This window comes from Camelus dromedarius, chromosome 5 (assembly GCF_036321535.1).
Source record: "Camelus dromedarius isolate mCamDro1 chromosome 5, mCamDro1.pat, whole genome shotgun sequence".
NCBI classification, from domain to species: domain Eukaryota; kingdom Metazoa; phylum Chordata; class Mammalia; order Artiodactyla; family Camelidae; genus Camelus; species Camelus dromedarius.
Genome location: NC_087440.1, coordinates 71,631,299 through 71,886,946, shown reverse-complemented (window position 1 = coordinate 71,886,946; position 255,648 = coordinate 71,631,299). Strand labels below are relative to the sequence as shown.

Genomic DNA, 255,648 nt, shown 5'->3' with positions numbered 1-255,648 from the left:
CTGCGTCTCCTCTACTGTCCTGTGCTTCTCTCCGGCTCGGCCGCCTCGGGAACAAGAGTGGCCCACTTTGGTCTTTCTAGAGCCTGGAACCCAGGTCCTCTAAGAGAGGAGGAGAGGCCACAGAGGAGCCCATGTGCCGAGGATGAGAGGGGAGAACTGAATGCTCTGGGACTGGGGCTAGAGAAAAGGGACTCATGGCTGAGGAATATGGTTCCCATTTGAACCAAACATGTATCTTCATTCCTTGTTTAAACTTCAGCCATGCGGGGAAATGAGATCTCAGGTATGGGACAGAAAAGTCATCTTATTTCACTCCCAGAAGGGGCCCCAGTCTCCTTACAATACCTCTGCCAAGAGGTGATCCTGGTTCTGGCTGAACACTGCCAGGCATGGGAACTTGATCCCATCCAGGGCAGTCCAAGGTAAACTGTCACCTGGTTGGTCTCCCAAGCCAGCCTGGTCAGTTCACACTGCCCACAGAGGAGCCTGCCTCCAGTTCCTAGGACCAACCACGACTGGATTTATCCTGAGTACCTAATCCTGGGACTGGTCCAGAGAGTGCTGCCCCTGAAGATGAGGGATTGGGTTGAGAGGGCCAATGACCCCCTTAGTGCTGCAGTGGAATTTAGGTACTTACTATTCCTTGCCCGGGGAATGCAGATGGTCAAGGATGCTTTCTTTCCTGATTCTCTTCTGAGTCTTGGCTGATTCTCTCAGGCAGGCTTTTGGGATTATTTCTCTTCCTTGCCCTTAGGTCCCAGGGGCCAGGCCAACCAGAGGGTGGGCAAGTGGCTGGCTAACTTCCTCCCCTCTCTTCCGGACACAGGGGGATTCCAGCTAGGAAGAGTGTTCATATTCTGGAACCCAGCTCAGCCTTAACTGAACAACCTGGAGGCGTGGGCTTTAGTTTAATTATCAAATTTCAGAGTGGGCATTCTTTGGAGTTGGGTACAGTCGAGGGGATGGGAAGAGGTGCTTCCTTATGGCTCCCTGGGAAACTTGCCAGACATTTCTGTCTGCACTCACTTCATCTTCACGACTGCCCCGTGACACAGATAGTAGGCAATGTTCCTGCCTACCCCCGTCCGGGCGTCCTCCCACCCCACCCCACTCACACTTGACAGATGAGGGGGCTGAGGCAGAGCAAGGTTGGGTGGGAAAGCAGATTCAGGGCTAGAGTTCAAATTCAAGGGCTAGGAGTTCAAGTCTCCTGCCTCTCCAGTGGAGGGCTCACTTGTTTCCAGGCCTATTCAGCCCACCCAGCTTCTGCTCCTGCACCCCCTCCCTGCCCCTGCACCAGCAGGGCGCAGTTTGACAACTAGGCCCTCAGCTCGGGGGGTGTATCTGGCTGCCGGCAGGGGTGAGACACTTGGAAGGCCTCCAAGGTCAGCAGTGACTTGCTGATGCGGCTGATGGTGGGATAGGGCGTGAGATCCACCTTGTACCTGCAACAGAGAAACACCCACCTAAGCCAAGGGCTGCAGAGGAGCAGGGAGACGGCCCTGTGAGTGGTGGGGGAAGCACAGAGGCAGAGCTGGATGAGGTCTCTGGGGCTGGCCAGGAAAGGACTATGAAGGCAGCCCTGCCAGGTGGGGAGGCCTTGTTCACAGGCAGCTCTCTGGGAAGGGGGAGCTCTTGGGGCGGTATCATCTGGCATCTCTGCTTCCTACTGTTCCTATTCCAGGCCATGGTTATTACAGATCCTACTATGTGTAAGGCCCATATCTGGGCATTTACATATACAGATTATCTCCCCATCCATGTCATAAGCTTCTTGGGGGCAGGGAATGTGTGATGTATGTTCATACCCCTAATGGCGCCTAGCACAATGCCTTCCACAGGGAGGCTGTCATTCATGTCTCACTGAAGGGCTGATGGAGGAAAGCAGAGGTAGCACTCACTGCTGGGCACAGACACACCACCTTGGGGGACAGCAGGCTCTTGGGGTGGTTTCTTTTAGGGGTGGCCACCAGGTGAGCCACCTTCCCTCAGGAGAAGAGGCTCTGCAGTATCACCTGGGCTGCAATGGGCATGGAAGGGGCGTTCCACTGACTTCTGCTAGTCTCTTCCAGGCCACACTGGCTGGTGTGGCCTGGCACAGGGGGCACCCTGGCTGGTTGGGAGGGGTCTCTGCATGAGATGCTACCTTAGTAGATGAAGTGGGGGGCCTGACTGTGGGAGGAAGCTGGGCGTTTTGAGGGGAGGAGCCAGGAGGACAAAGGAAGGCCATGGGCCTCTTACCTGTCAGCATTTGCCACCTGAGGCACTAAGCACAGGTCAGCCATGGACACCTGCAAAGAGAGTCGGGTGGGCCTGCGTCAGGGTGTGCACCCCAGACTCACACTGGTAACAATCTTGGGCTGCTGGCCTGGGTGTTCCCATCTGCTTTTGGCTCATCGACCCCACCCCCACCTCATCTCCCCTGGGCCTGTCTGGGTCTGTCCCCGGAGCTGAAGTGCTTCTCAGGCCACGCTTCTGTTGCCCTGACAACCAACTCTGTGGGTAGCCAGAGAAGGCCTGATGGTGGGATAGGGCGAGAGCCAGAGATCGCCTTAATAAATGTTCTGCCCTTGTTAAAAACAACAACCACAGGCACTTAGTGAGGGCTCCCAGCAGCAGGGGGGCGGAGGATACCTCTGGGTGGGTGTGGGGGGCTCTGGAACCAGAATTACCACCAGGCCAGGGCCTAGCCTATAGGAGTCAAGGGCACCTGAATCCTAGAATCTTAGCATTGGGAGGGAATGGAGACACCATCTATTTTAATCCCTCATCTGATGGCTGGACCACCTCTTCATCTCAGAGATGAGGCCTTCAGCTTGAATGCCTCTAGGAATGAGAAACTCACTCCCTCTTGAGGCAGCTGACTAGGAAGGAGCTGAGGAGCTGCCCACGAGCTAACCTCTACTTAATCTAGAGAGACCTTGGGTCCCTGGACTCCACTCCCTCCACTGCAGAGGCCTTTTCAGGAAGCTCTCTGGGCCATGCCTGCCCTGGGCTGGAGGGAGGTGGCTGAGTCTAAGAAGAAGACAGTGACAGCTGGAGGTCAGCCTGAGGGAGGAGGCCCTCTGGGCAGGCCTGGGGAGGGCTTACCTCGTCTCCCACACAGTACTTCCCCGCTGTGCTCTGCAGGATCTGCTCCAGAGCTGTGGGGAGGCAACATGAATACTCTTACTCTGGGCACAGAAAGAGGAGATCAGCCTTTCTGCGCCTTGGTGTCCATCACTATGACATGGGCAGCTCTCTGAGTGCCAGGCTGGAGTGTGTGCTGGAGGGAACGTGGCAATCAGATCTGGAGAGAGTTGATCGGGACACGGGGATGAGATGATACCTCCCTGTAATCTTCAAGTTCAGCTGCCATTCCCTCCACCAAGGGGATAAGACCTGTCACTGGCCAAGGCAGCACCTCTCACACTGCTGGGCTGGCACTTGGCTGGCCTTGTCTCCATGGCTAGAGTGGGCAGTGAAGCAGAGGTTGGGCCATCCAGCTCCAAAGAGCCTCAGTCACTGAGGTTCCCAGAAGTGCTGGAGGTTGAGGCCAGGTTTGGATGCTGCCCAGCCCACTGCCTCCTCGGCCCTGCCCCCACCCTCATCCATGCCACTGTCAAGAACAAAGAGCCTGGGAGGCTGTTGCAGATGCCCAGGGCCCTGGGTGTGAGGGCCATTTCTCTGAGAGGTCACCATGGGGCAGTTCGCAGGGGCAAGGACTCACCATTAAATCCAGAACTGATGGCCTGCTGGGCCCAGCTCAGCTGCTTCTCCTGTCCCACTTGCTTCAGGACAGACAGGTTCTGTGTAGCCCAAGTGAAAAATCTGGGATGAGCTTTGGGAGCCAGTCTGAGCCCATCCACTCAGCCAAGTCCCCTCAGCCAGGCCCAGTTCCCACATGTACACCTGGCTGTACACCTGTACTGCTCTGGGCCCTGTGAGCTCTTTCCTCCCATCTGGGCCCTGAGGTTGAAGGGAGATGGTGATTCCAGCAGCCACTTTCTCAGGCTGCCCCAGTGATCCCTGAAGCTATGACTCTGGCAGAGATGTGTACAGTGGAGGCACAGGACGCTGCCTTGGATGTGATGGGTGTGGCCACCAGCCAAGGCCTCTTTCCCCTGTATCCAATTCTTCTCCCTGACACGGTCCCTTGTGAGGAAAGGGAAAGCGATACAGGGTTGGGGGCAGGGTTGGGGAGGAGATAGGACTAGCTTTCAGGAGATTTGGACTCCGGTTTCATCCTTGTACCTCTGGAGCCATTTCACTTCTGGGCTTCAGTTTCCTCATCTATAAAATGGGGATGTCTTTATGCTTCGACTTTCTTTGTTAAAAAAGACAAAGTGACATGGTAGTGGGGGTGGGGGGCACAAGTGCACAGTCAGGGGGCCTGGGCTTAGGTCCTAGCTCTGTCATCCTTAGCGGAGTGACTCTGCAAAGTCAGTTTACCTTGCTGGGGCTCTTTCCTTATTTGCAAAGTCAAGGCTAGCACATATGAACTGTTTTAACACTTACTTTTTTGTTTCACCTGTGAAATTTTACAATCTTAGGAGAATCCCAATCTATGATACAGAACAGGTGGAAGGAGGGCTGCTCTGGTTAAAGGCAGGAGGCCAGGACCTGTGCTGCTCAGCCTTTCTCTGTCATCTGGCCCTTTCCCCACCTTGGCCACCTCGGGACGTGTCCTCAGACACCTGGGGCTTCTAGGAATGTGGCTGGGTCCCCAGTGGGTGGATGTTTTCTGGGCTCCCTCCTCCCTCTGCCACGTGGTCTAGGGCTACGCCCCTGAGGACCCCCTCTGTCTTCCTGCCACCCCCACGTGCAAGCGGGGCACGTCACCGTGGGCTCGCCACAGTCGGCATGCAAGTGTTTGAAGGTGAGCATATGCGAGGGGGCAGGCGCACAGAAGCCGCACCTGCAGGGGCTGGATGCCGCTGGCAATGAGGTCAGAGATCATGCGCACGTGGGCCCTTTTCTTTGGGTCCTGAGGCAGGAGTCGCGGAGTGGGCCGGGTCTCTTCCAGGTACTCAATGATGGCCAGCTGTCCGGAGAGTAGTAGTGGGGCAGGGTGGGTCTGGACCCCTGGACCACAGGGGCCTGCAAACTCCTCCTCCCCACCCAGTTCCAACACCACCACCATCACCCCCTTCCCCTTCCTCCCCGCAAACCCTGTAAGGCCAACAGCATCCCGTAGGAGGATGAGCTCATTTTGGGCCCCTACCTACTAGGACTTGGTTCCCTGTATGCTTGAGTCTCCCTTCACTTCCAACCAACCTTCCTCCCTCCCTTGTCCCCACTAAGAGCTGCTCCTTGGCCAGATGCAGGCAAGGAGGAACTGTGAGGTCCTCTTGGTCAGGGTACCACTCTGACGAGGGGCCTCCCAAAGGCTCCACTCACTGACTGGCCAATAGTGATTCCATCAATCTTCAGGGCTGGCACCTGCTTCATGGGATTCAGGGCCTGGAATTCTTCAGAGAACTGTGGAGACAAGGCGCTGGTGGGCTGGGTGGCCTGGCCTGAGTTGGCTAAAGCAGAATCCAGCAAGGAAGAAGGAAGCCCTCAGGCCTCCTGCCCACTTGCAACTCTCTCCCCTGGGGAAGGCCCTGGCTCTGAGGCCCAGCGTGATACCTGGGGGACCCGGGCAATAACCCAAACCCCAGTGGCTGCTGAGATACAGGTTTCCTCCCAAGGGCCTGGCTATGTGCTATCTCTGCACTTACACGTGGTCACCACGGCACATCCAGAGGGCCTGGCATGGGGCAAGGACCCACCCACCACTCACCCTCCTGGAGTCAGACATTGAGAGGCCAGGCTGTTCTACAGAGCCCAGACCCTGAGCCCTCCCCGTGACTCCTCTTGCTGCACAGCTTGCTGCCCTGCCCCACAAGGAAGAGCCATCAGCCTCCGGCCATGGGGACCATCGGGCGCAGGTTCATCTCTTGGGGGCAGAAGTCTGCATCCCCTGCCAGGTCCCTCTCTAACTCCTTCATTGTGGCTTGCGGGTGGCCTCCTTACCTGCTGCCCCCCATCCTTTATGAGGTTGACGGTTACCATCTCATAGTCAATGCTTTTCAAGGCCAGAGCTAGGAGAGACGGCAGACAGCAGTTGGGGGACAGCCTCTGGCCATACTTTCCAGGATGACAAGAGGAAGTGAGGCTTCGCCACACTGCTGGGTGGCCCTGACCCCTTCTTTCCAGCTCCTTTGATCACCACCTACTCCCCTACCTCCAGTCCATGATGCTCTGCTTCTTTTCCTCCTGAACTTCCTGTGTCCTCAGTGGAACCCTCATGCCCCTGGGTATGAGGGTATGTGCCCTGGCACTCTGGGCTCTGAAGGACAGCAGGGAAGTGTCCCCTTCATCTCTGCCCCCTGTAGGGCCTTACCCAGTGGTAAGTGGGGCTAATTTATTGGAGACATGCAATTATTCCCTGATGAAGGCATCTGAGGGCCAAGGGCAGGGGCTCAGTGACCATGCAGGGCCCACACTCTTCTGTTTACAGAAGAATCCCTTTCTAATCTGCTCTCTCCGTTCTCAGCGCCATTTACTACAGATTCCAAGCAGGGGCATCAGGGCTCTCTGGTGGTCTCACAGCATTTGCTGTGACCCCCAGTGACCAATTTCCCTTCCATCTCCTTTGTTGTTTCCCCTTGGCAAGATGAGGTAAACTGTCAACCCTTGGGGAGGAGATTATGTGTGTGTACATGCACACACCTGTGCATTAAAAGACAGTGATGGGCAGTATCAGGCAAAGGAGCGAGGGGAGGAGGGCGAGCCGTGGCATAGTCTGCATAGTCTGGGAGATACGGGGCTCCGCCTCAGCACTGGTCAGCTCCACCCTTCAGAGTGACAGGGGCCGGGACCAGATGGGGGAGGCCAAGCATGCAAGCCCTGCAGAGGCAGTGCCCACGCTGCTTGATGCCAGCCAGGGCAGAGGCTCTGGGCCTACGGAAGGCATTGTCTTGGAGGTATGTATCCTCAGGTACCCCAGTGCTCTTGCCTACTGATTCCAGCAAATTTCAAGTGACTGTGAAAGCGGGGAGGGTCATGGAGGATGGCTTCCCAGTCAGGACCAGGCTCCCAGAAGCAGGCTGCCTGGATTCAAATGTCATCACATTCATTTGCTAGCTGTGTGGCCTTGGGTAAGTAACTTCATGAGCCTCTGTGCCACAGTTTCTTCAGCTGACAGGCTGCACAGTGCAGTAAAGAACATGGACTCTGGGGCTAGACTAGCTGGTTCAATTTCAGCTCTGCCTCGTACCAGCTGCATGATCTTGGGCATGTTATTTAACCTCCCTGTGCCCCAGTTTCTGCACTTGTACAATAGTGACAATAATAGTACTTCCCTCCTAGGGTCGCTGAGGTTTAAAGGGAATCATGCACACAAAAGCACTCAGCATAGTTCTCCCTTTGTATGAGCTGCTATGACTCTGACTTTGTCAAGGGCTGTGTTACGATGAGGGAGAGAAGGGTCAAACTAGGACTAAACCAGAGCGCCCCAGTTTTTCCTTCCCTGAAGCCTCTGGGGTTGACACTGGCCAGTTCTGTTTAATTTGCCAGATCAAATAAGATAAGAACTGAGGAAGGCCAGCTGTTCCCTGTCAGTTACCAAGGACCTCTGGATTCTGTGAGCCTGTCTGAAGCATGGTTGCTAAGGAGCTTTGGAGAGCAGTGCCGGAGAGGTGGTGGGCCCAAGAGAAAAAATAACTTTCCCTCCTCTCTCTCACTGGACTTCTGAGGTGGAGGTGCCATTCAAGGCTGAGGGCTCTAGGAGGCCGGGGGGGATGCTGGTTGCTGGGGGTGGTACCCTGTTTGACAGATGCTAGCTTTTCACCCAGGCCTTCCTCCACCCCATTCCACCCCACCCAGGCTCTCAGAGGAAGCACAGCTCTTACCTATTCGAACTCTCCATGAGCAGGAGCTTCGGAAATAGGAATAGAGGATGGGCTGAGGAGAGAGGACGAGGATGCACATTAACCTGTGTTTGGTGGGTTCTCAGCCCCAGGAGCCCACTGGAGGGGAGGCAACAGCTCCCAGTCAGGGGGCTCCAAGCCAGCGCTGTTTCTTCCTAGCCCGCTAAGCTTCCTTCCTCAGGCCTCTGCCTGGGAAAATCAGGCCAGACTCAGAGCTCTCTGGGTCAAAGGCCTTGGGAGTCATGTGGGGTCCCTTGGCTCCAAACTGTGCTGTCATGCATTCCTGAGGTCCTAGGGACCACCCCCACAAAAGGGGCCGCCAGCCTGCAAGAGCCTTCCTTACCTTGCTAGACTCAGTCATGGTCCGTAGCGACCCTTGGCCTCTCAGGGAACGACCCCTCTCACAGAGTTGCAGGGTAGGGGGAGGAACCCTGAAGGGGGTGGATCCCATGAACCAATGGGGAAGTTGGGCTAATCAGGCGTCAGGGGGACTTTGACTCTGGTCAGAAAGGGCATCTCTTTCCAACTTGGGAAAACTTTTTATGTTCCTGGTAGAGCCAGGTTTGGTGCCCTGGGCAGACAGGAAAGCCTGGTTTTGAACCAGTAGTTCATGTGGTGCAGTGGGCTGGGAGCTGGCATCCCTGGGGTCTGGTCCCAGTGCAGCAACTAACTTGCATGACTGGGGACAATCCCTGCCTCCTCTAGTCTTTGGCTCTCTCGTCTGTAAAACAAAGGTTTGCCCTAAAACGATAGCTTACTTTCTTCCAAAAGTGGCAGAAAGGCCAGGAATCTAATTTTCTGATGCTTTGGTGCCCAACTCTTTCAACATTCCACCAGAGTCTCAGCTGGTCTCATAAAAGTAGCTGGGGAATATGCCCACTGGCTCCAAAGTTGAGGTCACAAGCTGGCAACCCACAGTGTTCTGTATGGTCTACAACATCTTTCAAAATGTTTTCATTAGTTGCTAACATTAAAAATCACAATATTTCATATATAAATCCTGTTGTCTGTTTTTTTCTTTTAAAAATCTGGAGATAGTAGACTCAGTTCCTGACTGGCAACAATTGATTAGAGCCTTAATGGCCCCCTTTAGTCAGGGTATGCCCTCTCAGATCTGCCCACTTCTCTCATTTTTGTTACCTTAAGGGCCCTGGAGGCAGCTGGGTGTATGACCTCTCCTCTAAAGTTTAGGGGACTCAAAGTTAATTTCTCTGGTGCTTCCTGGTAACCAGCACTTCAAAGCAGAACCCAAGACAGAGTTACCAGTAATCAGCACTCATGAATCTTCCAGTAGATACATAGCTATCCTTATGGATGAAGAACTCCATAGAATTTCTTAGATCACCCCTGTCTACCATTCCTCTGACTACAGACATTTCACCCAAGTCCCCTCTCCCTTCTGCACCCCCAGTACACCAAGCTGCTATCTGACTCTGCTTTCACCAACTCTGACTTCTATGTGGGCAAGGGCACAAGTGGGAACCCAGGTCCTCCTAAGTTGGTTCCTGAACCTAAGAATTCCAGTCTATACCGAAGGCAACTTTTGTGGGGAAAGTGCAGGCAGTTCTGGCAAAGAGGGCAAGTGATAGGCAGCAGATTTCCTTGGAAGGAGAGTTGGGAGGTCACAATTAGATATACACTGTTCCGAGGTAAATCCTTTTCCTTACCTGGTTAGGATGGATGGGCCCCTAGGGTCAAGATGCAGCGGCTGCTTATAAAGAATGGGACCACTAGAGAGTCGCAGACATTAGCTTAGGATCCTTGAAGAAATACCTTACCTAATAACCTCACCTTTGACTTGTACTAAGGGTCACCACAGAATCACTGTAAATGCCACTGCCTCCAGGTTTCCTACATATGGGCCATCAGAAGATGTAATGGAGGGCAGTTTCTGCTCTTTCTCTTACCAACCAATGATAACTTATAAACCATCCCATGTTCCTTTTTGCATTTGTAGAGCTAAATTTTAAGCTCAAAGTAACTATTTCATCACCACTCCTGGAGGAATTTTGTTTCCAATTCAAATATGGATTCTGATCAGTCTAGCAGATTTTATTTTTAAACCATCTCTTACACATGATTTTAGAGAAAGACTCCTACAGTTCCATCTGGGCGTGGGGGTGGGGTAGGCTATACATAGTTAAAGTGATGCTATATCCCACCTGATGTGCCTGACACTTTCCTTTGAGCTACAGTAGTGGTTCCCAAACTTTAAAGATTCAACTGGGGCTTTTATTAAACACGGATTCTCAGGCCCCATTCACAAGAAATTGATACAGTGGTTCTGGGGCGGGCCTGGAAAATGTATATTAAAACCGGTAAGTTCCCCAAGTGACTGTGATGACTAAAAGTGCCACTGCTTCCCCTCGCCCCTGGTGCTCTCTCAGAAATGCGAACAACCCTGGAAGGCCACAGGTTAGCTGTTAGAACCTGTTCAGGTGATTGGAAGGGAAGCACGCAGGACCGTACGGAAGAGGGAGACGAGGGAGGACGTTTGGAAGACCTAGCAGATTGGGTGCTAGGGGAGAGACAGGTGAAGCGTGACGGTACAGCGACCAAACCAAGCCCGACATGCCCAACGAGAACGCGCCGCTCCTGGCCCAAGCCTTGCTGAACCACAGGCCCCAGCGGTCAGCGCGCAGACGCAGAGTGGGAGCGATGGGGCGCGCGCAGCGCGGCGCACTGCATGCTGGGAATCGTTGTGGGAGCTGTGAGCGGGGCCGAGCGGCTCACCTTTGACCCCGCCCCCTAGGGTTTCTCAGTGTGTCTAAGAAGCGCCCCTCTCCCCAGATGCGCAGCACAGACCTTCCCCGCTTGCATCTCGCACTTCGGGCGACCCCTCTTCCAGGCCAGGAAACTGCGCCCTTGCGACTCTCCCACTCGTCGAGGATTCAGGCCCACTGAGACCCCGACACGTCAGAACTTAGGTTTTCGCCTTGGTAAAGTGAAGGGTTGGATAGAATGAGCTTTAAGGTCTCGTTTAGCGTGCCCCGCCCTGCAGCCACGCCCCACTCCCGGCGCTGCTGGGAATTGCAGTTCCTTGAGCCTGTTTTCTCCCGGGCCCGGCCAGCCCGGCCCTCGCGGTCCGTCATGCTCCGCGCCACTAGCCGCCTCCCAGCGGCCCGGGCGGCGACCACGCTCTCCGCCCAGCCCAGAGGCCGGCGCCCGGCGCCCCGCCGCCGGCGCAAAGAACTACATTTCCCAGGGCACCCCGAGCTGCCCCTTGGTGACTTCTTGGCGGGGCGGCTTGCAAGACCCAGAGTGCCTGCTGGCCGGAGGGCCATCCTGAGGAGGGGAAGGATGCCGCCGGCGGTGGGCAGAGGACTGGCAGGGTCCGAGCTGCGTCCCCGGAGGGGCCGCTGTGGGTCCCAGGCTGCTAGAGCTGTGGGCCCGGACGTGGCCGCCGAGGCTACAGCGCGGAGCCCCAAACGGCCTGCTCCAGGCTCGCGGCGCTTCGAGGCGGCAGGCCGGTGGGCTCTGCTGGCCCTGGTGACGCTGATGTCCTTCGCCACCCGCTTCCACCGTCTGGACGAGCCGCCGCACGTCTGGTGAGTGATGGGAGGGATTCGGCAGGCACCATGGCAACTGGGAGGGAGGGGCGCACCTTCTCATTGGTCCGGAGGCACGGAGGGGGCGGGATTCATAGGCGGAGGGGCGGGGCCCCGCTGGGAGTCGTGGGGGAAACTGAGGTTTCTGATGATTGACTCTGGCCAGGTGCAGTCTCTGAGAGGAATAGTTTTTGCTCCGGTGGATGGCAGGGGAATTCCTTAGGATCTGAGGAAGCAGTCTTCATGTCTTGCTAGTTACGCTACAGTGTCTCACTGACTCAAATTGTGGCTTTTAAAGGTGCTGTGGCCTTTCCCAGGAGAATTGGAAATTCTTAGTACAGAATTTCCTAAAGCCTGAGTTCCCAATCTGCAGGATTTCTAGGCATCAGTGGAGGGGAGCATTCCTAACTGGATACCTCATTCTCCGGAAGCAGGTCTGGGGTCATCCTGTGAGGAGAGACATATTTTCTTAAAGGTTTTATTTTGCAGGAGTCAAATTTAATTAAATAAACTTAAAACGTCTCCAGCTAGAAGGAAGAAAAGTTTTATACAGACTGAAAATGGTTAATTTGTTTGGCCAAGAAGTGATACTATGTATTCTCAGTATCACTGAGGAGAAAGTTTGTATAAGAGTTGTTAGAAGTGGAACTCCTTGATTGAAAACCAAGTAAGCAAGCTAACAAGCTATCAGGGTTAGTTAATCAGTTAGTTTGTAATTATTTCATGAGGGCTGGCAGAAGATACGAGACTCCTGGGTCAGAGTCAAAGGACTTATTACTAATAGTACAAGAAGCAGGATGAACAGCCGCATATTGGATTCAGTTTCTCATGACCCCGAAGTCCCACAGGGTGAAGCTGTGGGCTCAGATGGATGACTGTGCAATGACTGCACACAGTGGGTTGCCTTGCAGCAGGATGAGACCAACTTGTGTTGACTCTGCTGTCCAGGGTCCTGAATCCAGCCACCTGTGAATAATTGTATGTGTGGAGGGGTGTGGTGGAGGGGGAGGGGCTGGGAGAAAAGACCAGTAAATCTTATTTCATAGAGCTGGAGTGTAGTCTAAGGCCAATCTATTATACATTGTAATCTGTAGACAGGTGTTTTGACTGATCTTTGATGTTTGGTGTCATTGCCAATAATTACGAGTTCCCCATTAAAAAAAAAAAAAAAAAAAAAGGAACTCCCATGCCTAATGGAAAGACATTTCATGGCCCATTCTTCCCTGCATTCTAACATATTACCTGAAGAGGTGCAGGTCACTCCAGTTCAGAATATTTTGTTAAATTTTATTTGGGTTGCCATTGATGTGATTTAGCTCTCCATTACAGTGGTTTGGTTAAGCTACATGGGCAGTGAGTGTCACTGAATAGTTGCAGCCTCAGTCACTATACAAGGCATAACCTAAGGCCCCAGAGTGTCAGGAGAAGAATATGAATTTGTATCAGTCAGATTGATAGAAGGTTGTGCCAGTCTGTGTGTTTGTACACATGTGAAGGAAGTCCATGTTTGGGAGTTAATGTTGGTGACATCAGGTACATAAGGATGGTTCAAGACCGGCCATGTCCATGAGTTTTTCTGATTTCATAGTGGGATGACACACTCAACAACAGGTAAGATTGCTAGCTATCACTGCCACTGGACTTAATTGTACCATATTAGTGTTTTGCCAGGCTGGGTGCTGGGCCTAGGGGACAAAGAGAGCATTAATTGTTCCCTTCTTTTTACATTTCCAGGGCCCTAAGATGTTCTTTCCCCAGGTGGCAGGGTTGTTTCTTTCTTCCCATTGCCATATAATCTGTGGGTCCCACTCTATTACCTGTAACTTCACCTTTACTCCAGTTATCACCTACTAATATCCAGACCTTTCTGCCAAGGGCATTGCCAGGAAATTGACAAAGACTCATTATGCCTCCCATCTTGGCTCATGTGAGCCACTGTAGATGGACTTTACAAGTAGTATATCCAACCAAGCGATCTTTATGCTCTAAAACTATGTCATTCCAACAAGAAAATCAGGTGACTGAACTAGAATTAAGTTTTAATCCCATAGACTCCCACCCCAACCTCCAAGCTGATCTGGAGTTGCTGTTAGGGGAAAGAAAGACAAATAAAGCCCAGGAATAGTCAGGGTAGAACCTCAAAATTTCAAAATAGGTTTTTTTTTTTTTTTTTTAATAATTGACCACCCCTTTTGTCTTGATTATTACCTACTTGGTGGCCATGAGGAGAGGAACCGTTTCTAGTTAGGTGACCAAACTACTCGACTAAGATGTGTGAACCAGGAGGAGGTGAGGGAAATAGAGTCAGAAATATTTCTGATAATACAATTCAGTGCTTGGCAGTATCAGATGCCTGTGGATGGTAGAGAGTATGGAATGTCATCAGATACCTTGACTATTGGTCCATTATTGGGTGGCCATTGCAAAAAAAAGTGCACCACTGTCAGACTGTAGATGGTTAAAAAAGTTGAAAACATGATATAGTTTAGCTTCAAGGGCCACCGTGATATATCTAGAGTCAGATGATTGGACTGGAACAGCATCATCGACATTGTAACCTGAAAGAGTGTCAGCAGCAGTGAGGCACCAGTGATAGCTTGGAGAGGGGAGCAAAGTCCTAGTACAGTCAGTTTTTTTGGAGTGGGCAGGGTCAATGCCCCATGCCATGTGGCTTCGTTTACTGCAAGACAAACAAGCCAACTTCTGGCAGGAGTCACAAGTCACCACAATGTAGCAATGGCTTCTGCTTTAGAGACATATAGTCCTTTTCTTTGTGCCTAGACCATGGTGGGAGATGTGTATCCAGGCCTGGTGCACTGATGCATCTACATGGCAATGGCAGCAGTCTGGTTGGTGCAGGTTTGATCAGCAGCTTGATTCTAGCCAGTCTTACCAGAATACTGGTCCTTACTGGGGCATGTACATGAGTGATCCAGATTGTCCCATCATAGGCAGCCATGGTTTTCTCCCACAGTTCTTGGCTCCAAAGAGGGGTATTTAAAATTTCTTAGTGTGTAGTCTTCCAAATGATATACCAGATGGTTAGGCCAATGGTTAAGAGTCAATAAAAATATAACTTGTCTGTTTTTTAGGGGTATTGTCTAAGGCAAGGGTGATGACTTTCAATTCAACCCATTTGCCAAAAACCCTCACTGTGGTTGGAATTCCAGAATTGTTGGTGGGCTGGATGATAGCTGCTGCCCGCTGGACACCATCTGCTTCTAATTTAGCCTGACCATCAGTGAACCAGGCACCATCATAGGGCCCCACTGAGCCAGAGATTTGCTGCAGGTGGCAGAGTGGGAGATAGTTTCTTCCAAAAGGGAAGCTGCCACTTCTTCATGTGAAGTCAAGATGCCTGTAGGGCCAGGCCATCTATGCTCTTGACTAGACCACTTACATTTGACCAGCGAGGCTTGTTGATCCCTTCCCTTGTTAGCCATAGATTTCAAGTTGACCCACCCTAAACTGGCAGTATCAGGCCAGAGTCCTAAGGTCTTCATGGCTCAGGCCCTCAATTTTCAACAAGAGCTTAGTAGTAGGTTGATAGTTGCCCCTTTAAAAAAGTGTGTACTTGGTGCCTGTGTCCAGCAGATGGAGCTGTTATTCTGCAGAAACCTACCCCTTCCCCACTGGTAACTTGGCTCAAACCCTATCAATTGAATTTGGGTGCTTTTTTCCTCTTCAACTAAGTCTAATAGGCCTGCATCAGGAGCAATGATGACAGCCATCCAGAGATTATGCCACTCCCAGGTGGGGAGTGTCAGGAATGCTGGATGCAGGAGGTGGGAGGAAGCCTTTTTTCTCCTTTAGCCTCTCAGTAGGCTTGGCATCACTTCTTCCCAGTCTGCTTTCCTGTGTCTGGTGAGCTCCTGGGTTTAGGGGCCCTTTCCTTTCAGTCCCTGTACACACCACCATGGCTCTCCCTGCAGTCCTCAGTACCTTCGGTAACCTCTGCACCTAGCAAATCCTCCACCACTCCAAGGGATTGAGTAAGGTGTTTCTGTATCCAGTAGGACCTTAAGAGTGAGTCCCTCTCCTCCTCAGAGTTCCCCAGCATACTAGGATGGGTGTGTATGGCCTTTAGTCCCCTTTTGGGACAGGGAGACCTTAGCCCCACCTTTAATCATCTTACTCTTTAAAGTAGCTGAGATTGTGGCAAAGGGAGAGGGATCATGGGACACAGAGCAAGAGAATGGCTCTGAGCCTCTAAGCAAGGCACAGTTTTGGCTTGAGCACACAGCTCACCCAGGGACCTTTCAATGTTTTCATTTTACCCAGAGTTCTATACTGTACAGCAAGGTCCTTACTGCTGACACTGTTTAAGTAAGCTTTTGGGGCCTCTTGATTCAGCAGCCACATTCATATTCCCTTTTGGCTGGGGCTGCTCAGCTTGTTGCCTCATGGCTGAGAGTACATCCTTTCCTCCTTTTGCCCAGAAGAGCGTGAGCAGTAACCAAGGCAGCATTCAGACTGTTTCAATCCTGCCTCTGGCCACTCAGCCTCATTATACATAGGAGAGGGGAGGGTTCTTACTATCTCCCTTCCCCACCACTTGGGAAAGAACATTCACTACCACATTCCAGGGATTCTTCTCATATCCCCTAACCCAGTCTGTGGGTGCCCTGTCCTTTCTCTTACGGAAAGCTATGACTCAGCTCCTATGCTTGTCACCAAAAATTGTCAGGGTCTCGAATTTTATTTTACCCTGCTTTCAGACTGATAAGTTAGCCTTTCACTGTTTTATGGATGCTGGCAGAAGACAATGTCCTGGGTCAGAGACAGAGGACTTTATTTCTCACAGCACAGCAGGTAGGACAATCATCAGCATGTTGGCATCAGTTCCCCTTGCCCTCAGCGTCCCACGTGACGCCCTGGGTCTGGACAAATGCCTGCACGTGCGGTGGGTTGTATCACAGCTGAGGAATATTGAGCTTGGGGAATCCGCTGTTTTGTAACAAGCAGTAAACAAGCCTGCTCTCTGTCCCAGAGGGAGATGCTGTCTCTTCCTCAAGGTTGCTGCAAACATAACCCTGAGAAGTGGACTGATAAAGAGTAGTCAGGACCTTGCATTCTTGGTATACCCTGCAAGGTCTGTAGGAGCAAGAGATAGCCTGGGAGGACTGTCTCTCCCACTACAAACACACAATAAAAGCCAAGAGAAAGTGTGACTGCTACTACTAGTTTTACTTGGGAAGTTTTTGAAGTAAAAATGTTATACCCCTTTTTCAGTATGTATCCAAACAGACTTCAAAACTAACCACAAGTGTTGGGACAGTTTAAATAGTGCCCAGCATGTGTGGGACTTTATAGTCTACGGAATTCTTTCACACGTGTTACCTGAATTGAGCCCCGACACCTCCCTGCGAGGTGGACATGGCAGATACTATTACTGTCTTCATTTTGTAGATGAGAAAAGAGATACAGAGAGGGTGAGGGATTTCTCTAGGTCATGCTGACAGTAAGTGGTGAAGCTGGGACTGCATCTCTCTCTCTCCCTCTCTTTTTTTTTCCTGTAAATTTATTTTGTCACACTGCTTGGAAGTTATTTTTCTCTTTGACATCACCTCACTTCATGTCAAGCAGAGTGCTTAAGCCTAGCAGGTGCAGAATTAGACTTACCCCTTCTGCCTATCTGCTGGACCCACTGAGTGGAAAAAAAAAAAAAGAACTCTACATTTTTGGTAAAAAGGATGTTTTGCCCTTTATGTTGTAGGTCAGTAATAACTGCTTCTGGAAGCTGACCTGGGAATAGACAGTCACTAGACAGCAACTGTTCTTCTGAGCTGCAGGGAGAGACTGACAAACAGAAATGGCCAGTCTCTGCAGGATAACCCCCATGTAGGGTGTGAAAAGGTTTACTGTGCTTATATAGAAAAATAAGATTTTTGCATTGTGTTCAGAAGCTAACGTATAGCATCACTTATTTACTTGCAAAATAATTTGCAAAATGAGAATAGGTTTTAGATTGGTTGTTAACTTAGTAAGAAAGCTCTCATTTTTTATATGCTAGTTAGTTTATTATAGTAAGATAGTGAGTTCATAGTTAGCAGATTAATTATACAAGTTGGGAGCAAAATCAGAGTCCAGGAGCAATCATGGTTTATAGGCTTTTACTGATCAGTAGCCTGCAGTGTAGCTTGTAACTACACTACAGAAACTACATTACTGGTAGCAAAAGTAGTCTCAGGGTTAGAAGTTAGCAGACTTGGAAGAAAACTCTTATTACAAAACTCTTTATTATAGGAAACTCTTTGCCTTTTTAAAATAAATAGAAACTCAAGGTATAGAGTAAGTATAGATTTAATTTAAATTTATGACAACTGGTTGGTAAATATTAGCTAGGCTTTCTCATCTATCTAAATGAAGGTTAAGGACCAGCTTGATGTTTTGCTTCCTCAAATCACTTGTGTCAAAAGCTTTTTTTTAATCCAAATTTTCTCATTAATTGCTTGAGACTTATAGCCTTTGATTTTAACTGTAATTTTAACCAAGTTTTATCAAGCTATTTGTATTTATGATAATTTAAAAATTCTCATTTCTCTTTTTGTTTTCTCTTTAGTTGGGATGAGACTCATTTTGGAAAAATGGGAAGTTACTATATCAACCGTACCTTTTTCTTTGATGTGCACCCGCCTCTGGGAAAGGTGAGCAGAATGGCAGCCTAAGGGCTGGAGCCAAGTCTTAGATTGGATTTAATTCTTGGGCTTATAGAAAGAATTCCCTGACATTCCAGAACAGCTACTTTCATGGAAAACCTTTGGTGTTTTTAGGAATCCTCTGAGCTGAGAAATGGATCGAGAGTCCATCAACTGATGGATGGATAAACAAAACATGGTATTAGCTATACAATGGAATATTATTCAGACATGAAAAAGAAATGAAATATCGACATATGCTATAACATGGACGGATCTTGTAAATATTATGCTAAGTGGAAGAAGTCAGACATAAAAGGCCATGTATTGTATGATTCCATTTACATGAAATGTCCAGAACTGGCAAATCCATAGAGACAGAAACTAGTTTGGTAGGTGCCAGGGTCAGGGGAGAGGGAGACTTGGGGAGTGATTGCACATGGATATAGAGTTTCTTTTTGGGGTAATGAAATATTCTGGAATTAGGTAGTGGTGATGGTTGTACAACCTTGTGAATAAACTAAAAACCACTGAATTGTACACTTTAAAATGGTGAATTTTATGTTATATGAATTTTATCTTAATTTAAAAAAGAGAAATGGAAAGAAGGAGTATGTTGTATAAAGCAGAAATAGTTTAGGGGAGCTGATTGTCCACAAGGGAGGGAAACTTCTTTCCCTCTCCCCACTCCCAGCAGACATGTTTGTTTGGCCTTGTTCCTTTCACATGGTTTACAATGAGAAATTCCACCAATCAGAATTCATTTTACTCTCTTAAAAACAGACACCATTGAGAAGGCTAATGGGTTAACACTGGCACTCACTTAGTCCTTTCTTCCTAACTGGAGGCTGAGATCTTCAGCACTAAGGTGACAGGAATTTGCCTGTAATGAAGTTGGGGAGTGAACCTGGAGCATGGAGTACTTGGGGATGAAGGCAGGGGGTGAGGGGTGGCAGAGGTGATGATCCGTAACAGATGGGCTTAGGGAGAAGGCACCAGAGCATGGGGGAGGGACCAAGAGAAGGTCCTTGCAGGTGGGAGGGGTGGAGAGGAAAGTAGGATAGGTGGCCTATTTCAAAATTAGCTCCAAGCCCAGAGAAAATGTTGTGCCTCTTTCTGCCTCCTTTATAAGATAACAACAATAAAATAGGAGCAATTGAATAGTCCATTTTAGTCACTTTAGATGCATTATCTTATATAATCCTCAGAACAACCTTATGAAGTTATATCCTCATCTTACAGATGGGGAAACTGAGATTCAGAGACAGTAAGTAGTTTGCCATAGCGAGCAAAGCTAGTAAGTGGCAGAGCTGAGATTCAGACTGGCTTAGTGTCTGCTCTCTTAGCCGTAATACCACTGCCTCATGAACTTGCCTTGCCCCAGGACTCAGGCAAGTACATCTGTTACCGCCATAGAATTAAGCCACAGAATGTGCTGAATACTTGCATTGGGCCAGCCTGGGAACTAGCCTGCCCCTAGAGGAGATTTTTCATGGGAAGCCCAGCCCAGTCTTTTAACTGGGGACTGCCTGTTCGGGTTTGGAGTCCCCCAGTGCTCAGCACAGTGAAGATGTGTGGGAAACACTGGCTGATTTGTTTTCACTGAAGCCTTCCCTTTCTCACATCTGGTCCCTGTGTACAGGGGAGAAATGTGGCTGTCCCCTGGGAGGGCAGTCCATCTGCCCCTCTAATTTATCTCCTGATGTTTCTGTGCTCTACCTGGTTGAAAGAGAGTGATGAGCAAAGTAGCTTTCATAGGTTCTGGGGCCAAGCCAGTCAAAGAATCAGAAAGGCCCTTGAAGGTGAGTAGGAACTTTTCTCCTACAATACTGAGGCCAATACCTGCCACTTCACTCTGGCCCCCAGCCCTGGGCACCAGGAGCTCCAGGCAAATTGGTACATTTAAAAGAAAGAAAAATGCCTGCACAAAGCTAAATGTTTGATCAGTGCAGAAGAAAATAAAAGGTCAAAAGCTACCTTCTCTCACATTTCTATTCCTCAGAGGCAACCAGGGCCACCTTTTGTAACAGTTTCTTATGTGTCCTCTCAGAAACTTTATACCAATATGTGTGTATACATTTACACACACGTGTATGCTAGTACACATGAACAACACATTACATATGCAGATAGGAACAGACTAAAATTGTTGAATAACTTGTATTTGTAAACATGATATATCTTCTTTCCACATTGGCACATAAAATGTACTCCATTCTTTTTAAAGGCTGTGTATTATTCCACTGTGCAGATGTGCCATCAATTATTTGACCTCTCTTCAGTTTGTGGGCATATATGTTATTTCCAGTTTTTAGCCACTACAAAAGCTAGTGCAATGAATATCCTTGTACATTTGTCTTTTCATAGTTGTGCAAGTGTATCTAAAAGAGCCTCCACAGCTGAACTGAAGAGTCAAAAGATACACCCATTTAGATTTACATTAGAGATTGTTAAGCTCTTCCACAAAAGATGTTGTAATAATATCTACTCCCACCAACAGTGTACGAGGGTGCTTGCTTCTCTCACATCATTGCCAGCTCTGGTATGATCAGACTCCCAAAACTTTGCCAATTTGAGAGTTAAAAATTATATATCACTGTTTTTTCATTTGCATGTCTTCTGAATTAGGTTTAACATGTTTTTCATATGTTTATTAGCCATTTGTGTTTTATTTTCTACAAAAACATTTTTCTCATAGGTTGCTCTTATTATTGATTTGAAAGAGTTATTTAGTTAGGAAATTAGCTTAGAGCTTCTTTTTCTGAGCTACTTTTAACCTATGGGAACTGAATTTTGAGGGCTTATTAGGTGCTTGGCATAGTGCCTGGTGTTTTACCTATAGCATCACCTCTAAGCCTCACAACCCTGTGCAAGGAAGGTTTCATTCTTGTAGCTCAGAGATACGAAGTATCGTCCACAATTAGAAAGCTAGTATGGGGGCCACTGAGATCCAAACCGTCTGTGCATTTCTTCACTCTACCAGAGCAGCCAGGCAGTCTGGAAATTTATGCCAGCACCAGGCAGGCTTGTCCTCTTGAGATCCCAAGTGGGAAAGGACATTGATTTCATTGTCACCTGTCAGTTTTAGTTCACCTGGGTATTTGGATGACTCTGTCTTTTCAATACCTGATATGACTTTATATTAAGTTAATTAATATTAAATAGCTTTTGGACCCTGGGATTCTTCTTCTTTTTTTTTTAAATTAAGGCTTTATAATAATTTACTGCTGAACTTTGGTTTCTATACCTTGTCATGGAACCACAGAAGAGTGACTCTGTTTAAAACTACTTTGAGAAAAAAGTGAGTTGGTTAGGGGTCCAAATCCACACCCTCACAAGCAGTGTCTCTGGGAAGGGCTTTCCCTCCACACAGCCTAGCCGGAGCACAGGAGTCAAGCTGAGGGAGCTTGGGTGGTTACACTTGCTTAATATTTGCTGACAGTTTTTACATTTTAGCTGCTTCTGATTACTTGTTTGGAAAGAACTTTACAGTGTTGATTGTCAAGGAAAGACAGAGATGAAGAGGCTGATCCTCTCGAACATTTTGAAGGATTCACAACACACAGTCTTAGTTTATGGTTGATTTATTCTGCTTTGGGATGTGCCAGAGTGGCCTCCCTTTGGAATACTGGAAATAGGAGAAGCCAGTCTCCGGCCTTTTGGCATTTTTTTCCTCTGGGACTTTTCTCTTCCCCTCTGGGGAAATGAATCTGTCTTTGCTTTCCGCTTTCCATTTTCTTCCCCTCTCTCTATTCCTGGTGTGTAAGGATTTGGCCAGCTTCCTCCCTCCTCATTCTGACCTGGAACGTCACTCTCTTTTCAGTGGACCAGTCTCCCAGGAATCAGCCCCTGTCCATGTCCTCCCCCATGAGCTGTCATGTTTTATTCCATAGCAAATTAAAGAAGTCTGAATGAGAGAGCCTCTCACTGGCCCTGCCCTTCGAATTGTGAGAATTTTTTTCTTCCTGAATGCTCAGTCTGCACTGTTCCCAAGAACTTGGCCTTAACACAAGAGAGGATTTGTTTCAAGCAATGAGCCCTGTAGACAAAAGATTCTTTGCTCTGCAACAGCTGCTGGAGAAAATGTCACATTGGTAGCTCCTTCTACGGACAAGTTGTCAGGGGAAGCCAAGGTCTGGGTGCAGCTGACGAGGAGTTCAGGGGGCAGAGGAATCTTCTCTCAGAGGTCTCTCATCTCTTTGTTTGTTCTCCTCCTCTCCTCAGATGCTGATAGGTCTTGCTGGCTACCTGAGTGGATATGATGGTACCTTTTTGTTCCAGAAGCCTGGGGATAAATATGAGCATCACAGCTACATGGGAATGAGAGGGGTAAGGCTGCCTGACTGAACCCTGGGGCCACTCTCAGCCAGACGTGTCACAGTTGGAAGCCCTGGAGTGGTGGCAGGTGTAGGCAAAGGGACTTTGGGGTGGTGGAGGGAGGGTGATTGGACCCATGCCCTGTAGAAGAGATTCAGAACTGGGGTGAAAGAAAGCAAGAAAGGAGCAGGAGGCCACAGATAATACAGCGATTATGTAGGTAGGAGCCAGCCCACCCTGTCACTTGTTACCCTGCCCACATGAGCCATCAGATTTCAGATCAGAGGGTGGCCTGGAACTCAGGCAGCCAGGCGTCTCCTGCAGCCCCAACATGGGCCTCAGCATATTGGCAAGCTACACGTTCTTCCTCTCTGTGGCCACAATTGCTGGGGTGTTGTCTACCTCTGAGGGCCTTTATGAACACTTCAGCATCCCCACACCCCTGGCACCAGGTTCCTACTTCTTTCCCCGTGGCACACACAGAGGCACTCACAGAGGTTTTCCAGTCTTTTAAGGGAAGTGTGTATTTGCCTGGTCCCTCTGTGTCCTGAGTCCCAGCACCAGCCTTGATGGAGCATGGCAGAGCCTAAACACCCAAATGTCTGGGGACCCCGTACCTGTAGCTAAATAAGACTTGTAGAAACTGTCCTCCAATGTGGAGTTCTCAGCAGGTTGTGTTTACAAGCCCCTTTCCTTGAGGTGCTCAGAGCACTTTAGGTAAATACCACGTGATTATTTGGGCTGATCACTGGATGATTTGTGTGGTCATAACATACCATATAAACAAGGAGTGTCTGCTACCCTCAAGTTCATATTCTTAAATGATTCTATGTCTTCCTAATGACTTTTGAACACCACATAGCATACATAATTGGGTAAAGGCCTGACTCACCGTGAACTTGCTGTGAAGAAGGCCAAATATAACAGCCCTGTTCCCTTTCACACTAGGCACATTGCTTTCTGCTGACAAAAAGTGGCAATCCGAATGTGAAAATTTCTATTCTCCTGGGCTTGTCTGTTTACTTTTGATGGACAGAGTAGGGGTATGGAGAGAAGGCTGAAAGTTAAAACAAAATAAAACTGAAAAAAACTCCAGATGCTGAAGTGTCAAGCAGTCTTTTTTCCAAAATCAAAATACAACCTGTAGATTAAAGAGTGATTCCTGGTGTGATTGAAGAAAAAGGCCAAGGGAGAAATAACAGAAATAACTATTATTTAGAAATAATATTTCTAAAATACTGAAACACCTCCGGAGAGGTATTTCTCAACTTGCACCCAGTTTTATAACGGAAGCTACTATTTGTCAAGTACTTTCTGTGTGTTAATAGACTTTAGCTCATTTAATCTAAAGAGTAAACTCTATGAGAAAGGAACTTTTATTTTTCACATTAGACAGGTGGGGAGGCTGAGATACCGAGATGTGACTCTCTCAAGGTCACAGCTAGCAGTGATGGGGCAGTCCAACCCCGGAGCCACCCACCTGAAACCAGTGTGCCGTCCTGCCCTACCTTCCTGCCTGAACTTTGCTGATTTTGTGTCAGTGCACGAGTTCGTGCTCAATGGGGATGTAAATGTTGCTTGATTTGATCTTTCACTGTTACACCACCCCTTTCATATTTAAACATATTCCAGGTGATTGTAGGCCACTAAGACATGCCTTCATCAGGGTCCTCCATCTTAAACATTAGTTTGTACCAAGTCAAGTAGGTCCCTGATGCTTAGCTTACTTGCTTACTTGACTGCTTCTCTTTTCCTTCCACAGTTCTGTGCGTTCCTTGGCTCTTTGCTGGTCCCCTTTGCCTACCTCACTGTACTGGAGCTGTCCCAGTCCCTCCCGGCAGCTCTGCTCACGGCTGCCCTCCTCACCTTTGGTAAGTTGTCCTAGACTGCCTTTCTCGGGATATTGACTGCCACACTATGAATGTAGCTGGAAATCAGTACATTTAAAGATCCTATCCATGGGCCTGGTTCTTAAGTAACTTTAGGATTGGGTAAATGTATTACACATCTCCTTTCATTCACTAGTAATACATATATAAATACTTGTATGTAGCAAGCGTTTATATTATTACAGGGGTGAGTTGGCATGGGTAATCCTAAGGAATAGATTGTCTCCAAGTTATCCACCCTTGAGTTTGGAATGGATATTAAGTTTGTGTGGGCTTGTGTGTGTGTGTGTGTGTGTGTGTGTGTGTGTTTGAAGGAGGCTTATAATTCTAATTCTGCTTCTCTTAGGTTACTGTCAAGATTAGTTTGCATTCCTTAAACTAATTTCAATTTCATCTGCAAGGGCAGATGCCTCAGAAGTAGCTGGGGGGCAGAGGGTAACAAAATGGGAACTTAAATTATTTCTGTGGATAATCCTCACCTGGATAATTGAGAGCTGATCCATAGAAATTGATCCTGTTGCCAGCCTTGCTTTTATGAAAGTGAATTCATGACCTCATAGAGCTTAACATGTAAAGAAGTCTAGACCAGTTTAGGTGATTATTTTAGGGGTAATTCTGGCTCTGCTTTGACATATGTGTTGCAAGATTATAGGGTTTCTAGAGGACTGGTGGCTTTTTCCTTGGGTCTTTAATTTTCCTCTTCAGTTATTCATTTATTAATTTTTCATTCAACAACTATTTTCAAGCATCTACAGTGTTAGGCCACTTTGCTTGGCCTCAGAGGATACACTGATGAGACACTGCTATCATGGAGCTTACTCACTAGTGGGGCAGACAATAAGCAAGCAAGTAAATTAGTAAGTCTGTAATGTAACACCTTAAGCAGTAAGTACAGTGTAGAAAATAGAGTAGGGTAAGGAATAGAGTAATGGGGAGTGATTCTGTTTTAGGTAGGGTGGTCAGTGAAGAGCCCCCTGAGGAGGTGGCCTTGAGCAGAGACTTGAGTGAAGCCAAAGATTAAGCCATGCAGTGTCTGAGGGAAGAGCGTCCGGGTAGAGGGAACAGCATGTGCTGTGGTCCTGGTGCAAGGCAGCACTTGGTGGATTCAGGAAACAGCAAGACGACCGATGTGGCCAGAGTAGAGTGAGTGAGGCAGAGGGCATTGGGAGAGGAGGTTGGTTAGGTAGGGAGAACATGAAGGCTTCGGTGGCTGTCTTGAGGAGTTTGTTAGTCTGAGTGAGACTGGAAGACACTGGAGGTCTTAAGCCTGTGCATGGTATAATGAAATTTTGTTAAAAAAAAAAAATCACTTCAGCACCTGCATGGAGAATCACCTCCCAGTAGAGTTCATGTGAAATGCCAAGCTCCGATCCTGGGTTTGTGTAGTTTGTGGCTACTTAAGCATGCTGGCAGAACTCCCTTTTTGATGGTGGAAATTAGCAGGAGACTTCATCTCAGGACCACTCTATCTGAATGAATGACCTGATCCTTTTTTGGGTCAGGGGCCTGGGAGCAGTGTGAGATATTCTTTCGTATCACTGAGCTTTGGTGTACTCCACCTTCCTAAAGACTCAGTTGCCACCTAATCTTGACTGCACAAATGCTTACATGCAATTCAGCACAAGGGGGGCTGTTTCTTATTGCTGGGATGTTTGGTTCTCAGGGGGCCCATCTCTGAGTCCACTTTTTGACCACTGAGCTCATGTTTTTCAGACACAGGATGCCTCACTCTGTCCCAGTACATCCTCCTTGACCCCATCTTGATGTTCTTCATCATGGCTGCCATGCTGAGCATGGTCAAGTACAACTCCTGTGCCAACAGGTCAGAAACACCATCTTTGGGAGGGGGTGTCAGAAGCTGTGGCAGCTCTAGCATTTCTATGATGTCCAGGGACAGGGTGGGTGTGGTACCTAGAGGACTTGTCTTGAAGCTGAATTTAAGGCAAGCATACTTTAAAAAAAATTTTAGATTGCCCATTTTAGATCATAAAAATAGATTTGTAAAAATTTTCTATAATACTTTTATTTTTGCTTTACATAAGACTAAAAAAAATCAATTATCTTCTCCAAGAGTATTGTTATTATTTTTATAATGTGGGTGGATTTTGGTAGGGTTTTTGGGGTATTATGGAAGGGTCCTAATGCCTTCTTCCACCCCACCATCTTCCAAGCTACTTGTCGGTACCAATGCTGGTTAGGAGATTCTGGGAGAACTTTATCCTTCACATTCTCCATGCTAGAGGGGAGGGCACCAGAACAGATGTTACCTGGGAACTGCTTGTCTCCCCACCCTCAGTGATTGCATCCAGTCCTGACCTAGTGATGGGGACAAAGTATATAAAGTCTGGCTTGAAGGGTCTATGTCAGTCAAGAGGATCCCTGCAGGCCCTGGTCAGTTATAAAGCTGTTCTGGAGGGTATGGCTTTCTTCCAGAATAGTCTTTTCCAGATCATCCTTCTGCCTCTGAGAGTAAAATAGGTCATTCATACTATTCAGACTAAAAGAGCAGGCTCTGCCAAGGCTTTTCCAGAAGTCACCTTGGCTTCACCAGGGCCAAGCAGTGACCACCAGCTCTCTCTGGTTTGGGTTATCTTCCACTGGTGCCACAGCCTCTTCCACCTGCCATTTCTGGAGTACATACTATGTGTCAGGTACTGTCCTAGTTGCTGGAGGTACAGAAATATGTGGGCCTCGGTTGTTGAGGAGCATTCCCGCTGGCAGGGAGGCAGCCAGGTAGGTGTTGGAGACTGCAGCACAGAGAGCTATGTGCTCGAAGTACGGCAGACCTTGGCACCAACTGCTGGGCTTAGAACCGTGTGCCACTGCTTGCTGGCTGTGTTACCTAACCTCTCTGTGCCTCGAGCTCCTCGTATGGAAGAAGAGAAGAATGACAGGATCTCCCTCTGTGGGGTTATCGTGAAGGTTACAGAGTTAATACGTGTGAAGTGCTTGGAACAGTGCCTGACACATAGTAAACCCCCAGTAAGTGCCGGCTCCCACGGGGTCCAGGGTTGGCACATACGAGGGGGCTAAATGAATATGGCGGGCTTCTCGGGACCTTCCTTTTACTTCCGCGTGACTGGTCACTACTAAAAAATAAGCCTCTTCCTTACTTGAAGCCCTATACTTAGCCAGGAAAGCGGTGCCCTTCTCCCCAGAAGAATGACCTCCTCACTCTCGCACTGTGTTTCCTGCGGTTTCAGGGGTTTCACAGACCACATCCTCCTTGCTGAGGTTGGGAGCCCTCAAGGAGAGGCCACAGCACAGCCTCTCAGTGTCAGAAAACCTCTGCCCTTCCCCACTGCTACTCTTGCAGTTTTTTTAAACTGAAGTAATGTCGATTTACAATGTTGTGTTAGTTTCTGGTGTGCAGCATAGTGATTCAGTTATATATATATATATAATGAAAAAGAATATATATATATTCTTTTTCATTATAGGTCCTAGAGATTATCATACGAAGTGCTCTTGCTTCTGAGCATGGTTCAGCTACCAAACTGAACTCTGTCTTGTTGGTTTTCAGGCCCTTCTCTGCCCCCTGGTGGTTCTGGCTCAGCCTGACTGGCATTAATCTGGCTGGTGCTTTAGGGGTCAAGTTTGTTGGCCTCTTTATCATCCTGCAGGTGGGGTGGAACACCCTTTCAGACCTTTGGCACCTGTTTGGAGACTGCAGTCTTTCAATGGTGAGAACCCAAGTGCTTGTAGGAATGTCTTTGCTCCCCAGTGTTGCTCGGCAGAGCCAGCGGCTTTTCTCCGCTTCTGCTGCAGGATCAGAGCGGCTGTGTTCTGGGCCCGAGGTGGCCTGGATCCACTGCCCTCTGTAGGGGACAGGACAGTGGGGAGTGGGCCATGGCTGACAGGCTGGAGAGCTATGAAGGAAGAGGATGGAATGCCATCCCTAGAATTCTCTTTTGGTATTTGTTCTTCCGTTGGTTTTTAAACGCTCTACAAACAACTTACTCAGGGGAGTCTGTCCAGCTGGGCTCTGTGGCAGACGCTGACTACGTGGGACTTTAGGTGGAATTGGTGAGATGACTTCCTGAAATTATAGTTTTCTTTTCCTGACCCAAGGTCTCCAGATCTGGAGGCCAGCAAGGGCCTTTACGGTTTATTACAATATTATTATTTAGGAGCTGACCCTGTCAGGCACTGTGCAAAATGCTTTACCCTCATCATCCCATTTCCTCCTCCTAACAATCCCATGAGGTAGGAAGTTATTACCCTCTTGACAGATGAGGAAATTGAGACCTGCAGAGGCAGTAACGTTCCCAAGATCATGCAAGTAGTAAGAGGTAAATCTAGGATTCAGTCTTAGGCGAGGCTGACTCTAGGCCTGAACTACTTTGCTATAATGCTCTCCATCACCTCTGAACCAAAGTCCCAGCAAGTTCATTCAGAAGACATAGACCATCCACCATGCAGATGAGTGAAACAAGATTCCTGCCCTCTAGAGACAACACAGAGAGAGAAATACAGAAGTAGGCAGTCATAGTCTAGCCAGCAAGTGCTGTGAAAACACAGAGGAGGGCATAAGCCTGGTCAGGCAATCCAGGAAGGCTTCTGGGAGGAAGCTGAGGCCCAAAGTTAAGATAAGGAGCAGCTATCCATGTGATGGGCGAGGCTGGCACAGTGCAAGGAGCATGGGGAAAGTGCAGGGAGTCAGCATGCCTGGGATGGAGAGGGACTGATGAGTGACGATGCTGAAGATGCAGGCAATGCCTTGTAAGCAGTTCCGTGACACCCCAGGGTCCTGGGTGAGGGTCTGACCAGATGGGGGAGGGTTGACCCATTTTTAACCCCCTGCAGTGTTTGGTTGATGGGATGTTATGGAAAGGCTTAGGGTTTCCACATACTCTTCTTTCTTGAAGGCCATTAGTTTTTCACTTGTTTATGATTATGACTTATACATAAAACCTTACATAGAACATGCACGTTAGGCATAGGAATAATAAAGCTTCCTATGCCCAGCACCCTGCCCTGGCTCTGTTTGCAGGTGACTATGGGAAAACACCTGACCGCTCGCATCCTGTGCCTCATAGTGCTGCCAATGGCTCTCTACACAGCCACTTACGCCATTCACTTCATGGTGTTGAGTAAAAGGTACACCAGAGTCTTTCCAGCATCTTGCTTTTGGTCTTCCTCTTGCCTCTATGCCCACGGATGGGCCGTGTGATTTCCTGGGTCTGTGGTTGGGATGATAGGAAGGGGGACCCAGGGTTTTTTTTCTGTTTGTTTCCTTGTATGTTTTGGGTACCCTGGCCTGAAGGAAGAAAAGACTTTCCTAATAGCCAAACTGCCCCTTATCCCTAAACAAAGTCCCTCGTGCTTACCAGGGATGGGCCACCATGAGCATGTGCAGTTGGAGTGGGGATAATAGCACCAGCAGCAGCTCCCATTTAACAGGTCACTGCTACATATCAGGAGCTGTGTTCAGCATTTTGTATACATTAACTCAGTCATGATAGTTCTTTTGATTTTTTAAAATCCCTGCTTTATAAATGAGGAATTGAGATTAAACAAGACCAGGTATCTCCCGAAGTTCACCTAGCTATCAGATGACTGAATTGTGATTTGAACCCCAGCTTCTCTGACTCCATCACCTGTATCTGCTACGTGATACTGTGCTGCCACTTGGCTGTACTTCTTTTAAACGAGCTGTGCAGAGCTCATCCTAGGGCTGCCGGGAAATCACAACTTCACTCCATTAACTTCACTCTCTTCTGCTCCTCCTTTCCTCACAGTGGTCCTGGTGATGGCTTCTTCAGTTCTGCCTTCCAGGCCCGGCTTTCAGGAAACAACCTTCACAATGCTTCCATCCCTGAATGTGAGTGTCTCTTGGCCTCTATGAAGGTAGAAGGGCAGAGGGATTCCTGGGAGTTGAATTGGAAAAGATGATATGGTAGCCTTTTTTTTTTTTTTTTTGAAGTTATGTTTTATTTGGCGGGAGGACTAGAGCTCAGATGACAGCCTCTCAGATTGCTCTGAGGGACTGCTCCAAAGAGGTAGGGGAGGAGCTAGGATATATAAGAGCCTTACAACAAAGACCAGGTAGCTGGAACAATGCTAGGTTCCAGTCTTTTTTTGATGGTTGTTTAGCATTCAGTTGTGGTTTCATTGTAGTTGCAATGAGAGGCAAGCTCGTGGTCCTACCACTCCACTATCTTGACTGGAACTCTCATAGCGTTTGTTATTTTAGCCCATCAGTGGCAAAGTGGGAGAAAGGTCTGGTGATATCTGGTTTGAGCACTAAGAGTGAGTGGAGACACAAGAAGTACAAAGGAAGATGTCCTGAGCAGTGAGCTCTTTGAGCCTAAAGAATAACTTGTCCATTATGGCTGTGGGAAGCCCAGCAGAGATAAAACTTCAGGACGAGTGGTCAGTTCCCACCACAGTATTCTGTGACTCACATCTATTCCCTGTTCACAGAGAGTAACTGAGCAAGTGTTAGCCACCTTGGGGTCTGTAGATGGATGCCCTCCAGAGTATAGAGTCTGGAGGAGAGGATCTGTATATGATATGACCGTATGTGTCAAGTATATAAAGAGGGAATGCAGAGCTATGGGGATTGAAGGTATAAGAGATCACGTCTGCTAGGGGGTTGGAAGGGTCAGTGATAGAGTAAGTTGCCTTGGAGTCAGGCCCTGGAAGAATGGGTAGATGGAGGGGGAGGAGAGGGCATTAAAGCAGAAGAGAGAGCATAATCAAAGCTAAGAACAGGGCAAAATTTAAGGCCCAGGTTATATGCAGAAGAATACTGGAAGATAAGGTTGAAAAGATAGATTGTTCCCAGGTGATTGCTTCTTGGAGGTAAGGACGATGTCTTTTAGTCTCTCCAGGACCTAGAGCACATGGGCCTGCCCAGACTGTGGAAAGAATGAGAAATTAGAAAGCATGCAAAATGTTGGTTTGGAAAGGCAGATATTGGGTTCCACATTAGAGAGGTTGCCTTTGAGATGCTTGAGGAAATCCATGCAATGGGGCCAGTGGGTGTGGGGCTGAAGTTTTCAAAGAAGGACTGGCCCGGTAAAGGAATAGTCGATGCTGCGCAGTGGCTGTGGTAGAAAGAGGACGAGAATGGGGCGAGGTCAGGCCTCTGGGGAATGCAGGAGGAAGGGGGCTGTGCAGGAGCCGTCCATGAGGGAGTGTGGAGTTGAGAAGAGCATAATCAAGAAGCAGTGGCAATCAGCAGCGTGCAGGGCTGCATGTGTTGGCCAGCGCGAGGACTTAGAAGGAGGGAGCTGTGGGATCAGCAATGCCTACTTGTTACTTAAGGCCTAGCTCATCAATGCTGTCTTCCATCAAGCCATCTTCTTCTTACTCTTGGGGCAAGAATTGTCCTGCCCTGCTCTGGGCTCCCTCTATGTCACACATTGTCGCATCTTTGCTGGAGCGTTTGCCCATTGTCGTATGCTCATCAGTGTGTGAAGCCATCATCCCCGAGACTGGGCTCTGCCAGGGCTGCAGCCAGGCTTCCTCCCCATCTGGGTCTGTGTGTAATTGATATGGTCTGCTGCCCAGAATGAACGAAGAAAGAGAGGAGCAGCCAGCACCTGTGGAGGGAGACTGTTTTGTGGGCGGGGGGAGTGGCGGGGCAGCCAGGTTGCAGGGCATGGAAAAGAGGGACAGTAATAAGGCAGAGGGCTTTTCCATAACCCAGGGCGGGCGGGAGGGAGGAGGGGATGGTTGTTCTTGAGTAAACTGTTTACTGTTGATTTTTTAAAAATTTCAGAATAAAAACCCAAAACGCTACTGAACAGTTACTGCATATGGTACTAGATTCAAAAGGCACAAAAGGATATATAGTGAAAAATCTGTCTTAGCAGTCTATCTCATAATGTTACATCTTGGAGAACGTTCCAGATGAAGACATAAAATGCTTCTTTCTTCTTTGTTCCACTGAATGTATATAATAGACCTTGACTGAAGGACCAGTTGTTTCTCGGCTTTTGCTATTAAAAACAGTGCTTTGGTAATAACATTGTTAATTCCCAGCTTCTTCTGAAGTCCTTAGGAGGAACGGGAGGGGAGGGGAGGACACAAGTGAGAGCAGGTTGTGAACTCCCTCTTGAGTTGACTCCACTGGAGGGAGAGGGCGACCATGCATCTTGCCTCAGGCAGTCCTGGGCCCAGTAGAGTCTGGCAGAGGGTTGGTGATTCCTGTGGCTTCAGAGACCCCTGCAGTGAGGGCCAGCCTCTTGCAATGTGCCAGCTCACACCCTCCGCTCTCTTCCTCCTCCCAGACCTGGCCTATGGCTCCGTGATCACTGTGAGGAACCTGCGGATGGCCATCGGCTATCTGCACTCGCACAGGGACCTCTACCCCGAGGGCATCGGCGCCCGCCAGCAGCAGGTCAGTGAGTCCTCCGTGCACTTGTGTGGTAGCTGCGCCAAACTGTCGGCCGTGACTGAACCCGCTGTTCTCTTTCTGGCTTCCCATCCCTTGCCCAGACCGTTTCCTCTGCTTGAAACATCCTTCCTCCTCCTGCACCCTTCTCCGCTTTCCTCTGGCTAACTCCAGCCTCTTTAGGCTTCAGCTGAGGATTTCCCCTTTGACTACTGTGACCCACCTCTACCTGGTCCTGAGTTGGGTGCATCCTGTATGGGAGGCTTTGTTGGCACCCTTTACAAGCCCATGTGGTAACCCTCTTCACATTGAATTGTGAGTGCTTCCTTCCTCTTGTCTCTTTGCTGCTTGATTGCTGGCTCCTGGAAAGCTCAAATCCCTAGCACACTGCTCGGTATGACGTGGGTGATGAGTAGAGTGCAGTGATTATAAGACCTGGCAACCAGACTAGTTTATCTGGGTTTGAATCCTGGTTTCACTGGAGTGTGGCTTTGAACAAATTCCTTAATCTTTCTGTGCTTCAGTGGGCTTGTCTTTGAACTGGGGAAAATAAATAGTGCTTCTCTCCATCATAGGGTTGTTGTGAGGATTAGGTGAGGTCACACATGTGGAGTGCACACTGGAGGGTTAGCCGTATCATCTGAATGAGTGAGCGCCACATCTGCTTCCAGGTTAAGGAGTGTGAGGTGTGGCTGTGGTGGACGGTGCCTGAGAGGGAGGAGGGTCCGGAGAGGTTGACAAGGCCAGGCTGTGGAGAGAACTTACATGTTACTGTAGATTTAATTTTGTTCTGTAGATATTGCAGAGGCATTGAAAATTATTAAGAGAGGACAAGATGTGATTAGATTTCTAGTTTAGAAAAACAGCTCTAGCAGGAGTGTGGTGGATTGGAAGGAGGAGCAGACTGGAGGCAATAATCATGACAAAGGATGGTGAACAGAGGCAGAGACCATGGGGAGAGAGGTGGGAATTCAGTCAGGAAACTCTGCACAGGCTGAATATCAGGGCCCGGTAACTGATAGATGTCAGGGATGAACAATGTCCAGGTCTGTAGTCTGGAGGTCACGGTGGGCATGTGACAGTGCTGTTTCACCATGATGAGAAATAGAGGAGGAAGCATGCTTTGGAGATGAGTTTTCTTTGTGCATTTTGGGTCTGGGGCTTGTTTCAGGAATGAGCTGTGAGTGTGTAGCATACGGTTGTTAGTGACACAGTGGGATGGGTGACATTGCTCTGAAAGGGTGTGCAGAGGGAGAATGCCAGTGTAGGAGCCTGGGGGAGCAGCAGCATTTAAAGCAGAGTTCAGGGTGCTCAGAGTGGCACTGGGAGAAGAGGCTGAGCAGACAGGGAGGATGGAGGAGAACAGGAGGAGAGTGCAGGGCAGAGAGTCTCCATGGAAAGATGTGAGCAGTTCAGGGCTGAGAGACCTCAGAAAAGGTGAGGACGGAAAGGAGACCTTTGAAGGGCAACATGGGAGGCCTCATAACTCTGACAAGGATGGCTTCCGAGGGCAGGAGTCTCAGCTGCAGTGACCTGAGGAGAGGAGAGGTGAGGAGGTGGAGACTTCAGGGCAGGCTGCTATTCTGAGAAGCCTTGAAGAGAAATCTCTCTTTTCGCAAAATGACCAAAATCTTTACTTTGTGGAAAGCTTTTCTTCTCAAAATATTTAATTGTTATTATTTCCTTATTTACTAGAAAGTTGTCCCAGAGTATTGGGTTTTAGTATCAGTTTCTCGTTCTTGACTCTCCACTTCTCTTTAGCCCAGTGGTTCTTAGGCCCAGCTGAACTTTAGAATTCACTGGAGACTTCTAAAAATTTCTGATGCCTGGGGTCCACCCCAGAGATTCTGACTTGATTGATCTAGGATGGGGCCCATGCATTGGGCATTTTTGTTTTGGTATTAACAGCTCTCCAGAAGAGCCTAATGTACAGCCAGGGCAGAAAACCACAGCTGGCTCTTCCATGGTGACACCTTGCTGCCGGTGTTACGTTGGAGATAAAGTTACAGATGTGGTGACTAGGAACATCTATACTGTGCAGAGGGAGACAGGGGCCACGTTCTGAAAGGCCCTACTACACATTTGAAGCCCATGGGTGGAGGAATGAAATGGTGACAGTGATATAGAGAGAGCGCGAGAGGCCAAGGGACAGAAGAGTTTGGCTTTGTCATTGACTGAATCCCTGAGCCTTTCTCAGCCTGTGTCTTCATCTGTAAATTGGAGGGATTGGACTCAATAACCTCTAGTAGCCCTCCTTCCCCTGTAGTTTAATGTCTTGTCAACAACTTTAGGTCTCGATTTTTAAATGTTTTTAAAGTGTAACATTTATAAAGTAAAATTGGAAAATATAGAAAAGTATAAAAAAGAAAACAAAAGTTACACATAATCTGAGGACCAGTGTTTATCCTCGTAGTTTGATGTACAACATTTGATTGTAACAGGGTACCCATGTTCCTAGGAGGCCTCATATTGAAAATTCCATTGTAGAAAGAAATATTTCAATGGAAAAAAGAGGCCATGGACTATACACACAAGAACTAAGTGATTTTTCTAATAGGAATTGTTATAATAATGATTTTTAGGGGAAAAAAAAACCCCAACAACACAGAGCGCATACCCCAGCACCGCAAAACCCTAACATCCTTGAGCAAATTCAAGGCAGACAAACTAGATAGGTATAGCTTTTATTTAGGAGTGTGGACTTAATTTCTCCATGGCTACCACAACTTTTAACTTCTTATATGTTCTTAATACCATTATCCCTAATTTTTTTCCTAAGAAAGCAAACACTGAAACAAAGCAGCCATAAGACACGCATAATATTTTTTCTACATGCTAATTCCAAATTTCTTTGCAAATAAATGTCATGTTCTGTCCAGTTGGAGTTATTAAAACTCACATTGCAAGAGAGATGCCTTTATTTCCGTTGTTTCTGGGTGTTTATGTGTTTGTTTACATAATTAGCATAATTGTATATCTATAGCCTCTGTCCTGGGAGAATTGGAATTAGCTGCCTTAATTTGAATCCTGTCTCTCCAGCTGACAAGCTGTATGACCGTGAGCAAATTACTTAACCTCAGTTTCCTTGTAAATGAGGTGGGGATAACCATAGTACCTGCAACACAGAGATAAGACTTGCTGGGTGCTTAGAGCAGTGCCTGGTGATAAACGGTAGCCATTTTCAATATCAGCGTTTTATAAGCCTTTTCCAGTGCTGATAAAAAATGCACTGAAACATTTTCTGTGGCTATGTAATAGTCTTTCCTGTGGACATACCATCATGTTAACTGTTCCTCTAGTTATTTGTTTATTCTGACATTTATACTGTTTCCAAGATTTTTGCTGTTAGATTAATTGCAAGATTACATGTGTGTGCACACACACACAATTTAAAGAAAATCAGTAATTACAAAATGGCTATGGCTAAAACTTCTAAAACTTCAGACTTCGAGGATAAGATATTAATAGAGCTTTTTAGTTTCATTTGGTCATATTTTAGAAAATACAATAGTATGAATTTTTCATTTAGAAAGTTTGAGGCTTCATTTAGAAAGTTTCAAGTCTTAATGACTTGAAAATGCAGTAAATCCTCTGTGTGTGCTATAGATTGGGTTACACAAGGTATCATGGTTCCTCCTTCTAGGAGGCTGGAACTTGAAAGACAAGATGCAGAGAGATACAAAGAGACAAATCAATGAGGCTATTGTGGGGGAAGGCCTCTAACTGCAGAAGGAAGGAGAAAATCTCACTCACCCAATGCTACTTCTGAGCCCCATCAGGAAACATGGCCCCTCGGGTTGGTGTCTGGGGATTCTGAAAGAGGCTTAAGCAATATTGGTTTGCTGTTGATTGTCCTGTGGCTGACTGTGCTGATAGTGATGATCTTCTCCCTCCCATCTCCTCCTCCCTCCCCTGCTCCAACCCAGGTCACCACCTATTTGCACAAGGACTACAACAACCTGTGGATTATCAAGAAACATAGTACAAACTCAGGTAATTTGGTAGAGAACTGATGCTTCTTGTATTATTATTTACTCTGATCCCTCCTTAACATTTCTCTTACCTCCAAAAGAATAGTCCTGGGATGGGCTTTCCTGAGCATTCTTTGACATCTTTACTGATCTCAAATATCTTTTCAACAGTTATATATATTGAGCACCTGTTGTGTTCCAAGGTCTGTTGTTGTAATAGGGATAAGCCGTGAGCAATACAGATAAGATCTCACTCTTAGAGCTGTCATTTTGAAGCCAGAGAGCAGGCCGAGGCTCAGACTTAATCCAGAAGAGGTTAGCTGGGCATGAGCCAGGAGCACACAGCGGCTGATCTCATGTCTGATTTAGAGCACACCGAGCCTTGCAGACCCCAGCATATGGTGCAGCTCAGGTTGTCTTGATATGACAGAGTGCTGCTGCCCACTGGTCGTCCCTGGACTGGGCCAGTCAGTTGGAGATCTGTGGGCCTGCCAGCCCTGTGACTGGGCTTGTCTAGACTGGGGCCTCCCTCAATGCCTGAGCCTTTGCCTCTGACTGGCCTGGGCAGAGCTGCTCTGAAGCACACTTACCTGGCTCCCAGGGCTTTATGACAAGGGCTATACTCTTCTGCTTTTTGGTTAGATAGCACCCTAGCTGCAGGCTGTGCCTTCTGTTGCAGTCAAGAAGAGGACAGAGGGCATTTCCCACTCACCTTCTGGCCCCTGCTGATTGTCCTGTGCTGCAGGTGTTCTCTGTAGCTCCTCGGCCAACACCACCTGGCTCAGCCTGTCTCGGTTCAGCTGCTCCTGGCCTTTGTGAGGAAGTGGGCGATGGCTCATCTAAATTTACCTTCTCTGTTCACTTTCTCCACCTCCTCTTATTGCCGTGGTTTTTAGGCTAGAAATATGGTCTTCATGACCACTGTCTGCCTCCTGCTCCTCAGTAATATAAATTATGACACCATTGGGCAGGGTCTATTTCTGTATTCCTATAATACTGGTATTGATTGTGTTTTGATCCAATAGGCCAAACACAAGTGGTCCATTGCCATGAGGGGTTATGAAGGAAGACCAGCTTTGCTCTGAAAGTCATGTGGACATGGAACAAAGCATGAACATCCCTGTTCTGTTATTTTGTTGTGGCTTCCATGTTAAGGTGGCTGCATTTCACCCAGCAGCTAAGGATTCATGTAAAGGCAGATCAGTATAAGAAATTAGGGAGGTGGGAACTGTAGACTAAGGGCTTCGTGTTCTTGGTGGCCATCAGTGACCCTTCCCTACAGATCCATCTGAAGTAAAACCTCTCTCCCATTGACTTATTTGATTTGTCATCTTGCTGATTACTCTTTTTAGGAGACCTTAGAAGGCAGTGTAGGAATGGGCATTTCTGTAGTTCTCTAATTCTCTTGAGAGCCAGTGATTTGTGCTGACAAAATTTGTCTTTCCTGACCATGAGTGTCAGTGTCTACTGCTTGGGACAGAAATTTGCAAGGATCCTTCTGTGTTGGTGTGATTACTGCCAACTGATTTTCCATTGTCATCACTTTCCTAGATCCTGATTGGTCTTGATTTCTCATTGATACAGAGGTAGTCCTTTCTTTCATCATTTCATCATTTTCTTTGCCTCACATTTGTCAAGTCTATTGCCAGAGACAAGATAATGAGTGGAAAATTTTTCAGGGTTTAACATTTGATTTTGAGGAGAGCTGGGCAAATGGTCATTTGCATGAAATTAATATTTGGAAGGATGTATTTTTACTACTAAAAGGAAATCTTATTATTTAGCTTCCCAGCTTAAAAGTCCTCCAGTGGGGGCTTCAGTACTTGTCAGATGAAGGCGGCACTTCCTAGCCTGGCCCCTCTTGTTCACACCCTCACCTGTTCCTACTCTCCTTTCTGCCCTCTCACCCTAACCATGCGCATTCATTTGCCATTCATCATGAGTTTTGCTGTTTCATACCTCTGTGCCTTTCCCCAGCCTGTTCACCTGACGAAATTTTCCCTCTCCTTTAAGAGTCTCTCCAAAGGTTATCTCTGGAACACCCTTCCCTAATCCTCTGAGACAGTTAGGGGCTTTGGTCCCACAGCACTCTGTCAGTACCTCTAGCACATACATGTCATACTCTGTCTCTTTACCAGTAGGCCCTCGGTTAATACCAGCCTAATGGGTGAATGATTTCAGACATCACTGCTTGTTTCTTCTTGGCAGATCCCCTAGACCCTTCACTCCCCGTGGAGTTTGTGAGACATGGAGACATCATTCGACTAGAACACAAAGAGTAAGTAAATTTGCTGTTTGGGATAAATGAGTGGTATGGACACCAAAGGTAGGGAGCTTTTTTTTTTTTTAATATTTTTTTACTCAGTTATAGTCATTTTACAATGTTGTGTCAAATTTCAGTGTACAGCACAATTTTTCAGTTATGCATGAACGTACATGTATTCATGGTCACATTTTTTTTTCTCTGTGAGCTACCACAAGATCTTGTATATATTTCCCTGTGCTATACAGTATGATCTTGTTTATCTATTCTGCATATGCCCAAAGCTTCTTAAATGGCTACCTTCAAAGAGATGTAGGAGTCTGTTTCTGAATATGGCAAAGTAGTTCATTTAACTAATGTTCTCACTGAAAAATAACTAAAAGTGCTGGAATAATGTAAAAACACCTTAGAAGCATCAAAGAGCTGATAAGATAGTGAGGAGGTACTGGGTCAAAATCTCAGTGAAAGACGGAATCGAGAGAAATAAGTGGGGCACTGCAACCACTTTTGCCCTTGATCCCACAATCTTGAGTTTTGATCTTTGGTCTTCAACTGCCTCTTGAGAGAAGGAGGTTTAAAATCAAAGCGCTAGGCTCACCTAAAGTGGTAGATAATATGATCTTTCCCTAAATTTGTAACCCCAAAGACTTAGGGTAAAGTTAAATTTGCCCTATCTACTTATATCCAGAGTATGTTTGGGAGGGTGGGGTGAGGGGGACACTGAATCTGGTTCCTTGAGAAGTTGTATATTTACTAGTTGATCTTCACATGGATTTGCAACCCAAATTCATTTCACCTGGATGGTCTCAGCATCTTCAAGCCACGAATTTAAATGAACATGACCCTAGCTAGACTGGTAATGTCTCCTAGGTGCCTGGCTAAAAGCAAATGTTAATCTTCTTTTGAGAAAGACATTGCTATCCATTCCTATAAATAGTTTTTCAGTGACAGTGAATAGTACACAGTAAAAAATAACTAAGCACACAAGGAAATAGAGCACCGTGTGCAAGAATGAACAGAACAATAGACAACAGAAGTAGCACTATGAAAATTTCATATGAATTGTCAGATATGGATTTTTTTTTAAATCAGGGATTTTATATATACATATAGGAAAGCTATGAGCAGTGGTTTTATTCTAGTCAGTAGGATTATGGATACTTAAATTTTATTTTATTGTTATCAAATAAAGTTTATTTTATTAATAAATCAAAATGTAATATTTATTAGTTAAGTTTTATTTTTACAAATTTCCTCTATTTTTATAATGAACATTGATTACTTATTATGGATAAAAGTAAGGGTTATTACAAACAACACAAAGTAAATAAAATCTAAATTAAGCCTTCCACTTCCCCCACAGATCCCCACTTTATAAAACTGGTAGTGGGAGTAGAAAGAGTAAGTGGGAAGGAGGCAGATTACCTATCTCAGGCACATGTAGATGACAAGCTTTAATTTTCTTCTCCCTAAACCCGCATCCTAAGTCAGGCTAGCTTGCCTCAAAGCCACCAATGCGTGCGTTCGGCCATCCCCTGCCCCCGAGCTGTCATGGGATGAACAAGAAATGAAGCCCCAGTCTGTCCCTCCTGGTTTGGGCACTTCTCCAGTTCTCTGGATATTTCTTGTGAGTGAATAGGCAAGAAGCTCCTGATATGTTGGACTGAATAGTTTGGATTCTGATTTGTCTTATCCTAAAAGATGACTGTGAATATCCTTGGTAAAAGAACAAACATTGCATATCTCTTTTCTTTAGGATAATAGCCCTTCTCTCTTAATTTCTAGGACTTCTCGGAACTTGCACAGTCACTATCATGAGGCCCCCCTGACCCGGAAGCACTATCAGGTCACTGGCTATGGCATAGTAAGTGAACCATTCGAGTATGAGCAGGATGTAAAAAATTATGGGGCCTGGCTCAGGGCCATGTGGTAGAACACGTCCTCTCCAGAATTCTGGAATGTTCCTAAAGGATTGGAGGTTGCACAGGTCTCTTAACATTTTGGAACTTTTTGGGCAGGCTCGCTGTGGGAAAGGCAGCCTATGAAGTCTATTTGTTTCCATCTCTTGCCTCCCATAATAACCATGCCATTTTTATGTTCTGACACTTAATAAATGTCAAATATGAATACTATTTGGGTCTCTTTTAAAATCATATTGTACTTAGAAGTCACAGGGCCACAACATGACCCCAGATAAATATACAAGTTTATCCTTCGCCAGAGCCCTAATTCTCATTGCTTCAATTTTAAGGATTACTTCCCTGTTCTGCAGAGGGATGTTATCCACATTGCTTTTAGATTTTTACTGGCTTGGGGTGATGCACTTAACAGAGGAAGTTCTGTAAGCCCTTATGGCTTGGGGAGTCATTTGAAAATAAAAACAACTAGTGGAAAACTGGGTTTATGACTCTCTGTTACATTTCCTTCCCAGGGCTTTGGTATGTTAGTAAAGATTCTGGGTTCCTTAAATTGGAATTCCTAACCCTCTTTCTATTTGCTCATCCCACATTATACGAGAGCCAAGACTTTGAACTTCATCTTTTCCTGGTGGGCATCTCCCAAGGGGAATTAGACACAACTGTCTTAATTTCCAAAGTACGATATCTAGGCCAGACCTTTCTGACTTAGAAAAGTGAGTGTCCATATGGCCAAGGTAATGGATGCAAATAGCCCAAATCTATTTCTGTTGGCTCACGATGATGCCTTGAGTTTGGTTTAAGGGTGAAAACACCTATTTAGAACTTAAACTCTAGGCCTATGAAGTAAAGAACTGAACTTCAGTTTCCAGGGGTTACACTACTTTTCTTGATAGTAATAGTGAGTGCTGGCAATGGCAGCCACTTGGGATACTTCTATGGCCCTCTTGTTCCCTTTCCCACCTCAGTCATTTAGGCCAGTTTGGTCTTTGACCTTTGTAACATGATGGCATCTGAAAGTGTGGCCATCTCCCTTTTCTGATATGCCTTCTCTAGAGTCATTTTACTTTATTTGTATTTTTTTTCTTGATTTATGTGGCAGAATGGGACAGGGGACTCAAATGACTTCTGGCGAATTGAGGTTGTAAACAGAAAATTTGAAAACCGAATCAAAGTGCTGAGAAGTCAAATTCGACTCATCCATCTGGCCACAGGTTGTGTTCTGGGCTCCTCGGGAAAGATCCTGCCCAAGTGGTGAGTCTCTGGCTTTTGATTTTCCAGTAGAGGCTTATGCTTTTCCTTTCACACTATAGGAGTAAGCCAGAAACTTCCATTTCCCAATGGTCAGTGTTCACCTCGTGTTTGCCTTTTTTTTAGTGGTGGGTGGAGGGAGAAAAGGCATCAGGAGTTTTATGGAGCCCAGAGGTCCAGAGTTCCTTTGGTGGTTTATGTGTTGTGATCAGAAAAACATTTGCATATCTGGCTTGTGATACAACTCTCTGGAGTTGTGTCTATTTTTAAATGGGAATGTTGTGTGCTAGGCTGTACCTAGGATAGTCATGGACTATGAAAGTGTGAGGCTGAAAAAAGCATGGCCCCTGGGTTGGAGAGAGAGGGATGCCATGGATCTAAGAGCAGTTGACGGAGCTGCTCTCTGGTGGCCTTCAGGTCTTCTGAGAGACATCTGTGACCCCTTTTCGCAGGGGCTGGGAGCAGTTTGAAGTCACCTGCTCTCCATACCTAAAGGGAACTCTCAACTCCATCTGGAATGTAGAGGACCACATCAATCCCAAATGTGAGTGAGGTCATGTCCTGGGCTGGCTCTGAAGGGAAACATTTATAAGTAACTCTTATCTTAGGAAAATAAACCTTTATAGACTCCCCTGCCATTTTATCTTATTATTGCAATTTCCTTCCTTTCTTAAACCTCATCTCGCCATAGAAGTTGTCTAGATAAGTAGCTCCTTTTTCTTCCCATCCACTTAAACGTCCCATCTTCCTTAAACTCCTCTCCCTAAAGTGCAGTGACCTCACTCAAGGCCAAAGCTGGTTGTCTCTTGTCATTCCTCGCCTCTCGCTGGATTTGACTTCTCCTCGCTGCCTGTAATGCAGGTCCATCCTCCTTTCCTCCTTCTGGGCTTTTCTATCCACTCTGGGCTTTACCTGCCCCCTCCCTCAAGGCTTAGAGCAGGCTGGTGCTTTCCCTTTATGCCCCTGTGTTGCGCTCCTCCCCACCCACATCCAGCCAACGCTTTTACAGAAACTGATGGCTGCAGCTCTTGATCAGATCCCCGGGGTTACACTCCCAGGCTCCGGACTGACATTTCCTCTTTAGTGTCATGTTCACCTCAGTGAGTTTTTGCATTTATCATCTGTCCTCCTGAACTACCTCCTTCAAGCTTCTGCTCGATTTCTCCTTTCCATGCTTCCCACTTCATTCTTTTTACCACTCAATTTAACCAACCAGCTAATTAAGTAACTAATTAAACAACTCCTTATTGACTGTGCCAGGAATCATGTGGGGCCCGGGGAATGCTTTAAATGAGATAGGCTTGGTCCCTGTCCTCACAGACCTGCCTGGTGGGGAGAGCAGCGTTTGAGGCAGCATCGGCTTGAAGGATGATGGTGCCGAGGGCTGTGGGAGCACCGGGGCAGGCTGTCTCATCTGCTGCCACTGCCTCCCTCGGAATCCCTGCTGAGTGGTTCATACAGGCTGAAGGAGGGTTGAGGATCCTCCCATCTCCTCAGCACTCTCACCTGCCTGTTTGCTTGTCAGGAAGGCTACACTCAGACCCTGGCAGCAGTGTGGATACCACAGACTGTGACGAGAGGGTGTGTGAGAAAGCTTCACTCCTCTGTCATTTCTTTTTCTAGTGCCAAACATCAGCCTGGACGTGCTGCAGCCCAGTTTTCCCGAGATCTTGCTGGAGTCCCACATGCTGATGATCTGGGTACTGTGGCCCCTTCCCATTTGGTGGCTTCTCTATGAGCTCTTGGGCCTCCATAAATGTGGATCACAAATCAGTAACTACGGTATAGACCCACTGCCCTCTTGTGGAGGACTTTGAAAGTCTTTTCACTTACTGGTTTACTTGGTCTTCAAAGGCATTGAGTGATGACGGCGATGATAGTGATTATGGTAACAATGATGAGGAACGCTTGTGCAGCTCTTATGTGCCAGGCACTACTCCAAGCACTGTACATATATTAACTTTTAAAATACTTATTACAGTCCTACAGAGATTACTGTTCCCAGGTGACAGGTAAAGGAGCTGAGGCACAGAGGTTAAGGAGCTTGCCCAGGGTCACACAGCTGAATGTAAGAGGTGGATCCAGGCTACCACTACACTCCTCTGCCTCTAACTGATTCTCAGATCTGTTCTAATAGCAGAGCTCCTGCAAATAATAGAGCTCTTGTCTGAAAATCATGAGACACTGATTGTTCATTCCATCACATTGAAATTAGGATCAGTTAGGATGAATAGCTAATTTGAGTGTGTTGTTTATGTGCAGCATAAAATCCTGACCATCAGCCTGCTCATGTTTTCAGACAGAAACAAAGTGTTTAAGGGGCATGGTTGGTTCTTTTTTTGGGTATTTAAGACTCACTGTACTCTCTGTCATTAGTAACTGATAGCTAACATCAAAGGTTTAAGAACAACTGAGAGAAGGGATCTTTAAATTGAGAAAACTCTACCCACTAGCCTAAAATTTGCCCGTGAACTGGAGAAATCCTGCTGCAGTTTTGATGTTTAGGGGGAGACCTTTGCTGTGGCTTATGGAAAACCAGTGTTCTGCAAGAACGATCTTTAGGAATCCCTGATCTCAAGCCTGGTGCACGCCTCCCTGCAGGGAGGCAGAGAGGTGTAGCAGTTGTTATTTCCCCCCCGGTGAACCACTGTCAACTGGTCCTTCCTGGAAGTGATTATGTAAGCTGTACTCAGCAAATACAGTTGACTTATTTCACCAGATTAAGTTTCAAAATTCCAATTTTGTCGTTTCTGCACATTGGGAGGTGATGAGTTGACAATAAGCAATCTTTGGGTCACTTCTTCTCTGACTCTCTGCTTGTAGCTGTCACTCTGGCCTGATGACATAGCTGTTTTGAATATGTGCCTGTCAGTCAAAATATCATTTTATGTCTGGGTAGAATTTGAAGACTAAGTCTAAATAAATAGTCAAATTTCTTCTTTCATTATCTGAGAGGTAGAGTCAAAGAAGAAAAGGGACACGAGGAACCTTTCTTATTCAATTGATATAGAGTCAGGATGGAGAGAGGGATCAAAATAGTCCAGAAACTGCGGGGAACAGTTCTGCTAGCCAAGTAGAGGGCCCAAGGCCTGGGCGGAGAAGGCTGCCCTGCATGCTGAGGTTAGTGGAGCCAGCCTGCTAGGTGTTAAGCATAGGAGACAGCGTATAAATACACATGCCTATAATGGTTATGGATTTTTTTCTTTCCATTTCTTGGTTTATTAAAGGAGTGCATTTCTTAAGAGTTTAATGTGTAGGATGCCCTTGGTTTGTTGTAGCTCTGGCTGGAGTCCCCGCGTTTGAGACTGAACTGTACTGGCTTGAAGGAATTGATTTTCCTCAGTAGTTGCTCTGGGGTCCAGAGTGATTCATTCTGAGGCCCTTCAGATGGCTATAATGGTTCAGGGACTGTACGGTCGGCACCTTTGGATATGACACCCAACCCTGGCACTTTTGACCCTAGAAGAGCAACCCAGCCCCCATAGGAAGTCCTGCCAATGATTTCCAACCCCTTGAGGAGCTGGGTTAGAAAGACACTGGGTGGTGGTTCACTGAAACAGACCTGGATCTTTCTTGGGCTAGACCAGTGGTTCTCAACAGTGGGCAGGATATATTTGGCAATATCTGGAGATGTTTTGGCTGGCATAATGAAGGGTTAGGGGTGCTTCTGGCATCTAGTGAGTAGAAGCCAGGGATGCTAAACATTCTACACTGTGCAGGCCAGCCCCCACCAAAGACTTCTCCAGCCCGAAATGTCAACAGTGCCTGGGTGGAGAAACCTGGACCTAACTCCTAGCACCTTGCTTCCCTCCTCAGGAAATGGCCTTCTCAGTTTGTCCTGATGACGAGCCTGATGCCAGTCCCAATGGTTAACATCCAGAATCCTGACCCTTTTCCTTCTTGTTTTAGCAAAGGCCTGATTTTGCCATGTAGACAGGTTGTTGGATATTACTGACTACTGGATTAAAGGGACTGAGGCTGGGTCCTGCAGGCTAGAGTGTGCATTTTCTGCCAGAATGATATCCCTCCTGGGGGTAAAATGTATTCTTGCAGGGCAAAAAGCAAAACAATGTACAAAGCACAGGTATTCTTATAGTATGTAAACATATATACAGCATAGCTGTGGTAGTAAAATGTCATGGAGGGACTTACTGTGGTGATTGTTTTGCAGTATATATGAATATTAAGTCATATTGTATACCTGAAACTAGTATAATGTTATATGTCAATTATACAGCAATAAAAAATACTTTTAAATGTCATGGGGGGTGTTTAGGGAAAAAATGTCTGAAAAGGCTGGGTGGGGGCAGACAATAATGAAAAAAAAGCTGAGAAAACACTAGGCTAAACTTACTTATTCAAAGTCCAGGAACTTAACGAAGTTTCTGGGTTTGTGTTTGAAATTGGTCTTTCAAGGGAACAAATAAGTCAGCCTGATTTCATATGCTCCTTCTCATCTTCTTGACACCTTATACTGGGCCTGGAAGATGGATATATATTTTGCACCCATGGGAAACAAGTCTCTTTTCCTCTTTCTCTCATGCAGAGAGGGTCTGAGCGGACTTGTCTCTGCTGGGAAGTGGAGGCTTGCTTGTCGGGAGAAGTAAGGCAGTTGTAAGCCAGTGGGCGATGACTGAGAATGAGCACCTGATCCTCCCAGTAGGGGAGGGAGTGTGGAGAGGAGAGGGCTCCTCTTGACACCTGGCCATATAGCAAAGAAACCCAACCCTCAACGTTCCCATCAGCCTCCTGGATCTCTGTCTTGACTAGCTTTTCTTTGCCACTCTCCTGCAGGGAAACAGTGGCCTCAAACCCAAGGACAATGAGTTCACATCCAAACCCTGGCACTGGCCTATCAACTATCAGGTAGGGCCAGGCGAGGGCTCCTCCCAGGGAATGGAGCCAAGAAAGAGACCGTTGAGACTTGGTGGAGGTGGGGTGTGCTGGGGTGGCAGGACGAGGCCTTGCCTGGCGTGGGGTGGCCAGCAATGGCCTCTGTTTTCTGCTCTCATTCGGACCCAGCCTTCCCACAGAGCCCGCTCTGAGCCTCCTGTCCAGGTTCCCTGTCTGGGAGAGGTGGCCTGTCTCCCTCCCCCTGGAACTTGCGCAGCTGGGAGGAGCTGAGCTATGGGGCAGCAGTGTGTCCTCTGCTCCCTAGGGCTTGCACTTCTCGGGAATCAGTGACATGGACTTCCGGGTGTATCTGCTCGGCAACCCGGTGAGCATCCTGCACACCCCGCTTGGGGCCCTCGGCTGTGCCCATGGAGAGTTGCTGCTTTCTCTCACCCTCCTGCTCCTGTTTCCCTGCAGGTGGTTTGGTGGCTGAATCTGCTGAGCATTGGCCTCTACCTCCTCTCAGGGAGCATCGTCGCTGTGGCTGTGCAGAGGGGGGCACGTCTGCCTGCCGAGGTTGAAGGTCAGGTCCCTGGGCTCTCCTGCTTCTAACCTAGCGGCCGGCAGGGTGCCTGCACTCAGGCTGAGGGGCCATCCTTCGCCTTTCCCTCTCCCCTTCCCTTCTCTTTTTAGAGCTCATGGCCACCAAATGCCCAGTGCTGTGTTAAATACTACATTCTCCCAACAATGCTATAAAGTAGAGTTTATTACCCATATTTTATGGAGCAGGAAACCAAGGCACAAAGAGGTTAAGAAACTTGTTCCACAATATATACTGTAAGGGATAAAGCTGAGGTTCTCATCGAAGCAGTCTGTTCAGAACCTTCACTTCTAACCTCTATGCTCTGTGCAAAGCTGCCCATCTTTTCTCTTCTGTCCCCTCATTCCATGGCCTTGACCTCAAGTCAGGGAGAGAGGAGCCCCAAGGCATGGTCTGTGGGTTCCCATCCTAGTGCTGCTCCTGGTAACTTTAGCTGCCAGGCCGTGGACCACAGCATCTGAGACATTCACACGGGCTCCTTCTGCCTCTGCCACTCCACGTCTGAGCAGGCCCAGACCACCTCCTCCCACATCCATCCTCATCTCTGTCCTCACCTCCGACCTGTCTGCTGCTGCAAAGATTTATGTGGCAGCAGCGATGCAGGAGATGGAGATGGAGGCCGGGCTGCCTCCTGCTGGTGTTTGGCCCCCTGCTGTGGGTGCGGAAGCCTCACTGGGCCAGAGAGCAAGCAGCTGCTCCTCTCTTCTGCCAGCTGCTGCAGAGTTGTTCAGTTTGGTCCGAATAAGGGAAGGAAGACTCAGTAATGTGCTGTGGCTTATTCAAGTCACATAGCAAGGAAGGGGCAGAGCTGGACTGGACCAGGTTCTCTGCGCCCTCTCCGTCGGCTGACTAGGGCTGTGCTCCTTGGGGCCTAGGTCTGTCCTGGGTCCTTCTGCGAGGAGGCGGGCAGCTCCTGTTTGGCTGGATGCTCCATTACTTCCCGTTCTTCCTGATGGGCCGGATCCTCTACTTCCACCACTACTTCCCCGCCATGCTGTTCTCCAGCATGCTGACAGGTCAGCGCTGCCCACCTGGATCTGGGTGATAGGGGCGTGGGAGGGGAAGGAGGACAAGGCTGCCATGGAGCAGCCCACTGAGGGGGAAACCCTTTGCTCCCCTGACCTGGGTGGCTCCTTCTGCTGCCTCAGAAGGCATCCTCTAACAGACTGGTACGAGGCTTCTCTTCCTTCTACTAGGCATTCTGTGGGACACTCTCCTGCGGCTCTGTGCCTGGAGCCTGGCCTGCTTTCCCCTGGCCGGGGGCATACATGCGGTGGGAATCCTCAGCCTGCTCCTTGGAATTGCCTACAGGTGAGCGTCCCCCACCTCTTCCCTTGCTGCCCTCCTCAACCTTGATGCCTCAGCCCCGGAGGTATTTAGAATGCCCTGGGGTGCTTTTGAAGCACCCTGATGCCTGCCTGCATCTCCAGAGGCTCTGATTCAGCTGGGTCTAGTCGGGTCCCATCATGCACTGTTTTCAAAGCTCCCCAGGTGACCCCAGTGTGCAGCCAGATGAGAGAAACATTGCTGACTCTCTGTATTCTTTCCTCTTGCCAGTGGCTCCCAGCTTTTAGACCACTCTGGCCTAGGTGGGAGGGTGCCCCCTTTTAGTCATGTGGCTCCCAACAGGAACAGCTCTCGCTGGGGTGAGGGAGCAGGTGGTAGAGAGGCGCAGGGGGTGTGGTGTGGCTCAGAATAACTGGAAGGAGGTGGTTTTGGCAAGCCGCCCTGCCTTTCTCCACCTTACAAGTCTCACAGATCCGCTGTTGACAGTCACTGGTCTTAGGGGACCAGGGGGCAACATAAAAGCCTGAACAGGGAATGGGGGCCTGTGAACTGAGAGCACTGCCACATTTGAACAAATACTGTGGGCCAAACCGTCCATGACCAGGACCTGGACTGCTGTCCCCTGGGCCTCTTGGGAAGAGCTCTTCCTTTTATTGTCATTAAGTCAGCCTCTGCCGAGCTCGCAGGATTCAGTGTACTCAGGCAGCAAACTCATGCAGACATGGTGACAGGAGGGGTGGGTCTTGTAGGTGGAGAAAGTCCGGTGAGCTCCAGCAGGAGAAGCTGAATTTCAGAGATCTGCAGGCCCCGTACCTCGCTGAGGCACTGGGATGCCAACTGCTTCCCCCTGGATTCTCTCCCTCAGCTTCTACCTCTTCCACCCTCTGGCTTATGGGATGGTTGGTCCCCTAGCCCAGGACCCCCGAAGTCCGATGGCAGGACTAAGGTGGCTGGAATCATGGGACTTTTGAGGCCACTGCAAGGACACCAGCCTGAGTCCAGGAACTTCCTGGGGACAGCCAGCTGCAGAGCCAGTCCCTGGACCTTCCCAACTGTGGAGGAAGCTACCCGAGGAACCTGCGGAATTCTGCTGCCTGCCAGGACCAAGCCCTGGGAGCATCTCGGGATTAGCCCAGCGCTGAAGAGAGCTCTGCTCTGTCTGCAGAAGTTCCACCGCTGGACATGGCTCAGCAACAGGCGATGACATCTCTCAGCCCGTTTCCCCGAGTGTGCAGTGTACGGAAGGATGAGTGTGCAAGGGGTGGGTGTGAGCGTGTGAGAGAGCGTGCGTGTGAGGGTATGTTTGTCCGTATACCTGTGGAATATAGATCGTGACTGTGGACAGCTAAGTGTCATAAACTCTAAGAAATCGTCCAGGGCTACAGTAATATTTTCTGGTATTTTTTTCAAACTGGATTTGGTTTGTAATGTTCATCAAAAATTCTCAGACCTCCAAGAACGCTGAAAACACTGGCCCCACTTTGGGATATCACCAAGGGCAGAGCAGATGGGATTGTCAACACCGTGCTGCCCTCCTTCCCACAAATAAACAAATGCAGCTGAGTGCCCCTGAGCTAGAGGGCCGGCCTCCCAACTCTTCCCCGAGTGGCTGCTGTGGGGAAGTCTCCTCCGTGGCAGCAGATGGCTGGACGTCCTGCCCGAAATGTGCGCAGAGGACTGGGCCCCAGGACCAGGCAGCTGAGAACTCACAGCCCTGTTGGCCCTCCTCAGCCCTCGGTTCCTCGCCGTCTGGGAGTGTGACACCCTGAGACTGGTGGGAGGATTGGTGCCCTGTCCTTGGCTGCTGTGTGTTTCTGGCCCTGTGTGCCAGAGGCGATTTCTGGCTACCCACCCTTTGCCCTCTGCTTCCAGCCTGGCTGTGGGAGCGGGACGGATGCATTCTCCCAGCTTTGGGGAGAGCCTCTGGGACCCCTTTCCTAGCAGTGGAGGCGGATGTGTGGCAGAGCAGGGATCTGTGTGGTGCTGGGCTCTGGTGTCCCAGTGGGGTGTTGGGATGTGGGCTGCTCTAGCCTGCCTAGGCTGGTGTTCTTGTCACTTACCAAGTGTTCCCCATTTTTACTTCTCTAGTCCTCCCCTGCTGACACCCCTCTTTCACTCCATTCCCTTTCCTTTCTCTGTCACTGTTTTACGAATCTCTTTTCCCTCAAGACCCAGAGCACCTAGAGATGCATCAAGCCTTCTACTCTCTACCACTTTGAAGCCCAAGCAAGAAGCTCAGAGCTGTTCCTTTCACTTCCTCCCCAAATGAAGGGGATAAAGAAAACCCTCAGGTCAGAACTGAACTAACCCAAGGCCAGTCCTTCAGCTGCCTCCATTCTCCTGGTGCATGACAAAGTATTACTTTGTCTCAGAGGACTGTGATACCTCAAGGTTTAATGATGAATCTCTGCCACACTCCATCTTCCCTCCTCTGTAGCCCCCACCAACTCTGACAGGGTCAGAGCTCTTCAGAGCATCTTTGCTAGGCGGTTGCCACGGAGACTGGAAATTGGTCCCAAGGACAGGCTGTGCTACCTACTGGGTGGTGGGGAGGGAAGCTTCTGGCCACGTTCAGACCAACCATCATTAATGTTAATAGAGGAAATGCAGCAACGTCAAAAGCAAGGCAGGTTTGTTAATTAGATCTGGGGCCTGATGACCTCCCTTTCCCAGGGCTGCAGCCCTTTTGACTTCCCCCAGCAGGAAGCACTGCCGGGTGCTGAGTCTGGGCTGCTTGCTTAATTGCATTTCTGGAAGGGAAGGAAAACCTCCGCTCACTGCCCGCCCTCCTCCACCCCCCACAACCCCTTCCCACCCTTCCCCACCACAGGCCGAGTCAGTTTCTTCTGAGCTGGGTGGGGGCAGCCATCTAGGTGGGCTCTCCTGGCGGTGGGATGTTGGAACCTGTGCTTGGCTCTCAGCAAAGAACAGTGACCGACAATGACAAGCTGGAGGTGGCTGATGTTCCCTTGTGCCTTCTTATTTCCTAATGAGAACTTGTTGGAAGGGAGATGCTCAGAAGGAGCCAGAGGGGCAGCCACTCTGAGTGAGGATGAAAGGAAGGAGAAAGCTCAGCCAGCTTCCTGCCCATCCCTCCCTCCTCACTGGCCACACCAGGGACAAAAGTTTCCTCTGTCTCTTCCACTGCTTCCCCAAGATGGGAGAAGAGCTGTGTGCCCACTCCCTCCTCTTCCTCCTTGCCCAGACTGGCAGACACTTCTCTGGGGATAAGGCCACATGGGTTGATGCAGCTCCAAGTACTCAGGTTCTGCTGTTGGATGATTCTGGGGAGGGGGCTGTTGAGCGGTGTCCAGCCCACAGGAGCTGGCAGAGTGTGACAAGCCCTGCAAACTTGCTGGTGGAGAACGAAGACATTTGTCAGTCATTCCAACCTCCAGCCAGCTTCTTGAACCACATTTTATATATTAAAAAAAGTTTCCACAGATAATCAGAGGCCATTTACTTTTGTAATAAATAGCTCTTGTTTTGAATGCCATGTTGTTCTTGTACTTAATTGAATCTGACTTGCTCCCTGGCTCTCAGAAAGAAGAGAAGAATGTTTTGAGTGCAAGGACTGTTCCAGTGTGCTGGAGTCTGAAGCCATTCTAATTCCAGCAGAGGCCCGGGACTGGGCAGGTGAGCCTGACCACCCTAGGGGACGTTTGGGCCCTCTTGTGTATAAGGTTACTTGAGTAATGTTGGTGGTTGTTTTGATTTATTTAAACTTATTCCAAAATAAGTATGAAGCTGGACCTTATTTTTTCTCTTTTAACCTGCCTGCACAAATATAGAAAGGAATGAGAGAGAGAGAATAGTTGTCTACTTCTGAGACAGGTCAGTGGCACGGCATTGTAGCAACATCCATTCTGTTTACCAGAGGCCCTCATCTTGACAGGGGTCTTCTGGTATCTGGAGTCATGTTAAGGGTCGGAAGGAGTAAGAGCTGACTTGTGTTGGACAAAAGCTGAGGGAGAAGAGGAATCCACTGTGTTGTGAAACTGGGGGTCCTGGGCTGTCTGACTGCCCCTTCCCCTTAGGACCAAGAGTAGCTGGAGGCGGGGTGGGGAATGGGGGTGGGAGGTGTGTGAGGGGGTCCCTGCAGATCTTCAGGAGATGGAAAATGCTGACGATAGGCAGGCTCGAAAAGGACCAAATACTTCTTGTCTGGCACAGCTTAGGTTACCAAGTCCCCATGCACCTGTGACACTTTATCCTCATAAAGGCCAGTGAGGTCAATGCTGTTTTGTCCCCATTCTACCCATGAGAGATTAAATTACTTGCCTAAGGCGCCACGATTAGTGAACAGTGGAGCCAGGACTAGGTGCCAAGTTGGGCTTTTTCTGCTTCCCCAGCCGAGTCCTGGGACGAGAAGCATCTGCCCAGGTCAACCTGGACCCCCTGGGAGAAGGCCTGGACTCAGCCCAGGGTGTCTAGATGGGCCTGTTGCTTTGTACATTCTGCCTAACGCACTGACAGCTTACCTAGGGCCTGGTGTTTTCTGCACACAGACCAGTGGTTTTCTGGGAGGAAAAAAAGTCCTGATTTGTAGCATTTGCCAATTTCCATGGTGCAGATACTCCACTGTGGCCTAATTCAGGCTATCAGCCTGTTGTCATTGAATGAGAAGCTGGGAAGATGTGCACAGTCAGCTCTCACAAGCCATCTAAGAGCTGGCTCCAACATGCCTTTGACACAGACCCAGTGACCTTGACTTGGTCTGAACTATGGACACAGCTCTTGGTCACAATCCATTAAAGTGAGGGAGGCAGTGGAGTGTGGAGATCTAGAGGAAGGGCCAGAGTCAGTCCTGAAGTCAAATCCTGGCCCTACTACTTATTAACTGTGTGACCTTGGCCAGTTCCTTAACGTCGTTGCCTCCATTTCCTCAACAGTAAAACGAGGGTTTAATATATAGGACCTGCTTCACAGTTACTGTGAGAATGAAAAAAGTTAATGATGTAAAGTCCCTCGCACAGTGTCTGGACGTGAAGCTCAATACATGCTGGCTCTTCACTGTTGGCCGGAAATCGGCCTCAATGACAGCGCTGGCTCTGGAACAATACTCAAACCCTCCCCTCTATTGGAACCTCCTGCCCAAGTCGCAGGCAGAGCCGGGGAGGGGAGCTCCTGTGACTTTCCCCTAGTCCCTCAAATATGGATTAAGACCTTCTGTCTCCTGGATGGAATAAATGACCACCCTGACCACTTGTGCCCAGCCAGATTCTCAGGCCTTTTCTCAAGGGGGGCGGAGATGAGAGCGCACTTAGCCCTCTCCACCGACCTCCTCCAGGCTCTAGAAGGGCAGAGTGAGTGCTGACTCCACTTACTAGCTAAAGCCATCAAGTCCCATTAACTAATTAGATCCCAGACCCTGTCCAAAGGAGAAAGGAGGCAAGAGAGGTCCCGAGTGGAGGCTGTTGTGAGGAAGTGCAAACTGGGTGGAGTGGGAAGCCTGATGGGTCAGGCGGCCTGCACAGAGCGCTAGGCATCTGGACACTGAAGGTAAATGTCGCTGGAGACATACGTGGCCTATCCCTGTGACTGGCTCACCTGGCTGCAGGGCAGAATGCCGACCTGGAAGCCTAGTCCCCGAGCACCCTTCTCCCTTCAGCCCCAGTCCCTTTGCGCTCTCATTTGGGGATCTTCTGGACTCCTTAGAACACAAGCCAGGCTGCCTTACAGCTTTGCTCTCCTGCTCCAGCCCAGAGGCCCCTGAGATGGGAGTGGGGGTGGATAGGGTGTGCTCCAAACTTCCAGGTCCCTGGAAGAGGGAAGGCTGCCAGATGACTTCACTGGGCTTGGCGGAGGGCAGGAAAGAAGAGTCCTGCTGAGGCCCTCAGCCCTGATTTGGGGCCAGAAGTTCTAGAAGGCAAGGATTCAACACTGCGTGCCTAGCAAAGGGTTGGGCACAGAGCCTCAACCTGTTCATGACCCATGGCCCTGGCACATCCACCTTGTATCCATGGACCAAAGGAGGTGAGCTGAGAGGCTCCTGGAGACCTTGCTACCCAACTCCTTACTGTACAGCTGAGGAAACTGAAAAAGAGAGGTGGGCAGACTGAGAAAAGGTAGACTTGGAGACTTGAAATAAAGGATAAATGAGGGTTTTGACCTCCAAAACCTGGGCCACTGGAACTGGGCAGCGACCTGAAGAACTTTCATGCTTGAAAGAGAAAGGTTTAGGTCTAATTGACAGGTGACCAATTCATACCCTGAATGGCAAACATTAGGTTCTGTTACTGAACTTCAATTTAATGAATAAATAGTACTTCCATTTAAACTTTTACAAGAGTCTATTAAAAATCATCGCATGGTAGAATGTTCTAGCTTAACCCCCTTAATGTGCAGGTAGTGGCATGCTCACAGCTGCTGCATCCCAGACCCCACCCTGGCCAAGCAAAGCTGGGGTTAGAACTAGAGCTGACAGATTTCTAAAGACGAAGTCTCAAGAAAACCCTGGCCTGGCTGGAGATGGCTGTGGTCTTGGCCCTGTCCCTAAAGCTGAGTGCCCTGGTGGCTCCCACATGTCCCGGAGTGCCCCAGTCAGACCCAGAGCCTACGGCAGACCTCCCCCTGCCCCAACCTTCCCCATCCTCAGCCTTGTCACACAGGTAGGCACCCTGGCATCCTCTGGTCCGACCTCAGGGCAGAAGGAAGAAGACCCTGTGCCAAGGGGTCAGATGACTCTAGGCAGCGTTTGAGTGGGGCTCGTGAGCAGGTGGCGCAGGCAGAGCCTACCCAAGTCGGTAAAAATTGAACTTGGAGCCCTAACTAGTAAGTGGTAAAACTGTCACCAGTTTCCAGATGAGAAACTGAGGTCCGAGAGGCTATTAAGCTCTGTTAAGGCTGTTAAGCTCTGTTAAGCTCTGTTAAGAGTCTGTTAAGCTCTGAAGCCCAGTCGTTTTCCTATGCCACCAGGTCATCCCTGACCAGAGCCTGTTGCTGGGAGATGCGCATCTTGATGGACGGGAGGCGGGCGGGGGCCGCCGATGCTTTAAAACGACCCAGCCCGGGCGGGGCGGGGCGCTCTCGGAGCAGCGGGGCGCAGGGCTCAGTGGGGAGGAGCAGGGTCCCCAGAAGCACCAGCAGGGCCAGCACGGCTAGGGTGCCTCCACCTGGGCGGCTAAGGAGCGGTGGCTGGACTCCGCCCGGCCGAGGCGCCGGGTCCGTACCGGGTGCAGTGTGGCCGCGTCGCCGTGGAGATGGCGCGGCACGTGCGGTGACGGTGCTCGCGCCCCGAGGGTCCTAGCCTTGCGCCCCGCATTCCCGGGCGAGCATGGAGCGCCCGGAGCCCGAGCTGATCCGGCAGAGCTGGCGAGCGGTGAGCCGCAGCCCGCTGGAGCATGGCACCGTCCTGTTCGCCAGGTGAGGGCGGCCCGGGCGCCCCCGGGGTGCGGGTGGAGGGGTGCCTCCCCAGGAACGGGTTCGAGGAAGCTGAGGCGGCGCCAGAGAAGGAAAAACTGGCCCGCTGCCTTGGCGCTGCGGCGCCTCCAGATGTGCGCCAGAGGAACGAGGCACCGCGACGGGCGGCGCAGCCTTACTGCTCTTCCCCCAGCGGTGGCGGGTCTTGCGAGCCAGCGCCGCACGACCCGCTCCCAACCGGGCTCTCTGGGCTCCGGCCAGGGTCGGATCAGGCCAGGGTCCGCTCCGGCGGGTCTCCTTACACTGGGGCCAGCAGACACGTCTCTGCGCTGCGCCCCATCCCCGGCTGTGTGCCTCTTGAGTGCTTTTTTCTTGCGTGGTGACTGCAAGGGTGCCCACCTCTGTCAGTACGGGGGAAACTGGGGTGATCCAAGGGCCTGTGTGGGCGCCTGGCAGGCAGGGCACAGCGTCTGGGCCCCAGGACTGTGTACTTCCAGCAACCAGCAGAAGGACAAACCTTTCAGGAGAAAGGGCCAGGAAAGGACCAGAGAACCACCAGGGAAGGCATGACAGACGCCCAATCTCACCGCCGGAGAGAGGGGTAAGGCAGTGTGCAGACCCCAAAGGGGAAGGAGAGGCCAGTCTTCAACTTCAGCTTGAGGGTGTCTAGGTAACCCCTTTGCCATCACCAAAGAGGCAATGTTCCCTCACCAGGGTTTTTCAGAAGCCTTAACTCCCTCAGCCAGCCCAGAACTTCTGAGGAGGCTTTTACAAAACCTTTCCCCTAAAGAAAAGGGAATAAATTTGCAGAGTTACACAAAACCCCATGACCCCTAGATGTGGCTGAGAGCTTCTGTTTGTGCCTCCCAGCTTTCCCCAAACCCACTGTTTTCTCAGGCACCCTCTGTGGCTCTGTTACTCACAAGCTGTGTGACCTTAGGCAAAGTACTTAACCTCTCTGGGCTTCTGTTTCCTCCTCTATAAAACTGGGATAACAGTTACACCCACTGCTTAGGAGTGTGAGGAATACATGTTAATCATGTGTAAATTACTCAATGCTCAGTAAGTGTAAGAAGTTCTAAATGCTGTTATCATCACTGGCCCAAGCCCCCTCAGACATGATGAGATTGGGAGGTTCTGACCCAGAGTGGGAGGGAGGGAGGTAAAGAGAGAGAGAGAGAGAGAAGCCATACTGTAACTCCAGTCTTCCTGTTTTAGGACCCCTTCCTATCTGAGTGCACGTCCCTCAACAGTTTATGGAGGTGCTATCATGTGCCAGGCTTTATGAGAGGCCTGTGGATACATTGTTTTTTCCAGGTTGCAGAAGATATGAGAGAGCGGAGAGAGGGGCACCAGCAAAACTGGCAAATGGGTGCATGCCAGGTTGGAGGGTGTGCTATAGTTTACAGCCTCAGCACTGCACACCCTCCCTGCTGCTGGGCAACCAGGGCTCACCGGGGCTGCAGGGGCAGCACCCCATGGCTGACACCAGGCCTCCCCCAACAGGCTGTTTGACCTGGAGCCAGACCTGCTGCCCCTCTTTCAGTACAACTGCCGCCAGTTCTCCAGCCCAGAGGACTGCCTCTCTTCCCCTGAGTTCCTGGACCACATCAGGAAGGTGAGGGGGAGGTGGAGCCTTCCTGGGAGAGAATGAAGAGCTTGGAATGGGGAAATCACTTTCGTTTCCTGCCCCAGGCCTGGTCTTACCCGCCGCCTTCTGCTCCCTCGTATCAGGGCATCTGCCGCTTTTCCTCTGCTTTGAGCTGGGCACAGTCTGGGGCACAAGAGTCAGCCTTCTCCCCCACTCTGTGCTCAGCCAGCTGCTCCCAGCTCTGCCATTGCCCTTGGTCTTGTCCCCTGGCTCCTGTAGGTGGCATTGGTGCTGATCCATCAGAGGCCGTCTGCCTGTGAAAACCAAGCTGGGGTTTTCTTAGAGGTTCAGACTCTCATAGGGCCTCAGTGTCCCCTCATCTCAGGAGAACAACACTGTCCAACTGATGTGTTTATGGCTTTGAGCCCCTCAGAGGAGAGAGGTTTCTTTCATGGTATAACATTAGGAGTTTGGCCATCACACATTTAGCACCTACTGTATGCATTCACAGGCTGCCCTCTGTCTCTGATCCTGGAAAACTGAGGGTCTTCCTCCTGGTTGAGACCCCCAGGTTCTGGACTCTGGTTGTGAGCAGGGGTTGGGGGTTGCTATGGCCTCTTTTCACCACTACCTTTGTCTTGGCAGGTGATGCTCGTGATTGACGCCGCGGTGACCAATGTGGAGGACCTGTCCTCGCTGGAGGAGTACCTTGCCAGCCTGGGCAGGAAGCACCGGGCAGTGGGTGTGAAGCTCAGCTCCTTCTCGGTGGGTAAATGGGCTCTTCCTCTCTCCAGAGCTCCTGGCCTGAGGCCACCACTCTCTTCCAGGCCTCCCCTGTACACCTGTTTACCCTCCCCACTCCCATACCCTCAGATAACTGGGAGTGGGGCCTGCATTGTTACTTACTTGCTGTGTGACCCTGGCACTACCTTGACCTCTCTGAGCCTCTGATTTTTCTTCTTGTATGATTTCTCTTAGAGCCATGGAAAGTAAAGGAGTCTTTGGGATTAGCTGGTCTGCTCAGTTTTATATTGCTGTGTATAAAACCATCCCTGAACAAACTGGCTTACAACAACAGTTTCTGATTTCTCATTTGGGCGGTTCTTCTGTTCCATGTGGTGTGGCTGGAGTCACGTGCACACTGCATTCAGCTGGGAGCTCATTTGGGGCTGGAAGGTCCAAGGTGGCCTGTCATCCTCTGGGATCTCGCTCCCTATGGCCTCTTATCACTCTGTAGTGTAGCTGAGCTTCTTTACAGAATAGCAGCTCAGTTCCAAGAGGGAGTGTTCCAAGAGGATAAGCCCTGGCGTGCAGGTGCTTTTCCAACCTCTGCCTACATCACTCTTGCTAATGTCCCATTGGACAAAACCAGTCACATGGATGAGCCCAGTGTTGAGGCAGAGGGGCCCTCCTCAAGGGTGTGAATCCTTGTGGTGTGATTCACTGGGGATCGCTGACCCGACAGCCAGCCACCCAGTCCAATCACCTTGCCAGATGTAAGCACCTTGAGGAAGGGACTGAGTTTGTCTTGTGTTCTCTCTATCCCGAGCACTAGTACAGTGTTTAGTTTTTAGTACTTATTCAATAAATCTTTGTGGAATTAGTAAACTGTACTTTATAATTAATAATAAAAAATGAGAGCCACTATTATTGTTGAAGACTTACTTTGTATAGATGCTGTGCCAAGAGCTTTTAATAGATGACCTCATTTAATCATTCCAACAATATGAAGAGTTGGAATTTTTACTATCTGTGTTTTACTGATAAAGCAACTGAGGCCCAGCGAGGTTACTAAACTTGCTAAAGGTCACACAACTTATAAGTAGTAGAGTCAGAAAGTGAATTCAGATCCATCTGGTTATAGAGCCTGGGCTCTTAACATCATGATTGCTGCCTTGCACAGGAGGAAACTGAGGCCTGGGGACAAAGACTTGGCTTGGTTGGGTGTCCCTGGCAATGCCTCCACCCAACTCATGGGGTGGTTGCAAGGCTGGGAGTGGAATGAAATGCTTTGTTCACTTTAAAGCTCCATCTTTAAGGGGAAAGGGTGGGGCACAATATGGTACCCAAAGATCGGGGCAGAATTCTGCTCAGGAAGCAGGAGAAGAAAGGCCCAGGAGCCTACTTACCAGCCCTGGGCCTTGGTATTTTCACCTGTGGAATGAGGCGATGCCTTCCTGCCTTTGGGAGTGACAGGTGTCCTTTGCCTCTACAGACGGTGGGTGAGTCGCTGCTCTACATGCTGGAGAAGTGCCTGGGCCCTGCCTTCACACCTGCCATGCGGGCTGCCTGGCGCCAGCTCTATGGGGCTGTGGTACAGGCCATGAGTCGAGGCTGGGATGGCGAGTAAGAGATGACTCTGCCCAGCGGCCTTCCCCTGGCGGCCCCTGACTGTCCGTGTCTATCTTTTGATCTGTGTCCACTGTAGCCCAGGCTCCCCCAGGCCTTCCTGCCCTGTGGTCCTTGTCCCCTTGGCCATACCAGAGAGGTGATGGAGCAGGGCTGGGTCTCTGTCCCCCTCACCCCCAGCTTCCCAATTTCCCCTCTGGCATCCCTTCTTCCTCCAGGAGGAGGAGCCGCGTTTTGGTGGCAGAGGTGGCATCGGGCCCGGGGTGGGGGGCTTGTTCAGAGAAAATAGGCTCTTCTGTCGTCTTCCCTTCCCAGTGAGCCCGGGCCAGGTGGGGACAGCGGAGGGGGAGGAATGGGATGGCTGAGCTGCGGGCACCTTCCCAGCTTGCCTGCCTTCAGTGCTTTTTCTCTCCCAGGGATGTTTGCTTTTCACAAGGAAAAGGGAGGGACAGCTTAGGCCTTCATGGTGAAATCACAGGCAGCAGGATCAGGTGACCAGGAGACCTGCTGAGGAAGGGGGAGGTGGCTCTGTGATGGGGCTCACCTGGGTCTTGGGGGCCCACTCAGATGCCACCTGACAGTTTTTCTTTTGCAGTGTGTGATGGGAGTTCCCCTATCGTTGCTCTGGAGGAAACAGCTAGCCAGCCAGGGAGGGGCTGGGCTGCGGAAGGGCAAGGAAGGAGGGGGAGTTTCATTGCCAGAGAGACCCGAGGCCCAGTGGCTCTTCCTCCAGCAGGCCCTGAGTCTTATCCTCCACCCCGACGCTTTCTGCCTCTGCCCACACCGATTGCGGGTCCATAGTTCCCTGTATTTAATATCCGGCGTGTGCCTATGCTTATGTGGGTGGATAGAAGAGAAAGCAGCAGGAGAGGCCCCCTCCCTTTACCCTGAGCTGCCTCCATGTTTATCTTTTGCTGCGTGCTGTGTTTGTATAAACTCATGCGGAATAAACCTGTTCTGTGTGCCTCTCTGACCCTCCGAGACTGGTCTTTTCTTGGGTGTTGGCTTGTGGCCAGATGAAGCTGCAGGGTGGTGGATGTAGGGTGGGATGGGAGGATGGGATCAAGAGAGTTAAGGCCAGAGTGGATGGAAAAGAGAAGGATGTGGTGTTGATGGAGCCAGGGGTCTGTGGTGGAAACTGGTTGGCAGGGCACACAACTGGACTACATCTCCCAGCCTCCTTTGCATTAGGTGGGGCATGTGACTGGGTTCTGGCCAATGGAATGAGTGAACATGTGTGCCACTTCCAGACCTGCCCTCCCACCCGGCAAACTCCTGCATGCTCCTTTGTGCTCTGTCATCCTTCCACCAGCTTGATGCAGACCTCACAGTGACCTTGAGGGCCATGTGTTGAACATGGCAGAGCCAGTAGGTGGAAGGAGCCTGGGTCCTTGAATCACTGCCCGGAGGAGAGTGCCTACTAATCAGAAGTACCTGGTGGGGTCTGAGACTTCTCCAGCATGTAAAGCAGGGGCTTACTCATTCTGAATTTTACAGAAAAGAGACATAAACTTCTATTGTGTTTGTGCCATTATACATTTGGGGGTTGGTTTGTTACCATACATACCTGCACTAGCCAGAGTCTGAAGCAGCTCACTGGTCAGGAGTCTGGGAACCCACCTCCTGGTGGACAAGGTGAGGCCAGGGATTGAATGCCTTAGGTGCCAGGACAGCAGCAAACAGTGCCAAATCTGACAGGGTTTCTGAGGAGAGCTTCTAGATCCTCCATGGAGGGGTAGGTGCCAATCCCATGGCGGGCTTTTTAAGGAGATTAAATTTGTTAAACCAGGAGTGTACATTGGAGATGAAGAGCATGTGTGAGTGTGTGCATGTCTAAGTGTATGTGTGAGTGTGCGTGTGTGGTCAGGAGGAGCAGGCAGACAAAGGTAGAGAGATAGCCCTGGGTGTGGGGAGCGAGTGGCATTAAGAGTGGGCTTCGTCGGAGCAGGCCTGGGGTTAACCCCCAAGTGTTCCTGGATGCCAAGGTGTAGGGCCCTGGGGCTGGGCTGTGAATGGCCGGAGGGGCTGGACCCGGGCCAGCTACCCTCACTCCGAGGTCTAGTTTTTCCAGCCAAGACCAATGTCACCGCAGCAGAGCCTCCCTAGCTCCAGCTGCGGCCTCATTTTTGTTAAGCTCAGAGGGCCAGGCCTGCCAGGCTGTGTGACTACAGACACTGGGTCTGGAGCATGTAGGAGTGCTTTTCCCACCAGGGCATCAAAAGTATTTTTTTCTTGAGCCCCACACCAGAATCACCTGGGGGAAATTTGTAAAAGAGAGGTGTATGAGCCCATCCCAGAAATTTTGGCTTATTCAGGGACTGGGCCTGGATGTTGGGATTGTTTAAAATTTCCCAGGAGACTCCGATTTGCAGCTGCGATGGAGACCCCAGCATTTGAGGCTTGAGAGATGCTGGGCTGCTGGTTGTCAAGGCCAAGGGACCTCAGATGTTCAGAAAACAGTCTTTGTTGAGAAAATCTGTGAACTGTCTTCCCACAAGCCAGGCTTTGCCAGGCCTCCCTGGGGCCTTTATAGAGCAAACCTGGAGTCAGCCAGCATGGACCTTCCCCAGCATGAGGGCTCTGGGACAGGAGCAGGGAGCCACCCCAAGCTTGGCCTCCAGGTAGAGCCTCATGGAGCCCAGGGTCCTTCTGCTTTCTTCTCAGCCCTGTAGAGCCCAGCCTGGCACTCAGTATGGTGTGCCAATGATCCATCCAGCTGGCCTCCTGGACCCCCCTGGCACCAGGCCTCCCTCTTGGCCTGTCCCCCAGTCCCACCATTTCTCACTCCTCCACCCCCTACCCTGACTCCTGGTCCCAGCTGCAGGACACAGCCCCTCCCACCAGGCCAGGGTGGTCTTCCTACTCCTCTCCCTATGGGAGAACCCCTTGTGGATTTCATCCCATTTGGGAAATAATTGCTTTGAGAGGAGGGAGTGAAGGGGATGGGCCCCGGCCCCACGCCCAGGCTCACACCATGGTGGCTTTGAACCCATGTCCACAGGTGGACTATGAAAGCTTGAGAAGAGGATCTGGCGAGGGGGACTGGGGAGCATCCCTTAGGCATTGTGCCCGAGACTGTCCTCTGTCCTCACAGGGAGCAGTGGGGGAGGAAGCCCCTCCCACCTCTCCAGCTTGTTCCGTCTCTGCAGCTGAATCAGCTCTATTCAGTAATGGGGCAGAGCAGTCAACCTTCTCTCCTGCTTTCAGGATGAGGTGACCAGCCCAGGGTCATCGAACTGGCGAGAGCAAGGACCAGAACCTCAGTCTCCTAGGCCAGGACATGTCCCCCAAGGGAAGGGAATTTTTTTCTCCCTTGTCATGGCTGCGACAGCAGACATAACTACCCTTTGCTAGAGCGTCTTCTTATCCCATTCAAGCCTGACCTGGCCATGCCACACACCCTACCTACTAAGCCCAGCCTCTCTTCGACCTCCCCCTGCCCTCGCACTGCTGGCTAAGGCTGGTGCAGACCCGGGCTCTGCCCACCGCTCCTTCTGGGGGCTTCCACCTGAAGTCTTCGTCTTGTTGAGTCCAGCTTCTAATCTGGCCAATGGCTGGCTCTCGGGGTCCAGCACTAACCCCAGGGCTTCTGCTGCCCAGGGGAGGCTGCCCCAATGGCTCCCGGGTAGCTCACAGACCAAAGTTCTCCCCTACTGCTCAGGGAGCTCTCAGAGCATCCACAGCAGAGAGGAGGCAGATTCACTTCCTGTTTCTCCAGCAGACCAGGAAGCACTTTCCAGGCCTTCCCCTGTGAGTACAGGGGCCAGGGAGGGCCTCAGGGGTCAGGGGATCCCAGAGGGGGAGCTCTGGCCCCAGGGGTCAGAGTCACAAAGCTGGTGCGGTCCTTCAGGCTGGCCCATCAGAGAGCTCTGGGTCCTTCTGGTGGAGGGAAGGCCCAGCTGGGCTGGTCCAGAGGCAGAGGCACAGGCCAAGAGAGGTTGGGAGGACCTGTTTATTCAAGGCACGGTCATAGCGTTAATAACAAGAAGGTTCGGCTTTCTGGCACATTCCTTTAGTGGTGGTGGCCAAGGGAAGTCCACACCCCCCACCAGGGTCCCCAGAGGATGCAATGCTGCTGATAGGCACTTTGCTTCCAGAAGCGTCTGAGGAAGAGGCAGGCAGGCAGGCTTGGAGCTGCTCTAGGCCCAGAGAGGGGCACTTCTCAGAGGCTCTAGTCAATACCGGGTCCCAGGAGGCAGCTCCCTCCAGGGAGGATCGGGTCTGAGAGGCTTTGGGGGACAGATGGGGCAGGGGCAGCTGGGAAGTGGGCGGTGGGGTAGGGATGGATGGTGGTAGGTAGGCCAATAGATGGGAGCAGGTGGGAGGGGAGTTCCTTGGGGAGGGCCTGGATGTGGCTTGTAAGGTGCCAAAGCACGCCCACACCCCAAGCATGTGGGAGATCGTGGCTGTGGCTGTGCTGTGCTGGTTGCTCTGGGTCTCCAGGAAGAACCGAGAGGTGAGTGGACTCAGGAACTTTCCCAACATCCTCACTGCCTTCTCTCAAGACCAGACTGCACTTGACCCAGATTCAGAGGCGTAAGTTCCAGCCATGCTGCCACGTCATCTGCCGGGACCCTTTCCATGTGTAGTTCCCACAGGCTGCCAGTGGGCAGGGGGAAGAGAGGGGCAGAGAGGCCAAAGCAGCAGGGAGAGTCCAGCAGGGCTGTGGAGCCTGAGGGCAGCTACCAGCAAGGAGTGCCAAGCAAAGGGGAGCCCTCAGGCCAACTTCTGGCAGGACTCCCCTTGCCACACACCTGGGAGTCGGACAGGGCCTGGAGCCGGCCACCTCCCCATGGTGGGCAGAGCTCCCTGCTGGGGTCCTGACCACTCTGCTCTGGAAAGGACCCTTCCTTTTATTGGCTGGTGAAAGGCTCTGGGGAGGAGGCCCAGGGGGGCTTGGGTTTATGAGGGACCAGCTGCATTTAATTTCCTCCTTATTCCTACCTGGACAAGGAGAGACTGCCTCCTCCCCAGCTGACCCAGGCTCTCTGGGAGGATCCCTCAAGCCAGAGTCTGGGTTGAGCTCTCAGGGGAGAGCAATGGTTGCCTCTAGAGTGCTATTTCTCCTCTGGGGTCAAGCTTGGAGCTTCTGGAGCCAAGTGTGGGAAAGGGTGGAGCGGCAGGTGATCTGAGCTCACTCATGTGCCTGGGAGCCAGTGGGAAACACCTAGGTGAGGTGAACCTTGGTGCCCACCTTGGGTAGGTTGGCTGCAGGGACCCAGACCTTTGGAGGGAGCTCCGGAGAGCTCTAGAGAACGCAGACCCCATTTGACTTGGCTCATTCTCATCCACCAAGGCTCTAACCAGCCCTTCTCTATGTCTTCCCCAATGGCTGTCTGGTGGTCCTGATGGGGCCTGTCCCCAGAGGCCAAGGCCTGTACCACACTGCCTGCGGCAATGGTGCCAGGTGTCACCAGTGTTGTGACGTGACTTTGGCTCCTCTGGGCCTCGGGTGGTGGCAGCCCTGGGAGGGCAGCCTTACTCTGCCTGTCCATGGAGGACACGGCCCCTACCCCACCCCACTCCCCGCAGGGTATCTGCAGTGTCTGAGCTAAGACCACACCGAAGGCCACTTGACTGCTTCTCAGTCCAAGGTAGAGGGCAGCCCCAAGAGGAGACAGCCTCCTACTTGGAGGCCAGGGGAAGGTCAGTGCCTTCAGTTTGCAGCATGGGCTTCTCACCCTAGGCTGCTGCCCACTTCGGTCATGCTGGGGCCTAGACACTCAGATGGGTATGAGGGAGGCAGCTCTCAGTGGCCACATCCTTGACCTTGGGGGTCCTCTCTTTAGGCCGTGGGGCTTAGGGAGTTACATCTGGTTTCTTATCACTAACTGTTTTGGGAGAAGATCCCCCTCCATGAATTCTGCCTTTGCCCCACCCCCTTGTACTAACCAGCCCTGGTTACCTTCATTAAAATGCATACAGGTCCCATTTAATGAGCCTCAGGTGACTATATCCTAGCTGCTCTTGCAGGAATAGAAAGGAGAAGGGTCTATACCCTGCTGCTCCTGGGGACATGTGATGAGGGGCAGAGAACAGGAAAGGGCTCAGTCACCTCCTCAGCTCTATGGTCTCAGCTGCCTCTCATTGTGGTGGGTGCAGAAAGTCCCTTTACAGATCCCCATGCAGGGAAACATGGAGGAGGTGTCTTGTCGGTGAGGCCTAACATACATACCTTTGCTTCCTCAGACGGCAGGGGAGGGATGGCTGGGGCTGGGGTTTGGGGGAGGGCATAAGAGCAGCAGCAGAAGCTCCTTGGGCAGGGCAGCTGGTGGAAGGGCGGCGAAGACCCCAGAGAGTCTTCAGTGGGCTTCTTCCTGCCTCTTCCCTCATGCACACCTTCTCCATCGTGACCCCAAGAAAGTCCCCCAACCTTCAATCTCTGTGCTCAGGGCTCTAGCCACTGCTCCCGAGATGTGGTGCTTGCCTATATCCTCCATCCCATCCCAGGGTCCCTCCGCACTGCCCAGCATTTCCCGTTCTAGCTGGTCAGCAGGTCGGAGCCTCCACTTGGCTGACAGAGAGCCAGGGCTCCGACGAGATCTTCCCAAAGTCTGCAGGAGGTAGTGGGCGGTCTTAGTCGCCCTCCTGCCTCCCCCTGCCGGGCTCTCCCCTGGCCACCACTCCAGGCTGGAGTCGCCAGGTGGAGGCCTCGGGTTCCTGGTCAGTGGTACTGGCTCTGGCCCTCCAGTTCCAGCCCTTCCTGGAACTGGGCCGAGTCCAGCTCCCTTGCAAAGCCCCTCACACCACTCTGCTCTTCTCCCTCTTCTGGCTGTCTGTTCATGGTGCCGTAGGTGTGCCGGGCCGGGGAGGAGGCTGGGGTCAGGTTCATCTCCGGCTCTTGCAGCACGGTGGCCACGTATAGCTGCTCGGGACAGAGAGGGGAGATGGGGTGAGGTCACATCTGGGGCAAGGCCCTGGACACACCCTTACTCCTGATGCCCTACCCTCAGAGCTTCTGCCCGTCTAAGCCACGGCTCCTTCCTTCTTCCCCAGCACTGGGGTCCTGGCCATCCGCCCACCCAGTTGCTCTCGAACATTTAATGAATATCTATGTGCTCCCCGGCTGGTTAGTGTGTGTCTCCTAACCCCTTGTCCACTGTTCCTTCAGTGCAGGTGCCATTTATTCTTGGCTCTAGGTCAGGCTGAACCCAGGGGGAGGTGACATGTGGCTCCCTGACGCCCGGGTCTGGAGAGACCCCCATTCCTGAGCTAGTGCGCTTTCTAATACAGCTTCAGAGGCGCGTCCACAACTCCCTCAGACTGTGTCATTGGCTGGCCTGAGAATCAGGATTTGAAACTGGAACTGCTAGCTGAGGTCCTGGTCATGTGACCTGTGATGTCCCGGCAGGTCCCAGGAAGGCCTGGGATGGCAGCAGAATAGAAAAACACAAGAAGTACTAGGGACAGAGCTGCTTGTCATCCTTTGAAATGACTTTTAAACCAACTCCTTATTTTGAAAATAGGTAATTATTGGATAGAATTACACCTTTCCTGTAGGAATTTATTTCAGTGAAACCAAACAGCCCTAGTCAATGAGGTAACACCTTTTCAACAGAAGAATTTAGATATTCTCATCAGGCCGAAGTCAACCCTATAGATGATTTTTGGTCACGGGGAAAATGGTAACTGAACAACAGGAGAAGCCAGCAATCATCCCCGAATCAGGGAGTCACCTCAGTATCATTAATGGAAATAAATGGGATTTATATACCTCCTGGTGTGACGCACAGCACTGCCTGTAACGTGTCCTAGCCCCTAGTGTTGAACGTGAATCTATCAAGCCTTTGGATCTAACTTCTAGTTTTCAGGAAATACAGGGGCTAGTGCAGGCTGCTATAAGATATCATGAAGAAACAGCCAGAAAAGTCAGGCAGGTGGGTCATTCTGCAAGACTACTGGCTTGGTATCCCCAGCAAGTCATAAAACAGAGACAGTACTAAAATAAAAGGGACATGCACAGGTGCCAGATTAATCGAGCAGAGAGACTGGATTGGATCTTGGTTTGGACAAGCTGTAAAAGCTATTTCTGGAACAAATAGGGCAATTTGAATGTGGACTGCATATTTGAAGAGGTAAAAAAATATATATATGAAAAGACGGAGATCATTAATTAAAAACGCACATTATAAAATAGTGTGCAGTATTATGCCATTTTAGAATATATATGTATATATCTGAAAGAATATACATTAAGGTATCAGTGGTCATCTCTGGGTAGTAGGAATATGGACATTTTATTTTCTTATTTTTGCTTATCTCTTTTTTTCCCCATAATTATCTACAATGCTTATATACCACTGTTATAATAATGAAAGATTTAAAAAATCAATTTCAGTAATTAAAAAAAAAACCCTCAAACTGTAGACCATGACAGATCTGGTTCAAACTTTGTTCTGCCACTTCCTTGCTTAGTAGTACCTGAGGGTCTAGATTAATTCAGCCTCAGTTTCCCCTCTGAAAAATGAGGATAAAAACCTCTGTGGTGTGGGTGTATCATAAAGGTCAAGATTGAGAATGGTGGAGCATCTGGTTTGTGAGATTTCAATAACTGATTGTTGATAATATTCGAGAGAGGTCATCTTGGAAGGGCCCTAGGGAGATGCTATGTGAAGAGAGACCTTCCTGCTTTGAAACCTTTGCCACCTCTCTGGTCTGAAGCTCCTTCTCCTCTGTCACCTCCCAGAGATAATCTGTATGGTTTGTTTCAAAGTGAGATAGACCCGCAGTTGTGCACACCCAGCCTGGGCACGTCCACCCACTGTTGGCATCTGCGCACTTTCACCCAACTCTGCCGTGGCTCGAGGGCCTCCTCTCCCACAGGCCTTGCTGCCCACCCTGCCTTTCCACCAGGCCCAACACTGTCTGCGGTTCCCCAAACGCTCCAGATTCTCTCTTCTGGGCCTTTGTACAGGTTGATCCTCTTCCTCGAATGCTCTTCTCCCACACACTATTCCACCAAGTAACCACTACTCTCCCATTCCTGGAGTCAGACTAGATGTTCCCTCCTCTGCGAAGCCTTCCCAGAGTGCCCAGCCTGGCTGGTGCCCTTCTTCAGTGCTCCTCCAAGGCACCCTGGCATCGGGGCATGGGCCGACCTGGCACCCAGCTCAGTGCACACATAGGTGGCCCAGTATCCACACTGGTGGCTGGGCTGTGGGCGTGTGCTCATGGCCCTCTAGGCTGAGCCATAGTGTGGGAGCCAACGCCCAGCCTGCTGGACGCTGCACTCTGAGTCTGGCCTTGTCTCTTCATAAGCTGAGGGGCTCACTCATCCGGCACGGCCCCTCTGCCTTACCATTCAGTGCAGACCTCCAATAGCTCACTGCAGCTCTGTCTGCGCCACGCTGCCTGGCACCTGTGCCCTTGGAGGCAGCCTTCAGTCCTGAGGCTGAGCCCCAGCACGTCCCTGCGTCTACACGACTGAGCTCGCTGTGGCTGGGTTCGCCCTGACCTTTCTCTTCCTCTCTGAGTTCCTTCTATTGTATGTCGAGTAAATCCTGGATCTTCTATCTTTCCAGCTCTTCAGCCAGGGCCACGGCAGCAATTTGACCTGGGCCAAGTCCTGCTGCGTCAGAGGGGGGAGTCCGGGGACCCCCGTCTCCTCCCCAATACCCACGGTGGGTACTACCTGCTGGTGCCCCAACAAGGCCTCTGGAGTAGCCCACCCTGTAAGCACCCCCCTCCTGACCTGTCCCAGGGTGAAGGCACTGACTCACAAGGGAAGTTGGCGTGGAGGAGGTGCTGCTGGGCTCCAGGTCAAACACGGTCTCCATCTCCTCCTCGGGCTGCAGTGAGGGGAGGGACACGGAGGGTCACAGGATGGGGGTGTCGCCCTTTGCTCTCGTCCTCCCCACATCCAGAGAAGCCTGGACCATGTACCTGGGCCTCTTGCTCCCCTTAAAGTCAATGCATCTTCTATTTTTCCAGACCTGCAGCCAGTTGGCAGGGCTGACGCCCAGGGGGACAGAGAAAGGGCTGGGATGCTGCGGAGACCCTTCTGGAATGTTCCATTCCCAAGGACCATAATGCGGGAAGTAAGTAGAGTGGAGGTCGGGGTTCAAAGATGAGCCTGCCCTGACTCTAGGAGAAGCCTTCAACTCTATCTTCTTTCCTGCCAGAAAATCCCCCTCTACCTCTGTAATGAGACGAGATATCACCTTCTGTCTCTAGAGTGGACATTTGGGCAGCCAGATTCCAGGACATCACTGTATTGGGAAGACAGAGCCAGAGGTGTCATCTGCCCTGGTCCTTCACTAGCATGGGCTTGGGCCAGCGGATGGAAGAAGGGGCCAGGTGAAGAGGGCAGTGGGTGCTTGTGCCCAAGGGCCCCAGATATAGGGCCGCCAGAAGCAAGAAGATCCTTTTCCCAGAGTTCCCTCTTCTGATTCAGCAGGATGCTAATACTTTAAATCAACTTTCTTTCTTATATAAATTCATTTTAAAAGGAAACAATTCACAATTATAAACAGAAAACCTGTGTCAGTTGCCATAAGCAGAAGGTTAACTAGAAAAATACATGGGTAACTGTGAAAAAGAAAAAATAATGTTTCAGTCTACTGGAAATCATTCCAATACACCTCTGCAGTCACCGCACTTGGGGAAGTGCTGACCTAGAGCACACAGTTTTGTTGGCATGGGTTGGCTCCCTTCTCTAATAATTGGCTGGACCCCACTGGCAAAGACCCAAAGGAGTCATGGGGCCCAGAGAGCCAGGTGTCCCCTCCAGACGGCCTCAAGTTCAATATCCTGAGATTCTTAAAAGTGAGAGGACTATCCCTTTTCCCCAGGTTATTATCCTTTAGCACCCTCCCCCTTTACTCCTGCACTCCATCCTCTCTCTCAACCCTCTGTCCCTTGAAATGGTCCTATAGCTCGGTGGCTGGACAGGCTTACATCGTAGGAGGGATGAGCCAGCAGCCTGTGGTTTGGAGGAGGTGTCAGAGGGGAGAAGAGGAGAGGACAGCTGTCTTCTAGATTTCCCTATCATAACTGAGGTGTGATTCTGGGGCCAGTGGAAGGATATTCATAGCACAGACACCCAGCACTGAGTTCGTACATCCCATCATCAGAGAGACTGGCAAGAACCTTTTGTCATTGTGGTGTTATGGATACCTCAGTCAGGAGGGTGTCCGAGAGCTATGTTCCCGGGGGGCCAGAGAGAACCAATAGAGGAAAGGCAGGATGGGAACTCACCTCATAGTCAGATGCTCTCTGAAGCTTTCCCAGAAAAGTCCCAAAGCAGGCAATTATTATGGAAAGGATAACAGTGGAGAGGGAGAAGAAGGTGATGGCGTGGAGCGAACCTGCAAGAAGGAAAGGCGTGGGCTTGGTGCTTGAGGATCAGAGCTGAGGGCAGAGGTGTGCCAGCTGAGACACCACCCAGGCTGACAAATGCCTGGGGCCTAGCTCAGCATCTCTGTTGGAGTTTGGAGCCTAGGGCAGAGACGTCCCTGTCCAGTTCTCCTCTTAACAGCTAGATCAATGAACCCGACACAGGGGCATCATCCCTCTGTGCCATTTGGCCAGTTTAGAATTTGGCATCTGGTGGAATCCATGAAAAAAATTAATTGACTTAAATATCCACTTGAGTGCCCATTAAACACTTCCTCTTCCACATCAGTTACCTGTACCATCACAGTCCCTGGAAAGTACCTCTGAGCTACTCATTTATGTCTTTGCCCCCAAAATACAATCTCAGACCCACACCTTTCCTTGTAAGCCCTTTGGATGTTAGTGTGCTCAGTTACCTGTGCTAATGGCACGGAAAAGCAATTCAGAATTTAAAAGTCATCTACGTCTCATTTGAGGACGTTTGGTAACTTTTACCACAGCAATTTCCTAATTATGTAAATATTAAAAATCAGTCGTTGCAGTTGGAAGTTACTGCAATGTTTACCATTGTGTTCCTATAAAAGCAAAAAAAAAAAATGGTAAACAACTTCAATATCCAACAATGGAGAACTGACTAAAACTGACAGGATTTAATGCAGCTGTTAAAACTCATATGTTCAAACAGTATTTAAATCACACAGGAGATTGCTCAGAACATAATGGTCAGTGAATAAACTCAGTCTGAATGGTATAAAATACCACAATTTTGTAAAGTAACAGTCAACCAACAAAGTCCCTCCTGCTTTGTCCTGTGCCTCAAAACATATGCACAGAATGAGGTCTGGGAGCAACAGACATCAGGCTGTAGGCGAGATGATAGGTCATTCAAATTCTGATCTTTCCATGTTTTTTTCTATTTTTGATAATAAAATAAACATGTAGTCCTTTATACTTAGGAAAAAAGCATTAAAAAGAATGAAGTTGCTAGGGCAAGGAAAAGCTAGGGGGATGGGAAGTTGGGGATGACGACAAATAACTGTGAGCTGACTGTTGACAGATGCCACCGTGAAGGCAGTAAGAAAACACAAACTTCCCCTTCTCCATGCCATTGAGAAGGTTAAGGTCAAGTGTCTTGAGAGAAGGCAAGTGTAGAGGGACGAAGGAGGATGGGGAGGTCAGCATGAGCCTCTTCTGAGACTGCCACCGGGGGCATGGGAGCATCAGAGGGGAGAGAGAGGGGACTTCCAGGCTGTGGCCTGTGGGGACTCCCTCCGTGAGGGTGTCTCTGAGCTTGCCTGGGCAGGGACAGCAGCTTTGCATAGTCAAGAGGAGGGGGAAAGCTGGCAGCTGGGGCAGACTCTGAATCCTCCTCCAGGTTTTTGGCAACCTGTAAGATCAGGTATCTTATAGGATTCTAGAGGGGATGTTATGGGAATTGATGGCTAATATTTTATTTCCTGCCGGACTTAAGTCGGAATGAAGGAATAGGATGGGGGGGTGGTTTTCCCTGAGGGTTGTAAACCAAAATGTATATGATTTGGACCATGCTGGTCCTCCTCTTAGTGTCCAAGGTCTGCTAGGACTCTAACGCAAGCCTCTGGGCCTGGAGGAGGCACTAGGCTTGGCCATGTTCCATGAGTAACACCTTGCTCCTCTCAGGTTTTTCTGTTCTAACAGAGTTGTTGTTGGCGGTGACGGAGCAGTGGGGAGCAGGCTGAGGCAGGATGGCTGGGCAGGCTTGGTACCTACCCAGTCGTAGGACGGAGAAGAAGAGCATCCAGAACAGGCCCAGGAGCGGCGCGAAGATGGCCTGTTGGACAGCGGCCGTGTGGATCTGCTCGTTGAGTTTGGTGGGCGCGTAGGAGTAGTACATGTTGTAGCGGTCGGTGATGTGCTTCATGCACAGGTAGAGAAGCCCTGGGGGGCCGGAAGACGGGGGCACGCTCAGCTGCTGCTTCCACGGTCAGGGCTGCGCCGTCCCAAGGCCCCCCAGGCCTGAGACGCCAGATTCAGTTCTGTCAGAGCTGCAAGGGCTGAGGGCTGTGGGAGCCCCGTGGTGCTGACCTCTGGGACCAGCAGCTGCCCTTGAGCCCTCAGAACCTCTCTTGCCAGTAGTGGGTAAACAGTCATTTGCTCAACAAACATCCTCTGTAAACAGCCATCCAACCTCAGGGCCCTGACTGGCTTGGCCCTGACCTGGCCCCTCCCAGCCCTTTGGACAGGTTGTCCCAGGACTCCTCTGGATCCAGTGGGGAGCCTGATGCTGTGGGTGGGGCTTGACTCCTCCTCCCAGCCTGAGGGCATGCAGCCCCAGGTGTGCCTCATGGATGACTCACCAAAAGGGACAATGATAGGGCAGGTGATGCTGTAGGCCATTACCACGCTGAAGACGTTCAACATCCACGCGTACTCGCGCCCGTACTGGAAGTCCATGGCCTGGTTCTGGGGCAGAAGGCAGGGGTTGTCCTGAGATGACCTGGACCACTTGGCTTAGCTGCTTCTGTGGGTCCTTGTCCAGCGCGGCAGCTCCCCTTCCAACCCTGGTGTCCAGGAAGCACCCTGTGCCCCACCTCACTGCGCCTCCCACCTTAGATCCCCCCAGGCTTCTAACAGGCCCTCTTCCTGTTAGACCAACCACCCAAGGGCAACTCCGAGGGCTGTGCTCAGGGATGGGTCAGGCCCTTACCATTCTGATGTGAACTCTCTCCGGCTCCGACCTGGAGAAGAAGAGGCGGGTGGTGTACAGTAAGAGTGACCCCAGGCGCAACAGCTCCATGCCTGTGCCAATCAAAGCTGCCGTGATCACGTAGTTGACAAAGAAGGCGCCATTGTCTGGCAGGAACACACACCTGGGTGTGGGGAGGGTGGAAGATAGCCGCAGAAGCCGAGGGAGAGGGAAAGGGCAGAGATATTCAGAGGGAAGAGGAGAGAGAGAAGAAAAGAGTGTTGAGGGAATGAGGATGGGGTGGAGGTAGAGATGGGGAGAGTAACTTTCATATACAGTCGTCCCTAGGTGTCCACAGGGGATTGGTTCCAGAACCCACTGTGGGTACCAAAATCCAGGGATGCTCAGGTCCCCTGTGTAAAATGGAGTATTTGCATATTACCTATGCATCTCCTCCTATATACTCTAAATCATCTCTAGATTATCTATAATACCAAATACAATGTAAATAATATGCTAATAGTGACTTGCACACAAAAAATTCAAGTTCTGCTTTTGGGAACTTTCTGGAATTTTTTTTCTGAATATTTTTAATCTGCGATATGTCAAATCCAAAGATGTGGAACCTGTGGATACAGATGGCCGACTATTTAAATGTGCTCCCAGCCCAATTTAAGTTAAGGAGGACCCTTTTGAGGGATGGTGGTGGTCTACAGCAAGTGTGGATGCATCAGGAGATACATGCAAGCGCTTGTGCTAAAGCAAGGGTGTTTGACCTGGGTCCACAGACCCTGGAGAGCCCATAAGTAGAATTTTAGGGGCCTGTGACCTTGAATATGGAGAAAATAGGGAAAAAACTTACATCTTTATTCTCACTAGCCTCTAACTGCAATTTAGCACTTCCTTCCTTTAAGAACATGGGCAGCACATCACAGCAGCCAAGGTCTGTCACCAGTTGAAGTATTTAAGTATCAAGTTGCTGGTCTCTCTTAACACCATTTGTGCTCATCATCACTTCAAAATGATGCTAATTATTAGACAGCCTGCTAAATTAGACATGCTAAATTCACATGATCAAAATTTTCCTGTCTGCACACATATGTTTGAGGTAGTTAGCTGGCCAACTTCAAGCAGGCATCATTCAGTCACCTGAATGGATGGCCACACTGCCTGTTCTCATGTGGGTGACCCAGGCATCTCTGTTGCTTTCCAGTGTCCCCATCTACACAATTCTGTCAGCTTCCTTGAAGAGAGAAATCTGTGAGCTCCCTGGACATATTTCAGAACTCCTTCAAAAGCTTTTCTTTCTCGAGGGCATCAAAGTTGAGTCATGAACTCACAATTCTTTTCTTTCTGTATACACACTGTACTGAAGATAGTGACCTAGTCAAAGATGAACTCATTCATCTTGGGAAAAAAAAATCAACTTGTTGCAATTATAGTTTAAATATAGAAAGCTTGGAGAAGTCCGGTCCTTGTCCTATAAACCAAGCTATGAGAGCTTGTGTGTTGTTTGCAACATTACATCTTTGAAAATTTGGACTTTCAACATTTGTAACCCTAAAAACAACCAAAAAACCTGAAGTTGGCTGAATGCCCAACATGACCTGCATGTTGCCTTGTCAAAAATCCACTCCCCTGCCCTAATTTAGTAATTTTCTTCTAGCTAAGTAACATCAGCTTTCACACCGATGCCTTTAAACAATAAAACATAACTTTTGCTTGCCTACATTTAGAATGCATTGTCCTATTAAATGTGTTAATAGAGATCAGTATTACAAATTTGAATTTCAAACTATTTTGATAAATATATTTCAGCGTAATTGGTTTTCATTATAAGTCAGGTATTTTGTACCTTTAAAGGCATCTACTCAGAGTCTATGTAAAACTGGCGGAATCTGCGTAGGCTCTGTGGACCGTATCAGCATCAGTTTCCTGGCTGTGATATCGTACTATAGTTATGCAAGATGTTACAGTCAGCGGAAACTGGATGAACAGTACATAGGACATTTTTTGAGGGGAATTTTTTTGAATCCACAATTATTTCAAAAATTTCATTCAGAGAAGGAGTCCTTGGGCTTTACTAGATTTCCAAAGGGGTCCACGGCATGGGAAACGTTAAGAGGCTGCCTAATGAGAGTGTTTGCGTGCGTTCACCTCTACCTGTATGAGCAAATAAGAGATACACATATCCACCCGGTGTGAACCCACAGAAGCCCCAATGTACCCCTGAAACATGCACTCTAGTACTCACTGGAACCTGATGGATGCCTGTTCCAGATAGTAGATGTCAAAGAGCCAGCGGAAGAAGACGTCCAAACTAAAAGCAAGAATAAGGCAGACCCCTCAGTTAATAGATCTATGAAGTAAGGCCTGGGGTTCAATTCCTCTTGGATTGGCTTCTCTCCTTCCAACCTTCCCTTGCCGAATCTCCAAAGACTCTCACATCTTACTATTCCAGCTGGCCAATCCACCCTGCCTCTCTTCCTTCTTAATGCTGGGCCACCTCTGCCCCTAACCCTCTGGCCTTTCAGCTCGAGGCCATCCTCTCTGGCAAAACTTCACCAGCTATTTCTCCCACAGTGTTCTCTCTCTCTTCTGAATTTCTACTGCACGCTGGCCGCATTCTCCCCACCTTGGGCTGTAAGTTAGCTGGGAGGTATGGCTTGTCTCCCCAGCTGGATGGCAAACTCTTTGAGGGCAGAGTTCATGGCTGACAGCTTAGAGTTCACATGGTACCTGGCTCATGCCAGGCTCATGCCAGGCTCCTGCCAGGCACTGGACTATCATTTGAGGAATGGGTTTGCAGCAACCACGGGGGGCCTATAGTTACCTTGGAGGTTCCAACTCTAGGGTGAGCCTGGCTGAGAGAGGAGGGATAATTGGAGGTGATGTACCTGGTCAGTCCCATAGAGGGCAGGATGACTACCATGAACACCAGAAAGATGTAGCACTTGTGCACTATGATCAGATTCTGACTTGACCTAGAAGGAAACAAAGAGAGGTATGTTAAGAACCAAATGCCTAACTACAGAATGGAGAGAGAGAGATGGTTACCTGGTCTAGAAAATGGTTTGATAGTGTATACCAATGCCATTTCCATGGAGCACTGTGAGCTGTGCTTGGCTTGGAGCAGCGGGAAAGAACAGCATGATCAACTAGTGATGTCAGCCTTGGGCATAGGAAAGGGAGGGAGGGTACACATATGCCATATACTTGACATCTCTGTTAAAAGGACATTACCAGTGATACTCCGAATCCTTGCAGAGTTTCAACCATCAACAGAAGCCCTGTTCTTGGCCAGAGGAAAGACCAGTAAGGACTGTTAGGACAAACTTCCTGGCTTACTGCCTGATAGGATAGTAGAAACTTGCAGTGCAGGAAATAACTTGAGACTCATGCAGCCTGCAGGCCAAAGCAGGTCCACTTGCCCCAGGGTATGGTACAAATACTTTCTAACCAATTAGCTACCACTATAGAACTACTAAGGCTAACAAATAGGAAATAGATTCTAATTGTTAAAATGAGAGGACTGTGTGGGCTGCATGGGTCTACAGTCAGACTGAGTGCATGGGCTCTTCTGCTGTGGCCTTAACAGCCCTCCTGACATTTTCCCAACAAGTCCCACTCTCTCCCTCTCAACCTGTGCCCTCGGCTTGGAATTCCTGGCACTGCCTCTCTCTGCCTACGGCTACAGATCCTTAGTGCACGGACGGAGGCAGAGCAAACAGCCCAAGGAGGGCTTGGTTTTGACTCCACACCCCTGATGTGGTGGTCCTATCTCAGCATCCCTGAGACCAAAGGCCTAGAGACAACCTGGTCCCCTCTTTCCAAATAATAAAAATAAATCTGTTAGTTTTTTGGGATGGTTTCTGGCATCAAAGCCATCCCATATTAATGTTATTCCTTAGGCCAGACAGGATGTGAGAGCACCAAACTGGTGGGGGTGGGAAGCAGGGGAAGAAGCTAGTGCCAAGTGCAGGGCTAGGAGGGGAGGCCCCCAGCTCACCTGGTCCAGTGGGCTTCCAGGAAGGCAGAGAGGTAGACGATCAGAGGCATTATCACCGTAAAGGCCCAGAGCAACAGGGAGGGGAAGAACTGGGTCACGACTGGGCTCTGCAGGGGTGGAGCGGCAGAGGGCAGGGAGACATCAATGCACAAGAAGCATCCCCCATCCCTTTCCAGGCCTCCCCTGCCTTCTCCCACACCCCTGGCCTCTTCTCCAGCTCAGTCCCAGAGCCGGCCTGGTGTCCCAGAGGCTGCACAGTGGGTCTGGCTTTTCTGACCAGCCTTTCTGGTCAGGGGTCTGCCTGGCTAGGGTGGCCAGAGGCTGACACCCCAACGTCAAGTGACATCCCCAAGGGGCATAGGTCTTCTACGCTGAGGTCCCTGGAGGGGTCACCTGGACTGCCCCTAGTGAGTTGGCCCTAAGTCTAGAGCCAGGTTTTCCTGTCTCAGATCTCAGGGAGGAGACACTGCTTTTATTGTGATGCTGTGTGAGAAGAGGTGGAGAGGAGGAGGGTGTAGAGAAAGAATCCCCAGGGAGAGCTGTGGTCCCTTGCCGGGGGCCTACTGTGAAGTTGAAAAAAGAGGGCAAAAGTAAGCGGCAGCAGAAGGGCTCGGCGTGACTGTGTGAGTGGGGTGGGGGTTGCTGGAGCAGAGACAGGGATAACATGAAAAGAGGGGCCTTTAGGGTCGTTGCAACAGCCTTGAGGCTACAGAACTTGGGAATGGGCCAGTCCACTTCTTCTGAACACCTCTGTCTGTATGAGGCACCCTCTCACTTGGACAGCCCCTGCTGGGCCCAGCACTCCCAGCCTGGAGCGGGCGTGTCTGGAAGTGAAGGAAGTGGAGACAGGTCTGGAGGGCTTGCTCCTCGAGGAGGACCACCTTGGGACTTCAGTCTTCCCCAACCTCAACCCTAGTTTCAAACCAGGGACCCAAGCTCTGGGGAACTCGGGGAGAACAGAGCTGCCATGCTTGCCACACCTTCTGCTGCATTTCTTGTACCTTTAGCTTGACCCAGTCTAGAGAAGCCCTCCAAGCCTACACTTGACTGGACTGCCCATCCCCCCACACTCACCCCAGAACTTGCCTGCAGCTCCCCAACTCTTCAGCCCCTAGTCCCTAAGATGGGCAATGATCCACGTTTATCCCCTTTCGAACCAAGGAAACTCTATGCCACCATTTACACTGCTGCCACTGCCACAATCGCATGGGCTCTGGAGTCACGTTCTAGTGGGCCCCCATCCCATCCTTGCCCGAGTTCTTCCTTCATTTCCCTGGGGCCCTCATGCCTGGCCCAAGCAGAGGAGGCACCTGCAGCTTCTCGATGGGGCGGGTGACGTTGTACATGTCGATGGTGTTGATGATGATGGCAGGCGTGGTGAGGAAGAAGAAAAGGAAGAAGAGGAAGGTGTTGATTGCGATAAAGCGGGCCCACCAATGGAAGCGGCGGACAGACAGGTGTTTCCTGGGGAGAAATGGAGGAGGGAGATGCACTCAGGACACTGGGTCTCAGCCCTCAGACAGAGCCCACACGCTGTTTCCTGCACGCCAGCTGTGTACCAGGCTTCCCTGGTCTGATTCAGCCTTTTGGGCCCACACCTGCAAGCAACAGTCCTGGACCTTCCCTTCGGTCACAACATTTGTAAAAGCCCTGAATATATCCCATAGGTGAGCCAAAAAAAAAAAAAAAAATCTGAATTCTTTCTGAAGGAAAAACCGTTTCTCCAAAGGCTGAATGCCTTCTATGCTTGTGGTGGGGTGGTTTGGGGGTGGGCAGAGGCTGTGGTGCCCAGAAGAGGCACGGCCCAGGGGGGCCCGTATGTGGGCGATGAAGTGGGAGGACAGGTCCTGATTCCTTTTCCCTCCTATTGCCTTCCTCAGTCTCAGAGGAGCTCAAAGGAGAGGGGAGGGACAGAGGGAGCTTACCAAATAATGTCTTTGGGGTGTGGGGCAAGGGTGACCCTCCAGTGGTAGGATTTGACGATGGTGGTCACCGAGGACTGTTGAGGGGGCACACCACACTGGATGTACTTGTAATCCTCCTGGATGCTGCAGAGATGGGGGAGGAGACAGAGGTCTGGGGGTGAGGATGATGGGCTTGGGGGGTCTCATGCCGGGGCCCAGAGCCACTGTGGCCATCCCACAGGTGGGGGCTCACTCGCTTCCTGGGAATTCTTGCAGCCTTGGATATGCCTCTCAGGACCTTAGAGGAAGGCAGTTCCTAAGGACTAGTCACTGGAGGAGAGGGGCATTAGAGAGAGGGACTGTCCAGGAAAAGAGGGGATCACATGGTTCTCAGTTAATGTCTTTCCCCCTTAACAGTAGTGATGGCACAAAGACATGCTCTTTCTGTGAGGTTGATGGGGGAGGTACTAATTTCAGCCTCATGTTAACATCAGTAGCTACTAATTATTGAGTTCTACACAGTGCCTGACCCTGTGCTAACTGGTGATGAGCATTATCCTAGTTGCACAGATTTCTGAAGTCACAACAAAATAGGGGCAGGCTATGGCCCTGGAGCCCCATCTTTGGTTTTCTAATTAACACTTCTGCTGTCACTAAGCCTAAGATCTCTACCAGGTGCCAATGTTTCAGAAAATAAACAGTGTTGTCGCTTGTAAGTGTGTTGTTTTATATAACACACACACACTAAATGGAACACATATCCCTTCTTAACCCTCTCGGAGGTGGACAGGGACGATATCAGTGAAGAAATTTGACAGATAAGAAATTTGAGGGTGTAAGCAACTTGCAAAATTGCACACAACTGTTTGTGACTAAATTCTAAGCTGTTCCACGGTTCCTTTATGGGGTTGGGTGGGTAAGGAAAAGGTGTTATGAATGATTGGGCTCCCTCAGGGAGAGGATGGCCCCATAATCCTCAAAAGACTGATTCTGGGGCTCCTATCTATTTGACCCAGTCCTAAAATTCCTTCCAGAACATTCTAGAGTGGACCTAATCCACTCCCTATCAAGGTGGGGCTGCCAGAGACTAGGCAGAGGGGAGAGGAGGCTGTAAGGCTATGAATTAGGGGAGGCTTGCAGCAGGAGAATAGAAATGACAAGCAAAGCTTCTCTACCCTGACTCTCACTCGCGGTGAGGAGAGGAGTGATGTATAGTGACGGAGACAATGGGTATCATTCTTGTTAAGGCCTGGAAGAGGAACCAAGAAGTCAGTGGCTACTCTGACCATTTCTGTGCTGAAGCAAGGACATATGGGAGTGAGAAGTCCGGGCCTGGGCATCTCTGGAGACAAGTTGAGCCTAGCAGCTGGGGGAAGACAGATGGGGCCATGCTCTGGGAAGCAAGATGGCAGCTGCCATGCTCGTGAGGAGCATGGAGGGGTCGAGGGGAAGACAGAATATGGCAAACCAGAGGGAGGCTTTCTTTCCTCCAACCCTTGGCTGGAATGGGAGTGAAAGAAGAGTGGTTACAGAGAAGCAGAGGCCCACTCTTGGGGCTGGGCTGGGCACAGAAGGCAGGTGGCCCCGGCACTCACTGATTCGTCATCCTGGAGTCCTGGAAGGTGACAAAGATCAGGTCCAGACGCTTCAGCCGAACACGGTTGAGCTCAGCGTTGAACTCATCAGTCAGCTGCTCCTCCAGCTCACTATAATATTGCTCTGCATCAACCTGGGGTGAGATATGGTCCTCAGAGCTGGAGCGGCCAGAGTTCCAGGAAGCTCGCCTGGACGTGAGGCCTCTCTCCACTCAGGCGCCAGGCCCGAGGCCTTGGTTCCAACCCTGGCTCCCTTTGAAGCCTCACAAAAGGCTCAGGACCCCAACTGGGCTCCAAGATCCCAGCTCTAAAACAGGAAGAGGCTATGACTCTGAAATTAGCTCCCTGCTCTTAGATCTGGGCAAAGTGAGGCAGAGCTGGGTCAGGGGATGCTTTTGGACTTGGGGTGGACTCAAGAGGAGTGATAGAATGTGTTTGCAGCATTTTCAGGAACAGGGGTTATTCTTTTTCTGGACTGGCTAGAGTTCAGTCCTGCCCTGAGGCCTTCCTCTAGCTACAGTGATTGGGTGATAAGATTGAGCCCACTGCCTTCAAATAGTCCCGCCCCAGCTCTTTGAAAGCCTGAAGCCTGGCAGCCTACAGCAGCCTGCTGTGTTCTCCCTGGTCCTCCCATTCAAGACCAGAAGGGGGCAAGAGCAAGCCTCCCAGGATCACTCTGGAGGTGGCCCCAAGAAAGGCTTTGACAGCTCCCCTGCCTTCTTAACAGGGAGGTAGGACATGGTGGACAGGAAAGGAGGAGTTAGGTGCCACAGCACGAGCAGAGCTGAATGGGGCCTAGGGCCCAAGGATGCAGGTGAGGGGCACTGCCCAGATCCCTGGACAGAGCCTGGACACCCAGCGCCCCAGCCCTTCTGCTGTGTCCCCCAATGCCCAGGCCACTTACCTCTTTGAAGCAAGCCCAGCACTTGCAGAAGCACAGACGAGAGCAAGGGTGGACCTTGATCATCACCTTCCCCTTCTTCTTGGCCTTGGCAGTGTAATAGAGCCGGCCCCGCATCGCATGGCGCCTGTCAGCCAATGGGCAGCAGGGGAAGATCTTGTGGTCAAGGGCCAGCAGAGCCACAACCTCCCCTCCTCCCCCAACCCCAGGTCCAGACAGATCCCACTGTAGCCTCACCTCTGATCATCCAAGTCAATCAGGGTCCTGACGTCATAGCAGAAGTGGACTCTGGTCACTACACACCCTGGATAGGCCTCACTGAAGCCACAAACATGGATGTTGAGCCAGCCTGTGGGGCTGGGGACACCCCTTGACCCCCACCGCTACAGCCCTCAGGGCTGGAAGGCTCAGCTGCCTGTGGTTCCTGGTTCTTGGATGGTAGAATCCATCCCTTGCTCCTAAGGTCGGATGTCAGGGTTGATCCCTGGTAATCTGAGATCTGCCACATCCTTCCCAGATGACACAGAACAGGGTCAAGGAGCAGAGCTGGAAATTGCTGCTCATGGGGAGATAATTAGGTCCTGGGGCTAGGAACCTGGGTCACAAAAGATGCCTCAAGGTGATCTGCTCTAGAGAACTGTGGCCTGGGAGCTCCCTGGGCTCCACAGTTGGCACTGCAAGGGAAAGGAAAACCAGCATCCTCCCTTCACACCCATGCCATGTGGGAAAGCCCTGACTTCAGGAACCCTGCTCTGGCCCCAGGGCCTCGCCCATTCTGAAAGGCTGATTCTGCGCTGCATCCGGGGTGAGCCACAACCTGGGGTGTTTCTCTCCCCACCCCACCATCCTGTGCCAACTCACTATCCACATGAGGACACAGGCAGGATTACGAGGAGGAGGCAATCCTTGCCTCAGCCCACCCGACCCACTTACTGAAAATGCTTAATGATGATTTCTGGGTCTTGGATGTCCGTGGGGACATAGGTGATCATTAGTGTCCTTGTGACCTAGGTGGGGAAGGTAAATGGAGAAAGAAGACTGTGCCCACACAGGACTCCTGGAGTCTGGGTCTCTGGGTGGCCCAGAACTATCTGCAGTAGCCTTCTACGCACATCAGACCGCCTCCTTGCTAGGTAATCCAGGTGCCAGCTTCCCCAGCCTGTGCCCCTGAGGTCAGCAGACCACGGGAAGCTGCAGGCAGGCAAGCTACACCTCTGCTATTCTCTGTGCCCCCCGTAGGCCCCTCGCCATGGATGGCTGTGGTCAAGGGAGGAAGAGCCAGGGGCTGCGGACAGTGCTGGGGGCAGGCCAGAGCTCCATGCCTGGCAAGGGCTGCTCTTACTTTCTTACTGATTTCTGGTCTCCCTCCAACTCCTATGTCCCATGTCAAGTCCCACCTCCCTGGAGCCATACCTAACATCAAACTGTGAGGGGCTGGGAGATGAACTAGACTCTGAGAGCTAAAACTTCACATTTTATTCTGTGAGTGGGAAATGTCTTCCTGAGCCAACACCTCGAGGTGACAGTCTGATAAACTGTGTTTCAAGAGAAGGAATTCTGGGCAGAAGCTTCTGGTGACAAGAAGGAAAGCGGAAGTAGCCAAGTTCAGACTGATCAGGGGTGGCAAGGCCTCCATGCCTGGCAAGCTGAAACATCCAGGGGGAACCTCTCAGGGGTATGTGCATTACATAATGGGGTGGGGTAAAGTGAACCAGTCGTTTGGGATGGATGGCTAGAAGGAGTTGATCCCATCACTGAACCTTTGAAAAGCTGAGGATGGGAGCAGGGACATTGGTCTTCCCGGTTCTTTTCCAGCTGGAGCCCGGACAACCCGCAGGCCCCTCCCCTTGCGGAGCCTGCCCACGCCAAGCAGGGTGCCTGTATCTTCAAATACCCAACTGCCTGTGCACTTTTTCTGGCCTTGGGAGCATGCTTAACCCACGTGCAGAGAGAGGCGTGGGGAGTTAAAGCCCCCGGTGCAGCCCTCCTTAACCAGCGATGGGCAGGGAGTTGATGAGAAAATACCCCTGGCAGCTGCCCCCTGGGCAGGAAAACTTTAGGGCGCATGTTCTGCTCCGAGCCCCAGAGCTCCCCCATGGGATTAAGCAAGGTTGCTCAGAAGAGACTGCTTCTCACTGCTCCATTTTACCTGTGTTCTTCCCTCCCAGAAGATCTCACCTGCCTAGTGGTCTTTCCTGGGATCATCTCCAAAATAAGCAAATACTACTCAAATTTTTGCCTCAGGGTCTGCTTGAGAGGTGGGATGGGGGTGACCCAAACCAAGGCAGTGGGGATACATGCGGGGCTAAGACATGTGGTCTCTGCCCTCAGGGAGATTGTGGAAGGGCAAGGAGCTTGGGTGCAGCAGGAATGGACAAAGTGGTCAAAATGTCTTGAGGTTCAGCAGGGTGCACTGGCCACTGAGGATGGAGGCCCCCTGCTGGCCCAGGGTTAGTTAAGCCTTTAGTTTTCGGATGGTGGGGAGGTCCAGGGGTCCTTGGAGATGGTCCAGGGCAGCAGGGGTGCAGGGGGAGGAGGCACTTGGGAGCAGCTACTTACTGACTGGTTTGGAAGTGTTTCAGTGGTTTAGCAACCAAGACACATGTGCCAGGTGATGATTCTCAGGGATAAGTGAAGGAGACTTACCGTGCTCAGGTGAGACCACCCCCGACAGGTGTGCAGAGCATGCCAAGGTGGGATGCCTCTGAAGGCTGGGAGTGGGATGGCCCAGCTGGGGAGGGGCCCTAGCTGGGAGGGACTTGTTCTGGTAGCTCTTTTCACTTACTCACCTTGTAGCTTTTCTTGGGCACGAACCCTAAGCAGTGATGAGCCATGAAGAAGAAGTTGGTGACGAAGTAGAGGAAAGCAAAGCAGCTGTGCAGCCACAGGAACTTGCTCCTGCCAAGAGCAAATCACAGGAGGCATGAGACCCCCCTTCCATACTACGCAGTCTCCGTCAGATCATTCTCTCCCACACCAGTCTTCCCAGGGCCGCCCTCCGGTGCCTCCACTCAGGCACCTTGGAAGGGAATGGAGAAGGGGCTGTTCACCCCAGCTAATAAAGGCTAACGTTTACTGAGTGCTTACCATGCGCCAGACCCAGGGTGGGGCAGGATGCTTTATGTATGTTTTCTCACTGGACTCTTAGACCACGTGAGAGTGGTACTGTGAGTATCTCCATTTCACCCGGAGGGAAATGAGGGCCAGGGGACTGCCTGAGGTTACTCCCAGCTGCGGCAGTGCCATGAGGTAAGCCCAGAGCTGCAGAAGCACTTACACTCAAGGTAGGACTGCTATGTCGTGCTACCAATGGCTGCGGCCCAGGGCCCCCAGCTGACCAGGACGCCAAGTGGAGGGGCCGCCCAACTTCTGTGGCGAGGGACAGATGCAGGTCTGGAGAAAGGAGGGCCGAGCAGATTTGGCCCCCTCCCCAGGGGTAGGAAGAGTCCTGGCATGTGGACTTTGCTCATATGATGCTGTCCCAAGGCATCAGGCCAGGTTGACTGCTCAAAAATAGGGCCCACCTTATTTGGTGCAGTTTGAGGAGAGAAAGGCTGCCTTGCTTCAAAATATCTCCTCCCCACATCCCAGCGCCTGACATTTCACTTGACACTCTCCATCTCGCTAGATGCCTCTCTTCTCAGTTTCCTCAGAGGGAGCAAGATGATATGGTCCCTAAGGGACAGTCTGGCTCTTGGCCGGTATGTCTTTATGAATGTTGAAGGCTCTTTGCTCCCCTACTAAAATTCACTCCTTGTTGGGAAGTTGTAGATGCTTTATCCCAGTGGCCGGCCTGGTAGAAGCTGGAGCTCTGCTCTGGTGTTGGCGGCACCCGGGGAGGAGTGCGTTGAAAAGGGAGCTGAGAGGATGTCTGACCCCATTCTGCTGATTTGAGTTTGATGGATTTGGAGTTTGCCAGGATGCAGGGGCAGAGGATCAGGGGTGGGGCAAGGGGAGGTGGGGCAGGAGTGTGCAAACCCCGACTCACACCTGCTGGAAGTGCCACTTCAGCTTTGTCAGGCAGTCAGCCAAGCCTGGCCAGGAGACCTAGTGGGGCTGTTTTCTCAGAGCAGGCCAGCAGGGCCATATCTGGCTCAGTGCAGGTTGATCTGGCCATGAATTGGGTTTGCTGATGTTAAAATCCATGGGTTCCCAGACCACGAGGGCTGGAGGGGGCTTAGCAATCAAGTCCAACAGCTCCTCCCCAACCATGGACTAGGGACGAAGCTCAGAGAGAGAGAGTGTGTTGCCCCAGACCCAGGGTCGACTAAAGGCAGAGCCAGGGCATGAACCCAGTTCCTGTGGTTCCTCAGGCTCGCTGCTGTGGGAATAGGTCTATGTTTTGCTCAATTACATGAAGGTTGATCTAAAGTATTTTGTGGGCAGGGAAGCAATACCTTAAACCTCTACTTGCTACAGTGCTTCTGCTTGTTGGTAGCTGGACATGCTAAGCAAACAGGACCACCTTTCCAAGTAAGTCTTCAGGAGTGACTGGTTTAGGTAGTTCCACCCATTACAGAGATGGGGGACACTGAGGCACCAAGAATACTGCCTCACCAAGAGAATGCAACTTCTGGCATCCCACTTGGGACCTGAGTTCCCAAGGAAACCAGGCCTTTCTTATCAGCAAAATGGTACCCCTATTTTGGATCCACATATTGGACCCACTTTCCCCACCGACACCCCTCCTCCCATCCCCCACCCAGCCAGTAGAATGGGAGGTAAGAGGATCAGGTACCTACTCTGTGGAGACATTGACAATGGTGGTCCGACCAAAGTGACTGTTCTGATCTGAAAGAGAAGAAAGTTGCTGACCTCAAACCTGGCTCCTTGACTGGTTGGATACCAGACTTCTGGGTTCCTGAGTGAATGCCTGAGGTTTAGAGATGCTTGCCTAAGTCCTGTTCTAGTTCCCCAGAGATGGTCCCCAACTTCCCCAAAGCCCCAGCAAAGGCCTCCTCTCTTCCTTGGGACTGCTGATTGGGGGTCCTCGGCTGTGAAGTGAGATCGAGTCTTGGTGTGGCATCCTCAGTGCACAACTGGCACATAACCGCCATTGGTAAATGCTTGTTGAAGGAAACTGGCAGCCACACCAGGAGTGGAATGATGAAATTAGCAATGTTGTTACCACTGGCAACAATCACAAGAACCCAGAACTCCCAAAAATGTGTTGATGCCTCATTCTGATAGAGTAAATCCTTCTGGCTAGGTATATTTGTTGGTTAGACATCTCCAAGTTTTATGAAATATGTTTATAGAGCCTGCATCATACTATCATTGCCAAGACACTAGCTCATAGGATGAGAACCTGGGAAGACAAGACTCAGTAGTTATTTACCCTTGTAGTGGTGTTTGGCAGCATGAGCACTGGGTGCTACCTTGAGTTAACTGAGGTGTACCTCTGGCCAAGGAGAAACAGGTAGAAACCTGAGAAGTCAGGGTACAACTGGCTGCCGGTTAAGGTGCTATCTTACACCACCTGGTTGCACGGCTTTAATACAGCTCTGTGTTCATAGTTCCTAATGAAATACTGACTGTTATTCACTGAGCACCCACTTGGCACTGTTGCAAGCCCTTGACATGCATTATCTCCCAATCCCTGTGACGGGTGAGGAAACCGAGGCCTGAAGACATTGTGTAAGACAATAATAAGTAAATAATTTTCTGGGAAGCAGATGTGGATAAAAGTTGGGGAACCAATACTTTTCTGTCTTTGAAGGCCAAGTCCTCACCCACCATATTATTTTGTCAAAATTTACCCCATTATAGGACCGATACACTCTCTATGAGCAATTCTGCACTTAGGTGCTACATCCTTCAGAGGGGTACAGAGAGATCAGATCCAGGGATCTTTGCAGTGGGTCACATGTCATAAAAAAGGCTTCCATGAACACCTGGCCAGGTGCAGTGTTGGGTCACGAATAAACATTCAGTTTCAGACTGAATTACTACTATATGCCTTCTATGTGCCAGGCCCTGGGCCAAGTTTGTATCAAAGGAGTTATCATCTCTGGTCTCCATGTGAGAGAACTGAAGCACAGGTTGCCTAAGGTCACATAACTAATTTTGAGAAGTGGAATTCAAATTTAGATTTCTAGATGCCCAAGATCTGAGCTCTGTCTCATCTACCAGGCTGTGTCTTATGTCTAGTGGGCCAGGCAAAGGGCCCGCTGCGCTCTGCCTACCCAGAACGTCTCCAGTGTAGTTGATGGGCAAAATGATGCCCAAGGAGGGGATGCAGAGGATGAGCACAAAGATTATGAGATGATACTGGAACATGATGTAGATACGGGCATCGTCTCCACACTTGCTAATCAGATCTTCATTCCTGGAAGAGACACAGGGACAAGGACATTTCTCAGGAGCCAGTATGGCCACAACTCAAATTGGAGGGAGATAAGAAGAAAGGGAGAGAAGATTACCACACTGCCTTGAGTTTTATTTTCAGAAATGTCACCCTTCTCAAAACTTCTGTTATGCCTAAAATGTGTTTCACTGAATTTCACGGGCATATCAAAGATAGAAGCTCTGCTATAGATATGCCTTTGGAAATTCAGGAGCATTCTTAAATCATACATTTATTTCATCTTTTATAGCTTCTTCAAACATTTTGATGTTTACTATGGTGCAGACACTGGTCAAACCATTAGTGATATCAAGATTCATCCTATTTTTCGAAAAGTTGTTCCTTAAATTAAAAAGGAATACTTAAAACCACAATGAAATATCACTCCACACTGCCAGACTGGCCAAAGTTAGAAAGTCAGTGAGGAACACGTTGGTGATAAAGTGTTAGTGAGGGCGTGGGGTGTGGGGAGCTCTCACACACTCATGGGTACACACTCTGGCACAGCCACTTTGGATAACAGTTGACATTATCTCTACAAATTGAATGTAAGCACACCCTATGACCTAGCACTTCCACTCCTAGGTTTATACTCAGCAGAAATACGTGCACATGAGCATGGAGAGACATGTACAGATGCATTATTTGTAACTGCCCAAACTGGAAACAACCTAAATGTCTATCAAAGGTGAAACGGACACAAGAATTGAGATACATATGTAGTTAAAAAAAGTATGTATATAGTGAGATATAGATCACATTATATATGCAATGAAATACTATAGAGAGGGATAAAAATGGATGACTGTAGGTGAACCTCACAAACACAACGCTGGGTGAGAGATGCCAGGCACAGACAACACATACCATATGATTTTATATACAAAGTTCAAAAATAGGCATTATTGAACTGTAGAGTTGTAAGTCAGGATACTGGTTACCTTTGGAGAGGGGGCAGGTAATAGGGGACTGGGACGGAGCAGGAGGAGGGCTTCTGGGGCCTTGGCAATGTTCTAATTTTTTATCAGGATGGTGGTTGTCTAGGCTTTGCTTTGTGATTATGTATTATTGTGACAATTATTTTTTGTGCACTTTTCTGTATGTGTGTTATACTTCAATTAAAAAAATTAAAAGCAACATATGCTTATTATCGAAACTTTGGAAAATACAAAAGAAGAAAATCATTCACCTACAGTCTCATCAAACCTAAGACAATGGCTATTAAGCATTTTGGTCAATTTCCTTTAGTTTCTTACTGTAGTGCTGGTTTAATTTAGTGACTGTAGTATAAACAGCAGTTGATGTATTGCTCTTTTGCTTGGCATTTAATCTTAAAACTCTTGCGATTGTTTTACCTTTTTGTCTAAATGTTTTCACAGCTGCGCAATAATAATGGTGATTATTTTACCACCATTGATAATAGTAATAATAGTGGCCTCTGTTTGTGGATTATTGGTTCACACCCAGCACCAAGCTGTGCACCCCCCTCCACTGGTGGACATGCCATGGTTTACTCACCCTTGGGCTCTGATCAGATTTGAAGGTTATATGCAACTTCTAGCATCCAGTCCAGGATTCAGATTTATTTTTCAACAATACTATAAAGAGCATATCTTTAAGGCTTTCACTATCACCATTTAGGGAATTATTTAGAGCTCTTGATTTTTTATTTTTATTATTTTTATTTTATTTTATTTTTTCAGCTTCAAGCAGTTAAAATACTTCCTGCTCTGGACTTGAGAATTAAATCCTAAGAATGGGATGGATGAGAACTGGTGAGAAGGAAGAATAGGGGAGCGCCCTGCTGCAGGCTTAGGGTGCCCAGATCCGCTCACTTGACAGAAATGGTGTGCCTGAGCCCAGGTGAGAGCCTTCGGTCTGGTGGAGCAAGCAGAGGGCTACATGGGACCGAGAACACAAGAATTTCCTTTCTGGGCTGGTAATTCCTGCTCCCCCCACTGGGGCCCTTGTTCCAGCTGCTCCTGAAGCCCAGGTTATGTTCAGCAGCCGGTCTTACAGTTCCAAGGGAAGCCTGAGTTTTTGAGTCTGTCTATATTCCTCTACTCAATTCTGTCCTTTTTGCACCACTCTAAAGTGCTGCCCCCGTGATGTTCCAGGCATCACCCTATCTCCTCCTCACAGTTAATTCTCATCTCCGCTCTAATCTCTTCTTCTCCTCTACCACTTTCTGGAGACTTGCTGTATTTGTCGGCCCTCTCTCTCATCTTTAAATTAACATCCACCTCTCTCTACAGCCACCCACACTTCCCTTTAAACTACAGCCAGGTTCAAGTGCTCATTTGTTACTCTTGAAACAAGCCCAAGAGATTCCTCAAGCATCTGTTCCTTCACTGGTTTTCCCTCAAGCTCCATCCACTATCTTTACTTCGTGGCTCCCACTCACTTCCTGAAAAAGGTGGCTTCCTTTCTCTGCCTCTACTTCTTGGACATCTCCTTATCCTGGAACTGCCCACCCAATGGAGACCCAAATCCCCAAAGTTGATGACATCTCCTCAGCTCTCATTCTACTCAACCTCAGCGGGTTGGAGGCTGCTGGCCGCATCCTGTCTGGAACCTTGCGCCTGCCTGGCTTCAGTGAGCCAGTGCCCTAGAGGTTGTTGCCTCTTCCACCTGCCCCAACCACTCTCTCCCTTGGGCCTTTTTTGATTTTGCCCCCTTCTGGGTGACCCATCTGCTTCTAGGACTAACTACGACCTCTGTGTACCCATATCCCAAGTCTAAATCTCCACCTCTGACCTTTCCCCTACGTTTAATCCTGTTTTTCAGTAGCTTGCTGGTCAACTCACATGTTTGCCCTGGCCCCACCTCATCAATTCCGCAACTCGACACATCTCAGCTCCCAATTAGTGGTATTACCGCCCTCCCCAGAAACCAGACCTCGTTCTCTTCCTCTTTCCTAACCAGGTGGAAGCCAGGTGGAAACCAGGACTCACTGACTGTGACCAATAATCTCCCTCCCCATGTCTCCTCCCCACTGTTTCCCTGGTCACCACCACCTCTCACCTGGGTACTGGAAGAGTCTTCTAGCTGCTCACATTGCCCTTGGACTCTTCCAACTGCCATCCACCCCCGCTCCATACTCCTGCCTACAAGCAGACATCATCCGGAGTTTCCTGCTCAAAAGCAGTAATTGGCTCTCTGCTGCCTCTAGATCAAAAGCCAAGATTCTCAGTATGGTAGTCAAGATCCCTGCTGATCCTTCCAGCCCAATCTTTTATCCCCTCTTTCGCTAGGTACTCTTGCTTCTAGCCATACCAGAAGATTTACCATTTCTGGATACTCCCTGCCCATCTCTGCCCCCAGTATTGGCTCACGCAGACTTTAATTTCTGCTGGACCCCCTGCATCACAATAGTTGAAATTCTTCCCATTCTTCAAGGCCTCGTCTGAAACTACACTTCTTCTGAACCCCTTAATTGGAATTAATTTCTCATTCTCCCAAAGGCCCTCTGCACAGTGGTTATGCTTTCTCTATTATGAATTATGTGTAGTGTGTCTTGGTAACCTTCGCTTTTCCAACTAGACTGTGTGGGCTTTGTGCACTGGGATTCTGGCTTCCACGCTCCCACTCAGTAAATGTATTAGGCTATCTCCTAGACACTGTTTTCGAAGGGTGCACAATGCACAGTCAACACCCTTCTCAGATGATGCGTCCCCAGTGGAGGGTCCTTTGGGTGGGGTACCGGTGGGGGGACGAGGACTCTCACACAGACACACAGCTGTGCACACTGACCTCCTACTGACCTGCAGGGCCAGGTATGCACACATGAACAGCTGCACACACAGATTTGCACCAACGCAGAGACCTGCACCTTTCATTTTGTACTCACAGGCACACACACCACAGAGACACCTACCACATGAAGTTTTGTTATGTTTTGCATGTACCCTACTCCCCTGCAACATAAACACTTTATTTCCTGCCCTGTTTATACCCATTTATGTGTCAGCAGACAGTGGAGAAGATCCAGAAAGTCAGCCTCAAACTATCCTAAGGGCAGTTTTCTACCAGACCTGAGGATGTGCCCAGCTCGGGTAGGCCCACTCATCCCAGCTTTCCTGCCCTCTTTCTCATGCAAAGGGCTGGCTAATTTGCCATCACACCCCTGCCCATCACTGATGAATTGGCTAAACCCTGGAACCTACAGTTAGCATGTGCAGCCTCCCAGGGTCACAAGCTCCAAATATTCATACATGTTATTGGTTATTTTTAAAATGCAAAAATAGCAAATGCTTGTCAAAAGGAAAAAAACAAAATTCCCTTGAAACCGATGACAAGAATTGCTTCCGGGGGAGGGAGGTGATGAAGAGGGGTGTGAAAGACTGGAGATGAACTTTTATGTTTCTCTTAATGAAAATGTATTTATGAAAGCTCGTGCATGTTTTAAGAATTAACAAAGCAAAGCAAAACCAAAGAAGATGCCAAGAAATAAAAGTCTCTCCTCTGTTCCCCTCACGTGTGGCTGATTCCCAAACCACACACAAACTAGCTGTATCACTTCCTGGGGACTCTGGTGAATGATGAAGGAAGACTGGAGGCCAAGGCCATGGGGAGTCCTCCATCAGTGGGTTGGGGCTCAAGCACCAGAGGCTCCCAGTCCCAAGCCCAGCTCTGGATTCCCAAAGTCCAGTCGTGGTGCTCTGTGCCCCCACAGGGTCCCAGGCCCTTCAGCAGGTCTGGGGAAAGAGAGGTGTCTTGGTGTGGCTCACGAGGGTGGGATGGGGTCTTGGGAAAATGTATGAATGCTCCCAGCGATGCCCTTGAATGATGGGTGTGGAGGCATATGAAGGATGAAGCCCTATGCGCCTTTGCAAAGAAGCAAGTGAGCAGGTCCTGTCAAGTCCTGGGTGCAGGCAGCCTCTGAGGCACAGTGAGGCCACCCCTAAGGCAGGCATCACCAGAAGGTACAGGCCCTGGAGGCAGTATGAAGGATAGGCAGAGCCGGCGGGATGGGATATTTAGGGAGAGCCCGCAAACGTACAGGGCTCCGAGGTGAAGGCAGAGCTGTGGGCACGTGTGTAAGCGTGTATGCACGTGTGCACATGTGTACACACATGCAGTGGAGGCATGGAACTCGATAAGTGCTCTGGAGAGGCATCTGGTTGGTCTAAGGGAATCAGGAGACAACAGGTGACTTGGGGTCTGTCTCCTTGCCAAGTGGGGTCTGACACTAAAGACGTCTAGAAGGCGCTGGGTAAAGGGCGCTGAGGCTGAGAGAGGAAGCCTGCCCTTCTGCCCAGTGGTTTTTGCTTTTTCCATCTTGGCAAATCTAAGGGACCACGTTCACAGAAACAAAGCAGATAGCACGTGGGAAGGATTTCTTTTTCCTGGTGTGGAGTTCATAAAAGCATTTTTACAAGCACGTGAAAGCAGTCCTTTCCTGAAACTGTGGCAGAGGGAAAGCAGGCCATGCAGTGTCCAGTTCCCATTTTACCAGCTGGAACCCTGGATAGTGTCCTTTGCCTGGGCTGGGCTGCGGTGGGCAGCGGGGAGTAGGGGATGGCAGGTGGGGCACAGAACTCAGGCCCAGGGCCCAGTCACGTAGAGCAGGAGACCCCACCCCCACCCTTCCCTAAATAAGGCCCCACTTACAGCTGTCATGAGCTCAGGCACTTACTTCATGGTGATGGTGTTGAAGAACCAGGAATAGAAGCCCTGGGGGGAAAGGAGAGAAAGGGTGAGAAAATCCAGTGCCCTGTCCTTCCCAGGCAAGAGACGAGAGAAAGAGCCTGGGTCTTGGAAGAGGGCTGGACTGGAATCGATGCTAAGCGAGATGTCTTTTCAGAAATCAAGCATTCGTTACAGGAAATGGGGGCTTAGAGTGTGGGCCTTGGCCTGGAGGGAGAGAAGGGACTCTGGGGTGGATGTCAGTTCCTTTCCATCTGTTCCTCCTTCCTTCTGGGAAATGCCCCTTCTCCAGGCTTGTGGCCCAGTGGGCCATCCAAGTAGTTGTCTGCCACCAGTGGTCAGTGGACCAACAGGAGCATGACCCAGGTAGGGCCAATCAAAATTCTCTTAAGGGGTTGAAACAGGTGTTGGAGAGCTCTTGCACCCTGGTCAACACTACGCAGCCTGGAGTGGCTTGGTGAGTCCGATGCCATATGCAGGAGCTTGTCTGAAAAAAAAAGCCCGCTCAGGTGAGAGAGGACCAGAGAGGGGTCCTGGTAGCAATGTGGGACTTCTAGATCCAGCTGTACCTGAAGCAGCTGCTTCTCTTGGATTTCCCCACACTCGAACCACATATTACCCTTTTGCTATAAAGCTAGTTTGAGCTGGATTTCTTCTCCAGCATCTGAGGGTCCTGTCTTTCAGGGTCTTGCTGTCTTGAGTTTCGAGGTCATGGGAAAAGGTGGCCTTGGCCAGGGGCTGGGAGGGCCAAGAGAGGGAGTCAGCTTGGGAACCATGTGCATAAGGTGGGCAGGGGCCACGGCCCTAAAAGCTGCCAGATGTGGCAGCTGGTTAAGTTACCCTGGTGCATGCTTCTTTCTGGAATCCCAGAGGGTTTAGCAAAGTCTTGGAAAAGTTTGCAGCTCTTGATTGGCCCTATTTGGGTCACAAGCACATCAGTGAACCTGGCAAGGCCACCTAGTTGTCAGTTCTCTGGAACCACATGAAATGAGGAAGGGGTATTTGTCAAAAGGAAGCCATGAGGGGCAGGTAAACACGGAACAGAAAGAAGTCCCTAGCTCCCTATGGTATAAGGCCCACCTTCTGAGTCTCCCTGCCTGTGTTGGGTGGATTGACAGTGGGAATCCTGTCAGGAAGTGTCCAGCTCTGGGGGGATCCATTCGCCCAGCTATGCCCTAGAGAACTAAAATCAGGATAGATGCCCAGGTATAGGGCAGAGCAATGAAGGGAAATAGCAAGACGGTGGCAGCAGTGACCAGGAAGTTCCCAGGGAGGGGTGAACTGCTGGACAAGGGTGGGGCTGAGAGTCTGGCCACCCTTCCCCAAAATGGAGAATCTTTCTCTGCTGCCCACCTCTGGGCCAAGGGCGTGATTTACTAGGGGAGCAAGCAGGTTTGATGACCAGCCCTAGTGGTTATGCAGAGCAGAGGACCACCGGTGAAAGGGCAGAGGTTGTGAGTACAAGTGTGGCCTATGTACCCATGAAAACCACATGGTCACACACAGACGTGTGAGTGAGCATGTGTGGACTCATTTCTCTCTCTCTCTCACATACACACACACACACACACACACACTCCCCTGCACCTATATCGTAGCTCTGAAAGGCATAAAACACTCAGAAAACTTAGCAGCTGAACAGCGGGCCTGAGAAGCAGACGCACTTTCTCTCTTCTCCCCACCCCAAGGAAATGGCCACAAGCTCCCAGGAGCCAGCTTAGCCGACAAGACCGAGTGGCAGTGGTCAGTTCACTGCACCGACCTCAGTAGCCCCATCCTCCCCTCTCCCACCGCACCTGCCCTGACTTGCTCCAGGCCCTGTGGGGAGACCCGTTTGCTTCCCCAACACCACTCAGCCTGGCTGAGGCCTCACCATCCTGTCAAGGGCACTGAGGGGCCCACCTGGCCACACTCTCCCTCCATGTCTAATTTCTACCCTCTTCTGTTTGACTGTCCCACTGTTGCCATGATGATTTATCTCTTGGATATTTTTAAAATTAAATGATCTTTTTGTCATTGTACAGAACCCCCCACCCCCTCCCCGCCACAAAGTCAAAGTGATGTTTCTAAAGATAAACTTGAGAACTGCCTTGCCGGGTAGGTGCTACTGTCCTTATTCTGTGGAGGAAATCTCCAAGACATGAACCTGCCTGAGGCTCCTGACCTGGTCTGCAGCAGATCTTGACAAGAAAAGGGACCAGGTCTCTTGGAGGGATGATAATGGAAGGCATAAGGCTCTACTTACTCATCGCATCCCACACATATGTATCAGATACTAATCACACAACAGGCTGGGCTGGGTGCTGGGACAGTAGTGGGTAAGACCAGCAGAGCACCTGCTCCCACTAGGGGAAGTGCACACTCTAGACTGACTGCGTAGATGAGGAATCATCACAGACTGGGTTAAGGGCACTGAAGAACGGGAATGCATTTTCCAGGAGTATATAACAAAAGATATGGACCCAGATGGGGTGGACAGAGCTCCCTGGGGAAATGGTACTTGAGCTGAAATCTGAACAAAGGGTTGGTGTGTTAGCCTGAGAGGGGTCAGTGGGGAAGAGGGAGAGGGAAAAGCAGGTGAAAGGCCCTGGGGAGAGAAGGAGGTGGCACTTTTGAGGATCTAAAAGCTGGCCAGTGTGGCAGGGGGTGAGAGAGTTGGGAGGAGAAAGATAGACTGGACAGGCAAGCAAGGGGCCAAACCATGAGACCCTGTCAAGGCAGCGGCAATTGATTCCAACAGCATTAGGAAGCCATGGAAAGCTTATACTGATGTATGTCCCTGTTCACAGAGATCGCTCTGGATGGAGTAGAGTGCAGGTGTGGACCTAAAGAGATCAGTTAGAGGCTACCACAATCATCCAAGCAAGAGACTGATGGAGGCCTGGACTGGGGGATGGTGGGAGAGGTGGAGAGAAACAAAACTGGGAAGCTAAAAGCAACACAACTTGGTAATGGACGGGTCACGCCCGAGGCCTGGGCAAGAGCCAGGCTCATGTCCCTGGGTGGATGGTGGGAAGAGTCTGTGACCAGGGATTCAGGGACGGATGGACGTGGAGGGAGATCATGGCGTATTTTGGACATATTGAGTCTGAAATGCCCTTATAATATCCACATGGAGATATTCTGAAGGCCATTGGATAAATGGGGCTGGAGCCCAGAGGAAGATTAGCTGGAGAGAGGAATTTAGGAGGGAGCCATGTAGAGGTGGCAGTTGAAGTCAGGAGTGTGGAGGACATTGCCTGGGAGAGAGTGGAGGGCGAGAAAGGGCAGGTCTGGGATGGGCTGGGGGAACTTCCGGTGTGGGGGAGGCTCAGACAGAGGGACAGAAGGAAAACCCAGAGAGTGGGATGGCATGGAAGCAACTGGAAGTGCTGGTCCACAGGCTCAGGTGTTTCTGAGAGATCAGATGAGATAAGATAGGATTTTGTAGATTTTGGTGGATTTTGTGGGTGACTTTGGGGCAGTTTGGGTAGGTAGTAGCTACATGTGCGAGGGTTGGTAAGTGCGAGGGTTGATAAGTGAGAGGGAGATGAAGAGATGGAGATGGCAAGCCAGACCTCTCTTTCTGGAGTTTACTGTGGGGGGACAGAGGGAGACAGGCCCTTGTGGGGGGGGAGAGGCCAAGACCACCTGACCACTGTCTATAACGCTGCAGCTCCACTCCATCCCTGTGGAGGGCCCTCCCCGCTCCCTTTTCCCTTCACGGCCCTGTATGCACCTGTCTGGGTGTCTCTCACCAGGAAGAAGGTGTCATGAGGCAGGACTGGTCCACCTGGCTCACTGTCTGGTGCCCAGTCCCCAGCCAGTGGCTGGCCCGCGGCAGCTGCTCCATAGCAACTGGCTGGAGGACTGGCATTCGACAGGAAGAGAAAGGGGGAGAAGAGGGCTCCATCAGCAGAGCTGGGTGGCTGGAGCGTGAGGGGATTCCTGCCCCACATCTGGAATCTTCTGTGTGAGTTCTTGGCTCAGAGTGGGGGCTTGGGGCAGGACTGGTGCTATGAGAAGAATTGGAAATTCGGGAAGAGTAGAAAAATTGATTTTTAAAAATCCCTTTTAAATTTTAGAATTTGCAAACACTTACATGGCACCCTAGGATGTAGGTAGGGTTACTACCTCGATATTTCTGATGGGGAAATAGGCTTGGCAAGGCTAGGGCATTTGTCCAAGTTTGCGGTGCTGTAAGTGGTTGGTGTGGCTGACTGCCAAGCCCCTGTTGACGAGACTGCTCCTTCCTGCACCTGCCAGGCCTGCCTCCCCAGAGCCAGGACCCCACCCGCCCCCACCAGGCCCAGCCTGGCACTCACCTTGTCCTTGTGTTCCATCTCCAGGGAAACATCTGAGGGAGACGTCTTCTCGCTCTGTTCCCCATAGATCAGTGAGGTCAGGCTGCCGGCCAGGAAGGGTGGTGGGGAGGTGGAAAAGGAGAGAAAGTCCTTTGGTGGCTGCCTTGCTGACTCTCCCACTCCCTGGGCCGAGGGCTGTGGCCCCTTCCTGCCCAGGAGCAGACATGCCTCAGCTTGTTTGCAGAGCACATAGCTCTGGGCACAGACAGGTGCCCCACACATGTTGGGAGTCATGAGATCCAGAAAGTCTGAGATCTGAGAAAAGAGTGGCCTTGTGCCCAGAGACAGCTGCCCTGCAAGTCACCTCTGTGCAGGGAAGGCCAGAGCAGGGGCAGGGGTGAGAGATGAGAATGACGAGACACCTGTGCAGCTTGGACCTGGTCAGAGCCATGCTCTGGCCATGGCAGCACATCCCCAAGGGAGTAGGTAGCTCACTCCTGACCCCCAGCCTCTCTTCACCTGTCATTGTGTATCAGCAGAGCCAGGCGTCCATAGTCCCACGCCGCTTTCCGGAGGAAGGAGTAAACCAAAACGATGACCTAGAGGCCAGGAAAGGCGAGATGGGGTAAGAGAGCTCATGGGTGCCTTCCCCTCGACTGACCCCTGCATTCCCATGGGGAGACCTTGTCCCACCCACCTAGGTGACTCGCTCTGCCAGGGTCGGGTCACGCCTTTTTAAAGTCTAGATTCCCAGTATCCAGTAGCATCCTGGTACAGAGTGGATGCTGAGTTCGTTGAATGAAGGTGGCATGTTTAGAACTATTGGATAAGCCCACTCCTGGAAGAAATCAGCAAGGGGAGAGAACCGAGGCTCAAGGGCACTGGCCAGGGGGACCTTTGGACAATGGTTCATGGAAGAGAATCAGGGATTCTGTCTATTCCTACAGCCTCTTCTTCCCCAAGGCCCACCTACCTGAGCCACCCTAGGCAGGACTGACATTCAGGTAGTTCCCATCACTGTGGCTGGCGTCCATGGACAACTGGGGCCCCTGTTGTATCATTTGTGAAAGTTGGACCATCCACCCCAGGTGAGCCCTCTCTGCCCACTGCAGAGCCCAGAACTTACCACCCACAAGATGACATTGAGGAACAGCACGGTGGGGATACCCCCAAAGGGCTGCCCCTGAAGGACAGTGCTCTGAGATTGGAAGCAGTCGCCCGCCGACAAGTTCTGGGACTTTGCCACCACATTCAGGTTGCCTGGTGAGACAGCCATCCTGGGAGGCTCCCTGGTGAACAGAGGTGTCTCCAGGTCAGACATGAGGACCCCCCACCCCAACGCTATGCAACATGCCAGCCGGGAAGCTGGGACGAGTGTATTGAGTGAGTGTCAGAGTCACTGCCCAGTGCCAGCTTGTAAGTGATCAAGGCAAGACGGTTAGCCATGAGATGGCACACAGCCCTGTCCTGTAAGACACCAATTTCCTCAAACCCAGGGCCATGATGGTAGAATAGCCCAGATTCCCTGGAAGAGTCTTTATTTTGTACTTGCTCTCTTTATGAAGAGTTGTAAAATGTACACGCCAATGGCTCTTTCTACTTCTACCTTTGTGAAGCTTTTCTCGTATGAACAAATGAGCGAAACTCACAAAGATCTCAGAGAGGAAATTCTCCGTTTACAGGATGGAACCACCTCATTCATGGGATGCCCATGCAGACAGGGCCACTGATGATCATCTCTAACATCTTATGATTCTCTGATCTAGTTTCCAGGAAAGGCAATTGCTCCTAAGACTAAGTAAGGACAGGATGTAGAGTGCCCGGCACACAGAAGCGACTCAGTAAACATCCCTGTTTTACCTAGAACTCGAATCAGGGAGATCAACACCAGCTCAGGGATGTGAGCCAATGCAGTAAGCCTGAGATTCAGATGCAGAGCTTACAGTCACGGGCACCCATGTTCTTCAGATGTGGATAATAAGAATGAAAACTGGAGGTGGCTGGCAGCTGCTGGGGCTTATATGCAAAGCTGCTCTGATTTTAAAAGATCATTCGTTTTGGCTCAAGACTGCATCTCATCCTAGAAATTCATCACCTCCATTCAAGAAAAGTAGGCTTAATTCAACAAATATTTTGGTGAACAATTGCTTTGTGCTAGACTAATGGTGGTGCATCATGAACAAGACAAATAAAATCCCTCTCGTGGGATTCCTGTGGGGAGAAACAGTGCACAGGTTGGGGTGAGATCAAGGTTGCAAAGAGGGTGACTGGGGAAGGCCTTACTGAGAGGATGACATTTGAGGAAAGACTTGGAGGGAAGGGTGCTGCAGGCAGAGCAAAAGGCGGGGGTTGGGGTTGGGGGTGTGCCAGCTGGGAGCAGAGGAAGAGCTAATGGGCTGGTGTGGCTGGACGGGGAGAGTGAGGGACATGGGGGATGATGCCTGAGCAAAGGAGTGGCCTGAAATGATGCAAGACTTAAAAGGGGTCACTTCAACCCTCGTACTGAGAATAAATGGGGGTGGGGGTAAGCAGAGAGGTCAATTAGGAGGAATTTGTAGCAAGCCAGGCAAGAGATAACAGTACCTTGGACCAGGATGGAAGGAGTAGGGTGGTGAGATGTGATCAGATTTTGGAAATATTTTGAAGGACGAGCCAAGATTTGCTGATAGATTGAATTGGGAGTATGAAAGAGAGGCGCCCAGGATGACTAAGTCTTGTGGACTGAGCCACTGGAAAAATGGAGGTGCTGTTACTGGATGAAAAAGACAGGAAGTGCTGGACAGGAAGTGCAGGGTGGTGGGGGGACCAGGAGCTGGGTTTCAGACATGCTGAGTGGAGATGTCAAGAAGGCCGTTGGATGTGTGAGTTTGTAGTTCAGAGGAGAAATTGGAGACATAAAATGGGCGTTGCCAGCATGGAGATGACTGTTCAAGGCATGGGACTGGATCACCAAAGGCGTGAGTGTAGAGTGAGGCTTGAGGTCTGAGCCTTCGGATGCTTTAAAATATAGAAGTTGGGAAGATGAGGAGGAAACAAAAAGTGACTGAAAGGAGCAGACAATGAGAAAGGAAGAACCAGGAGACAGTGCTGTCCAGGAAGCCAAGTAAAGAAAAAGTTTCCAGAAGGGAGGGACCAGTTGTGTTGATGTGGTCAAGTAAGAGGACAGTGAGAATGAGCCATAGTTGAAACAGCGTGGAGGTGATTGGTGGCCAGGCTGGAGTAGTTGCAGGGGGAAGGAGAGGAGAGGACTGGGAGCCAGCGGGCACCAACAACTCTTTCATAGAGTATTGAGAGGTGGAAGTGGATAGAAAGAGAGAAATAGCAGCACATGATATGCTGATGGGAACGATCTGGTAGAAAATAAAAATCTGGTGGTGTAGGAGATGAGGAGCCACTGGAGCAATATGTGGATGTGGAGGGCTTGGGGACAAGTGCACAAGTGGAGAAGTTGGCCTTTGCCGAGAGCCGAGGGCTGGAGAGCTGACCCATGGCAGCAGGAGGGGAGGCAGGTGTGCTGGTGGAGATTATGGACGTGCTCTCCTTACAGGCTCTATTTTCTCAGTAGAAGAGGGAACAACGTCTCAGGTGAGTGTGTGATGCTGGTGGTGGGCATGTGTGGGATGTCTGAGAACAGGAAGCAGTAGAACTAGAAGTCTACAGGAGTGAATGGATTAGGGGATGCAGTAGGACTGACGGGCAGCTCTAGGGGCCCACTGAGGTTCACGGTCTTGAATTTCCAACAAGAGCAGCCAGACTCATCGTGCGTTTCCCTCAAGTGTATTCATCTGTGTGGTTACAGGTGTGAAAGAGTCAGATAGTTTCAACCAGGGTAGAGGTTTTCCCAAGCAAGTATGAGAATGAAACAAGAGGGTTGAAGATATACGTAAGGGAGACATTTTAATGACTGGCCTTGGAATTTAAGTCAGGGAAGGGGAGAAATGACACATGAGAAGGGTGAGGAATAGTGAAAGCTACTGGAGCTCCAGTGGGTAGAACTGTTGAGTCCTAGTGGGTGTGAGCTGACAGATGGGAAGTGGCTGTTGGAAAATGAGCTGGGTGACACTGAGAGTAAGAAGGGACTGCAGTTGTTGGTAGAGGTAAGGTCTGGGGCACGACCATGGAGTGAGCGGCTGAGTAGTGTTACGGAACTGAGGGGCCAGAGTGTTGGGGGGATCATCCCTGTGGATATGTGGATACTGAAATCAGCAAGAGTGAAGACAAGAATAGTGGTTTCATGATAGTAAGGCAGGAACTGAACTCTTCCAGTAAGGAAGGGTGCAACCTGGGGTGGGAGGAGTAGATGCCTGTAACAGAGGGGGAGCAGGATGTCTCGGTTAACACCCACTGGCTAAAGATGGGGGCTTCAGCAGGGAAGAAGGAAGAATAGCCTGAAAGTTACAAAAAAGAGCAAAAAAGACTTCTCTCCCATCTCCAGATGAGTATTGTTGGGGGAGAAACAGAAACCACTCCCTGAGAGGGAGCTAAGGGTACTGGGGAGTCTTTGGTTTCAATGCCCAGTGAAAAGGTGAGGCGCTGAGGATCTGGATGTGTTTCTGGGCACTGTGGGCTCCGTGGCACCCTTCCTTGCTGAGCGATCTGCAGCCAGCTACTCATCCATGCCTCATTCACTCATCTGTGCTATCACTATCATTTAGCACCCACTTCACAGTGCTGTTAAGAGGAATATGTGGATTAAGATTTGTCAATCAAGGAGAAAAAATGCCTGGAACACAGGAAGTATCATATAGATACTTGTAAAGTGAAAAGTGGACATTGAGTTCCAGGGGACAGAATGGGATGGTTCTAGGTATTAGAGAAGGTGGGGTGATGAGGATGAAGAAAGAATAAAGGTAAAGGATGGGAGTACAGGAGACAGGAGGTGCCCTGGGAGTCTGGGATTCCTTGTGCTAACTCACAAAAATAGGAGAAAAGGGCATAATGAGTTTAGTCCTAGAAAAAAGGAGAACACAAAACTCCCCTCCTACCCTCTGAATTAGCATCTAACGAGAGCAAGGAGCCTCTTGCCTAACTTTCTGGTCCCCTGTCTAGGCTGCCCATGGTGTTATTACTGCAGGTCGCTGGTTAACACATTTATGCTAACACGTTATCCAAATGTAAACTTCTAATAGTTTATGTTGAACACAGCATATTTTAGCAGTAAGCCTTCTGCCAGAAAGTAAGAGTAGCAGCAATGGCATTCCTGTGGTCTCTGGCAGATGGGGCAGGTGTCTCAGCTCTGGGTCGGCTGTGGCAGAAAGCTACAGTTCTGCTGGTGGCCACTTGGGGGAGCCCTTGTTGAGGAAGCAGGTGGGAAACAGGGAGGAAGGCACATCTGGTAAGTCTGAAGGCCTTGGAGAGACTTTTCCTACCTGAGTCGGTTCTCCAGTGAGGGTCCCAGTCAGGCCTGGAGGCCCCACCCAGCTACGGGGCTGCTGCAAAAGAACAAATGCAGTGGAGAGATCATGAGACTTAGGAAGCCAGACCATCTTTGCTGGCAGCATCATCCCTCAGGACCCCTTTCCTCATCTTTAAGCTCTGGATGCTCTTCCTCTATCACACGCGTGTTTTACAAATAGTTTTTCCCAGTCTGTTGCTTGTCTTTTCATTTTCTTGCTGGTATCTTTTGAAGCGCCAAAGTTATGAATTTTGACAAAGTCCAATTTATCAAATTTTCTTTTATGGACCATGCTTTGGTATTGTAGCTAAGAAATCTTTGCCTAACCCAAAGTCTTAAGAGATTTTCTTTGCTGTTTACTTCTAAAAATCTTATAGTTTTAGCTCTTATATTGAAGTCAACGATCGATTCTGAGTTAATTTTTGCATATGGTGTGAGGTAAAGATCTAAGTTCATCTTTGGGCATGGGGCTATCCAGTCATCCAGCACCTTTAAAATGAGGGCAACGGTTTATAAGCCCATCTCAGGGCTGTGTGGGGACTGGAGCCAGGCCAAGGATGTGAAAGCACTGGTGAGCAAGACCTGCACAACCGCAAGGTCTTGTGACTGGTGTTAGTATTTGGTTAATACTATGCATGATGAGGGTAGAGGAGGTGGTCCGGGGCTGTGAAGAGCTCTGGCTTCCATCTGGCTCTAAGAAGGTTTGAGTCCTGGACGCTGCTCTTTTTCACCCCTCAACTCCTACTCCCTCATTCTCTCTCTTTCCAAAAGCACCCCTCCCTCCCTCCCTCCCTCCCTTGTTTCCTTCCTTCCTTCCTTCCTTCCTTCCTTCCTTCCTTCCTTCCTTCCTTCCTTCCTTCCTTCCTTCCTTCCTTCCTTCCTTCCTTCCTTCCTTTCTTCTTTCCTTCCTTCCTTCCTTCTTTCCTTTCTTCCTGCCTGCCTGCCTGTCTGCCTGCCACAAAGAAAAGGATGAGTACTTACCATGAGCCAGGCATCATGCCAGGCTCTAGGGCCCTGACAGACCTGGTTCCCACCCACATGAAGCTCCAGGCTCACTGAGGAGACCCACAGACACACGCTGCTGCACTGCACACACTCTGATAGCCCCGGGGAAGCCTTCTGTGGGGAAATGACCTCTGAGCTGAGATGTGAGGGTCAGAATCAGCACAGCACAGCGGGGAAACATGGGCAGAGGGAACCGTATGGGCAAAGACCCAGATGGGAGATGAAGCATGGAGATTTGGGAAAGTGAAATGAATATTTGTGACTTTAGTGGAGGATGGATCCCTGGTTTGTTCTTTCATGTGTTCATTCATTCATTCAACAAGAATTAATTGCGTGTCTACTCTTGCCAGGCCCCATGTAGCCCTTGGAAGTACAAACATGAGGTCCTCTTCAGGGAGTTCACAGCCTTTGGGATCTGGGGAGAGGAATGCTGTTGGGAGGCCTGGCCCAGGCTGCCATTCTGCCTGGAGGACCCCCAGCTACAAGGTCCCAGCCTCTAACCTTGGAGTGGGGTAGAATCCAACCAGCAAGGTTGGGTCAGGTGCAGGCTTTCAGCTCACCTGGCTGCCCAGCCTGAAGGGGAGGTGAGGAAAGAAAAGAGAGAAGACAGCCTAACTGCCACCTCAGCACCCTCCTCAGCTTTCTCAGCAGCAGACAGAAGCGGTAATAAGGGAGGCTGTTGCCATGGAAACCCAGAGCAGTGCCCAACCTTTTCTCTTCACCCCTAAACCATGCCTGGACCTTCCTCCTCCCTTCTTTCTGGAAGGAGAGCTTTCTGGAGGTAGAGCTAGCTCTTGGGTGTGAAGAAGAGGATGGAAAAGCTTTCTAGGGACCAGAGCATAAGCACTGGAAGTACTAAAATTTGCAATCTGAGGGTGCTGAAGGAACACAGCAGGGGCACTAACCTGCCTGATGCAGGAGGCATCAAAGAACTCCTCTCTTTGGGAATGAATTTCACAGCAGAGCACAGGGAGGCTGTTTAGGGCATCAGGGAGAAGTAGGCTCTCTGTAGCCAAACTGGGTTTCTGTGTGGCCATGGACAGTAACTTTACCTCTCTGAGCCTCAGTTTACAAATCTGGAAAATGGGGTGTAATAACAGTACTGTCTTACAGGGTTATTGTGAAGATGAAGTAAGATAATTCATATAAAGCCCTTCACGTGATGCTTGGAAATATATGTGCTCAAAATTAGCCAGCACTGTCATCATCATCACTAGCTTATTTGTGAGATGGCAGTGAGGGGCCCAGCCTGGACCATTCCTAGTCACCTTCCCCCTATTCTGCTCTGAACAGGCAGAAGGAGAGACACAGACTACGGGCAGGACTTTACAGTACCCTCAAACTGCAGCCTGGAGGCAGTGCTGCTTCTGTTCTTCCTGTTCATGAAAAGCAAGCGTCAGCCTTGCTTTTTGGTCCAAGGAGGGGCAGTGAGAGATGGTATTAAGGCTGGCGGCTGGATTGGTAAGTCAGGATTCTCAGATTCCCTCAGTTGCACATCTTATCTGAGGGGGGAGCGTGTGGCCTTCTTCCCCTCTCATTTCTGCTCTCCCTGACTCCTGTGGCAAAAACTGGAGGCTCAGCAGTCCTAGGCCTGTGCAAAGTTTTCCTCAGCTACTGGGCAAAAGCTTTGAAAAGAACTAACTTTGTCTTTACTACTTCTCTAGCACATCGCTCACTCCCAGGCTTCCAGACCAGACCTGGTTTCAGCTACTGCTGTCCTAACTAGCCAGGCAAGCATTTTGCTTCCCACTTTTCCTTCCAGGTGAGCTGGCCACCTCAAGGCCAAGTCCTTTGTGTGGGGAGCTCAAATCCCAGAGCTTGAGTGGTCCAAGAAGCCCTAGAAGGGACCAGTCTTACTAAGAGCTAACAGTTGTTGAGCATTTACTATAGGGTAAGGACTTTCCATTGAAGTACTAGCTATTTAATCCTTAGAAGTACCCTAGGGTACTAGAATCACCCCTAGATGAAACAAAATTAAGGCTCAGAGAGGTAAAATAACTTGCCCAAGGTCACAGTGCTGGTAAGTGACAGAGCTGGCCCTTGAGCCTGGGCAGTTTGTAATCCTCTGCTCTGCTACCTCCTGGACCCTCTGGGCCTCTGCTGGGCTAGCAGTGCTGGGCAGGGGTCAGAGGGAGGGCATGACCTCACTTAAGCCTTAGTCCAGGGATAGAACCTTTCCAAGCCTCTCAGGGTGGCGCAGTGGAAAGCACTAGAACTGAGGGATCGCAGGAAGGCTGGGCTCCAGGCCACCTGTGTGGCCTTGGGCAGGTTCCTTCCCTTCTCTGGGCCTCCTGTTTGTAAGATAAGGGGTTTTGGTGGGAGGTCTCTGAGGGCTGGAGCTAGGATTCCAAGTTATCTCAGAGACATAGCCGACAGCCACGCAGACTGCATTTCCTGGCACTGCCCAGGACTGACTCTGCTCCACCATCCCCAAGAGGTCTCAAGAACTGGTCCACAGGGACTGCATTTCGATTTGGAGAAGCAAATCGCTGTAGCCATAAGCCGCATCCTAGGAGAAGAAGCTATGGGTGGGTATCCACCCCTCCCCCCTCCCCCAAGCCTGTGCACAAAATCAGCACCTGCCCTGCACCCCACCTGCCATCTGGCCTTCTCAGTCTCTTCAATAATTCATTATCTTTTTGTTAACAGCATGAAAGATTATTTCTCATGGATCTGGACCTCAAAAAATAAAAAGGAGTTCCTGGTCATGGGCACCGCCTCCCCCTTCCCCTTCTTCTCTGGGTCTTTCCTCATATCCTCTTCCACACTCTCTGCTCTCAGATCTGCCCCCACGCCCACTCTTTCCAGGACAAAAGCTTAGATGCTCAGGTTTACTCTCACCACTAGGGGGCAGTTATCCTGGGGGACAGGGAGGAGGGGAAGCAGGTGCTACTGCAATGAGGGTTCTGGTTAATGTCTTTCCCTACCCGCCATGCCAGCTGGCCATGAATCTTCCGCTAAGTGTCAGGAAGCCCTTCCTTGCTCTAAATTGCCCTTGAGTCTCCTTATATCTTCACAGCTAAGGATGGTTTGCCCAACTTTACATGTGAAGAAACTAGGTCACCAGCAGGCTAAAAGATTTACCTAAGGCTGGGAAAGGTGGTGGATCTGGGATCAGAACTTGGGTTTTCTGGCTCCCTATTCAGCGTTCTCAGGCTTGGATCAGTGACTACTTAGCCTGGGGGGTGAGGTACACTGGAATCACTTCAAAGTTGTTTAGTAGATCCAGAGATTCAGGCCCCACTCCAGACTTTAGGAATGAGAATCTCCAGTCAATTCTTATGTGCAGCCAAGAGAGAGAAACACTAGCTTAAGATTTCTAGGGTTATTTGTACCTAGATAAGGAGTTCTTGAAGATCCAAAAAGTTTTCTGACTCCCCCTAAAAAAGAAGGGAAAATGAGAAGATTTTAGGATAAAGGATGGTAGCTCAGTGCCCCTTAAGTTTTATTGCAGTGGGACAGTTCATGAGACTAGTCCTTATATTCTTCTCTCAGGAGATCTCCCTTCTCCCCTTCCCAGCTTGTTCTGAGTCTGCAGAAAGTTGAAGATCTACAGAGGCCCATACTACCTCTTCACTTGAATCCCCAAACTCTTGCATTTCTCCTTATGCCAGAGGTCAACTGCCTGGCCATTTCTCCATGAGTCACCATGCCTTCTCTCTGTCCTGTCCACATGTCTCCTAGGGCTACTTGCCTCACCTTGACTGAGCTTAAGCCACTTCCTCCAGAGCTTGGCTGGGGCCTTGGTCTCATCAGCATTACAGTCCTTGGGTCCAGCTCAAAGACTTCTTCCAATGAGAAGCCCAAATGATACCTTGTTTGCACCCTCTTTACACAGCTTGCTTTTGCAATCAACACTTGGCACTCTTCCCCTGGTTTCCCATGCACAAGTGTGGCCAGTTCTTTGACAAATCAGTGGGCTCCTTGACAGAAGGGCCTATGTCATTGTGGTTCCTCCACAATAACCAGCATTATGGCTAGATTGATGGTCCCTTACCAAAGGCCACATTTGGGGCAGGAAGTTTTTAAAAATGGGTGATTTACATATGTTTTCATAGTGTGCAGAGAGCACCTGAGTCACTCACTTGTGCCTCCCCATAGCACACCATTGGTTACCAAGTCTTGCTCCCATGTCACAGCATGGAGTGGAGGGAGCATATGATTCTGGGTCAGGAGATAGGGTGTGGATTTAGCTCTAGTATTTATTAACTGCTACTTAACCTCTTGCTGCCCAGTTTTCTCTTCTATAAAATGGATATAATTATGTCTATCCTGCCTATACCAGGGTAGTTATGAAGTTTGCTTAAAGGAGATAATAAACAGAGGTGTTTTTGTAAACTATTAAGTACCCCAAATATTGGGTATTGCCTTTGCTAACCTCTTCCTTTGGGTTGAGGCAGCTTTCCTTCAGAAGCCTCTAAATGGTCCCCTCTCCACAAAAAACCCTGTAGCCCCAGCATGGTGTGAGTGGGTTCAGGTTCCACCTTGCTGTCAGGTCTGCTAAAATCAGAAGGACACTCAGCACCACGGACAGCACCACACAGAGTGACTCCCTTCTGCTGCTGCTTCTCACTGCTAGGGCTCTGTGGGCAGCTCGCTGATACCCCTGGTCCCGTAATAAGAATACCAGATAACATCTACTGAATGAGTTCTACGTGCCAGGCACTGTGCCAAATCTCTTAATGTATCATCTGGGTTAATAAACCTATCATATAGCTTGTTAGATACAGTCGATGGTCTTAAGCAACCGTTCCCACATCTTTCTAGTGTGCCTTCCTATACTGCAAAAGCTAGAAAGCTGAAAACTACATTTATAACACTCCCTTGCAGCTGGAGTTCTGAATACAGATCAGGTTCCATCGATTAGATGCACTGGAGATAGATTTATAAGGTGGAAGGGCAGAGGCGGCCATCTTCCTACTGCCTGGGCTGTGTTCTGCTGACAGTGTTGAGGAGGGGAAGGAGTTCTCTGCAGCGGATCAATGCTCAGTCTCTGGATCCCAGGGAGGGAGGGGCAAGAGGAAATTGTGGTGCAGGCTGCAGAGGCTCCCTGATTCTGCCTTGCAGGTGAGGGGATGTGAATTCATGGCTCCATTAGTCCCTGGCTGTGGCTGAGGAGTGGTCTTGTGGGTCAGTTCTGCTCTGTTTTGAAGACCAACCCAGGTTCTAACCCTTCTGGTGATTTTATGAGCAAGTAATTCCCCGAATTAAAATTGTGTTTGCTTAAAGTTCTTAGAGTGGCTTTTCCTTCCTGTACAAAACAACAGGTAGGTGCTATTATTATCCATTTTGGGCACAGAGAATCTCGGGCACTGAGAGGTTAAGTGACTAGCCGAGATCAGGTAGCTGGTGAGCAGAGGGACCTGAACCCAGGACATCTGACTCCCCAGCCCCACCCTAATCACTCTGCTACGTGCCATCCCCAAGGCAGAGAACACCGATCCCAGCAAACAGGAATAAAGCCCCCAGGATAAATACAGAAGTTAAATGGAGAAAAGAAAAAGCTGACAGGGAATTTAGGGAACAAACTCCAGGCCTGAGTGGGCACAGCCCATGACAAAGCCTCAGAAGAAGGAGAGGACACGGATGTTGGTGAAAGGCCAGGCATGGTACTGGTGCCTTCGAATGGTCATCCCACTGACCATCACTAACACTAAACAGACAAGCTAAGAGGTATCAGCCTAAAAGGTGGACATCAGTATCCCCACTTTATAGGTAGAAAAACTGAGACTCAAAGAGGCCAAGTAAAGGGCCTAAAGTTACACAGCTGGAGAGAGAGATAGAGAGGATTGGAATCTAAGAATCTGGTTCCACTACATCACGCAACCTCTGAAGGCATAACAGGAGAGAGAGCTGCCTTGCCCATTTCAGGAGGGCTATATTTCTACAGTCCAGGAAAAGAGGCTCCCCTGCCAGATCTGTATTGCGTCCAAGGGGAGGAAAGGCTGTGGGTGTCCAAGGCAGCTGGAGCACAGTAACGGGAGGTGGTAGCCATTTGGACTCTGGCTGGAGGCTGAGTGCACCAGCTTCCCCTCCACCCGTCTTGCCTCTGGGAGCCCCACAGAAGGCCCTCTCCTTGCTGGGAAGGTTTCTTCCCTTGCCTTCCAGACCCTGAACATCCACCAGGGCCCATGCCTTTCTGCCTCTGGCCCCCAGGTCAGCAAGCAGCCATGATAGTGTCCAAATGGGGCTGGAGGCAGGGGAGAGGCAGCGATGGGGATGTCATCGACACCCAGACGGCTAGGAGCTGGGTAGTGACAGGGAGACACTGGGAGATGGAGGGGCAACTCCCTACATGGCCTAAAAAGACAAAGTAGGAAGTAAAAACAGCAGGCTATAATGATGTTAAACTAGATGATTTCAATTCCAGAGAAAAGGAAGTGAGAGAGAATAAATGAAAATTATATCTGCAGAAAAAAAAAGATCAATTACCTCTGGGTGATGGAACTATGTTCTTTCACTGACCTTTTAAATTTTTTTTCTGAATTTGAAAAACTACTTAATATGAGCCTGTATTATTATTTATAATTAGAAAAAAATCATATTTAAAAAGGAAGGCTTGATATTTGTAGGCATACAATCAGCTTCCCTTCATTCTTTTGCATCACATTCTTCTTCCTCCTCCTCGAGTGCCCTTACTTTGACCAGCTGCCACTCAAACTTGTCAGTGGGGTTAAGGGGGTGCAAAGGCTGGGCTCTTGGGGTGGTATGTGGCCCAGTGGCTCCTCTGCAGGCTGCCTACTCAGAAAGAAGATTCAAGACCTGAATCTGAGGCCACCTCCTCCTCCCTCTCTCCACAGGGCCTGGCTGGGCCAGGTGCAGGAAGGTCAAGGCTTGTCCTCGTACCACGTGGGCCAAGGTGGCCACCAGGCTCCTGGAGGTCTGCCTGGAAGCCAGAGGCACCCTCCCTCCCTAGCTGAATAACTCCTCCCGAGCCGTAGTACAATGCCGATCGCAGTGTCAAGACCCAGGTGCAGAGACTGGGAAGGGGGCTCGGGGGCTCTGCAGCACAGCTCTCACTTGGGCAAGTGGGGGCCAGCCTGCCCTGCCACCCTGCTCAGCCCTCCCTTCTGCCTTACCCCACCTCAATCAATCATTGGGAGATGGCAGCCACTGAGGCTCCTTTAGCACATTTGGAGGGTGGTCTAACTCTAGATTCCCATGGGGAAGGGAACAAAAAAGAAACAGGAGCCTCCTGGGCTAGGCCTGGCCTCTGGACTGTCTCTGGGGTGCCTGATGGAGGCCCTAGGGCACACTTCCCTCCAGATTATGAGGCATATTTACAGTCCCCCAACAGCCCTGTTGGGGCAGGAAAGATGACGGTCCTCAGTTTACAAATAAGGATGCTGAGGCCCAGAGAGGGTGAGGAGCCTGCCTAGGGTCACACAGCCAGCAGTGGTAAGGCAGGTGGAGGTGGAGGTCTGAAGCCAAGACCTGAGCTTTTGCATAGCTCACTGTTCCTCCTGACATCTGACCTCTTGGCTCCTGGCCTGCTCCAGGGGGTGGCCTCCCTGGCCCTAGGGACTCCCCTAGTCTTACCTCCCCTGTCTCCCTACAAGAAACCTCAGCTCCAGCAGGTGGATGGCGCCTTGTCTCTCAAAGGCCTTGGCTTTCTCTGCTCCATTCCTCTCCTTTGTGGAAAGGCCTCGTGATCCTCTCCACAAAAGAATGCTCCACTGTCAGGCCAGCTCAGCTCCGTTTCCTCCAGGCAGTCTACTCCAGGCACCCTGGGTCTCAGCATTCTAATCTTCCCCTCAACTCTTATTTAGAGTCCTCACTTAGCTTCTCCTGAGTTCTCTAAGGGTGGTGGGTGCTAAGGAGAATGAGATGTGTCTCTCCCTCCACCAACCTCATTCTAGAAGGCCTTGGCTAGGAGGCAGTTATAACATACTGTGAGTGAGAAGGGCTGCCTCAGGGGCAGGACTCACTGTGAGAGGAATGTCCAGGGATCCTTTCAGGACCAGGTGAGCCTGAGTTGTCCTGCAGGTCATGATGGAATCCACTGGAAGGGCTCTCTGTGGCTCTCCTTAACTTGGCCAACATGGCCTGCCCATCACTAGCTTCATCTCATCCAACTTTCCCCTCATTTCCATCCCCTGGCCCCTCCATCTGTCCCTCAATACCTGGAGCACATCACTTTCCCTCTTGCCATAGGGCCTTTGCATATGCTAGTCCTACCTGGAATGCTCCCCCATCCCATGAGTTAATTCATTCTTTCACTAGTTAATCTCAGCTCAATTTTTGCTTCCTTAGGGAAGAATGCCAGACCAGGTCAAGCCTCCACATTCCATCCTGGGAGACAGACATAGTGTGGCATTTAGGTGTGGGTCCCTAGGGAGAGCTAGACTCCTTGGGTCCCAATCCACCTCTGCTATGTACTAGCTCCATGTCTTTGGGCAAATGTCTTAGCCTCCCTGGGCCTCATTTATCTTCTCTGTAAAATGAAGATGTTATTAGCATCTACCTTATTGGGTGGATGTGAGGATTACATGAAACACTTAGAACAGTGCCTAGCACATAGCCATGGCTCAGTACAGTGAAGTATTACCTTCCTTGGAGCATCTAGTACATTTGATGTTTATTTACAGGATGACACAGCAGATGGCTGACTTCCTTAGTGGATGGAAAGTTCCTTGAGCCCAAGGCTGTGTTTGCTCATTATTTTCTCTGCTGCACTGGGTAGAGCTTAGTGCTTTACAAATATTTATTGTAATATTTGTAAGAAAGGAGTGATTGGCAATGAGGCTAGGGAGGGTCTCATCTGTCCCCCATGATCTCCAACTCAGAATGTTTTGGCTGGAGAGGCTCTTTCTTATCAATCCCCTAACCTAAGCCCCTCTTTCCACATGCTGGCTAACGTTTCCCTGGCTTCCAGTCTCCCGGGGCTGGGCAGCCTCTGTTGAGCTTCGTCCTCCCCTGGGCTCTGCTCAGTTAGTGGATTGGGGGTATGGTGAAATCTTGGAGGCATCCGTTTCTGCCTTGATTTGGGAAAAAAAATACAGCACATCTTATATCTGAGTGTTGTGGGAAAAAATATGTTCCCACCACAAGCTGGTGAAGCTGCAGGCTTCCATTCAGCCCTGAGTTATTGCCATAATTCCTGTCTCCGTGGTAACAAGTCCGGACTAAGCCTTCAGCTACAAAAGACTGGGCAAAGGCCTCAGCAGCAGCAGGACCCCCACCCCCAGGCTAAGATGCCGACAGTGTTGCTCTCTCCTCTGCTTCTTCCCTAATGGAGTCCTCTGCAGGAGTCCCAAGTGGACTGAGAGAGGAGGGCAGGAGAGATGCAGCTGCAGCAGAGACCCCAATCCATCCCAGATTCAGACCCAGTTACAGCCAGGAAGCAGGAGCAAACATTAGGATGCTACTGGGTGCCATCCTGCCCCAGCTTTGTCTGCCGCCAGATGGGCTCTGATGGCTGGTGTCACATGTTGGGGAGACAGACAACCAAGGCTGTGCGGCCAGGAGGTTGAGCCCCTGCCCACGCAGACCCAACGAGCTGCTGCTGATTCATTGATGTGCAGGTAGAACCAGCCTTAACGGAACACCTGCTCTGTGCTGGCCACTGGACTAGGAAGTGGGCAGGAAAGATAAATAGCAGATGCACCTGCCCTCCCAGAGCTCACAGTCAGGTGAGAGCAGACAATCAGAACAAAGAGTAACAGCTGCTGTGTTCAGTGAAGAAAGCTAGATGCAGACGGAACATGGAGAAGGCCATCGCCCATGCGGCTGCGTCTAGATTTTCTCTGGAAGGAGACTTAAGAAACTCTTGATACCTGGGAAACCCTAGGAAGGCAACGAGGTGAAGGCTAAGGCGGGGTGAGGGAAGACTTGCTTTTCATGATATTCTCGTTTACCTTTTGCATTCTTATATGTATATCTAACCAAATCAATCAAACAAACAAAAAGCAAAACTAAGATGAAAAGCACCATGTGACAGGTACTACACAATAGGGTGTGGCAACTTTATGCTATGCCCGGGGAGGAGGGATGGGCAGCTCTGCCATCAAGGGACTCAGAGTTCTCATCTGCAAGGGGTGAGTGTGTGTGTGTGCATGTCTGTCTCTGTACCTGTGTGTTTGGGATGTGTGGACCTACTGTTGACTAATGTCCCTCCAAAGTTCATGTCCACCTAGAATCGCAGAATATGACCTTACTTATGTGACTATGTGTGGTGATGGATGTTAACTGGACTTATTATGGTGATCATTTTGCAATATATACGGATATCAAATCATTTTGTTGTATACCTGAAACTAACATAATATTATCAATTACACCTCAGTTTTAAAAAAGAAAACCTTATTTAAAAATAGGGTCTCTGCAGATATAATTAATTCAAATAAAGTCATACTAGATTAGGGTGGGCCCTAAATTCAATGACTGGTGTCCTTACAATAAGGCTACACAGAGACACACAGGGAAGAAAACCATGTGAAGGCAGAGGCAGAGGCTGGAATGATGTAGCTACATGGCAAGAAACGCCCAGTGTTGCCAGCAGCCACCAGAAGCTGGAAGAGGCAAGGAAGGATTCTTCCCTAGAGCCTGCAGAGGGAGCATGGCCCCGCCAGGAGTTTGATTTTGGACTTACAGCCTCCAGAACTAGGAGAGAATAAACGTCTGTCAAGTCACCCACGTTCTGGTCATTTGTCACCGCTGTCCTAGGAAACAAATACAATAGGTCTATGCATTTGTATTTGTGTATTTTCAGCTGTGTTTATCAGTGGGTTCTGAGTGTGTGTGTATCTGTGTGTGTTTTGGGAGATATTTGGGTGTGTTTCGGAATGTGCTTGTGACTATAATTTGAATTTTGGGTACTTGTGTGTGTTTTGAGGTGCATGCAGGTTTATGTGTTCATATATGTGCATGTTGAATTGTGCACATGCATGCATTTATGCGTGTGTGTATTTGTGTGTTTTGGAGTGTTTGTGAGCATATGTGTAAGTAGCCAATGATCTCTAGGGTCCTTCTTAGCTGCAACATTCCAGAAGTCTGTCCTTGAGAGGGTGCTGGCCAGTGGTAGTGGAGACAGACCAGCATCAAGGCTAGGATGGAGCAGTACCTCCTCCGGTCTAGGGCCACCTAGGAGGTCTGCGGGAGAGTTCCCCCGTTGCACCTGCCCTGTCAGCAAAAGAGTCTCAAGGTCAGGAATGTGGGTCTAGAAGGAGCCATACCCCAAAGGCCCAGCCCGAGAGCCTTCTTGGAAGCCTTCAGCAGAGCAGAGACCCCTGAGAGAGACCCCCCTCCCATGAATCTGAGTTACTTTGAAACATTAGAGCAGCATTTCTCAAACTCTGGTGCATCAGCATCACTTGGAGGGCTTGTTACATCACAGGTGGCTGGGTCCCCCACCACAGTTCTGATGCAGTAGGTCTGGGGTGGAGCCTGAGAATCTGCATCTCTACTAAGTTCCTGGGTGATGCTGACACTGCTGGAACTGAGACTGTGTTTTGAGGTTGACTGCATTAGACCACATAACAGGGGATAGAGGTTCCTTCTCCCTCTTCCCCAGGCCTTGCACAGGTATCCACATCTTTTAGGACAGGCTCTAGAAAATTCAGGCCTGTCAGGCTCAGACCTATTCTTGAAGTCTGTCTCTCACAGTCACCCATCTGTCACTCATGAAATCATTTATTCAGCAAAACAATGGGCCAGACTGTCCCCTGCCCTCAAGGCACTTATAGTCTAGGCACAAGATTCTAGTGGGTACAAAGACCCCTAAAGAAACCATGACAGGTCTGTATAACTGGACTCTGAAGGCCTGCTGCAGGGGTGCTAGGAGCACTGAGGAGGAGCCCTTGACTGAGGTCTGAGCAATCCAGAAAGGCTGCCTGGGGGAGGTGTCAGCCAAGGCAGCTCTTAAGGGGTGAACAGCAGTGGTCGCATTAATTGAAGGCTTACTGCCAGCCACTGCGAAGACATTGCAAGCACGAGCTCTTGCAGTCCTCACAATGATCCTAGGATGGGAATTATTGTCACTGAAGGGAGATTTGAGCCCAGAAAGCCTGTCCCAGCCCTGAGCACATATACGGCTTTTGATCTGAAGAGGAGTTGTGGTGTGGAGGCCAGGGCAGGACATTCCAGGAGCAGACGATGGGTGCACCAATGCAGAGAGGGACATGGGCTCAGACTGCATTCAGGCGTTCCCCAGCTGGAAACATACCACCCCTAGAGGCAGCAGATTTGGGAGGAACTCCACGCTGGCTGCCTCAGGTGGGAGCTGGAGAGAGGCAGAGGGAGAGTGCTTGCTCTCTAAGTGCAGCTGCTCCAGTGATGGGTGGGAGCCAGATGGCAGAGGCTGTGGGTCTGGCTCATATGGCTTCACTTGGCCTGGGGCCAGACAGGGGACACAGGGGCCTGAGAATCACAGAGCTATGGGGGTGGGGGCACTCTATTTATAGACTTGCTTGTGGTGAAGTCTAGCCCTAAGGGAAGCTGCAGAGTGACTGGCTGGCACAACCTCCATGACTTAGGGTGGCCCCCAGTCCTGGTCAATGGGCAGTCTCTGCGTGGCTCTAGGGGTCCCTGGCTGCCTCAACTAGTGCCCAAACCCCCATACCAGGGGCCATCCTCCTTACAACCTTGCTCCTGCCCCCTGGATCGAGGGTAAAGAAAGACACTCTGAGCCACGCTGAATGGGTGCTCAATAAATGACCTGAATCCAAAGGATGGAACCAGAGGAAATGAGCTCCAGCCACAGCAAAAGATATTCTAGCTAGACACAAGGAGCACTGGCTTGGGATACTCAAGGGAGAAAAGAGACTATCTTCTGGGGAAGGAAAGAGACTTAACCTTGAGTCTTTGACAGTCTGCCTGTCTGGAAAAAATACGGTGGGGATGTTTCTCTCCCTTTCCTTCACTAGCTTCTCCATCAGATCTCACCTATGTTTTGTTCCCTCTCTCCTTTCCTGCTGGCCTTCCATTTCTGCCTTCTTTGTCCAAGTGGGCAACCTACCCCCCCAATTATCTCAGTGTTGCTGAGGGCCTCTGAACTTGGGCACACTCAATTCAGCCAATGTTCACTGAGCCCTACACCTGCTGGAGATGAAAGAATCCCAGACTCGCCTATCAGGTGAGAGATCAGACAGTTAAACCATTGCCTACACCCAAGGAAAAGTAAGGGCCGTGCAATGAGAAAAGAAAGGTGTATGAGCCAAGGTGGCGGGGCTGAGAGATCGCAGCCTCAGGGGGCCAGGGAAAGCTTCAGGAGGGGCAGGTGGGATTACTAGGCTGACAGAAACCAGTGGAGGCAAGGGAAGTTTGGGCAGAGGGGACAAATGAGTGGAGGAAGGAAGCAGAGAGTGGAATATTCCAGAAATGGTAGGTAGACTGGATTGGCTGCAGAGGTGGGGTGAGAAGAATCTGGTGAGATAACAGACAGGTTGGGGCCTGACCAGGAGGTCCTGAATCTCAGGCTGAATGATTTGCACTTACTTGTGTAGGCAGTAGGGAGCTATTGAAGGTTTCAGAGGAAGAGCATGACATTATCTGGGCTGAGACTAGAAGGGCTTCTAGATTTTGCTCCTATCCTAGGATCTCCTAAAAGGTATCTGGCCCTGATTTTGAGCCCACAGACTTCTCAGGGGTTCCCAAGGGGAGTAGATAATTGGTGTCTCAAATGTCACCTTTTTGGTAAGGCCAGACCTAATGACCTTATTAAATAACTCAACTTCCCTGGCACTCCCGATCCCCTTTTCCTTCTCTGTTCTTCCATCACATTTATCACCTTCTAACATATTTCACCCATAGTTTATGCTGTTTACTGTCTGCCCCAACCTCATTAGAATGAAGGCCCCATGAGGGCAGGGTGCATGTCTGTTTTACTTGCTGCTGAATATTCTAGTGCCCAACATAGTGCTTGGAATCCCAGCAAATTCATTCATGTGCTGAATAAATCAAGGGAAAAATACCACCCTGCATGAACCAGCATGGTCTGGCTTGTTTCCTCCCCATCACTTCACTCCTGGCTTCCTGAACTTGGCAGTGCCCGAGTGGAAAAATCTCTGAGAAAATCAGCCAGAATTCTGCTTCTTCCCTGCTGGGCCTCTCACCCCTGCCAAGAATCTGGGAAGATTTGGACTGTTCCTCCTCCTCTACTCAACCAAAAACACCACCACTTCCCTTCATCTGGGAGTAGAAGTCAGGTGAAGAAAATGTCAGTTAAGGGAAGCAAGAGGCTTGCAGGACTGAGGCAGCCCCAGCAGGTAGCCTGGAAGAACAACTCTGATGGACTGATCAGATTAACTGCAAATTAACAAGTGCCCATTGCTGCAGGCACTATACAGGGGCCCTGAGCATTTTGTTCCACTTTGGTCTCCCAACAACCCCATGAAATGGGTATTATCCTCCCATTTTACAGATGGAAAAAAAGAGGCTCAGAGATGCTGATATGGCTGAGCTCTTCCTGCCAGGTGAGAAGCCCCATTATGGACATGGTCCGTCCTCTGACCCAGTGCTCATTTCTCCATGGCGCATGGCCTCTCTTCTGTCAGAGAAGCAGCTGAGATGCAAGGAGAGGAACTTGCTGAGTTCTCTGTCCAAAGCACCAGATCACGGTGGTCTCTGCTGGCCTCGGGCTTCCCACCTGAGCTACAGGAGCTGAGGTTTTGGCCACTTCCCAATGATGAATGAGGACAATGACGTCACGTCTGCCACCCGGCCTGAGCCCATAGGAGAGTGAGAGTTTTAACTATGGGCACTGCCTGCTCTGGCTTGTGGCTGAGTAGTCCTCTCTGCACTCTGCTCTGTACCATGAAGGCTGGAGTCCAAAATAGGGCTCCCTGCCTTTGCAGCCCTAACAGATGCAAGGGAAACTGAACCTCCCCCTGTGTTTAGATCCAACGCCCAATATCGATGGCTTCCCATGGCCAGGCCACCACTGGGGAGGCAGAACAGCCTGGATCAAATCCCCAGCTGTGGGTTCCTAGCCTAGGAATTCAGTTCACTCACCTTGAGAGTGGAAACCCTCTCTCTCAGCAAACATTACTGATTCCTTATTATGTGCAAGGGAAAAATAGAATTTCTACCTTTGAGGCCCTTGAAGAACAGGGTAGAGCATAGTCAGTAAATAGGCAATGGGGAGCCATGGATGATTTTAGAGCAGGGGAGTAAGAAGACTGTACTGTGCTTTAGGGAGGTCTAGTTGGAGGAGAACAGGCTTTCGTAGTGTGCTATAGGTTTCAAGGGCTTTAAAGATATTAACTTGAATCTTCATAGTAACCCTAGGGTATGCTGTTATTCCCATTTTATAGATGAAAAAACTGACTACCTAGAAATTACAAAGCTAGCACGTGGTGAAGCCGGGAACTGAATCCACCTGGCTCCCGAGCCTGCCTTCTTTACCATTATTTGCTGCTGTCTCTTCCAGTGATCTAGACTAGGGGAACAAGGGTCCAGCATGAGCTGGGCAGTGGGCATGGCCGGAGGGAGGGAAGTGGAACACTGCCTGTGGTTTAGACTCCTTGCCTTGGAGGGCTCTTATGAGGCTGGACCAGGAAATTATTAGGGAAATGTGAACATCAAGCACTTTGATCTGCACAGAAAAGAACTATGTCTAAGATTACTTTTATTGATAATAGCAATAATGACCATGTTCTTGGCCAACAGCCCATACAGGATAACTTCTTTCATGGAAAAGAGATTTTAGAGACTCTCAGATAGAAAAATCTTATCACAGTTATAGCCTCCCTTGACTATGCAATCCTTTCTTAGTTTTACTTATTAACTTACTTACTTAAACAGGGAAGAAAGCCTCACTTTAATGCTAACCTGGCTTTAATACATTCTAGTTTTGGATGTCTGATCTCCAACGTCCCTTTCACAAAGAGGGATGTGTTTGTGGGTGTCACCAGGTAGATGGAAGGAGAGGAAAGGAGCAGGGTTTTTGGGGCCGTGGGCAAAGGCTGGCTGAAGTCAGGTGGAAAGAAGGCAGCTGAACCCAGGAAGGGCTGCCTGAGACCCAGGGTCTTCCTGTACTGTTTTGATGAGATTATACCTGATTCCTCTGAAATGTTCAGCTACAACATTTTAAATGACACTGTTGATATTAGTAATGCTTGAGAAGTTAAAAGAAATTGAGGTTGGATTATATCACTTAGAGTCCTTCCAGCTCCAACAGTCTATGAAGATATCATCTGTCCTAATCTTTTCCGAAGGAAAAATTGTCAAGAGGCAGGGAACTCTCAGAAGAGCAGTGTCTGGCTGGGTCTGGGCCTGTACCCAAACTGGGGTCAGCAGGGCAAGAGCCACTTGGGACCCAGCTAGCAGCTCAGCCTGGGGGCATCCTAATCAGACCCAGAGTCTCTGGCCCCCTTCCCAGGTCTCGGGAGCCAGGGTCACCTGGGACAGTGTCCTCTGCAGAGGGGGCTGGGCCCTTCCTGGCCTCTTCTGTTAGGTCGTGGGTTTAGGAGGGCTCAGGAGGGCCTTTGCTCAAGCGTTGACTAGAAAGACCAGGGCCACAGGCTGGAAGAATGAGCTGGTGCTCAGGACTTAGCCCTGCTGGGTGGGACAATGGCAAGAACACCTACCTGGAGCAGCAGGTGAGGTCTGGGACTCAGGCAGATGGGCTGTCACTGGCCCTCCTTCCTCTTAACCAGTCCTCAGGTACTTCCAAGTGTCCCGGCTGCTTCTCTGCTTAATTCCTGACCACAAAGCTGGCTCCTCCAAGGCTCTGTGGCACAGGGACAAAGAAGAACTCTCAGTGCAGGCGGGCATGTATCCCAGTCTTTCCCCAGCTTCCCCACGGCTCCTTTCCCAGCCCAAGCAGGACAGGTCGCTCCCAGGCCCAACAGGCTTGTCAGTATTTTCCCACAAGGCCTGCCTCAGGGGAGCTATTACAGGGTGAGGAGCATCCCAGATGCAGCCATGACCCCCAGTCAGCCCCTCATCTCCATATCCAACTGCTCAGCTCTAGGGTGGGTGAACCAAGGAGTCATCCATCATCCAGCCGAGCAGGGGCCTGAGGGAGGGGAGCACAGACAGAACACTGCATCGGGTGTCCCTGCACCTAGGTCCGCTTTGCTCTTTACCCTTGGTGAGCTGCAGGGCCCTCTTTCCCTCACTGGACATACAGACACTGCCTGCAGTGCTGAGCTGGGGAGATCAGAGAGATCCATAACCATCAAGTGACTTCAAGCAAGAGTTCAGAATCATCTTGGAGCGAGGGTCTTGCTAAAATGCAGGTTTAAGGGCCCTATCCTAGCCCACTGAATGAGAATCTCCAGAAAGTGCCTGGGAACATGCACTTTAACAGGTTCCCCACGTGGAGACACATGAACTAAACCCGATGGACTACATGTTGGGAAAGGGCCGACAAGTCCAAGGATGCAGCTTTGATCACATGCATGACGGGTCACAGGTCCCTCTCCTGAGCACCATCATAGGAACCCAGTCCCTGCAGACTAGCCAGGGGTCCCGGGCAGCTTGCTGAAACCTTGGCAGGTGTCATTTTCCTCATGAACAAAAATGCAGATTGGAGGTAATCTCTTGGGCCCTTCCAGGTATAAAATTATGAATGTAAGAAGAGGTGAACCCACTGAGAAATGAATTTAAAAAGAAAGTTTAGGGTGAGGCATTTTAAGTAGTATTCTCCCTGTATAGCTGGTTTCTTCTTAAATTTACTTTTTGAGTTCTGAAAATAACATACTTATGGGGGAAAAAAATCAAACTATTCAAGATAAGACACAATGAAAAATCTCCCTGCTAACCCAGACCTCTGCTCCACTCCCAAACATAAACATTGTCAAGTTTCCTGTTTGTTTTCTTCAATAATTTTTCCATAAATAGTGACAAATATATATCTATGCCTGAATCTTTATTTTAAACTCAACCAGGAACATATTCCCAAACTCTATCTTTGTTTCGTAGTTAATATACATCTCACAGCTCTGCATAGTTAAGAGTCAGATCCTTTACGCCTCTAGCAGCTCATAATGTCCCACTGAACAATGCACTGTGATTTATATGAATCTGTCCTTGTCGGTGGATGTTTAGGTTGTTTCTACATTTTTGCTGCACAAACAAAGCTACAGTGAACATCTTTGATTATTCATCTTTGTGGATATGCATGAGGTTAGCTGTAGGACAAATCCCCAAGGGTAACGGGTGGAAGGTTAGGTGGAGCCAAATTGTCCTCCAAAGAGGATGAACCAGTTTGCACTGCCCCGCCATGCATGAAGAGTGCCTGTTGTCCTCCACCCTCAACAACACTGAATTATTGAATTTTTAACCTTGGCCAGTGTGAGAGTTGAAAATGATATCTTGTTTCAATGTGTAATTCTTTAAATATCAGAAAGGGTAGGCATTATTTTCATGTTTATTGATTGATTAGCCTTTGCATTTGTTTTTCTGTGAATTGTCTATGTTCTTTCTAATTTATCTTACTGGTTTTTAAGAGTTTTTTCTAAGGTAAAGCAATTGGGGGTGGGGAGGGTATAGCTCAAGTGGTAGAGCCCATGCTTAGCATGCATGAGTTCCTGGGTTCAATCCCTAGTACCTCCTCCAAAAATAAATAACCTAATTACCTCCTCCTGGCCCCTGCCAAAATAAATTTCTTAAAAAGGCAATTAACTTTTTGTCACGTGTATTGCAAATTGTCATTTGTCTCCTTTTTAACTTTATTTATGGTACCTTTTGCCTACAGAAATTACAGATTTTTCTGTACTAAGAAGTCTTTCCTATTAGAGGATTCTAAAACTATTTACCCATGTTTTCTACCAGTATTGTTAGGGTTTTCTTTCTTTTTAATCTTTCCTCCTTTAAAACTTTCTTTCTAGACTCTATTTCACTGTTAGGAGTGTGGTAGGCTCAGCTTTGTTTTTTTCTCCAAGGGGCTAGATAGTTATCTCAAAGTCATGTTTGAATAATCCATTTTCTCTTCCCACACTCCCTCCAGATTCAAAATCTCAGTTTAACTATGTATTAGGATGGATGGCAAAGAGCATGACCTCCGAGTTAAGTGCTGGTTCAAATTCCACCTTCAATGGATCTAGAAGTTACCTGACCTTCCTATGCCTCAGTTTCCTCATTTAAAAATGGGATAACCGAATTACGTAGGGAAAAATAAAGGGAAACAAAGTATTAGGGAGATTATCAGGTAGTTCATTAAGAAACATTATATTATTTCTATGGACTTAAGGATATTTGTGGTACTTAGCTTTCTAACACTTATTATTTGATATGATTTCATGTTTTATTCTACATAAATAAAATATTTCTAACTGAAAAAAAATGAGACAATAATAGCACTATCTGCATAGGGTTATTGTGAGAATTAAATGAGTTTTTTAAGGTAAAGGACGCAGAAAGCTGAAACTTTGTGCTGTCTGCAAGAGACTCATTTTAGCTGTAAAGACACACGTAGGCTGCAAATGAAAGGAAGGGAAAAGATATTCCATGCAAATGGTAACCAAGAGACCAGGGGTGGCCATATTTATATCAGACAAAATAGATTTTAGGTCAAAAACTGCCACAAGAGACAAAGAAAGATATTATATAATGATAAAAAGTCAATTCCCCAGGAAGATGTAACAATTATAAATATACATATATATATATATATATGCACATAACAGCAGAGCACCCAAATATATGAAGCAAACATTGACAGATGGAAGGGAGAAATAGTAACACAATAATAGTAGATTTTAATAAGTTTCTTTCAATAATGAGTAGAACAACCAGACAGAAGATCGATGAGGAAACACAGGACTCAAATATGTTCAATAGTATAGAATAACTGGACCCAATAGACATACACAGAACACTCCACTCAGCAGCAGCAGAATACGTATTCTTCTCAAGTGTACACAGAATACGCTCCAGGCTGGGTCATGTGTTAGGCTACAGGTGAGAGGTGTAGAACAGTGCCTGGCACATGCATAATACTTTATGTTGGTGATTACTTTTATCACCACCACATATTAGATGTGCTTGGGTCTTTGTCTAGATAGACTTTTTTGTTTCATTGATCTGTGAGCCAGTTCCATTACTCGACAAATATCTATAATTATGTGTGAGGCCCTGTTCTAACTGCTGGGAACCAGGAATAAGCAGCAGTAGTAAGAGCTGATTTGGCCCCCTCTGGTTAGACTTACTTCTAGTTATTTTTAGTTATTTTACTGATATTATAAATATTTCCTTTCATTATATTTTAAAAGAGGCTGAAGTGTATAGACAGGAAAGCTATACACTTTTGTTTTTAATATTTATTAGCAGTCATCTTACTATATTCCTTTATTATTTCTAATAGTTTTTTTGATGGACTATCTCTTTCTTTTCGTTCTCCAGATGGCCAATCTTATCATCTACAATTTAAATAGATAAACTGGCTTGCCTTTACAACTTATATTTTCAACATTTGTGTTGGTTTGTACTTCTAGAGAAGTGTTAAAGAATGAAGGTAATGGTGGTCACTTTTTCCTTGTCTTATATATATATATACATATATATATATATATATATATATATATATATATATTCCTTTATACACAAACACACAAACAGATACAAATTGTCCATTTATTCCTATTAGAGTTAAAACCAGGGACATATGTTGAATTTTATCAAATGCCTTTTAGATATTTTTAGCTTTTATGGAACCGTTTATGTGATTTTTTTCATTTCTTTTGAACAACCGTTTGGTTCAATTATATTAATAGTTCTCCTAATACTGAATCTATATCTCTAGAATATAGCCCCACTTGTTTGTGGTGTATTCACCTTTTTAACATAATGCTGTGTGAGTCTATTTGTTTCTATTAATTTCTGAATTTTTCACCAATATTCATAAATGAGATTTTCGGGCAGTATTTTTTTCTCTTTTTTTGTGCTATCTTCGTCAGCGTTGTGATGGCTTCATAGACTACTTTGGAATCTTTCCTTTTCTATAATCTAGCACAGTTGGTGCAGTTTAAATAACATTGGAATAATCTCTTCCTTGAAGGTTTGGTAGAAATTTAAAGCTGTCTAAACCTGGGGGCTTTTTGGAGTGGAGTTTTATGACAATTCAGTTTCTTCCATGATTGTTGTTCTGTTGGGGTTTTCTAGTTCCCCTGGGGTCAAACTGATGATTTATATTTTCTCAGAAAACTATCAGTTTCAGCTGATTTTCAACTGAATTTTCACGTGGTTGAGCATAGTGTCCTCAAAGAATTCTATTTTCTCTGTATCAGTGGCTATTTCCCTATTTTAGTGTTCAATTTGATGTATTTAGCTTATGCCTCCCCTAACCCCCATTAGATTATCTGGACTTAAAAAAAATCATCAAATGACATTTTTTTCCCAGAAGCCTATTTACTATGTACATAGCCCAGAAGTAGAGGATCTGGATTCAGGGATGAAGATGAGGAAAGTAGCAGGGGAGGGGCAGCTTGACAAACATTTAAAAAGTGCAGAGAGCCTGCACACATACTCCCTGGCCTTGAACACCCTACATCTCCTTTCCCCAACTCCCCTCACCCAGTTAAACCTGCCAGCTCTCACCCTTTCTTCGACACCCAGCTGTCACCCTCTTGGAACCTTTCCTGATTTCCCTGGGAAAAGTCAATGTTTTTCTTCTGATGTCTGTTTACTTTTTCTTTTTTTCAAATTTTGAAAAATTCTAGACACAAAAAATTTAAAAGTATAAAACCAAGAGAATTAACAAATGTTAACATTCTGTCATTTTTGCTTCAGATCCTCTTTGTTAAAAGAAGAGTTACTGACAAATTAGAAGTCCTTTCTTTTACCCTTTCAGTCGTAGCACCTTCTCTCCTTCTTCAAGACCAGCCCAAGCACGGAGTTGGTAGGTATTACAGCACTGCAACATGCTTGCATCCGTAAATCACAGATACTGTTGTGATTTTTATTAAAATTAAATTTTCACTAATGGTACTATTCTGCAATTTCCTTTTGGGGGGCAGTATTGTTTTCCTTTTTGGGGGGCAGTATTGCTTTTGAGATTTATTCATGATAATATAGAATATGTGTGTATACATATATATCAGCTTTCTTGAGGTATAATTTAGAAAACATAAAATTCCCCAATTATTTATACTTTGACTGCTGTATAACATCACAGTTTTACTTGCCTACTCCTGTACTGTAGATATTGAGGTTGAGACCTCTTTTTTGTGTTTCAAACACTGCTGCCCTAGATATCCTTGGAACTGTCTTCTTATGCCCATGTGTGAGTTTCTCTGTGTACTTATACAGCTAGATGTGAAACTGTTGGTCATAAAGTACGTACATTTTCAGCTTTAATTGCCATTGCCAAAATGTCCCCTGGTGCTTTGTACTGACATTATTGGAGCATTTCTGAAGCTGTTGTCATTATCCGTTGACTTGCCTACTTGCCCCTTCCCCATGAATTACTGGAGGGCATGTGTGTGACTGGCACTCAATGAACACTTGATAAATGAAAGGATGAGCTCACTGTCTAGCAGAAGACACAAATGGGACAAGTGCATTAAGGGCTAGGAGACCTCCTCTGGCTGGGATCCAGGGAAGGCTTCCTGGAGCAGGTGGTATTTGAGTTGGGGGTTTGAAGAGCAGGGAGACTCTGAATAGATGAAGATGGGGATGAGAACAAGGACTGAGCTGGGAGGGGGAAGTTGGGTGGACAGTCCAGAGTACATTTGATTTGCTAGAGTATTGGTTCTTAGCCCAGCCTGGGGTGAAAGGGTAGAAAAGCCAGGTATGTATATTTTATAAAAACATCAAGGTGATCTGATACGTTCTCCCATCCCCATGCAGGAAGAGCTTCTGAGCTGGAGCAGGGTGTGAGGGAAGAGTGAAGGAAGCAGGAGGGCAGATTAGACAAGGTATTTTGGGCATAACCCAAGATGAGTCTTCAATGGCAGGCTCTGGGGAGCCAGTGGGAAGTGACCAGGTCAGAGCTGAGCTCCAAGATGATTCATCCAAGAAGCATGCAGGTAGCTGGGATACTCAGCTGTTGGAATAAGGCTTAGGTCCTCCCAACCTCTTTCCCTCCTCTGTCTCTGGGAAAAGAACAGGGCCACAGGGCCTGGGTCTCCTCTGCAGACCCACAGGAGAGCACTGGGACTTGGGCTCTACCTGCTCTTCCATTTTGCAGTTCTGTGAGCCCAGGCCAGGGGCTTGCTCATCGCTTCCTGTCCCCTCCATCCTCACTGCTCTGTGCAGGTGCCTGGACCAGGGCTCCGAGGAGCCCCCTCTGTGAAGTGTGGAGCCAGGGTCTGGCTGCTCAACATCTCCTCCCTCTGCCTGGGCTCAGCTATCCTAAACACACCTTCAGTGAGTCCCAGAGCATGGCGTGGGGGTGGGGTGGGAATCCTATCCTTCCACTTTCCCTGCTGTCCTTCAGCAAAACCGAGCTCTGGGCACCCTGCCCAGAGTGGGAGGGAAGGGGAAAACACATGACCTTCCTTCCGAGTCCTTTTGTCTTAAGCAACTTCAGCAAAACCACCAGAAGCAGCAAGTGCAGGTGAGTGGAGGATGTGTCGGCTGTGCCCTGGGCCAGTTGGGTTCTGCCACTTTTGTGAATGCGTGTAGTTGTGGCTATTGTGACCTCTCTCAGACTCAGCTTTCTCATCTCTCAAGTGGGCTACTCACACTCGCTCTGCCCCTCTCCTGGGTGTGCAGAGGATTAAAAAGTAATGTGAGGTCGCTGAGTGGCACCAGGATCCCAGGCCAGGGACACTGTTCAGGCTCATGTGCTCCTGGTGCCTGAGAAGGTCTCCCCAAAGCCTAACCTAGTTCGTGGGCCTGGGCACACTAGGTCCCAGCCCAGGAGGGATCCCTGACCCAGTAACAGCCTGCCTGCTGTACTGAAGGACACCCCCACACCTGCCCACCCTGACTCTGACTCTGAGAAGACATCTCCCTCTACCAGGTCCTCAGGGATCTGAAGCTCTTTTTAAGGGAACAGCTCAGCTCCAACAGTGTCTGGAAGAACAACATCATTGGTCAGCGGTTGCCAGCCAGTCCAGAGACCCCAGGACCACTGGCCACTGAGCAGGTAAAGGGGTGAGCTAAGGGAAAGAAGGGGGCTCCCAGTCACTAAGCACACATCTGACACCTTTCTACTTCCTCCCATTCATCCTCCAAATGGCCCCATGCAGTGGGGGTTATTTCGCCATCTGTGAATGGAAGACTCAGAGAGGTGAAGCAAGCAGGCACTGAGCAGGTGGAAACCCAGCTTCCAAGTGCCACCAGGCAAATTGTCTGCTGTACCTGTCCTCCATGCTCCCAAGCCCTCCATCAAGCACAGTCGGCCTCCACATCAAAAACCCAACAAACAGCCAGACCCCTTGTCAGTTGGCCATAGGTCCATCTTGCTCACAGGTATCACCACAGAATTCAGGATGCCCTGCTCCTTTGCCAGGACCCCATGGCCTGAGGCCAGTGTCCCTCTGGCTGGGCACAATTCTGAGAAGACTCAGCCAGAGGGAGGAGAAGGCTCCTATCTCTGGGGCCACCTTCTCTGCTGAGGCCACCCAGGGATGGGGAAAGTAGGATTGGCTTCCGGCTGGAAGCTGGCCTGGCCTCTCTGCCTTCAATCCTCTGAGGCTGCCAGAGGCCCCGACTTGGCATGAACAAGGGTCTGCAGGCACAGGGCTCTGCCATTCCTCAGCCACCCCAGCCCAGCTCTTCAGAGCTTGTCTTCAGAGTGCGCGTGCAAAACAGAAGATTAGAAGAGGGGAAAAGCAGAAGGAGGGAGCCCAGGACACTTAGATCTTGGTTTTCTAAGTGGGCCCAGGCTTCAGTTCCCTTTGGGAATACAGCTCATCACCAGGAGGAGGCAGGAAGTGACAGTGGGGCACCTTCACCCCTCTCACCCTGCCTCTGCATGTTTCCGTGCTGGGAAGGAACATGATGGCTTGGGTACAAACCCTGCCCTAGAAATACAGGACACAGAGTTCTGCTCACTGATGCTCTTCTAAAGAGCCACCCTCAGTTGGCCCAGAGCAATCCAGACTGCTCTAGAACAAGGACACATCATACCTCATGAGCTGCCCACGTTCTCGTCTCAGTGGTCCCAGTTCTCGTCTCAGCTCCTCTGTCATCCTATTTTGCACAAATTGCACTAGACACCTCCTGGGCAAGAACAAGGAGCCCAGTTTATACCACTCATGCTGATGTGTGAGTGAGCTGCAAAAACCACTGCTCTCCTGGAGAATGGAAGACAAAAGAACAGCGGACCCCACAGCAGGCAAAACAGTGCACTAAAAGCTACTGATCTCACTCGAAGCTGAGCACTTTCCCTAAGCGCCTGCATTACAGCCTTCCCAGAGTGAGCCTATCCATGGTCCTAAATGCCCTGTGGACTCCCCACATCTGGACACTCCGTGCAAAGAGCTCCCAGCACTTTACACCCATTATCTCTATGGTCCTTCCACCAGCTGCTTCCCAGGAAGGAGCAGAGTAGAGTCCACAGGATTCGGGAGTCAGTAGGGAGGATCCAGGCCTGCAGGAAGGTCCACTGTGCTACCAGTCACCAGCATTTTATGACATGGAAATCCTGTTAAAAGTCATAGGCAATCAAGAAGGAGGGAAAGGAAGTTCTCAAGGGCCCAAACATAACTTAAACTGGGTTGCGGAGGGAGGGCCTGCCTCTCAAACCTAGAAAGGGGCTCTAGACTAGTCATGGGGGCAGAGAGCATCCTCCGTTAGGGAATAGCCCGTTTCCCTCATCGAGGCCGTAAACAGATGGCTTCCACCTAGACCAGAGTCTCCAGGAATAACACTTCCCATCTGCAATAAACACTTGATATGTTTCCAAAGCCCTCCCACCCATCTGGGAAAGGTGTTTTCATGCCCAGCTGTCAGGTAGGGAAACTGAGGGCAGAATGCCAACTAATAGGGGCTCTGGTCCAGAACCAGGTACTATGTTCTGTAAGTGGTTCTCCTCCCATGACCTGAGGTCCTCTCCAAGGCCTCCTTCTGCCTCTGTCACCACTGGCTTCTGGGGACCATGGGGCAGTGGCCTTCTTTCTGGAGAAGGGCTGGAAGAGACCCTTGGGGCACCGTGGCAGAGGAGTCAGACATGGTGGGTACTCCTCCTCTCTCTGGCATTGTACTGTCACCCCATGGGCAGCTACTTCTGATCTGGTTTGCTAGGAACCCATCCCCTCCCACAGCTCACCCAGTGATTACTGGTGGTCATCATGCAGCCCAAGGCATGCCATGGAATCACCAGAGGCCAGCTCGCATGGGCTCTGTGCTCAGAGGGTGTGTCTGAAAAGCATCAACTCATGCACCAGGCGTAATTCTTTTGCTCAGAATCACTGGCTGCACAGGACCTCCTATCCTGTGATGCTGTCAGAGAGATAACTGAAGTCCCTCTGCCTGTGGGCCTCCTCAACAGCTATAATCACAGCTGCTGGCCCCAGAGCAGGAAGAATAGCTGCTCTTGGCTCTGAGAGGCCCACAGAAATTGTGTGTCTCCTGTGGGGCCACGATGAGAAGGTAAGCAGGTGACTTCGGCTCCCCTCTTCAAGTTGCTTCTTTCCCAAGTAATTTGAAAACATATTTTAAAGGAGGAAAAGATGCTGAAGTTGTCCCCTATCACTGATACCATCCTACCCACCCCATCTCCACCATCAGAAGGCATTCACAGCCTCACCTCACCAGGGCTGGGGGCTGGGGGGTGGGAAAGGAGGGGAGAGGAAAGGGCCTGGTCCAGTCTGCCCTGTGGTGGGCTGGGGAGTCAGGAGACCGGTGTGCGGGGACCTGGAGCAATCTTCTGGGCCTCAGTTTCTTCACCTGTGCAATGATACTGCCCAGCTCCAGCTCTAAAATAAAATAAACTTTCTGCCTGCCTCAGTTTCCCTCCAGAGAAAGGCATCTGATAAGGAGGACAAGGTGAATTCAGGAGAAGTTCAAAGCCAAGGGCAACAGATCCTATGCACTCCATTTCTCCTGGGGACAGGAGTTGGAGAGAGAAAAAGGTTAAGGAGATACATCACAGAGGGTGATGCTGAGAGAAGGCAGACTTGCCAGCTCGGTTCTCCAGGGAGACGAGGGCCGTTAAATGAGAAAGTCCACCTCCTTGGTCCTTGTCTTCCCATAGCAGCCTGGGAACTTCCACCTGACTTTCATCAAGGCTGGTACGTGAGACTAAAGCCCAGAAATGGGCTGCCTCCTTGGGCCTTACTCTCCCTGAAGCCAACTCTCATCCTCTCCCTGAGTCCATGAGGACAGCAGGGAACTGTAGCCTCCTCTGCTCAGATGAGCGTTTTTCATGAGTAATTTTCTCTTGTCCCCAGACAATTCTGATCCCTGCACTGTTCACACTCACGACACCCTGGAGCCCCCACACAAGTTGTACCTCCCTCCATTCTCAAGAATGAGGAAACGGGGTGCTGGGGTGAGGGGTCCACCCCAGACTGGACCAGAGGTCTAGAGAGCAAGCTGGGCCCCTGCCCCTCCAAAGAGCATCAGGTCACGGAAGTGCCTGGGAGGCCAGCTCTGTAGGATCTGCTATATGACCTTGGTGAAACCACAGCACCCCTGTGCCTCAGTTTCCCCAGGTCCATCATCCAAATCCAAAGTTTCTCTCTCAAGGCCAAGGTGAGGATGGAGGCAAGAATCTTTCTTTGAAAGCATAAGAGAAAAGGTGGCATATTTCTGGGGAGCCCAGAAGCCCAGCCCACTCAGCACAGAATGAGACCCCCAACAGCAGCAGCGCAGCGGTGACGCTGTCATAACTCGTAACAGCGGAGTAGACTAGAGCGCACCCCTCCCATGCCAGACCAGTGAGTGGGAGGCACAACCCCAGGGAATCCCTGTGTGAGGGTGGTCCAGAGAGTCAACCAACAGGCAGGCGGCGGGGGACCCCAAGCAAGCCTCCTGCCCCAACCCCCACCCCCGACCCAATGAATACGGCCGACCAAGCCACGGCCCTTTCTGGTGGGCGGATCATTCCACCCTTCCCTGAGAGTGGCGCAGTCTCCCCCGCCCCCATCCCTCCCCGTCCGAGGTCCCGGAAAGCCTAGAGCAAGCAGTCCTGCCCCACCCCCTCCCCTGTCCAGGACCCGGATTCTGCGTCCCTTTTTCCAGCCGGATCAGTCTTGGCTGATACCAACCTCGTGCTCACCGTATCTGCGCCCTCGGCGCCACAGCCCCTTCGCCAGGCAAGATACTCAGGCCGCCGGATGCGGTGACAAGCAACACGCTCCCTACCTGGGAGGAGACTGCCAGCCAGTCCTCCTCCTCGCTGGTCTGGAGAAGCCAGCCCCACCTGGCAAGGGACTGTCAGCAAATTCCCCTCTGCATCACTGTGGGAGCGGCATCCCGGCTCCTCCCCGGCAGAAGCCAACCTTGGCCCCGCCCCAAGGCTGCCTGAACCACCGGGGAACCCAGGCTGGATTATCTTATGCAGAGATCCAAGCTCCGCCTCAGAGCCCTTATAGCTACCACCAGGAACCATCTGCAAATTACCATTGCAAATATACAAGGCTGCTGGTCCCTTGCTGCAGTCACTCCAGCATCCTCCGATGCTCTGGGCCCCGGCAGCTGTCTGCTACTCTCTGCCCACCCTACAGCCCACACCCCCACTTCAAGCTCTCCTCTGAGGGACATACCCTTTCAACCCTCCTTAGCCCCCAGCCAAACCAAGAAAAGACACACCACCACACAAAGGTAGGAGCTCTGGGCCCCTCCCAGGGACCAGCTCCTGGCACCAGCTTAGTGGCTGGTACCCAGTTCCGCCTCCTTCTTCGCCAGCAAAGGGAAGATATACAAACTGGCCACAGCCCTGCCTGGGAGGCCCAAGGGAGTGGGCTGGGTCATGCCCAATTTGCCTTGGGCCACAGTACTGTGGGTCTCCAGTTTCATCAAAGTCCTGGAAGCTCTGCCGAAGACACTAGTTTTGACCCTGGGGTCATTGCCAGTGTTTAAACCCCTAAAGATCCGTGTGCAAAGTAAGGGGCAGTAGTAAACAGCCACTCTTCTCTCTCCCAGAAAGAAGCCTAGGCACGTTTATTTAATAGACATTATCCAATAATTGCAGTACAATAGCTAAATGGGAGAGGCAGGCTGCTCTCCAATCTTTGAAAGTGACCCTCTTTCAACAGTTGTATAATGGGGTAAGATATTGACAGAGTTGTTAGCATTGTGCTAAGAAGGCCATAGAGGAAGCAGTGTGAATGTAAGGTCAAGAGACGCCCAGGGGCAGGGGGAAGTTCAAAGGATAGATGGGTTTTCAAGGGTTGGTTCCCCGTAACAAGCAGCACAGCACTCCCTCCAGGCTGACACACCCTGGTTCTGTCTCTCACTACCCTGCACCTGCTCCCTTATCCCCCATGCCCTGGGTCTTCTGACCCAGCTATGCCCTGAAAACCCAAAGTGAGCCAGAAGGCATTCTGGCAAGATCTGTCCATTTCTTCACTAACTCACCCATTTACTTATTTATTTATTCATTCAAGGGACAGGAAGGATTTGGGATGTCTATTATGCACAGGCAACAGGGCATCAGGGGTCTGGGTTTTAGCCCTGGCTTAGCTGCTAGAGTGATGTGCAATCTTGGGTGACTCTGACTTTGTTTTTCCCTCTCATCTGTAATATTGAGAGGGCTGGGCTAGTTGGGGTCTAAGGCCCCTCTGGCCCCAACATTTCTTTCCTTCTCTTCTAGGATAAAGGCTGGTGGGAACAAAGATAAACCAGATAAGTACGAAAGCAGTGTTTAAGAACTCTTAGCTGCCTAGATTCGAATCCCAGCTGGACCATCTAAATATGGGACTTTACCTCTCTGAGCTTCATTCTTTGCTTATGCAAAATGGGGGGAATAATAATAACAACTTTAAAGAGTGGTTGTGAGGATGGAATGAGATATTGTATACAATGTAGATGCTCAGTAAATGTTAAATATTAAATATGTTGCTGCTGGTGTTCTGGTAATGGTGGGAGAGAGTAAAACTTGGACAAAAGCGGCTTGTCCTCTCTTTCTCTGCTTCCTCATCACTGAACTAGTGTCTCACTCCAGGCTGGAAAGACTAAGGGTCTTGTGTATGGGGGTAATAGCTGTTCCTTTAGAAAGGCCCTGTGTTAAGTGAAAAGAACATGGTCTTTGAATATAGTTGAACCTTGGTTCAAATCTGGCTCTTTCTCTTACTAGCTGTGTAACCTTGTACTAGATACTTAAGCACTCTGATTTTAATTTTCACATCTGTAAAACAGGTACCATAATGCAAATAAAAGGAGTTCAATAATAGTACCTACCTTATAGAGTTACTGTGAATATAAAATGCATGTAAGATGCTTAGCTCAGTTTTTCACAAACAGAAGATGCCTGGTCAATGTTAACCTCTTCCTTCCTGGAAGGATCTAGATAGAATGGAGGAGAGACTCCAGCACTGAAATTTCTAGGCATTCTTGACCTAGTGTCCTGTGAGGAGACTGGGTAGTGGGTATTCTACCCAGACCTGGAGCTGGCGTCAGCAACTCTCCAACTCCCTTTGCCAAAGTGCCATCCACCCAGACCCTACGCACCAGCCTTCTCGGATGAGCCAGATCCCTGAACGCGCCCTCTGCTGGGAGCTGAGACTGGAATGGGAGGCTAGAAGCAGGTCTTAAAAGACCTCACACACAAGGCTCGACTTAATAGGTGAAAGGGAGCCATGGAAAGGTTTTGAACAGCAGCCACGGGATAAAATTTTTGAGCCCACATCCAATCCACTCCAGTTCCTGGAGGTGAGACCTGATAGGCATTAAGGATGTACAATAAAGGGAGATACAGAAGAGTAGGAAGGAGAGCCCATGGAAATGCCAGGTGGGCTGTAGGGTTAGACAGTCAAAGAGATGAACCCATGTCCCAACCAACTGAACACCAAGACCCAGATCAGTGTCAGACTGGTAGGAGGTGCTTCGTAAAGGTGTGAAAGTATGTGAGAATGAGTAGCTGAGGCTTTGTGGTCTTGAGAGGCTTTCAAAGAAAGGTGCCTCTGGCCTGTGGCTGCTGAGAACATTTTTTATGCTCTCACTTGTGTGGATTTGGGTGAAGGATCTTTGAAAGACGATGAACATTACTGTCTTCATGACTGCTTTCTTAACTTCCAGTGTCTTGTCTGCACACATAATCCAGAGCAACCTTCTGAGCAACCCAAACAGGTGGAACTGTTAACTGTCAAAATCAGATGCTTTTTCTGCAGAAGAGTACCTTGTGTCTTCCGTGACAGCCCACCTAAGTTACTCCACACAAAGTTTCAACAGATCCGGTGTGGCAGAGACTGCTAAGTGTCCACTAATATCCTTTCTTTCCCTCTTTTAGCAGTAGAGCTTCCAAAGTTAAAACCTGGATACATGGCTACCCTGCTAAAGACTACATATCCCAGCTTCCCTTGCAGCCAGGTGCAGCTATGGAACTAAGTTACAGCCAATGGGAGGTGAGTGGAAGTGATTTGTTTCATTTCTGGGCCACATTCTTAAAAGGAAGCTGCCTGTTTACTACTTCATCTTTTCCCTTGTGCAGACTGGACCATGGACATGGAGATGGAGATGGGGAGCAGCCCTAGGACCGCACTCTAAAGTTGGCCAATCAACAAGACTTTGAGAACTTGAGTTTCATGTTAACTAAAAGGAGAAGAGCCCTGGACTCTTTGCACCTTGGTCTCTGTGACAGCAGCTGAACCAATAGCCTAAATGATAAACCTTGTTTCCTGATTTTCAAGCCCACAGCAGATGAGCAGGAGCATACTGGAAGGAGAAAGGACTTATAAAAAAGCAAGCACAGTGAAATTAGCAAAAGTCTAGAGCAAGAGGAGATAGAACAAACTCAGAAGTTTTGAATCATTTAGTTTAGGAACACACCAAGAGGCCTTGGGGGCACCATTATATTACAGGATAACGTTGGAAATGCTCAGAATAACAATCCTGAATCATTATGAGAAAGTGGATTCTGATGACTGTTTAATTTTAAAAGGAAAGCAATTATGTGGTATATTTAGAAAGTATTTCTGATCAAAAATGGTTAACATGAAATAAAACTTACATGCTTAAGGGTAGAAACCTTCAGCATTCAGACAACTCAGCCATTCAAAATGAAACTTCTCCTGGTGGGTCAGAAAGTAGTAATTTTGATTCATTGATATTTACCTTCACCACCACTAGATTATAAACCCTTTTAAGATCAGATTGTATCTCCTTTTACTTTTTACTCCTAGTATCTATCACAGTGCTGACTCAAAAAAATATTTCTTGATGACTAAGAGGATGAAGTCTGTGTTACCTTAGGTGCCAGAATTTAGAAGGGTTCCACCAGCTGATGTAGAATATTGATCAGTGATATTGCCTGAGGTCCCAGAACATCCTGGTGAAGATCTGCAGGGGCACAGCCCTCACAGCCAAGAGTGTTATGAGCCCACACTGACCCCACCCCTGTTGTCTAGAAATCATTTTATCAGGAATACTTCCCTAACTCACCAGATCAACATGCACAGGATTTTCACTGCAGAACTGGTTGTAATTCCAAAAACAAACACAACTGTACACAACCTACACAACGTGCATGACCTTTCTGCACTGTCCAGATGAGATGCTCAGGAAAACACAAAATGAGAGGGTAAAGGTTGGAGGCCCAGGAAAGAGTCAGCTAGGTGGGCTCACTGCTTGCTTCACATCAGTTTGACTCCTGGGATTTTAGGCTTTGAGGCAGGAGAGCTATACTAGTGTCCCCTTCATCCCGAGGCCTGGTGCTGGGCGGGACTGCTAGGTAGGGGGTAAGTGGGTTTGGAGGTAATGGCCCTGAGGGTATACAGATTCTGCTATAGAATCCAGAAGTAAGTGTATGCCACTGACAGGGACAGTGTTTTTCAAGGCAGAACCACATCACTATTCATGCTTTAAGTGACAATCCAGATACTCTAGGGTATCTCCTGTCCCCAAGAGTAAGATCAAGACTCTCCAAGAAAGTAAGTCTATTTTGGGAGCTCGGGCTTCTGTCACACACTGTAATCTGCCTTTCCAAACAGAAGGGAATTTGATTTCCTGTGCAGATGGTAGGGGAGCAATGTATTGGGATGGAAAACAATTTTTTTTTCAGTGTCCTCTGTCCAACCAGACATAGAGTTGTGGATTTTAAGAGAGGACAAGGCCTCAGTCTTAGGTCCAGACACAGCCCTAACCCCCAATGGAAGCTGGTTCCGGCCGGAGTGGGGAAGTCAGGGACCTTTAACCATGTGATCTTCATGGCAGAGAATCTAGGTCTCCCCTCTCCTGGGGCAGCCCCGGCCTCCCTGCCCTTCCTTACCCCTGGCTTCAGGCTGGGTCCCCACTCACCAAGGCCCCGCCAGGTAGATGGTCCTAGCTAGCAGCAGCCACTTTTACTAGTACTTCTGTCCTGGAAGAGGGGAAATTCATGACTGGTGAGAGGTTACCATCAACTACCAACAACAGCCACTACCAGTGATCAATATTGGAAACTTCTGATGAGCTGGGTCAGTGGAGATGCTGATGACATCACAAAGGAAGCACCACTGTTGCGCTGGAACTCTGGAGGCCCATTAGAGAGATGGGGTTTCCTCATCCAGAACTGAGCTAAACTGAGCATTGCCAGCACGGATCTGGAGGTTTGAAACCTGCACAACCTCACCTCAGTTCTGTCTTAAGATTAGCTGATGCCCTGCAGAGTTAGGTCATCAAAGAACACTTAGAAACTAAATTGTCAGTGGCAAGCATCCTATAACATATACTGAAGTAGAAATATAATGTATACATGAAACATATAATGTTATAAACCAATGTTACCTCAATAAAAATAAATTAAAAAAAAAGAATACTTAGGTCCTTATGTTGATATTTATTGAAACTATAGACCCCCCTCAAGCAGATCCTGTGGGGCAGAAATATGGTTTTCCTGTTGGGCTTCTTCTGGGTTACAAAGTGAGGACCTCGTCTCCATGGCCAGACTCCTGAAAGCAGCTCTGCTGTATCTGGGAGTTGGCCTCCGTTTCCAGTAATGAACACTTTCTTTGTTCTACAACCTTTATTAACTTTGTGAAATATAATACACATACAGAAATAAGCACTATAACAAATAATCATAAAGCACTTATGGAACCACTACCCAAAGCAAGAACTAGAACATTATCACCAGACATTTCCCTGTGTTGTTGCCCCGGCATGCCCCTTTCTCCTCTACCTGTCCCTGCACCCAGAGACATCCCTGTCTTGACCTTAATGGTAATCTTCACTTCTTTATACTTTTACCACCTGATTATTCATCCTTAATCAATAGAGTTTGGTTGGGTCTCTTTTTCAAGTGGACCCTAATGGAATCTGAATCTATATATACTTCATGTTGGGCTTCTTTTAGTTAACATTATATTTTAAAGATTCATCCAAGTTGTGGCATGCAGTTGTAGTTTATTCACTGTTACTGCTGCATGGTACTCCACTGCTTGACTCTGCCATAATTAATTTATCCTGGTTGGTGGAAATTAGGGTTATTAACAGCTTTTTGTTCCTTAGTTTGTTTTCCAAAACAACGCCAGTATGCCTGGTATACATGTACTCAAGTTTCTCAGACCAAGAGTGAAGTTGTCGGGGTGCTCATCCACACTGGGATGTGCATCTTCAGCTTTTCTCATTAATGCTAAGATGTTTTCCAAAGTAGGGTTGTACCAGTGTGTACCTCCACCAGCAGTGGGTGAGAGTTTCTGGTGCTCCACATCCTTTCTGATATTTAGCATTGATGGTCTTTAATTGTTACCATCCTCGTGGGGTTTTAGTGGTGTCTCATTGTGGTTTTAATATGCCTTTCATGATTTATTGATGAGATGAGGTATATGGTCATATATTTACGGGACATTTGGAGTTCCTTTTTGGGAGGTACCTGTTCAAGTCTTTTGTCCATTTTTAAAAAATTGGGCTGTCTTTCTAATTGATTTGAAAGATACTACAAATCCTTGCAAATATCTGCTCCTATTTTGTGACTTGCCTTTTCAGTCTATGGTGTTCTCAGATAAACAAGAGTTATACATTTTAGTTTACTACAATTTATCCATCTCTTTATATCATATTTAAAAAAATATTTCCTGGCCCTGAGGACTTGAAGACATTCTTCTGTACTATCTTCTACAAGTTTGAAGTTTTTTGCATTTTACATTTAAGTCTAAAATCTATATGGAAAGATGTCAGTGAAATTGGCAGAGTAGGTAACTCCAAAAGTCTACCCCTCCTCAAAAGCAATGAATAAAGTGGCAAAAAAAAAAAAAAAAAAAAAAAGCCGTATCAGAGTCAACTTTTTTGGAACTCTGGAAACTAATCAAAGGCTTGCAGAACCAGGGAATGTAAACTGAGGGGGAAAAACCCAGCTGAATCTCAGTAAGAAAGCTTAATAGTATTTTTTTTTTCATTTTTTAAAAATTGAAGTATGTTCAGTTACAATGTGTCAATTTCTGGTGTACAGCACAATGTCCCAGTCAGCTTCATAGTATTTTTACACACTTTCTTTTTCAGAGTAGTTTTAGGCTCAAGGCAAAATTGAGCAGAGATTTCCCCGTGCCCCCCATGTGCTCAGCCTCCTCACTATCAAAATCCCCCACCAGAGTGGTACATTTGTTACAGTCAATGAACTTACCTTGTCACATCGTTTTCATACAAAGGCCATAATTTACATTAGGATTCACTCTTGGTCTTGTACATCCTAGTGGTTCTGACAAATGTCCACCATTATAATATCATCAGAGCAGTTGTACTGCCCTAAAAATCCTCTCTGCTGTCTGTTCATCTCTCTCTCTCCTCTCCACCATTGATTCTTTTACTATGTCCATGATTTTGCCTTTTCAAGAATGTCATATAGTTGGAATAATATAGTATGTAGCCTTTTCAGATGCTTCTTTCACTTAGTGATATGCATTTAAGTTTCCCACATGTCTTTTCATGGCACAATAGTTCATTTCCTTTTAGTGGTAAACAATATTCCATTGTCTGGATGTACCTTAGCTAATTTATCCATTCACCCATGAAGGATATCTTGGCTACTTCCAAGTTTTGGCAATTATGAATAAAGCTTCATGAACATCCATGTGAAAGTTTTTGTGTGGACATAAGTTTTCAGCTCATTTGGGTAAATATTAAGGAGTCAAATTGCTAGATCATATGATAACAATATGTTTAGTTTTGTAAGAAACTGCCAAATTCCTCCAAAGTGGCTATACCATTTCAATTCCCACCAGCAATGGATGAGAGTTCCTGTTGCTCCACATCCTTGACAGCATTTGATATTTGTCAGTGTTCTGGATTTCAGTCATTCTAATAGCTGTGCCATGATACCTAACTGCTGTTATGACTTGCAATTCACTAGTGACAGATGATGTTGAACATCTTTTTATGTGCTTATTGTCCCCTGTATATCTTCATTTGTGAGATGTCTGTTCAGGCCTTTTGCCCATTTTTAAATCAGGTTATTCATTTTCTTCTTTTTGATTTTTAAAAATTCTTTATACATTTTGGATAGCAATTCTTTATGAGATATGCCTGTTGCAAATATTTTCCCCAGTATATGGCTCATCTTCTTGTTCTCTTGATAGTGTCTTTCACAGAGCAGAAGTTTTAACCAAGCCTAGCTTAACAGTTCTTTCTTCCATGGATCACGCCTTTGGTGTATCCAAAAAGTCATCATCATATCAACGGTCATCTAGCTTTTCTCCTGTGTTATCTTCTAGGAGCTTTACAGTTTGAATTTTAGCTCTATTATCCATTTTTGAGTCAATTTTTTTGTGAAGGGTATAAGATCTGTGTCTAGATTCATTTTTTTCTCATGTGGATGTCCAGTTGTTCTAGCCCCATTTGATGAAAAAACTATCTGTGTTCTATTATATTGCCTTTGCTCCTTCATTATAGATCAGTTCACCATATTAATGTGAATCTATTTCTGGGCTTTTAATTCTATTCCATTGATCTATCTGCCTGTTCTTTCACCAACACCACACTGTCTTGATCATTGTAGCTTTATAGTAAGTCTTAAAGTCAGGTAGTTTCAATTCTTTAACTTTGTTCTTTTCTTTTAATATTATGCTGGCTGTTATCAGTCTTTTTTCCCTCCATATAAAAATTTAGAACTATTTTTTCAATGTCCACAAAATGACTTGCTGAGATTTTTATTGGGATGAGTTGAATCTATAGATCAAGTTGGGAAGAACTGACATCTTTACAATATTGAGTCCTCTCATTCATGAACATAGAATATCTCTCCATGTAGTTATTCTTTTATTTTTTCATCAGAGTTTTGTAGTTTTTCTTGTCTAGATCCTGAACATGGTTTACAGTGCTTAACTTTTCCAGGTGCCAACAGCCTGCATTCCCAGTACCAGCAGTGAGAGGCTAGCAGTACTGATCCTATTCTTTGAAAACACTACAGTTATTTCTTTTTTAGCTGTTTGGTGGCTCCCAGGAGGATTAGCTCCTTTATCTCACCTAACTCATAATTCTCCCATTGCTGAGGTGGCTACCTGGAGGCATTTGTTGAAAACATTTAAAGGCCAGTGAGTCAATCACTGTTGCCTGGGGTATTGAACAACAGTTGAAGGGTACTGGACAACAGTTGGGGCAAAAATAGACTAAACCAAAAAGCTTGAGAGGAAAAGCTGGGAAATCCTTTGGGGAATAAGGATTTTGAAAAGCTCTGACATATACCTGGGAATTTAGAGGGCAAACATACTCCTCAGGGCTGGGCTCATGTTCTGGAAAGACTTAAGAAGTTCCTAAGCTCTCACCTCTGGCTGACCTTCAGTCTCTATGCATGTGGAAAGTGAAGGTGAAGGCAGAGTTGTGAACTACTGGCTGAGTTTTTAAAGCATGCCCCAACACAAACACAGAGCCCATCTGCAGAGACTGGGAGATATTTTTGCTGTTGTCGTTCCAGATGTTTAAAGAAATTTCTGTCCAATGACTAGCCAGCCACAAAGCTAGTGGAATAGAGACTTCAGTGGCCACACACAACAAAACATACAGATTTTTACAAAATTAGTTCAGAAAAGATATTAAATAAATAAACAACTACTGCAACAAGCAGCACAACAATCCCTGGAAAGGGGAAGAATCTGATTCCCAGAGCTGCCACATTATAATATTCAAAATTTCCAGTTTTCAACAAAAAAGTTCAAAGCATCAAAAGAAACAAAAAAGTATGGCCCACTACAAGAAGAAGCAATTAATAGAAATCGTTCCTGAGGAAGCTCAGACATTGGACTTCATTGAAAATACTTTAAATCAACCATTTAAAATATGCTCAAAGAGTTAAAGGAAACCAAGTGCAAAGGACTAAAGGAATCATGAGAATGGATGCCTCATCAAATACAGAATATCAATAAAGAGATAGAAACTATAAATAAAGAACCAAATAGAAACTCTGGAGTTGAAAGTACAATAACTGAAATTTAAAAATTTGCTATGGAGCTCAACATATTTGTTCAGACAGAAAAACGAATCAGTACACCTGAAGATGGGTCAGTTGAGATTATTCAGTTTGAAAAGAATAAAGAACAATGGAGGCTAAGAGACCTGTGCTACCTTGCTCAATTCATTTATCAGTTCTAGTAGATTTTGTGTGGAGTCTTTAAGGTTTTAGATATATATGTATATGTATACACATATACATGTATAATATACACACATATATATCATATATCATATATAATTATATATTATACACATATATTATATATACACACATTATATATATTATATATAAAAATATCATGTCATCTGCACATGACAATTTCAACTCTTCCCTTTCAACTTGGGTATCTTTTATTTCTTTTTCTTGTCTAATTGCTATGGCTAGGACTACAAATACTATGTTGAATATAAGTGGTGAGAGTGGGCATCCTTGTCTTGTTCCAGATTTTAGCAGAAAGGTTTTCAGCTTTTCACTGTTGAGTATTATGCTGGCTGTGGGTTTGTCATAAATAGCTTTTATTATGTTGAGATATGTTCCCTTTATACCCACTTTGGTGAGAGTTTTTTTTTTTTTATCATGAATGGATGTTGAATTTTATCAAATGCTTTTTGTGTATCTATTGAGATGATTGTGTGGTTTTTGTCTTTTCTTTTGTTGTCTGTATCACATGGATTGATCTGTGTGTACTGAATTATTCTTGTTACCCTGGGAGAAATCCAACTTGATTGTGGTATATGATCTTTTTATGTGTTGTTGCATTTGGTTTGCTAACATTTTGTTGAGAATTTTTGCATCTGTTGTCAAAGATATTGGCCTGTAATTTTCCTTTTTTGGTAATGTCTTTGTCTGGTTTTGGTATCAGGGTGATGGTGGCTTCATAGAGTGACTTTGGGAATGTTCCCTCCTCTTCAATATTTTGGAATAGTTTGAGAAGGATTGGTGTAAGTTATTTACAAGAGTCTCACTTTAGCTCCAAAGACACAAATAGGTTCAAAGTGAAAAGATGGAAAAAGATAGTACATGCAAACAGTAATCAATGGGAGTTAGAATGACTATATTATATCAGAAAAATAAACTTTAAGACAAAATTGTTACAAGAGACAAAAAAATGACATCATATAATGATAAAAGGGTCACTCTATCATGAAGATATAACATTTATAAACATATGTACCTACTAACAGAAGCACCAAAATATATGAAGCCCAAACTGACAAGATTAAAGGGGGAGATAGTTTGACAATAAGAGTTGGATACTTTAATACTCCACTTTAAATAATGGATAGAACAACAAGCTAGAAGTCAGAAAAGACATAGAAGACTTGAATAACATTATGGAACAACTAGCCCTAGCAGACCTCTGTATAACACTCCACCCAACAACAGCTGTGTATATATTCTTCTCAATGTGTATTGAGAACAGAATGTGTATTGAACATTCTTCAGTATAAACCATAAATTAGGCCACAAAACAAATCTCAGTAAGTTTAAAAAGACTGAAAGTATACAAAATATCTTCTCTGACCATATGGAATAAAATTCTTTCCAATAATGGAAAGAAATCTTGGAAACTCATATATATGTAGAAATTAAATAACACATGCTTAAACAATGGGTTAAAGAAGAATCTAAAAGAAATTAGAAGACTTTTGAGATTAATGAAAATGAAAATACAATATAATGCAACTTATGAGTTGTAATGAAATCAATGCTCAGAGGGAATTTTATATTTGTAAATTTCTACATTTAAAAAGAGAGCAAAGATCTCTAATCAATAGCCTGTATTTCCAACTTAAGAAACCAGAAAAAGAAGAACAAACTAAACTCAAAACAAGTAGAAAGAAAGGAACAAGATTAGAGTAGAGATAAATGAAATAGAGAATAGAAAAACAACAGAGAGAATCAAGAAGACCAAAAGTTGTTGCTTTTTATAAAGTCAACAAAATTGCCAAACTTTCAGCTAGACCAAACAAGAGAAAAAGAGAAAACTCAAATTACTAAAATTAAGAATAAATGTGGGGATATGGCATATTAAAGGACTATACATCATGATCAAGTGGATTTATCCCAGTAATGCAAGGATGGTTCAACATACAGAAACCAATCAATGAAATCTACCATATTAATAGATTGAAGGGAAAAAACACATAATCATATCAATAGATGCAGAAAAATCATTGGAAAAATCTAACACCCTCTCATGATAAAAACATTCAGCAGACTAGCAAAGGAAGGGAATTTCTACAACATGATAAAGGACATCTATGAAAAACCAACAGCTAACATCATACTTAACGGTGAAAGACTGTAAGTTTTCCCCCTAAGATTAAGAACAAGGCATCAAGATGTCAGCTCTTGCTACTTCTATTCAACATTTAATTGACAGTTCTATCCAATTAAGCAAGAAAAATAAATGAAAGAAATTCATATTGGAAAGGAATAAGTAAAACTATCTCCATTTGCAGATGAAATCTCTTATGCATAGAAATCCTAAAGAATCAACCAAAAAACTATTAAAACTAATAAACAAGTTGAGTAAAGTTGCAGGATACAAGATCAAAAGATACAAAAAGCAGTTGTATTTCTATACAGCTTATTAATGAAGAATCTGACAATGCAATTAAGAAAATAAACCCATTTGCAATAGCATTGTCTGTTTCCAAACTCAAGGGAAAACTTTTATTGTTTCACCATTAGGCATAACATTTGCTATAATTTTTATAGCTACCCTTTATCCGGTTAAAGAAGTATGCTTCTACTCCTAGTTTATATCATGAATGGATGTTCAATTTTATCAAACACTTCTGCATCCAATAAAATGATCATTTTTTCTCTTTGAAATGTTAACATGATGACTTACACTGACTGTTGTCACTTCTTACAGATTTTATTTTAATTCTTTTTTTTTTCCACATGAAGATGTTTCAAGCTGGACTTTTATTTTTTTTAAAAATAGTAAGCATAATTATAAGCTTTTGCACAGTAAAGGAAACCATAAGCAAAACAAAAAGACAACTTATGGAATGGGAGAAAATATTTGCAAAAGATGAGACTGACAAGGCCTTAATTTCCAGAATATATAAACAGCTCATACAACTTAATAACAAAAAGACAAACAACCCAATCCAAAAAAGGGCAGAAGACCTAAACAAGTAATTCTCCAATGAAAACATACAAATGGCTAATAGGCACATGAAAAAATGCTCAATATTGCTAATTATCAGAGAAATACAAATCAAAACAACAATGAAGTATCACCTCATGCCAGTCAGAATGGCCATCATTCAAAAGTCCACAAATGATAAATGCTGGAGAGGGTGTGGAGAAAAGGGAACCCTCCTATACTGTTGGTGAGAATATAGTTTGGTGCAGCTGTTATGGAAAACAGTACGGAGATTCCTCAAAAGACTAAAAATAGATTTACCATTTGATCCAGCAATCCCATTCCTGGACACATATCCAGAGGGAACCTTAATTCAAAAGATACATATACTCCAATGTTCATAACAACACTATTTACAATAGCTCTGGCTTGGAAACAACCTAAATGTCCATCAACAGATGACTGGTAAGAAGTTGTGGTATTTTTATACAATGGAATACTACTCTGCCATAAAAAAAGAATAAAATAATGCCATTTGCAGCAACATGGACGGACCTGGAGAATGTCATTCTAAGTGAAGTAAGCCAGAAAGAGAAAGAAAAATACCACATGATATCACTTACATGTGGAATCTAAAAAAAAAATGAACAAACTTATTTACAATAGAGAAACAAGACTCAAAGATATAGAAAACAAACTTATGGTTACCCAGGGTGGGAAGGGATAAATTGGGAGTTCGAGATTTGCAGATACTAACTAATATATATATATAGATATATATAAAATAGATAAACAACAAGTTCATACTGTATAGCACAGGGAACTATATTCAATATCTTGTAGTAACCAATGGTAAAAAAAGAATGTGAAAACAAATATATGTATGTTCATCTATGACTGAAGCATTATGTTGTACACCAGAAATTGACACATTGTAAACTGACTATACTTCAATAAATATATATATAAATAAATAGTAAGCATATATTTCATAGCCTGTGATCAAGAATTCCAATGCTTCAAGTCTTTGAGTCCATTTCTGCTGGTTGTTGTTTCTGTTGCTTCTTGCTCATAGTTTCTTGTTTCCTTGTGTGCTTGGTTATCTTTTACTTAATTGTGTGCTATACAAGTAGACAATGCATTTGAAAAGTATTTGCTGAAAAACTTTGAGGCCTAGGAAGATAGTACTTTTCCCAGAGAGGATTTTCATTTGCTTTTGCTGAATGCTGAGGACTACCATACTGGAAATGCCTTATGTCAAGTTAAAGCATTGAGGTTTTCTTGATCACAGGTATGACAAGAACCCTGGCTAAAAACTTATGCAGGGACCGATTTATTTTTAATTCACTGTTATGCTGGAGGAATCATCCTTTGGGATGCCAGCTTAAAATAGGGGAGTTCTTAAACTCACCATTTCAGGTGACCTAGCAGCCAAAAGCACAGCCCATGTTTACATCTTTCACTTCTGGTTTGGCAATGTCTATAGAGCTAAAGCAGCTTCCTCCCTCTCTCATTGGCTCTTTGATAACTTTAATTTAGAATGTTTAGTTCATTTAAATTTTAAGAAAATACCTTTAATGAGATATAATTCATATGCCATACAAATCACTCATCTGAAATGTATGATTCAATAGTTTTTAGTATATTCACAGAGTTATACAATCATTACCATAGTCTAATTTTAGAACATTTTTGTCACCCCAAAAAGATACCTCATACCAATTAGCTGTCACTTCCATTTTCCTATCACATTCTTCCCCAAGCCCTAGGAAACCACTAATCTACTTTCTATTTTCATAGATATGCCTATTCTGGACATTTCATAAAAGTGGAATCATCCAATATGTGGTCTTTTAAGACTGGCTTCTTTTACTTTGCATAATATTTTCCAGGTTCATCCATTTAGTCCATTTACTTTTACTGTAATTATTTATATGGTTGGGTTTAAGTCTACCATCTTGCTATTTTTTCCCATTTGTCCCATATGCTCCTTGTTCTTTTTTACTTCCTGCCTTCTTTGGGATTGAGTAGTTTTTAGGAGTTCATTTTATCTCTGTTGGCTTATTAGTTATTCCTTTCTCTTTTTTTAGTGGTTGCTCTAAAATTTATAATGTGCATCTTCAGTTTCTACCTTTAAATAATATTATACCACTTCACGTATTACACAAGAAACTGTAGTTCCTTTTCTTCCTCTTTTCTCCCTTGTGCTTTTATTGGCCACACATTCTACTTCTATATTTATTATAAATTCTACAGTATGTTGTTATTATTTTTGTTTAAGCTCTTATTTATCTTTAACATACATTTTAAAGTGAGGGAAAACATCATCTACTTTTACCATTTCCAATATTTCTTTCTTTCTATTTATTTCTTTGAGTAGAGATTTGAGTTTCCACCTGGTATCATTTCCCTCAAGCCTTCAACAGGTCTGCAGGTGATGAATTCCCTCAGTTTTCTATATGAAATAGAATTCCCTCAGAATTCCATATGAAAACAAATATATGTACATATATGCATGACTGGGACATTGTGCTGTACACCAAAAATCGATACATTGTAACTGACTATACTTCAATAAAATTTTTTTAAAATGGCAACATACTATAAAAAGAAAAAAGAAACTGAATTCTAGGTTGACAGTTTTTTTCTTTTTTCTTGTAGGATGTTAAAGATTTAATTCCATGGTCTTCTGACTTGTGTCACTTCTAATGAGAAGTCAGAGAGTATTCATATATTTTCCTTTCTGTATGTAATATTTCTTTTTTCCTCTGGCTCCCTGAAAAAAATTTTTATCATTGGTTTTCAGCAATTTAAATACGATGTGCGTTGGTGTCATGTTCTTATGCTTGACATTGATTCAGCTTCTTGGATCTGTAGTTTTATATTTTTCATCAAATTTGGAAAGTTTTCAGGAATTATTTTTTCAGATATGTGCCCCTCTCTGAGTCTAATTACATGTATATTATTCCAGTTGATCTTGTCACAGGCTACTGAGACTCTTCCTTTTTCCCCTCTCTGGTTCTCCTAAAGCCTCTTTAGAAGCTATCCAAATCCTGCTGGAGAACCTAAATATCTGTAAAGCAACCTATCTTTTCTATTGGATTTATTTGTGTATTTGGAAAATAAAAAAGGGTACAAGGACATAATCAACCTCAGGGCTCAGCATAATGGTTACTTCTTCTGGAAAGGTGGGAGAAGGTGGTGGGAAGTACATCAAGGAAATTTTAACTGTATTGGCAATGTTTTATTTCTTAAGCTGGTAGCAAGAACATGGGTTTTTGTTTGTGTTATTCTTTATATCCTTTTGTTTGTTTTAAATATTACGTATTTTTTAAAAGACACAAGTATATGAATCTTGATATGTTAGAATCTCTGAAAGTGTAATGAAAGAACTGAAATAAGACATTTGGGATGCAGAAAGCCATTGGGATCTAGATTTTGGCTTCCTGACACTGTTTCTCCTGTCCTTCAAAAATGCTTCCTTGGTTCTCATCCTCTTACCTCTGTTCCCTGAAGAAGAGGCCCCTATGACAGAGTGAGCAGGGATAGAGGCAGTGGCTAACCATGGGTCAATTTGTTAAGTCTAGTGCCGCTGGTCTGGCACTACCTCCGTTTCAGCATATTTTAATCCCGACTTTATTACCAGCATAGTATTAGTATATAGGAAAATATGGCTAACAAGTAAGGATCTTTATACTGCAGTAAGATGACTCGTCCCCCCAGTCCTCGTTTCCCCCTTTGGCTGAGCAATGCTTACCACTCTCAGCTGTGCTCACTGCATCCTTTCAGATCCTTCTATTCCCAGCAGAAATCCTCCTTCCCTCCTGTGTCTCACAGTCTGATGAGCTGGAGAATCAGCTCTTCCCTGCCCCAGCAATTCCCTCACTAACCTAGCCCTTAACTAAGGCACATAATAGTTTATAGCTAACATTTGTTATACTTTTGCCATGTTAACTCATTTCATCCTCATGACAACCCTACATGGTAGATATTATTATTATAGTTCTTATTTGAACTTCAAAACATCCCAGATAAGGGAGACATCACTGTTATCATCTGTAACACTTAACAGATGAGGAATCTGAGGTTCAGTGATAACTTGGCCAAGGTCACACATGCAGAAAATGGCTCAGCTAATACCAGAACCCAGTTTTTCCTCTCCCTAGTTTTTGTGTTTCTTGTGGATGATCAAGACTGACTGGTCACTGGAGGGAGGGTGTAGCTCAGTGGTAGAGTGTGTGCTGAGCATGCACGAGGTCCTGGGTTCAATTCCTAGTACCTCCATTTAAACAAACAAACAAACAAACAAACAAACAAAGTAGAATTAACTTCCTCCTCCAAAACAAACAAACAAAGACTGTCTGGTCAACTCATAGCATAATGAGAAACAATCAATCACTGTTGATTTAAGCCCTGGTTTTGGGGATGCTTTATAGCACCCAATATGTAACTGACACAGATGTTGAAAATTAGATTGTAGATGAGTATTTTCTACATGAAAATATATTTAAAATGTATTGCTAGGCGAAAAAAGTAGGCTATAAAACAATATATGCAACATGATTTCATTGTTTCAAAAAAAAAAAAAAAAGCACATAATCTGAACCTATTCAACTCCCAATTGGATGTCGAAAGATGCTTGTATTTCTAACAGGATGCTGGTTAGTTCAGATCCTATTGCTTTGGGAGTTGATGACTGGAACCCAAAGAGGAGGATAATGGGTTGGGAGCACCCCTCACCCTGAGGAGAGGTAGAAATCACTGTGGGGGTAGCACTTCCTGGAGCACATTTGGCCTTCAAAACCAGCCCTGCAACCCTACCCAGCACGACCACCCATCCCTTCCTTTCTACAGCTGATGAGGATGGTCAGAGCAGTCAGTCCCGGGTGGGACCAGCCACACAATTTTCAGAGGCCAGTGAAAAATGAAAATGAATGTCTCCTTGCACAAAAATTATAAAGAATTTCAAGACAGCAGAGCGTTAGACCAAGAGGGCACACTTCTGGGTGTAGGGCCCTATAGGACTGCACAGGTTAAACATTTCCACGCCAGGGCACGAATGCTCTGGGTTTCCCTCCACTTTCTGGATGTGGAGAGAGGACTCACAGAGGGTGGGGTACTTGTGAGGGGAGGGATGGGCACTCCATTCCTCAGTTGAGTCCCTGTTGACTCGCCAACCTGTCCTGCCTATAGAAGGGGAAATGGAATGGAGAATGGACAGAGATAGCAGGGTAGAGCTGGGGCAGCAAAAGGGGCCCCCATTTGGCCAGGCAAGGATGCAGGAGTTTCCTGTGGGTCAAGTACCTCCTAAGGAGAAAGCTGAGGAGAAAGTCCAGGGGTGGGCCTTCAGGGATGAGAGTTAACAGAATGCGAAAAAGTCTAGCCAGATAACCCTTCTCCCCAGAGAATTCAGCCAACTTGGAAGCCTTCCCCCACCCCCAGGAGGAAATGGTCCTCAGGCAGTGTTTGCCAAGAGAACAAGATCTGTGGCCACCCCCTCCCAGCTGTCATCCTGCCCTTCATCATACCCCAACCTCAAACCCTGGAGGTAAAAGCACTCTGATGGAGGAGGGAGAAAGACGTCCCCTCCCCACTCCTAGCTTTGCCTGGCACTATGGGAGAGGGGTAGAATCAACCTGTATTTGCATATCATGTTTAACTTTTAAATTGGACTAGATTAACCTGGATTTTTAATAATTGGGAAAAAAACTAGGAAATTTGATCAGAAAACTAGAAATCTGCCAAGAATATTGTTCAAGGCCAGCATGGTTAAAGGCTGTGATGAGAGACAAAGCAAAAATGTGTCCTGTTTGAATGATGTCACATTCAGATTTTTCCATAAACCACGTTCATATGAATAGGAATATGTCTGGAAGGGTACAGAGCTGAGTATTAGATAATAGTCGGGCTTGGGGATTTTTTACCAAGACAAAAAGTGATTTTTAATGAAGGAAGCATTCTGTCCTCCACCCAGCGTGACTTCTGCGTCTCAAGCCCATCCAGACTCCTGCCACTTACACACAACCCTACCCCAGAGGGGCCAGCACTTAGCCAGCTCTGGGGGGAAATGGACTCCATCCTCAGCCTTCCCACCGCTCAGGGTCTAAGCCCCTCAGAGCAGAGGGACCTCATTCTTCTCTGTCTCCCACAGCACCCAGGACAAGTCTTGTAAAAGTCTGTTACATCAAAGCACCACCTCAGAGCCAGGAAAGCTTCTGTCGCCAGGGGCCAGATGGGCCAGGTGGGCACAATTCACAGCGGGTGGGCTGGCGGCAGGTGCAGGATGAGGAGAGGGTGGAGATGGGCAAATAGGGTGGGCATCTTGTCCCTAGAACTGTCCATCATCCGGGCGGCTCCAGAAGGTTGATTGCCCTAGGGGCAGGGTTGGGGCTGGATGGAGCAGAGGGCTGGTGGAAATGGGGTGAGGACAGAGGGAGGGGTGCAGAAGTGGCAGCTGAGGGACAGGGGCAGTGAGGCTGCCTTTCCTTTGTTTCCATGGCTTTTACATCTTGTGGGGAACAAAGCCTCTCTCTGCTGGGAGGAGCTCCTTTTCTTCAGCTGGGAAAGGCGCATGCGCCGGCTGTGTGGGAGCTCTCCCTCCCTCTCTCCCTCTCCCTCACAGCAGGCCTCCCCCCTCCTTCGATGCTCCAGTGGGAATGACTCAGCAGGAAAGCCAGGTCTGCTCCTCACTCAGGCTCCAGTGCAGCTGCTGGGCCCCCGCCCCCCACCCCCCAGGCTCCCCGCCCCGACTTCTCCCTGTGCCACCCAGACTCTCTGACCCTGCTCTCAAGGGCAAAGGACTTCCCAGGCTGAGGCCCCTGTGATGTCACTTGGTGGCCTTGAGGAGGGGAGCTAGGCAGGCCCCTGCCAGTCAGCACGACCCCTCACTCACCTCATTCCTGCTGCTGTCCCCCTCGGGGGCTAACATGTATGGTTCAGGTGCCTGTGGGCACCGTGCTGGGCGCTCAGCATGCACGGTTTCACTTCATCCTCACTTCATCCTCAGCATGCACGGCCCTCTGATTTTTGGCATCTACAGGTTCAGAAAGTGAGGTACAAAAGGCCAAACAACTGGGCCGAGTCACTTCTTCACACCCAGCTCTGACAGGTCCGCACGCCCACGTGGGCTAAGGCATATAGCAGGCACCACTAAAGAACTGGAGGGAGCAGCGAATACAGCAAAGCAAACAGCTGAAGCAATCCGGGCTCGTCCAGCAGGGCACATTAAATCAGTCACGGTGCATCTGCATGACGGGACAGCAGGCCACCATTAGAAAGGACGAGGAGCTCTGTGTGCACGTGGACGTAAGCAGTCGTCAGGAATGGCCATGGGGCTAGGACATGGTGTCAGGCAACCTCTCAGCAGCTTGGAGGGCTGGTAGGTGCACCCGGCACTGCGGAGAGCCCAGGCGGTGCCTTCGCATGAACAGGAAACACAGCAGGGTGCACAGCGGCGTGCCGGAAGCCACCGTGTGCGCGCGCGTGTGTGCGTGCGCATTGCAAGCACACTGGGCTAGAGGCTCCCGTCTACAGGCCAGCTCTAGAAGCGGAGACAAGGAAGTGGTGGCAAGAGTTGCCTCCAGGGAGAGGAACAAGAGGCTGGGAGCAGAGGGAGGAGAAAGACGTAGCGTTCGTGCCACCTCTTTGGGGCTCAAATCTCCCATAGAGCCTTCGGAAAATGAGAAACCACTGTTTAGAAACTATCAGGCATATGCGAAAGCCAACCCTGGGTTTGTCTGACTTCAGTCAGACTCTGAACCTGAGTTTACTGCCTTAGAATTTGGACAAAGGTGTGTATGTGTGTGTGTGTATTTGAGAATGTTTGAGTGTGTGAGTGCTTGTGTGCGTGAGAGCATGTTTGCAGGTAGGAGCAAGTGTCTGCATGTAAACTTTCAGAACATTCAGCTCCTGGCCCCCAAGTCCTTTTTCTAGGATGTGGGCTGAGATGGTCTTAATCCCTAAATGCCCTCCCAGCACTCTCCCCTCCACCCTCTTCCTAGATTGCTGAACAGGGAGTGGAGCAGGCTGCCCAGACAGGCCTCCCCTGTTAGGGCCCTCTGGGTGGTTCCCAGCACTGCCCTGATCCAGCAGCCCTGGGACTTAGATGCAGAGAGGGAGGACGACAGATGGAGAGCCAAGGGGAGGAACGGGGAAACTGAAGGCATGGGTATGAGGCCTCCCTTGCTGAGTGGAGGGATGTTTTTTCTAGGCTTGGAGAGATTGGAGAGAGGGCAGAGCCAGTGTCCCTGGAGATTGGGAGTCAGGAATGGGAAGGCCTTGGGATGGAGGTGAGGGAGGGGCAACCATTGTCACCCATAGCTCTTTGTCTTACTGCTAACATTACCAGCAAAGTCCTATTTTCTCTCCTTGCTCCGAACTTATCCCTGAAAGCTGGTGAGGACAGTGCTGTGAATATGCTCTCATCCCAAAAGTCACCTCCACCAACTGGCAGCCTGCTTAAGTTTCTGCCATCAGAATCCTACCTGGGATGAATAATGCATGAAGGTGTCTTGGGCTTTAGAGTCGAGAGCTGGTTCCTGCCGCAGGGCTGCCACCTACAAGCTGGTTAACCAGGGCCAACTGCCTGGAAGCCCTCAGGGTCAGTGGTTTGATCCATCAAATGGGGATGAGAGACCTAAGGGGCAGGGCTGGTGTGATGGCGCAAGGAAAAACAATGTTAATATCCGATCCCTCATTCACACCCTAGGGTGCCTGAGACCACTTCTCACAGGAACAGGTTATGAGCAGGCAAATGAGTGTTTTAAAAGGGGAAGAGGAGAGAACAACATGGGACTGAGGAGCCTCGGCCACAAGATGTGTCTCCTAAGCAGGAAAGATAAGGCGATGGCGGGTCAGGAAAAAACACTTGGCAGCATCCTAGAAACCTCTTTGTCCAACTCACCAAGGCAACCGCCGCTGCTCTGCTGTGCAGCAGCCGCTGTCACAGGGCCTCCCCCTCACTGCTCCCCTCACTGTCACTTCACCATACTCCATTCTAGAAAGGGAGGGGGCAATGTTAGGTGCATAGGGAGTAGGGGAGGCGATGCCATAGCTGGACTGGCAGGGACAGTACTTTGGGCTGCTGGGAGCATGGGGGGGTGTACAGTACTGAATGCTGACAATGATGATAATTACAACAGAACACAAATGTCATTTATACATGGAGAGGAAATTACCCCATTGCTGTCTTTGGATAATTCTTGTTCTGTTATCTTATGGTCATTGGGTTATTGCCCTGATTGATTTATGCTGAGGCGTCTGCTAGGTAGAGACACCTCCTGTAGGCAGGGGATGATACCTCATAGGCAAGATGTCGTAGAGAATTCTTATGGTTCCTCAATAACCATTCTCCTTTTCTTCCCCAGGAATTAGGTGCACCTGGAATAAAGATTCATTTCCTAGCCTTCTTTGCATCTGGATATGGTCATGTGACTAAGTTCTAACCAGTGGGAGATAAATGGAAGTATCACAAATAACTTCCAGTGAGTGTGCTTAGGCATAGAGGGTATGTACTTTCTCAGCCTCTTTCTTACTTCCTGATGGTGGAATGTTGGCTTGATGGCTGGAGCTTGAGCAGCCATTTTTAGACCATGAGGCACATGCTAAAAATCTTGGGGAAATGATATGGAGGGAGCCTGGGTCCTAAAATCATAAAGCCCTGAACTGCTACCTCCACCATGATGATGAGGACTACACCTGAGGGATGACAGAACAGGGTACTAGAAAGAGCCTGGGTCCTTCCTGTCACTGTAGAGTGACCATATTAACTGTGGATGGCCTGCCTCTAGACTTAATTTACACAAGAGGGAAATACATGTCTACGACATTTAAGCCACTACTACTTTGGACTTCTTGTCCCTTCACAGCCAAACCAAATTCTAAGTTTGTGAGTTTATTCTCTGCTTCCCTGACCTGGGCTTTCCCCAGGCTAAGACAGGCAGGGGAGACCCCAGCTAAGTCTCTTCTGGTCTGGACCTTGGAGGGTATTTACACTGATGAGGGCCAAAGATAAGTGGTTTAGGAACCAGAAAGGAGGCACTGGGCAAGACCTCTTTCTCCTCAGGGTCCCGGCAGACAGACACCTTGATTTTAGCCCAATAAGACCCAGGACAGACTTCTGATCTCCAGAACTAGATGATGAGTGTATGCTTATACGATGTTGTTATAGAAAACAAGTGTGTAGTCCTCCCTTCATGGAAGCATCCAGCTATCATGGAAAGAAAACACGTGGAAATACAGTTCTTAAGCCTACCTGACAACCAGCAGAAGAACAATAGACCCACAGCTTCCAGAAAGAATAATTCCCACTTCCAATATTAATAGTTTTTGAGCTGAATTCCCCTCTGCTACATTTAAACAAGATGGTTCCTCACTGAATGAATTTGAATAAAGGAGAAACAGTAAACCTGGAAGAAAGAGTATATTTAAAAGATATTCTGGCCTCTACTTATTTCCTATAAAAAATATAATCCCTTCCCTTTAAAACATCTTAGATAACAGCACTCAAAATTGTTAAAATATATATATATATGGGATGAGGTCTGAAGACTCAGAAACAAAATGGTAACTATGCTAACTTTATTGTCCCCATGGGACTATGAGAAGCTAGATGGTAGAGCACAGCACCAGCTCATAGAAGATGCTCAAAGAGTATTTGTTTACTGGCAGCCTGACTGTACTGCACTAAGGAGTTTGGAGCAGAGACTGAAGGGAGCCAAAGCACCCCCTGGGGATGGAATTGTGGTGGAGACCTAGAGAGAGATACCCTAGGAGAAGACGACTTGGGGTGGGAGTTTGATAAAACTTGAGTCACGTGGTCTGCAGCACACCCCCCTCCCCCAGTAGTGCGATCTTCCTGGGGTCAGCTGCGAAACTCCTGCATGTTATTAATGCAGGGTGTTCCTGGGAAGAGGTACTTTACAGCTAGCAATACACAGCCATGTTCAGAGTAGCATTTGTTCCTCACAACCTCAAGGGCAGGGATTATTACTGCACTCTTTCCGGAGGAGAAAGCAAGGTCTCAGAACTGCAGAGTCACTTACCCAAGACCAATCACTAGGAAATGCAGCAGCTAGAACTTGAACCCAGGGCTTCTGATCACAAACATCTCCTTTGGAACAAAGGGTACAACTGGGGATTTTTGCCTCTAATGGCTCTCTCCCCTGAAGTCCTGAAGCCAACACTAAGGCCCTTGGTGTGGTTTGTAAAGCCCTGAAGTGAAGGGGAGGTGGGACAAGGCTGGGGATGTCAGGCACCCTCTCAGCGGATTGTAGGGCTGGTAGACAGATGCTCCCAGCCTTACAGAGAGCACAAGCCATGCATCTGCACAAACAGGAAAAAGTCCCTAACTCCAGATGCTTTACTGCCATCTACTGGAAATTTATCATAATAACCATGCAAATCTATGCTTGAAGTATGAAAACTATGCCTCCTGGAATAGTAAAGTGCAGAATCTGGGCAACTGTACTGGGCAGTCCTAGATTCATCTTCTCTTGCCTGAGAGTATGAAAAAAGACAGGGTCCCTGCTACCATGGTAACCAAAGTCCTGCCCTCTTCATTTTTGCCTGGGAGTGCCTGTCTCAAACAGATGTTCGGTAACGGTCTGGCTCCCGTGGTTTTGCTACTCGGGCCCCTGTAGACTCTATGGACCATTCCTTCTACTTTGTGCACATGTCCTGAGCATCTGCCTGGGCCAAGATCTATGCTGGGCTCTGTGGAAACAACACGGGCAGAACCTAATCCCCGTCCTTCATGTCCAGTGAAGGACAATCGAACAGGCCATTAAAATTTGGTGTGATATTGTGTCCAAAGGACACATGGCAGCTGGACTTGGGGCTTAGGGAAGGTTTCCTGGAGAAAGTGGAAGCTATGTCAAGCCTGAAGGCTGAGTACAGAGGGGCAGGAAGTATGTTCCAGGTGGGGTCCAAGGTACATGCAAATGCCTGGAGGCTAGAGTAAGCATGCAGCCTAAAGGCTTTTGGGTAGGGCCCTGGAGGGTCCCTAGTGGGCTCTTGGAGCTCCAGAGGTCCCAGGCCACTGCCCAGGGCAGGGTCCCTGCACAGGTGGGCACTGGAGACAGTGAGTCAGGGGGAGCAGTGGGGCTGAGGCAGCAGTGGGGCTGGGGCATCAGCTCACTCAATCCTCACAACTACTGATAGAGAGCTATCACTGCACCCACATTCTATGACCTAAATTGAGACTCAGAGAGGTTAAGTAACTTGCTCAAGGTCATATAGCTGGAGAGTGACTGAGACAGATCAGATCCAGATCTGTGTGACTCCAGGACCTGGCAGCAGCACCCATGGGTGTTGTATGTGTCTCCACTGAAGGATGCCAGGGAGGAGAAGAGATTCCCTCCATCCTCATCTCTTTTAGGCTTTCAGGTCTCACCTCCTGAGGCCCAGACCTAGAAAAGGAAAGGAAGAGGGAAGGTCCCCACGTGAGAGGACAACCCCCACTGCTACCACCTGCTCAGCCCAGGCAGTCCTGCTGCAGGTTGGAAGGTTGGGATGCAGTACCGTCCCAAGGCGATCCACCCTCGTGTGTCCCCCTCGGCTCAGGGACAATGGGTTCTTCCTCTGCAAGGCTTTCAGACAGCTTTCTGCTCCTGTGGGGCTTCTGAAGACTTCTTGTTTCTCTCTTAAGCCTTCAGGCTCTTACAAGCCTAAGAGAAATGTACTTGGGCATATTTTCCTATCTGGATCAGAGACAATGTGAGCATCTATCCTGGACTCTTTGGGTCCTTCATCACTTACTAGCTGTGAGTTCTTGAATACTTCCCTAAGCCTCTAGCTCCTCTCCTATAACATGTGGATAATATCTCACCTGGCAGTTTGAGACCTACATGAGATTATGTATTAAGTCTCTGGCATGTGATCACTACTTACACTTCCCCCCAGTGGTCAACTGTCAAATTGCTATGGTGGGGGACTCCGTGGCCCACAATCTTGACCTGCTCTTGGCACTGTTAGAGTCTGAGTTACAACACACACACACACACACACACACACACACACACACACACACACACACACGACAGACAGGCAGCTTACTTGGGGATAACAGAGGATTTGGCTCAGTTTCCTTCAGAAATGACCAAGAAGTGATGGATGTGCGTGCACGTAAAGTGCCCTGCACAGAGCCCAGCCCAGAGTGCAGTGGCTTTCAGTCGGCTCTGCCTTTCACCTTTCTTCCACCTTCAAGCCCTGGCTGGAAATGGATGCAGGTAGGGGGGCTTGGGAACCCTGATGGCCTCTGGGGGCACTGAACAGTTGGTATAATGGGGATTGGAGCTTATAGTTTCATTTACCTGCAGGAAAAGGCTTTCAGTCTGCTGCTTGGCCAGCCTCTGGACGCTTCTATTAAGGCTGGGAGCAGGGCCACCCAACCGTTGAGCTCCAGTTTCCTCATCTATAAAATGAGGCCAGTAATATGTACTAAGACCATCATTCTTTTTAAATTTTTTTTTATTATTGCAATATAGTTGGTTTACAATGTTGTGTTAAAGAACCATCATTCTGAGGATTAAAATGCAAGAAGTACCCAAGAGTCTACCACAATGCAAGAAACAAGATAAGCCTCAAAGAAAGTATAGCTATGATCACAATGGTGGGTTCCAGTAGGGTTTGGAGTTGTCCAAAAGATGCTACTCTCAACCACCCAACTGCCAACCACCGTGGGAGGCTGGGGATACAGGTGCCATAGCTGATGGGAGCCAGGAGACAATCTCTCCCTGCTCCACTCCTCTCATGGAAGGGGTACTGGTACAAACTTTCTGGGGTAGTTTGGCAATAGGGATCCTTTTGACCCAGCCACTCCACTTCTAGGAATTCAGCCAAGGAAATAATCATAGAGCCCCACAGAGTTGTTTGTGCTAGGACATTCATTGCAATGTTACTAATAATAGTGAGAAATTGAAAATAATCTAAAGTTAGAGATGCACTCAAAACACATGCTCTGGCTGAGTGCCAGATGGCCAGGATGAGCTCTATTCAGCTAAAGCCCAGGCCAGTGCCTCATATGACCTTCATGGAACAAACGTCTTCGATAAAGAGTACATCTAAAATTTTATCAGAGGTTGTTTGTAATGATAATTTCATTATTAATGAACTTCATTGTCAGTGCTCAACAGTGTCACATTATAGTGCAAGAACAACACTTTCCTAGTGCTAGCAGTAGTCAGCTTGCTCTCGTACTAGATCTTACACACATTTGCATTAATAAATTGATGCTCACTTTCAACTGAGGATGGCGGAGGAGAGTGAGCCTCACTGGTTCTGATAATTTCTCCTTTTCTTTATTTTCCTTATATTTCTTCTCATGTTGGGTCAAATATGATTTACCATGGATATTGTTACACAGCATTTTAGAGTTTTGCTTCCTCGTGAAATTGGGAGGTTGGTTGACATTCTGTGTTTTTTAAAAAATCAGCCTTTTTTTTTTTTTTTAAATGGAGGTACTAGGGATTGAACCCAGGACCTTATGCATTCTACCACTTGAGCTATACCCTCCCCCCAACATTCTGTTTTTAGTTTAGGTTTACAAGTTATAAATAATTATACAAAGGGCTTTTAATTAAAGATTTGTGCTCTAAGTAGAATAAAGTAACTAAAAATTGACTACATTTTTAAAGATTCTTTTGTTTAGTGTTACAAATGCTAGTGTCCTGAGCAATTCTACAAAGATTAGAACAAAGATATAATCTAATATCTATTATTCTGCTTCATATTATTAGTTTCATGTTTTATTGCTGTTGCCTCAAAAAGTGCCTTCTAAAAGTATCTGGCTGATATGCTTTCTCTATATTTGTATTAGCTATCAATATTTCCTTCTGTATTTAAACACTTGAAATGCTTAATAATTTTTTCTGTCCAAAAAAGGGGGCCATGTTTATATTTACCATGAGTGATCAGCATTTTACTTTTCCAACAATAAACATACATTTATTAACTGGCTGATAGAATTTCAACAAATAGAGCCCCAAAGAAGATATTCATTACAAGTTGCATCCAGAAGGTTATCTCTATTTGAAAGTGATTACTAACAGTAAAGCCAAATGACATGCCATGTGTGTATAATGGAGATTATTTTGCTTCTTGGATGCAAAGGTTATGTAACATCATCACAGGCTCAGGGGTCATTCACAAGTCCAGGGAACCTAGGAATGATGCTAAAGTCTGAACTTTGCTATTCAGCCTTTCAAAGACCAAGGCTGAAGATGAAGCCAAAGAGCCTATTTTAACCAGATACTAAGGTCAAAGCCAAATTGTGGTGCATCCCTACTAAACTGTGTACCCTCTGTAAGACAGACATACAAGCTGTCCATTGAAAATGATGTTGGGGAAATGTATTTATCAACGTAGAAGGACTGTATAATTAATGCTGAATTTTAAATGCTGGTTATAAAAGAGAATGAAGTTGTGAGCCCAAATTTGTAATTAAGGGGGAAAAAATCTGAATAGACAAAAGACTGAAAGAAACATACAAAATGTTAGTGGTGATTATCTCTGGGTTGAGGATTAAAGGATTTCTGCTTTATTTTTAATGAAGTTTTTTGTGTGTTTTCTTATAGAACACGTTACTCTTATGATTTTTTGAAATAAAAAATATTTAAAATGCATCTTTTCTGTCTCCTTTTTCTATTTCATCCAGGGCCAGATTTCAAGCTTGCTGAGCTGGCCAGATGGTCTGGGACACTGACTACAGCTGCCTGTCATGCTCACTGTCCATGTTCATTTGAGGTCAAGGCTTTGGCAGGCTGGAGCTGCCTTTCCTGGGCCTGTTTCTGTGAAGAGAAATGCCAAGAGGAAGGCAAGGGTCAGTGGGAGGGTGGGAAATGGCAGGGGTAGTACCTCGATTTGACCAGTGAGGAACTAGAATCTCAGAGAGGCTGGAAGTGCCAGGAAAATCTTGCATCTGTCCTGAAACTTGGGGGGATAAATAACTTGAATATGTCTAAACTTTTCCATAGGAGAAAAAAAAAAAAACTCCAGGATTGTCTCCCAGATTAATTTTCCTTTTCCTCTTTATCAGTACAACACACAAATTTTAGCTGGTTACCTGGCTACCTGTAGATAGGTGTGGCTATGTGACTAAGTTCTGGGTGGTGAGAGCTAAGTGGATGTGTTGTGTGCAACTTTCAGGAAGTGTCCTTAAAGAGCAGGGATGTCCTTTCTCCTTTTCTCCTTGCTGGTTGGAATATGGATATGATGGCTGGGGCAGAAGCAACCATTCTGGACCATGAGGAAAGATGCTGGGGATAATGAAGCAACATGGTAGAAAGAGACTGGGCATATGATAATGAGTCTCCATAGCAGCCTTGGACTGCTCCTTTAAGCTTCATCGACGTAAGAGTGAAGTAAATTTCCATCTTAGTTTAAACCAATGTTTTCTTGGGGTTTCTGTCACATGTCATAGAACCTAATGTTGATTAATTACAATAGCTATCATTTATTTAATACTTCTATGCCAGCCACTCTTTAAGCACTTTACAGATGTTATCTTGTTTAATCAATATAATAATCCCATAAAGTGAGAATTAACTTTGTTTTACAAATTGGGAGCCTGAGGCACAGAGAGGTTGACTAACTTGCTTAAGGTCACATGAGTGACCCATAGAACTGAAATCTGAGCCCAGGTCATCTGGCCCCAGAGTCTGTCCTCTGACTGCTGTCCTGGACCCTCTCCTTTGGCTCCTTTTTACTCTTTGGTCTCAGCTGACATTTCCATCCTCTACTGCAGGCCTCTTTATGTTAGCTCTAGTCCCCATCCCACCCTATTCCCCATCTCCAGAAGAAAACTCATTCTCTCTACACCCTGTTTCACTGAGAAAAGATTCTGGCTGGCTAATTCATGCTAACATGTAAGAAATCAGAAGAACATCAGCATAATGTGTTCCCTCTCCATAAGAAAAGCAAGCTCTTTACGTCTGTGTCAGTGTGAGGGTTTAGATGTGAGAAACTCAGAAGGAGTCACACTTGGTGAGGCTTGGGCATTGGAATCAAGTGACCTGAAGATTGCCAACAAGCTTTGCAACCTTGGCAAATCTCATAACCACTCTGAGCCTCCATCTCCCCCTCTACAAAATAGGTAGAATGAGACTTTCATTAGGCAGCAGTGCTGTAAGGATTAAATGGAATAACCAACACGAAGGCATCTGTCCTCCTATCAGCCAGGCACATAATAGGTGTCAGTAAATACAAATCTTTTTTAGTGGAATTCCATTTATCCATTACTCCCTCTAGTCTATTTTTAAAGGTCAGATATTGAGGTATAGTTCACATACAGTAACATTCACCATCTTCAAGGGTACATTTCTATAAGTTTTGACAAATGTAGTAAATACCACCACAATCAAGGTATAGATGTTCACACCCGAATAGGCCCCCTTTTCTCCCAAGACTCTTTCTGATTCATTCTAACATTTATTGAGCATCCACTGTGTGCCAGACTCTGTGCTGAGTCTAGGCTACAGAAACAAAGCTAGCAGGTGAGTCCCCGCCCTTGGGGGTTTACAGTTTATCAGATGGAAAGAGACAATAAACCAGAAAATAAGCATGCAAACAAACCAGATCATCACAGAAGCAGCAGGCACTATGCAGCAAGCAGGATTATTTGGTGGTTAGTAGCTGGGGGACTATTTCAGTAGAAAAGGCAGGTGCTATCTATGTCATTTGAAATTCACAACAAACGCTGCTAGGTTTGTTAAAATCCCCATTTGAGGGACAGGGTATTTGAAGCTCAAAGGCTCAGGAACTTGCTCAAGGTCATATAGCAAGTGCATGGGAAAACAAGGATTCAAGCCCAAGTCAGCAGACACTTAAAACTCACACCAAAAGCTCGTGCTTTTTTCATCACACCACACCAGGCCCTGGGCCATCTCTGCTGGAGCAGCGGGGAGATGGAGGCAGCAGGGTTCGAGGGTGTGAGGTCTGGGCTACCTCCTGCTCTGCGGCCAGAACAACATATCCAAGAGTCCTATGAACAGAGGAGGGCACTGCAGTGACCTCACTCTCCCCTCCACCAACCCTCCTCTAATTGAGTTGTCAACCTTCTGCCTCACTCCCTCTCATCCTGGACACCTGGCGTTGCAGTGCTCTCCACGGAGACAGTTGATCTGCCCCTGTGCCTGCTGAGCCTCCCCCATCATGAAGACATAAACCGAGCTTGTGTCAGACAGACGGATATCTATTCTCTCAGCCCCCTTTCCCTTTTCTTTCCTCTCTCCTTTTCCCTCTTCTCCACTCTGCCTTCTACTCCTTCTTCTTTTCCCTCCCCGTACCCCCTCTTTCTCTTCCCTCTGCCTCCTGCATGCTCTGAGACAAAAGGACCAATTAATCTTGCTGCCACTACCTCCGCTAAGCTATGTTCTGGTCCACAGGCATAGGCATGCCTACCAGGACTGCCCAAGCGGTCCCTGGAAACCATGGCTAATTGGTAAAAGATCACATTCATTTTTCCACAGCCTGAAAACTTCAAAGGAGCCTCTGCCAAGCTAAGCCAAGGTTTCCACCTTCATGCATCAATCACCAGGGAGACTGCTGAGCTTACCTGTCACCCAGAGGGTGACATTCAGACCTGCTGTTTCTACCTCGACATGTGGTCTGGGATGATGAGCATCACTGGCTCCAATCACATACAGACTCTCCAGCACCACAAACAGCAGAATCCTTGAGAGAATTTGATTAATGTGCTGCAGGCTCACTTTATTTATGTAATTTTACATAAATATCTTATGTAAAGAGAGATTATGCAAGTCTTTTATTCTGAAGGAGTGTGTTATATACCTGCTTCCTTTACTCAAGTGACACGTTTCAGAAAAATTAAGTCAGAAAAATTAAGTGTCAGTGAGATCTTTACATACTAAGTCACATTTTAAATCGAACATAGGCAAGGCTTGCAAATTAACAAACAGCAAATCCCTGAACTTCAGTTTCCACATAAGAAAAATGGGTTTAATAATTTTTTCCCCAGCTATCTTACAGGGCTGTTGAGAGACTTGTGGAATGAAATTTTAATTCTGTGGATGTGCTTTGTAAACTGCAAAGCACTTTATTACATCAAAGTAATATTATTGTTAAAATGAAGATGCACTTGGCTGAGTAAATTACCATCTCCAAGTAGAAGTTCTGTGGTAATCCAATTTTCATGTATTTGGTTGGCTAAGACGAAGGTTATACCTATATGTTTTCTGAATCCAGCCAGGCAGGGATGGCATCTCACTAAACCTTCTGAGACTTGGGGAGCACTTTGTGGTTGCCTCTGGCTATCACTTGCTATCTGCAGTAAGAGCATCCTGTCTGGGGATGTCTATTAAAATCTTAATTTCAGGGCATCAGTTAACCTTGAGACACTAGACTATCTTCATACTGATCAATCTGAAATAAGAGCATGAGAATGAAGGAAACCCCCCCCCTCCACATCCTCCTTAGGTGTGGCTCTTGCATCTTGGAATGTTCTCCATCCCAAACACTTGGGGAGTGATAGGGCCAGACAGACATGTGTGGAGTTCCCCACCCAAGCTTCTTGCCGCATAGAGTTCTTCTCTTGGTTCACAACATATTGAGGCAAAACAGAATGATTGCCAACAGGGAAGGAATTCATTTTATTCACATAACATCACCAAATAGCAAGATTTGTGGCACGTGTTTCTGGGAAAGTGCTCAACAGTAATCAGATACCTGTCTGTGTCCCTGCCCCCTTGGGACTGCCTGCAGGTACAGTCATAGCTTAACTATGAGAATATATGACAAGGGCGATGGAGAGTGTGCTTTCATAAATTATTTCCTGACACTGTTTAGGGAGGATGAGATTATAGTTGGGGTGGGTGGTGGCAGGATGCAAGATCAATGGGAAATGTGTCCTCACCAGACATTTCAAAGACCTTGGAACATAACTTTTTCTCTCAGACAGAGACCAGTATCAACTCATCAGTGAGACCCTTTGCTCAGTGTCTCTTCTGGGCAAATCATCATGTTAGGAGATATGGAGGAGACCCCAAAATATTTCCAACATAGACCAGGAACTCTCATTTTGGTTGGAAAGATAAGACATTCTTGTGGATAAAGATAAGGAACCAGAAGAGAGGTAGAAGGAGGAAGAAGCTAACACTGTCCAATCTCCTGCCTGGACTGAGGTACTCAAGTTATCCCATTTGATCATCATCACCACAAGGTAACATCTTCATCCCATTTTATGGATGAGAATACTGAGAGTAGAGAGGTTAAGTGACTTGTTCAAGGTCCTACAGCTGGTAAGTGGCAATAAAGTGTCTGTTTTTAGTCTGCTTAATTCTGACAGAGCCAGAATTGAAGTTTTCAAATTGACTTCTCTGTTGATTTTGTCAGGTATAGTCACCCATTTTAGAAAAACAAAATAACATTTGGCTGTACTTTCTCTTGCTCAATTCACTTGGGGTGGGGATGGGAGGGCACTGGAGAACTATTAGCTCTAGATCTGAAGCTTTAGTGCACTTATCTGTTAGTAAATTATATTTCTAAATAAATAATTGTTCCTGTCCATTTGTATTTCCAAGGCCAGATCTCTGTCTCTTTCCTGGCTGAATACTCCCTTCCCCCACCAATATCTTCCCACGTTCCTTTAGCTTCTCCTTTCTCTCTCTCTTTCCCTCTCCTCACACACACACAAATTCAGACACACACCTTCCCACCACACACCCATATGCAAAATAAAGTTAGAAACACCACCCGACTCTCAAGGTATTTAGGGAATGGAGATCTTCAATCAATACCAAGTGCTCCACTCCCTCCCTCCCAAGCCTTTGTGAGAGGCAGGCAGAGCTTGTGAAAAGGGTCCAGACAGCCATGATCTTGACACAAAGAGGCTCTGAAGGGAAAAAGGCAATTTGGGCTTTCCTGTGTCTGCCCTGTGGCCACTGGAACTCAGAGGGCTACCAGATTCCTAGAGGCCAACACCTAGCAGACTCTTCCTTTGCTTATATGTAGGCTCCTTTCAGAATATGGAAAGGTTTCCCAGCCCCTTTTTTATTTTTATGTACACTGATAAAATACAGAGAAAACAGTATCTGATAATTCTAAAATATAGGCTGAGCTGATAAGCATATGGTCTTCATTTTAAGGGTTTGCTCTTGTCTTATATCAACCAGCTGAGAAAGCAATGAATAATTATTTATTTATGATGTTTGCCTTCACCCAGAGGAGTGAAACAGGGCAAGTAAGTGAGCTCTGACAGCCAGGAAACTGAGGTAGTGGTGGCACCAATATTCCTACAGTGGTTCTAAAGCTCTCTCTGCTCCCCCCAACCTCCATTTGACATACACTGGACAACTGTCCCCACCCTCTTGGTGCCTCTTGGTACCCACCTTATACTAGAGGGGTCAGAGAAAGAAAGGAAATAGGAAAAGGGAATTGGGAGCTGGACTCTAGGCAAAAGCTCCTGGTTCGAGCTGTTCGAGTTCTGTGTCTAGATAAACTGCTATGTTGTCCTCCCAAATCAAAGCTCCACCTGGATCTCAGGGTGATGCTGGGTTGAGAAGAGGCTGCGAGCTGGTGCATTAGTTCAAATCCAAGCTCTATCACTTACCCACTGTACGTCCTTGGGCATGTGACTTAGCTTCTCTGTGCTTCAACCTCCTCATCTGTACAATGGGGATCCTTGAGCTTCTGCTGAAAGGATTAAAAACTCTGTCTTATGCTAAAGGCTTAGCACAGTGCCTGGTTTGTAGCAAGAGCCCAATTAATAGAGTCAATAATTATAAACTAATGCTCAAACAGTGCTCACCATGGGCAGGGCCTGTTTAAGGGCTTTACATATATTGTCATAGAATCCTCACAATCTCTTTTACAGATGGGGAAATTAGAATCTGAAGATCACACCGTAGTGAATGATGGATATTCAGACCCAGGCAGACAGGCTCCAGAGTTGAGGCTCTCAACCCCTCTGTGCACAATGACGATGATCTTTATGGGTGTTGCCCCTGGCAAGCTGAGCGCCTAAACCCCCAGGTTTTCCTCAGTTGGAAAGCAGAATGCAGGAAGGGGTGTCAGGCACAACGAGGAGGGAAGGAGTAGATGATGGTTAGAGCATCCACATCATGGTAGAATCCAGAGCCCCCAGCTGGAACCAGTGGCTGAAGTCAGGCAGGGAGCCCCAGCCCGCTCCAGAAGAACGAAGAAGGGGGGGACAAGTCCACGATGTTGAGAGGGGTGGCCAGAGCGCCGCCCCCTGGAGGGGAAGGAGGGGTGGCGGGCCTGGGGGGTGCCCAGCTGCCGTCCCCGCCGCCTCCTGGCCCCCACTCGCTGGCGCCCAAGTGGGAGGACGGCAGCTGCCCGCTCCCTCCTCCCGACACCCCCGCTACCTGCCCAGTCCCCGAAGCGAAGCGTGAGGAGGCTGCGAGCCAGCAGGGCCGAGCCCACAACTTTGCAGCCTCGAGGAGGGCGAGAGCCGGCGTCCAAGGCTCCTCTTGTCTGCGACCAGAGCTTGGTGAGTTCGTTTCCTCACCCCTCTGTAGCGGTGTGTGTGTGGCTGTGGCGGCTGCGGCGGCGGCGCGGGGGGCGGCTTCCCGGGCGTCCAGGAGGCGGTGGCCGAGCAGCCCGCCGGCTGCCGGCGCTGCCTGTCTCGCTAGGGCTCCGGCTGTGCCGCCCTCCGCCGTGGGCAAGGCCGGCGCCAGTGCTGAATGGACAGTTCCCCGCACCCCAGGGTCTCCCGGGCGGTATCCACTGTCGCTTCTCCCGCGCTGGGCCCGGGCTGCGGGCCGCCCGCCGTGCGCCCCTCACTCCTCCAGCCTGTCCTTCGCCTTCTAGGCGCCGCGGCGCATCTGGAGGCTGCTCCCGCGGCCCCCCTGGCGACCGGCGTGGGGAAGACAAGATTCTCCGGAGCCTGGACTGCCGGCTCTCTGCGGTGGGCCGCGCCGCCGCAGTCCCCGGGAGCGCCTGGCGGGAGGCAGTGCGGAGTCCCCAGCGACCACCCCCGGGCGTGCCCTGCGCTAAACCCCTGCGGCGGAGAGAGGCCCGCATTCCCACGGCGGCCGTGAGTCCCCTGGGGCACTGGCACCTGCAAAGGGGACTCCAAGGTGATCAAGCACCCAATCGGGACGGGACAGCCTGGACGGAGGCCTCGTGGCATTCACCCATCGTGGGTGCAGCAGCCTTCCCAGAACTTTTCTCTCTCTTTGGGATCTCCTACTCCTTAGCCCCTGGAAAAGTTCTCGTGGGCGCCTGGAATCTTATTTCTCGGTGACTTCCGAAGCTGGTCAGGAACCAGAGCTGTGGGGGAGCTGAGTGGAATGACTATGTGGTGGGGGCTGTGCTAGGTGGCGAGGGGTCGATCCGCTGAAAGTTTGGCCAAGCATCCACTCCTGCGCCCAGGGCGAGCATATTGGCATCGAAAGGGTTTCAGCGCCATCGGGGTTGTTTGGGTTTCTAGCTCCAGGAGGGCGGGAGGCAGGCGCTAATGGGGGATTTTAATTTCGTCGCCTCAAATGAAAACGCTCTTTGCAAAGAAATAGCCAGGGCAGCCAGAGTCGGCGACATGGGCTAACCAGGACCGGCTGACCCTGGTATTCCGGCTGCGCTCCCCACCATCCCATCCATTGCCTAAGCGCTTGTGTGACTGTATCGATTGTTGTAATTGATTCTTCTAAAAAGCCAGGTGGCAGCGGGTGCGTATGTGTACACACAGATACACACACACACACCAACACAGATACCCGGGCGTACACAGATTACACATACAGAATCACACACCAGGAACACCCCCCTACACACACACACACACACACACACACACACACACACACACACAAGCAAACATCACGCGACCCGTAAGCACACATTCCCCAAAAGCGTTTTGGGTTGCCGGTAAGGTCCCTGAGTATTGCCCAAGATTGGGGGTGGGGGGGAGGGCGCGGAGAAACGGGAGGTGAAACAGAACTCCCAGTAGGTCATTTCTATCTGTCCTCACTTTGTATCTTCCGCTTTCTCCTCCTGGGGGTGGGGGGTGGGTCTGAAGAAGAAATCCCAAACCTGGGCGCGTTTCCGCTGCCATAAAGGGGCAGAGCCCCTAGTCTCCTGCCCTGACCCCTTACAGACTGAGAACAAGCCCGGACCTCGTCCTCCTTGTGCCTGACCCCTGGGCCCCTGCTTGGTCATGGATTAGGGACGAAAGGAGGGGTGATCCGAGGGACATGGATTTACATGGAGTAGGACGAGCAGACAGCGCCGGTGGAGCGCCCTATGGCGCCCCCTGGACAGCTCAGTAAGTCTTCGTCTCACCCTGGGCCCCTTAGGAATGTAATCGAGGATGCTCGCCCTGAGGCTGCTCAACGTGGTGGCCCCCGCCTACTTCCTGTGCATCTCTCTGGTGACCTTCGTGCTGCAGCTCTTCCTCTTCCTGCCCAGCATGCGTGAGGAACCCGCGGCTGCCAGGCTCTTCTCGCCCGCTCTACTCCATGGGGCACTCTTCCTGTTCCTCTCAACCAACGCCCTGGGCAATTACGTCCTGGTCATCCAGAATTCCCCGGACGACCTGGATGCCTGCCAGGGGACTGCAGCCAGGAGAGCCCCGTGCCCCCCGCCCAGCACCCACTTCTGCCGAGTGTGCGCCAGAGTCACCCTGAGGCACGACCATCATTGTTTCTTCACGGGGAATTGCATCGGGAGCAGGAACATGCGCAACTTCGTCTTGTTCTGCCTCTACACCTCTCTGGCTTGCCTCTACTCCATGGTGGCTGGCGTGGCCTACATCTCCGCAGTCCTTTCCATCTCCTTCGCCCATCCCCTGGCCTTCCTCACACTCCTTCCCACCTCCATCAGCCAGTTCTTCTCCGGTGAGTGGGCCTTGGCAGGCAGGTTGGGCCCTACACAAAGACCTCCCACCCAACCCCAAATTTGCCGGATTAAGCCAAAAAACAAACAAAAAACAGGATACCCAGTTAAATTGTAATTTCAGATAAACAATGCATAGCTTTTTAGTATAAATATTTCCAAATATTGCAGGAGACATACACTAAATTTTTTTTTTACTTTATCTGTTTGAAATTCCAAATAACTGGGCATGCTGTTTTTCATCTGGCAACCTCCCTCCCGGCCCCCATCCTCACTCATCATCTCCTTGCTTGCCCCTGTCCATTTGCTCATAGAATCATGGCAATCTAGGCAATACACCTGTTCTGTGCCAGGCGGGACTGAGTGCTGGCCATCCCTCCATGCAGCCTATGAGGTACACCCATGCTATGACCTTCCTCTGACTGAACCCCAATCCTGCTCACACATTCCTCCATGGACTTTGCCCTCCAAATATCTTGCCAACCAATCATAATAAGATGACCAGAGTGCCAGGCCAGCCCCAGCAGAAGGCTGACTCCGCCCTCCTACCCACCAGGCTGTTCTCTAGGTTGCAGATGGCTCATGGCAAGGAGCATCCTGGTTGGAGATGCAGCCATATTTAATGACACCATTTTCACACCACAGAGCCAGGGGACTGTTGTGGGATCTGACCCTCCAGGAGGCTCTTACTTCTGAAGGAGCCAGGCATGTGGGCCTTCACTCTGGGGCTCATTTGGGTACCCTGGTGAGGACTGTACTTTATAGTGTACCCCAAGGAGAACTCCCTAATACTAGGCCCAGAGGGATGCTGTTTCTAGTGGCAATTCTTACCACTCTACCTAGACTTGAAATTTGTCCCTTTCTCATTTCCTTCACTCCACCTACCTTGGCCTTTGATTCCTAACTTGGTTCTTACAGTTGTTAGGATGGATGCCTGTGTTATCTCCATTTTCATGAAGAAACTGAGGCTCAGATGGGATTAAATGGCTGCTCAGGATCTTACTACTTCTGAGTAGCAGCCTCTGGACTGCCTCCCAGGTCTTTAGACAACCTAGAGCATCAGACAGAATACAGCATGTTTTTTCCTCCATTGACCTTTTAGGGACAAAAAAAAAAAAAAAAAAAAAAAAAAAAAGACAGCATGCAGCTACTTCCTGAGAACCTCAAAGCATCTTGATATGCCTGGGCTGGACATTCATAAAATCCTGCCCTCCTCTGGGGGAAGTCATCATTTCAGTCTTTGTTGAGGCTGCAGCCCATTTCTTCACAAGTGTAGAACTTTGTGCCATTTGGCAGTGAGAACACATAGGCCCAGGAAGAACCCAGCTGTGAGGGTTGCCTTGAGGGCTGGTGGTTGTGCTGGGCCCAGAACGCAGAGCTCTCGGGCCTTCTGGATCCTGGCGCTAGAATCGAAGGCTGCTGGGACTGAAATAACCAGGACGGGGGAGGGTAGGTGGGCGGGCTAGTGGGTGGAGTGTGAGCACAGGCAGGTGGAGGAAGGAGGAGAGCCAGAGAGCCTGATTACACTTTTCTTTTCCAAGTAGTTTCATCACATAAAAGTGGAGGCTTCCCAAGGGAGGATCTTGAAATGGTTTGCTTTGAGATAAGCCTGGGCTTGAGGTCTTGTCCATATGTGCTAGGTTTGGGAGACAGGAAAGTAAGGAAGAGGGACCTCTTTGCTTTGCTCTGATAGGGGGACAGAGCTAGTAGGTGCCTATCTTGGGGCCCAGATCCCTGTTCCACCAGAAAAATGAGTCCCACTGTCTTTAACCTTCTTACCATACCCATTAGGGAAAGGACACCAAGATTTCTAATCTCCAGCACTCCCATCACATCTTCCTCCTCTGCCAACCTTTCTCTTCTCCCCAATACACACCTTACCTGTTCAGCTTCTCCCTTCCTTTCCCTTCTCCCCCTATTCTCACCCCAAATGGTGGAGGGCACCCTCTCTCTCATCTGCCCAGGAAGCCAGGTGGACAGGAGGGTGTAAAAAGGGCCAAATCATTTAATAGATTGAGCTGTCCCCAGCTGTGTTACTGCCCCTGAGTCATGGCTGTGAGTGTGGGCCCTGGGAGCTAGAAGTGGAAGGGGTCTTCTAGTGGCTGTTGGCTCAGTAGAGTTTAGGTGTTGTCATTTCTTTTGGCTTCGTAGGGTCAGTACAGGTTGCATCACCACTCTGAGCCTCATTCTTCCTATCTGAGGAATGGAGATGACATTATCTAGCCTGTGTCATGGCACTTGGATAGTATGCCAGTGTGGTGGGTGCCAGAAATCCAGCAGAAGGGAAAGTGGGCTAATATTTGTTGAGCAACTATTATGTGCTACCCACTGTGCAGGTCTCATTTCAACCAATCCTCAGGACAAGTTTATGAGGTAGGTATTACTATATCCATTTTAGAGGCTCAGGAACCAAAGGCTTAACAAGGTCAGGTTGCTTTGATACCACACAGCTGGTATGATTCCAACCCCAAGACTTGGACTCAGGGCTGCTCACCCCTAGAGCCCATATTCTTCCCACCACACCACACTGCCTCTCTGGGGCTGCCTCTCTGAAGTTGCTTCTCGATGAATGAGCCACTGTGGGAGGGAGGGAGTGAGCTTTCAGTCCCTGGAGGTATATCAATGATGCTGGGTGATGGTCTGTCAAAGGTGCCATAGGTCCTATTTTGTGGGAAGCAGGGGTGGAGAGATTGGGTGGATGGTGTGACTGTTCAGGCCCGTTAGAAAACTTTTGTGATTTTCTAAAAGAAGCAGAACTATTATTAAATAGTTCAGAGGAGCTGAGGCATCCAGGCTAAGCAGCTTCAAACACTTTGAGAGAAAGCAGGTCCCCAGAATAGCCTTTTGTAGCTGCTGCAAGGGGCCGGGGAAAGGCCACAAGGTCTTTTCTGCCTGCCTTGATTTAGTGCCAGAAAAAAAAAAAAAAAAAAAAAAAGTCTGTGGAAAACAGCTTCCATCAGCCCGGGCTGGTCCCTGAGGCTGAGTTGCAAGGCAGGCTCGAGCTTGACAGCTCTGATGTTCTCACATCTCAGCTTGAGGGCCATCTTTGCCTGTCAGCATTCCTGCACCCCAGAGGGCACCATGGTCTCAGGATCCTGCATCCTGCTTGTGGTTGCCTGAGCTAACCTATGCTGACAAGGAAGAAGTGGGTCAGAGACATAGCACAGCCCAATTGAGTCTGTGCAAGTGGAGGGGCTTCTCAAAATGCCAGCTGGACTGAGCTTCCCATCCCCTGGGCAGCAGGACTTATTTGTCCCCTAGTTTGCAAGGAGAAACCTGCTATCAAGGCTTCTAGGCTGAGGGCATGAGGGGGCTGCTAATGAGCTAACCTGAGTCACGTCCATATCCTCCTGGCTACTGAGTCTACCACTACTCAGACTGGAAAAGTTTTAAAAGCCCAACCCCCAGGGGTCTGGAAATTGAAGCCTGGGGAGACGAGAAGAGGTGTGCAGGGCCAGGGAAAGCAGGAGAAGGGAGGGATGTGGCTGAGATTTGCAGAGGCTGAACAGGTTATATGGTGGGCTATCTGGCAAGTACCCTTATCTCACTGGAGGAGGTGGTGGTGTGCAGGAGAGAAGAACTGAGGAGGGCTTTTTAATTCTCCCCTGGGCCCACCACCCTGGTTGCTGGGCAGGTCAAGGCTGCCAGAGTTGCAGTCCAGCCAGGACTCTAAGCTCTGGAAAGGAGATGGAGAAAGCTTGATGGTCTTAGGAGTTAAACTTGAGCCCCTTTTGGATGTACTCTCCTTATCTGTGAATGATGCTCAGCAGGGAGTCTGTGCTGAGTGTGAATCTGAACACTGGCCACTGCACAGACAATCTCCCTGAATCATGCAACCCTATGGAATCATTATTATTATACCCATTTTACATATGAGCAAACAGCAACTTGGAGAGGTTAAGAAATTTGTGCAAGACCACAGAGCTGGGAGATTCAAACTTAGCATGGGCTGACCACCCCAACTCTGAAGAAGAATGGGGCATCTCTTACTCAGTGGATATTTAAACTAATCACGGAGATAGCTGGTTTAGAGGGGTTTAGGGGAAGTCTGGCTTAAGGCAGGGGGTAGACCGATGACCTTGGGAGCTTCTTCCAGCTTCAGTAAGCTCTGACAGCACAGCTCTGGCTGAAAGTTCTGGTGGCCATACTGTCCTCTTTTTAACACTGACAACTGAATTATCCTCTAAGCGCTCTGCGCTGCCTTGAAGCTTGTGACTTATTCTTCTTGATGACTAGGCCCTGTTCTCCATCATGCTGTCAGTTTCCTGAATCTTCCAGCCAGTGCTCACAGCTCCAAAGAGAGAAGGCACTGCAGTCTAGACAGCTGCCCAGGCAGCGGCTCCCTCTCCAAGGTCATCAGCTCACTGCTCTCTCCTCCTGAGAAAAACCCCTCTCTCTGTGTCTAGCCCCAAAAGAGAAAGCAGAGAGAGATGGGTATCACTGACCCTAAGGAGATGTTAGCCTCTAGGCACTGCCCATAGAAGTTTCCTTCCTATCTCCCCCACGCCCCCAGTTCTCCTCTCTCGCCTCAGGAGCCATCAGTACTAAGAAAAAGTTAGGACAATGAGTTCCTCTCCCTCGCTTCAGCTCTGAGATTGCTACAAAATGTAGCTTCAATCTCATTAATCTCCTTCCCCGAGCGGAAAGCGCCTGCCTGGATCACAGTTCTGTACGTGGCCTGGGTGTAAAGCGATTCTGGTGTTTCCCCGCCCCCTGCAGGAGCTGTCCTCGGTTCTGAAATGTTCGTCATCCTCATGCTCTACCTCTGGTTTGCCATTGGCCTGGCCTGCGCTGGCTTCTGCTGCCATCAGCTGCTGTTGATCCTCCGGGGGCAGACACGCCACCAGGTGCGGAAGGGGGTGGCGGTGAGGGCCCGGCCCTGGCGCAAGAACTTACAGGAGGTCTTCGGGAAGAGATGGCTGTTGGGCCTGCTGGTCCCCATGTTCAATGTCGGAAGTGAGAGCTCCAAGCAGCGGGACAAGTAGCAGGCACTCTCATCATTTCTCTCCGTGTGTATCTTGACTCCTTGTGAACATAAGACTACGGAATCTTTGTCTCCACCCATGACCCACTACAACTTTAGACTGGTAAGGCCCTAGCAACCATCTCTGGTCTGTAACATATAGAGAACAGTGTTGGCTGATGGATCATGACAAGGAGGAAAAATGGCCACCCAGGCATTGCTAGGCTCCCCGTGAGCCAGCCAGGTGGCTCCTGACTGTTCTGAGGCCTCTGCTCTTGTCTCTTTCCCTGGGGGTGTGTGCCTGGTTTGTCCATTCTCTACTGAGTTTTATGTCATCACTGCTATCTGCTAGAACTTTTCCTTGCAGCCCCATGCTAGGAGTGGGGAGTGGATTCTTACTGCCAATATGATGCTCCCCAGAACCTGGAGGTTGGCAAAAATGTTTAAAATTACCATGTGTGAGAGGCAGCCAACTCAGCTCTGCCAACTGCTACCAAGGTTGGAAAAGGAGGGGTGTGTGTCCTCATCCCCTCTGTGGAATAGTGGACAGTGGAAGGAAAAAAGAACTCAGTAGCTTGCTGCCCATCCCCCAGATTGCAAGGCACTTCTCTGGTAGACAGGAGCCAATGGCCTGGGATTTCCAGCTGCTGTCCCCTCTCTATCCCAGGGCCTGGGTGGATGCTTCCTTTCCCTGGCACTCTTTCAGCCTTTCCCATTGGGCTCCAGCCTCTGGGTCTTTGCTAGATGCTGGGAAGGCAAGGAAGAAGGGAGAAGTAAAGGGAATACTGATAAACCAGAGAAGTATGTGACTACATAACTGTATAGAAGGGTCCACACCACACACTTGTGTGTGTGTGGGGGGGAGGGAGAGGGAGAGGTGGCTAGGAGTGTTGTTATGAAAATCGAGAAAGAATGGGAGGAGAGAGAATCACACAGGTGTTGGGCACTTGGATATTTGGGGGATGAGAATGAGAGGGGTAAATGAGTTCATTTCTGAAGGACAGTCTAGCAGCTAAAGCTGTTCGTTGTTTGAATGATTGCCTGGGGAGGTAGTGAGTACCTCACAACTGGAGGTATTCCAGAAAAGAATAGTCAGTCATCTGGCAGGCATGCTGTGGAAAAAAAATTCTGCACAGGGCTAGGGAAAGGAAGATCCTTTCCCACCCCAAGATTCCAGTGTCCTCTTCATGACTGCCAGATCCAGAGGCAAGATCTGTGGAGATGCCTGTGAGCTACTTGCTTTCATGGAGGAGGGGGTGAACATGGAGGGTTCTGAAAATCATGATGCAAAGTTTTAGGGCCCCACCCAACCACCAGGGAGACAGTCTCTTGAGAGATAGGACTCCTAGGTACTAGTGCTAGTTGAGGGGGTTGGCATTTGAGGACAGGAAGGTGGAGTGTTGTCAGGGGCAGCTGGATCAGTGGTGGGGACAGCAAAGCTGGAGGGTCATGCTCAACTCTGAGGAGTGAGATTGGGAGAACTGAGGCTCAGGAATGGGGATATCAGAATATAGGGATGCAACTGAGAGACCAGACCTGACTGTCTCTGGATGAGGGCACTGCTGTGTGTTCTGGGACCGAGAAGACCAGCCTCCTGGGCCATATGAGGGAGTGGGGACAACACAAGTGCCCCCTCTTGACTGAGCCTCAAGGCCAGTTTGCCATCCAGGCAGGTGGGGAGCTGAAGCCCACACTCTGCAGTGTTCAGCTGGTGGCCACAGTGACCCAACCATTGCCGCATAACACCTTGAGTTCTTGAGCAGAGCTTGGGAGGACTTTATCTTGGTTCTGCCTTCATGCCCCCTGGAGAACTAATGTAGTAATGGTACCACCTGCTCATACTTCTATCTCTTATATTAATTCATTCATGCAGCCTACATGTATTCACTGAACACCAACTATCTGCCAAGTCTCTGCCAGGAACTGGTATACAGTGGTGCACAGTTGATGAGATCTCTGCTATCAGTAGCAACTTGTCCCTGTCCCCATGCACTGACTCCCACCTCCTGAAAAGTGGTCACTCTGCCATCTTGTTGGTCAGCAGGGCAGGACACTTGGAGGGGAAGGATGTGGCAGAGAGGATTGAAGGGGTCCCAGTCTTCCTGGATGGATGGGTCATTGGGGGACATCCTCACCCTCAGTTCTGGCCACACTTAAACAGTGGGAGTGGAAGAAATGAGAGGAGAGGCCCTGAGCAATCCAGGCCTTGGGTCTCTCCCAACCCCAAAGCTCAAGCATGGAAGCCAGCTCTGCCATTCTTGGCTTCCTGGAGGCTCAGCACTGTGAAGGAATAAAGGGAGATGTGTAGGGGATCATCTTCTGGCTGATTGGTCAGTAGGGGGTGATGGTGGGGAGGTTGCCAGGTGTGGGACTTGAGTAACATTTGTATACATGGCCCTGTATTGTCAATGAAAAACATCAATAAAATATGTGGTTTTAAACTGGATTTGATGTGACTGTTTTGGCACTGTGGTTGGTAGCAGGGCTGGCAAGGCTGGAATGCACTGACACAGTCACACTAGCTGTTAAATTATTTAAGGTATTAAAAACACTTCTGTTCCAGTGGGTAAACACCCACTGTCCAGACTCCCTGAGTAATCCACCCCTGCTGTCCCAGCTGCTCCTGCTCCTCCCCTGGGATCCCTGGCTCACCTCACAAACCAGCAATGAAAAGGGAAATGCCTGGTACCTGCATGGGACCCACAGGACCCTGCTCCAGCCCTTCAGCCAGTTTCCACTGTGAGTGGTCAGAGTTGTGTTGTGTGGTTGGTAAAAGTGTGAATATCACCGCTGGTTGGTAGCAGGTCTACACGATGGAGCCTTGGAGTGATCATGGAATGGTAAGCATAGGGGAAATCACAGAGAAGCAGAGGGAGTTAAGGCTAAGAGATGGGACCTGAGCAGAGGCGGCCTTAAATGCCAAAGTAAGAGATCTGGAATAAATTTGACAGGTAATAGGGAACCACTGAAGGTTTTGAGCAAGGGAATTACATGATTAGAGCTAGAGTTAAGAAAATGGAGCCTTTTCAGGTAGACTGGAAGTGGGACGGACCCGATAAGAGATGTTTGCTCTGATCTGAATTATGTAACCAGGGTCTGAGTGGAAATAGTGGCTGTGTGCTGGTAAGGAGGGGAAGGTATCAGAGCCACTTCACAGACATGGAGTATGACTGGAAGGCTGCTGGGGAAAGGCCATAAGGTGATCCTGAAGGTTAAGACAGGGTGATGAGGGTGACCACAAAAGACAGACCATCGGGAGTATTGGAATTGGAACGAGAACATAAACCTGGGTGGGGTTCATCCCCTGAAGAATTCACTGCTGTCATTGGCCTATCGGCTGGCAGCTGATGGTGTCATTCCTAACTAACCACTCTGCAACCCTGTGTAGAGGAAGGGGTTCAGAGCATCTGCAGGTAATACTTTATGCACAACTCTCTGACCCCTAAAGCCAGGGGGAACCATCTCCCTGTGCCAGCAGAGATATAGATCCTCTGGCCTCTACATCCAGTGTCAGACAGAGTGAGACAGTGCCTCAATATTCCCGTCCAACAAGTGGGTGCTCTGGCCCAGGTCCTAGAGTCAGATTAGGCAAAATGAACTACCACACTCTAGGGTTTGGGAAGCAAAGGAGCTTTGGGAAGAGGACATACTTGAGGAGACCTAAACCACATCCCCTCCACTATAATATCAGGTCCTGGCAGCCACCTTTTAGCAATCTCCCTCCTAAGAATATGGTTGTTCCTATCACTCCATGCATTTTGTCCCCCAAATGTCCTGGCTCCTCTCTGTAACCTGTGTTCTCCAACTGGCCTCATTCCTCCCCTTCATGCCTTGCTTATGGGCATGCTCTCATGGATGCTTGGGAGGCAACCCCTCCTGCTGGGAGGAAGCAGGTGATGGGCAGGGAGAAGGATGCTTTGGTCCTGCCTTATCTGAGATGCTTTAGAGATGAGACAAAACCTTGGACCTGCACAGTCAGACGATCCTGCTGGTTGGGCAGGGGTGTCTGGGTGAGCTCAGCTGCTCCAGATGTTGGCCTCTGTAACTGTCCTATTCCCTTATTCCCCTCTCTCTGGGTAATGCTGGCCCAGGTCCTCCAATCATTCCCCAAACGTTCATTGAGGCTGACTCAATGCCAGGCATAATGCCAAGAACCAAGTTGCAAAGATGAATAAGACCCTATTACCTGTCCTGAGGGAGCTCACAGGGAAGAGGACCAATCACAGATAGTTGTGATTCTGTGGCAAGAGAGCACTGATGTGAGGGAGAACAGGGTGCTACAGAAACTGGGAGGAGAGCAGTCACTCTCTCTGTGGGTAGGCTGGAAGACTTCCCAGAGGAGGTGACATCTGGATCACACAGGATGACTAGGAGTTGGTGAGGCAGAAAATCAAGGCTGTGGGTGGAAGTGGAGATAGGAAGGACTGTGCAGAACCCAAGGATGCCAGGTGATTTCTGGGAATTGCAAGTCTCCATTTAGGAGTGATGGGAATATGAGTATGCGACTTGCAGAAGATTTAGATCCTGAGGGCATGATCCCATGGACCCTTCCTCCTCCCTCTAATTATTTCTTACAAAACCCTGGCTCATCCTAAGTCAAGGGTGTTTGGCCTGGGTGCATCAGGCATAAACTGATGTCTAGTTTTTCTAAATGATCAGGGTCTGCCAGGTTGGAGATGAAAAGCAGAGAGTCATGCTTATTGCCCAAGGTTTCAGCCCAAAGCTGCTGGAGAACTCAACTGGGAACATCAGAGATCTCTGAACCTCTCTCTGGGCCCAAAGAGGGGCCTCTGGGAGCTCCCATCACTCTTTTCCTTCCCACCCTCAGCAAATGGGGTTTCTGCCAAAATGGCTTCCAGGAGTGAGAGTAGAATTTAAAACTGAAAACCCTGAAATGTAGGGATGACCTGCATGATGTACAATCTCCCGACCTGACTGGCAAGGCCCACATCCCTTTTGCGGCCCTCTGCATCTGGATGGGCAACCCCACGCCCCACAATCACATGTCTCTTCCATTAGCCTAGGCCTCTCCCAGCCCCACTAATCCCACAGGGTCTTTCCTCAGCTAGTTCAGCCCCAGGGGAATCTTCCCCTACACCTGGCAGCTCTAACTTACTCCTTCCTGTGTGGGTTTCATCTCCCAACTCTACTGTCTACTTAGAGGGCAGGACTGGAGATGGTGGAATCCTCTGCTTTCCTTCACACCTGGTGTACAGTGTACGGCACTGACACTGATCACAGTCATTCTACTGTGAGTGATAATGACCAGCCCTTACTGAGCATTCTCTGCATGTCAGGGCCTTGTCATATCCCCACTTTACCCACACTATTTATTCCTCACAGCAACCCCTTGACGTATGCCTTATTATTACCCTTATTTTCCAGGTAAGGAAACTGAGGCACAGAGAGCTTATATAAATTGTGCAAAGCCTTGTGGCTAGTAAGTGGCAGAGCTGGGATTCAAACCCAGGCTGTCTGCTCTTAAGTTTATCCTTTTAACTCAGACACTGGATTGTTTTTCTACTGTGGACTATTGCATATAGATATCCAATAAATTCCCTCCTGAAAAGTAACAAGGAGTTGGGTTTTTATTCATCCATTGATTGATTGATTGATTGATTGATTCAACACATATATTGAGCACCTACTATATGACAGGCACTGGTGGGGACAGAGAAAGGAACTGGGCTTAGCTTCTGTCTTCACAGAGCAGTCAGCTGCTTAAGGTGACTGTGCAGTGAAAACAGGTTGATTTTAGGGCCTACGAGGTATATCTGGTCCCTCCAAGCCTGATGATTATGGCCAGTTGCCCTGGTGAAGCAGCTTCTTCCAGAGACTGATTGTGGAAGTCTGAGGACAGTTCAGCCTGGGGACCCTCCCCAGGGCTCAGGGATGGTGCTCAGCCAGGGAAAAAGACCTGAGCTATTTCTGGGCTTCTACCCTCCCAGGCAGTGTCAGGGGGACCCTCCCCTGCAGGAGGGGACCAGACCCTGCCAGAAGGCTGAGCACAGCTGGGCACATCTCACACTCACGCCTAGAGACCAGGGCAGGGGAGGTACCAAAGACCCTAAAATGGAATGGGCTCCGAGGACAAAGAAACACATCTGCCAATGCTCATCTACAACATTTGGGAAAAGAGAAGCCTCTGAAGGGGCCAAAGGGATGGCTGGTGAAGTGAGATCACATGTTAATGTCCTCCCCACTGAAAGCAGTGTCAGCCCAATGCTCAGCAGGCAGGGAGCAGGGCACTGACCTGGAACCCGGCGCCAAGAGCAGCTGAGAGTCAGCACTGGGAGGCTTCCAGAGGGGATGCAGCCCCGTGTGGGGGCTCCTTCCCAGGGTCCCTGTCTCCAAATGCCCCTTTCTGGCCTGCTCGTGAGGCCTGAAATCCCCACCATCAATATCTCCTTAAAAATAGCATCATCCCCCTCTTTCAAATTCTGGGATTTGCTTGAGCTGCCTTCTTTTTCTGCCTGGTAGCCAGCTGAGGGCCAGAAGCAGACTGAATGGGGGATTTCAGATAAAGAGGAGGGGAGAGTGGATTCCAAGGCATGAAGTGGTCTGAAGGGAAGGAGACCCTGCATGAGCAGTGGGAGGGGAGCTAGCCTGGGAAATTTCTCCGCCATATGGGGCAGAACTAGGTCTTGAATGGGCAAAAGTGGGGCTGGGGGAGGATCACGTATCCCCTATCCAGTAAGTGGCATCTTGGAAAGATCATTGCTCTGTGAGTCCAGAGTGCCCAGGGGTTCTGCTGCTGAGTCCCCATGTGACCCTGGGCAAATCACTGCCATCCTTGGATATTGGACTCACTCAGACTTATCAAAAATTGGACATTCTTGGCCCTCAATGGTCATTGTCAGAATGACCCTCCTCTAAAGAAGCAAGCACAGTTCTTTTTTGCCACAGACTCCACCCCTCCCCCCTGTCCAATACAGAGCTGCCCACACTTTTTGCAATGCCTGTTTGGCCCCTGGAGGCTTCTGAGTTTGTGACTCCTGGGAGGCTAGGCTTCAGGAGAGCTGAGTTCTGGTCCCAACTATGCCCTAGATATGCTGTGTGACTTTCCACAAGCCGCTGGGCCCAGCCTGGCAAACCTCAGCCTAGTGTGCTGTGCTGTGGGCAGCTGGGGAGAAGGCACGAAGAGTGCTTTGTAGAAAAAGCAGTGAAGGGTATGATTTCAGAGCTGGAAAGACAGGGAAGGCAAAACGACATGAATTTGATTTTGATGGATTCCAAGCCAGCAGAGGTCACCAGCAGCAGGAAAAGGGCTGTTTCTGCTTTTAATCAGACTTGCAAGGATTGCTCATAAGGTCCAGGTGAAAAGAGCCTGAGAGACTCGAGGAGGGAGCCAAGGAGGCGGCCAGCGGAACGAGCAGCCGGGCCCATGCACCTGAGCACGCCTGGCAGCTGAGGCTGAGAAATCCCTCGCACGTACTGGGTAATTAATAAACAGAGGAGCAGGGGATGGGGGACGACGCCTCGCCAAAGAAAGGATTTAATTAGCAATGCTTTCAGGAGAGAAAATTAAATCACAGGAAACAATGGTGCACTCCGAGAAACAGGAAACCCCTAAACTGATTCCTCAGACCCCCGCGTAGGCCAGGACAGCAGTTCCACACAGGCCCTGGAATTGGGACCATGGCCACGCAGCGCTGGGTCTCAGCCTCAGATGGGGCTGCGCTACCCCGTCGCGCGTGGCATCCAGGGGACCTGCCAGGGCCCGCTGCCGTGGCTCGACTCCGCCAGAAGGGGGCGCCCACGCTCCGCAGGCCAAGGTGGGGCGCAGGAGGGCGAACCACGACCTGTCTGTAAGGGCTGCCGGGTTTCTTGCCTAGCCGAGCCACAAAGGGCTTCGAGGGGCAGAGGGCGAGATCTGGGCCCAGACTGGTGCTGCTAATAGTGGTCTGACTCGTCAGAAAAGTGAGAACCAGCCTGATCCAGAGAAATGGGGCCCGGAGTGGGGAGGGTATAGCTCAAGTGGTAAAATACATGCCTAGCATGCGTGAGGTCCTGGGTTCAATCCCCAGTATCTCCAAACCCCTATCAAAAAAAAAAAAACAGTTTATTACGATTTCATAGAGAAATGGGGCCAGGGAGTGTGAGGGCAGGGCAACCTGTCCACACCCTGGCCCCTCCCCAGGGCATCACCTCCTGGGAGGTTCTTAGAACTCATGACCTCGCTCTCATCCCTGCTTCCTCTCTGCCTGCACCACCTTCCCCATCCCATTCCACCTCCTCCCCACAATCCCGACAACCTGGTAGTGTTTTTACTTGTAACTTGTAACAGCCATTCTTGACCTCATGCTAGATGGGGGCCTTCTGGTGAGTACCTAGCTTAGGGAAAATCACTGAATATGACCACAGCCCAGATCTGCCCAAGAGGAAACGAGTTCAGAGAGACAGAGGAAGTCACCCAGGAACGCACAGCTTTTAAGTGATGATGCTGACATCATACCCTGTTGGCCCCTGAGCGCTTGTCCAGCAGGGGAGCTTCTGTTTTTTTTATCCCTAGTCCCTAGCACAGATCTTCTCTCATATTATGCACTCAGTAAGGATTTATTGAACGAATGGCAGGTGTTTCCTTGTTTGTCAGAGGGTTGCTAAAAGCTGATAGGCTGTGAGGATGAAATGAGGTGGTGTGTGTAAATATCTGGCACCACACTTGGACCACCGTGAGCTAGTAAAAGCTGGTGCCAATGTTTCTCAAACTTGACAGTGTGCAGGAATCACCTGGGGACCTGGTCAAAATGCAGATTCCCAATCAGCTGGGCCTATGATCCTGCATTTCTAAGAAGCTCCGGGGATGGTGGTGCTACCAATCACACTTCCTGCCCTGTGTGGGGCTGGGCCCTTCTCCCCCTTGCCCCAGGCCCAATCCCACAACAGGGAGCCATTGCAATAGCTCCCAGTTTTGTCCCCACATTTGCGATCCTCTGAGGAGCTATAAAAATGACTGATGGGGGTGGAGTAGGGGAGGTCCTAGCTCCTAGAGAATCTGACAGAATTGGTCTGGGATGTGGCCTGGGCATCAGGATTTTAAGAGCTTCCCAGTGGCCTCCACTCCAGCCAAGCCTAGAACCGCAGCACTGGAGGTGCCTGAGGAGAGCGGTAACGTGAGCAAGGCGATTTGAAGACATTCACCTGATACAGGTGTGGAGGACGGACTGTGTGGAGACTGGAGGCTGAGTCACCAGCTAGGAGGTTGGGCCAGGTGTGAGATTTAGGATTCTGGCTAGGGTGAGGCCTGCAATCAATCCTGACTCCTCAATAGCTCCCCACCCCCTGGCTACATAGCCCAAAATAGGGGTGAGGACTAGGATGGGCTGGGAGAGCATGCTTGCCAAGTACTCTGCAGGGTGTGTACTAAGGAGGGGCTGTATTTTCGGTGCAGCAGGGTGTGGGAGGCCGGCTAGGAGCTGGGCTGATTTGATGCTCACTGCCTGGTAAGTACCACGTGAAAGGCTGACCCTGGACTGAGGATAGCTCAGCTGGCCCCACCCTCACCCCGCGAACTGCATGTCTCACCTGCAGTAACAATCTTTGATTATTGTTTCTTGAACACCTCCCCCGCCTCATGTGGGGTCACTGTACTAGACACTTTGTACCTTACTGCACAATAACCTTTAGAGTAGAGAGTAATCTAACAAATGAGGAAACAAGGACCAGAGAGGTTATGTAACTTGCCAGGATCACACAGGCACCAGATCCCAATCCAAAGTCCTATTTCCATCTCATCATGATGCCTGTACTTATGCTTTTTCCTATGGCTCAAATACTGTTTCCCTTCCTCTTAGTTTATCTAACCTCCACCCTACACCAAGGCTGAGCTCAAATCTCAGCTCACCTTGCATTCCTTCCCAGGTCTTGGAAGGCTCCTGCCACTCTGGTCTGTAATTGGCCTGGGGCACCAGCCAGGCTACCTTGCATTGTTCCTCTTCCCATGAGTCACATCTCCTGGCTCAGCTGTGAGGGCTCCAAGGCTGAGGACCACATGTGTCTTTCTGTAGGCCCTGGGACTCAGGAAGTGTTTGGTACTGCCAGGGCAGGGCCCACAGTGCAAAACTTAAGGAGGTGCTGAGGCTTGGGGTGGTGTGAATGCTTCTGCTGGCAGCAGCTGGGGGAAGGCTGAGGAAAGCAAATACAGGTACTGTTGTGGGTGAGCCCAGAAGTCTGAAGGTGTCACCAAACAGGATAATCCACTTCCTAGTGTGCTTGGTGTGGGAGTGAAACTTATCAACTAATTAACATATTGTGCCCCTATCAACACTTCTGATCTCAACTAGGAGTTTAACATGAAGGACTCTTGCCCTAATCAAAAGATGCTAAAACCAAAGGTTAACTTTTGACATAAAAGTAGAAGTGAGTAGGCCTTATCACCTTGCCCAGGCTTACACACCCAGCTCTGGATGTATAAGACCTGTTGAGACCCAAACCATCAAAGGGGCAATTGACTAATTGATGGTCATTGCTACCCTCCCATCAGAACAGAATCAGGGACTGTCTATTTCATTTACCATTTTATACCCTACAACCAGGTCAGCATCTGGGACATAAATGTATTGACAATTCGATGTTATTTGTTACTCTGAAATAACAATGACAACGTCTTGGTCGGGTAAGCTCCAGGAAACATTAAAACTTTCAGAAGTGGAAATGATCAGGGTTGGAGAATACTAATTTGGGTGTGAGATGGGGGTGGGGGGTGAAAATCTGAGTAGTGAGGACCACATCTGTGGATCTTTAAAGGCCCCCAAAGTGGGACCTATCGTGGGACTGACCTGTGCTGTCAGGTGCCGGCTTACCTCTGACCCTGTGGGTCCCAGAGCACTTTTTCCCGTCGATTAAAAAAAAATATCAGTGTGGCAGAGACATGTACCACTGAGTACACGCTCTCCCACATTTCCAAACTCCCTGCAGTTGGCAGGACCAGGAGGCTTGTCCTGCCACTGCCACCTGACCCAACTAGTACAATCGGCAACATTAATAACTTACCAGCTAGGGTCTTTGTAGCACAGGCTTTCTGAGCCTCGGGAAGTGCTTCAAGAATGCAAGCAGCACAAGCTTCCAGATACATCTTGACCAGACAAGCATCGGCTTGAGGCTTTAAAAAAAAAGCTTTCACTTTAAAGTTACCCTGGCCCCTCTTGGTCTGCCAGAGCACCAGGACCTCCAGTGAAAGCATGCTGTCTAAACCAGGCCTGTGACTGCCTTGTCAGCCGGAGGTATCCTGGACTGTTTGTTTTGGTGATTCACTGCCCTTCCTCTGTGTGTTTTGCTTAAGTGAACACTCATTTGCATTTCCCCAGCAGCCCAGTGACAGGCGAGGAGAAGCCCAGAAGCCTTGCTGCAGAACAGATGGGAGTCAGAATTAATCATTCTCTAGGGAGACCACTGGACCTCCAGAACCAGGCTTTCCTGCATTGGTTAAACAGGATGCAGTGCCTACTGAAGTTGCATTTTTTTTTATTTGTGGGTATCTTTAAGCTTCTTCTCTTCCCCTGACTCTGGGGAGGCAGGAATTTGTATCAGGGGCGAACAGAGATGGTGATTTCCGCCCAGCTCTCCGGTGGGGTATTAGTATGGTTTTACTGTCTGTAAGTAGTCGCAGATCTGGGTTTCTCAGCCAGGACCCAGGAGCTGCTGTGCCCTCAGCCCCAGACTGAAGATGGGCTCCAGGCTAAGCACTCCCATCTGCCCGGCCAGTGGCCAGGCTTGTGGGTGCCCCCGGAGAACAGAGACAGAGGCCCTAGCCTGCCTCCATGATAGAGACATTTACCAGAATTAGCGAGCAGTCCTGCAAGGCCACTGCAATTCCTGAGATAAAGTGAGGCTTTAGGAAAATTAAAGGAACCTATTTTTACTTTCATGCTCTCGAGCCACTCTGAAGGCCTCGCTGCAAACGCTAATCATTCAGCCTGGCTGGGGCCCTCACGTGGGCTGGCCTCGGATCTGACTTTCAGTTTTTATTCCCTTTCATTTCCTAACAGCTTCCACCCACTCGCTGTGTTAACGTTGTACTCCACAGGCTTTTCTCTCTTTCTTTCTCATCTCCTCCAGATGCTGTAATTTGAGGCAGGAACCACACAGACTGTTCTTTCAAGCAATTCTCTAATGTCTTGCATAACTATCTTTCAGAAAGAGATAGGAAAGCCATGTGTTATATATAAGAAAGGAGGAGGAGAAATTCTGAGAGGAAAAAGTCAAAGTGGTCACAGGAGTCTGTGGACCCACAGAATATCTCCTTCCAGGAAACGAGTCAAAGCCTGGGTTGAGATTGGCCCTCTTCCCGTTAGTTGTCAATGAAATTCTGGTAGAAGATATTGTTAACAATTCCAAGCAAATGACAACCCTTAAAGGGTATAATGCCGCTACCTGAACTCCCTTGCTGGGTTTGTGTGCAAGGAGGCTGACTTGCACTGTGGAGCAATTTAAAAACACTATGGAGATACCACTTTTTTGTACTTCACCATAGTCTCAGGATGTCAAGTAGACAGCAAGGATTGCTCCACTTCTCTTATGATAAAGGAGACTGAGGTAGCAGAGATAAAGCTGCTTCCTGCTACCTCTTTCTCTCCAGCTGCTCTGATTGTGCTGTCCCCTAGGCAGACCTTTTCCTATCTCTGATCTTTCTCCCGATGGGGATTGAAGGGTGATACCCAGGGGCTGGTGCCAGAATAAAGTCCTCCCAAAGTACCACGACATCTGCATAGTCTGTGACTATTTACCATTAAAGTACCATTAAACCAACCTAAGAGGCTCCTCATAACACACACAGAAACAAAGGAAGCTTCCTAGCACGGCACACAGAGCAGGGCTGCTGCAGCACCACACAGATCCACAGGAGGCAAAGGGACTGGGCCAAAAGAAAGGTTTTTAAAGGTTGAGGGAGAGAGATCGGGGACAAAATAAAATCAAATTGACATACTCTCCAAAATATAAAACGTGTTATGCCTTTGTCAGACAAAAGAGCTATTTGCAGATGATTGACTAGGAAAGGACATAATTATTCTCTGTTGAGGCTAATAATTCTTTGTTCCAGAGCAGTGTTTTATATGGGAGTTAGTGAGTCCACGTTAGCTGCAACCAGGTAATCACAAGAAAGGCAAAACCAATGCAGGCTGGCAAAATGCTTCTCCCAGAGTCACAGATAGTAAGTTTAAAATTTGTCAGAATACTTTAAAATCAACTCACCAGAGCACTAGGAACCTATGTTGCAGGCATCCCAGGGTTTTCTTTAAAATTTAATCTATTACAGATAGTCCCCTACTCATAATGGTTCAATTTAAGATTTTTTGACTTTACGCTGGAGTGAAAGAGACGGGCATGCTGTAGAAGCCATGCTTTTTGAATTCTGACCTTTTCCCGAGTAGTGACGTGTGGTACATCCTCTCGTGATGCTGGGCAGCGAGTGCAGCTCCCAGTCAGCCACACGATCACGAGGGTCAACAACTGATACACTGACCGCCATCCCAGACCCAGACGACTGTTCTGTCTTCAATTTCAGTACAGCAGTCAACAAAGTATGTGAGATACCCAACACTTTATTATAAAACAGGCTTTCTGTCAGATGATTTGCCCAGTTGAAGGCTAATGTAAGTGTTCCAAGCACAATTAAAGCAGGCTGGGCTAAGCAAGCTATGATGTTCGGTGGGTTAGACATATTAAATGCATTTTCGACCTAGGATATTTTCAACTCATGACAGGTTTATCAGGATATAACCCCACTGTAAACTGAGGAAGATTTGTAATTTTATGGCTTGCCTGTAAAACAGCTAGAGGTCTTACAAATGGTTAGAGTTGGGAAGAACCGTGGAGAGAACCAGTTCTAATTCTTCATTATTCAACTGAGACGAGTGATACTAGAGGTTCAGTGACTTATCCAAAGTCACCCAGTTAATGAGTGACAGATGTGACAGGTGCCTGCAGGCCTTTAGACCCCACTGCACCAGGCTACAATCTGCAGTGATGCCATGAAAGGGTATTGAACAGACAAGTTTGCAAACAGGCATGCATCCGAGCTGGACAAGCATTTCCACACACAGGAATCATGCTGAAGGGCCAGGGACTACAACGTGAACAACAGGGTTCTCCCAGCCTCTCAGGATCCACATTGTGGGCTCTCGTGTCTGGATTCCATCGCTTATGGGAGGATGGGCCTCTATTTTAGGAGGGGCCTCCTCTAGCCATTAGTACTCATTTTTTCATTTTAGTGATCCTACAGTCATATTTTTAAAAGTTACTTAGAAAATTGTGTAGGACAGAAATAATGCTATTAAGAATTAGACTATGGCAACCCTCCAGGCCCATAAATGAGAATAAGCCTTTTGTTTTTCCAGTGACTTAAAAATCCCAGGAAGGGTATCCTGACTGGCCTCGGATAGCAGGGAAAGACTCTGCACATCTTCCTCTTGAGATTCTCCAGGTGAACCCTGACGAAGAGGAGCAGAGCCTTAGGAATTAACTTAGAGAAACATGAAGGAAAAGGCTTGGAGATGTACTTGCTAAGGACCTCTCTGTTGTAGAAGGAGCTTCACCTAATGTGGATTTAGTTTATCCCAGCAGACAGATGTAGTTTTGTCACTTAAAAATTCTGTTTGTCAAAGTGTCATATCAGATAGAAGAAATCATTGGATTGTATCCCCTCTCCTCCCAACCCACCCAGTATAAACCTCCAAGGCTCCAGGGAATGTTGGACTATCCATTTGCCTTAAGAGTGGCGGCAATTCCTTTAAGTTCACACTGGTGAAAGTCTGAACAATGAATTTCCACAAGTTCAGTATCTAATCCCCAAATCCCCAAATGACACAAGTGAGTGTGTGAAAGCTAAATCAATCAAACATCTACCCTTGATTTCACTTAGTATTTTAAGCAGTTATAAAGCCAAAAGGCCAAATAGTTTTCAAGTAAGTGACTTTTATTTTTCTCTGACATTTCACAGTCAATTTCTACAAAACTTCAAACTTCCTCAAAAGTATTCACATTTGGTAAATAAACCTCTACCCTAAAGAATTCACTGGAAAAACACTCCAATATATGCACGAGTTACTTCTCTGCCGAAGGAATCATAGTAAAGTCCGACAATACCGTAATCAATAAAAAGCAACAGGAGCATAATAAATTACAAATGTCACTGAACCCATTCTCATAACCACTTCAATCAGCGGCTTTTCCTGGGTGTGTTTCAATACTGCCCACACCATCTGCCAAAACTTCTCTTAAGGGTTGGTTTGAGCTAAGAATGGCTTCTCACTTTCAGAAAACAGCTTTTCCACAGTATTTCATACCAGATCAAGCCACACATCACGGAGACCATCACTACTTACAGCCTTGTGCTACCAACGGAGATCTTTCTGGTCAATTCCGAGGCTCCTCCATTTGCCGATGTGGCTTCTGGCTCCAAATGTCTGCTAGCCTCAATGGTCTCCCCTTCCACTATCTAGCTTCTCTGCTTGGCTTCATTCATCTGCATACTGCTCCACTAGGGCAAGAACACCCATGCTAACAGCCTAGAGAGACTTTCAGCACTAAGTTGCAAGATCAGAGAAGAGCTGGGGCTGGTGCTGCTTCTCCTGCCACTCAGCAGTGAGGATCAATGACGGCTTTCATCATCTTTTACTGTGATGGGGGAAATGCAAAACTTAATCTAGGAAGACAAGTCCAAGAGACGTACAGCTCCACAGAGGGTTTTTCCGATGGAATAAATTTGGTTCTCAGCAAGCGTATTCAGATTTTTGACTCAGTAAGACTCATGACTGGTGCCCAGGCTGTTCTGAATGCACCTGTCTCTATGGCTTTCCTGCCAAACATATTCTGCCAAAAAGGAAGCTTCCTAGCATGGTGTGCAGAGCAGAGCTGCCATAGCACCACACAGATTCAGGGGAGGAAAAGGGAGTGGGCCAAGGGAAAAATACTAAAAGGAGCTGAGTCTGCTTAAAAACACATTTGCTCGATTTTTGAAATTCTTTCAGGAAGCAAATGGCAGGTAGTAATTCTGCATTAATCAGGAGAGTCTAGAGATTTTACTGAGTTGTTTATTTCTAAATTGGTCATGTCTAAATCATATGTGTTAGAGAACAAAATGCAGGCAATTCGAAGCCTTGTAATTTTAAAACTATGTTAGAGTTACAACTACCTAGGAAATATGAGCATTAGCTTCTGGCCTTCAGAGAACATTTTCCTTGCAGGAAAGATTAAGTTGGTCATACAGAACTTCCTATTAAGGTAATCTGTACAAAGATTTTCAAGAGAATGAAATTTTTAAATGGGAGGATAAAAAGTTGGCAACATTACTACTTAGAAATCAGTTTACAATGAGGCTCAAAGTGTGTGTGTATCATCTGTAAGTTCTCATAATACTCTGTTTCTAGATGGACCTCATAAAGCCCACCACACCTTTGGCTTTGCTGCCAAAATCCCCAATGCACAAAAGAAACACGGAAGACTGCTCCACATCATTGTGATGTGGGACAACAAATGAGAACTCTGGATGTGGAAGAAAAAATGGATAACAAGAATGTTTTCCGATTTTTCTGGACTTACAGGTCATAAACTTACAATGATTTTAATTCAAAGTTTATCAAGCATAATAATCATTTCTTTCTTCTTTTGTAAAAACAAACGGGAAAAAAAGGTGGCAGCAGAAGGTTGACTTGTATTACACTATCGGGAATCGTAAAGCTGTCTTTAAGATTTTCACACATAACACAGGTTGCATTGTTTCAAAAGAAGGGGGGGAAAAGCATAAATTACCAGACACTTTTGGCTCCTGACCAAGAGATACTAGCCATTTCTCCCTTCTTCAGACTCTAATTCAAAAAAGCAGTTCATCAATTGTAGTTCCAGATGGTCCAAAATCCATTCCATACTTTACAAATCTGAAGTATTTCGACTACCAGTTTAAGTGAAGAAAAATCTGGCTTGTGGTTAAAGTCTAAGAGATAAATGGCACTACCCTTTCCCCTTGACTTTCAAGTTTAAGAAGACGAAGCTTTAAGTGATTAAGTGCTTGCACCCAAGGATCAACCAGTGCCCAAAGCATTTTAGGTTTCTTCCAAAGGGCACAATGCCTTGTGGAATGCAAACACCCTCCTGTTATTTTCCTCTGTGACTATGACCTTAAAGGGAGGAGCCACGAAGGGCACTGTATGTCACCTACTCCTTGGCTTGACAGGTGTCACTCTATGCTCACCTGTGTCACTGCATTCGTGATCATGGTTAGTGAGTGGGATGGTGGGAGGTGACAGCGAGAAAGGTCCCACACGCTCATCTCCCCCGCTTTGCCCTGGATCCATCTAAACGCCTACAAGCTAAGGAAGAGGGACTCAAGGACACCCAAATCTGAGGTCCTCAGTGGAATGGAGACAAAGGAAAACTGCAGAAACCACAGGTTACAACAGCAGCCCAGTATTCGCATGTGGCTTTATAAGTGAACCGCTGAACAGTTTAAGTTTAGAAGGAAAGCTTTGGGGAACAGAAGATGATGGTAAAAGAGTTCAAAAGAATCACTCAAGTAAAAGGAAAATTTGCCTTCTATGTTATATGTCTGGCTGATCAGAGAATGCTTCTAGGTCACTGCCAGTGTGACCTGACCCTGATGTTAAGGACGCCTGCAGCCTGGCCCAAGCCTGAGGAGCCCTGCTCTTGGCGGCCTCTATAAACAGCCGGGTCTGCTCCTTCAGCTGGTCTAGTTCCACCTGAGTCGCTTGGTTCTGACGAATCAACTCCTTGGTTTTCAAAGTGATCTCCAGCAAACCAGACTTGTGCAGGACCACCAGGGTATTCTGAAAGCGCCTGTGTTTACTCTGCCGCTGCTCCGCAAAGCCATCCGGGCTGCGGCAGAGGTGCTCTGCGGCCCACAGAGGTGAGCTGTAACTGGCCGACAGTGGGGACAGCGGGGAGCTGCTCTCTACCCCATGCAGCGTGCTGTCTGATGCGCAGACGGGGCTGGCGGGGGAAGCAAAGGTCAGGCTGGGAGCTTTAGCCACGTGGCTGCTGGACACAGGCTGAAGAGTCTGTGGACTTCCACCTGCCACCAGGGATGGCACACCCCGGAGAGCTGAGTCCTCGGCAAGCCTGGCACTGGGGGGCGCTGGCGTCGGGGGCCTGGATGGCACAGTGCCAGTCTTGGTTGGCTCGCGAGAAGACAAGCTTGGCCCCAGTCTCTCAGTACAGACCTTCTTCTGCGTTCCACCTTCTCTTTCTTCCGGGCTGAGAGAAAGGCCCCTTTTGCCTGGGTGTGGGGCTATTTTGGTGTAAGAATTTAGAATGGGCAAGTAGTTCCTGGAGTCCGACTTTTTTTCACCAGCGTGACAGGGGCTGACGGGAGACGGCACAGGTGGATGAAGGAATAAGAGCTGCGGCTGTGCCGAGATCACCTCAAAGGAGGGCTGGACGGTCCACGACTGGAGCTGGGATGAGCTGCCGCCCTGAAAACCAAGGAAAAGGGCAGCAAACTACTCGTTACCTGCTGCTGTCGAAGGGGCAAAGCACATACTCAGATATGGATAACAAGTTCAAGTACAGAGCTTCCCTCACATACGGGGCAGCCCTCCGTGACATGACTTTCAGCCTCATGAAATGTGGCTCAAAAATCCATTTGGGTCTGAGATCATGTCTTGTTTTCTTAAGGGAAAACAGCCATTTTTATTCAAGTGCTATCACTCAAGAAAAAGACACTATCATAGGTTGGTGAAGTAATGACACAGTCAAAGTCACAAGTGAGGCAATAAAAGTATAGATAATACAACTTCTCGGCATAAGTTAAAACGTGCTGATCTCGAGACTATAAATGTGACTTTACCCCAAATTCTATCTTCATTCAGTTATATCTGGAACCTCTTTTACCTGAAAACAACTTTTGATTAAAAAGTTACACATTGTCGGGAGTCCATGGGCCCCTGTTTTTAAGGCAATGACACCCAGCAACCAACAAGCTCTTCAAGGTGAAAACAGCCACCATGTATGAGTGAGTTCTATAGGCTGGCACTGTGCGTGCTGCTTCACTTGCACTGTCTTATTTAATCTCCACAGCAACCCTATGAGGCAGTTATTAGTTATCACCTCCCTTCACAAACAGAAAACTGAAGCTCAGAAGTTGCAATAACTTGCCTTCAGTCACCAAGCTACCAAGTGATGATGCTAAGATTCCATCGTCTGACTCTAAAACCAATCCTAACCATCCTGCTAGATCACTTTTGTTACACTACTCCTCAATCACACATTTTTATTTTTAATAAAAGTACGGATTCAGACAGAAATCTAACAAAGAAGGGCGTGGCTACTCATCTCTAGTATTTAAACGCCAGTGCAATCCAACCTGGGCCCAAGATAGGAGCGTACATGCGGCCAGGCAGACGGACAGCCTGACAGAGGCTCTCAGCCTTGGCAGAGTCATCTGATTTAGCTGAGGAAAGCAGCGGACTGCGCTGCCACGTGGCCACACCGACGTGCATACACTTCAGCTTCCTGGATGCCTGGCTAGGAACCTTAGGTCAAGTTCAACTATAGTTCACGTACTGCACAAAAGCTAGAATGACCTGGAGAGTTCACTCTGGAGCCCTCCTGGTGCTCAGATACTCTGGGATGTACAAAAGCAGGCAATGGTGGACCTAGCAATCACACTCCCCTGCCAGAGGAGATACAAAATCAGGGGTCTTTCAAAGACGAGATCAGCCTCATCCTGTTCAGTCAGAAGCAAAACTTCAGGCTGTCCCCCTGGTCACTCATGCTGGGCAAAACGATCTGGAAAATACCTAACTCATTGCTTCTGCAAGATGATTGCACTGGACTATTCTTCCTAACGCTGCTGTTATGCCCACTGAGATATTTAGCTTATTTGTTCTAATTATTAGACTTTACAATGTATCATTCTTGTTGAAATCAACTGAGGGAATACCCGGTAAGATTTTAGACTTGGATAGAATCTCAGGATCATTTCAAATAAAGCCTTCATGTTAAAGACGAGAAAACTGAAGTCCATGGTGATTACGTGCTTGTGTGCAAGATCACAGTCTGGTGGCTGAACTGGAAATCAGACCCTCACAAGAAAATTGCCTAAAACCAAGCAGCATTAATTAAGACGTTATATAATATGCAGAGATTTTTTAAAAGTATATAATTTTTTTAAATTTGGAATGTGCTGGATTCTAGCATATGTGAAAAAACAAAACAAAACTGCTAGATTGCTCCACTAGGTCAGTCTGCCCCCAAGCCTGCTGTCTCCCGAGCAAGCCCAACAGCCTTCCCGGTGGGTCTCTGTCCTGAAGTAGCCGGCTCTGCTGGAACAGCCCACTCACCCCTCAACTGTGGGTGTTCTCAGCCCTCCGGAGCTGCCAGCGTCGCCTACAACAATAAACACAGACACATAAGAAAAAGTGACCGGGGCCAGAGAGGAAGGCAGAAGAAAAAGAGCAGGAGACAGAGGCAGCTGCTCCGGTGGGGCCTGGACAATCTCATCTGGGCTCCATTTCATGTCTTTTTTCTCTCAATGTTTCAACAAGGAAAGCTATGTTTCCAGTTGAGAGGTGATTTGCCAGGCAAATATCTTCAATTTCTTTTTTCAAACTCAGCAGGTTGCCTTGTTGAAAGGCAGTCTGAGTTCCTCAGCAATAACTAGGTAACAGTTAAGATGCTAACTGTTCAGCCTACAGCCATGTTCATCCACCTGAGGTAGGAAGGCTGACAACAGGAAGCCAGATTTCCAACTTCACCAGCTTCAAGCAGCCTCACAATGGACCCACGTGAGAACTCATCTACTTCAGAGCAAAGTAGGGTAAGGTTTAATGTTCTCTTTTTTGGGGGTGGGTGGTAATTAGGTTTATTTCTTTCTTTTGCATGCCAAGAATGCACTCTACCACTGAGCTATACCGCGCCCCCTGCCCCAGGTTAAATGTTCTTTAACCAAATTCATATGATTGAATTTTCTGTTTCAAACACTGGGCTTCACTTAGATTTTCATCTAAATTTTCTTTTCTTTCATATCTAGACAATAATCACATAATTTGCATAGTTATGTAATAAGCTTGAAACAAGGTATTTTTCAATTTCACAACAGTGATGCTGTGTGGACTCTGAGGGTATAGCCATACCTAAATCAAATCTATGTCACCAATGACATAGTTCTGGCCGATTCCTAAGGAAATGCTCAGAATGTAACAGGAGAAACATAAAATTGCTTCTACTTCTCAAATAGTTCTAAATTCCCAGGGCAATTCAAATTAAAAAGAGATTTTCTTGTTTCTACCCTAAATTCTGCCACATATTAGAATGCACTACGGAAGCTGGGACACTTCTGCTTGGTTCCTTTAAACACGACTACAGTATTCCAGATCCCTTTGGACAAACTAGTGATATGGAAATAAAATAGTCTTACTGTCTGGAAAATGAGAACATGTGTCAGGACTCTTGTATTCCTTTTTAAAACACTGTCAGGAGTTGAAAGGAAACATCCTCTTCCCAGGACAGAAGAAAGCACTGGCGTGGTTCTGGTGGCCCGCTTCTCACATCTCTCCTTGGCAGAGATGGAGAGGCTCTGTGCACAGGAAGCTCAGAAACTCTAATCTGCAAAGAAATTACAAGAGAGAGCAGTCCCCCTCACCTGTTTGACCAGCACGTTCTTCATGACAACCATGGGGGACAGTGTCGGGAAGGCACTGCTCGCAGGCTTGAAGCCCGGCCTTGGCCTGTCTTCTCGGCTCCAGCCTAAGGCGCTCAGCATGTCCTCGGACTCCATCTGCTCCGCCGAGCTCAGGCATTCTGAGCTCCCATCTGCCGGGCAGAAGAATGGTCAGTTCACTCAGGCCCTAGGGGAGGGGCTCTTAACCAGTCCTTCTGGGGAGCAATGGACTCCTTCCAATCGAATGGAACATTTGTGATATACATTTTTGTGAATTTTTCTGAGGAGGCATTCAGCTTTCATTGGATTCTCAATGGGATGTGTAATTATTCCTCCCACCCCAAAAGACTCACTGCCCTAAGACAGCAGACCTCCTTTCCAACTCTCTTAGAGACAAAAGCCTGCAACAATTAGGGTTCGTGTGAAAGTAATCATCACCAGTCTACAGGAGAAATTGGTGAAGGCTTCAAAATTAGCTTATTACTTTTAAGAACCTGTTGTTGAAAGGGGAGAAGAGCGTGTGTGACCTGGGACAGGATTAAGCCCTTCAGAGGCTCTGGGTACCTCAAGACGTAACAATAGTGACAACGATAAAAATAAAACCAATCTATAAAACCTCAAACTACCTCCCTGCTGAAATTAAAATAGCTTCCTCTTAAGTTTTCTAATTGTAAAATTCTAGATAAGTTCAGCAAGAGGAGGTTTATAGTGTCTGTCTTTGTCACCCCCCTCCACCCAGTGAAACTAACCTCCTTTGGTAGTATCCTAAATGCAAGCTGAGTGTGCCTACTAGGGAGCCTGCACAATGGGTGATGGAAAGATACTCTCCAAGGCAAAGAAAAGGAGGTTGCCCTACGTGAAATCCATACAGAAAGGACTTAATTACCACCCTGCTGGAGTAAAACAAGAGACGGCTCTAACCCTGCTAGTAAGGAGGCTGGGAACACCCTAAATGCTCATCAGGACTCTCAGAGTAATCTGGATGAGGCAGGACTGGAATGTGACTGTAATTTAAGAGTGCAACTCTCAATACCTGCATTTAATCAGAATCTCCAGAGACACGTTTTAGAAATTATGGGTGTTGGGGTCTTCCCCTCAATCTACTGAATTGATTTATCTGGTGTCCGGGCATGTGTATTTTCACAAAGCACCACAAGTAATTCAAAAGTGTACCTCTAGTTAGAAAACATTAGGCCAGAAACAAAGGGCTTCAGAAGCAAAGTGCATATCTAGTAAACAAATCTTGGTTTCTAAATGTCATTCTGCACAAAAAGGAAACCAGGACTCCTTGGAGAATGGCTGATGCAAGTCTTTGGCAGGGAAGATACAAGATGAGCCTGGACATCCTATTGTCCCAGAAAGCAAGGCAGTGCTCACATACAAATGGGGACATGTCAAAAAGACATAGGTGCTATCTAGAATGGACTCCGACTGGCCAAATGTGGTCCAATTTGAGTATCAAAAAGAGTAATGATAATGGACTGACAAACCAACTTACAAAAGAATTCCATGAACCCACAGTGATGCTCAAAAAAGAGGGTGGAGGGGGAATGTCAACTAATACAAGAACTGATAGGATTAGATGACCATTTTCAAACCACAAATGCAATAACTGATTCAGGCAAGGATCATCACTGGATGCTAAAACTACTGTTCAAGAGTTTGCTGGAGAAAACAGGATAGTCACACAACCTCAAAGTAGCATACCATGAATTGCTTATTAATTACAAAGACAAAAGTGTACTTTTAACAATAAAGGAATCTGGTATACGCTTACATGCTCCCTTAACCAAGTGACCAACCACAACATCACCAAAAATAAGACAGACTTAGGAGTCTCCTTATGTTGTGATGAGAAGGATATAACATTAAAAATGCAGCCTTCTGATTTTTTAAAAAGTGTTTATCTTGATTCGAATGATGGGGAAGCTACCAGAAAAATCCAGTGTGAAACATTTTCTAAAACAAGTGACCTAACTCATTCAAAAAATGTCATTGAAAAGAAAGAAAAAAAAAGCAAGCAAAGAAAAGGGAAGATGAGGGAGCTGTTCTAGACTAAATAAGACTAAAAAGACATGACCACTGAATGAAATGCACAACCCTTAACTGGATCCTGGACACAAAGCAAACAAATAGACAAAAAGACCAATGGCTATAAAGGACACAGGGACAATGGGGAAAATCTGAATCTGGACTGTAGCTAATTAATAATTGCAAATTACATCATATCCCAAGCAACTGGAATGATAACTCAGGCAGTGATAAAATCTCTGGCACCTGGCCCAGATGTGACTAGGGGCATTCACTTTCTGGGGCATAATGAGATTGATTATTTTTAATACCACCTTATGTCTGAATTACACAATACTTCTTAAAGCATGTCTACATACAGAATAGGAAACTTTCAAAAAACTATCCAGACATTGGGACATACTGAAAAACAGCTGGCCTGACAAAGCTGAAGTTGTTGGAAGCAGCACCAAAATGTCAACATACTGGGAATAAGAGGGGGTAGGATTATAGACGTTTATTTTCTTCTTTGCATTTTCCTAAATTTCTAAGCTTCTACATATTACCTTCACAATATGAACAACAGCCAAAAAAACAAACATACTAAAAGAGAAAAAAAAGAGAGAGAGACACTAGGCCTACAGTATTTCCCAAAACTCTCTGATCACATGAATCACCAGAGACACATTCCAGGCCCTCCCCTAGACCCTTGATACCACAATCTCTAGGAGAGGAGTCTGGTGATCGGTGCATTTTTACCAAATGCCTCAGATGAGCCTTATGATAAGCCAAGCTTGGGAAACAATGCTAAACAATAACCCAAAGGGCTATAAGCTGGCCCTCCCTTCCCTAAACTGTCCTTATTCTAATCCCTCGGACAGTGCTCTGTTCCTCTCTGAGCAACAGTCTATTTATAATTTGGCTTCTCGTGCAGCATACCTACAGGGAGAAAACACACTAAATTAAGGACGAGAGAGTTCTAGTTTTCCTAACAGCTGCATTTCTCACTATGAATTAATAAATCAACATGATGGATTGATTAGTCTCTGTGGGGCTGGATAATACAAATCTTCCTCTGGGAGAGGGCTCCATTCTCAGGATGCTGACCCAGCCAGAATCCCCTGGAATCACACCTCTGCATCCCCTGCGCCAAAAATGTTGCCACTAGAGCCACATTCAAGCCATTACTCTGGGGGAAAAAAAGCCTCAGAACAAAATTAAGAGATATACTGGGTATGCAGCTAGTACTTTTGGGTAAGGTTTTAAAGACAAACTAGTGAGGGAAACTGTTCTGCTTTCTTGTCTCTAACAGATACTCAGTTTGGAATTGGGCCAGGGAGTCTCATAGTCCAAATACAAAATGCAAAAATACTGGCAGGGACTGTGGGGGGTGGTGGGTATTTTTAAACACAGCAAATTACCTTCTTAGCAAAAAAGTTATCTTAACAAATTATACATTACTTTTGTTTAACCGGTTACATGTGGTGATAACATGTTTTTTTTCCTGCAATGTAACTATTACTACAAAAAAGGAGGTAAGACAACAGAATTATGAATATTTAACTTTTTTTTTCCAATGACCACTTGCCAAAGTTGGAAATGTAAGATTTAAAGATGAGAGTCTGAGTTGAAAAAAGATGTTAAATCATTCCTTTAGAACTAACCCCACTGTGACTCTGACAGGTGCCCCATGTAACAGAACTACATTTTAAGGGCTCAGATAGCTAATTCTCCTGTGGGCGAAATCTTCCCATCCTTCTCACACAAAAGGAAGGACGTTTTCCAGGCAAATTATTCACTACAGTGCAGAAAGGGTAAGGTATTTTTAACCTGAAAATCCAGAGTCCTTATCTGACTCAGCTGCTGCCATGCCAAGGTGACGAGCCACCTTTTTCATCTCTGTGCCTTTGCTGAGTTTGGCCGAGAGCCTCCTAGGGCCCTCTCTGGATGGGTTCTTCCTCTCCATGTTTTACTGGGCTGGAAGTGAACGCTTCGGTACTCTTTTCATCTGGAGTGCCCTGTGAAAAACAACAATTACATAAGAAGCCAAGGCCCGGAGAGCTGAGACAGGTGATCCAAGTGGTGAGTAAAGTAAGGGCAAAGAACACCGGCCTCACCCACTTCCTCTGTGTGCATTTTCTCAGAGGTCTCAGCTGACAAAGGCGACAAGTTCACTCAATGGTAGAACGGTTTCCACCCAAAACGAGGTTCACCGTCTGTCCTCTCACTGCCCTCTAATTCCATTACAAATGCAAAGCACACAAACCACATTCAGTGGAAGCTTTGTAAACTGTGAACAAAGGCACATTTGATTAGGCTTTCTGAATAATCCCCGAGGGAGGACAGGAGAGGTGATGCCCACCTTGGACCAGGCTTGCTTCCCAGGACACATCTGTAGGTCCCCAATGTTCTGCACCTCCCAGAGTGTAGTTTCTCAAATTAACCTTTCACTGCTTTGGACAAGGTACTGAACAGAGTGAAAACAACCCCTTATACATGCATGTTACATTTTGGCTTAAAAAGCAGTTTTATGCACAAATAAGATCATATACAATAGTGCTCTGATTCCATAAATGCCCATAACATTACTGCTGTTAAGGGTCTCTCACCTGAGCCTCACAACATCCTCCTCAGTTGCTATCCCATTTTACAGAGGAGGAAGTTGAGGCTCAGATAAGTTACATTCAGTCACGTAAAAATATTTATCACGTGCCTGCTATAAACCACGTATCATGCTAGGAATGGGAGTACAGTGACTCAAATAGACCTGGTTGCCCTCTTCCTGGAAAGAAGCCTAGCTTCGATCCAGTGACACATAGCTAGTCCACAGCAAATCCAGAACTAGGCTAACAGTGCAAAGCATGAGACCAATGAGCCCTTCAATGAGCCAGCAGAGGCTGAGAACATTCCAGGTATTTTAACAAGGCCCTTCGAATCGCCAAGGAACGGCAGCTGTAAGGGCCACATGGTAAGAACACAAGGATGCTGAAGGGATAAAGGAATCAGGTGGCCAACAGGGAAAACAACAATGATAATGTAACTGGGTAAGTGCTATATCTGAATGTCTGTGTCCCTCCCCCCAAATTCATACATTGAAATCCTAACCCCCAAAGATGATGGTGCTAGGAGGTGGGGCCTTTGGGAGATGGCTTAGTCATGAGGATTTCATCTCACAGGATGAGTGCCTGACAAGCGGTTCCAGAGAGGTCCCTAGCCCCTTCCACCACATGACGACAGCAAGAAGCTTGTGACTGGAAGAAGGTCTTCACTGGATCATGTCGGCACCTTGATCTTGGACTTCTAGCATCTAGAATTGTGAGAAATAAATTTCTGTTGTTTATAAGCTACCTGTCTGTGGTATTTTGTTATGGCAGCCTTAATGGACAAAGGCAGTATGTTTAAGCAAAGCCTGGTGGCGTTTTTATTCACAATCCACTTTCAACTCCATCCATTTGTCTTTCTGAGTAGAGGGAACATGGGCCCCCTGCCAAACACTGTATGTGAAAAACCCTGGATATGCCAAGTGTGAACATTTCTGCTAATACAGGATCTAGTGAAGAATATCAACTACTCCAGAAGCAGAGGAGGGATTCAAAATAAAACTAAACAGAAGACAAGAATGCTTATAGGCAACCCTGAGCAACCCTCTTACTTGCACTTTTGCATCAGTAGAAGTGGACTAAAGGGAACTCACGCTGAACAGAATGAGACTGAATTTTAAACATGGTTCCAAGTAAAAATTATTTTGTACCACGTCTAACTCATTTAAGGGTAAGCGTCCTCATTCAATCCATGTCAAACCGAGTACTCTTTGACAGGTCACATTCAGTATAATGAATATGAGAGAATCAATGCATGGCGCTATGCAAAAGCAACATCTCTCTGCTGGATGGCTATGAAATTTGACAGCATGGACAATCCAGTTTAAAAAGCAGGATAAAATGTAAAACTATCTCTAATTAAATCTGGATCCTTTTGTAGGAAACCCACAAATGTATGCAGTTTCATTTTCCTGAAATAATACTGTCTGAAAGTGAATAGAGGGCTTCCTCAAAATGGAAGCAGATGTCACTGGTGGATGGGCAATTAGACCTCAAGTTTGACCCTGCTGTTGACTTAGATTAGGAAGGTAGCTCATGTCAGCTGCAACTAATTAAAAACCTGACAAAGTTTCACTTTAGCTTATGAAACATGGATTATTTTACAGGCATTTTAGACAAAGCATCCCAATTTCATCAACAATCCTTGTGGCAAGACAATGAAATAGGTCTTGCTACTGTTATTAAAGTACAGTCAACAGAGCTATAGAAAACACATAGGAATTTATCTGGCTCATCTTGACATATGGGTTAAAAGGAGAACAGATGTTAAAACTTGAGATGCTGGGGAATTTGTGGCAGTTGGAAAAAAAAGAATGCATAATCTACTTTAGAATAGTAAACTGACTACTTTGGATGTGAAAATGCTAAAAATACGAAAGCCTCTGTCCTAAGTAAAGTTCTCTTTGAGCAGCAGAAAGCCTTAGTGTCCTAGGGAAATTTCAGTGGGAAAGAGAATGAAGGGCTACTCGCCATCTTGACCCGTTCTCGCTGAGAAAGGCACTTCCCTCGCTGGAGTGGCGCTGAGGGCGTCAAGTAGCCTGTGAACAACAGACCATTCACATACAGACCAGACGAGGCCTCAACCAGAGAGCAGCAGAGTGATGGCATTTATTACCGGTGCTCACAAACCCAGGGCCACACCAGTAGTGAAGTCTGAAAACCTCAAGGTTTTTTTCCTCCTTGATATTATTTTACCGTAAAGTTAGACGCTCATAAGCTGACTGGGGGTTGAAAACCGGTTACCAAACTCATACCCACTGTGCCATCTCTGCTTCCTGGCACAGACTGGAAACCACCACCACTGCCTCACAAACACCTCAGACCTCACGTGCCTAACTCTACATTAGGAGGACTCCAAGTTAAGCATCCCAAACTCTCAGAATCAACCCTAACTGGGCCTCTTATAAGTGCATATATAATACAGAGTCCAAAAGGTTCCCAGAGAGAACAACACACACTGAAACTCAGAATGGAAAGTAAATTAATAAATACAGAGGTTTATACAAATAGGTATAAGATAAAATTCTAACAAGTGCTCCACAGTACTTGGCTCTTCCTCTATGAACTTCTTACATTATAGAGTCCAATTATTTGTTTGTTTCTTCAACATCAGCGGTTGTCATCTTTGCAACCTCAGCCCCCAACAATTAATGTGTGAGGTATTAGACAGAATAATAAATTCCAACAAATCTTCTGTCCTGCTGAGTCTTGCTGACAGCTCCAGCAGCTTAGCTGTCACCAAAATACCTGAACAGCTTGAAGGTCAAGAATTTCCAAACACCATGGTCACCTCAAGATCTAATGCCCAGGTCTGGTCTCCTGCAGGAAAGAAATATCTCATCTACCCCTTATTCTAAGTTGAAACCTCAGGGGTAAATCCAACAACCAAATTAAAGGCTGGTCTCATCTGCACACAACCTCTACTGAGACTCAGGCCTGTGATAAAAAAGAGATCCAAGGTTTACAAGGAAATGCTGTTCTCGGATCTCTCCTTTTATAGATACTTGGCAACTTACCTGAGACCTCAAGTTCCCTTTAAAACATGTCACATGTATAACAGGCATGCATGGATAGAGGTGTGAGGTGAAAGCCCCAGCAGAGGCTTAAATACAATAAAGAGACAAGGCCATAGAAAATTAAGGCCTTACCACCCAGAAAGCCATGAGTAACCCCAGCTGGAATTATAAATACATTACTAGATTTTCTCTGAAGTCATTTTCTCTTGGTCTTTTCAGAGATATTTCTTGATATTTTCAGAGATACCATTCTGGGGGAATTTCTGTGTATTTAAAAAAAAATAGGAAAAAAAAAACCCCTACCTAAATCTCTAATATACATCTTCCCCTTCACATCCATTTCCATACTCCAACTTGGCTGCAAATCCACGTCAAAGATCCTGAACTCCGACTCCACACAACATCCTCTGTTTGGAACCAGGTATGGCTCACTCCATTCTCCTCTTTCAAAAAGGAGGTAAGATTAGAGAACTTCCTCAAATCCCCTGTTTCAAGAAGGGCTCACAGTAACAGTGCCCACCCCCCACCCCCATTCGCACCAGCCCACGATGCATCTGTGCCAGACAGCAGGAGCGCCCTCCGGGCATCCACCAGCCTGCCAGCTCAGCAGGGCAGAACTGGGCAGACCCTAGGACTGTGCTGTGACTGGCATACCACTAGCCTCCCAGGGCAAACGCCCAGGCAATGCGTACTGCCAGAACTTGGGCAATAACAGAGAGCCTGGATGCAGCCTGTGCCCTGGCCTGAATCAGAGCTTCCCCCCAACCTACCTACTAACCACTAATTCCTTACTTGGCACTGTTCACCTTCTCTCCCACCTCCCCACCCTGGCAGCACTCCTGGCAAGCTGGTCACCCAGGGGAAATAACCAGCAAAGTGGGTGACAGCAGGTCTCTGAAATAGCACACCTGTGCCCCGGGCCCATAACAGGGCACTGCTCTCATCCCCAAACAGGAGGCCCAGGACTCTCACAGGGTTACCAGCTCCTGCGCCCACTCACCTGCCCCTTCCTTGCCCCTCTGCTTACAGCCCAGCCTCCAGGCTCTCCCCCGTGCCAGGATGCCCTGCAGGCTGTTGCCCCCAGGACGAGACCAGGGCCCACTCGCCCTAACCGTCTTACACCACCTGTTCCCCACAAACAGCCCCCTCCTCACCCGAGATTCCCTCTCCCACGCAGTCTCGACCCTCGCAGCAAAACCGACCAACTAAACGGGGGTGGAACATACCACCCCCCTGCTCCCAGCATTTGGCCCTCTGTCCCCCAAAAGTCCCGGCTCTCTCTCTTGCCTACCTCGCTTCCCTCCTTCTCTCCTACTCCCACCTCTCTTCCCCACGCTGCTCGCGCAAACCCTCTCCCTCAACCCGTAGCCCTCCCTCTCTCACCTAGGACCCGGGTCGTCGCTCCGCGACCGGACGACCCGCGGGTCCAGTGGCGCATGCGCGAGTCCGGCCCCTCGGCTCCATGACAACCTCGCCGTCGTCGGGTCTCAAGCTACCCTCCCGCCACCAGCCTCCCGCCCATTTCTCCTCCCTCCGACTCCGCGTCGGCTTTCGCGAGGCACGTGACCCGGCTCGGAGGACCCGGCACCACCGAGACTGCTAGCTGTTCTCCTAGAAGAGCCGTTGGAGGCGCACGCTGTTCCCGCCTCCGCCGGAAGACGACGTCGGCACGGACGTCCCTAAGAGGCTGGCGCTCTGTCCGTGGAAGGCGGACGTCTCTATGGTCGGAGTCTCAGGCCCTGCCGCCATTTTGTACGGGGATCTTGAGCAACGAACAACGTGGGGGCGCCGCTCCGAGGCGGGGTTTGGAGACACCGGGGTGGGCCGGCTTCTAGCCTACGGGGCAGGAGGCGTGATTCTCCTGCGGGCGCGGATGGAGGTTGGCCGGGGGAGACGGCTCTCTCGGTTTGTACGCTAGGACGCCGTTAGGGTTGAGGGCCGGGACAGGCCATGCTGACTTGCACGCGAGCCCGTGCGGAGGCGTCGGGCGTGGGCGGGCAGGCGGCTTCGCCGTCCCCTAGGCCGGACGGAGGCGGGCTTGGACCGCCCCGCGCGCTACTCACGTTGTTGCCACGCCTGTCGCGGCGGTTGGTTTGCGTTCACTTTCACCCCTCTAAACAGTGCTTCACGAGGCAGGGACGCAATCTGTATTTTTGTTGGATGACTTCATGTCATTTGACGAGTGACTCGCTTTGTTCTGTGAGACTGACCGAGGTGTTGGGTTTTACAGGGATCCTGTTTCTCACGCCAGTTCTTGAAATGTCACAACGAATACACGTGCATCAGTTTAAAAAGGGATTGAGATTAGTTGACGTTCTGATGCGTTGACTCAGGGTGAATTTAAAGTTTGTTGGCTAGTCGAGGCAAGTTCTAGAGCTACCTTGTTCAGTCGTGTACCCACAAATCACGGCGGGGGATTGAAACTAATTATAATTTAATAAAAGGAAAAAATTGTGTTTCTCGTTTACACCTTCCACATTTCAAGTACTCAGTAACCACGTGTAGATAATGGCTACTTTATTGGCCAGCACAGATTATAAAGCACTTTGCTAGTATCACAGTTATTTTGGAGGGCGCTGATCTAGATGATGGGACAGGGGGAAAATCGCCCTATGTGGGTAGTCCAAGCCTTGCTAAACGCTTCTAGGTCATGGGTAATCACATTAGTCCTGCAGACACAGATAATGCTAATACAGTACTAGGCATGAATATTAGCATAAGCTCTACCAGCAAATAATAATTGAATGCCTGCAGCATGTTAAGTCTTTTCTTTAGGGGATGGAGGGAGTGAAAACTGTGGTTAACGATTATCAAGTAACTAAGAGCCAGAGAGCTTTACATGCATTCCTCTACAAATTAATGAGGTCGGTGTTACTAACGTGACCATTTTATTGAAATTTATGCCCATAATGACAAAACTGCTAGGTCCTGGATCTAAACCACTAAGTCATATTGCCTCTTTTTGAGGCAAAATAGAACAATTTTTGCCTTCAAATGCCTTAGAATCTGATATGGGAAATAAAGAAATGTTCTAATAAACAGTATGAGAGAGAATGTGATAAATGCCAAAGGATTCTGGACAAAATCTAAATAAAATCAAAGGAGTAAAAAATAACCTTGCTGTTGAAAGAGGAAGAGACTAGTAGGTAAAGCTTTAAAGAGGACAGGTTAAAAACAAGATATACAGTAATGGAAGTGAGTGAGACAAGAATGCATACCAGCCAAAAGAGAATAAATGAAATAAGCAAAGGCAGGATTATTTTAGTCCTCCAAAAGTGCAAATAAGTCAAACTTCCCTGATTTTATGTATCTTATGAACAGATAGCCATGCTGTATCAATTTGAACTTCAAAGACAAGTTTGGTAATGGAACCCAATGAATCAGACTAATTTACGCATAATTTTTATTCACCTACTCTATGGTTCTGTCTAATTAAAGACAGAATAAGCAATTCATGAAAATGGATAATGAATATTTTTATATAGCGAAAGCAATGTGTTTTGTTTTTTTTTTTTTTTGCTAATTCACCAGGGTTTATAAATCAGCATCTTTTTTTTTAAACTTTTTTTTTTATTGAGTTATAGTCATTTTACAATGTTGTGAAGCATCTCTGTTGATAGTTTCCTATCAAAGTGCTGTGAGTTCTCTTCATCCTTCCTGTCACACTCTTGTCTAGGCTAAGGTTTCTGTAATGGAGAGTGGTTTTCCAAGCCCCCTTTCTTTTTTTTTTTCCTTTTTGTGGCGACCAGCCCCCTTTCTTCTTGCTGTAGAGTCCTTTCCAGTTGAGTCCTCAGCACCAGTTGTGGTTTGACTCATTTTGCCGCCACCACTGCCAGCAGGGGGAGACCTGCTCCCTTAAATACTGCACTTAGGGATTTGCAAATAGGCTTCTTTTCCTTTCTGCTGTCATGGAGTGCCACGGACTGGAGGTCAGAAGCTACATCTTTGCCCAGCCTACTACTTTAAGTTGTTAACCTGCGCTGCCCACGTGAGAATTTGAGTTTTCAGTCCTGCACAGGATGTCATAAAGAGCTAACCTTGTGCTGAGTTTTACTTGAAGATACTATAAAGTGTACATTTATAATTATATATAATTTACAGTATTTATAAATAATTCTTTAATACTTATTTTTATATTTAAAATTGAGTATAAATTAAAGCTATTTTTAAAATTATTTAAAAGTAATTATAATAGTATAATAGCAGTGAAAGTATGCAAAAAAAAAAATCTGGTTTCAAATACCAGCTCCTATCAAAATCATTGTATAAATGATGGAGCATTTCAACATCTTCCCCCACTTATACCCAGGAAGGAAGATAGGCCATAATCTCACAATTCAAAAATTGAATAATTTCTGATTTATGAAAAACTCACTGCATTAGTCTTTTCCAGTTTTGCCAAGGACCAGTGAAAACATCACTACAAGGACTGGCGTTAGTTCTTGGACCAACACTTGGGGAGCATCTTTTTTTTTTTTTTCTGAACCTTAGTTTCTGAACCATCTGTAACATAGTTATCTTCTTGTCTGAATCTGGCATCCGGCATTATTGCTGCTGACCCCTTCACAGTTTTTAAGGAGGATACGACGGAATGGTAGGTGTGTGTATGCCCAAAGGTCCCGGCGCCATGGGTCAGTGAGAGGAGGGGAGAGGGACCTACAGGTCCCAGGCTGGCAGAAGCAGAATTGTGTGATGACAGCATGCGTGTTCCTTTTCCCCTTAGCAGTCAGGTGACTCGGCCCCGCCAGCCAGGTTAGTTCTTGGCTCATATTTTTAGGAATATCTGGAAGGGCAGAGACAATAAAAGGACAACATTTTGGTTATAGTCAGGGTGTTAATATGTAGGCACAGGATCAATTTCAGGAACAATGGAATCCTCTCCCAAAGAGCTCTCCATCGTGTTGCCCAAACCTAAAATTCCTTTAAGTATAATTGCTTAAAATGGAAATACCCTAGAACCCAAGATAAATTGTCTCATAATAATTGACACAGAGTGCTCACTATTTCCAGACATTGTCCTAAGTGATTTGCCCAAATTTATTCATTTAATCTTCCTACAGTCCTGTGACATGGTTGTGGTATCATTATCCTCACTTTACAAAGGAAGAAATTAAGGTGAAGAGGCCACGTCACTTGCCAAGGTCACTGGTGGTAAGTGATGGAGCCAGGAATTGAATTCTAGAGTCCTTGCTTTTGGCTGCTCTGCTAGGCTGCCTCTACGTTCAAGTGGAAATGGTGCTACCACACCCTTTCCTGCTGTGCTGAGGACGAGGCCAGTCAGGAGTGGGAGCCAGAAGGCACAAGGTACAAGCCATGTGGGAAAGGATGCCCGGGGTGGTGACTGGGCACCGTAAAGGCAAGTTTGCAGAAAACACCTCCATCTGTCCTCTCTCGCACTCTGCACATGCTGGAGATATTGGTTGTGCATGGGGGATGTGTATGCTGATTTCAACCCTCGTATCTTTCCAAACCACTCAGCAGCTGCCTTGTTAGATCCCCTATCTAGAATCTTTTTAGTGGAAAGTTTTTTTTGATTTAAAAAAATTTTATTGAAGTATAGTTGGTTTACAATGTTGAGTTAGTTTCTGGTGTACAGCTAAGTGATTCAATTTTACATGTATATTCTTTTTCATATTCTTTTCCATTATGGTTTATTACAAGATATTGAATGTAGTTCCCTGTGCTATATAGTAGGACCTTGTTTATTTATTTTCCATATAGTATTTTATATCTGCTAATTCCAAACTTCTAATTTATCCCTCTCCCCTCCTTTTCCCTGTGGTAGCCATAAATTTGTTTTCTATGTCTGTCTATTTTGTAAATAAGTTCATTTGTACCATTTTTTAGATTCAGTGTATAAGTGGTAACATATGATATTTGTCTTTTCTGTCTGACTTTACTTAGTATGATAATCTCTAGGTCCATCCATGTTGCTGCAAATGACATTATTTCATTCTTTTCATTTCATTCTTTTTATGGCCGAGTAGTATTCCATTGTATAGATACACCACACCTTCTTTATCCATTTATCTGTCAATGAAATTTAGGCTGTTTCCATGTCTTGGCTGTTGTAAATAGTGCTACTATGAACATTGGGGTGCATGTGTCTTTTAAAATTAGAGTTTTCTCTGGAACTATGCCCAGGAGTGGAATTGCTGGATGGTGTGGCAACTCTATTTTTAGTTTTTTAAAAAAACCTCCATGCTATTTTCCATAGGGGCTATACCAATTTACATTCCCACCAACAGTATAGGATTCCCTTTTCTGCACATCCTGTCCAGCATTTATTTGTGAACTTTTTAATAATGGCCATTCTGACAGTGTGAGATGATACCTCATTGTAGTTTTGATTTGCACTAGTGGAAAGGTTTTTTTAATGTGTCATCTCCTCCCACTGAATATGAAATCTTTGATTTAAACTCACAACTTCTCTGTTTCTCTAGATGACTCACAAAGCTGTTCAGTTGTCCCTTTATGTGAACCATTTGATTTTTGACTTATAGATTCTCCTTTGCCTCACATCTCCCTTCTGAAAACAGCTTTCAGATCACACCTGAGTTCCCTGGTGCAGGCTCACCAAAAGGCCGGAAATGCAGGCCACCATTGCAGAATGCCAGACAGAGCTGGGGCTCTTCAGTGGAATCTGACCCTCCAGTGACAGGAAGCTGGCTACAAAGCCTAAGATCAGGGGCTGCCTCCGTACAGACATTAATTATTCCCAGAGTTGAACACTTTCTGTCTCTTGTGGCTTGATCCAGACTGGTTTGCACTGTAATTTCTTGGGTACCCATCTGTCTCCCCCGCTGGAGTCTGAGCTCCTTCATGGCAGGGATTATATTAAATGTTTTTCTCCCACAAAGCAAATTCTACAGAGTAAGTGTTCAACCAACTTGACACCACTGGACCTCAGATTCCTGAACATTTAACAGTGGGCTTACACATCGCTGACAGGACTCCAGAGAAGAAGGACGCCACCAGCCAGGGCAGTGAGTGGCTTCCAGGGCCATTGGTGCAAGGGCCAAGTGGAGATCCCTTTTTCTGTGGTTGTTTCTCTGACGCACTCTGGTCCTTCCCCACTCCAGGCCCTTGCACACAACTGTGCGTGTCGCTGGGGCATATTGAAGAGGTGGTGTGAAGGTAGCTGCTGACAGGTTTGGGGGCACTCTTGTAAATCTGGCAAAGACATTCCAGAGCCTCTGTTGCTCCTTGTACCCACCTCTCCCCACCCCCAATACTTTGCTCAAGAATGCCCTTGAATCCTCTTCCCTCACGTTTGATTTGGCTCAGGGCTGACTCTATTTGGAATTCCATGAAGAACTTTACAAAACCTCATAGTAAAGATGATGGATACCGTGGCTTTCCTTTGCAGACGGAGAGATGCCCGGGAGCTGTGCACACCAGCACCTCTCTTCCCAGCACTAGATAGGCAGGGCGGGTGCTTTTGACAGCCTTCACTCCACAGGTTTGGCCAGCTGGGCTCAAGTCAGCATTACAACAGCCTGGACGAATGGACACCAGATGTTGAGTTGAAGCCTTGCCCAGTTGTTCATCAAAACTACTTGGTTGATTTTATCTCCATCTGATTGCCTAATCCCAGAGTCCAAGATCTTAAAGTTAAATCTCAAACAGGAGACTGAAAAGCAAGCAATTTCTGAAAAAGAGTTAAATGTGATATTTGCGGGAATAGAGAGTGGGCAGATAGTCTTTTTTTTTTTTTTTAATCTGGGGGGTGGTCCTTTTGAAAAGTCATATGAAAAAGATGAGGACTCTTGCTTTCCAAATTTGAAGTGGCATTTAAATTTAAGTTATTTTCTTAATGTCAAAGAAGCTTTGAGACATTCCTTATTCATTCTCCAGTGCTTTATCAGGTTTTCAGTCTGTTTCAGAGACAACGATGTCACTACCTATAGTGGAGTGGGGGTCTTTACAAAGCAGCTCATTTGCCTAAAATGTCTGGGAAATCACATCCAAAGAAATTACTAAAAGCATTTTCCTCAGGTATAAAAGGGTATGGTTTATTCACCCAGAACTTGGGTTTCTTTCAGTTGTCGAGTGTCCCTTTTAAGACTTAAAAGGCTGCTTTTATCTGGTAAAATTTCATCCCAGCTGGAGTCATGGGACATGCTGATCTGGAGCCCTTATTGAAATGACAGCCGTCCACATGCAGAACTTCAAGGCTTTTGGTCCCCTGCTTTGTGGACAAGGATAACAGGATAACCCACAGGATTTACGCACAGAGTAAATCAGAGAAAATTCACTGGATGTCTTGTGATAATAGTTTAATGGAATTCTCCCTCCAGCACTTTCTGACAGGGTGTGGGAATTTTCTCTAGTGTCATCACGCTTCAGGAGTGATTGTGTCATCTAGGTGTACATGTTCTTGGCTGTCCTTTACCTGTTGTCTCCTCATGTCACATGTAGCCAAGAAAGCAGATGACACCTTCATCTCTGTTACATGGGGAATTACCAAGTGGTTGCCTAGCAACCCACACAGCACAATCAACATGGTCTCTGTTGTGGAATGTAGAGGGGACAGACTGCCTTTCAAGAATGACTGTACCTGCATGTTTCTTTTGGGCTTCTGGAAAAATAGGTACATTTTCCTTGATATGCGGCTACTAAAATAGCCTTTTGTATTGCTTTACCCTAGTATTCATTTTACAGTAGCCCATTATTGTAAAAAATGGCAATTATCTGATTAAATCATTAATACAGCAATTGCTTCGATTGAACTCAATTCAGTAAGCCCCTTCTATGGGCCAGATACTATGCTAAATACTGTCAGGAGTTATAAGGATAAACAAGGATGGTCTCTGTCTCAGGGAACTTCTGTGTTTAATAGAGGCATATAAATCATTTGTTTACACATGAAACAGACAGCTCCGTGTATATGTAAGATAAAGGTATTTTTATTTGGACGAGTTCCTTTGTGTTTGATCAAAGGATTTTTCACTTTTATTTAGAGTCCTTCCTTTATAGCTTAAAGCTGCAATCAGTTCAAAAAGCTGCAATCAGATCAACACCACTTTTAAGACAGAGCTCTTATTGGAATCTCAGTAATTAGCAGCTCTTAAACAGCTCTTTTGGAGTATGACGGTGCCAGTGTTGCCGGGTAGGATGCTGCCCTGTATCTGTACTGCAGCCTCTCTGCGTAATTGCTGCCGCGGTGTTTGCAGCCTCCCCGCCTCTGTGTTACACGTTCCAGTTTAAAAGAAGTCCTTTGCTTTTCTTTGTCTACTTTGCGGCAGTGCCATCAGCATCTTCACTTAGGGAGGGACTTTGGAATGTTCCAGATCTTGCATTAAGGAGTTTTTTTATCTCTTGAGCCAAGTTCTTTCCCACTGGGGAGACGATGTTTAGACAGAACCTGGGGTTTGACTAGCCCATTTCCCTTGAGTTGATTCATCTGGGGGATTGGTTTGGCATCTTTTCTTCCTCAGGAAGGTGCCAGGCTATGGTGTGAACGGAGTGTTCCTGACAGAACTGGTGCCCAATCCTGCGCACACTCGCTGGCTGCCCCTCCTGAGTGGACTGGATCCACAAAGGAGAGAGGAAGCTCCTGTGGGTAGTTGTACGCTGGCCCAGAATTTCCTGCCCCCACCAAGGCCCACTCCCATTTTGTTAGCACTTTGGGTTTCTCTACTGGTCCTCCCCAATGCAAGGCAGCACCTGCATTTTCATCATCTTCCCCAACATCCAGTTCCCTCAGACCCTTTGGCATTCTTGAGAAATCATTCAGACCTCTTGTCTTCACATGGAGCACCTGACCTTTGCTTCCAGACCCAATGTCAGGCAGAAGGAAGGGGACAGAGGGAAGATGCTGTAGAGGTGCTTTCCTGATGTACCCTCATTGTGTCCTCCTAACAACTTCCAGTAGTTCCTCATGGCCCAATTCCCCAGGGGAAGCTCAAAACCTGCAAACACACACTGCCCTGACGAGTACTAACATCATCCTGTCTGAGGCAGCTTTTCTCTTATGATTGAACCAACCAACATCTGTGTGCTTTGCACCTCCTAAGAGTCAAGGATACATTAAAGAATAAGACCCAGTCTCTACCCCTGAGAAGTTCACAGCTCAGTGTTGCTAAGTGCTGTGATGAGGATGTGGAACACAGACAAGACCAGTGAACTCAGGTAGAGGGTAGGAGTTCGGGAAAGATACGTGGAGAGCCATTTAAACTAGATCTGGAAGGCTGGCAGACAAGGGAGGCCTCTCTGTTTCCCTTTAAAAATGGGCCTAGAGCAGAGCATCTGTTCCCTTTGATGTTGGGAAATCCTTTACTGCTCTAATCTAAATCCTTTACGCTGCAGTCTACCCCACAGATCCTCTCATTCCACCTTCAGCTGAAATAGAAAAAAACCTTTGCCTAATAACCTCATCACTCAGAAGCCTTTAGCAAATCATATCTGGTGCTCTACCCTAACACAGAAAAAAGTGACTTCTTTTCTTCTCAGCCCCAAACCCTGCAGCTGCTGCCCTAGGAACAGTTTCTGAGAGGTTCCCCCTTACCAGGACCCTCTGTAGAAGGGTGGGGGGAAGCAGGGCCATCAGGTAGTGGGAGAATTGCACTTGGAATTCTACACTGTAAGCGTGTCTCATGGTATCTTCACTAAGAACAGAATTTTTGAAGTTGAACGGCATATAGAGGAAAAGAATCAAATGCGGTGTTTCACAGCATTGTGCTACCAGACTTCACCAGCCTGTGGGTGCCAGTGAGGCCCTATATCCAAACTCAATTTCATTAGCTCTGAGCCCCTCTCGAGGGTCCATAGAAGTTTCTACTCATCTTCTGTCCTGCCAACTCTTCCTCAGTTACTTCTGGAGGCCCCTGAGATGTCTCTCATAGGGTCTTGGACAGATCCACTTAAGTTGTCCACTGCAACCTCCCACTGATGGTCTATTCTTCACAGCCCTTTAAAAAGAGTTCCTTTTCATAGTAGCACTATATACAATAGCCAAGACATGGAAACAACCTAAATGTCTACCAACAGATAACTGGATAAAGAAGCTGTGGTATATTTATACAATGGAATACTACTCAGCCATAAAAAATAATAAAATAATGCCATTTGCAGCAACATGGATGGACCTGGATAATGTCATTCTAAGTGAAGTAAGCCGGAAAGAGAAAGAAAAATACCATATAATATCACTTATATGTGGAATCTAAAAAAAAGAAAAAAAAGACAAATGAACTCATTTACAAAACAAAAACAGACTCACAGACATAGAAAACAAACTTATGGTTACCAGGGGAAAGCAGGTGGAAAGGGATAAATTGGGAGTTCGAGATTTGCAGATACCAACTACTGTATATAAAATATTTAAACAATAAGTTTATACTGCATAGCACAGGGAACAATATTCAATATCTTGTAGTAACATGGTTAAAAAGAATATGAAAATGAATATATGTATATTACTATATGACTGAAGTATTGTGCTGTACACCAGAAACTGACACAACATTGTAAACTGACTATACTTCAATAAATTTTATATGGTTCCTCATCAGATCCTTGGGTCTGATGAGGAACCATATAAACCATATGGGTCTGATGAGGAACAGGGTCACTCCTGTTGCCCAGGCACAGCATTTTCTCCTGGGGCCACACTACACCACCAAGTTGCCTAAGTGGAGGGCAGGATGGTGCAGTGGGGAACAAATGACATTCTTACTGAATGGCCAAACTGTCCCAAAGCAGAACCACTTGTATCTTAGTTGCTCAAAGTCTTACATGACTAGTCCTCTTTCCGTTTATCCCCTTAACTTTTCCTTCACTAGGGCTGGAAATGAGCCTCTCAGGCAGGCTGGAGGAAGACAGGTGATCAGTTCCTTCCACTACTCTTATCTTTCTCTCCAAGGAGCCCTGCATCCAAACAAAACAACTCCCACAAAACAAAATGAATAAAACAACCTCCTCCTTCAATAAAAAATAACAAGAATGTGCCAACTGATACAAATAGATACTAATACTTGAGGTGGGGGTGGGGGTTGAGGGAAGTTGGTGGTATTCTATAAATGCCACTTGATAGTTCCTGAAACCCAAGAGTACTGAGAGTTTCTTGTATAACTTGAAAATGAGTGAAGACTACCTACCACATTCTTAAAGGTACCTCTTGTTTCCATAAGCGATATAATGCATGAGAGCTGCTAATTCATGGGCAATCTGTGGGAATGTCACCTAAGAGAAATTGCAATGGTTGCAGTCAAATGGGGTTCTTGCTATACAAGAATTTTCATTGTAGACTGGAAATATCCATCCCTGAAAAACCAACAAAGAAACAAACAAAACAAAACAAAACAAAACAAAACAAAACAGAAAACCACAACCAACACAAAACTGTCTAGATCCAGATAACACAAAAGGCAAAGATGGAAATGGGATTTTGCTGAAAGTAGACTTCATGGCACAGTGAACAGAGCCCAGGGAGTGGCATTAAAAATCTCAGTCACTAAGTGAAGTAAGCCAGAAAGAGAAAGAAAAATACCATATGAGATCGATCATATGTGGAATCTAAAAAAACCCAAAACAAACAAAATACAAAACAAAACCAAAAAAAACAAAGCATAAATACAGAACAGAAATAGACTCATAGACATAGAATACAGACTTGTGGTTGCCAAGGGGGTAGGGGTGGGAAGAGATAGACTGGGATTTCAAAACTGTAGAATAGATAAACAAGATTATACTGTATAGCACAGGGAAATATATACAAGATCTTATGGTAGCTCACAGAGAAAGGAATGTGACAATGAATATATATGTATGAATATATATATATATATATATATATATATATATATATATATATATATATATATGTTCATGTATAATTGAAAAATTGTGCTCTAAACCGGAATTTGACACAACATTGTAAAATGATTATAAATCAATAAAAAATGTTTTAAAAAAAATCTCAGTCAAATTCAGGCTTTGTCACAATCCACGGTTCCCTGATTAAGTCCCTTTACCCCTCGGAGCTGCTATTTCTCATTTCTAGAATGGAATGATGATAACGTCTGCCTTCCTTTCCGTGGTGTGAGAATGGGATAAGACAATGTAGATGAAATCGCTTTACAAACTATAAAGCGTTTGTTATTCTCCAAAGGCAAGCTGGAGGAAATCACAGCAGCTGCCACATCCATGTGGCTTTTACGAGGCTGGTGGGGTCCTTCCCGGGCGGCTCTGTGTCCACACATCATGTATCTTCAGCACAAATGTGACAGAACCCATCTTGATACACTACCTTGTGTTAAAGTCCAGTGGAAAACAATCCAGCCTGGTAAGGCCAGTCCTAGAACCAGAGACAATGGGACTGACCGTGACTAGATAAACATGTGTGCTTACTGACGCCAAGTATCCGATCCTCTTCTCCATCAAAAGTCAACTCTTCTGAACCACTTTCCATCTGAGAATTTTTGCTGCATTTCTCCCCACGAGGTCGTCCTTCACACCAAGAGCACTGGTGATTGATGCAGCTTATCTTAAATGAGTATTTCACCATTTGGGATTTTTTTTCCAAGTTACGGACACTCTTCAGGTTTTGATGCTGGCACTTTCTTGATCTTGCCAGAAGGATCCTGCACAGGCAAAAAGTAACAAACACCAGTACCAGGGAAAGCAGAGGTCCGTTCCTGTCTGGAGCCCACTCACTGTCGGCAGGAAGATTTATTACGATAAAAAAGTAATGTGATATTGCATCATATCCTTGGAAAATCCAGCCTATGTCACCAATCAGTCATGATTTTGGCATTAACGAAGGTTTTGTGGCATGATTGGCCTCCATCAAAGATCCAACCCCAGTAGCAAAGGCTACTGTAAGTTTAAGTATTTCTCAACCACCTCCCAAACGTTCGGACAGATCCATGAACCTAAATGAAGCTCTGGATATTGAATGATGATTGTAGTTATAATAGTAGGTAGATTCACTTTTTTTCCCCCTAAAGGATTCAACTTAAATTGATTTTGATATAAATGTTCTGTTGACACGGGATCTTGTCCCATTATCAGCCACTTCCCACTCAGAACCTTGCCCCTTTTGCTGTTCCTGTGTAGTGTGACCCTGCACTTCCTGTGGCCTGTTGCTCACCAATTCACAGCTCCTTTGCTGGTCCCTGGCTGGTCTTGCAAGGTGAAAGTCTTAGCCCCAGGGAGGGCAAGGGCCAGGAAGGGTCCCGTTGCCCTGCAGTTTCCCCCAGCTGGCTGCGCCCTGGTACCCCTCATCGCATCCCTTCCCTCCAGGCTCTTCTCATCCTCTTCTTGATGTCCACCCACCAAGGTCGAACTCCCAGGCCCACAGTCAGTCCCACCCAAATAGCCGCAGAGCCAGCTTAGACCTGGTGCAGGTCTAAGAACCTCAAGAGCCTCGTGCTAGTGGAGCATCCAGGGCATTGGGGGAGAGCGGGGGAGGGGGGCACGGAGGGCGAGGACTTCCTGATTGCGGCTGCGCAGGTGCCGTGCTGCACCAGGATCTCTGAGACTTGGGCAAAGGCTGGCGGTGCTCTGGTACCTGGAAAACTGGACTGTTTGCGACCTGGCTAAAGTCTGGAAAGCAAATGAGCAGCTCTTTACGTCTTCAAGTAGTGAAAGAAACTGTAGAAACTGGGTTTTATGGTCTAAGTATAGTCTAAGTTAAAAACCCAGGTGTTCCTTTACCACTGTTACTTGTTTAAAAATCCCTCTTTCAACATCGGCTTTGGCCAACGAGGGAATCTGGGACCAGAAACATACAAGATCTCTATCAAATGAACACAAAACAGCACTTCCACAGAATATGCAATTTCTAGAACGGAGACAAAGCCTCAATAAATGTCCAATGATGAGCAGCATGCAACAAAAGTAAAGGCTGAAATAGAACTTTTGGTGCTCTCTTCTTCAAAGAGGAGCATTACGTGTCCCGTATTTAGTCAGCATAATGATGTGTTGCTATTGTTTTCTCGCGGTGGGAGCTGTGAAATTATGAAGAGGTAGATAGATTTCTGGATCTAAACAAGAAGAGATGGTGCCTGGCCCAGAAGAAGAATCTTCATGTGCATTGATGAGACAATAAACAAATACATAAGCAGCTCTTCTCTACTCATTATTCTAAATCTTCATTGATAAATCACTATACCTCACATGGATTTATGAATTTTATAGTGTGTTAATTTTAAATGAATGTGTTTTATAGACAAGAACCTCACAAAAATATTTTCCTGGGGCCCGACTTAAGGATGGCCATTGCCTGGCTAATGGTGTCATGGATTTCAGAGATACTAGAATATGAAAAAAACCTTACATCTTAAAATAGAGAAAATGATATAATTTAGAAGCTTAGGAAAGACAGGAATGTCTTTCTTTTTCACTTGAGGTACTCATTCCGGACTGGCAGGAAGGCTCTGCTCCGCCTGGTCATTCGGGGATCCAGGCTCCTCTCATTTTCTCCGTCATTCCTTAAGGCATCGTTCTCACTTACATGGTCAAAGCTGGGTCTCAGGAAAGTTCATGTTCTGGTTCAAGGAAAGGAAAAAGAGTGTGGATTAGATGCCTACTATCTTAAGGCATAGGACTGGTCATCTCTTCTGTCTGAGCAGTGTTAACTTAGTCTCATGTACACCTAACTGCAAGGGAGGCTGGGAAATGCTGTGCCACCCTGGGCAGCTAGGGCCCAACTGCAAATATGTTACTATGGAAGAAGGCGAGGAAGAATCTTGGTGAAATTCTGGTAGTTTCCATTTCAGGAACCCATTTGAATGAATCATGTCAGTTGCTAGTTTGTCCTAGAGACACTTGAGAGCTTTTATTTCTCACCCAGGGGTGGACTCGGATGGTCACGGCACAGCCTTTGCACTGCCAGTCAGGAAGGTCCTCCTTACACTGTTCCCTCTCACCTTGATGGATGAGCTTCTGAGCTTTTTGGTGTAGACTGTGGTAGCTACCTGTTGCTTTTCGTCATCTGGAATCCTTTCACCTGTCCTCTGGTAGCTGTACCGTGATTTTCCTCTTGGGAACCCTCACTTTTCCATCTTCTGTGCCCTGCATGCGGAGATGACTTCTCTCCAGGTCCAGAGCTAGACCAGCTCGTTCCCTGACCAGGGTGTTTTGCTTGTGATGGACTCTTGACCTGATGAGAACCAAGGAAGTGCAATGAGACTTCTGCTGGGACTGCAGAAGGAAAAACACTTTACATCCCCGCCCCCCACAAGTCTCCAAGGTGGGAAGTTGTGGGACGCGAGCACTGACAGCCATCTTGCCTGGACAAGGAACCTAAAACTGGAGAAGAGCAGAGTCCAGAATCAAGTCCTGGTGATGTTGTTTGAGTCCCTGGCTCAAGCTGGGCCTGAGTCAGCACTGTGCCTAAATCCCTGGTCTTCTAGTTACGAGACACAGCATCCACTTCCCACCCCATTAAGTCATTTAGTTGAACTTCCTGTCACTTAATACATCCAACAGAACACTAACTGATACAGGGGCCACGTAGACTTGGTCTCTTTTTGCCAGGAGTAAATATTCCTTTGGGATATGTGTGGCCGAGTTCTACCCTGGATCTCCTTGGCTGCCTAGTCGCGGAATGAGCACTGCTTCTAGCCAGTGCTTCTCCACGAGGAATGACTTTGCTCCCAAGGACACCTAGCAATGTTGAGGCAGTTTTGATTGTTATGCTGGGGGAGGAAAGAGAAGGGAGTTCTCCTGGCATCTTGTGGATAGAGGCCAGGCATGGCCCTTAACATCACACAAGGCCCAGGGCCGCCCCCACAACAAAGACTTATCTAGCCCTAAAGGCCGCTAGTGCTGAAGTTGAGAAGCCCTGCTAACCCCACACCGTGCTAAGCCACCTGGTGCAAACAGGTGCTGAGAAATGGAGGCTCCCAGAAGGGATGTGTTCTCACCAGGGGAGGCCTCATCCTGAGACTCTCCTGGGTTTGTCAGCTCCAGGCAAAGTGACAGCAATTTGTTCATGATTAAGCTCTTCAGGAAACTGATCCAAGAGTGCTGCCACTGGCTGGTGGGGAATTGTGACTGCTTCTTGGCACCAGGGTCCGGGAGAGAGAGAAATGTGTGGCCTGGTGACAGAGGGATTTTATTTTGGGCTTAGCATCTTTTCAGGAGTGTTAGGAGCCCTCTGCCCTACGGACTGAAAAACTCGGCTTGTTTAGGTCCTGAAATACCACTGACATCATCGGCACAATAAATGCTTTTTACTGAAATACAGAGAACCCAGTCTCTACTCCCTGCAGCTTCTGTGCTGGGGAAGGCGGGCTTTTCTAGACGCACTGACTGTGGGATGCCCCAGCTTTCCAGGCTCACACTCCCACTTTCATTCCAGCCCACACCTCTGCTCTGCTGGGTCCTGGCTAGGAGCTGGAACCTTCCGGGTGGGTATCTGATCAGCAGGCTTGTGAGCTGAAGACTGGGACCAGCTCCTGCCTGGTCCCAGTGCCTTCTCTTGAGGGGCTTGACTCCTGAAAACGGAAGGAGCCAAGCTTGGTGCAAGGACAGTGAGAGAGGGGAGACTCAGAAGCAGCACTCCTGTTTTTTTTCCCAATAGTAACAAATAAGACACTTAAAAGACCGATCAGATCACAACCTCAACATCCCTGGGGAATTTTAATTTTAGTAGAACTCTGCCCCACCTTCCCCCCTCCGCTGCACTATGCTCCCTGCCATCTTCGCTCAGACCCCTCGCCCACTTAGCTGAAGTGCACAAGGCTTTAGAAAAACAGCTCTTGTTCTCAGGCCAAGTTTCTCCTCCGGGAACCTTTCCACCAACCTCATACCTCGCCTCCCCCTCCCGGGGTGAAGTCAGGCCACGGCAAGGTGAAGAGTTCGGGAGGGCGTGGGTGTTTTGCACAGGGGACAAAGAGTCCTTTTTTTTTTTTTTTCCCTGTTCTTGGTGTCATTTCCAGACAGATAGGAAGGAAAAATTAGTAAACATTCCTCAATTCTGGACAAAAGCTGAGAGAATTTTCTTTAGGAACCTCCCTGTGTGTCAAGGCTATGGCCCTGGAGGTGGCAGGAGTGGGAAATAGAAGGCCCAACTTCCCTTGAGAAAGCCTCAATCCCTGAATAGGGCATGGAATAAAAATGCAACTCAGTTTCTACCTCTCACTGTCCGTTTAACAAGGACGGGCAGGAGGCATTTCCGCTTTGCCCCTGGGATCTTGCGGCCAGGCTTGGGTATGGTCATTTTATGTCACAAAAGCCAGGCTCAATCTAGAGCTTTAAAGCACCCGGTCATAGATATGAAATGACACTTTCATCTTCCTTTAGAGACCGACCTTCCTTCTCCTGCTCCAAGGTCCGGAGTTGAAGCATCGGCCTTCAGGGACTGGGCTGTAGGAGGCTTTTGTCTGTGTTCTCACCTGACCCTCTGCCCTCCCCGTGTGCTGGTTGCTTGCACGGTCTAAGTGGGAGGGGTAGGTGTGGGGGGTGAGGGAATAGGACAATACTTACATGATTGCAGAGTTGCCAGCTCTCTGGGCCTGGCAGATGGTGAATGCCATTTCCTGGTGGGGGGGGGGGGGTCTCCTAGCTTCTTCAGAGGTTCCTAACTCTGCAGCTCTCTGCTGAGGTCCCAGATCTGCATCTCTGTTGCAGGTAATGGCTTGTGGCTCCATCTTCAGCCCCAAGAATCCAGCGTCTCCCTCCACCTTCTTCTTGCTGGGACCCCTTTGCCCATTAGGAGGTGCTACAGGACTTAAAATGACTCCATGCTGGCCTGTCTCCCCAGATGCCCACATCTGGTCCTTGGGAAGCACTTACATGGCCCCTGCCCAACCCCAGGTCAGCCCCTCCTCCTGGCACAGGCCCAAGAGGCTTTGTGGAAGCCCCCATCACCAGGCTTGAGATGCAGGTGGTAGGGTCCCCAACCCTGTTGGGGCAGTTCACAGCATGGCTTTACTCTCTTGGGAGATTTCTGTTTCCAGACCCTTCTGTTCCCCACACACTGACTCTTTTTATACTCTTAATAGTCTAGGAAGCCCAAGTGCTGTACAGCTGGTTCTCCATGGTTTCCTTTGTGAACACTGCACATGGCTGTGTGTCTCATGTTCAATTGCTGTCTGATATCGTGGTAGCCAGCCTCCAACTTGGCTCCCAGTTATCCTCACCTCCTGACATTCACCCCGTGTGGTCTCCTCCCACCCTGAGCAGGGCTGATCCTTGTAACCACTTGCTGCTGCAGAAATGTTGCTCTGAGACTTTCACAGCTAGGTCATTGCTATGGGCCAACTGTGTACCCTAGAAGGATGTGTTGAAGTCCTAACTCTCAGGACCTACGTATGTGACCTTATTTGGGATCAGGGTCTTTGTAGATGTAATCAAGGGTTGTAATGTGTTGGCATGAGCCCTAAATCCAATGACCAGTGTCTTAAAAGAAGAGGGATATAGACCAAATAGACACAGAGGAGAAGGCCATGTGAAGATGGAGGCAGAGTCTGGAGTGATGCTGCCACAAGCCAAGAAACATTTTGGGCCACCAGAAACTGGAAGAGGCAAGGAAGGATTCTTCTCTGGATCCTTTGGCAGGAGTCTTGCTGACACCTTTATTTCAGACTTCTGACCTCCAGAGTTGAGAGAGTTAATATCTGTTGTTTTAGGTCACTCCATTTGAAGTACTTTGTTACAGCAGCCCTAAGAAGCTAACATAATCACAAGAGACATTGTGACTTCCTCCTTGCTCTCCTTTGAACCACTCCTTCCGGGGGAAGCCAGCTGCTGTGTCATGAGGCTACTCAAGCCCACCTGTGGACAGGTCCACATGGCAAAGAACTGAGGCATCCCGTCACCAGCCAGCATCAACTTGCCACCATGTGAGTGAGCCAGTTTCGGAGCAGATCTGACAGCCCCAGTCAAGCCTTCAGATGACTGTAGCCCTCGGTGACATTTGATGGCTACCTCCTAAGAAGCCTGGAGCCAGAACAACCAGCTAAGCCATTCCCCAGTTCCTGGCCCACAGAAACTGTGTACTTATAAATGTTGATTATTGTTTCAAACTACCAAGTATTGAAGTAATTTTTACACAGCAATAGACAGCTAACACTGATATTTATCATACTGGGGACATGGTATAACCTAAAAAAACAAAAAGGTTGCATTTTATAATCCTCAAACATCACTTGAAATGCATCAGGGGCCCCAGTGCCATGCCCTCTGGGGATGTTTCCAGCACTCCTCACAGGTGTCCATCTTATTCAGTTACCCATGAGCACCTCCCATGTGCCAGACACTGCGTAAGGGACTGGGGCTATAGATGTGAACAATCCTATTCATGATCAGTGCCATTGAGGCCATAGCTCTGCTAGTGAACAGCTATGGGAAGAAGGACAGTGCTCATTTACAGAGGCAGGAGAAGAGGCCGAGCCTAGCTTCCTCTGATGCCCCCAAGTCTTCAGTTCTTCCTCTGAATGTTAGGGATAAGAGCATATATCTCCATGGGTTGTTGGGAAGATTAAATGAGATAATGCATGAAATTCATGGCAAGAGTGAACAGCCCTTTACATTTTTTTTGTTAATATTATTGTTGACATTACTCTCCCTTCATGGTCACTGGACACTTTTATCAGGTCAATATATGAAAAAGGACAAATTTAAATGAAACAGGTGTCTAGCTTGAGGCTAATGGAAATGTGTGGCTGGAATTTTGTTTTCTGATTTTTGGAGCAATTCTTTTCAGCTCTAAGATAGCTGCCTGTGTAAGGTGATGAGTGTGATTAATTGCAATCAGCTCCTCTCTACGTAATGAGGAAAGCCAGATACCGTCCTGTGGCTTCCGCCCAGCTAAGTGCAGTTACCCATTATGTCCACGGGGTGTCGCTATCAATCAACCTTCAACTACCTGCCCACAAACCGAGTTGCTCATGCAGGGAACTTATTACCAGACCCCCTATTCAAGGAGGAGATGCTGCCAGGGACTGAACATTCTTCAGCAACGCCCTTTGAAACCCTTCTTGATGCCATAACACAGTGTAAGTAGAAGGGTGGGGTATGGTGGCAAGGCCTACGTGACCCAGGTGGCTAGGTACAAGCTAGAAGAGTACCAGGGAGGCTCTCTTGCCTCCCAAATAGGTGTGCCAACTCCCACATTTTTCCTGTGTGTGTAAGAGGCTTGGCGGGGCTGGGCGCTTGTTTTCTGGGCCTCTAGGGGTGGCCATCTCCAGGAATGTGATTTGAAGATGGGGATCAAGATCCTCTGCTCCTTTCCCTGGAACCCTGGGTTAGGCTGGGTTGCAGCAGCTCTCCGGGCCCTCTAGATTGCCTTTCTGATGGCTGCTAGTCTAATGGTCAGAACAGTGATATTAGCAACTGCATCATTAAACTAGCTGGTGCTCAGAGAGCCAGCACCCTTGGGAGAATGCTTGGTTGGAGCCACTGCTCCTGAGCAGAAGGGGGTCTATGGCTCTTGGGGAGCCTGGGCAGTGGCTAACATGGGGGAGGAGAAGACACTGCCCACCAACGCTAATTTCTCCATCCAGAGACCTTCTCAGGAACCTACTCTGATGGGAGACGTGGCGTGAAGCACCAGAGATGCAGGAAGTCAAGGCCCAGGTGCCTCCCTGCCTCAAATGTACAAAGGGCGAGGGCATGTCTACGGAGGGTCCACTGTATAGATATCGTAGATGCTCAGGAAGCTCCTTTACCATCTCCTTGCTAGTTTCCTCAGATCTTTCTGGAAGGGGCCAGCGTGCCCCTGTCCTGAAGCACTGCTCCCTCTTTTCTGTGATTTCTTTCCCCTCACTCTTCTTTTTTTGCCATAATTGGCTCTCAGCAGTGGAGCCATTTGCCTTGGGGCTTCAGTCCACGTAATCAGGGGAGGCTCTGCCTCTGAGCTTCTCGGACTCAGGAAGTCAGCATCAGCTGGCAAAAGCTAACAATGCAGGAGAAAGCAAAGCATGTCCTCCTCCTTGAAAGGGCAGCCAGGGAAGGCGTAGAGAGAACCTCCGGGCACTGTGCTTTTGAACGGAGCTGGGTCAGTGAGAAAGCTCCCCCTGGGCGAAGCCTTCACACCTCCCATTAGTCAAGGGAAGGCTTCCTGGAGCAGGAAGGGACCGCCCCCCCCCCCCCACCACCACAAATGCACACATCACTGAGAGGTGGAAATGACCAGAGGGAGAAGGGAAGGTCCAGGAATATGGATCTGTGAGTTTTCTTAGGAGAGCTGTTGGGGGTCAGGACGAGGACAGGAAGATGTACAATCAGTCTGGGATTTGTTTATTTTTATTGCTTTTTAAAAGTATGTGGGTAATTGATATTCATTGAAAAAAAAATAGAAAACACAGATCAGCCAAGAGAAGAAAACAAAAATCATCTGTTAACATCTTGGCAAATATCCTTTTTCAATGCTTAGCTACATAGAGAATACTTTTATTTTATTCATAAAATGTTTTCTTACTGTAAAATGTTTTCTTACTGTAACACAGCTTTAAAACCTGCTTTCTTCCCCCCCCCCCCCTTTAATGAAACAATACACGAGGGCATCTTTCAGAACAACAGATAAGTATACTTCATTTCCATTGATGTTACAGGCTCTGGGGTGTTATCTGGTGGTCAGGAATTCCCTGTCTTTCTGCCTCCCTCTCCTCAGCAGCCAGAATGACCTGGGCACCTGCACAGGATTTGGGACTAGAGGTGGGTCCTTGGCAGCTGGGTAGGTTGGAGACCAGCAAGGAGGAAGGAGGGAGGAGGGAGATGTAGCAGCCGTGGGCCCAGGACACACAAGGGCAGCAATGGGGGCTGCTTCCCTCTCCCACCTCCCAGCCTGCCTGCAGTCGGGCAGCCCAGAAACCAGCTCCCACCTGGGCTCAGGTGGGGAGGTGCTGCCCATACGGAGTTCCACGGTCCTTGGGCTGAGCTGGTCCCCTGCAGCCACAGTGTTCCCTGGCAAGCAGGGTGGCTCGTCAGGTGGCCCAAGGGGGCTGGGTCTGCTCAGGAGAGAGTTGGAGAATCTGGAGGACAGGGAGGAGATGTGAGGGTCATTTCTCTGCCAGGAACCCATACAGCTCCAGGGACCAGAAGAGGCAGCCCCACCCAGCCCAGAGGGCAGCCCTGGGAAATGTGCCAGCTCAACCTGGTCTTTGGGACACCCCAGAAGAAGGAATGGGATGAAGTTAGTGGGAGCCGGGGTAGCACACAGCCTTGGAGAATGATGGGGACCTGGCTTCCAGTCCTGGCTGTAGCACTCACCAGCTGTATGACCTGGATAAAGTCACCCAACCTCTCTCCTTACCTGTATATAATAGCAGTACCTAATACTTAGAGTTTGTGAAAATTAAGTCAGATTATATATAAAGCTCAGCACACTGCACTGTGAGTGCCCAATTGACATAGCGAGAGTTATTTTTATGATTATTGGATAGGCTGGCCTGGAGACTGGGAGACAACAGCATATAGAGGCTGATTGTCTATTTCCCCATGCTCATTGCTGTGGCCAGGTTTTCTGTGCAGGGCCAGGTGTGGGTGTGGGTGGCTGGGGTCTGGAGCAGAAGGAATGGGGACGAGGGGTGGAGAGTGAGGGCTTATAAACGTAGCTGCTTTGAAACCAGGTTAAGTTTGCTCTAGTCACCCTCCCAGTTAAGGAACGTGTTGGATTTGCCCACATGGCACTTCCTCCCCCATACTACCCTCCAGGGGCCCCCTTCACACAGAGGTGCGGGGCGAGGGTGCCAGGCTGGATGATAAGCACAGAGGCAGTGGGGCCGACACCTGTTTGAGCAGGGGAGGAAGGAGGGCTGTACTCAGCTGGAGGATCCAGTGGTCGGGGGTAATGGGTAGAGAGGGGACTTCCTGGAGGACCGCTGCCTGCCTGCCAGATGGTCTCTCTAGGGGGAGACAGAAGCCAGTGGATACTGTGACCTCGAGCAGCTCCACTGGGTCCACCCTCCAGGGAAGTGGGCACCCCTGCTGGCCTCCTTGCCGGCCTCCTTGCCGGCGGTCTGGGCCCTGGACCGGCCCCCAACTTCCCACCGGGCCTGCTAATGAGGATCGGCTTCTCAGAGGGCAGCGGGCCGTGCTCCCGCCAGGTGGACTGGTGGTGGATGATGGAGGGTGAGTGTGTCTGCCTATGTTCTTTTAACTTCTCCAGAAAGGTCACCAAGGGGCCTCCATTATGAGCGGTTTGAGCCCTGTACGATTTTCTCCTACAATTTAAGCTACTCTCTGGATGGCCCCCAGTGTGCGAGCCGCTGACAATTGCCAGTCTTTACAATTGATTTCCTGGAAGCACCAGCCCAGCCAGCAGCCACATGATGGATATGTGCTAGGGGGACTGGGGTGGAGGAGGCTGAAAGTGCCCTCGCACACCTTGGCAGGGTCTGTCATCTATAGGATGCAGGCACTTCGGCCCACTTGCTCTGCCTCGAGGTACCAACGCCTACAGAAATACTTGTATATGTGCACCAAGAGCCACGGGTGTGGATGCTGGCTACAGAATTGTTCGTATGGAAAAAATTGGAGACATCTTATCTGTTCATGGGAGGTGGGAGAGGCTACAACATTCAGGTGTGGGTGGCAAACCCCCAGATTGTGCAGCAGCACCATTTACCATAAAAGCCTTTGATCCATGCTCCCCAGAATCGGGCTGGCAACAGGGACCCCGAGGAACGTCTGAGTGGAAGGGGAGTGGTTGTATCAATTGCGTTACATCCATATGTGCAACACTATGCAGAAATTCGGGGGGAAAAAACCAACAGATGAGGATGCTCCATATATGTGGTCATGAAAAAGTGTCCAGGATATATGGTTATGGGGGAAAAGTTGCAGGACAATATGGTCAGCTTGACCCCATTTATGTAAAAGCAAAGAAAAACAAAGATCCTGGAATCATACACACATGGGGGTATGTGTGTGTGTGTGTGTGTAAGTGCCAGAAAAAAGTCTGGGCTGATACAGAGCCAACTGCTAATACAGGTTACTGCTGGGGAAGTAGGGATATAGATGAGAGATGGGGGAAAAACGGAACTTTTTTTCTCTCTTTACTTCTGTGTTCACAGTTTTTTATGCAGAGAAAAAAATCTAATATAAAGAAAACTACCCTCCTTTCCTCCGTGCTCCTTGCCTAACTCCCTCATGCAGCACAACCTTTGGCAAGTTCCCACTCCTTACCATACTTTCTGGGACAGTGAGTTCCTCCAAGGTCCCTTAGTTTTCTTCTTTTGAAGGAGAAGCCCAGGATGGGAGAGCTGGACATTACCTGGACCCACATTGGAGGCCCCTGTGACATAGGAGGGGACCAATAGCAGCCCAGCATCCACCCTGGACTTTGGACCCATCTCCAGCCATGTTGGCCTTGTTGTCCGGTAGACACTGCAGAGACAGCCTGTGGGGTGAAGCCCCTTCCTGGCGGGTCTGCTGCAGGGAGATACATGGGAAGGCACCCAACAAGGCCGAGGGGGCTGGAGGGTTGGAGCTGTGTCAGCTAAAGCTCCTTTTTTCTAGGGACCCCCACCCCCACCAGCTGATGGCTCCATCCTAGAGGATGGTGAAAAGGGGGAGAGAACAGCTTTGTCTCCTGCTGCGGGCCCCACTGGCATGCCGATGGGGACTTTAGCCAGCAAGGCCAGGCCCCAAATCCTAGAACACTGGCCTCTGGATGGAAGCAACTTTGCTGTGAAAGGAGTCGGGGCAGGACCATCCCCAGTGCCAAGCCAGGGCCCCTCAGCTCCCTACTTGGCCTGGCACTGCCCACTCGACCTGCCTGGCCTGGGCCAGAGCTGCAGCTCTCCGGGGCTCTGCTCTGATGGAGGAGCCCGTCTGTCCTGGAGACTGTGTGTCAGCCAGGCCAACTGAGGGCCCAGCCCCCTGCTGCCCGGCAGCCTTTGCTTCCTTCTTTGCTCTAGAAGGAAAGACGGGGAAGTGGGGCAGGACACACAGGTCACACACTTCTGTGCCAGGAGCCTGCCTAGGTTCTTGACACTTCGCTCATTCACACCTCTTAACCACACCATCCCGTAAGCGAGGCTCACAGACATGGAGTGGGGGTGACTTAGCCGCCCTGCAAACATGGAGCCAGGACGTGTGCCCCGGTCCCTCTACCCCAAAGGGCCGCTCATTCTCACCACACCCGGGACAGCCTCACTGCCGGGCAGGCTTCAGGGAGGGTGTGCTTGTCATTCGCTCCCAGGGATCAGAGGAAAGAGTGATGGAGGGGCCAGTGATAAGGACCTAAGCTGGGCAAGGAACCCAAGGGGGACACCAGCCTCCAGACTTTCCTAAAAGCTCCTGTTGCTACCTAACCAGCTCTCCAAGGGGGCTGCCTCCAGGGGGGCCTCCTTGCTTTCCAGTCCTCCCAGTGCTTTCTGGCTTGTGCTGGCTTCACTTACTAAACTCAGACCCTGCTCTGCTGGAGACGGGTCAGCCAGGCCTTACCCTTTCTCATGGGTTTATTAACTTTTCCTCTGGCATCCCCCCTTCCTGGCCAAATGGGCAGAACCTCTTCTAAACTCTCTTCCCTTCCTGCCAACATCTTTTAGCCAAGATTGGGTTTTTCATCATAGCAAACCAGCCAAGTCTGATGGTTAGTGTGTGTGGCTCAGATCCCAGCTCTGCCACCACTAGCCATGTGATCTTGGGACTGTCTCTGAATCCTCTGCATCTCAGTTTCTTCACCTGGAAGATGGGGATGTTGATGAATGCGGTACTCCCAGGGCTGTTGCAATCAGCAACGCACATGTGATCAGAACAGCTCCTGGCCGGTGGTTAGTGCTCTGCGTGTCTCCTCCGTTCCTGTTGTCCCTCTTCCTCCACGTGCCTCATGCAGGATGATGGGTCATTCTGCAGACCCACGGCTGGGAAGAAATCAGAGTGGGCTGGATGGAAACCAGTCTGTGGGCCTGATGAAACTACCATATGGTGCTTTCCTCAGAGCTGTATAAGGGAAGTACAAGTTCAGATGCCAGTTGGGGAGATGGGGAAGTCCAGGAAGAGAAATTAGGACATGTTTTTAAATGCTCAATTTTTTTGCTCCCTACCTTTCCCCAAAGCCTGCAACCTCCAATGTCAGGCTTGCAGGACTCCACACTAGGAGAGAAGACAGAGGTGTTTCTTCTGCAGGCAGATGCAGGAATTCCCTGAGCATCTTGTGAAAAAGAACTCTGGAGAGGTGGGCCAGCTGGGGAAGGGGCGGTGGTGAACACTAGCCAGGCCATCCTTAGAGAGATGCAGAGTGCCTGATCCTCTGATGAGTTCAGCCCCCACCCTCCCAACCCGCTCTTGCAGTGATGTCTGATAGTAACCGGGCGCAAAGCCAATGCCAGTATCTCTAGCAGGCTGCATTTTCTCCTGGTTTCTTTCTCCCTGCTACAGGCACTTGAAGAAATGAAGTGTTCCTTAATTAAAAAAAAAAAAAAAAACCACTCAGAAATCTCACAATTGGCCCCAAGACACCTGGTAGCTCCTTTCCTGGAACATTTGTATTTATCTGCTTCCTACTAGGCTGCCCCTAAGGATAAGACTGCATCTGTCCTGCTCACCACCCCGCCTGACACACACCATGTCCAAACAAATGATCGACATGTGTCTGTGGACTGAATGACGGGAGGAGGAATTGGAAAGCCTGGGAGTTCTGAGAGTGAGCATATGTGAAAGGGCCTCGTACAGTGTTCAGCACATGGTCAGGACTCTGTAAATGCCACCTGACTCAGAGTTGGTCATCACCAACCCTGACCTATTTCTGGGCTGACACCTCTGGCAAGCAGATGTGACCACATCCGGTTGGTCCAGTCCTACTTAAGGAACTTCGCCCAGTCTCTCCCCTGCTATGAACCTGACTTCCGCTTCTTACCATGTCTACACCCAGCCAGCACTCAACCCAGTTTGTCATAGCCACCTGCTGCTGGTGATGTTTTACTGTGGTGTTTCAGGGTTGCCTCCTGAGAAACGCAGAAACGGCCCCTAGTGACCCTCTGCTCAGCAGATGCAGCCTCCCTTGCTAGCTGGGATCCAGATGCTTCTTGAGGATAAGGAGACGTTTCCATCCTAAGTTCCTTTTCCAGCATTGAGGACTAAGGCCCTTCCCCAGCAAGAGGACTCATCATCTCACCAGGGCTTCCTGGAAGTCAAAACATTGGCAAGATTAGGTGACCGAGGGCCTCTAGAAGCCATCTGGCTTAGCTACCCCTGTCCTCTCACCTCAGCCAGACTGGACACTCAGGTGACCTGCTACTCCTGAGAGTCCCCAGGACCCAGGAGCCCTCTGGCTGGGCTTCTTGGTGATGGGAGCTGATGCAAGGCTGCACTGCTTAAGATGCCAACAAGGCCAAGGTAGCCCAAACCCTGTCCAGCTCATCTTGGGCCACTCTGTCCCCTGCCCCCCCATCACCTGCAGCCTCCCTCCAGTTGCCCCAGCGTGCCTGCTCCTGCCCACCTCTGGGCCTTTGCACAAACCAGTGGGTCTCAAACTTGAGCATGCATCAGAATCCCCTGGAGGGCTTGTTCAAACACAGGTTTCTCAGCCTCACCCACAGAGCCCCTGATGCAGTAGGTCTGGGGTGAGGTCCAAGAATCTGCATTGCTAACAAGTTCCCAGGTGATGCTCATGCTGCCGGTCCAGGGACCACACTTTGAGAAGCATTTGTGTAAGCCATTCCCTCGTCTGTCAGTTCCTCTGGAAGCCTTCCCAGACTTTCCAAGAGAGATGATTGTCCCCTACTACATGCTTTTGTAGGACTCAGTACTTCTCCTCATGACACTTACCACATTTTGCAATTACTGTGAATGTGTGAAAATGTTCAGCTGATGCCAGCCTTCCTCTCAAGCCTGTGTCTGTTTTGTTTCCCGTTGTCTCCCTGGTGCCCAGCATAGTGCCTTGTACATAGTAGGTGCTCAACATAGTTGCTATATGAATGAATGAGTGAATGAAGGAATACATGCATGAGACACTCAGAGGCTTTCTGGCGTTACTCCCAGCTCAGGTGACTCTGAGCCTTAGTAGCACAATGAGGGGCAGTGGAGGGGAGTGGTTTCAAGTATGGCTGCGGGAATTCAAACCTAGTTGGTATTACTAGCTGGGTGACCATGGGTTGGTTACTTAACCTCTCTGGGTCTCCCTGCTCATCTGCACAATGGGAATTGTAACGGTACCCAGTTCATAGGGCTGTATGAGGATGAACGGAGTAATCCATCTAAAGGGCTTACATGTGTGCCTGCCACATGTGACTCACCATCTAAAGTTGTGCCTCATTGTTATCAAAGTGCCTGGCAGTGAGGCCCTTCTTGCTTTTCTCAGACTCTGTCCAGGGATCAGCTTCTGGAGAGTTCCCTCCAGTAGACTTGGATAAGACCTAGACTCAAGGCAGTAGCCCAGGGTCTGTGTTTGGATGGACTTTCCCAGAATTTGCTATCCCCACCTGCCCGGGCCACAATGACAGTGTGCAGTGTGTGTCTGGGGGGTGGGGGCACGGCAGCTGCCCCTCTGGCTGTCACATGGGGCGGGCATTTCTGGCCTTCCCTCACTGCCTGCCTGGCTTGGAGCTGACTCACCGCCAGGAGGGGGTGGTGATTAGTATGCAGGGCAGGGACTGGGAGGAAAGCTGTCTCCACGCAACAGCTCTTGATGTATTTCTCTGATTAATGTGGCAGAGAGAACATTGCAGCTTTTTTCCTGAATGGTCGCCACGTGGAGCCGGAGTCGTTAGCATCGCGTCTCCTGCTTGCCATGACCTGCTGACCACCCTAAGTAGATAAAAATGAAAATGGCCAAGACAGCTGCAAGGCTCAGAAACAAACAGCGGTGGCTCTGCAGCCACGGGAGGGCCTTTTATGTGGAAGGTTTCCGGAACAGCTCCGCCTTCCCCATCCTCTCGCACCCCTGTCAAGTCATTCTTAAAGTTTCTTCTTCTGTCACGGCTGGTCTCCAGTGAGGGCAGAACCCCTTTCTGGGCAGTGGAGCCTGAGTATGAGCATAAGCATCATGGCCTCCCCCACAGGTGTGTGCCCAGGTGAAAGACAATGAGAGGAGGGGAAAGGGGTTCCAGGTAGAGGGATCAGATCGGGTGATGGACAGGTGATGGGAGGTCACTAGAGCACTGAGGGGTCTGTGCTGGGCAGAGAGGGCAGGTAGGGTGGAGCAAGAAAGGAGACTGGGCACCCAGACTTTATTCTGAGGGTGACAGGGAGTGACAGGGCGTGGAGGGAGGGCATCTCACTGGGAGTAGGATCGGGCATTATAAAGATCCCTCTGTCTTCAGTGTGATGGATATGAGGGCCCCCACGTAGAAGTGGGGGAACAGGAGGCCGTTGCTACAATCCAGGTGGGTGATGCTGCTGCTTTGAATTATCACCACAAATTCCTCAGGGCACTTCCCCTAGGCCCCCTTCCCCTGGCCCAGGGAGTTGGGGTCTCTGTTTGCAATGTCTGGAGAACAAAAGCTTGCATTGCTCAGGAAAACTAAGACCTTAACAGCCTCCCAAGGATGGGTGTGATGATGGGAGGGGCTCCTTCTATAGCTTTGCTCTATCCTTGGTTCTGTGGGGTTAGATTCGTGTTGCATGCTGTTCTGAATTATTGGTTTTGGATTTTTCCCCCCTAATTTGTCACTTTCATTCTCCGGGTCTCAGTTTCCCCGTCTGTGTGGTGGGAGACGGCTTCGTGGGAAGGATGATGCTGAAGGCGCTAAGACAGTCCCAGGCACCCCAGTTCTCAGTAAGCTCAGGTTCATGCCAGCTCCACCCTCCCCACCCCCACCCCCAGCCATGGTGCCTCTGCCACAGCCCCCCACACCACCATCACTGCCCCCTTTGGGTGGTGGTCTTCAAAGCCAGCCCCATCGCATCCACTTGCCAGAAAGCAGGTCTCTGAACTCAGCCCCGGCTGAAAGGGAATGAGCAATGGCGCTAATTGCGGAGCCGGCAGGAGAGGCTGGGAGGAGGCAGCCGAGAGCGAGAAATCATCTTGTGATGCGCCAATTACTGATCAGCTGGGACATAATTGCGGGGCTGCCATCCCGGCTGCTGGAGGTACCAGGCCTCCCTCTCGTTAATCAACGATAATCCAGAATTACGACCCTTAATGATTTGCAAAGACGCTTATGCACACACGCACACATGCTCTCACACGGACACAAGTAATTGATAATCAACCATGTAATTTGAGGCAATAATTCTGTCCAGGCCAGATGACAGGCTCCACCCTGCCAGCAGAACAGAGCCCAGATTACAGCCGGCCCGGCGATGGGTGGCAGCTTCTCTTGGGGAGGGAGGCTCCTGCCTTTCTCTAGAGTGGGTGCCGAGGGGAGCCTCCAATTATCTTTAGGCAGTAGGAGTATGGAAATCTTTTTGCTTCCTATTTTTACTTATCTATATTTCCTAATTTGTGCATATTATACTTTGTAGCATTTAAAAACATCATTGCCATTGTCCTCGCTTATTCATAGCCCTCAACCAATGGTCTCTAACTTCAGTGCACGTTCAGATCACCTAGGGAGATGGTTAAAAATGTGGATTCCTATGCCCAGCCCAGGAGATTTAGACTCAAAAAACTGGTGTGGGGCCCAGGAGTCAGCATATTTAATTAGTGTCTCAAGTGATTGGGGTGTAGATGGTCCTCAGAATGCACTTTAAGAACAAATACTGTAAACCAGTGGCTTCCAACCCTGGCTGCACATTGAAATCACCAGAGGAGCTTTTAGAAAATTCTGATGCCTGGGCTCCACCCCCAGGGATCTAAGACTGAATTGATCCGGGTGCACACTGGGCATCAGGATGCTTTTTTTAAAGCATCACAGGTGATTCTAAGCATCAGCCAAGGGTGAGACCCACGCCTTATCCTTCCAGGTGGCCTCAGCAGATGTCTTCCCAGCCTGTTCCTGTTCTTTACCTTGGGAACCTCTACCTCAGTTGTCTTGAACTTTACCATGCATATGAGTCACTTGGGCGTTTCTTAAAATTCATGTTCTGGTTTAGGAGGTGGGGTGGGAAGTCTGCAATCCTAGATATATTCCTAGGCAATGCTGCTGCTGCTGGTCCTGGAGAAGTAAGACTCTCTTTTCCTTTGTTCAAAGTCCAAGCATGTAAATTCTGGTGCCAGAAAGTCCTGTTTATGGAGCCCTTCTTCCCAGGGAAGACTTGGTCCTGGGGCTGGCTCTGCAAAGGTAAATCCGACCCAGTCTTGTTCAGGTGGCTGACTGCTGGCAAGTCACGTGTTAGGTTCTTCTAGGGTCCTGAGAACAAGACACATTCAGGCTAACTCAGGCAATGGGGCCCCAGAAGTAGGGGGAAATGGTGCTTGCCCTGGAGGAAACAAGATGAGATAAATTCTTACGAAGTCATTGGGCTGAAGGGTGAGGTAAGACAAAACAAGGGCATGTGCCTTGTGGTGGGGGCTTTGGCGAGTCCCCAGAAATGAGAACTTCCTGGGATTAGGCACAGGAGGAAGGCTGGCTGTGGGGAGGCGGGAGATGGTCATTGGGCTCCCATCATGGCCACAAGCATCTCCCATGCCAGGATAAGTGTGTTGCTGTGTCCATTTAGAGGGGCCATCTGTTTCATCTCCTCCTGAATCTGGGCCAACCTTGAGACTTGCTTTGACCAGTACAACTGGGTGGAAGAGATGCTGTACCAGCACCACGGCTAGTCCCTAAGAAGCCTGGCAGCTTCTGCATTCATCCCTTTGAAAGTTAGCTACCATGTAAATTCATCCACCCTGAAGCCACCATGCTGGCCACATAAGGAGGCCACGTAGAGGAGTGCTGAGGTGGCAGGCATGTAAATAAGACTTCTCAACCCTTCCCTCCCAGTCCAGCCACCAGCTAGATGCAGAATGACCCCAGCTAACACCACGAGGAAGAGAAGGACCAACTGGTTGAGCCCTACCCTGATTCCTGACTCACAAAATCATGAGAAATAGTACATTGTAGTTCAAAGCCACTAACATCTCGAGTCCACTGTTATGCAGCATATATAAATAAAACACTTGGGTTCTTGTCTCCATTCCGACACTTACAGGCAAGACCAGTACCCCTGTCAGACCTCAGTTCTCTGATCTGAAAAATCAGGGTAAAATGAAATGCTTCTAAAAACTGGTGCATAAGGCCTGGCCCACTGCTCGCCTCACAACCAGAAATCTGTGATTATCAGCAAGGCTGAGCCAAGGTTCCTATACCTGTGCTCCACCCAGACTGAGTGATGGCCATTCAGAGCCTCTTGCCCCAGGTCCTCACGTGAACGGCCAGCATTCTCCTCTGACGGGGATGGTCTGTCACCATGGCAGCATCCTGGCTAAGAGCAGTGGCTTCTGAGCCAGAAATGCATGGATGTCCTTCTCTGCCAGTTTCTAGCTTTGTGACCTCTGGCAAGTTATTTAATGTAACAGAGCCTTAGTTTCTTCCCTTGAAAAAAGAAGTCAGCCAAGCTTCTCCCCCAGGAAGCCCACCCTGATTAACCTCTCCCCATCACATTCATCTAAATAGAGCTTTGTCATGTCCTTCTTACAAGTCTGGTACTAATTTCTGAACTTTCAGAAGAGGACTGAAATTACCTACATGGGCTAGGAAAAGGGTGTGGGGGGACTCTTGACCATACTTCCTTAATAAAAATAGCTCCTTTTTATTGAATCCAAAGAGTTTGCTAAGTGCTTTGCCTGTGTTGTCCTCACAACACGCCTGTGAGGTAAAAACTACTGTCACCATTCCCCCTATGGGGTGTGAGGGTTCTTACCTTAGGCATTGGGAAAGGGGGGCTGGCAGCAGACACCTGTTTGTTGTTGTGTCAGGCATGTTTGTGTGTATGAACACAACTCCTTCCTACATCTTATGAATCAAAAACAAAATATGCAAGAGAAATATTTATAGAAATCAAAATGGATGATTTCTCATCTCACGCCCCAGGCCCTAACTTCAGGGTCCATCCAGAAGTGGATGCCTCCTCGCTAACTTTGCCACCATGGCCCTGGTCCCAGCCACCACCCCGTTGCCTCCATCCCTCCAATAGCCTGGTCCCCCTGCTCTCCCACCATACCCTGACACAATGATCCTGTTCAAATGCAGGAGAGATGATGTCACTTGTCTGCTTAACACCCTCCAATGGCTCCCATCTCACTCAGAGTAAGCACCCATGTCCTCCCAATGGCCCACAAAGCCCAACACCACCTGCTCCTCCCCATTCCCTCTCTGACCGCATGTCCTAGTCTCCTCCCTTGATCTCACCAGGACAGCCTTTCTTTCACCAGGCATGTTACTGCCTCAGGGCCTTTGCACCTACCATTTCCTCTGCCTGGAACCCTCTTTTACCAAATACTACATGGTCCACGCTGTCACCTCCTTTAGATCTTTACTTTACTGTCACCTTTTTAATGAGGCCTTCCTTGACCACTCCATTTAAAATTGACCCCCCTATCCTGGGGTACCCAAACCCCCTCTTCTGTTTTGGTTTTCTTCATTGAACACATTACCATCAAATGTCATGTTTGTGTCACTTGCTTATTTATTTTTCTGTCTTGTGCCCCCACCACACACACACACACACACACACACACACACACACACACACACACACACAGTAGAATGTAAGTTCTGTGTGGGATTCCCAGAGAAAAACATTCCTCTGGTATCAACTGGTTTCCAACCCTCGCTCACCTTTGTTTTGTGTGTGTCTGTGTGAATGTGCATGTATGTGTGTGCGTATCCATGCACATCTACAGGAAAGGGCACTGGGAGTGGAAATATGTTGATGGTGGTAGCAATGGTGGATGTTAATAAAAATTCATTGAGAACATGTTTCTCTCTCCTCCTCAAGCCCTCAAAGCCATACCAAGTGAGACAGGATTCGCCAAGTGGTTTGGGAGAAAACAGGGATCTGGGAAGGCAACTGGCTCCCACCAAGCGACACTGGGAGGCTAACCAGTTCAATTAACTCAAGAGGAAAACCCAAGTGTGGCCTGGAAAATGTGGTGTGGGGACTTGCAGCATGAACCATCCCAGCACTGTCCCCATGATCTGCACACATCCACTTCAAAGGCCTCTCATTAGAGGTCAGAGCTCCATCATCATCCTGGAGCAGAAGGGCCTGGAGCCAGGGGTCTGCTGGGGGACCTGGTGGGTTTGGGAGAGCCTGGGGAGCCTGGCATGTCACAGGAGCCTGACAGGGTCCCTTCCGAATGAACCAGAGTAACAGTCCAGGTTCAAAGGGATGTGGTTTCCCTTGAGAAGACATGGCTGTTGGTTGTGACTTTCAACTCCCCCCAAATGACAGGGTTCTTGACCCACCCTAGGGTCTCTACCTTCTGGTATGGGGGAAGGGGTAGAGAAGATGTACGTGTTGCAGATGGGGAAACTGTAGCTCAGAGGGATTATGTGGCCTGTCCAAGGTCACTCCACACACGACAAGTCCAAGAGGCAAGGAGCTGTGCTCACGGCTATATTCGAAAAAGGCAGTTGCTGGGATTTGAGCCGGTGCCTGGTTGACTAAAACTAATTGGCTCCAAAAACTTAGCTTACCTGCCACTCATTTTGTCTGTCATCACTGTCAGGCATCCCTACCGAGGCTGGCACATTGCCAGGTGAGTGACATCTGGTGGGTGTCTGTGAATATTGGGTCCATCTACCAGGCAGCAGCAGGCTGTGTGAACAAGGATTCTCCTGCCGCGCCCCAGGCCGCCTGAACCGGCAGGCCTGTACCTTTGCTCCCGGCCAGCAGGGGGCGCACACACATTGTTTCTGGTCCGCTTCTCACCAACCTCTCCAGGTGATGGTCACGAGTCTCCTGTGATTGAGCATGTTTTACACATACTGGGGCCCTACTTGAACCAGCTTGTTCAATGTCAGGAGCCTTCACATTGTGCGGTCTTCCTCAGCAGGCCACCCCGCCGCCGGCAATACATGGGATCTCATATTTACTGAGTGGTTCTTACACCAGGCACCATGCTAGGCACTTGGCAAGCAAGATCTCTTTTCATCCTCTGAGGTACTGAAATGATCAATTTACAGATAAGAATGCTACATTTCTATTTTGGCCTCATTTGAAAAACAAGAATATTGAGGTTTGGGGCTGTTAAGTGGCCACCTTCCAGAGCTCCTCTTTCTGCTCCAAGGTGGTGGGCATGGCGGGGGGCGGGGCAGGGGGAGAAGGCACTGGCTGAGGCCTGGGCCTCCAGAGAGGGCTGGCTTGGAAAGAATCCTTCCCCAAAGAGGAATGGTTCTTCCCCCAGTTCTGTCTGGGTTCCTGCCTTCTCATGTTTTGTCACTGTTCCCCAAACCTCTAGGCGGGCCCCTTGAGCAGGCCTCCCAGCTCCGTGCTGCTCTGATGAGGCACCCAGGGACACTTCCTCTTGGTGTCAATTCCAGCCACCTGGCACACACTGGGGAGTGTCCTTGTGGTGACGTTGGCAGTGGTGGTGGGGAGGGGCAGGGAGCCTCCTGGAAGGGGACAAGGCACCATGTCATGTCACAGTGGGACCAGCTAGCTCAACCCCTCTGCCATGTTACATGCAAGGAAACAAACCCAGACAAGGGAGGCCACTGGCCCAGGGTCAGCTAGTTTAATGGCAGAGCTGGGGCTGGAACCCAGGTCTCCGAGCCGCCAGGCTTTCTTCAGGCTTTAGCCGAACACGTTCTCCAGGGCCTGGAATTGCTTCTTTCCCACCACCCAACTGCCCACCACATTCTGCCCTGCTCCAGGTCACACCCTGCCAGGCATGATCTAGGTCCAGCCTCCCGCCCCTCTGCCGTGAAGACTACTCTCCCCAAGTTGGAACCATCACTCTTTAACTGGCCTGTAGCACATGCCTTCTATTCCAGGTTTACTAGCTTCATCTTCCCAGCAGATCATTGAGATAAGTGCCAAGGGTAGGGCAGTATAATGGATAGGGCACTGGGCCAGGTGCTGGGACACCTGAATTTGAACTTGGCTGAGCCACTAACTTGCAGTGTGTCTCGGGGAGGTCACTTCTCTTCTCTGAGCCTCAGTTTCCTCTCTGGTCTAGATCAGGGCTTTTCAGACTCAGTCCATGGAGTCTGCCTTTGGCTTGAGTAGACAGGGCCTTGCCCGGATTCAACTATAGCAATTTTACCTTTATTCTTTCTTAAATACCTGGGTTTTTGTGAGGGGTGTGGGGGAAGTTTCTGAGGCTGAGAGAAGTTTGAAAACCATTTTGAGGTCCTTTCTACTCTAATGTTGTTCTTTGTATCTCTCCCTGCCTCACCCCCCCCCCCCGCCCCCCGCCGGTCTCTAGCAGGTATAAGGCATCTTCCATAGATCATTCTAAATAAATATTTGGTGGATGGAATTGAATGTCAGCACTGAGGAGCAGGGCTGTGCTGAACCTGGCTGGGCAAGGAGGGGCCAGTCAGGCAGTAAACAGTCAGAAGGCAGTTGGAAAGAAAGAGGGCCTGGAATCAGCTTCTAAGGTGAAGAGGGCATTCGAGAAGGGAGCTGAAGCTGCCTTGAGTCTGTAGCTTCTGTTCCTCACCTCCACCAGGTTCCCTCCTGGCTTGCCCCTGAAGTGAGCCACCACCTCCCCCCTGACCCTGCTGCAGGGGCCACAATGTCCTTGCACAAACCCTGCTCCGTGCCTCATTGCCAGGGCCGCCCACGCAGCTGGGCGGACAGGAGCCTGGCTGACACCAGTGTGGCTGAATTCTCCTGGAACCAGGTTCAGAAGGGCCGGGGGGCTGGCAGGGAGGAAAACTCTGGCCTGGTCAGCCGGCCAAAAGCCAGGCAGGACGCCCAGACCCAAGGCCCCCAAAGGCAGGCCTTGCTGAGCCGCAGAAGTCTTCGGGGCCTCTCTGGGCCCTCTCAGAGAGGGTGGATGTCATGTGTTTTTCTCAGTGGCAGGCCATGTTCTACATGGTGTGGGTATGTTAGTTCTGCTTCCAAATCTTGGCTCCTCCTGGAGCTACAAATTACACTCTAGCCTCCATCCTGAAGCAGGGCTTCCATGCCCCAGGGTAATCAGGGACCACCCCGACTGCACCAGTGTGGCCGCCCACAATTAGAAAAGCCTGTGTCGTGCAGTGTTTAACTCTGACCGGTGGGGTAAGAAGAGGCCTGAGAAGTGCAAAAGAAAACCATCGTTACAGCCCCAAGAAGCTCCATCAGGATGCTTCCTAACATGATGTTTGAATTTCACTGTCATTGTCATCTTTGTTGTCATTGCAGGACCCAACCCCTGCACTGCTCTGAACCTTATTTCGTTACCATCTGCCATGTTTCAGAGTTCACTCATGCATTCACCTCAGAATGTCTCAGCAGGAAAGTCTTTAATCTTTGATAAGAACCTAAAATGCCAGGCCCTGTGTTAGGTACTTTACCAATTTAATTTTATTTGGTCATCACCACAACTCCGTGAAGTTGATCCGTTAGAATCCTTTTAGTTTCAAGTAACAGCAACCTCAGCAATACTGGATAGAGCCAGGGATCCCTCACTGAACAAGGAAGGGATCGATGATCTCAGGGAATAGTCCAGAGGTGGGTGGCTCCAGGGCAGGATAATCCACCTGCTGAATGGTGCCACCAGGACCTGGGTTCTTTCCACAGTTCCATTCTATCATCTTTAGTATGCTGGCTTGTCTCTCTGAGTAGTTGCCTTCATCACAACAAGATGGCTGCTGTGGCCCTAGCCATCAGTCCAGACATAGCATCCAGCTGCAGGAGGACAACTGTTTCTCTCATGTTTTAAGAGCAAGGGAATATGTCCAAGAACAACTCTCCAGACACACCCCAAAAAGGTTGCTCCCTACATCTCGTTGACCAGAACTGAACCCAGATCCATCCCAAAATGAATCATTGGCAAGAGGAATGGAATACTAACATTCATTTAGACTAACTGGAATTCCTCTCTCCTCCATGCTAGGCGTAAGAAGAGAGGGTAGACCCCTGGAAAAAAAAAATCAGGGCCCTGAGAAAGAAAGCAGCAGTGGTTATTGGATAATAATCAACAATGTCTGCTACACAGGTAATTATTATCTCCACTTTACAGATGGGAAAACTGAGGCCAAGAGAGATGAAATAACGACTTAAAGTCATTGTAAAATGTCAAGTTAGGATTTGAACCCAGAACCATTTGACTCTAAAGCACTGGCTCTTTCTACTAGTGGATGCGCCAAGCACTATTCTACATCTGCTCATGGGTAAGAAAGAATGTTGTATCTCCATCTACCTCAAAGTCTTGCTGAAACAAGGGAGGGTATAAATAATATTCAGATACATTCACATATTGTTTTACTGTCAATAAAATGATAAGAATTTACATCTAGAAATGTTCATTTGATTAGCATTTATTTAGGGCCTTCTAGGTACCTTTGGGGACAGAAGGGTAAGCAGTAGCCTTGAACCTCACTAGTCCCAAGTGGGGGAGTTGTATGAACAAATAAGTACAATTCTTTGTGGTACGCACAGATTACCGTTGAAATCAGAGCCAGGAAATGCTGGAGACCAGTTTCACGGGAAAAGTAGAAACTAAGCTGGGTTTTGAAAGATGCATAGAAGTTTGTTCAAAGAAGAAGAGGGGAAAGCATTCTTTTCACGCAGCTAAAAGAACCCTGCCAAGGCAGGGGGCTTGAAAGTTCATGTGTTTGTGGGACAAAGATGGATTTAATGTGGTCAGAAAGGAATTAAGGGGCAGGAAGTGGCAGAAAGAGGGGTTGAAGGCTGTTTCTCAGACTTGCGTTCCAAGCTAAGGAGTTTGTCTTGATTCTGTTAGGCGCCTGGAGGATTTTTAAGCAGGAACATAAAGTGATCATAACTGAATGATTCTGAAGATTTGGAACCCCCAGTGAACCCAAGTGAACGTGAGTGGGCAACACAGAGGAGAGGAATCAATGGCTTAGACACAGATGTATGCTCCAGATGTGTGGATTCCGGCACAAAGTAAGAGAAGTCACAGGGAAGGAATGAGAAGTTGTTTTCCCGGGCATCAGCACCATGTCCAGCTGTACTTGGGGCCTGGAGTGCCCACACAGGGATGTGCAGGACTTTCCAAGGGCTTGAGAAGACCCGCAGAGACTATGAATAACTTGATTAATGTATCCATATTGAACAAACATACTGACTCTGAGACAGTCACTAAAAGCTAGCATGAAGTATTTACTATATTCTAGGCACTCTCCTAAATTCTCTATATGCATTATCTTATTTAATTCTTACAACTATCTTATAAGGAAGGTTTAGGCTAAATTTTATAAAATTGCCAAAATTTGATGTGTTTAACTTATAAAAAGAGAGGAGGAAACTGGAGGTGGGCATGGGTCCCACAGTCACACATAGCCCATTCAGGATTCCAACTCAGGTCTGTCTGATAAGGACTCTAGAGTAAAGCAACCCTAAGTTCTAACTGCAGCCACCACTTATTAGCTGTGTGTCCTGGGACAGTTTGCTTAACCTCTCTGAGCTTTCTTTTCTTTATACAGTGGGGATAATAATGGAACGAACCCCCTTTGTTAGGTGTTGGTTAGAAGAAAGAATGCATTAAACTCAGCCCAACGCCAGACACAGAAGAGGTGCCCAATGAATGTGAGCTGTGCCTGTCACTGTTGCTATTAATATGCCATTGTCTGGGCTGTTAAGCACCTTCCCAACCCGCTGTAGGGAGATGGCTTCTGGAGTCAGTGTGTCCCCTGGGCGGAAAGGAGATTTTATTGCAGGAACCATGACAGTGTGACTAGTAAAGAATCTTCACACACACAGGACAAGGAGAGCCAGGAGCTGTGTCCTCCTGTTTCCAGCACGGCAGACCCCTGCTTGTTCCTTCCTATCTTGAGGTCTCTGGGCCCTCACAGCCGCAGCGGACTGGTCCAGGAGGGAGCAGCCTTTGCACTGGAGAGTGGACAGGTATTTATGCCCTCACTCAGGGCAGCCCTCCTGTGGAGCCGTTTCTGCTCCTTTTCCCATGAACCAGCCTGAATGGAGTGTATTTCCAGGAAACCCCGCTGCCTTTGTTTTCAAGAGCCATGTCGACCAGAGAGGGGTCCTGTGAGTCCCCAGCGCCCTCAGGCCTCCTGTATGCGCTTTCTGCTTTTGTGTACAGATGTTTCCGATACAGGCGTGCATGCAGCTGTGTTTGTGTTTCTGGGCCCAAGGGAAGCTGTGCTGGCATGGGCTGGGGGTTGGCACCACCCTTGGCAGCAAGAGCCCCAGGACACACTTTGCTCATTCCACTCCACGCCTGGGTGGGACCCCTGCCTGCTGGGTGAGTATTGACCCCATTTACTTCTCCAGCTAAATTTCTAAGTGTTCTTTTGTTAGAAATGACAAGTGCTGCTAACTTGAGAATGAAGTTCAAACCCTGGCACCCAGCTGTTCTCAGCCGAGCTCCTGGAGATGGGGTGCTTGGCGCACAGACTAACGTCGAGGCGGCTGAGATAATAAAAGACTGAAAGAAGAGACCAGGCGGGTCGGCTAAACCACACCTTCGCTTCAGCACTTTTGGATGAGCACAGACCTTTCTGGTACTGTCTGCCCTTCTGCTTGGCTGGACCCTTGCACAAGACCCGGCTGCTCCCAGTCTCTGAAAACCATGTTTAGCCCCCTCCAGAGAAACTCAAAACACAGACACTCCTTATGCATTTTCCTGGAAGCATTCTATAGCTCCAGCCTGGGAAAGCTTCCAAAAGTTTTCCAAACCAAAGATAATAAAAAAAAAAAAAAAAAGGAGGTGGGGGTGGAGAGAAGCTTGAGCAAACACTCCTGTTGATTAATGTTCAAGGGAACAGACTTGGATTGTAGGGAAAGGAAAAAGGAAGGGCTTTCCAGGTCAATTTAAACATTTGTGCTGTTTGCTTTAAAGGCAATTTCAAAATCGTTGGCCTCCCCAAAGCAATTTTTTGGAATCTACCCAGAGGGCAAAAACTTACCCTTCCTTCCCCCATCTGGAAAGCTTTCACACCAGAGGCCCCACTCATTCCTTAGCTCTGGCTTTAGAAAGAAGGACTTTCCCAACCTTCCAAGATTCCTTGCCCTCCCTCACCCGGCTGACCCACAAGGAGTTTGTGTCTGCTCCACCCTGCAGCAGCTGCATTCCAGCTGTGGCGAGGTTACGAAACATTCAGGAATCCTCTGGCTGGGAAGGTAAATGAGAAATGTGTCCTAATGACACCTGAATGCTGGCAAAAATATGCAGAGACGTCCCAGGAACACGTTCTGGACTTTGGATTCCCTTTACAATTCTGCTGTGCAAAGAGCCAGCTGTTAAGGAAGAGGAAAAGTTTTTAGTGATCTTACAGACAAAAGTCCTGACCAGCTTGACCCCTCTACTGTGAAACACAAAAAACGGAAGTCAAACGTATTTGGGAAGCATCAAAAATATTTTCACTTACTCATGAGAGCTCATCTTTTTAATTAAAGCACTGCATCTTGCTCAAAACAAGCCTTTGGAATAACAGAGTAAATAGAACCTTCATTTAGGAATTTGCCAACTGATCTTGACGACTGCGGGAAGGTTAAAGCAGCAGCTGAGAGGCAGACGATGGGATGAGTGTCTCCTACAGGGTTCCCTGGCCTTCCAAAGATGGTGTCTTTGCCTGAGGACCTGGATGCAGACCGGGGCCTCAGGGACCAACAAGGATCCTTTAAATGCATAGAAGCTGGCCAGACAGGCCAAGCCTGAGCAAACGACTTTTTAGGCAGCTGAAGCCCTCCAGGACAAATGCCACCAAGCCCTCCTGGTTGCCAGGGGTGCTGCAGCCTTAACTGGGGTCTTTTCCCTCAGTCTTTTTGCCATCATATTATTTTCTGGGACTGCATTGTGGACCCACACGTTAATGATGGCCCATCTCATTACCTGGTTTTAGAACAGAAGGCAGCAGCTGCCAAGCTCCATGCTATCTTATCCTAACCTCTTAATTTCCTGGCTCTTGAGATTCTGTACCTTTTCCCTGGCATCACCCGCCACCCAGCCAGACAGAAACAATTAACCGCCATGGAAATACTTTGAGAATCCAGTATCCAGGGTGAGGAATTCTGTGAAGTCCTCCATTAATTCCTGGAACTGAAAAGGGATATGGAAATTTGGTAGGAGAGCTGGTGTCCTGTGTCTCAGGGGGCCATCAGCTATTGTGAAAGCTCCTTTCTCCCCACTTCTTCCTGCTCCTGCTGTCCCATTTCAAATACTCTCTACCATCTACCTTTTAACACCTCCAAGGCCACCACTGCCACTGCCACTGCCGCTCCCTGCCCCCCCACCCCCCTCCTCACTGGCCTAACTACCCACTTCCCATCCAGGTCCTTTCAGAGTGAAGCCCGCATGGTTGCCATGGAGAGTGCCCTCACCCCCAGTACCTTTGGGGGCTTTGAGATCCTTAAAGGAAAGCACCAGGAAACCCCAAATCATCTCCTTCCCGAAAACAATGGCTTCCAGGGTTTGTGCCAGACATACACACAGCACCCGAAATAGCCTCATTGTCTTCTTGTGCAACATCCAGGAATTTGGTGAAACTCATCGTTTTTCAGGTTACCGATAATGCAAGTTTGGAAACTGAAACAGGAAGGAACACAGGCTGAAAAAGCTTTTATCCAGCCCACAGCATTTTTCTCTCCAGATGCAAGACAGTTTTTTTGGTGGTTGTTGTTGGGGGGTGTGTGTGTCCATCAGTACTTTGGTGGGGTTAAAATTAGCTGGCAGCATTCTGGTCACATGCTAGACAGCAAAACAAAAGGCAGTTGTTCCCTGGCAGCCCCCTGAAGCAAACCTTCCTAATCCATGGACTTCTGGGGAGCTGGCTCCTCAGGCCCTGGGCCAGAGGGGCCACACCACCAACACTCCTCTGTCGTCATCCTGCTGGATCGGGGCAGAACATGGGTAGTGTCTAGGCTGTTTGGAATCCCAGGGCGTGCCTCCATTTGAGAAGACGCACGAGGGCCCCAAAGTGACTTTTTCAAATCTGCCCATTTGGGAGAGGACGGCTGAAAAAAGGAAGAACTTTTGAAGCAACAAAGAAGCAGACACCACAAGGACATCGAGAGAGAGGAGGGGGGAGAATACTGTGTGTGAAATGTGAGCATGGGCTTGGCCTTCTGAGGGGCACAGGCTGCTCTGGCCATTGCTAAAATGCAAAATCATACATATATCTGAGCCAGCTCTTTGGATAGATTCTTTATCTCTGGACCCTGATGATAGGGGCTCATCATGATCTGCTTTGTTCTTCCAGCTTAAAACTGTCACCAGAAGCCCTAGATGAAAAATACAGCCTCTGATTCATGCACACAGTCAAGAAACATCCCTTGTGCTCAGTGCAGAAACATATCGGTCAACCTGGGAAAGGAATCACCACCACAAAATATGCTTTTGGCTTGCCAAAGCTTAGCAGCTGTGAGAGCCAAAAACTCAGCTGCCTGGATTTTCTGGGGAAGGTGGGGGCCGGGGTGGGACGTGGTGTGGGGCTGGGGGTGGGGGAGAAAGAGGGGCTTTCCAAATCACCTGATTTCTGCCTCCAACTCCTGTTTAACTCCAAGCCAAAACCCACCTTGAAATGTCTCAAGGGCCAACTGCTCTGAAAAATTGCATTCAACACTACCCCTTCCAGCTCTGTGCCTGCTGGTGAGGTGAAGCAGATGGCTTTTGTTGATTAACTTATTTATTTGGAAGGGGCTACTCAAAGTAAGGAAATTCCAGCAAGACAGAATGCCCTGGCCAGAATTGCTGTGACAATCATAAGCAGACACCCAGAGAGCAGTAGGTTAAAATACATCGAAGTGAAGGCCCAGGAACCTGGGGCATTTTCCACTTTTCTCCCATCTGGCCTCCATGTCAGCCGTGTGCTTATGAAGAAATACCTCATTTGGTTCAAACTTCTGTGGTATTCAAGGGTTTGTGTGAGCTATGTAGGGCCACTTTGTCAAAAGGACCTCACAAACCAAACAGGCCTCTGACTTGGATCTCATCCTGAAGCCCTCATTATACGACAGATCCAACAGAAATTCCCACTGCCTTAAAGCCCAGCACATAAAGTCCTCTTTAATAAACATACACCATTTTTGCAGTGGAACAGCCTCAAGGTGTCAAAAGTACATAAAGGTCTGAAAGCTGAAACCCTAGATAAACAGTGTGCCAAAATATATTTAGCAGAAAATATTGAAAGCCACAGGAAAAATATGTTCTCTTCCTGGGATGTTAACGAAGGTTTAGGTTCAGGAAACCTTCAGGAAGTAGTGAGTTGGGTTGAGAAGGAATACTGCTCAATGTAAATAAATCACTAAACCTCTTTGGCCTCCATAGACCTTGGCTGGAATGGAGTATTTCATTTTTCCCCCCATTAAACAGGCCACCCGGAGAGTTGGCATTGCAGACCTGAACATGTACCAAATCTGAGTGTGCTATTTTGTTTCTGTATGTTGAATCAGACAGTGTTTCAAATAGCAGCTTGTGCAAAATGGGGGGGGGGGGGGGCTGCCATCCAGACTGGTACACCCTTCACACTCAGCATAAAGGAAAGACTTGTTTCACCTCTGATCACCCAATGTCTTGTCTCCGACAGGAACATACCCTCTGTTGTTGTTGCCCAGAGTGATGTCATGCTCATTCTAAAGCCGAAGGTTCTAAGGGACTCGGTTGCCTCTGCTGCAATACGATGCCTTCAGAAAGACCCAGATTTCCTGCAGTCTCAGGGTAGGGAGCGAGAACAAGGAAAGGACAGGCAGCCACTCTCCCTAAGATGGATGCTGGATGATGTAAGTGGCTGGCTAAAATAGCTGGCATCCTTGCCGTTTCTAGTTGCCAGCTAAATATTATTAAAAAGATAAAATACACGCAAACTGTGCAGAATGTAGGGCTGCTGTGTTTACATCCGGGTTGTGATGACTCAAAGACTTACACTTGGGCTTGCTGAAAAGCTCTATTAAAAACACAGCTTTGTGAGAGCCCCCAGGGAGCAGGAAGCAGGGCTGGGGGGCGGGGGCGGGTTGTGATTGTTTGGGTGGGGGTTGGGGATATGGTGACCCGCCCAAGGACGGTGCCAAGGCCGGTGGTCCTGGTTGGCACGTAAGACCTGGGAAGTGCTTAGAGGTTAACCTCCGCTGGGCTTCGGCTTCGGCACCAGAGCAAGGAGGGTTAAACTTTTTCCAGAACATTTATTTCACCATCTCACTGACTAGAGGGAGGAGGGGCGGGAGGCTGAGCGAGAGCCTGCCGCGCTGAGAGGCTGCCGCGCTGAGAGGCTGCGGATCACAAGGCCATTCTGATAGCCTCCTGTCCCCATGGCAACCGCAACGGCATTTATCAGTTCCTTCTGCGCACAGGCACAGCAAATCTGCATTGCACATGGCAGGCTTCCAGCATTTCAAATGAAAGAGCACTTTGAACGGCTGCCAAGTTTGGAAGGAGCAGAACTGTCAGGGCTGCTTAAAGCTGGCAGTTTATACTGGGGAGGCTTTCGCTTCCCAGAATCCTCCGGGCCTGGCGAGCTGCCAAGTACTTAGCGGAAGCTAAAAAGTAACTCGCTCCCCTCCCACCCCTCCCTCTTCCCCTCCCCCTGCTCAGGCTCCCCACCCCTCCACACGCCATTCACCGCAGTGCTCTCAAAATTTTCCACATGTCCTGTGTCACCAGTGCAGACTGTACAATGAAAACCAGAACGCCGGCTACCCATGACCGGGCTTTTATTAATAATTGGGGGAGGGAGCGCAGGCTGGAATCAGACACTGACAGCCGGGGCACCGGGTCTTCGCTGTATGTGCCATAACCACTGGGTGTGAACCTGTGTGCGTGGTGTGTGTGTATTTCAGCCTTAAAAATACATTAATAAAAATAAAAGCAGCTTCAGAACTGTAGACACCCTGAGTACCGGGAGCCGGGGTGGGGGGTGGTGTGGGTTTCGGTTGGGTGCTTTGGAGCTTCATTTAGGGTGGGGAATTGAGGTCACGTAGGCAGCGTTGTTCAGATCCAGCCTTTCCAAGAGCCCTGGAGAAGAGGGTAGTTAGTGAGAACCCAGCCTGTTTCTGGAGCTTTCCTTGAATCTCTCCCGTGTCCTGGTGAGAGCTCTGAGGCCACCGATGTGGAGGGAGCTCGGAGATGGTTTTCAATGGAAAGTTTACCTGATAACTTCTGACTGTCAGGCACAGCCCAGAGCACAAGGGCTTCTACTAGCAGAAACTGGATATTGGCATAGCTTTTACTGTGTTGAAAATTCTTTTTTAAAAATCATAATCTACACTGAGATCAAGGGACCGGGCTTTATTTTCCAGCACAAATAGAATGAAAATTGTCTGCTGCTTAGGCGGTTGGACAGAGTTTAGGAAAACTATGTCTGGCATTAATTCCAAAGTGGAGGTTTTGGTTCAAGCGAGGCCCATTAATTTCAGTAAACTGTTTTCACTAGTCCAGACCCTGCTGTGCAAGGACTATTTATTACCTTTTGCTAACCTGATGTCTGCAGAGTTGTAAAGTAAAGGAAAAAAAAATCCAGGGTGGAGATATCTATTTCGTGGATCAAATGGGTTTTGCACCTTCCCTTTGGGGCCACATTTCATGGGGTGTTTTCTATCCTTGGTTTTTCTTTATCAGCCCATCTTTAAAAAAAATTCATCTTGCAAAGGATTTGAGAAAAAATCATGACAGAGATGAATCTAGCGAGAGGAAATATCTATCTCCCACCTCCTTCAAAAGGGTACCTCCCACCTACAGGGATGTTTTGTGTGCCTGTCTCTGGCTTCCAGGCTGCAGGTCCAGTGCAAAGTCCTGACATGATTCACCCTGACGATCGGGTCTAAAATACACCAAGACAGTCAATTTTGGCATTTGTTCTCCCTTAGGAATTTTACTAGCTGCCTTAGAAAAGCACATAAATTGCTTCCCCCTCCCTCGTTTTTCCATGCCTCCTCTCTTCATTCCCCCCACCCCACACACACCCAGTCCATCTTCATGTCATTTCAAAGTGAGGATGAAAAGGGGGGATTTGTCAGGCGGTCAGGTTTGTGAATGTGTCTTTCCAACCACACACACACACACACACACAACACCCCCCCCCCCACCTGAGAATGTTAATCAGAATTACAAGCCAGTAAGTACTATTAAAGCATCAAACATGAAGACTTAGAGAAGGAGGGGAAGTATGTGGGTCAGGGTAGAGGAAGTGGGCATGAAATATAATTCAATCCTGCGCTGACTTTCTAAAATAAAGGAGGGAAAAGGTAGCACCAATTTGGCCAGCTTGTCAAATGTCAAAATTATTGGTCTTTCCTTTTAACTACCCTCTCCATTCGCCCTTCTCTGCCCCGCCCCAACACAGTCAAGTTTTGTGCCTTTCCCAAGTGTGATTAATCTCTGGCAGAGGCCAGAAACAGGAGTAGGTTTCTTGGCTGCCCGTTTTGATAAACAATCTGTTCTTGGGAAGAGTAGGTGAAGGTGGTGTAAGGGTGGGGGGCAGTCTGCAGGCGTTGTGCAGGGAGGAGGGGGGTTGGAGAAGAGGAGGGGGCTCCCCAAGCCCGCTTTCTCAGAAAATGCAAGTTCCGTTCCTTTGGAGCGCGTGGTTTTGGGGTGGGTCAGGTTTCCTGGCCTTATGAATGTGCACAGACAGTGGATCCATTCTTGCTGCCAGTTCACAAGGTCCAGGAAACGTCAGGACACGAAGGGCTTGGGGAGCCCAGAGGCTTCAGACCCTTTTGGATCGTTCTGGGCTTTTGCAGACCTCCGGCTGGTGCGCACGGAGACCGCTGGCTTGGAAACCGAGGCAGCCGCGGGGACGGTGGGTGGGGCTGTGGCGGTAGGCAGTATTGTAAAGCGGAACAGGGAAAGCCAGAAGATGTTCAAAACAAAAGGAGGGACTATTTCGCGGCGTCCGAGGTCGCTGGTATGGAAACTCTGTAGGCAAGAACGCTGGCTGTGGATTTTGAAGTGGGTTTATTGTGTGGGCAACCAGGCAGAAAGCAGCGATACGAGAAAGTGGAGAGAGGGAGAAGTCTACGGTTGAGGGGAAATCACTGCCGAGAAGGCTGCGCGCGGCTGGGAAATGTCACCAAGGAGAGTGCAGTGGCACCGAATAAAAGATGAATAATCGGCTACCTTTTGGAAAAGGAGTGTAAAAATATTAATAAAAGTGAGAAACCCGCTTCTTCTCAGCCTGAAAAGCAAATTCTTTTCTCACCTCCTGTCTCTCCTCCCTATCCCAACGCACAGACACACCCACCTCTCTTGTCTACCCCGCATCCAAGCAGCCTCGGCCAGGCTTGCTTTCCTTTGGATTTAATCACATGAAAATGCTGAACAAAAAACCTGTAATTACACCCTTAGTCCCTGCCACTCAGGCCCAGCACACTTCCTGCCTAGTTTTGTTTTTTAAAGAAGAGGTCATTGCCTCTTTTCATTCCAAATAGACCAAAAAAAAAAAAAAAAAAAAAAAGTAAAAGCCCCAAATAAATCCAAGCACTGCGAGCTTCAACATCAGCCAGGATTTGGGGATGGGAAGTCCTTGTCTGTCTAGGAGAGATGAGTTGACAGCCTACCCTTGCTATTGTCTCCTTTTAGGTCATAGGTCCAGAGGCAGTCACTACTTAGAAGAACAGAGATGCTAGGCTGGCCACCCAGGAGGAAGCCCTCTAACCGCATGATGAAGAGTGTGGATCAGGCCACACTTTTCCCAGCTATTTTATCTAGAAAGGCTTAGCGCTGGAAAAGAGATTCCTGACAATGACTTGCCTTTCTACACTCCTGGATACTGACAGATTTTCACTGTAAGTCCCCGAAGTAGGGAAAACAGGTTTTAATATCAACACTTGACAGGTGAGGAAACTGAGGCCCAGAGAGAATAAATAGATTACTCTGTCAGTCACATGGCTGGTGGGAGTGTTGTACAAACACTGACTGTGATAACTTTGGGGTTATTGCATCAGGAAACTAGGACACCCTGGAGGAAATGGAAGCTTCTACATTCTGGGCTGGAGCCTATCTGGCTTGGTTAGTCGTTAGATCCCTGGGACTGAGAAAGTGTTCTCTACATAAATAGTTGAATAACTGAATGAATGGCAAAAGGAAGGGCACAAGCTAAGGAGCTGGGGAATGGAAACCCGCCAGGCCATCTGGCAGCCAAGTTTCACTATGAAATGAAATGTAAGGGATGAGAATAGCTTCACACCCATAGGGACACACCAGGCTTACATCCTCTGGGTCTGACCAGAGGGAATTCAGGTTATCTAGATGGTAGACCTC

General features: G+C 48.2%; 6 protein-coding genes across 27 annotated transcripts; 3 read left to right on the top strand and 3 right to left on the bottom strand.

The window, feature by feature from the left end:
• Positions 1-891: 891 nt before the first annotated feature.
• On the bottom strand, positions 892-10,873 carry GSTZ1 (glutathione S-transferase zeta 1). 5 transcript variants are annotated; one of them, XM_010976434.3, is made up of 9 exons: positions 10,701-10,873; positions 7,878-7,929; positions 5,998-6,065; positions 5,380-5,460; positions 4,898-5,023; positions 3,710-3,788; positions 3,091-3,143; positions 2,242-2,291; positions 892-1,445 (listed from the first exon to the last, which is right to left on the bottom strand). In XM_010976434.3, exons 1-9 carry the CDS (start codon positions 10,713-10,715, stop codon positions 1,319-1,321), a joined length of 651 nt encoding a protein of 216 aa, XP_010974736.1. In that variant the 5' UTR covers positions 10,716-10,873; the 3' UTR covers positions 892-1,318. The 5 variants fall into 5 exon arrangements, with proteins under 5 accessions (XP_010974736.1, XP_031309984.1, XP_010974735.1 ...); XM_031454124.2 differs by lacking the exon at positions 10,701-10,873 and adding an exon at positions 10,629-10,651; XM_010976433.3 differs by lacking the exon at positions 10,701-10,873 and adding an exon at positions 8,239-9,931.
• A 161-nt stretch (positions 10,874-11,034) lies between these two features.
• On the top strand, positions 11,035-52,244 carry POMT2 (protein O-mannosyltransferase 2). Of its 2 annotated transcripts, XM_031454119.2 has the most exons (21): positions 11,035-11,443; positions 18,006-18,090; positions 22,306-22,410; positions 24,161-24,269; positions 26,001-26,109; positions 27,811-27,970; positions 29,281-29,387; positions 30,029-30,111; positions 32,528-32,637; positions 36,558-36,624; positions 38,811-38,880; positions 40,651-40,729; positions 41,884-42,035; positions 42,485-42,576; positions 43,656-43,732; positions 46,827-46,898; positions 47,191-47,250; positions 47,343-47,448; positions 48,342-48,482; positions 48,663-48,777; positions 49,619-52,244. In XM_031454119.2, the coding sequence occupies exons 1-21, from the start codon at positions 11,196-11,198 to the stop codon at positions 49,722-49,724; spliced, it is 2,253 nt and encodes a 750-aa protein (XP_031309979.2). In that variant the 5' UTR covers positions 11,035-11,195; the 3' UTR covers positions 49,725-52,244. The 2 variants fall into 2 exon arrangements, 1 of the variants encoding a protein (XP_031309979.2); XR_010381045.1 differs by lacking the exons at positions 48,342-48,482; positions 48,663-48,777; positions 49,619-52,244 and having other exon boundaries at positions 11,090-11,443; positions 47,055-47,250; positions 47,343-47,428.
• A 3,543-nt stretch (positions 52,245-55,787) lies between these two features.
• NGB (neuroglobin) lies at positions 55,788-61,028 on the top strand. Its single transcript, XM_010976437.3, has 4 exons — positions 55,788-56,118; positions 57,622-57,733; positions 58,352-58,471; positions 59,922-61,028. Exons 1-4 carry the CDS (start codon positions 56,030-56,032, stop codon positions 60,054-60,056), a joined length of 456 nt encoding a protein of 151 aa, XP_010974739.1. The 5' UTR covers positions 55,788-56,029; the 3' UTR covers positions 60,057-61,028.
• Positions 61,029-63,879: 2,851 nt separating this feature from the next.
• Positions 63,880-168,276, bottom strand: TMEM63C (transmembrane protein 63C). Of its 6 annotated transcripts, none has more exons than XM_031454116.2 (26): positions 133,185-133,403; positions 121,668-121,810; positions 108,477-108,521; positions 104,111-104,173; positions 99,868-100,030; positions 99,261-99,340; positions 98,763-98,844; positions 94,448-94,485; positions 88,649-88,791; positions 87,206-87,254; positions 85,253-85,361; positions 83,397-83,470; positions 82,701-82,781; positions 82,467-82,590; positions 81,563-81,696; positions 79,989-80,111; positions 79,374-79,527; positions 78,064-78,170; positions 76,952-77,038; positions 76,309-76,374; positions 74,076-74,238; positions 73,726-73,831; positions 73,139-73,306; positions 71,252-71,361; positions 69,775-69,843; positions 63,880-66,920 (listed from the first exon to the last, which is right to left on the bottom strand). In XM_031454116.2, exons 5-26 carry the CDS (start codon positions 100,015-100,017, stop codon positions 66,720-66,722), a joined length of 2,418 nt encoding a protein of 805 aa, XP_031309976.1. In that variant the 5' UTR covers positions 100,018-100,030; positions 104,111-104,173; positions 108,477-108,521; positions 121,668-121,810; positions 133,185-133,403; the 3' UTR covers positions 63,880-66,719. The 6 variants fall into 6 exon arrangements, with proteins under 6 accessions (XP_031309976.1, XP_064342220.1, XP_010974742.1 ...); XM_064486150.1 differs by having other exon boundaries at positions 104,111-104,170; XM_010976440.3 differs by lacking the exons at positions 108,477-108,521; positions 133,185-133,403 and adding an exon at positions 168,163-168,276.
• Positions 168,277-168,792: 516 nt separating this feature from the next.
• ZDHHC22 (zinc finger DHHC-type palmitoyltransferase 22) lies at positions 168,793-178,813 on the top strand. Its single transcript, XM_031454114.2, has 3 exons — positions 168,793-169,062; positions 170,867-171,406; positions 176,124-178,813. Exons 2-3 carry the CDS (start codon positions 170,881-170,883, stop codon positions 176,387-176,389), a joined length of 792 nt encoding a protein of 263 aa, XP_031309974.2. The 5' UTR covers positions 168,793-169,062; positions 170,867-170,880; the 3' UTR covers positions 176,390-178,813.
• Positions 178,814-191,260: 12,447 nt separating this feature from the next.
• Positions 191,261-207,208, bottom strand: CIPC (CLOCK interacting pacemaker). 12 transcript variants are annotated; one of them, XM_064486147.1, is made up of 8 exons: positions 206,991-207,202; positions 205,911-206,050; positions 205,339-205,410; positions 202,353-202,457; positions 202,108-202,224; positions 201,821-202,008; positions 197,963-198,132; positions 191,261-194,792 (listed from the first exon to the last, which is right to left on the bottom strand). In XM_064486147.1, the coding sequence occupies exons 6-8, from the start codon at positions 201,954-201,956 to the stop codon at positions 193,902-193,904; spliced, it is 1,197 nt and encodes a 398-aa protein (XP_064342217.1). In that variant the 5' UTR covers positions 201,957-202,008; positions 202,108-202,224; positions 202,353-202,457; positions 205,339-205,410; positions 205,911-206,050; positions 206,991-207,202; the 3' UTR covers positions 191,261-193,901. The 12 variants fall into 12 exon arrangements, with proteins under 12 accessions (XP_064342217.1, XP_064342216.1, XP_031309971.2 ...); XM_064486146.1 differs by lacking the exon at positions 205,339-205,410 and adding an exon at positions 203,096-203,297; XM_031454111.2 differs by lacking the exon at positions 205,339-205,410 and having other exon boundaries at positions 202,353-203,297.
• Positions 207,209-255,648: the final 48,440 nt, after the last annotated feature.

Excerpts from the sequence above, each read along its gene's own strand:
- GSTZ1 (XM_010976433.3), bottom strand. The coding sequence starts at position 8,346 with ATGGGATCCACCCCCTTCAGGGTTCCTCCCCCTACCCTGCAACTCTGT. Across the intron at positions 5,024-5,379 it reads GAATCACTATTGGCCAGTCA|CTGGCCATCATTGAGTACCT; the intron begins GTGAGTGGAGCC and ends CTCTCCGGACAG. Across the intron at positions 3,789-4,897 it reads GCGGCATCCAGCCCCTGCAG|AACCTGTCTGTCCTGAAGCA; the intron begins GTGCGGCTTCTG and ends TGGGCTACACAG.
- POMT2 (XM_031454119.2), top strand. The coding sequence starts at position 11,196 with ATGCCGCCGGCGGTGGGCAGAGGACTGGCAGGGTCCGAGCTGCGTCCC. Across the intron at positions 27,971-29,280 it reads GAGACTGCAGTCTTTCAATG|GTGACTATGGGAAAACACCT; the intron begins GTGAGAACCCAA and ends CTCTGTTTGCAG. Across the intron at positions 43,733-46,826 it reads CCCACATGCTGATGATCTGG|GGAAACAGTGGCCTCAAACC; the intron begins GTACTGTGGCCC and ends ACTCTCCTGCAG.
- NGB (XM_010976437.3), top strand. The coding sequence starts at position 56,030 with ATGGAGCGCCCGGAGCCCGAGCTGATCCGGCAGAGCTGGCGAGCGGTG. Across the intron at positions 56,119-57,621 it reads GGCACCGTCCTGTTCGCCAG|GCTGTTTGACCTGGAGCCAG; the intron begins GTGAGGGCGGCC and ends CTCCCCCAACAG. Across the intron at positions 57,734-58,351 it reads TCCTGGACCACATCAGGAAG|GTGATGCTCGTGATTGACGC; the intron begins GTGAGGGGGAGG and ends TTGTCTTGGCAG.
- TMEM63C (XM_010976440.3), bottom strand. The coding sequence starts at position 100,017 with ATGGCTGTCTCACCAGGCAACCTGAATGTGGTGGCAAAGTCCCAGAAC. Across the intron at positions 82,591-82,700 it reads ATTGACTTGGATGATCAGAG|GCGCCATGCGATGCGGGGCC; the intron begins GTGAGGCTACAG and ends ATTGGCTGACAG. Across the intron at positions 77,039-78,063 it reads CTGGAAGCCCACTGGACCAG|GTCAAGTCAGAATCTGATCA; the intron begins GTGAGCTGGGGG and ends GTTTCCTTCTAG.
- ZDHHC22 (XM_031454114.2), top strand. The coding sequence starts at position 170,881 with ATGCTCGCCCTGAGGCTGCTCAACGTGGTGGCCCCCGCCTACTTCCTG. Across the intron at positions 171,407-176,123 it reads CATCAGCCAGTTCTTCTCCG|GAGCTGTCCTCGGTTCTGAA; the intron begins GTGAGTGGGCCT and ends CGCCCCCTGCAG.
- CIPC (XM_010976451.3), bottom strand. The coding sequence starts at position 201,956 with ATGGAGAGGAAGAACCCATCCAGAGAGGGCCCTAGGAGGCTCTCGGCC. Across the intron at positions 198,133-201,820 it reads TAAGGACTCTGGATTTTCAG|ATGGGAGCTCAGAATGCCTG; the intron begins GTTAAAAATACC and ends TCTGCCCGGCAG. Across the intron at positions 194,793-197,962 it reads AGAACGTGCTGGTCAAACAG|GGCGGCAGCTCATCCCAGCT; the intron begins GTGAGGGGGACT and ends CTTGGTTTTCAG.